Raw genomic sequence first — 288358 nt, 5'->3', positions numbered from 1 at the left:
ATATGCGCCCCCACCCTCAATATAAGAAGAATCTGGACACCTATAAATATTTAGTCCCCCCAGTATAAAACAAATCTGTCCCCATATAAATATATATATAGCCCGCCCCCCAGTATAAGAAGAATCTGTTCCGAATATAAATATATACAGTCCCCCAGTATAAAATGAATCTGGCCCATATTAATAGGTACAGCCCCCCCTCCATCCCCAGTATAAAAGGAAACTGTCCCAATCTAAATATACACAGCCCTGCCCCCCCCCATTATAACAAGAAACTGTCCCAATGTAAATATACACAACCCCTTCCACCCTCCCCCCCCCCCCCGGCTTCTTTCAGAGATTTATTTATTTGGAATTGTCCACATCAGAGAAGCAAAATGCCGGTTCTGCCTGAGGTGAGATTTTCATCTCGCCTCATGGCAGATGTGGCCCTGGTGATATCGTCCCCCCTCGCTATTTATGTTACATCACACCTCGATTGTAATGGTGCACTCATATATTTAAAAAATACAAAATAATAAACTTACCTTATTAACTCCTCTTTGCGCACTCTCCTCTCTGGTGATCTAGCGCAGACGACGTCTGATGACGAGTCTGCCAGGTTAGGTGCTGGGTCATAGAAAGACCCGATGCAGATGAAAGTTACACGCACCTGCGTGGTGAAGACAAGCATCCCACCAATAATCTAACATGGGATGAATGGTGGCCAAAGTAGGGGCCTGGCTAGTCAAGAGTTCTGCTTTTGAATTGTGACAGCCACGGGTCCCCCTTATCAGAACAGTCCGTGCGCTGGATCAGGGGGCCCTCGGCTGTCACAATTCAAAATGTGGAACATCTGCCTGCTGTGCTGCACCAAATTATCAGCGAAACACACTGGTTAGATGCGAGCCTCTGTCTGGCATTGTGGAATTGCAAAGGGTACTGTCATGGGATTGTGGAAATCAAGTTACAAGCAAGGATAACAATAATTTCTCGACTCATTCATGACAGGAACCATGAGAGATGTACCAAAAAAGAAACTTAGGGAAGGCATCACGGCAGAGAAAGGAGGGCAGGCCCTAAACTGACAACCTGATTGCCCAAGCTTTACTAGTGAGGACAACTAGGAGACAATCCCTATTATAAAAAAGTGCTCAAAAAAGATAGAAAACAGACACAGAGGGAAAAGCAGAAAGACTAAAGAATGATCAGGATAGCCTGGTCAAACCAAGATGCCAGTAAAGTACAAATTTGCTGGGCAAAGAGTAGTCAATATTTGTAGAATAGGGCAGAAACACTGTAGACATAATAGCAAAGTGCAGGGCACTAGTAATAACCATCAAGCTCTAATGAAACTGGCAGATATATAAAAGATTTCCTGGACGCCACTTCTGAGTGCTTTGACCGTCCATCACTCAAGCCACAGCTGGGACACAAACTGAACTCTTAACCCTTAAAGGTCGCAGCCATTTAATAACTCAGCCCCATTTTTTGTATTCTGACATGCGTCACTTTATATGGTTATAACTTTTGAACACTAGCAAACAAAAAAACAACAAGAAAAGTCCAGCTCACCACTCAGATGAAACGTCCCCAGGGCACGGACACCAGAAGATCCCCCATAGACTCAGGGCAGTAGAGAAATTGTAGAAATACCAGCGCTTCCGGAGACGATAGCAGTGTTAAAAATCATCCATTTTATTCATTCCTTGTAAAAACATATCACACGGCAGAGTGCACAAAAATAATGGTAACATGGGGTAAAAACCTACGCGTTTCGCTCAGATGAGCTTAGTCATGGTTCACCTACACAAGAGCTTTCGGCTCTATTTGAATGCCGCGCTTCTCCATGGCGTGTGACGTCATGATCACATGACAAAGTCACATGATCGCAGCGGCCACACCCCACCTGGAGAATCATAACGGACTTACATCTAAAAACATAATACAATAATTAAATACCTGAAATGGATCAACACCGGTAGAAAGGGTAAGTTAAATGTATTTCTATACTTGGAAAACTATTAATTATCAATTTAAGCCCATACCTACCGGGGCATTGCATGACGTGCGGAAAGTATCAATGGGAGAGCAAGAGTGCTGTTTGTATTGTGTGATTATTCATAACATATTATAACAATTTTGTTACTAGAGCAATAGATACATATTTACAAGCGCAATGATAGAAGGACACAACAAATTTTAGTCAATGGCAAAACCAGGAGATAGTGTTAACTAGAAACCTGACGACATTTCTTATTATACGGAACATCTAATCATAAAAAGGTTGAAACATAAACTGTGCAGAACCCAGTGGTTTACTGGAACTCAAACACTAATAATAACACAGGATAAAAGATGATATCCGTGGAACTGTTTCTACGGATGCGTGTTAGTTCACCAAAAGGAATGTTGTCCACAACGTGTTTCGGGTGACATGACGAGGACAACAAAATGGTGTTACCCGACACCGACTTACGAAAGGGAGACACAAGGATAAAACCCTCATGTCCTTTTAGAGTGACATCCAGAAAATCTATACTACCACCCCCAAAGTGGTGTGGGAATCTCAAATTCATGTCATTCGAATTTAAAAAAGACACAAAGCTGTCAAACTCCAGTATTGTTCCATTCCATATCCACAGCAGATCATCTATAAAGCGGCCGAACCACTCTATAGATGACCTGTGTGGGTTGTTGTCAGAAAAAATGTATTGTTTCTCCCATTGTATCATATAGATATTTGCAGGGGAGGGGGAAAATTTTGCTCCCATAGGAGCCCCCTCCACTTGCAAATAATATTGTGTATTGAACATAAAAAAAATTGTTTTTTAGGAGAAACTCGGTTGTCATAAGTATGTATTCTTTTAGCTCTGGAGAATAAGTACTAAACTCATCTAGATGTTTTGCCAAATACACAAAAGCTTTTTCGTGGGGAATCGATGTATACAAAGCACATACATCACAGGACGTCCAACAAAAAGTATTGTCCCATTTGATTGTTTCAACTTTCTGAAGTAGGTGGTTGGTATTCCGAAGATAGCTGGGTGTAACCCAGGTGAGTGGCTGCAGATGATGGTCAAGCCGCTCCCCAAGGCTCCCTATTCCTGCGACAATAGGTCGAAAACCCCTTTGTGAACCTTGGGGAGAGAGTGGAAGACCGGCATGACAGGGAATCTGACATACAAAAAATCTTTGAGCTTTACGTTTAGGACCCCTAACGTTATGCCTTCTTCTAAGTGTTTCTCCAAGCTTTTTTGACAACTCTTAGTGGGATCAGAGGAAAGTTTGCGGTACATTATAGGGTCATTTAACAACTCCTCATTTATCTTTTGTAGAGAGATGCATTCATGAGCACAATTGAGCCCCTTTTGTCTGCATTTTTTTATTACCAAATCCTTATTATTTCTAAGGTCTTGTAGAGAGAGTCTTTCCGATCTAGTTAAATTATGTTTTTCTGGTATACTGTTACATTTAGATTTTAGATCTGTTAGGTCTTTCTCCACGAGAAAGACCTAACCGTCACTGTCACTTATCAAAGCGATTCTGAGAATGTTTTTTCCCCATATGTTGTACTTTATTTTTGTGGTAAATGTTGGCTGATAAGTTTTGCGTTTAAATAGAAAAAATAATTAATTTTTAATAAAATTTGCCATTTTCAAAATTCTAAATCATCACATTTTCAGGAAGATCGGATTACCACCTAAATAAGTTGCTGAATAACATTTCCCATATGTCTACTTTACATTTTCATCAATTTTGAAATGTCTAGATAATTTATTTTGATGTCACGTGGCTTACAATTCAAATATCGATTTTTCGTATTTTTGACTATTTTGGGGATAAATACTGTTTTGAATGAAATTTTTAATATTTAGCATTAAAACTGCCCTATATAATCAACCCATTTTCAAATCTGCACCCCTCAAACTATCAGAAACAGTTTTGAGGAAGATTGTTAACCCCTTGATATCTTAATGGAGGTGACATTTAGAATGGTCAAATTTTGTCGGTTATATGTTCATTTAGCCCTAAAATTTACACATTTCCAAAAGACAAAAAGAGAAAATCCATCTTACAATTTTGATATGCAATTTCTCCCGAGTACAGAGACCCTCCACATGTGGCTGTTACTGGTTTTATGTGCGCACAGGAGACGCAGGAGGCAAGGAGGGTCCTGCAGCTGACAGGATTTTAGTTCTCTCATTGACTCCATATTTTAGACTATAACATTTTAGCTTTTTCATTATTGGGGCCATGTGATTGGATTTTTTTTTTTTTGCGGAATGAGATGCTTTTCCAGTGTTACCATTTTGGGGTTGGTATACATTATTGTTGAAAATCTATGCATTTTTTTTAGGTCAGGAGTAGAAAAGCAGAATTTTTTACTTTTTTTTTTCGTTTTCACCGTATAGCCTAATAATTATGTTATCTTTATTCTATGGGTCAATATGATTACGGGCATTCCGTACTTGAATATTTTTTCTTATGTTTTACTAAATTTTCCAAATAAAACCTTAATATGGCGAAAAAAATCTATCATTTTTGCATCACCGTCTTCCAAGTGGCATAACATTTTTACTTTTTTGAGTACGGTGCTGCTTGAAGGCTTGTTTTTGCGGGATATGTTGCACTTTGCAACAGTATCATTCTGGAGTACATATGTTTTTTTGATCACTTTTTACTGCATTTTTTTGTTGGATTAAATAGGTAAAAATCATAATTTTGGGTGTATTTTTAACAATTTTATGGCACTTATTGTATGGGTTCAATAAATATTTACTTTTATTCTATGGGTTGTTACAGATATATACGTGGGGTATGTGTTATGATTTAGACTTTTTTATGCATTATATGTCTCTTTATATGTTTTGGGGCTTATGGGCATTTTTATTGATTTATTAATTGTGGGGGACAATTGTGGGGGAAAGAACCCCCAAAGTTCCCAAAAAAAACCCCATTTAACGTGTTAAACACCCGCGATTGGAGCCCACTCGGTAGATTACCGCTGACAGCCCGCGACTACCAATGCCACTGAGTGCTTATTGCGGTAGCTCGTGCAGTACTAGTATGGTGCCGAGCGCTATGGGGTTAATGAACCACCCAACTTTCTCAAAAGAACTGACTCTGAAAGAGAGCTGAATCAAATCTTCAATGGAACAGCCCAGGGAGTGATTCTTAAGCACAGAAGCTGTAATCTGTTCAAGGGTTCTGACAGAAGGACTCCCAGGTTCAACCATTTAAAAGAAATCAAGGGGTTCTTCAAGTCCAACTTGTAGTGACAAAAGAAAATACTCGGAGAAGACTACATGTTTTCCTTTTAAATGTTTTAAATAGAAGGGCCTAGCCTTTTCTTGGGGCCTGGAGACAGCCGGGGCCCGGAATACCTGAGTGGCTGGCAGTTGCGGCCTAGGCACGCTAGTGTCACGGTGCTTGGTTTGGGGACTGGAGGGCTGTCCTACAGCCTGGCAGGTCTCCAGCAGGGTGGTGTTGGCAAGAAATGGTGAGGGAGAGGCTGCTATAGTGGTTCTCCCTGGGGCAACCCTTTGGTGTCTGGAGTATGAGTGTCTGTGTGGTAGATAGAGTGCCCATGATGATGACAGCCGAAGTAGCAGGGACCAGACGGATGCAGATGTTGAAAACAAATAACTTACAGTTCTGTATTGGAACCAACAGGAACAGTAGCAACGTGCCTTAACAAATGGTAGAGTGCTGGGGCTGCAGTTGGAGAGGGAACCACAGGAGTAGATCACCAGCCTGGATGCAAAGGTCAGGCTGGGAGGTAGCTGTGTCCTAGTAGGATGCTTCAGCTTGTCCTGGGTTGCTTCAGATATCACCCTTGAAGGTAGGATGATACCCCTTTCTCTCACTAACTAGCTCCTCAGAGCTGCTCAGGCAGTGAGCTGAGCTCTGTCTGCACTGGTCTCCCTGTCTAACTAGACTGGACTGCTCTCGACTGGATTAACTCCAGTCTTCTTCTGATCTCTAGAACTTTCCTGACCAGGGATTTTATTACTCCCACTGGTCAGGTGGTGGTTACTCCTCCAATTGCATCCCAGCTTACAGATACAAGATATGAACACATGTGATTCGCTAACACATATTACATCACATTTAATACTTAACTCCTGCCTTCTCAGGCAGATTCTACCGCTGCAGTGTTCCCCTGTGTTATGTAGTGACCTGCTGTGGGGTTGATCAGACCCTACACAGGCTGCAAGCTACAAGGTGAGACGTATTCGCAACAACCCCTCTGCCTTGCATCGGCAGGGGTGTTGCACATATCTCTTCTCAGCCCAAGAAGTAGCTATGGCCCTAATAGAATGGACTGATAAAAGGAAAAGTTTTGACTTTCATAGGCCAGACATATTGCCATCTTACACACACATTTAGACATCTAGACAAGTCATTTCCTTATTGTTTTTAAGATAAATGTAAAGAGATGGAACAACAATGTCCCATGAGGGATAGAGTTGAGAGAATACCTTGGATAAAAACCCTAGATCAGGTTTAAAAATAATACTGTTATGAAAAATGGAAAACATCAGATTTATCATTTACCACGGTAAAGAACAGAGTCAACCTACTGATGTTGTTCGAGATGATAGAGGCGACTAGGACAGACGCACTTCCCATATTTGCGGGCATTTGGAATACTGTACAGGTCTCCCCGATCCTTGAGAGGGCTCTCACTCTCTCACCTATAGCAATTACCTATATCTGATCTTACCATATTCAGGATACCTATCCTCCCCTGTGTCCGTCCCTCCTCCCCCCTACGCTAGTTCTGTTTGTTTGATACAGTAGCTGTCTATGTATTACTCTGAAATCATTTCTATGAGTTTCCCCTGTGAGGGGTATATGTTATGCCATGATATATGCCATATGCCATATATACTGTTATTTATACTGATATGTATAAAGGGGAGAAATTGACATTTCTTGAATTACTGCAATCTTTCTGGTTGTGGAATTTTCTACCAGAATAGAGATGAACAGACTAATGGTCGGGTTAGGGTACAGCAGCATCCAGACATATTGCTGGATTGGCTGCCAAGAAGCCAATCTGGCAAATTGACCCCCTAATAAATAGCCATGGCTATGACTAGTCATGGTGTTCCCCAGTTAAAAAAAAACCTTCTGTAATGTTCCATATGTTTATATAGATCACAGATGTGATGAGGTTTCTACTCATCAAAAGAAAGATCAAAATCACAGCTTTAGAAAACCCCTTATTTGGCTGTATAATGCTACAGGCCTTGTTTACCAACCCTTAGTTTCACCATTCCAAAAGCCATAACTTTTTATATTTCCATCTATAGAGCCATATGAGGGTTTGATAACTGTAGTACGGATCAGGGCAAGAATATGGTTGATGGGGGCCCCTGAAGCTAAATCTGGTGGTGGCCCCACTGAATGTAGCATACATACACATCCACCTGCTCAGTATCTATTAGTCACGTGACCCTGGGAGTGTGATGTCACTGAAAGGGCATGGCCTTCTGCTCACTATCCACTAGGTAGCAAACAAATGACAAAACAACAAATGTTCATCTACAAATAGCTTATGGTATCTGAATAAAATAATTAGTGCAACACAGGCTAGTTTGGGAGCAGTAATCGAAGTTTGTAAACCTGCACATAAGTTAAGTCATTTGCATAATTTTAAAATCCTTTTTTTGTAAACACCAGGCAATAAGAAGCTAAAATAAGAGCAGATGCTACCAGTATACTAGCGTGCTTGGTTTACAATCCTGGTGGTAGATGTCCAAATATTCTGTGTGCTAAAAAGCTGAAGAAAATTTGAAATGGACTGGAATGACAAAAAAATCCAATTGCTCCCTATTCTGTCATAGATTGTTTGTTCCATCCCCCTGATGTAACAATAATACCTCAAGCATTCAGTGTAGAATGGCCGTGTGGTTGTACAAAAAGCAATTAATTTTTTAAATAATACAGTACAGTGCACAGCCTTTTTTTGCCTGTATTTCTTTTTTGGAAATAAACATTATAAAACTACCCTAATACTTAAATAACAATATCTCAAAACCACAATCTTGTTCCCAAGTTAGGAGACACATCATTACCCAAAGTGGGTGCCCATTTAGCTATGCATTTAACCACCACTGTCAGGATTCGGGATGTATGGATCCACTGGACCTCTGTGGGAGGTGGTACTAACCGACACCTGGGACCAGAGTCTAAGTGGCACCTGGCCTTCACCAGAACCCGCCGCAAAGCGGGATGAACTTGCTGTGGCATGGTACCATCAGGTCGTTCCCCTGGCCCACAGTGGCAGTCGAGGTTGAGGTACCTTAACGGAAGACAGTATTGTGGTCAGGTCCATGCACAGGGACAGGGCAGGTGGCAGAGATGCTGGGTCAAGTCCAATCCTGGGTCAGCAACGAGAGGTCCAGGCAGATGGGAATGGGAACACAGGCACACAGGACACAGAAACACAGCAACGCAGGAACATCGCAACACGGAGCAACTCTGGGAACACGGAGGGACTCTGGTAACACAGGAACATGGAGGGACTCACACAGGACTCAGGAGCAGGAACACACTGGAACGAAGGAGTAAACAGGAAAGCAGTATATTGCTGGGGAGCTTTCTCTAAGGCTGTGAGGCACAAAGATCTGGCAAGGGTCACAGGAAGAGGCAGGAATTTATCAGGGGAGGTGGCAGGCCGGCGCCAATTATTGGCGTGCTGGCAGTTTAAATCTTTGCGAGCCCTAGGAGTCAGGCACGCATGCGCCGAACCATGGGAGCTGTAGAGTCAGGAGAGGTGAGTTCCGCTGTGTAGGGGCTCCGGGGGTACACGGAAGGACACTGGTGGGCTCGCAAACCGTGACAACCACCCTTCAAAAAAGTAAGGTTTTGATTGATAACCAGGGAATAATGAACCCATATGTATTTTATTTGAAAAATTAAATTGCAGCTTTAGGAACCAACAGTGGGCCACCATTAGAAGGAAGGTCCTATGGATCATGACTTAAAGGCTAACAATGTGGTATTTTGTTGTATGTTACAGTTATAGTTTACTCAGGTTTCTAGTCTGGTCTCTTAGCTGCAATTACCTTTTCACATTAAGGGCATATCAGTTAATACTTCCATTATTATGGATCTAAGCCTTTTTGTTTTGATTGGATGGTTGAATACTGTGGCAGAAGATTACTATTGTGTATGTTAGCTTTAGTAGGTTGACAGGTATAATATTTTGTGGTATGCTAGAGTTGTGGTTTTCTGAGTTTAAGACAACAATTATTAATTTTCCATCATTTCTTGTGGATCTGTGGAAAAAAAGATAAATACTATTTTACTTCTACTTCAGGGTTTCACCCAAAATGTAGCAGGTGTGATATAAGCCTTAAAGGAGAATTTATACATAGCATTGTTATAGGGTTAAGCTATAAATAGTATAATATCAAATTTTTGATTTAGGGGCCTGGGGGCATATTACAATTCACATGGATTTCCAAATAACAAAGCAAATTACTGGTTTTAAAATGTCCCAACCAATTACTCCATACATTTCAATTACATTGTTTATTACTAATCATTGCTCATATCTTCCACAAATCTGCTGCACACCTATTCTCATATCTATAAGAAAGCCTTGGGTTACTTGTGTGTAAATCTTCCTATTTAAAACCAACCCATGTTCAAGTTAGAATCACTTCTGGCTTTTCAAAGCTGATCACATTCCAATAGTGCCAAATTGTGATTCCCCTTGTTAACCCCTATGTGCACCATGATGATACTGTAGCAACAGTAAGGAGATAGTTATGGGCTGTGCTTTCTCATTGTACAACTGAAACTTACCTCTAGACTGTTAAGTGCCGAGGTCAAACTCGACTACGACACCTAGCAGTGCTGTAGCTGTCAACCCCTTCATTTGATGTTTGGGATGGGCACATGTTCGTGTGCCATCTTTTCGGTAGGATCGCTGCTTCTTGGTGATGTCAAGGTATTGCTGGCATGATAGTGTCTGCCTCCAGTGGGGGTTATTTCAATGGGAACAGATTTACTGTACTGACCATGTGAGGGGACCTGTACAGAGATATGAACTCCATACTCATGTCCTTGAAAACATGTAAAGTTCATTTCTAAAAATAAAAGCTTTATTTACCTGTTCCCATAACCTTAGCACACACTGTTTATTTCTTGTAGGTTGTTTTGACTAAAATTCCCATGAAGCCTTTAAGTGTAAGCTTTGTGTAGTAAACTACTCTTTCCTCATTTTCCTCACTCTCAACTATACCTTCCTCTGGTACTCCTCACCTCCCTCTAGTACCCTGAATTTCCAACAACAAAATAAAAGCCTTCCAACCGAACAAATTAACTTTTTAGGAGATTGCATTTCTTTTATACTTTCATATAATTATTTTTTATATGATGAAGATTTTTTATCTGCAGACATGGGGCACGCCAATGGAGACCAGGTTTACCCTATGCTACACCAATTTGTTCAAAGCCGATGTACCTAAATAGAGGGGTATGTTTTAACCAGCAGCACCCACATAATATAGGGAGAACCAGCGCCAGTGGGGTATATATATATTTTGTTTTAGAATTGCAATTGCAAAAAGTCTTCTGTAACTATTAATCTGGTTTGGTTTAAGCTTTCCTAGATTTTGAAAAGAAATAGCTATCCTACTGCTTTTAAGGCTACAAGTTTTGAGTTATTTAAGCATTAGTGGCCATGTAATTATGGTTACTTTCCACTTTTTTGGTGGTGCAATGTCTATTTTTACTGTGGCGACAGAAAAGACCTTTGTTTCTAATACCTGGTGGTTTTCCTTGTAGCCAGGTATTACAGGTCCCTCCTGTTTTTTTGTATCAATGTGTGGGTTATTTTGTATTTACATTATAGACCACATTTATCAAAACTAATGCAGTCTGTACTATGTGCAGTTTTCCTGTGGTGTGTGCATAGTGCACCAGATTAATTAGAACTGGTTCCCGTTCTTCATTAATCTACCGCCCCCTGCACTGCTCTTCTGCACTGCTCTTCTGCACTTTGTTCATTCTTCAGAATTATGGTGCAGACAGAGTTGTGGCACACTTAAAGGGGTATTCCGGGAATATGAACGTCTGACACAAAATCCCATGATGATATAAATAAATGAATACAACAATACTCAATGTCATTAGTCACAAAATGGAGCTTAAATAATTTGATTTTATGATTTACAAAATGTATGGCCTCTCTAAAGTAGGTGGAGTTATTACTAAGATGGCCGCCACTGGAAACTATAAATTCCATGATCCTTTAGTTCTCAATAACTCCTCCTACCACTTATGCTCGGCTCCCAGTGATGATGTAACAGGTTTTCTTGCTCTGTTACCATAGTAATGATATGTAACTGCCATCACCACAAGACCGGCCATACTGGATGCACTGAAACCAACAGACTACAGCCAAACATAGTGGTGATCACATGTGCTGCCCAGGCAGGTGCAGGACATGTGATGTGGACCACGGACCACGCGGAGGAAAATAATGAACTGATTAAAGGGCCGGTAGCATTTTAAATCTTCATTACAGTCTATGTCACCAGCATTTTTCTGCTAACAGAAGCAAAATTTTAAATAACAACTAATTACACAGTAGCTTATATTTTGAGTACCCATTTGTGTATGAATTATGCTGATTAGTGGAATACCCCTTTAAGTATTATATGTGGTGCCAAACTAAGCAATAACATGCCCTTTTTGGTGCACATCTTTCCGCTCTTGTTGGACACAGTGCAGCCGTGACACAAAACTGGTGCAAAAACTTTATAAACACATGTGCAAGCAGTTTGTACAATCAGTTTGTAAAATCAGACAGAAAACTGTGCAAGTGCTTTAATAACTGTTGCCCTATGTTTCCTGTCATGAGGATTATCTTTGATTTTTAATGAATTCATCTAGCTATTGGTTATTATATTGTTTTATTGTTGAAAAATTCTGCAATTTATCCCTTAGAATACTTTCAAATAACTTTCATACAACACATGTGAAAGTTTTAGCACACTCATAAATAAAACTACATGTTTCCAGAACTTTGCAATTTTGCCAGTGATATATCATAGAGCCATGTTATTTGCAGGAGTATACCCATGAAGACAAGTTTCTTAAATATACTCAAGATAACAAAATTACACATTCTCTAATTTACTGTTAACAAAAATACAGCATTTCACAGATATAATTCCATCCTGTCTCTATCAGTCCTGGTGTACACAATTTCAGTTTTCCCTGGTTTCCGACCCTGGATCTTCTGACTTTAGGGTTGGCAGCCATCTTGCTTTTTCTGTCTGTCGCTATGGTGCTCATTTTTGGGGATTACACAGCTTTGACAGGTATTTAACAGGTGTTTTTGGCACAGCTGCGCTGGCTTCCATGCAATAGAAATTGGGGGGCATGACGTTGGATGATCCGACCGATTCGGACTGAGTGTGGTATTTAACTTTTAACTGTGTTGCAAGCCCTAGCACTTAGATATACCACATGCACGATATGCGCACGAATGCATTTTCAGTGAACTCCAGCAGATGGGTTAATAAATGAGCCTCATTCTCTCTCTCTGCTCCCTGCCTCTGGACCCCACCCTTGAATTCCTCACACTCACTGACTTCCTGCCTGCAAACAGCACTCCCATCATGAGGAGAGCTACAAGCAGATAAGTTCTTTATCTGGGGAGGGGAGGGGAAAGGAGGCACATCAGATCTAACAGTGTGTTGTAGAAGAGCAGAGATGTAGTAAAGCTGAGTGTGTGATTGTGTGTAATATGCATCTCATGGATATCATCATTTCATCTCTGATCTGTCTCATCTCTCTTTCTATGTGTCAGAATGTTCAGAAGCTAAATGAAAGTGTATATAAACTTGTAACCTGATAATCTAACCACATTGTCAGCTCATGGGACTAGATGGATCATGAAGTGTCTGCTTAGAGAGTCCCCGCACCCACATGCTGGAATCTTACACTGACCATCACTGAGTTATAGGAGCTAAAACAGCAATAAAACTGAGTAAAATTGTAAAGAGTTAAAAATAATCTTTATTGTGTAAACATCACTAAGGGGTTATAATTTGATAATTTTCTTTCATGGGCAAACCCCTTTAATTTATTGGTCTACTTGTATTTGTATTGCTACTTTGGCATTTCATCTGCTTATGGCTGGCTATCTGGAAGCTAGGCCATTCCAAAGGCCATTCTAAAGCTGAAACATAATGCTAATATAGAATGTTACTTACCATACTTCCGTAATTTTTATTAAAATGTAATTAAATGAAAAAGTTAAAAACATGTTAGTATTCTTACTATTCCTGTAAGCCAGAAAACTGGCTATTTTTGCAAAAAAAGGTATGTCTTATGCCTCCACAAAGCTTGTCCCATGTACAGAATTTAAAAGGACTAATGGCTAGATCTGCTTTAAATGAATGATCTTATTTTGTACAATGTTTTAGCTTAGATTGCCAGTAAATGCCAAGTTTTAATGGAACATTGAGTGCTGCCTTCATCTATACTTCTTTGTTATGAATTTAATTTTAAAATTTTTTTTGTATTTTAGGACGGGAAGGAGTAACTTCATATATTTAATTATAAATCCCACTAACTAAAAAAGATAACATGTTTATTCTGCAAATGCTGCCTCTCCACAAATGAATGGATACCAGAAATGCAAGATGGAGCTACATAGAGATATCAGGAATGATTAAGTGTATTAGAGAAAGTAAGTATTCATGTTGGTTTTGGCTCAGCAAGTCCATAAAAACTCCTAACATTTTAATAAATTATAGCAATTATATTTCACATTTTGGATCACAATTAGTGAATTCTAAACTCACTTGGCTACAGGCATTGCGCTTTCCTGAATTAAACTGTTGAGCTTTCTCAAAGGCATGCTATATGTCAAACATAGGTTTTTTTTTTATTAAGGAACAAAAAGCTTAGTATTGGTCTAGACTGTAGCCAACACAGTGTGTCATATGAATTCTATTTTTAAAATTGACAATTATATCAAAAATTAAAAGTGATTATCCTCATAAGTAGACCCAGTATCTAGTGTACATAATGGCTCTCATTAGAAACTGCCTTGGCAACCTTGGTCTGTATCCAGAATAGCAGTGTATTATGCTTTATTCTTCCTTCTTCCTCTACTTATCTAAAAAAGAACAAGCTATATTTGTGCCATTAGTTTCAGAGTATGCTGCCCCTCACCCTAAATGCCCGCTAATGTTCCTCTTTTAATAGATATTTCTAATTTCCTCCCATGACACACCCAGTTTACTGCAGTCTTGTATCATTGAAACAATTTATCAAGCTCCATCAATCCCCTACTAAACACACACTTATCTTGCTGGCTGAATTGGGATTGATTGCACCACACACTTATCCTTCTCCAGTATACTCTCATGTACCAATGGTTAACTGTTGTGACTGACAGAGTCAGAGTCTCCTATGAGTGTTTGATTCATATTCAGTCCATTGTGGGTTTTAGGTTTTCTTGACTTGCTCCCTTGTTCATGAGAGGGACACTGTTTTGCTTTATTCTGGTATTTTAATCTAAACTATTGTTCAACCAATCCTTTTTTATCTGCAATTTGGTTATTCATTATTATCTTTGCTGTGACTGGATTGTTGACTATTTTCCCTTGTTTGTTTTTTCTGTTGCACTTTGGAGTAGGAAGGGAACGTCTTCTAGTTGTCTACCTTCTACTTAGGTGGGACTGGGCTATTGGAAGGGACAGCTGATAAATGGGTTTAGCATCTGGGCCCAGTGTCACCTGTCCAATCCCAGGGCCTGCATTACAAAATAAATGTCTGAATTTATGTTTTTTTTTTACAAGTAAACACATAAAAGAAAAATCAATATCCACAATTGATTATCCCGTGTTATTATTTATTTAGCTAAAATCAAAAAGCCATGTGTGCATAACTTAGAATGTTCCCTGAATGACTTGAAGTAATAGATTTCTTTATGACTTTATTCTGTCTCACATTTTTCTTTTTGGCTTTGTTTGTAAAGTTGTAAGTTGTAGAGTTCAATCTATTTTTAGATCTCAATAATTTTATTTGGAAGTTGACCTTAAAACGCCACTCAAGCTAAAAAAAAAGACAGCCTCGGAAGAGATCAATGATATTTTTATCTATATTAACTTAACCGGTTCAGGCCCTTTCCTGTTTTTTCATTTCCATTTTTCACTCCCCACCTTCAAAAATCTATAACTTTTTATTTTTACACGTAAAGAGCTGTGTGACAGCTTGTTTTCTGCGTAACAAATTGCACTTCATAATGGTGGCATTGAATATTCCCTGCCGTGTACTGGGAAGCGGGAAAAAAATTCCAAATGTAGGGAAAATGGTGAAAAAACGCATTTGCTGCGTTTTCTTGTGGTCTTGGATATTACGGCTTTCACTTCACGCCCTAAATGACACATCTACTTTATTCTTTGGGTCAATATGACTACGCAGATACCAAATTTGTATAGCTTTTATAATGTTTTCATACATTTACAAAAATTAAAACCTCCTGTACAAATTTTATTTTTTATTTTGCCGTATTCTTGCGCTAATAACTTTTTCATACTTTGTTGTACGGAGCTCTGGGTGGCATCATTTTTTGGGACTTTTGATGATGTTTTCAAAGATATTATTTTTAGGACCTTACAAACTTTTGAACACTTTTTATAGAATTTTTTTTTTTAAATGGGAAAAAGTGCCATTTTCGACTTTGGGCGCGATTTTCCATTACGGGGTTAAACGGAGTGAAAAACCGTTAGTATATTTTGATAGATCGGGCATTTTCAGACACGGAAATACCTAATGTGATTTTTACAGTTTATTTAGATTTATATCAGTTCTAGGGAATGGGAGGTGATTTAAATTATTAAGTTTTTATTATATTTTTTTGAAACTTTTTTTTAATTTTACTATTTTTCAGACTCACCAGGGTACTTTAACCCTAGGTTGTCCGATCGATCCTACCATATACTGCCATACTGCAGTATGGCAATATATGTGGATTTTACTCCTCATTCATTACGATGTAGCACATGATAGCACATTGTAATGCATGGGTTAAAACGAAGTAGCCTTGGGTAATCGGAACACCCGAGGCTACCATGGCGACGGATCGTCGCTCCCCGATGACGTTGTGGGGAGCGAAGATCCTCAGAAAGATGGCGGCGCCCATGCGCTGCCATCTTTTTGAAGCCGCCGGCAAAGCTCCAATCAGGAAGAAAACACCCGTTTCCAGTGCTGGTGTTACCGGTAAGCCTTTGCTGAAATACGCAGCAAAGACTTACCAGCGGACAAAGGACATAATACTGATTATGTCACTGAAAAATACAGTCGATACTGACAAGGCTGGTCTATCCATGAGCATGTTTTTTAAATCAATGGACATCAACGTCTTTCTGGAATATACAAGCACACATTACAAGAGCTGGCTTAAGTATGTTTCCTATAGCTATTTTAAGAGCATAAGGAGAAACTGCACGGAAGACACCACAATCTGCCAACAAACAAAACTCCTGCAAAAGAATTTTCTAGAGAAAGGATATACCAAAGGGATACTAAAAGATGAATTTACAAAGACTAAGAACTTGTCTCAAAAGGAATGTCTGGCTCCGAAAAAGACAGAGGAGAACAGAGGCCTAAATTTCATTACTACGTTCAATTTGGATTATAAAACAGTTAGATCAGTACTATCTAAGCAGTGGCCCATACTTTCAAAAGAGTATTTAACTAAAATCATTCCATGCTAACCTCAACTAACCTTCAGACGGGCCCCCACAACTGAAGACGTTATTGGCACCCACAAAACTACAAAGCACAAACAATAAACCCAAAGTAATTCAGAATACAAATGTTTACAAATTTGAAGGATGCATTCCATTGAAGTAGCAGCAGACGCTTTACTTGCGACATTTTGCAACACTGCACCCAACAGTTTTCATTAGCCTCTATGGTGAACATTTTGAGATACACTCATTTCTAAATTGCTCTTCGGATTTTGTTGTATATCTACTACAATGTCCATGTGCACAACAATATGTCTGCAGAATGACACAGACACTCCGAGATCAAATGAATACCCATAAAATCAAGACTGTATTCCAACTGCATAGTGTCTCTAGACAGTATAATTCACATCATGACTGCAACCTCAAGAGCTTTTCTCTTGTACCAATAGAACAGACTCAACAGCTTATCAAGAGAGAGAAATAAATATTTAAATTTATATATACACTCTCCGGCCACTTTATTAGGTACACCATGCTAGTAACGGGTTGGACCCCCTTTTGCCTTCAGAACTGCCTCAATTCTTCGCGGCATAGATTTAACAAGGTGCTGGAAGCATTCCTCAGAGATTGTGGTCCATATTGACATGATGGCATCACACAGTTGCAGCAGATTTGTCGGCTGTACATCCAAGATGCGAATCTCCCGTTCCACCACATCCCAAAGATGCTCTATTGGATTGAGATCTGGTGACTGTGGAGGCCATTTGAGTACAGTAAACTCATTGTCATGTTCAAGAGACCAGTCTGAGATGATTCCAGCTTTATGACATGGCGCATTATCCTGCTGAAAGTAGCCATCAGATGTTGGGTACATTGTGGTCATAAAGGGATGGACGTGGTCAGCAACAATACTCTGGTAGGCTGTGGCGTTGCAACGATGCTCAATTGGTACCAAGAGGCCCAAAGAGTGCCAAGAAAATATTCCCCACACCATGACACCACCACCACCAGCCTGAACTGTTGATACAAGGCAAGATGGATCCATGCTTTCATGTTGTTGATGCCAAATTCTGACCCTACCATTCTTTCGCAGCAGAAATCGAGACTCATCAGACCAGGTAACGTTTTTCCAATCTTCTACTGTCCAATTTCGATGAGCTTGTGCAAATTGTAGCCTCAGTTTCCTCTTCTTAGCTGAAAGGAGTGGCACCCGGTGTGGTCTTCTGCTGCTGTAGCCCATCTGCCTCAAAGTTCGACATACTGTGCGTTCAGAGATGCACTTCTGCCTACCTTGGTTGTAACAGGTGGCGATTTGAGTTACTGTTGCCTTTCTATCAGCTCGAACCAGTCTGCCCATTCTCCTCTGACCTCTGGCATCAACAAGGCTTTTCCGCCCACAGAACTGCCGCTCACTGGATGTTTTTTCTTTTTCGGACCATTCTCTGTAAACCCTAGAGATGGTTGTGTGTGAAAATCCCAGTAGATCAGCAGTTTCTGAAATACTCAGACCAGCCCTTCTGGCACCAACAACCATGCCACGTTCAAAGGCACTCAAATCACCTTTCTTCCCCATACTGATGCTTGGTTTGAACTGCAGGAGATTGTCTTGACCATGTCTACATGCCTAAATGCACTGAGTTGCCGCCATGTGAATGGCTGTTTAGAAATTAAGTGTTAACGAGCAGTTGGACAGGTGTACCTAATAAAGTGGCCGGTGAGTGTATATAAATATATCTTTAAACTGAATTGATTGTGCCCCTATGATTTTAATGAATCATTAGAGTCTCATTTCCAGTCCCCTCTTTATTAATGAATCATTAGAACGAGTCTAGAGTCCAGTCCTCTCTTTATTATGTGTATATATTTTCACTGGTCCATATATCATTTCTATTTATCTTAATATAATTATACTATATCCCATAATTTCTGACCCCCTTTCTCCCTTTTAGTTCCCCTCCATAACCCTGGGTTATTATATTTCCCTTTTTAATCTTTCCACAAACAATTCCCTCTCTCCTTATGCACACTTCAACCACTTTCAGTTTAATCCCCTTACATATCCTACAGTTCACTCATTTCCGGTTACCATTATACTCTTATTAAACTTATAAATTCATAGTATAGTACACCATCTCAGGCTCTCTGGCAGATTTAAACAACGCTTGTCAATCAATCCCGGATGATCTACATATGCACTTATACTCTTCCCCTTCCCGTGTACGCGATCAGTGCTATAGAAGTCCGGCCGACAGCGGATAGCAGACCAGCCATCTAGGCAACTCACTGTAAGTACTGTGCTCCACTAATACTTTTTCTGCCTTTTAACTCAAACGACTCTTTGACTATAATCATTCTACAAATCCCCCATAGGGGCAGAGAGACAGGAAACTATTCCCACGTGTGTTTAGTTTGAGGGCAATTCATAAGCGCCTCGGTTGAGTTTCACCTTCATATAGGCCTAATGTTGTGTTTCTCATGGTTCATTAACCTACATCCACTCCCCACACAGATGCTTATAAACCTACACCTGTGAGTTAGAGAAAAATAGCGGTAAGCGGTACTCATGTGAACCACAAGGGTACTTGTGCAAAACCAATTCTTCTTTATTTAGCATTTACAGGTGCATTTATGCATGGATAAAAATAAACATCTGAGATCGACGCGTTTCGACGTTGTCACATCTTAATCATGATCTCCACAACATACATGTGTAAGTGAATACATTAAATAGAAACACTCACCCAATGCCTGACCAGGAGGGTGGAATTCTGTTCATTGCTGATGTGTCTCCCAGGAATGACGTGGTGTCGGCACGGTCATGTGATCAGAGTCACATGACTCGTCACCCATCCTAGACCAGGCTATGGGTGAGAATACAAAATAAAAACTAGATTAAAACAGCATAAAAATTAATAATATACATATGAAGTTGTGATTATGAGCTCTAGTGTTACTTTAGAACCAAATTGATATATTAAGCAAATACTTGATCAAAAAGGAAAGAACAAGCATCATAATGCATGAAGTCGGTATTGAGGGATCTATACCTAGTGTACTTCATTGCTCACCCGGCAAAAACATCACTGAAAAATGAATGAAAAACGCCCTCTTATACAGTTGTATATTGCAATAATGTGTGACTAATGTACACATATTCATGAATTTGTATCAATACAAAAAACAAGAACATGTGATGACACACTAGTTGTCACAGCATAACATGACAACTAGTCATGTTGTGTTTTGCAATACTAAATGTTAAATCGGACACCTAAAGTGTAAAGCCTGTTCCTACATAAAAGTACAAACCACCTTCAGTTCATATTCTACAAACAAACATTATGACATACAAAGTTACATTAACTGCAATACAGAAAATATTGTATATTTGACAGGGTGTTCCATCTGCCATAAACAATATGTGGGACACACAGCAGGAGCCCTAAAAACTAGAATAAGGAGTCCCTTGTCGGATATTGGCGACAATACAGTAAATGTGTTAGCCCTATCTAGACACTTCAGGGAAGTACATGGCAAGAGTTCAGCAGGGTTTGTTTGGAGTGGTATAGAGAAGATTTTTATCAAACAGAGAGGAGAAGATGTTAAACGCAAATTACTTAATCGTGAGGCCTTCTGGATGTTTGTTCTTGCTACTCGGCATCCAGAAGGTCTCAATAAAAGATTGGACTTGATCCTTACATATTGAGGTGTATCCACCATAGTTCTTTTCCTTTTTTAAGTAGATACCATGTTATGCTGTGATATGTCCTACTATATATATTGATAGCTCTCTATGGATATGTACCGATTTAACATTTAGTATTGCAAAACACAACATGACTTATCTGGAAGGGTGACGAGTCATGTGACTTTGATCATGTGACAGTGCCAGTGCTACGTCATTCCTGGGAGACACATCAGCAATGGACGAAATGCAGCCATGCTGGTGTGAGGAACGCCGGGCTCCGAATTCTACTTCCGCCCTCCCAGTCAGGCATTGGGTGAGTGTTTCTATTTATTGTATTCACTTACACATGTTGTGGAGATCATGATTAAGACGTGACAATGTTGAAACGCGTCGATCTCAGACGTTCATTTTTATCTATGTATATATGCACCTGTAAACGTGAAATAAAGAAGAATTGGTTTTCCACAAGTACCCTTGTGGTTCACATGAGTGATGCTTACCACTATTTTTCTCTACGTTTGGGATTGCTATAGTCAAGGATCTGGTAGCGTGCACTGCCACACGGTCTGTCTGCAGGAGTGTACTCATGTGATTGGTCTAAAATCCCACAGGGAGTGACACAGGGTTACTGAACGTATTTTTCATGCTGGCAGGGAGAAGCCCTCCAGTGGATAGTGAGGGCCGCCAAATGTTTAGTTAGAGCCGGACAGGCAAGGATTTTGTTTGATGTTTTGTTTGATGCTGGTGTTATCTGGAATAAATGTACAGTTTCAACTTTGATCCTGCTGTCCAAGAGAGCTTTGTCATTGCCGACCCCCACGTTTGAGCTGAAACCCTAAAATATATATATATATATATATATATATATATATATATATATATATACATATATGTATGCATATTCTGAAAAAGTTTTTCTTATGTCTGTCAGGCTCCAGGGGCAATGGACCCACTGGACCACCATGGACTTTGACATAAGCTGACACCTGGAACTGGAATCTAAGTGGCACCCGGTTTTCAAGAGAGCCTGCAGTAAAGCGGGTTGGACTTGCTACGGCCTGGTACCACCAGATCATTCCTCAGGTGCAACTTTGTCCGCGGTGGCAGCCAAGGCGAGGTACACAGACGTTAGGCAGAATCATAGTCGGGGGACAGGCAGGAGGTCAGGATGAGCAGCAAGGGATCAGAGTTGGGGATGTAGAAATAGGTCAAGGCAGGTGGAACAGGATCAAAGTCAAAAGAAGAACACAACACAACAAGGTCACAACGGGAATACAGAACAATAGAATGAGGCTGTGAGGCACAAAAATCTGGCAGGGAATGCTGGAAGAGGTCAGCTTTTAAGCCTTTTCTAGAATGGCCAGGAGCAATTAGCGGTGCGCTGGCCCTTAAAATGTTCTGAAACCGGCGTGCTCACCAGAGGAGACAGAGTCGCGCACAATCGGCCGCCAAACAGGAAGCAGGAATGCAGAGAGATGAGTGAATGCTGGGGGGGCTGGGGCACATGGAGGACCACGGAGGACCCACAGAGGTCCCCTTTTGCAGACATATGTTTTCATTTATTTATTACTTTTCATATATTTATTTTATGGGCCTGATGAAGGGAGCTGTTTGCCCCTGAAACACATCGTCCACCCATCATTACCTTTGAAATAAATCATACCTGAAATTGAGAAGTGCATGCTCGAATCCTGTTTTATTTACTACTCTTTGATGACAATTTCCCAATTCCTGTACAGCTCCTCTTCTGGACACCATGTCACACTCCCTGACAAGCAACACCCATCGGGTATCGATATAACTATTTGCCTGAATTGCCTTCTATGTGTTTCTAATGCACTGTGTATTTTTCTTATTGCATGTTTTAGTTTGTAAAATATCAGGCTCCAGATCTCCCTTCTGTAAAGATCTGTATTTCAGTTTGTATAGTGTTTGTCCATGGAGCTGACTATGAGCTTATATCTTCTCCCTGTGTGTGTTTAAAGAGCTTTGAGAAGGGATTATCCCCTTCCATTTGCTCTTTGAAAATAAGGCTCATACCAAACTACAGCCAGGGAGAGAGTGCAGAAAGGGTTATCACTTACTTGTTACAGCTGTGTAAACAGAGAAGGAAAGGAGAGAGACAGGTCTTCCATTGCAATGAGAAGTAACATATTTAATAAACAGTGATTTCCAACTTCCAACTCCTTTAAAAACTAAGGAGAATTTATTAATGAAGTATATTACAAAAATGTTCACAACACAACCCCCTACACAATATGAAATCATCAGAAATGATGGATGGGAATTGCTCTGAGTGAGATCACAAATTAATGGTTGGCAGCACGGTGACTCAGTGGGTAACAATACAGCCTTGCACCGCTGGGGTCCTGAGTTCAAGTCCCATCCAGGGCAACTTCTACAAAGAGCCTGTATGTTCTCTCGGTGTTTCCGTGGGTTTCCCCTGGGTCCTCCATGTTCCTCCAAAACATACTGGCAGGTTGATTAGATGAGCCCCATGGGATCAGGTACCAATTTGGCAAGTTCTATGCACTGCTGTGTAATCTATGTGCTCTATAAAAATGAATTCATTATTAATGAATGGTGTAAATGTATGAAGTTCAGAAAGAATGCTCACAACTATACCTTGACTAAAAAAATTCTCCTCTGGTACACATACTCCTCATAAGCCAAATGAAAAAAGACTGTTTGTGGGGTAGTAGGTGGCCGAATATACCAGTTGCACCACATGCACATTTGATGTTATTGGGGCAAATTTATCAATTAATTTATGATAGAATTCTGCCATACTTTCCAGGTAAACACTTAAATGCCTCGCACCACATTTATCAAGAGGTTCAGACAATTGTGCAACTTATACTACCAAAGTGGAGTGGCTCTTAAAAAGAGGACGAAGTCCTTGTACCCAAATTTTGTGCAAATGCACCAGAATTTTACATAGTTTTCTGGTGTGAACTATGCCAACTATAAAGTATAAAGTATAACAACTTTTGCATAGACAGTCTTAAACAATAACACATATATCATCCAGCAACTTGTAGCTTAAATCTTCCATCACAGATCTACCTAACAAGGTAGATCAGATGGTAAATTTCTGTAATAACCATTGATCTTACCTATTAGCACATCTTCATTGGGCTCCTACCAGCACCTGCGCGCCCTTGTCTGCAAAGCTGGAGGTTTGTGCATAAGCAGTAGCTATGAAGGACTTTACATGTGCATATGAGGGTGGCTGTCATGTGTATCTGTGTAAAGGAATTAAGAACACTTCTTGTGGAGACTTTGCTATTTTTTACCTCCTCTGCAAGTGTGTGGAGAAATACAGCCACTAATGCTTCACTGGGCTTTTTCTTTAGGAAATATGCAAATGAATTTTTCAGGAAGGGATAAGAAAAACATTGGGGGTCATTTACTAAGGGCCCGATTCGCGTTTTCCCGACGTGTTACCCGAATATTTCCGATTTGCGCCGCTTGTACATGAATTGCCCCGGGTTTTTGGCGCACGCGATCGGATTGTGGCGCATCGGGGCCGGCATGCGCGCGACAGAAATCGGGGGGGCGTGGCCGAACGAAAACCCGACGTATTCGGAAAAACCGCCGCATTTAAATGCCGAAAATGTGTCGCTTGGGGAGCGCTCACCTTCACCTTCTATGGGATGGTGCATTCCGGGGCGTTAAGATTATTTTCGGCGCTGCAGCGCCACCTGGTGGACGGCGGAGGAACTACCATCTTAAATCCCAGCCGGACCCGAATCCTGTGCAGAGAACGCGCCGCTGGATCGCGAATGGGCCGGGTAAGTAAATGTGCCCCATTGCCTCTAGGCTGCCTTGTAAAGCAAACTTTGCTTTTTTGGAAAGCCTAATGACATAATGCAGGATAATAGCCAAACCAGTATATATTTTCCAAAAGGAACAGAAGGAATAGACTTGAAACAGCATCCAGTTAGTACAGTGTACTGTGTCAGTGCACTTACTTGGATATATCTCTAAATTTGAGCATAATCTTATGCATGGTCAGGGAACATAAATACAAAGACAGGAAACACTGAGATTAAACCTGCTTTTCAGCTTTCCTTGCCTAAGTACCCTACCCACCCTAAGTGATAGGAGACAACTGGTCAAAGTCCCCTTCATGCGCCAAAAGTGCAAACACAGAGACAAAGAAAAGACAAACAGTGAGGGATAGTTATGTATAGCCAAATACATGTCTAAACCAAGTGGAAAAAGCAGTACAAAATCACTAGGTAAACAGATGGCCAGAGAATCAAAGCAAAAGCAAGAATAACAGAGTACCAAATGGATATAGCTAGTTTAGTGCAAGACTATAGCAGGCACATAGATATACACCACCTTATATGAGATGCCAGAGCCCCAGCACAGTAAATGACTGACATTAGACAGAGCAGCAATGAGAGTTGTGAGAGGTACTGTTAATCATAGTAGATCAGTAAATTTGTGGAAAGAGGATGGTGATGGCACAGATGTAACACATGAAACATGATTGTTTGGTCTGACACTAAACTAGCAACGAAACTTTACCAAGCCACTTTGCACATGCATAATTTAAATTCTTCAAGTACTTATCAAAATATTTATAAAATAATATAGCTGTTATGGCCCCATTTACATGGTCGCAAAAAAGCAATGCAAGCAATATTATTTTGCAGATCTGAATTCTCAACATCTCTTCCCAGAGGAAAGTGAAACGGTCCATGAAAAAAACAGAGCACTTATAGGTTAATTCTCTGCAAGAATCAGCCACATATTATTTAATTTAGCCTTAACTACATAAGAATAGAAATAAGTATCTGGTGGTTTATAAAATAAATTGCTTAAAAATTTTGAATACGTTTGAATAAGGTCCTTTCGGTGTTACTATTTAGTGAGTTTGAGGAAATAAGTAAGACTGTCTAGCTGTCCCAGGCATGTGCATTTATTTTGCTGATAGGCCTCCCAGACATGACATCACCACAGTCAATCAAAATCAATCAGCAGAGTAGAGCATGATGACAAGACTGGGATAGCCCCTAGAGCTAAGAAATTCACACATGTAAGTATCTCCCTTGAAAGTCTTCTGTACTGTGTGCTTGGATATTCATGTTTAGTCTGTCAATGGATAAGAGGCATGTCCAAAATTGCCATAGAAATTATAGTCTTGTATTTCTGTATTTACACCCATTATTCCATTAGTGGACAGCAAGTGTACATCCTAGAAACAAACTATATTCACTGTTTGTAATTTTGGAAAAAAAAACTGCAAATAACAATTAATTTAATTTTTTCATTTAGCTAAAAGGGGATTTACAGACACATTTTTTGATTGCCTATCTTCAGAATAAAGACGTATACAGCACAAATTCTGCCATAACCCTGAGAATGCTACACTTTAGGGGATACATCTCCCATCAGATCAGAGATATTTCAATAGCACAAGGGATCTGCAAAATTTTAAGTAAGCAGTATTAAAATTAAAGAGGACTATAGATGAGTGGGTTGTACAGGACCTGTACAGGAACCCCATGGAAGTCAATGGGACCCGCAATTTAACACCCAGAAATCGCTATAAAATGGAACCTAGAGGGCTAGAGGACTTAAAATGGTGGGAATAACAGAAAACTATTTGAAATAATTACATAATATTTTTAAAAACATAGTAATAATTAACAAATAAAATTAGAAAATAATTATGTCACAGTGGTAATTGATGTAATCCGATCCCCATAATCGTGTCTGTGCCGGATCATCTGTTTTTTCAGTGTAAAATATTGGTTGATCTCCCAGATTTCCTGAACATTTTGAAGATAATTATCTGCCTGTACTAAAGTACATCAAAATTCATAGAGCCACTGAATTGTATAGAAAATAGGCTGTACACAAAACCATTGATATCATAATCCTTCACACATTTTGTAGCAGAACTGCTTTTACTATAATGGAATGGGAAGCTGTGTATTTGTGTATACTTTGTGTAGACACGGATGTAATAGTTGTAAGTGGTTATTCATTGCAGGAGATGGAGCATTACATCACTTCTATATCATGAAATTATTGAGTTACTTGCAAAGTCACGTATTGGTCTAGACTGTGGTTCTCTCACTCTCTGGCACTTATTTAAAGGACGGATAATGGCTCCTTCTATTCAACATAAAAATATAATGAAAATCTTAATAAAAAAAGACAAGTAGTCAGTGAGTCACCCACATCACCACGAAATTAGTTCTCCTCCTATATATCTACCTTAAGCTTGTGACTGCTTGTCCACCGTTGTTGTTTGCAGCTTTTCACTTTAAATTGACTTGACTTGTAGACTTAACTGACTCTCGCAAGTGCAGCATCAGGTAATGACCTTTCCCATTGTTTTCCTCAGGGGTACATTACTAGCCATGGGGTGAGTTGAGCCTCTTGTCCCAGGCAAGATGGGAGTAGCATCAGGGATACAGTCACCTTCTACAAAGCAGACCTGACACGTAAAAATAATGGGGCAGATTTACTTACCCGGTCCATTCGAGATCCAGCGGCGCGTTCTCTGTGGAGGATTCGGGTCTTCCGGTGATTCACTAAGGTAGTTCCCCCAATGTCCACCAGGTGTCGCTGCTGCGCTGAATTCCATCGGAGTTCGCTGAAGTTCACCAAGCCAGGCCGGGTGCAGGTAAGTGCGTGTCAAGCGACACTTTTTTTTTAAAAAAAAAGGCGGTTTCTCCGAATCTGACAGGTTTTCCGACGGCCACGTCCCCGATGCGCCACAATCCGATCGTGTGTCTAAAAATCCTGAGGCAATTCAGGGAAAATCACAGCAAAACGGTAAATTTTGGTTATCCCGACGTAAAAACGTGATTTGGGCCCTTAGTAAATGACCCCCAATGTCTCTTCTTATCCAATGCCCAATAAACGTAGACACTGTATGAAGAACCCACTTACTAAAAAATAACCTGATATATTACTACTGCATGGGGAAGAGGGGCAGCCATTCTATAGCTTGCCCACGGGTAGCAGAGAGTTTAGGCTCAACCCTTGTTTTCTTCCCTAAGCTTTCTGCCACTGAATCCTCAAGTTATAAGCTTTTAATTGATGAATTTAGTCTAAATAGTTGTTCTTCCTCAATAAGAAGGAGGTTGCGGCACTGGCACTGCAGTTGGTTTGCGAAATCCATCCAGTACTTTGTCCATTTTTCACAACCCAAGCATGGTAGTGGGCCTCCAGGCTTAATTTGCAGCAAATTTCTTATCCAGGTTTAAACGCTTAAATCTGGTGCATCATAAGTTTAACTGTTAGGTACTTACGATTAATCTATCCTTAATAGCATGTAGACTTAAATAGCACTGTCTACATTTTTTTTTTCTGATGGGTCTACATGCTATATGTTTTATGCCATCTGATTAATAGAGGTGGCATACAGCAATAACCCCTTAATATATATGCTAATTGAGAGTGTTATTCCATTACTGTAATGCATATATGCTTCTGAATGTTCTCATAGGTATTGTGCTTAACAAACTTCAAAGCAAACAGATTTTCCAGTCTGCTACAAATGACAATTGTTCAATAAACAGAAAAGAAATTTAAGCTTTAACAATGCAACTGATTCCCAATGTAATAATTTGATTCAACATCCGTCAATATCATTTGATGAATAGTATGTCTTTATCTGATCTTTCTTACATGGCCAGTATTTCCTTCTGGACCTAATGTCCTTGAATGTAAAAACATATGCAGCTGTTTCACAAATGCAGAGTTCTCTTTCGCCTTCAAGCTATCTTCTCCTTCAGCTCTTTGATTTTTCCCAAAGAGGAACTTTGTGTAAGCACAGCAAGATTGCACCATTTTCACAAAGGAAATAATACAGAAGAGTCTGAAATGACTTGACAAAATCTTCCAGTAGGTATCAGTTCTACACAGTATATTGAAACATTTCAATGAAAAGTGTTTGTTGCTCACAGTTTTTCTCCAAATCAGGGGAAAGATTCATAAAGGAGATCTCTATCCCATTTTTTTTTTGTTAATAGTTACTCTTCTGGTTTATTTGGCTTTGTCCGCATTATGCCTATGCTTCTGTTATTGATGGTTATGTGACAGCTATGACTGATCATTGCAAAACAAACTTTAAGAAATTCTGATAGCTTTTGTTGAGTTATAATGGGTTCATCAGTTTTCCATAAGATTTCTTATGATTCTTTTTATGGCAGAAATAAAACAGAAGATGAGTAATAAAAAAACAAGGCAAGGTTATGACTAGTGGCAGAGTAAAAAAAAGCTTTACATAAAAAAATGCAGCAAATGCACAATACTCCAATTTTTTTTATTATGATGCATGGCAACATGACTTCTCTCCTGGATAATCATGTCGGTGGTCTTCATTTATTTCCATTTTGCATTAGGGAATGTGTTGATGTGAAATGGTGTAATCACAAGTGCGAGTATTTATTACAACTCAATTGCTCTACAGTAAACCACATTTTACCAGAAGCATCTTTATGGCTACATATGTGGAAATTCGAGGCGATTTTTAATATTTCTCAGAAAATTATCTGCCGGCTGCAGATTATTTGTCATCATTACTCAATTAGCAGAGACGTGAACATTGCAGGGCGTTGAATACAATTACTGTGACATCCACTATCTCCTTTCCTACTTGTGTAGTGACATTTGTGCTTGATATGTGGATATTTGTGGCACATCATTTTCGATGGAATGGATCCATGAAGGATCACTTGCGGGCTGGGGGATATGCTCAGCTGTGGTCCTTGGGTGACTGCTTGAGGAGGATGAATAATAGAGGAATGGGCATCTGCCCCTTCATAATCAGTGTCAGCAAGGAAGGCATATGCCTCCTCTGCAGAAAAAGATCTTTGGGATGAATGGGACATTTTTATTTTTATTGGGGGCGTGTATAATGTCAATTCTATTTAAGGGGCCGTATGTGGGGCTTAAGCATGGGTGGGCGATGAAAAAGTAAACCCTAACCACTAGTACTTTTCACTACAGTAAAAAAACAACAAAATATTACAATAAAAATATTACAAAAAAAGCACAGAAAAAAGAGCAGCAAGATACTATCAGTTATCGCAACACACACACAAAATATGGCTTGAACACTTGCTAAAAAAAAATAAACAAAAAACCTTCTCTTCACAAGAAATAAGTGAAGAAAAAGAAGCAAATGCTGCTCTGCAAGATGTTACTGATCAGCACTCAGTTGTCACACGATATACACAATTAACTAAGAACCAAAAAAAACCAAAACCCTCCTGTATAAAAAAAACACAGAAGCTGAGTAGTGATGTAAAAAAACTGTGAACAAAAGAGCATACAGGCTCTTCGTTGCAGCACGCACACAAGGAAGACCAGAAGGGATCAGGAACAGGGATTGGGACAGGGAAATTAGGGATAAATAAAATGGATCAGATCACACAGAAGTTAGATCTTACACCAGCACCAACAATGGAGGATTGAATTGGTGGTGCCCAGAAAGGTTTAGCAGCACAGAGCGTATATACTGTTCTGCACGCCATCACAAACTACCATGAGATGTTCAGAACGCTGTAAAATGCAGATCAGCCAATAAGAGCTCACTGGGAGGTGGAATGATGCAACCAGACATGTCCTCACATTCATATGTTGTCTGTTGCCCGTCCTTAACCCTCCTTGATGACTATGTGACAATTATTGCTATTACAGCAGCAATCAGGGACGTAACTACAGTGGTAGCAGCCACAGCAGCCGCTATGGGGCCCGCAGTGTTAGGGGGCCCCGTCATTTGACTTGACACTAAAGAATGGAGGATGTGTAGCATTATATATGTATAATGCTGATGTATATAACATATATGTATACATGCTGCATATGTGTGTGTGTATCTGTGATGTGTATGTGCTGTACATATATATGGTGTATGGTGTGTGTATATACTAAATGTGATGTGTATATGCTCTATATGTGTGAAAGCATATAAGTGTGTGTATGAGTGAAGAACTGTATGTTTATGTATATAGGTCTATAAATGTGTATAAGCGTCGGACTTTGCGGAGTGCCAGCGCTGGCGCGAAGACTGTGTTCTGGCATGGACGCTATCTTCTCCGCCGCCGGAACTAATAATTACCTCCCAGACCGATTTCTTGATGAGTGCAACCATTGCGTCCATGCCGGCATCTGAGGGAAACTGCCTGGTAAGGCCTGCGCGGTTGCGCCTGAGTGTCCTGTGAGCTGCTGCATGCGTCTGCCTGCACACCTCGTCCGAATGAAGTATAATTTTTTTATTTTTATGGACCAGGACCATGCTGAACTGCTGGGTGGAGGAGTTTGGACTGTGCTAAACATGGGGGCCTGTGACTATATTGGCTAATGATGGGGCCCTGTGACTATACTGGCTAATGTTGGGGGCCCTGTGACTATACTGGATAATGGTGGGGGCCCTGTGACTATACTGGCTAATGGTGGGGGCCCTGTGACTATTCTATCTAAGTGGGGGGGGGGGCTGTGACTATACTAGCCAATTAGGGGGGGCCTGTAACTATACTGGCTAATAAGGGGGGCCCTGTAACTATACTGGCTAATGGTGGGGGTCCTGTGACTATACTGGTTACTGGGGGTGCGCTGTGACTATACTGAGGGTGCCTGTTACTATATAATGGATACTGGGCTAATGGGAGGGCCCCTGTGACTATACTGGTTGCAGAGGGTCCCTGTAATTATACTGGTTGCTCGGTGGCTGTGACTATACTGTATCTTGGGGGCTGAATGTACTGGCTGCTGGGGGGCCCTGTGACTATGTTGGCTACTGGGCTTTTGGGGTCCTTTGCAATAACTTCTGCTGTGGAGCACATTGTCTAACGAATGACTATGACTAATGACTATGTTGACTACAGTATTGCTGTTACAGTATTGGCTACTGTGGGGGCACTGTGCCATATTGTGGGAACACCATTAGTAAATTGAGTACAGTGTGGGAATAGTGATTATTTTGGCTTCTGTAGGGGCACTATTAATGTTTTGGCTACTGATTATGAAATATGGAACCTAAAGTTTTTGTATTGCTAAATCTACAGAGACAAGTCCTGGCGACTGCAATATGCTAACATGGTGGACCAATTCATGGAAGATGATAGTGACTCCACATATCAAACCGTGTCTGTAAGTCCACAGATTTAAAGTAAATGCTGATATTTCCCAAACACTGACAATACTGCAGCATCTCCCTGTGCTGTGACTGTTATTTTCTACCAGGAGGAAAAAATAAGACTGTTACATAAAGAGCTACAGCTGCAGTACATAATACATGGAGCTTCAGTTGCATTACACAGCCATACATGGAGCTACAGCCGCAGTACACAGCCATACATGGAGCTACAGCCGCCGTACACAGCCATACATGGAGTTACAGCAGCAGTACACAGCCATACATGAAGCTACAGCCACAGTACACAGCCATACACTGAGCTACAGCCGCAGTACACAGCTACACATGGAGCTACACTCACAGTAAACGGCCATACATGGAGCTACAGACACAGTACACAGCCATACATGGAGCTACAGCTGCAGTACACAGCCATACACTGAGCTACAGCCGAAGTACACAGCCATACATGGAGCTACATCCACAGTACACAGTCATACATGGAGCTACAGCCACAGTACACAGCCATACATGGAGTTACAGCTGCAGTACACAGCCATACCTGGATCACAGTACAAGGCCATACATGGAGCTACAACCACAGTACACAGCCATACATGGAGCTACAGCCACAGTACACAGCCATACATGGAGCTACAGACACAGTACACAGCCATACATGGAGCTACAGACACAGTACACAGCCGTACATGGAGTTACAGCAACAGTACATAGCCATACCTGGAGCTACAGCAGCGGTAGACAGCCATACATGGAGCTACAGCCACATAACAGACTTACAATGGAGTGCATTTCCAGTGTGTATGTAGCTCAACCCAGTGACAGGAGAAATTGTAGCACCCAGAGGAATAACACAAGCAAATTGAGAATTGTAACTATACTGGCTGCTTGGAGGCTGTGACTATACTGTAGGTGCATTGACTATACTGGCTTGTGTATTAAAAGTGTTATTTCATAGAAAGGGAAAGTATTTACTCTACACAGTATTTATCTCTGTTGCTCCAACTAAGCTTGTTTCTGACAACGTATTTATGTTGTATAGTGTTTAAATGAAGCTTATTTTGGCAATGTAGTTTTTATACACTTTTGTGTGGTATAAGAAAAGGTGCTTTGCCTCAGTTGTGTCAAAGTGTCCTATAATCTGGCATATTTTAGGCATGATCTAAACCCACCAATGTGAGGTACAAAGTACAATTTGACATATATTTAATACACCAGATTTATCGTCCAGCATCAGACACTGTAATAAATCTGGTGCGGTACAAGGCTGTTTGTCTGGTAGTCTGGTATTCCTTCTCTTTACGTGAAGAGTGGACCCCTCCAAAAATTTTCTCTGGTGGGCCCAAGGTACTCCAGTCCGACACTGTATGAGTGTAACATGTACATTTAGGGGGGCCCATTCAGAAGTCTGCTATGGGGCCCTGCCTCTCCTAGTTACTCCCCTGGCAGCAATCCTAATAGCAGAAATCAGGAAGCTGCAAATCCCCTATCGACACAAAGTCTATGCTATGCTGATTTTAAAAATGCCTTTGTCAGCATTATAAATCAATTCAGCAATTCATAATAATTTATTTTACTTTACCTGGCTCCTCACCAGCAGCGAGTAGTGAGCCCCAAGGGAAGGGTGCTGCAGCTTGTGTGTACCCAGGGGCGTAACTAGGAGAACTTGGGCCCCATAGCAGATTTCTTGATGAGGCCCCCCTTCCTCTTAAAAAATATATAGATATTTGTACAGACACATTTATACAATCACACACATTTACTGACCCATATATACACATTTATATTCACACATAAAGTCCTACATACACATACTCATACAAACTGATATATGCACACATTTATGCATTCATATATACATTTTTAGACTAATACATACAGTATATACAAACACATACAGTATTTGAACATCAAATTTGCACACATAATGTATAGTACATACACATTATATATATATATATATATATATAGATCATATTCAAAAACATACAGTATATACTCACCGTATAAAAACATACATGCAGTATAAACACAACATATACGCAAATACTGCGTATATATACATCATGTATACACATATGTACAGTATATACAGCAACTACACACACTGCGTATCCATACAAAAAATACAAACAGTATATACAGCATCTTTACATACATCAAATATACACATACATACATGCACATGCACATCATATACACTCATACAGCATATACATGTATATACATATATGAATATATAAGCATATATATATATATATATATATTTATATATACACACGTATATACACATCTATGCACCTATATGCACATTTATGCATACATATATAATGGATCGACACAGTATATATATATACACACACCCACATATACATTTATATGCATATATATATATATATATATATATTTACACACAGACATATATATACATTTATTTTGTGAGAAAGTGAGAGGCCCTATAGGCAGATAAAAAGCACATGGTAAAAGCCCTGGATTTGACTGCATTAACCCAAGGGTTAATGCAGACATGTTGTAAGTAGGAGTAGTCTGTTTGGTCTATGTTGGCCTAGCTAGCATAGACACCTTTGTAATGTCTGTGATTCCTACTCCATCCAAGCTTCGGTCCTGGGTTTCTGTATAGCCCACAGGTGCTGGTCACCGACTTCGTTAGGTGAGGCACTACCTGGAGAGCTGAAGGCTGGACCGTGTTCACAGAGCAAAGGTAACTGAGTGCCTCCTGATATTCTGCTGGCCACAGAGCATGTGCCAGGCAGCCTTGTACATGTATAGTTAGGTGCTGTTATTGTATTAGGCAGTGCCCAGCCGGGCAGGGTTTAGTTTGTATTTTGTATGTGCCTAAGCCTGAATTTGTGTTGTGACAAAGAAGTGTGAATAAACACTTGATTTTGGACTTTAACCCTGCGTGTGTCCCTGTATCCTGCACTGCTACAAGGCATCTACCAGAGCGTTTCCCCACAATATGTACAGTATGTACCGTATATTCCGGTGTATAAGACGACTTTTGAAGACAGAAAAATCTTCTGTCTTCTCTGGGGTCGTCTTATACGCCGGTAATCCCAACCGCCCGCCGTGTATTCACGGCGGTGGTCGGGTCGCGCTGCATGGAGAGGGCTCACGGGCTGAGCTCTCTCCAAAGCTGGTAAGTCTTTGCTGTATATTGCAGCAAAGGCTTACCGGTGCTAGCACCGATCGCGGGTGTTTTTACAGCGTTGGCTGCCGGCAAAGCTGCCGTCAGCCTCAAAAAGATAGCGGCGCATGGGCGCCGCCATCTTACCTGGGATCGCCGCTCCCCGTGACGTCATTGGGGGCAGTAATCCATCTCCATGGTAGCCTCGGGTCTTCCGAAGACCCGAGGCTATTTCGTTTTAACCCCTTCATTACAATGTGCTGATAGCACATTGTAATGAATGAGGAGGAAAATCCCCATATACTGCCATACTATAGTAGGATAGGATCGATCAGACAGCCTAGGGTTAAAGTACCCTAGGGAGTCTGAAAAATGGTAAAAATAAAAATAAAAAAAAGTTTAAAAAAAAATTATAATAAAAAAACCTAAAATTTCAAATCACCCCCCTTTCCCTAGAACTGACATAAATATAAATAAACAGTAAAAATCATAAACACATCAGGTATCGACGCGTCCGAAAATGCCGTTCTATCAAAATATGATAATGGTTTTTCAATGCGTTTAACCCCGTAACAGAAAATAGCGCCCAAAGTCAAAAATGGCACTTTTTTGCCATTTTGAAAAATATAAAAAAATCTATAAAAAGTGATCGAAAGGTTGTACAGTCCTAAAAATGATATCTTTGAAAATATTATCAAATTTTGCAAAAAATTACACCACCCACAGCTCTGTACACCAAAGTATAAAAAAGTTATTAGCGCCAGAATTTGGCAAAATCAAAAAAATAATTTTTGTACAGGAGGTTTTCATTTTTGTAAATGTATGAAAACATTATAAAACCTATACAAATTTGGTATCCCCTTAATCGTACCGACCCAAAGACTAAAGTAAACATGTAATTTGGGGCGCTCAGTGAAAGACGTAATATCCAAGCCCACAAGAAAATGGCGCAAATGTGTTTTTTCACCATTTTCATTGCATTTGGAATTTTTCTGAGTACATGGCATGGAATATTTAATAAAATAAAAATTTAAGGTACAGTATGGTAACATTTACAGTAAAATGGACGATGGTAATGTTGCTGTATGCCTTATGTTTATGAGCGACAGTTTTCCTGCTACATACCTGCATGTCATAAGAATTTAAATTAAAAAAAGGACCTTGTTAAATTCAAATCTGTTTTTTTTAAAATTTTTACCGGTGTTTTGTATGCGTTGGAAAAGGGGTAGTCTTATACGGCGAATATATCTTAAATAGAGATGAGCGAACATACTCGTCCGAGCTTGATGCTTGTTCGAGCATTAGCGTACTCGAAACTGCTCGTTGCTCGGACGAATACTTTGCCCGCTCGAGAAAATGGCATCTCCCGCCGTTTTGCTTTTTGGCGGCCAGAAACAGAGCCAATCACAAGTCAAGAGACTCTGCACTCCACCCAGCATGACGTGGTACCCTTACACGTCGATAGCAGTGGTTGGCTGGCCAGATCAGGTGACCCTGGAATAGACTAGCCCCTGCCTGCGCTGCTCGGATCATTCTGGATGCCGCTAGGGAGAGAGCTGCTGCTGGTCAGGGAAAGCGTTAGGGTGTTCTATTAGAATAGTGTTAGGCAGGAGTGATTCTACAAGAACCCAACAGCCCTTCTTAGGGCTACAATAACGTTATACTTTTTTTTTTTATTATTTGCTTGTGGCTGGGCTTGCTGGCACTAGTAGTGCAGCTAGTACCATATTGTGAGGAATTTGCAGGGGGACTTGCTACCGTTGTGTTTAGCTCTTAGTGACACGCATATCCACCTCAAACACCAAAGTGGGACAATTTATTAGGGGTTTGAGTAGAATTAGGCAGTCTGCTGATTTTTTTTTTTTTTAGCTGTATTTCATTTTATAGCTCAAACTCATCTTGCAAAGCAGTGTGCTCTCATTGTAGGCTACAAAATAGCCATAGGAGAACCCCAACGGCTTACTTAGGCCTACAATAGCGTTATATTTTCCTTTTTTTTGTTTGCTTGTGGCTGGGCTTGCTGGTACTTGTAGTGCAGCTAGTACCATACTGTGAGGAATTTGCTGGGAGACCTGCGACCGTTGTGTTTAGCTCTTAGTGACACGCATATCCGCCTCAAACACCAAAGTGGGACAATTTATTAGGGGTTTGATTAGAATTAGGCAGAGTCTGCTGATTTAATATTTTTTTTTTATCTTTATTTCATTTTAAACTCAAACTCATCTTGCAAAGCAGTGTGCTTTCATTGTAGGCTACAAAATAGCCATAGGAGAACCCCAACGGCTTACTTAGGCCTACAATAGCGTTATATTTTCTTTTTTTTGGTTTGCTTGTGGCTGGGCTTGCTGGCATTAGTAGTGCAGCTAGTACCATACTGTTAGGAATTTGCTGGGAGACCTGCGACCGTTGTGTTTAGCTCTTAGTGACACGCATATCCACCTCAAACACCGAAGTGGGACAATTTATTAGGGGTTTGAGTAGAATTAGGCAGAGTCTGCTGATTTTTTTTTTTTTTTACCTTTATTTCATTTTATAGCTCAAACTCATCTTGCAAAGCACAAAATCCAGTTGTGTGCTGTCAGTGTAGGTTAGAAACTAGCCATAGCAATAGGATAGCTTTGTTTTGTTAAAAAAAATAAAAAACTAAAAAAAAATAAACACCAAATTTTTTTTTTTTTTCAAGTTTACACTTGAAATTTGGAAAATGTTTAACCCGAGGGCTAGGGGTAGAGGACGAGGGCGTGGACGTGGGCGTCCAACTACTGCAGGGGTCAGAGGCCGTGGTCCTGGGCGGGGTGAGACACCACCTGCTGATGGGGGAGCAGGGGAACGCCACAGAGGTACACTCCCTAGGTTCATCATGTCTCAAGTTACTGGGACTCGTGGTAGAGCACTGTTGAGGCCAGAACAGTGCGAAGAGGTGATGTCGTGGATTGCGGACAATGCTTCTAGCCATTTGTCCACCAGTCAGTCTTCCACGCAGTCCACCCATGTCACCGAAATTGGCACTCCTCCAGCTCCTCCACCTCAGCCTCCTTCCCCCCAGTCTGCCCCCTCCCACCAAAATTTGGCATTTGAACTGGCATACTCTGAGGAACTGTTTTCTGGACCCTTCCCACAGTCACAAACCACTTGTCCTGCTGCTGCTGAGCTATTTTCCGATGCCCAGGTTTTCCACCAGTCGCAGTCTGTGGGTGATGATGACATTATTCACGTAGTGGAAGAAGTGTGTAAAGAGGAGTCGGACGATGAGGAGACATGGTTGTCAGACAGTGGTGAAGTTGTTGTCAGGGCAGGAAGTCCGAGGGGGGAGCAGACTGAGGGATCGGAGGATGATGAGGTGACAGACCCAAGCTGGGTTGATAGGCCGGGTGAACACAGTGCTTCTGAGACGGAGGCGAGTCCTATAGCAGAAGAGGTTGGAAGAGGCAGTGGTGGGGCCAGACGGAGAGGCAGGGCCAGAGCTGGTGCATCAGCGCCAAATGTTGCCCGTAGTCAAGCTCCCGTGGCGAGGGCTAGATTTTCAGAAGTCTGGAGGTTCTTTAAAGAAACACCGGATGACCGACGGACTGTGGTGTGCAACCTTTGCCAAACCAGGATCAGCAGGGGTTCCACCACTACTAGCTTAACTACCACCAGTATGCGCAGGCATCTGAATGCTAAACACCCCACTCAATGGCACCAAGCCCGTTCACCTCCGGCCAGGCACACCACTGCTCCTTCCCCTGTGTCATCTGCTAGTCAGCCCCCTGCCCAGGACCCCGGCCCAAACACCTCCCGTGCGAAAACCCCATCTTCGCCTCCACGATCCTCCACAGCATCCACCAGCGTTCAGCTCTCCATACCCCAGACGCTGGAGCGCAAAAGGAGGTATAGCACAACCCACCCACACGCCCAAGCCCTCAACGTCCACATCTCCAAGTTGCTTAGCCTGGAGATGCTGCCCTATAGGCTGGTAGAGACCGAGGCCTTTCGAAACCTCATGGCGGCGGCCGCCCCTCGGTATTCGGTCCCCAGCCGCCACTACTTTTCCCGATGTGCCGTCCCAGCCCTGCACAAGCACGTGTCAGAGAACATCCTCCGTGCCCTGACCAACGCGGTTTCTGACAAGGTCCACCTGACCACGGACACGTGGACGAGTGCTGCCGGGCAGGGCCACTATGTATCGCTGACGTCACATTGGGTTAACTTGGTGGAGGCTGGGACCGAGTCTGACCCTGGGGCTGGTCATATACTGCCGACGCCGAGGATTGCGGGGCCTACCTCGGTCCAGGTCTCAAAGGCCTACTATGCCTCCTCCTCCTCCCACTCCTCCTCCACCTCCTCCTCTGAATTACCATCCGTGGGCATGGCGCCATCAGTCGGTAGCTCTAGGCACAGCAGCAGTGCCATCGCTAAGCGACAGCAGGCGGTGCTCAAACTGCTGAGCCTAGGCAATAAAAGGCACAACGCCCAAGAGCTATTACAGGGCATCACGGCGCAGACTGATCTGTGGCTGGCACCGCTGAACCTGAAGCCAGGCATGGTTGTGTGTGACAACGGCCGTAACCTGGTGGCAGCTCTGCAACTCGGCAGACTGACACATGTGCCATGCCTGGGCCATGTGTTAAAACTCATAGTTCAGTGTTTCCTCAAGACATACCCCAATCTGTCTGATTTGCTCACGAAGGTGCGCCGCATCTGTGCGCATTTCAGGAAGTCCAGCACAGATGCTGCCACTCTCAGGGCAGCGCAGCGTCGCCTCCAACTGCCCGCTCACCGACTGTTGTGCGACGTGCCCACGAGGTGGAATTCAACACTAACCATGTTATCCAGAGTTTACCAGCAGCGCAGAGCGATTGTAGACTGCCAGATGTCAACTTCCACCAGAACTGGTAGTCAGGTCAGTCAGCTTCCTCAAGTCTACAATGAGGAGTGAACGTGGATGTCTGATATCTGTCAGGTGCTGAGTAACTTTGAGGAGTCAACACAGATGGTCAGTGGTGATGCCGCCATCATCAGCCTCACCATCCCGCTGCTTGGCCTGTTGAAAAACTCTCTGGTCAGCATGAAGTCGGAAGCTTTGCGCTTGTCACAAGAGACGGGGGAAGAAGATTCCCTTGTTGATAGCCAAAGCACCCTTAGGTCTGTTTCTCAGCGCATATCGGAGGAGGTGGAGGTGGAGGAGGATGAGGAAGAAGAGGAGGAGAATGTTGGCGAGACAGAAGAGGGGACCATTGTTCAGTCCTTCACTGTTCAGCGTGTATGGGCAGAAGAAGAGGAGTTGGAGGAGGAGGAAATGGACAGTCAGGCCAGTGAGGGGAGTGAATTCTTGCGCGTTGGGACTCTGGCACATATGGCAGATTTCATGCTAAGCTGCCTATCCCGTGACCCTCGGGAATTTATTCCAGCACCGATTACTGGGTATTCACTCTCCTGGACCCACGGTACAAGCAAAATATTTCCACTCTCATCCCTGGAGAGGAAAGGAGTGTGAGAATGCATGAATACCAGCAGGCCCTGGTGCACAAGCTGAAACAGTATTTCCCTTCTGACAGCGCTAGCGGCAGAGGGCGTACTTCTGCGGGACAAGTAGCGAGGGAAAGTAGGCGACCAGGCAGCTTGTCCAGCACTGGCAGGGGTACGCTTTACAAGGCCTTTGCCAGTTTTATGTCACCCCAGCAAGACACTGTCACCTGTCCCCAGTCTCGGCAGAGTAGGGCTGATCTTTACAGAAAGATGGTGAGTGAGTACGTAGCTGACCATACCATCGTCCTAAATGATCACACAGCTCCCTACAACTACTGGGTTTCAAAGCTGGACATGTGGCACGAACTGGCGCTGTACGCCTTGGAGGTTCTTGCCTGCCCTGCCGCTAGCGTCTTGTCCGAGCGGGTTTTCAGTGCAGCTGGTGGCATCATCACCGATAAGCGTACACGCCTGTCGACTGACAGCGCTGACAGGCTGACGCTTATCAAGATGAATAAAGCCTGGATTTCTCCGCATTTCCATTCTCCTCTTTGTACACTAAAGAAGAGGAAACTGGCTATTTTTTTGCCAGGGCCAACTGGCTCTGGCTATAGTACTCTATGTATTTAATTTTTCTGGAGGGCCAACTACCCTGTCCTCTGTTTTAAACAATTTTTGGGAGTGCCACATACAGGCACTCAATCTATGTAATTTTTCTGGAGGACCAGCTACCTGCTTCTCTGGTTTGAAAACTTTTTTGGACTGCCACATACAGGCACTCAATTTATTTAATCTTTTTGGAGGACCAGCTACCTGCTCCTCTGCTTTGAAAACTTTTTTGGACTGCCACATACAGGCACTATCCAAATTAAATTGTCTCCATAGCAGCCTCCACACGTCGTCTTTTTAGCTGCCTTCACACGTTGTCTCCATTGCTACCTCCACACGTCATCGCCATAGCTGCCTCCAAAAGTAGTCCATATAGCTGCCTCCATACATGGTCCCCTTATCAAACGAGCTGTGTCATGCAGAATTTTGGATAGTTTTCATGGCTTCCATGTTAACTTTGTTGCCACCCTGCTGTGTAATCCACAAAATATACTGGCAAACTTTTATCATTTACCAATATTATTTCAGCGCTTCTTGCGCATCTGTTTACATTCCCCTCACCCGCCAGAACCCAAACTTATAAGAACGCTACTACACTTGATCTTATACAAAAGGTTCTTAGAAGTGCTGTTTGGGGAGTAGCCTAGAGACAGGGGCTTGGATTGGCGAAAGCTCGCCTGGCAGCGGAGCGCCAGCTCCATCCCAAGATCCAACTAACATAGTTTTAACTGCAGCACCTTTAATCTACTACTAGTTCACTGCCTCCATACATGGTCCCCTTATCAAACAAGCTGTGTCAGGCAGAATTTTGGGTTGTTTTCATGGCTTCCACATCAAACTTGTTAACTTTGTCGCCACCCTGCTGTGTAATCCACAAAATATACTGGCAAACTTTTATCATTTACCAATATTATTTCAGCGCTTCTTGCGCATCTGTTTACATTCCCCTCACCCGCCATATCCTAAACTTATAAGAACGCTACTACACTTGATCTTATACAAAAGGTTCTTAAAAGTGCTGTTTGGGGAGTAGCCTAGAGACAGGGGCTTGGATTGGCGAAAGCTCGCCTGGCAGCGGAGCGCCAGCTCCATCCCAAGATCCAACTAACATAGTTTTAACTGCAGCACCTTTAATCTACTACTAGTTCACTGCCTCCATACATGGTCCCCTTATCAAACGAGCTGTGTCAGGCAGAATTTTTGGTTGTTTTCATGGCTTCCTCATCAAACTTGTTAACTTTGTCGCCACCCTGCTGTGTAATCCACAAAATATACTGGCAAACTTTTATCATTTACCGATATTATTTGAGCACTTCTTGCTCACCTCCTTTGGTTCCTCTCTGCCACCCATTGGTTTTAAGCCTGAGTCCATTTGGGGTATGTTGCCAAGACACTCTCTAGCCTGCCGCTGCTGCCGCTGCCTCTGCATAGTCCCCTATAGTGTCAGGGTCAATTATTGGATGTTTTATATGCTATCTAGCCTCATTCGGTCACTCTGCCATTGCCATGCTGTTGCCCATACTTTTGGCATAATGGTGCGATTAAGCAGCCTCAGAGGCATCCATGCATGCTGCCCATGCTGTTTCCTGTCCATTTCCGTGGTGTTTCCATCCTTTTCTGAGGTTCCCAGGTGCTTGGCCAAGCTTCCCTGTGCAGATCCTTGGTCCCCTTGAAAAATGCTTGAGTATCCCATTGACTTCAATGGGGCTCGTTATTCGAGACGAGCACTCGAGCATCGGGAAAAGTTTGTCTCGAATAACGAGTACCCGAGCATTTTAGTGCTCGCTCATCTCTAATCTTAAACTCTATATTTTAAACATGAAAGTAGAGGGGTCGTCTTATACACCAGTTCGTCTTATACGCCGGAATATACTGTATATACACATAGACAGATCCATATAAATTCATATAAAGTGACTTACCCTGGTGGGAAGTTGTGCATGCCGGCAGGTGGCTGTGCTGTCCAGGAGGCATGAGTCTGTGCCAGCAGAGGATGGGGGGGGGGGGAGCGGGGGGGAGGGGGTGCTTTTCATAGCCTGTGACGGCCGGGGGGGGGGGGCTTGTTGGCCAGGGGACAGTTCTGAGAGCTTGGCAGGCTATGGTTTCGGGGTTGTGGGGGGGGGGCGTTCGTAGGTACTTTGTGCTGGTGGCTGTGTCTTCAGGAAGGATGGAGCCGGAGGGCGCATGTGCCGATGGACGGGTAAGGAGAGGAAGGAGATTGAACAGCTGTGCAGTGGGTAGGAGAGTGGATGCATTTAGCACACCAGACAGGGCCCCATTACATTCTGTGTGTACCGGTGTCCGTCTTCTCTCCTCCACGCTCATTCAACTCCCTCACCACTTCCTGTTATGTGCATTTAGCAGGCAGAGGAGGGAGAGGATGGTTTGGAGGAAGGAAGAATGCATGAGGAGACAGGCAGATAGACTGTCAAGAAAAGTCAAGACGAGAAACTTGCCACATTACCACTTTGCTTCTAATTTATCATAATTTTATGACAAGTTTTTTTTTACTTTAAGGGCATGCAGTATTTGTAAAAGTCACAATAATGTAACAATAAAGCAATCCAGCCAGTCCATTGCATATTTATAATAAATTAAACTACAGGACCAGACACTTTTCATAAACTGAACACAATGCAACACATTTATCATTTGCTGCCAGGGGGCACCAGAAGGATTTATCAGGAGGCTAAGGCCCTTGTAACCACAAACAATTTTAAATAGAAAAAAACAAAGCACCCAACTACGCACCTGCATTATAACACCACCCCAGGGCCACCTTCAATAGTATAATCAGGTAAGGGCAATAAAGACCTACACATGTTATGGGTAATGTGTCTAGGATGGGATTTCGGGAACAGCGGTAAAGGGTGATTAAAGTACTTTGTCCCAGATGGGTTTTGAACCTCCTGTTTTTGAGTGTGATATTATTATTAACTGCTTTAATCCAATCGGTGAGAGAGAGGGAATATGCAGCCATCCAAACTGTAACAACTGTCTTCCAAGCATAATCAAAGTTTCAGTGAGAAAAGCACATTCCGTACTGAACTTCTGTTCGATAAAATGGGTGTTGGCGTCCCAGATGAACCTAACAGAAATTTTTGGACCCATTCCCAGAACTACTTAACCAAGAAAATACCAGAAGTCTCGGAGCACTTAGGACAGAAATCTACTAAACCTGCTAGTAGTTAGTAATTCTTGATGGAGTATATATATTTGAAAAATTCTGTCTCCCAAATTAGGGGAGGTCAGCTTAGGCAAAGAAAGTGCAAGATCCTACTCCTCATCAGTCAAGGGACCAAGGTGCCTTCCCCATCACTGAGATGGGTGCTCGGTTGATGTGAGTGGATAATAACTTGCGTCCACAGCAACAGAAGTTGGTGCAACAAAGGGGGTGTCCACTTGGTACTTCCCTCCGCCCATATAGAATATGTTCAGGTGAAGTATATAGACCAGAATGGGGGCCATCAAGAAGTGCCATAATCTGTGGTTTTCAAGGCGGAATATCCAAGGGAAGTGGGAGAACTGGGCCACCCTATAGTATAGTTTAAAGTTGGGGGGTCCAACCTTTCCCTCCTCCCAGGAGCAAAACAGCAAGCTGGTGGATATCTATGCCCTTCCCCCTCCCCAAACAATAAGCACTATACAGCTATGGAGTTTCTGGAAAAATTAGCACAGTATATACATTACTTTCAGGATTTTAGGTAGGAGAACCATTTCGCCTACATTAAGCAATGAGGGAAAGGAAAAGTTTTGACCATGCACCCATGCGCTGATGCACGAGGTCAATAGGGGGATCACATCCTGCAAGTAGTAGTCCAAAACAGAGTTTATATCCTGCACTCCCAGTATGTAAACTCTGAGGTCACTCGAAGAGGAAGCTGGCAGCTAGGTGATCAATAGGGAGAATATGCGATTTAGTCCAGTTAATCCTAAGGCCCGAGTGGGTGTCAAACTCCGTAATTACCTCCAGCACTGCACAGAAGGCCCCGAGTATTCCAAAAGAAGGTAAGGCATCATCCGTGTGTAAGCTTACTGTCTACACCACCCTCCCTTTCGTCAACCCTCTAACGATAGATGAGCCCTGAAGTTTTGTGGCAAGCGGTTCTAGTAGGAGCAAAATAGCAAGCTGGGGCTATCTTGGCACTTCCCCCTCCCCAAACAAATAGGCTATGGATTTTCTGGAAAAATTGGCACTGTATATACACCTGCCTCTGATGCACCAGGGTCAGTAAGGGAACACATTCAGCAATTGGTAGTCCATTGGTAGTCCACAACAGAGCATGTAACACACACTCCCAGGTATGTCTGTGAGGTCACTCGAAGAGGTGGAGCTGGAGCTTCAGCAGTGGCAACTAGGTGATCAATTGGGAAATATGCGACTTATCCCAGTTAATCCTAAGGCTTGAGTGGGTGCCAAACTCTGTAATTACCTTCAGCATTGCACTCAGAGAAGGTCCAAAGTCTTCTAAAAAAAGTAAGGTATAACCGTCTCCACCACCCTACCCATCATCAACCCTCTAACGTTAGGTGAGCCCCTAAGTTTTGCAGCTAGCAGTTCTACAGCAAGAGCATATAGGAGGGGGGAGCCCTGATGTGTTCTCCTAGATAGGGAAAACTGCTTGGAGGGAAATCCATTAACCAAAACAGAGGCCACGTGGGAGTGATACAGCAGGAGGACCCAGGCTATAAACTTCCTAAGGAAGCCAAATCGCTCTATTACCAGACAAAGTTATGGCCACTCCAACGAGTCAAAGGCCTTGGCCGCATCCAGTGAGACCAAGACCTTGACCCAGCATTGTCGTGCCGACTGAAGGTCCAGAAACCGCCTATGCCGGTTACGAGAGGTGGATTTACCTGTCATGAAACCATTTTGATCAGGGCCTAGAATTGATAGAGTAACATAATTAACTCTACATGCCATGACTTTAGCTAGAATTTTTATATCTAGTTGGAGCAAGGAGATAGGTCTGTGAGAATCACAAAGATGGGATCCTTCCCTGGCTTGGGAATAACTATGATACATGCCTCATAAAGTCATGAAGTCTGTCAATTACCTTGCCTGAAGCTCCTCTCTATACAGTGTAGACAACAAAGGAGCCAGGAACTGAGTATGTGGCTGTTAAATACTTTAGAGGGGGCAGTATATAAATAAATTAGAGGAGCAGTATATATATATATATATATATATATATATAAATTATAGGGGGCTGTATATAAATAAATAAGAGGGAGGCCGTATATATATATATATATATATATATATATCTATATATATATATATATATATATATATATATATATATACAAACACACACTGGCAGTTCCCGGTTTAGGTAGGTTTGTTCTTAAGTTGAATTTGTATATAAGTCGGAAGTGTATATTTTATAATTGTAACCACAGACAAAATTTTTTTTGGTCTCTGTGACAATTGGATTTTAGCTAGAGATGAGCGAGCACTAAAATGCTCGGGTGCTCGTTACTCGAGCCGAACATTTCCCGATGCTCGAGTGCTCGTTTCGAGTAACGAGCCCCATTGAAATCAATGGGAGACCCGAGCATTTTTTAGTAAAATTAAAAACTGAACGAGCACTGTTCAGTGCAGATGTTTTCACTAAAAGAACACAGTGAAAGAACACTGCAGAACAGATTGCAGATGTTCGCGAACATCTGCGATCTGTTCCGGAGACACGCGTGCAGAACGATGTTCTCTGCAATAGTATTTGAAGAACAATATGTGTGAAGAACAACTTGCAGATGTTTGGAAAAATCTGCAAGTTGTTCTTCACACATATTGTTCTTCAAATACTATTGCACCGTGCAAGCGTGTCTCCGGAACATCTGCGATCTGCTCCGGAGACACGCATGCAGAACGGTGTTCTCCGCAATAGTATTTGAAGAACAATATGTGTGAAGAACAACTTGCAGATGTTTGACAACATCTGCAAGTTGTTCTCTACACATATTGTTCTTCGAATACTATTGCGGAGAACACCGTTCTGCACGCGTGTCTCCGGAGCAGATCGCAGATGTTCGCGAACATCTGCAATCTATTCTGCACAGTGTTCTTTCACTGTGTTCTTCAATTAAATGATTAAATTAAATGTTTTAATTGTATCTTTTTACTGTTCTTTACTTTTTTTTTTTAAATTAAATGCTCGTTATCGAGCAGGGCAAATACTCGTCCGAGCAACGAGCCGGTCCGAGTATGCTAATACTCGACCGAGCATTAAGCTCGGACGAGTATACTCGCTCATCACTAATTTTAACCCCTTCACGCTTCGTGATGGATATATCCGCCACGGAGCTATGAAGGGTGCATGAAGAGGGTTCACGGGCTGAGCCCTCTTCATACAGAGATGGGCTTTGCTGCATATCGCAGCAAAGACCCATCGCTAACACCCGCGGTCGGTGCTTGCAACCTGTTGTCAACCTGTTGTTTGCCACCGGCAAAGTCGCCGACGGCACTGAAAGCATGGGCACCGCCATGTTACCTCCGATCGTCCGGGGGCGGCAATTGGTTGCCATGACTTTGTTTGACCCAAGGCTGAATGGCTTCTGCCTATTCATTACAATGAGCCAGTGGCTCATTGTAATGTATCGTGTGGAGAAATGCAATATACTGTGATACAGTGGTATTGCAGTATATGGTAGGAACGATCTGACCATCTTGGGTTAATGTACCCTAGAGCAGTGATGGCGAAACTTTTAGCAGCCGAGTGCCCAAAAATACACCCAAAGCCCCCCTTATTTATGGCGAGGTGCCAATCAAAAACTAAAGAAGTAACATACTGCTCACTGTTTTTCAACAATTATATTAGCCTCCTGAGGACAGCAAAACAGTAGAAAGATGGAAAATTTGCATCATTTTAGCTTCTTTCCAATGTCCCTCTGTAGACCTGTAGGGACAAGCAGGAGGTCCTCCAAAGATAATTCAGCCCTGTCTACTCCTTCTCCCTCTTCCTACAGTCCCAAGTAGTGAAGCAAGTATCAAAATATGACTGAAAGCAGCATCTTTTAAGTTGCTTGGAACTGCAGGAAGATTCTTCAAGTCCTGTCTGGTGTGCTGGAGCGATGGCCCGGGTGCCCGCAGAGAGGGCTCTGAGTGCCACCTCTGGCACCCGTGCCATAGGTTCGCCACCACTGCCCTAGAGGGTCTAAGAAATAGTGGGAAAAAAAGTTTAAAAAATGTAAAAAATTTATAAAATATTAAAAGTTCAAATCACCCCCCTTTGAAAAAGTAAAAATAAAAATAAATAAGTGAAAAAAAATAATAATAAAAAAACCTAAAAATTCATATCACCCCCCTTTCCCTAGAACAGATATAAAAATAAATAAACAGTAAAAATCATAAATACAATAGCTATGGCCCTGTCCAAAAATGCCCAATCTATCAAAATATAATAACGGTTTTTCACTGGGTTTAACCACGTAACGGAAAAATGGCACTTTTTTGCCATTTTGAAAAATATAAAAATTCAATAAAAAGTTATCAAAAGGGCGTACAGTCTTTAAAATGATAGCAATGAAAACATCATCAAAAGTCGCAAAAAATGACACCACCCATAGCTCCGTACACCTAAGTATAAAAATGTTATTAGCACCAGAAGATGACAAAATAAAAAATACAGTGAGGAACACTACCGCCATACAGTGAGGAATACATCCATATAGTGAGGAACACTACCCCCATACAGTGAGGAACACTACTGCCATACAGAAAGGAACACTACCCCCATACAGTGAAGATTACAGCCATACAGTAAGGAACACTACCGCCATACAGTGAGGAACACTACCCCCATACAGTGACGAACAGTACCGACATGTTCCATTCTTGTTCCCAAAGTTCTCTGCCCCATGTAACACGTTGTGCTCACGACCATTTTGCTAATATAGGGGGAAAAAATGTTTTAATTAATTCCCACGAATCACCGTAAACTTGGGATTTCTGACAAATCAAAGTTTTCATGAAATTCTAAATGAATTCCGATTTGTTAGATTCGCCCATCTCTAATCATGGCTACGTTCAGCCAGACTAGTATATTACAGGATGCATCACCATGCCAGATTGTCTTTCAGAGAGCCAGAGAGCTAAAAAAAAAAAAAACATCTAGTATCTCTGCCTTCTCTTGGTCTCCAGTCATCAAAGCCCCATTTTCAGAATAAAGGGGTCCAACCTGCTCTGACCCATTTTTTTTGCATTAATATACTTAAAAAATTTCTTAGGATTTGTTTTGCTATCTTTTGCCACCTTTCATTTTGTAATTTGGCTTATTTTATTTCCTTCTTACAGAATTTAGTAAGCATTTTTTAAGTATTATTTGCTTCACGTGACCTTTCAGATTATTATTTTTTTAATACCCTCTTTTTTCATTTATTCCCCTTTTCACTGTAGCTGTAGGTCACAGCAACCTGCTAAGCCACAGAGTTACACAAGCATAAAATGTGGAGGTGGCATCAGCAGCAGGAGCCCACTGAGTGGCACAATGATACAGTGTGGAGGTGGCGTCAGCAGCAGCACCAGGAGCCCACAGAGTGGCACAATGATATAGTGTGGAATTGGTGGACAATTGCAGTCCCTGGCAAAAATGGTAGGAGGCAGATGGAGCAACTGGCAGCAGAAATGTGGCATCAGGGGGGCGGGGGGGGGCACCATCAGAATGGCAGGTAGTTAGAATCCAGACTAATTTCTCAACGTTTGGGGGAGGCGTCATGGCTGATCTAATTTGATGCATAAGGCATTGGGGAGTTGAAATCCAGGCCGATCCAAGCCTGATTCATCTTGACAAATGTCAGCCTCTCCACATTATGGGTGGACAAGCAGGTTATCCTTGGGGTAGTGATGGACCCGCTGCACTGAACACCCACTCTGATGCCACACTACTGGCCAGGTATGACAGCTTCTCTACTGCAAACTCCGCAAGTTGCGGCAAAGCATCAAGTTTGGCTGCCCAGTAGTCCAGGGAAACCTCTACCTGGGGTGGTAAAGTGCTGTCCAAGTAGGCTGGACAATGGCGACCAACTGTCTTTTTAGTATTTCTCTATAGTACACCAGTTGTTCCTCCCTCTCGACATATGGAAAAAAGTCACCCATTTTTGACAATAACGATGGTCCCAAAGGGTGGAGAGCCAAAAGTCATCCCTATGCTGGATGTTGACTATTTGGCTGTCACTAGTTATACAAAGCAGCATGCTGCGGGCCATCTGCGCAAGTGACTCTGAGGGACTCCCAGCCTCCATCTCCACTGTATACTGCCACGATGCTTCTGGGTCATCTGCCTCATCTTCTACCTCCTCTGGATGCTCCTGCTCCTCCTTTCTTGTCACCTGAGTCGAAAAACCACTTATTTCACCAGACTCTGCTTATGCTCCATATCCTCCTCCTCCTCCAGTTCAGCCCCCACCGGACTCATGTGGCCATGAGATGTAGTCTCCACTTCTCCAGTGTCCTGACCAGAAAATTTTTTTGCAGCATGCGTTCTAGGACATGAAGCAGTGGAATGACGTTATTCATTCTGCAGTTCTGGGGACTGACAAATAACATGTCCTCTTCAAAGGGCCTGAGCAAACGGTCGGTCTCACTCATGAGCTGCCAGTGGCTGACATTAAAGTTACACAGGGGAGCACTCCGCTCCACTTGCATCATCAAAAAATCATTAATGGCTTTTCTCTATTCATACAGGCGGTCTAACATATGGGGGCTGGAATTCCAACAGGTGGAAACATCGTATATGAGACTATGTTGGAGGAGGCCATTCGGACACTGAAACTCGAGGAACATGTGCTTGGCTTTGCAAGAATGGCTGAAGTGTATGCACAGTTTCCTGGCCATTTTTAGAATGTCTTGCAGATGGGTGGAAGACTTGAGGAACGTGTTGACAAACAGATTGAACACATGCGCCATGCAGGGCGCATGGGCCATCCCTCTTCGGTGCAGCGCAGACACCATGTTCCTTCCATTGTCTAATCAAAAAAGATGGAACCTTGCACAGCAGAAAGTAACACCAAATGCAGGCAATAGTCAACACACTCAAACCAAATAATCAAAGAGCCAGAAAAAGCAGTGTGTCAATGACATGTAGGTTTCAAAAAAACGTAACAAGTTTATTTATATCGAACACTGAACACAAACACATATTAAAATCAATTAAAATTGTACCAAAGTACACACAATTATCTACCATGTTGTGCACTCTGGTTAGTGCAAAAAACAACAAAACACCTCCTGAATGGGCAATATGTACCCAAGCCACCCCTAAATATTGGAGAGACAGGTATAAAGTGCAAATGCATAAATCAAGCTGCCATCAAAGTAAGTGCTAGGTGGATGTATGCCTACAATGCAATCATGGTATGCATGAAATACAAGTAATGAGGTAAACAGGTAATACAGGTAATGAAGGCAAATCCTAGTAGAAAAAACAAATAACCCGGCAACAAGCCATGAGATAGCAGCATACAAACGGGGTGGTAAAGTGGTCAGGAGGTGGAGGGCTCCCCACGCGTTACGTCTCCAACTGGAGACTTCCTCAGGGGTAAAAGATGCCAGAACCAGAGTGCACAACATGGTAGATAATTGTGTATACTTTGGTACAATTTTAATTGATTTTAATATGTGTTTGTGTTCAGTGTTCGATATAAATAAACTTGTTACGTTTTTTTGAAACCTATATGTCATTGACACACTGCTTCTTCCTTCTATTGTCTGTCGGCATGGTTCCAATTTTCAGATTTTGTGGAGAAAGCCACAGATTGATTTCTTGTTGCATGACGCGAAGCAGTTCCCCCCCCCCGTGTGCGCCCAGGCAAACCAGGTGTAGAACTGCAGGACACCGCTGTGGTATGATGGAGCAGTACTTGTGGAGGCTAAGGTAGTGGTGGAGAAGGAGTAGGTGGACACTGGAGCAAGAGCAGCAGTTTGACAACATGGAGGAGAAAGCGGCGTCTCTTGTTCAAGTTGTTGGTGTGGCTGGGCAGGAAGCACATTTACCCAGTGGGCCGTAATGGACATGTACTGGCCCTGACCGTATTTACAGCTCCACATGTCCGCGCTGCCGTGCATCTTGGAAGAAACCCAAAAGCTCAAGGACTAGCCCAAATTCTGTTGTATATAATATATATGAAATAAAAATTGTGGCTTGGAACTCCCCACCTTGGTCCGGCACAAGCTATGAGTTCTCTGAAGGGTGCAGAGTCCACGATTTGGAAAGGGAGGGACTGCAGTACCAACAACTTGGACAAGAGCACAGTGAGCTTCTGCACCTAAGGATCGCTAAACGACTGCTGGTGCCATGCATAGCGAGGAGCAGGAGCATTTGGAGAAACAGCTCCCTTCCACGTTTCTCCCAGGCCATTGGATGGTGATGCTGCATGTGTTGACACAGATTCTACATATACACACACTCAGCTCCTCTGGTATCTTAAAAAAAGCCTGCCACACCACCGAGGTGGTGATTTTACTGCCAACACTCTGCACTGAGTGACTACTAATGCCGCTGCCTCGCTGACCCCCTGTGCCACTGCTTACTTGGACCTCCTAAGCGGGGTTTGTACCCCGCGGCCGTTTGGCTCCCGTCCTCGCACTGCTGCCACCCTGCTGACTCACGGCCACAGTAGCAACATGCTGCCTGCTCCGCTGCCTGATGCGCAAGCTGACACTCTCTTCGCCTGACGATGATGAATCCCTTGCTACACCCAGCTCCCAAGTGCGATCGGCTACATCCTCGTCAATTTGCGTTTCCCTGTCATTGCTATTCTCCTCAATAGTGTCAGTATGCACATCCTGCCTACTGCACGAAGTAGCAGATATCTGCCCCACCTCTTTACTGCCAAGCAGCTGCTGACTATCCTAAAACACTTCGTCCTCACTCCATAGTGGTGCTATGCCCACCTAGTAGATCTCTGGTTGAGGGAAATGAACAGGACAGAGGCTGGACGAGGATTGGTGAGGGCCGCTGACCTGATCCTGGGCCATGCCAACTAATTTCTGCATCTGACTAACCCACAGACTCTTGGCTGGAGTTGTCAGATATAATATTTGAGGAATTGGGTGACCTAGTTAACCAATCAACAATCTTTGGGTTGTTGATCAACACACTGCCGTGGGATGACAACGGCAGTTCTGGCCTCACAGAGTCTCCCTTGCTGCAATGTCCCCTTACTGTGCTGCGACCTGTGCCTGCTCCACCTGCCACCTTTCTGTCTGACATAGTGGTTAATCAACTACGTGGATTTGACACATATTTCTTGCTCTCAACTTTAGCAACACAAAAAGTATGGGAATTTGCGTTTTACAGATACCCCACAATGGACACCCTGGGAGAGGAGCAGAAATCATTACAGCAGCTGTGAGGATATGACACAGATTTCTTCCTATTGGCTTCAGTAACAAAAAAGAACTGCTATTCGGGGTATACAGATCCTCCTAAATGCACACCACCCTTGGAGAGGGGCAGAAATCACTACAGCAGATGTGTCGATATTAAACAGATTTCTTCCTAATGGCTTCAATAACAAAAACGAACTGCTATTTGGGGCATAGAGATCCCCCTAAATGCACTACCTGGTAGAGGGGCAGAAATCACTGCAGCAGCTGTGCGGATATTAAAAAGAGTTCTTCCCAGTGGCTTTAGTAACAAAAAAAAGAACTGCTATTTTGGGTACACAGATCCCCCTAAACACACACCCATGGAGAGGGGCAGAAATCACTACGACAGTGTCAGGATCAGTGGATCCCCTGGACCACAGCGGGAGACGGAATTAGCCGACACCCGGGACCGGAGTCTAAGTGGAACCTGGTTTTCACCAGAGCCCGCCGCAAAGCGGGTTGGACTTGCTGCATCAGGATACCACCAGGTCGTTACCAGGTGCGAATAGCCCGCGGTGGCAGCCGAGGTCGAGGTACCTTAGCAGAAGACAGTCTCGTAGTTAGGTCCAGGCTCAGGGTCAGGGCAGGCGGCAGAGATGCGAGGTCAAGTCCAAATCCGGGGTCAGCAACAGGAGGTCCAAGCAGGTGGGAACAGGAACACAGGCACACGGAACACAGCAACACGGAGGAACTCGGGTAACACGGCTACACAGGACTCAGGAACGGAGACACAAAGGAACGGAGACACAAAGATCCAGCTGTGAGGCACAAAGATCCAGCAGGGGACACAGGAAGAGGCAGGATTCTTAAAGGTGAGGTGTTCAGCCATTGCACCAATTAGCGGTGCGCTGGGCCTTTAAATTTTTGGCAGGAGCCACGCGCGCGCCCTAGGAGGTGGGGACGCAAGCGCACAGCAGTCCGGGGAAGAGCAGGAGCTAGGAGAGGTGAGTGACGTGACCGGGCTGCAGCGGGGGCACACGGAGGAGCACGGATGCGCCCGCGATCCGAGACATGGATCGCGGGAGCACCCGTGACAAACAGCTGTGTGGATATTAAACAGGTTTCTTCCTAGTGGCTTCAGTAACAAAAAAGAACTGCTATTTGGGGTATACAGATTCCATTAAACGCAAACCCTGGGATTGTAGCAGAAATCGCTACAGCACAGTACATTAGAAGCAGCTGGAAGCTACAGACAGCACATGCAGTATGAAATGCTGACATTGCAAATGGCTGAGAGTTTTTATAGAGCTGTGTGACATCATATAAGCCTGTTGGTCGCTGATTGGCTTACAGGTCTGCAGATGTCATCAAGGGTGTTCCTTTCTCCTGCCCAGAGTTCTCCTCCCCATGTAACACGTTGTGCTCACGGCCATTTAGCTAAAAGAACAGGGAAGAAAAACCTTTGTTCCCACGAATCAGTGTAAACTTTGGATTCGTGACGAATCTAATTGTCCGTGTAATTTGTATCTAATCTCTACTTGTTACCTATTTGAATAGATTTAGAAGTATAATGACCCAGTGTAGATTTGAATGTCTCCCATTTAGCATTAGTTAAATCATGTGAGAGTATCTGATCCCAGTTTATATACTGTAGTGCAGCCTTAAAATTCTGGAAATTTGCCTTCTTAAAATTCAATGTGTTTTATTTTCCAACATGTTTTTGCTTTTTACAGTTTAAGAGGGAAATAATTAGGATCACTGTTCCCAAGCCTTTCCCGGACACTGACATTTTGGACAATTTCTGCATTGTCATAAATAAAAGGTTCAACAAATCATCACCTCTTGTGGGATCTTCTACAAGCTGTACCATAAAATTATCCAGCAGAAAGTTGATAGAATGTCCCCTCTTCACAGATGAGAAGAACCAGGAGCCCAATTTATATTTGGAAAGTCTCCCATGATCACTACTGTCCCCTCCTGTGCAGCCCACTCCATCTGTTTATATAGGTGACCCTCTATTTCCTCAGAGATATTCTAGGAGTCTATAAATTGCACAAATAATTTTCTCAAGTTTCAGCCTCCTCACATCCTTCATTGACCATGGAAGAGTGTAGAACTTTGAATATTAACACCCTAATAATGTGATACATCTAACCATGTCTTCGCTATGCCAACTACATTCAACTGTTCCTCTAATACCAGAGCCTCAAGTTCTGTTATACATGTTATACTCCTGGTATCTGTGAACATAAACTTAAATTTTCTGCAGTTATTTATTTTAATTTGATTTATATTAATTTTACTGGCACATATATTCTCACTCAGTATTGTTTTATTAACTTGTGGATCTCCCTATCCACTGCCTTACTAACCCATTCACTGCCCACTTCACTACCCACCAACATAGGCTGCACCCTCTCTGACCTATCTACCCCTTTATTTTCTTCCATGTCCTTTTCTCCCTATACTTGTTTAAATACTCTGCCAGCCCTGCTAGGATCTTCTCCACCAGCACAGTAGCCATTTAGGAGCAAGTTATCTGCGGAAAACAGCTTGTACTCCAATGGTCGATATAGCTTTGGTAATTTCCAGCTTGCTGATGGGGGCCGACAAAGCCGCCTTGGCCTCAGCGATAAGGGAGGTAAGGAAAAGAAAGGCACACAATGGTCTCCGTGAGAGTCATCACATATGTGGAAGAGTACAGGGAAGGGTAAAGGTCTCCGAATGCATTAGCAACCCTTCCAGGGTCACAAAGCAGGATTACAGAATTGCTTGGGTAACGGACCACACTAACAACAGTAGGGGTCAGTCCACTTTAGCCAAGTGAGCAAGCAGTGTCCTACATGGCCCCCATGTTCAAAGTAGACTATAATTCAGATTTTAACTGTGCAAACAATATCTAGTTTCCAAGATCCTTCTGTTGGGTAGCTTTGCTCCTTTATGACTTAAAAAAACCTTATTGTAAATTGCAGAAAGGGACCATCTGTTTCTTTCAATTTTTTCATTAGTCTAATTGATGGTGCTACGGCAAGTTGCCTCTTCCCATAGAGACTTCTCATGATATCTGTATCGTGTCTTTATGTGTGCTCTGGAGTGAAAGGAATGTCATAAAACCATATTAAGGGATATTAACATAGGGCATTGGATGATCATGGGTCTGCTCTTAGGCAATTAAAAAAACCTAAAGGAGATATTATTGTGTTATAATACTGGATGTCATGTTGTGCTACCAGTCAACATCCTTTTACATTTACAAGGGAACAGCAATAAACTATATGGTCCAAAATATCCTTCAGGCAATGTCTCCAGGAGGGAGATAAATAGATAGTTCTGCACAGAACCAATGTTTATCTGCTCTAATGCCTATTACACCAATAAGCTTGTACAGGATCCTCAACTAACACAGCTATGATTCTGTCAAGGGGTGGAATTTTGTAGGGTCAAAGGAGTGGAATAAAGTAAAATGAAGGAAGCTAATGCCAATAAACATTGTGCAATGCAGTTTAATTTAGATTTATTTAAGCAATGAATATTGTTTTGTTCTAGTATACTGTATAAGGATATGTTGATTTCACCACACAAGTTCTTTATTTTTTTATTTCTTCAAATAATATACTTTCTGGTGATCAATGACATGTACATTTCTGAATGGCATCCCTGGGATGTTAATATTAGTGTGCAAGCATTCTGGTATACATACCAATGTACTTAGTTTGGTATTAATACTGTGGTTAATGAAGCACATCAGGAAGTATCAGTAAGTTCCATTTTTCTTCCATCTTTTGAATTTTTTGCACCATACCATTTGTATTAATTACTAATGTTTTTTTTACTTTTTTTAAGGCTCTCTGCACCATTTGTAACATTTGAGAGTGTTTTGTGGGTGGGATTTTAGTGGCATGTTGCTGGACTGTGATTTTCAATTGTGACAAAAAGTCACAAAGCACACCACAGAAAACCTGGAACTAAAAAGCAAGACATGTCCAAAATGAGCCTATCAGACCTGCTTACATTAGCTTGTGACATGAATACTGCTATTAGGGCACAAGCTGAAATCTCTTTTGTGCTATAACAGTGATCTGCCAAGAGAGCTCCCTTCCCAATTTCACCCTTAGGAGATCTTTAGTCTGTGTTATATGTTGCCGTAGGTCATTATAAAGTCAAGGCTTACAGTATTCTCCTTTTACTCCATTACTTACATTTTTCTTTCATGTTTGGGGTTGCTAGCACTTGCGATTATTTTGCCCTCTCCTCCACCTTCATGCCAGATGGAGGCCTGCAGGGGCATGAGAGGGGGCTCGGCCAGCCGAGTGGAGGGTGTTGCCGGCCGGGAGTGGGTCACGCGGGGTGTTAGTGTCCCCACGCCGCTGCGCACTCGCTGCAGCCTGCGACTTTTCATATGTTTTTTTCAATGCCAGGGGCTGCACATTCTCTTCCAGGAACCAGGTCCTGCCTCCTGTGGGTCCTGCCTCCTTCTGCAGATGCTCAGTGGATTACATTATACAGTGCAATACATGTGTATTGCACTGTGGTAGCGCTATATGAGCTTGAACCAGTGATCAGAATATCCAGCCAACATGTCACTAAAAATAAAAAAAAAATGTTAAAACAATAAATTTTGTTTTTAATAAAATGAAATAATAAAACAAAGTTAAAGTCCCCAAAACACCACAATTCCCTATACACAACTAATAAAGTAGAAAAAACACTAAATTACACATCCGTAACAATCTGTACAATAAATCATAAGCGTAATTGGACCAGCTTGGTGAGCACTGTAAAAAAAAATGAAAAACTTGCCAAAAATTAACATTTTTTTGCGTTACAAAAAATGTTCTAAAAACCAGCTCTTTCAACCAAAATAAATATTAAAGTTATGCCGCTGTAACCATGGCAATACTAAAAGAAATGCAATTTTGATTCTAGTTTTTCTTCAATTGGATAAATATAAATAAAACTATATTAATGAGATATCACCGCACTCGTAGTGATCCGTAAAATAAAGATAATATATAATTTTTATGCTACAGTGAACGCCCCCAAATAAAATGCTGATGATTTTATTTTTATCCAAACATAGAGTTAATAAAATCACATCAATAAGCTAAAGACTCACTAAAATTAAGTTTTCTTTACAGTGCATATCATCTTGCAAAAAAATTAGACCTTATTTGTCCAAACTGACAAAAAAATAAAGATTGTATAGTCTATAAACCCCTTAATAGAACGGTGCAGAAGTGACTTGCCAACACGGTTTAAACACATTAATGGGGGCAAGATTGCGGCTGTTCCTGATGGCCATCCATCCTGTCCAGTAGACCAGAGGGGTTTCGTCGCCACCCCCCCCCCCCAAGTTTATGATTGCTGTTATTGGCTGATCAATGCAGACCAGCCAATAGCAGAAATTAGTAGAGTTAGTAATACAGATCACATCTGTAGACACGATGATTGGGGCAAGGTGGTGGCTGTTCCTGACAGCTATTAATTTTGCCCCACAGTCCAGAGGGGCTCCACCGCTTTACCCAAACCAGACAGCATCCTGTCTTACAATAAATACATGGGTGGGTTTGATCTGTAAGATCAGGTGCTGAGACCGCACAATGCCCTACGGAAAACAGAGATGTGGTACAAAAAAACGCTGGCCATGTACATTGTACAGATGATGCTGTACAACTTTTACGTGCTGTTCCAATGTGCAGGTCATGCCGAATCATTTCTCCATTTTCAAGAGGTGGAAACTAATATTTGGACAAGAAGGACAGGGCCCCAGTACTTCTGGATTAGATGTCCCCAGTGTTTTGCTAGAACACCATTTGCCCGGTGAATTCTGCTACTTCTAAAGGAAGGACTCGGAAAAGAGTCTGTTGCAAAAGAGGAGTTAGGGTACATTCACACGCGGTATGCCCGCCATGCGGGCACACCGCTGTGTGCTGGAGAGGAGGAGGAGGTGACCCCTCCTCCCTCCATAGATAATAGCGGCGCACGGCCGCACACACGCGAAAAATAGAGCATGCTCTATCTTTTTGCAGTGTGCGGCCCGGATCGGTGCCACACATGTGTGGCACCGTATCTGCGCCGTGCCACTATTGCCGTCTACGGGGACGTAAATGCGGCCACAAATTTGTGGCCGCATGTACGTCCCTGCAGACGGCCGTGTGAATAAGCCCTTAGGATGGACACTATATAGTACTAAGAGACCTGCAAGAACTCCAGAGTGCCAACATTTTAGTTGGTCTCCTGGTATGTTCCACCTCCTAATACGCAAAGCATTCACAATTTACGTTCAACCTTTGATGTGAATTCACTTCTGTAAAAGGAATTATTGGAATAACTGTTTGGTCACTATACCCCTTGATTATTTCACTGCAGGATGTAGGGTCATTTGTTGGTTTTATGTTTTTTTTATTTAGATTGTCTATTTCCCCTCCAAGCTTCTGGATTTGTTAGATCATCCTTTGTAATTCTCCAAGTTCTTTATTTAATGTTATCATTATTATTTATTTATTTTGCAAGTGCTTTATTATTGCGGACCCCTGCTGTATTTTCAGGCTAGTGTTTAGGATCACATGTTGGGTCTTTCCCACAATAGGAAACATAACTTTCTCAGCAGAGAGCTGACATTTCACAGTGGCACAAACTGGGCATCACATAATAGCACCACATACAGGGCATTACATAACGGGCATCACATACTGGGTGTCACATAATGGGTACCAAACTTTCCAGAAATAAATGGGCATCCATTGCACATCAAATTTGGACACCGCCTGTATGTTCAAAATGCTCATTTCATCACTTGTATTACCAGCAGCACATATTACACCTTACTAAATTCTCCAAGGGGTGTGCATTAAAAAATAGGGTTTATACCACTAGGGCTCTCCAAATGCATCCTGACACATTTAAAGGATTTCTGTCAAATTTGGCTTCTAAAAAGCCAACTCCCCTCTTTCCTTCTACTGTGTGTGGTACTCTCAAGAGAAATAGTTTTACACATTTGTGGGGGTTATTTCATTGTGACTTACAAAAATTAGGGGGAAAGGTGACTGTCTAATTTGGCTTCTAAAAGGCAAACATCCCTCTTTCCTTCTACTGTACGCCCATACAGCATTTTATATACACATGTGGGGTACATCAACACTTGGAAGAATTAGTTTTACAAATTTTTTGGGGGGAATTAAATTTTTTATCCCTTGTGGCTATAAAAAATCAGGGGTAAAAGTGACCTTTATAGGAAAATTTTCCCCTTTTGCCTAATTATATTAAACACCTTTAAGGGCAAATACACATATTACATCTTGCTAGATTCTCCAAGGGGTGTACTTTCCTAAATGGTGTCACTTGTTTAGGTTTTTCTCTGTTTTGTACCACTAGGGCTTTCCAAATGCATCCTGACACATGTAAGTGACACATCTGACATAGATGTCTGTCAAATTTGGCTTCTAAAAAGCCAACGTCCCTCTTTCCCTTCTGAGCCCTACTGCGTACAACATTTGGGGCAATTCTATACTCGGGAGAAATAGTTTTACACATTTTTGGGGGTTGTTTCATCTATTATCCCCTGTGACTTACAAAAATTTGGGAAAAAATTTCATCTTTTTCTAGGGCTCTCCAAATGCATCCTGACATGTTTAAAGAATTTCTGTCAAATTTGGTTTCTAAAAGGCAAACATCCCTCTTTCCCTTCTGAGCTCTACTGTGTACCCATACACCATTTTATATGCACATGGGGTGCAATTATATGCTTAGGAGAAATAGTTTTGCACATTTCTGGGGGTTGTTTCATCTATTATCTCTTGTGGCTTACACAAATTTGGGGTACAAATGTTCACCTTTTTCCTTTTTAGGGCCTAATTCAATCAAACAGCTGTTGGGGCAAATACGCAGATTACACCTTGTCTATTTCTCCAAGTGGTGTACTTTCCAAAATGGTGTCACTTGTTCGGGTTCTCCTTTGTTTTGGTACCACTAGGGCTCTCTTAATACTTCCTGACACATGAAAGCTTTTTCAGACATACTTGTCCTCCAAAACTAAACAACGCTCTTTCCCTTCCAAGTGCCCCCTGTGCCCGAACAGCAGTGTACAGTGAAAAAATGGGTATTGGCATATTCAGGAGGAATTGCACTAAACATTGTAAAATGTATTTTCTTTTTTAACCCATTATGAAGGTTCAATGAATATATTGTTAGAAAATTACATTTCTGTCACTTTCATTTATTTATTTATTTATTTTTTTAACATTTCACATTGTAACTTTATTGTTGATTCAGAATTGACATCAAGTAATCTTGGGTAAACTGCCATTACTCTACATGAAAAAAAGGAAAATTCTATGAATGCATGAAACAAGGTTTAACAAACTTCCCAAAGGTTGTTTTGAATATTTTGAGGGGTGTATTTTCTAAAATGGTGTCATATGTGTGGATTGTCTGTTATATAGGTCTTACAGTCACTTCTAATTAAATTGGCTCTCCAGAAATAAATTTAGATGATTCGGAAAAATCACACCTAAAGTTATAAGCTACTTAACATCCTAAAAAAGGAAAGGATGTTTGAAAAATGTTGCCAAGTTGAAGCAGACATATATGAAATGTTAGTTATCAAGTTAAGAAGAAAATTTTGAATTTGGAAAACATAGTTTTTCACAACTATCCATTTGATAAAGGACCATGGATATGTTGCCAAACATTTATGTGGCCTACCAAAATGAGGAAGTGCCTGCAACGCACACAAAGACAAAGGAGGCGAGTATGGATATTCCAAGCATGTCCATCCTTTGCAAATTTCACCGTTGAGGATGTGTTTTAACCAGAGATGAGCGAGCATACTCGTTCGAGCATTCGCGTACTCGCAACTGCTCGGTGCTTGGACGAGTATTTCGCCCACTCGAGAAAATGTTTATCTCCCGGCGCTTAGATTTTGGCAGCCAGAAACAGAGCCATTCACAAGCCAGGAGACTCTGCAGTACACCCAGCATCACATGGTACACTTACATGTCGATCGCAGTGGTTGGCTGGCCGTATCAGGTGACCCTGGAATATATTAGCCACTGGCCGCGATGCACAGTATCATAGTATCATAGTATATAAGGCTGGAAAAAAAAAGTCCATCAAGTCCAACCTTTAAGAATTAAATAAATGTTTTATCCCCATAACCCGTGATATTTTTGCTCTCCAGAAAGGCATCCAGGCCTCTCTTGAACATGTACATAGAGTCCGCCATAACAACCTCCTGCGGCAGAGAGTTCCATAGTCTCACTGCTCGTACAGTAAAGAACCTTTGTCTATGTTGATGGTAGAATCGCCTCTCCTCTAGGCGTAGAGGATGCCCCCTTGTCCTGGTCACAGGCCTAGGTATAAAAAGATCTTTGGAGAGATCCTTGTACTGTCCGTTCAGGTATTTGTACATTGTAATGAGGTCTCCCCTCAGTCGTCTTTTTTCTAAACTGAATAATCCCAAATTTTGTAATCTGTCATTGTATTCTAATCCCCCCCATTCCCCTAATAATCCTGGTTGCTCTCCTCTGCACCCGTTCCAGCTCTACTATATCCTTTTTATACACTGGTGCCCAAAACTGTACACAATATTCCATGTGTGGTCTGACCAGCGATTTGTATAAGGGCAAAACTATGTCTTTATCATGAGAATCTATTCCTCTCTTGATACATCCCATAATTTCATTTGCTTTGGCAGCAGCTGCCTGGCTCTGGTCACTAAAATTAAGTTTACCATCCACCAATACCCCCAAGTCCTTTTCAGCTCCAGTTTTACCAGGTAATTAACCGTTTAGAACATAATTATACTTTTTGTTTCCATGGCCCAAGTGCATAACTTTACATTTATCTACATTAAATCTCATCAACCATTTCTCTGCCCACTCCTCAAGCTTCCACAAATCCCTCTGTAATGCTAAACTATCGACCTCAGTATCTATTACTTTACACAGCTTAGTATTATCTGCAAATATTGAAACTTGACTGTGTAAACCCACTACAAGGTCATTAATAAAAATATTAAAAAGATGTGGTCCCAATAATGACCCCTGTGGCACTCCACTAGTAACCTCAACCCAATCTGAGAATGTGCCATTAATGACGACCCTCTGTTTTCTATCACTAAGCCAATTACTTACCCAAATACACAGATTTTCTCCTATTCCCAGCAGTCTCATTTTATATACCAACCTTTTATGTGGCACGGTGTCAAATGCCTTTGAAAAGTCCAGATATACAACATCCACAGCGTCCCCCAGATCCAGTCTTGAACTTACCTCCTCGTAGAAACCAATCAGATTAGTCTGACAGGACCGATCTCTTATAAACCCATGCTGACGCTGGGTTATAAGGTTGTGCACAGTGAGATACTCCAGGATAGCTTCTCTAACAAACCCCTCAAATATTTTCCCCACCACAGCAGTTAGACTCACGGGTCTGTAGTTTCCAGGATCGCTATTTGATATGTTTTTGTATATTGGTACCACATTTGCTATGCGCCAGTCCTGTGGAACATAACCAGTCCTCAGTGAATCTTCAAATATGACATTCCAAAAAAAAATTTACATTATTCCTCATTGTGTCTTCCACCAGGGGATTTTCCTGGGTAAAGACAGTTGAGAAGGCGACATTCAGTAGACTGGCCCTTTCCACCATGACCACAATGTTGTTTCTAAGGGGACCCACACTCTCTGTTTTTAGTTTCTTATCATTTATATACTTGAAAAATAATTTGGGATTATTTTTGCTCTCTCTGGCAATTTTTCTCTCAGTCTCTATTTTTGCAGCCTTTATCTGCTTTTTACAGGATTTATTTTTCTCTCTATAATCCTGTAATGCCTCATCGCTACCTTCACGTTTTAGCACCTTAAACGCCTTATCTTTCTCGCTTATTGCTTTCCTTGCAAGACTAGTTAGCCACATTGGCTGTTTCTTGTTCCTCTTATGCTTTTTCCCATAAGGTATGTGTTTCTCACAGGACTTTTTCAGAATAAATGAGAAAAATTCCCATTTTGGGGGGGGGGGGCTTTTGTCTTTGAGAACATTATCCCAGTCTATGCCTTTAAGGTCTTCCCTTAGTTGCTGAAAATTTGCCCTCCTGAAGTTTAGAGTGTTGGTTGCCCCTTCCCTAACTAGAACTGGTGGCAGGAGGGGGGGACCAAAACTGAGGGCAGGAGGGGGGGGGGGTGAAAACTGAGGGAAGGAGGGGAAACTAGAACTGGGAGTAGGAGGGGGGACTAGAACTGGGAGTAGTAGGGGGGACTAGAACTAGGGGGCAGTATTGTAGTAGTTATATTCTTGTCCATAGGGGGCAGTATTATAGTAGTTATATTCTTGTACATAGAGGGCCGTATCATAGTAGCTATATTCTTGTACATATAGGGCAGTATTATAGTAGTTATATTCTTGTACATGGGGCAGTATTATAGTAGTTATATTCTTGTACATAGGGGGCAGTATTATAGTAATTATATTCTTGTACATAGGGGGCAGTATTATAGTCGTTATATTCCTGTTCATAGGGGCAGCATTATAGTCGTTAAATTCCTGTTCATAGTGGGCAGTATTATGGTAGTTATATTCTTGTACATAGGAGGCAGTATTTTAGTAGTTCTATTCTTGTACATGGGGGGGCAGTATTATAGTAGTTATATTCTTGTACATAGGGGGCAGTATCATAGTAGTTATATTCCTGTACATAGGGGGCAGTATTATAGTAGTTATATTCTTGTACGTAGGGGACACTATTATAGTAGTTATATTCTTGTACATGGGGGCAGTATTATAGTAGTTATATTCTTGTACATGTGGTGCAGTATTATAGTAGTTCCATTCTTGTACATAGGAGGCAGTATTATAGTAGTTCTATTCTTGTACATGGGGGGGGGCAGTATTATATTAGTTATATTCCTGTACATGTGGTGCAGTATTATAGTAGTTATAGTCTTGTACATATAGGGCAGTATTGTAGTAGTTATATTCTTGTACATGGGGCAGTATTATAGTAGTTATATTCTTGTACATAGGGGGCAGTATTATAGTAATTATATCCTTGTACATAGGGGGCAGTATTATAGTCGTTATATTCCTGTTCATAGGGGCAGCATTATAGTCGTTAAATTCCTGTTCATAGTGGGCAGTATTATGGTAGTTATATTCTTGTACATAGGAGGCAGTATTTTAGTAGTTCTATTCTTGTACATGGGGGGGCAGTATTATAGTAGTTATATTCTTGTACATAGGGGGCAGTATCATAGTAGTTATATTCCTGTACATAGGGGGCAGTATTATAGTAGTTATATTCTTGTACGTAGGGGACACTATTATAGTAGTTATATTCTTGTACATGGGGGCAGTATTATAGTAGTTATATTCTTGTACATGTGGTGCAGTATTATAGTAGTTCCATTCTTGTACATAGGAGGCAGTATTATAGTAGTTCTATTCTTGTACATGGGGGGGGCAGTATTATATTAGTTACATTCCTGTACATGTGGTGCAGTATTATAGTAGTTATAGTCTTGTACATAGGGGGCAGTATTATAGTAGTTATATTCTTGTACATGGGGCAGTATTATAGTAGTTATATTCTTGTACATAGGGGGCAGTATTATAGTCGTTATATTCTTGTACATGGTTTGGGGTCACCGGAACATGAGGAACTGTATTGAGGGGTTACAGCATTAAAAAGGTTGAGAACCACTTATATATTGGAAGTGCCCTCATTCACTGTTGTTAAATCCAGTGAACTCTCTGCAACTGAATCCAAAGTGCAAATATTTTCAGGGATGATGCTACTTGTATTGTCACCATTTAAAGGATTCATAATTTTTGGGAGGTTTTGTATTAAATCCAAAATATAGCAGCCCTTAGAATAAAGGGAACAGATTTGGGGGCAGTAGCCACTAAAAACCTGGGAAGGGGAGACTGCAGCCTTATTTCTTGGTTGAAGGATGTTGGGAAAAAAAATGGCAGCATTGGTAATTGCATCACAACTATTCTTCCCTACAGACTCTTTTTTCCGGATCAGCAATTTCTGTGAGTCCAATATAATTTACCATAAATGCCTCATTGCGCACCATTTATTACTGGAAAATATCAATGTTTATGGGCTATCTTTCGGCACAGAGAGGTAGATTAGAATCTTCCTCACTTGAACCATTTTCATCCATTCCAGATGCAGGCATTTCTGGGGAAGCAGCCAAACCAATTCCCTACATTGTACTGAGGAGACCCAATCATGTCAAAACAGTGCTGCCTACAGTTGGGAGTCTGTTCTTTTTGGAATAGATATACAGGTTTGGTTTTAATCCAGCATTATCACATAAGGCCTCTTGTAGGTCATGCTTGATGTCAAGGGAGCTCCTTACAAGGTAGCTAAAAGAGGCATGGTTTTGCTTATCCTATTTTGGAAAACTTTTCATATTTTCCCAGAATACCCCTGGTGGAACATCCATGGCTATAAGACTCCACATGCCTACATGGTGGCCTTAATTGGCAGTCTCAGTAAGGAGGCCTCTTACTACAGGGTTTGGTTCAGCCTCCTGATGTGTGGGGGAAGGGTGCAGCATTCTCTGTTGAACAAGATAAGAAAGGATAGAATGGTTTAGATTGAAACCCCCCCAAAAATTCTTGTGCATTAGGAGTGTTTTTTTTTAATGAAGTCTAATGCTTACAAAATTCCCAAACCCCTGAACTTGATCATTGACAAGGGTTTGGCCAATATTCTGTTTGACTCAGCTTAGCTGCTGAGCTAGATTGGAACCCCCACCAGTCTTCTGTGTTGACCTCTTTTGCTTTTGAGCCTCGTCATGCAGTCATACCATTTCTTTTTAATGCAAGCAACTGAACAGTACTTGACTCCTTGGAAATGATTTTGTTCTAAGATCCCAGATCAGATAGATTTTTTCAAGACATTGGAAGCTGGTCAGCAAACCGGTCAAACAAAAGTTGGTTGTCAGGCTCCAGGAGTAGTGGACCCATTGGACCACTGCGGAGGAAGACGTAAGCCGATACCTTGGACTGGAGTCTAAGTGACACCCGATATTCACCAGAGCCCGCCGCAAAGCAGGTTGGACTTGTTGTGGCATGGTACCACCAGGTCGTTCCACAGGTGTGTGAAAAAAGTATGACAAGAGTGGACAGGGAAAGAGAGTGCTAATAGTGTCACACCTTTAGGAATAGAGTCGGAATAGTAGTGAATATTAAGCTCACCATATGGTGTTGTGCTAAGATAAGCACAACACTATGAAATAACGTTAGTATAGTCACAGATGGTCTGGTGCCGCCTCCTGGGGGATAAACTCCTGTGTGGTGTAGCCGCACTACTCAGGATTTTCTTGACAGTAGTATTGAAATTGTAATCCAGTAAAGTGGCGCACTCAGAGTAGGATTAATAAATAGAATTTAATATAAATCTAAAAACACAATGCGTTTCGGGATTAGAGTAATCCCTTTATCAAGTGACAAAGACTGAGAAAGGTGATGATACGTAGAAACATATAAGGAAGGGGGGTCAGATGTAGACAAGAACAATTCATTTAGTTGATGTTTTCTAATTATATGGTTAGAAAATATGTGAAAAGTACAATATAATGGATGTGTGTACAATAAAATATGGAGTATCCATATCCAGGGCTGGCAGCGGAGAAGCGTAAATGGGAACAGGTCCGGAGTCACAACGGAAAATCAATAAACAGGCACAGGGTAACAAAACAAGCTTTCTCAGAGGCATATAGCACAAGAATGTGGCAGGATATGCAGGGAGAGGCATGCTTAAATGGTTTTCTGGGAAATGGCTAGCGCCAATTAACGGCACACTGGCTCTTTAAATCCTCTGAAGCCGTGTGCCCTAGGAGTCGGTAACACGCGCGGGGCCGAGGGAGTGGAGACAGGAGTGGGAACAGGTAAGTGGACACCATCGGGCACCATGGGGCACACCGAGGATCTCTGGTCGCGGGAGCACTCTTGACAGAACCCCTTCCTTTGGCCTCCCCCTCTTCTTTGGGCTAGAGGAATTTCTGCAGGAGGCCATGGTCCAGAATATTGTCCTTGGGATCCCAGGATCTCTCCTTAGACACAAAACCATTCCAGTCAACCAAGAAGAATCACTTACCTCTCACCATCTTCATGTCTAGGATTTCTTTCACCTCAAAGACAATGGTGGAGTCAGCCTCAGGACCCGGAGGAGGAACTTGATGGGAAAAACGATTCAGGATGACTGGCTTGAATAGAATTCAGGATACGCATGGTGAGAGGAAGGCGCAGCTTGTAGGCCACAGGGTTGATGCGCCTAATCACTTTCGAAAGGACCCAGGAAACCATGACCAAGCTTGTAGCCAGGGGTCTTTAGCCGAATATACCTGGAGGAGAACCAGACTTTGTCACCAGGAGAGAAACTAGGAGCAGATCTGTGTTTCTTATTAGCCTAGAACTTGGTTTCGGGCAGAAGCCTGGAGCAGGGAACAGTTTGTTGGCTCCCAAATGGTCTTCAGATCTTGCACCAATTCTTCAACAGCAGGAAAGTCTGAGGCCATGGGTAGAAGAAGTGGATGTAGTCCGTAATTAATGAAGAATGGAGCAGAGCCGGCAGATGCAGAATCCAGAGAATTGTAAGAAAACTCCGCCCATGACAACAGAGAGGACCAGTCGTCCTGACGGGCAGAAACAAAATGATGGAGATAGCAGCCTAGAGTCTAGTTAACTCTCTCCACCTGACCATTAGACTGTGGGTGATAGGCAGAAGAAAAGTACAATTTTACTTGAAGCTGGTTACACAGGGATCGTCAGAATTTAAAGACGAACTGAACCTACCAATAAGAAACGATGTGCCGGGGAAGTCCATGGAGCCAGAACTTGTGAAGAACTGACTAGCAAGGCATGGAGCAGACGGCAGACATGGCAAAGGAACAAAATGGGACATCTTGGAAAAAACGGTCAGTTACCACCCAGATGATGGTATTGCCTAAGGAAGGTGGAAGGTCCATGATAAAGTCCATAGCCACGTGAGTCCACAGGCAGCTGGGTGTCAGCAACAGGAGAAGAAGACCAGCAGGTTTGAGATTTGAGGGCATATTCCGGACACAGGAAGCGCAGGAATCCACAAATTCAGAATCCTCTTCCGAAGAGCAGGCCGTAGGTCTTGCCAGGAGGTAGCTGTCAAAGGTCCACTGGAGTGGCCAGAACCAGTCGCTCGGGAGGTATAACATGCCGGCTCTTTCCGAATGAAATCCGAGTCACGAGAGAGGGCGTCAGCCTTGATGTTCTTCTCAGCCGGATGGAAATGGATAAGGAAATTAAAACGGGAAAGGAAGAGTGATCTACGGGCTTGTTGCAGATTGAGTCGCTGTGCAGTCTGGAGATAAAGGAGATACCTCCAGAAGGTAACGCCACTCTTTTAAGGCAAGTTTTATCGCCACTAGTTACCAATCGCCTATGGAGTAATTTCACTCAGCAAAGGAGAAAGTCTTAGAAAAGAAACTGCAAGTGAGAGTTCAGCCTTTAGGTCTTTTCTGGGTAAGCACTGCTCTTGCTTCTACTGAGGAGGCATCAACTTCCAGGTAGAAAGGCTTCTCTGTATCTATTCTCTGTGAGTACTGGGGCTGAGGCAAAGACAGTCTTTAATTTAGAGAAGGCCTCTTCAGCAGCCTGAGGCCAGAGTCGGGATTGGTGCCTTTCTTAATGAGTGCCACGATGGGAGATACCAGGGAGGAGAAGTGCGGAATAAACTGCCTGTAGTAATTTGTGAACCCTAGGAACCTCTGTATTGAACGTAGTCCTACAGTATGAGGCCTTTGAAGAACAGCAGACATCTTGGCAGGACCCATCTGGAGGCCTATGTGGGAGATAATATAGCCGAGGAAGGGAAGACTCCGGTGGTGAAATTGCCATTCTCAAGTTTGGCGTAAAAGTGATTGGTCCTTAAACGACTGAGGACTTGCCGTACACGGGACTGGTGGGACTTGAGATCCGGAGAGAACACCAGAATTTCGTCCAGGTAGACCACGACACATGTATATTGCAAGTCTCTAAAGATGCCAATAACAAAATCCGGGAAGCCGGCTGGTCCGTCACCGGGTTCTCAAAGTGTCCATCACTGTCCAAGTATGAAAATATTTGCATATTTCCCATATAGATTGTGATTTACTTTCTTTGTACTTCCATTAATTTCAGTTTTTGGCTTAATATAATGTATTTGAACTCCTTATTGAAAGTCCAGCACCTCTGCTTTTTAAAAAGATGCTAAAGGCTGATCTGGGTGTTGCAACGGGCCCCTGGTTAACATGACATCACAACCTTGAAATCATTCCTGTAGGTGCTAATGGATGACAAAGCGAAGACCACTAAGTGTGTCTAAAGGGTTATATGCACAAATCGAGATTTATACATCAGCTGCAATAGGACCCCTCTTTCAAACTGATAATGGCTGTCACTAAAAGGTTAAATTGGTGCAATTGCGCAATAACGCTTGAAATTATTTAATTTTCTGCCAGAAAACTGCTTTTAAGTGAGACTACCGCCAGGATTAACAATAAAGAATGTTTAGCATGGCTGTGTTGGGGAAGACATAAGATTTTAATACATGCACAGCAATGTGCCCAGTGCACTTCTTAGGGGCACACACGGCACAGTGCTGTGTACACACTGCTCCCAGTTCTTTTAAAGCATTTCAGAGCTGTTTTCAATATTGTGGGGAGCAAAGAACCAAAACATGGTGCAATACAGAAACATTGGCAAATCCTGGGTAGTGAAGAAGAAATGATAAAAGGGGCATCTATTAAAAGCTCACGCCCGTAGTTGGTTTAGTGTGCCAAATCAACCTGACAGGTCCTTTTTAAGTGGCATATAAAATTAGCACTCTTATTTATTTATTGATTGGAGCAGAAGCTGAATAATTGTGAGCAATGATTGCTAAAAGGAAATGCCCAGAAGTGTCCTCTTAGCATTTCTAAATACGGTACCTGTGCTTTACATAGTCGTACATGTCCCCTGGAGTGAGTGAGTCTTCTCACTGCGTACTGCAGACGGATGTAGCTTTATTGTTTTCACTTCTGTAATGTAAGTGTTTACAGCGGACAAATGACTATAATGCTAGTTCAGTGACTGAGTGTGTGCTGTAAATATTCTTCTCAAGTACATAAAGCAGTAACAGAAAAAATCTATTTTTCTCTGACAGTGGCCTTTAAGAGTTGGAAAAAATATGATGTAACCTTGCCAATGGACCTTAGCTGTGCAGCATGAAACTGCCATTGCTTTGGCTGTAATTGCTGCCTAACTCTTCGTACTCCCACAGCTATAGAGAATGAGAGGTCACTGTGGGTGATGAATGCTACATGAGTGCGAACTACGTCCAGCTTCACACAACCTCAACACAGGTCAGACTTTCAAATGGCACATTTACAGAGATCCTTTCATAAGCAACTTGAACATCCAAATTCAGCTAAAAACCTGCACGTGCTCTATATTTTTGGCCATACCTAAGAAATGGATGCTGAAAATGCATTTTACATCGACCTCTAAAAAACACAAATGATCATGTCCACACCTGCAGGAAGTAGCCTTTCTTGAGGATGTCGACAGTATTCTTAGCTCCTACTAACTTGGATGATGCATATCATACCTTGATTTTTAAAGCACTAATGCCCAGCTGAAGGTCAGTGCTGCATAAAGGATCCTGGCTATAGAATAAACAATATAACTTTGAAGAAAGACACCTTTTACATGATTATATATGTTGACAGTACCTGTATTTGCATAAGAAACCTTGCTGTTTGCTGCATTCAGCTTCAAAGATGCACATGTGAATACGGTTATCAATGTGCCACTACACCTGCAATTTCTAATTAGAAAATACCATCTGAGTTATTCTGGTTATAATATTCTGGTTACATATAAAGAGACAAACTACTAAGGGAATTCTGATTTCATTTGGTGATAGGAACCTCTTACAAGGATAGGATCTAAACATACTAGAAATAATTAAAGGTTTTGTGCGGGTTCTCCGTGCTGTCCAAACAGCTTCACATATCTGATATTTAAGCTGCTGTTCAGAATCCATCCAAAGAAAAGCCAAGTTTACATTTAGCATGCCAGACAGCCATGTTCAAATACAGACAATAATGCATTGGAGTCCACAAGGCGCTGGCACTCTTCCATCAGCAGCTCTCTCTAGCTGTTTGTTAAAGGTTGTTTTTAATAGGAATTTGATATTAATGATCTAGCTGGAACTGCACCATGTCCTGGATTGGGAGCAGGTAGGTCTGTACACTGCATAATAGCCCTGCCAGGCTGTTGCAGCTCATCTCCTATTTACAATAATGGGAGCCAGGCTGCTGTAACAAGTTGTGATAACTACATTGTGTATATAAATCTTTCTGTTTATGGCTTTCTGTGTATGGCTGTTTCAGAATTGCTGAGCATCAGGCAACCAGTCAGATATTATAAGAATAGATAAACCTGGATCACCCTCTCTTTTTGTAGTGTTATAGCTTTATACTTCTATCTAAGTCATGTTTAGTGTAATCATTAGACGGTGAAGTAAAGATGAACAACAAATCCTTCAGTGTCCATTATTCATGCTACCAACAAGACAGGTTAAGGAGACAAAGCCTAGCTGCTACACATATGGTTCACAATGGCAAGTTGTGTATCTTTTGATCCAAGAGCCACTGAAATGCTTACTTAGTTCATGTCCCTCTGCATCTGATTTCCACAACTCTGGCACCTAATTGGTAGGGGTCCAAAATCTAGGGGTCCAACCTCTATGATAACGAGAAACTGCTGAGTTTTTAGCATAAATAACCACTCAATATTATGTTGTCTGCAACTCCTTTCAACATTGAATACGGCACTTAGCTTGATATGCCAGTGTTATAGAGTTGAATGGAGCAGTGTCAGACAGGTGCGACCCCTGTTCTATTGGTCAGATCCAAGTAATATCTGAAATAATTTAAAGGACATCTAGCACCAGGATCAAACATTGTAAATAACTGAGCATCAAGCCCCCCTCTGGCAGGATCTGCTCTTCTTTTAGCTTTTCATGCCCTGTTTTTTTTACAAAAAAAAATTAGCCTGAGAGGCTCTGAGCTCCATAGGTGTTTATGGAGCCTGGAGCCCCTCAGGCTCATTTGCATAATTGTAAAGCCTTTTTTTTCTTAAAATCAATATGAAGCTTAAAGGGGTTGTCCATTTTCAGCTTAAATTTGATATGACTTTATAAGGAAGAGTTATACAATTTTCTAATATACTTTCTGTATCAATATCTCACAGTTTTCTAGATCTCTGCGTGCTGTCATTCTATAGAAAGCTTCTATGTTTACTTCTGTGGATACAAATCTGTATATGTTCATGTGTGGACAGGCAGGTGTAGAAGCTGTGAACTTTTGATCACATTTTTTTTTTTAATTTTTACTATTTTTCAGACTCCCTAGGGTACTTTAACCCTAGGTTGTCTGATCGATCCTACCATATACTGCCATACTACAGTATTTTCCTCCACATTCATTACAATGTGCTGATAGCACAGTGCAATGAAAGGGTTAACACAAAGCAGTCTTCCAAAGACCCGAGGCTGTCATGGCTACGGATCGCCGCTCCCCTATGACGTAGGGTGCAGCAACGATCCTTGGCAAGGCACCGATCGCAGGTGTTACTGGTAAGCCTTTGCTACAATATGCCTCAAAGACTTACCGGCTATGGAGAGGGTTCAGCCTGTGAGCACTCTCCATGCACCCTCACCCGGCATGTGACGTAGTATTACATCACATGTCGGTAAGGGGTTAAAAAAGAGCAGATCCTGCCACAGGGGGCACACACCACTATGTTAGTGTGCTTGGTTCACCATCCTTGATCCTGGTTGTAAATTTCCTTTAAAGAACTTAGAACTACTGAAAATGTTTGTAATACTAAAAAAAGCTAAGATGATTATTTTAATAATTCAATACTTTAATCAGCTACGCACACAGTGATAATTTATTTTTCCTTACTATATATTCAGTAACATTTTGTTATTTTACACATATTTTATGCTTTAGGCCTCACGAACAGAACGTACAGGATCCAGGATCCAGGATCATGGCCCCCATAGACATCTATGGCTGCCTATCACAGTGTGGTAAGCAAGGAACCGTGAAAAATATAAGACAACTGATTGACATTACATGCTGTTATTCAATTTATGATCTACTAGTACCCCCAGGTTCTAGTATCTCTACTACCCCCAGGTCCTAGTACCTCTATTACCCCCAGGTCCTTCTCAACAAGGGACTCTCCCAGATTTACTCCCCCCAAGGACATATGTTGCCTGTGGATTATTAGCCCCCAGGTGCATAACCTTATATTTATCCACATTGAACCTCATTTGCAAAGTGGATGACCAAACATGTCCAAGTCACCTTGCAGCCTATGAACATCCTCCATAGACTGTATTACACTACACAGCTTGGTGTCATCGGCAAAAATAGACACAGTGTTAATAATTCCTTCCTCTAGCATTAATAAATGTATTATATATTAAATATTTATTATATTAATAGATAGATAGATTGATAGTCCCTCTGCTTAACTACTGCAGTGACCTTTTAAAAAAAAAGTGTAAAACCAAAATGGATGTTGGATGAAAAAGAGAACAAAAATTTTCCCTATTTCCATGGGAAGCATGGGTTCCAGTAGTTTCACTCCCACTTAATATAGGTGATGAATGTTTTAGGCTGAAATACCCCTTTAATATGTATAACGCTGTGAAATTATAGCACATATTAAAAATAAAATAGTACTAGTAATAATACTTTCACACAGCTGCACAAAATCAAGATCACTATTTAAATAATTCTGCATATAGGACTTTTCCTTTGACAAAATGACAGGAACCTAAGTAGAGGCCACACAGGCTACATGCTGACTTTTGGTGTCTTTTATGTAACACATCCAATATTACCATTGTTTTAATTGTTCTGCTCCTAAACAGAGCAGAGCAAAAGTAATAACCAACTGTGGCATTCACAAGAATAGAAGCTGAGCTGCAGTACCCCAGTATGGCCACTTTACAGTGAACATTCCATGTATAGCTACTGAAGTTGGAGACTGCTGAAACAGCTGACCAGTGAAGGGTTTCTATTTTGATATGAAATCACTACCATTAAAAATTGCTCAGGGAACCAGAAAACCTTTTCAACTCCTTAACAACTGGTCAATGTAAAATTACTTGCTGTAAGGTATGCATGAAGAAGTACAATTTCACACCAATGTATAATACTGTAGAACAGCTCTTCACATGATCTCAAATGGAAAGCTATAATAATTAAGCAGCACTGTAGAAATTGTGCTTATGTATGGAGCAGCTTCATTGGCTTAGCCCTCTCCATTTACAGCAGGTGTATTGTACAGCTCAGAACCCTGCCCCTAGCTGCAGTGATCAGTACTAGTACCCATTGCAGCATTCAACCTCTAAGAAGCTGTGGCGGACCTTAACCTGAACCCAATGCTGGCACATGAGTGACACCAAGGTAATGCGCTGATTGGATGCCATGGACAGTAGGGAGTCTGTAAAAGGCTCACATTGCTGTCACTTGCGCATTTCTATTTGGCCTCTGTAATAAAGAGGTGGTACATTCACAATGTACTGCATTACAGTTGTATTGCAGTATATTGTATAAGCTATCACACTCCCTATGGCTCAAGTACCCTAAGGAGTCTGAAATAATTGTAAAAATAAAAATTTTTAAAAAGATAAAAATTCTAATCATGCTTTATATATAAATAAGTAAAATCTCAAATATGTTAGGTATACCCCAATATACCTGATCTATCAAAATATAAAAATGATTATTCCATGTGGCGAATGGCGGAACGTGAAAAAATTCCCAAATGGCCAAAATAATACTTTTTTGCCGTTCTGTCTCCCATTATAATTCGAATAAAAAGTGATCAAAAGGTTGTAGAGTTATCCAAATGGTATAAATGAAAATGTCCTCCCATCTCGCAAAAAATTACTGCATACACCAATGTATGAAAAAGTTAAGGATGTCAGAATACGGCAATACAATACTTTTTTATTAAACGTTTTTGAGATGTTACAAAACTCTATGACTTTACTGACACAAAGTACAAAGGCGATGTGGTATCTAGTTATTTTTCCAAGTTTCCTTGTAAAGTGCTCTGTACAGAAGCCCTACAGAACTTCTACGTGGAATTTCCATAAAGTAGCGGAGACTAAGATATTTTATCTACTCACTGTGTAAAAAATCAGCACAGATCTGTGTGGAAACTGTTGTAATATTCATATGGCATGAAAAAAATGTGAAAATAATAATTGTGCTAGTTTATTAATAGCGGTAATTAAAATAGTGATACTAGTAATAATAGGGATGATAATAAAGGGAATGATACAAGTAACAATTATAATAGTTCTGAAAATAAATTCATTGATGATAGAAACCATGCTAATGATGACATATGAATAGTAATAATAATAGTAATAGTATTAATAATAGGGTTGATAATAAAGGGAATGATACGAGTAACAATTCCTATAGTAATGGATGACATGTGAATCGTAGTAATAATAGAGCAATAGTAGTAATGATAGGGATGATAATAAAGGGAATGATGCGAGTAACAATTACTATAGTTCTGATGGATGACGTGTGAATAGTAGTAATATTAGTAATAGTAGTAATAATAAGGATGATAATAAAGGGAATGGTATGAGTAACAATTACTATAGTAATGTAAGTGGTGTGAATAGTAGTATCAATAGAGTAATAGTGAGTATAGCAGAGGTGACATGCCAGTCCTCCTGACCTGGTCCCTCCTCTGTGACAGTGTCCTTCTTGCCTGCTGTCAGGCTTGCACACATAAAGTGCCAGTGTGAGCTGCTCTCTAACAAAAGCCTCGTCCTCCGTCCCTCCCCCTGAATTCACTTGCACATCAGTGTGTTCTCCGCTTCCCTCAGAGCTTAACCCCTTGGTGCGCAGTGCTGCAGCCTCGGCAGAGCTCAGGGAGGGCTCAGGCTCTGCCTCTCCCCCCATTATTAGGCAGCCCCGTGGAATCTTCTCCCTGAGTTCCAAGTGATGCTGTGGAGGAGAAGGAGGGACAGCGGTACCGCAGCACTGAGGAGACTCACCCCGGCCGGTAAGGACCATTCCTCCTCCTCTGTCCTTGCCCTCCTGCTTGCTCTTGTCTGTGCAGAAAGTTGCTGGCTGCTTGGCATGTTCTGGAGGGATGCCCTGTGTGTGCCCTCCACTGCTGGCGGAGCTGTCCTGTCTGATCAGGGTGTGGGGGCCGCTAGTAACCTACCTGAGCACCAGGTACCTACCTCACACATAGCGGGGAAAACACTTTCATCATACTATAACTCCTATAGAAGGGGCTATAGGAGGAGCTGACAGATGACTCATGGAGGGGTCTGAGGGGCATCAGCATGAATACCCAGGTAGTTACCTATGGAAGTGTCTGATAAGGAATATATCTATATATAACAACTAATATCTTACCTGGTGCTGCCCAGCATATGTATGGATAATTGCTTGTTATCTCCTGCAATATATATGTAGATATTGATTCAAAATGATTTTTATAAATTTATGTATGTACATATAATATTTATATCACTTAGACAGGGAATGGATACATAATGTCTGTGGTATCAATCAGGGCCTGAAGACTCTCTTGACTTTTATGTAAGTTTGTCAATGTGAACAGTGTCAATGGTGGCAAAGCTGACAAGCAATCTCCAGCTGGAAATCTTCCTGTTCCTATAGGAGAGGTGACATTTATGAGATGTCTGCAATTACTGGCTTTTTAGTTTGCGGCTTCCTTTGCTGTGGAGATTCCTCTCGCTACTTGTATGACCTCCTTGGAAAGAATAATAATGTTTTGCTATTGGAGAATAAGAGGAGCAGTCACATAATGGAGTGGCAGGCTGAAAGAAAGAGCAATTAGACTTGGATTTGGCGAGAAGCATCTCCCAGAATGTACAATACAATAAAGGAGCAGGTATCAGGGCTGCACTGGCGGTACCTGAGAACATGCCTTGTACCGGCCACATGAAAGTCTGAACTAGACAAATAGACTGTGAGTGGCGCAGGGATAATACTAGATAATGACATTAATTTGATTTGTACACCTCACTGCACATACTTCTACGGTGAGGGGGAAGAGGCGTCATATCTGTGCCAGGCGGGTAACTCTCACAATGCCACGCTTTCTTTATGTATTCAAGTGAAAAGTGGGACACAATGACAGCAGAGTCAGAGCTGGGCCCTGCTTTCCTTTAATACTGTGTGTGGACCATGCCTTCCAACAATAACTATCGATTCACGTGCAATGCAATCCATACTTAGTAGGGCAGCAGTCTTACAGCAGCGATGGGACCGGCTGCCTTCTCTTTTCTGCTGTCTTCAATTGTCCTTTAAGAAATGGGCACGCTTCCATGTCTCCAGGGAATGTACTGTCCCTTTGGGTCCTCCAGGAAAACCAATTTGGAACCATCAGCTCAGTCAAATACATACATGCCTAGGAACAAATTGACATATGCAGTATTTTCTCTCATCACATTTTGTCAGCAGGCAGGCGGTAGAAAGACACTGCCTACAGATATTTGGGATTGTTCATACTGTCTATTGTGTCAGTGGTATGGAATATAAAGGTGATTAGTAGGATAAGGTGGAAATAAATAAGAAAAACTAGTCATTAAGAACTAAGTGGAAGTTGATTTCTCACTGCAAGTGACTATAGTTCCTCCCACATGGCTCCTATGGGACTGAACTAATGTTCCAGTCTGATTTCTCTTTGAAGCAAATGCCTATTCCCTTGGGAAATGTGATTCTCCTCTCTCTGCTCCAAGTCTGTTCCCATCAAAGGAGACCCTTTCATTTATTTGACTGCCTTGGATGTGGGTTACTTCTAATTATGCCAGGACATGAGATTTTCAGCAGTATGTGTTTGCTAAGCACTTGCACAGTATTCTGAAGTTTTATTTATCAGATATTAAAAATCAGATATCAGCGTATTGTATTGCGTTGCTGTAGAGGAGGCGCTGCAGCAGCTATGTGTACATTCACACTGTTGCCTGCATACTGTACACACAGACCATTAGAGCATGAGAGGCCACGGATGCGTTCTCCTATTTTTTTTCAGCTTGCTCTCGCTCACTCTCTCTCTTTTTTTTGTCACAGTTCAAAAGGAGCCTTATCAGACATTGGGCTGCTATCCTGGCGGGCAGCCAAATTAGTCAAATAGAGAGCTTTCAGAAATTAAACAGCCAGAGCTTGAAATGCTATTAGTTTGCCATTTACACTTTCCCATTTCCTTGCACTATTCAGGGAAAACATGTGGCCATATTAGAATTCGGCAGAAAGTTCTGCATGCTGAATCAATATTCTTGCTGATTAAATGCAGGATTTGCTTCGCTATTGAACGGCAACTGTAGCATCTGAAATGTGTTCCAGCGCAGATAAAATTCAGACTGAGGGGGGGGGGGGGGTAGCTGCTCCATTTACTTCTTGCTTAGTCATGACACTAGAATGTACCTACAAAAGCCTTAGATATGGTAATAGGTAAATGGTGACACATTTACATTAGTACTCGTATCATACAACAATGCTGATTCCATTAAAGAGCTGACATACAGAATGGTATAGCCTGCCTTGTTATATGTTGTCCAGCGTCTCAGTGTCTCCGATCAGGCCGGCTATATATCTATTACAGATAATGGCTCCTTTTTTATTTGTAGACCTGCCCAAGACGGCACTACATAGTGAAGTGTAATGTATTTATTGCTCCTGTGGCAATAGGGTTATACTTTCTCTTGCCCTGTTACCTGATCTCTTTGCTGGCCAAGTGTAAGTAGCTTTGATCTATTTACCTTTCAGAACTATATAATCTTGCCTTGCAATCCAGTTGATGCTGAAACAGCCTTGTACTGACATTGAGATGAGTTGTGTCTGCTCAACAATAGCAGCTGCTAACAAGTAAAAAAAATCTTCCTTATAAAGGTAATTGTACTCTAAAAGGGTCATGGCATAGCTAATTTTACTTGCTCTTTGGACAGATAAGAGCGGCTGGCTACTGTAACAAGATGGGAGTGTGCACTTACATCTGCCCAAGCATGCTAATTCTGTTATCTGGGTGTAATGTTTGCAGCTGGTTGGCAGGATGGCAGGATGCTCTCTTCTCCAGGAGCTCTCTGTTTAGTGCAGTATATGCTTTGGCTCAGACGAGGGACACATTATTCTCTGTGATATTTAGCAAGAATGATCATATGTTTCAAGGTGACTGTAGAGGTGAAAGTGAAATAGACCCCATCGCTGGTAATGGTTAATGGCTTTACATTCCCTCCTTCCACTGATTAATCATGATGATTGTGGTGGATCAGTTCCTGGGAGCCATGAAAATAAAGGTCTGTAATAGGGAGGGCAATTCAGCTTCATCTCCAGTTGAGATGATGGAAAGTAGTTATTTGAGGTTAGGATGTAGCTCTCTCTTCCCACCATTCTTGTATCTGTGCCCGGGTGGGGGCAATGTTCATTACTTTAAAACCAATTGGATATAATGTGGTCAGCCTTACATTGAAGTGCTTATTTATATTCTGCTGGTAATATAGGTCAATCTAAAGTAGAGCTGTGAGTCTTCTGCTATATAATAAACCAATGCATGCCTTCAGTGTTACAGTAGTGACTGCATATGAGGTGGATGGTCTAGCTCTAGGATCACTGTTCTTACTGTTTGACCAAATCTGATAAAGCACATCCAGGCTCTTGTACATTAATGTTTTTGCTAGCCTCTGTTTTTTGCAGCTTGCACACATGTTGTTTCAAGGGCTCATACCAACAGCCTTGGTGTGTACCGGCCACTGCCCAAGACACAAAGTTCAGAGTAGGTCCTACTCCTGAAATCTTTTCTTCTGTCATAGCCAATGACACGCGGGTCTTAACAAGGGACAACAAGCCTTTATGTGGGTGTGGATTTGTTAGAGATAGTTTTCGAGAGCTCTCACTTATGGTTCACTAGACCTGTTATTCAGTATGGACTATTTCACCTTGGTGTGTCCATGCTGCTGAATCGGCTGACCTGTTTATAGAATGGTCTTTCTTGATGTCTTTGAACTTCTTAATGTCTTAAAAGTGGCCACATCATGACTTGGTTAATAGGGCACAGTCCCAGTGGCCTAACCAATTCATCTTTTTAATCATAAGAATCACCTTAAATCACCAAGAGAATATACATTTTAATGAATTAGGCCCAACTTCACTTGTGTGCATGAAACATCCAGATAAAGGGTATGTTCACGGCTCAATCCAACATTTGTCAAATATACAAGTAGGTCAGCACCTCCACAGTCGCAGTTAAAATAATCCTTCTTTGTTTATTGCATTTTAAAATTAATCTATAAGAAACATATAAAAAAATGAGAGAAAACAACAAGATAGCAATTTCAGGTTTACACACACTCTTAAACTTTGAGGGTCGTAGATTTTAACATGCTATAAATAAAGAAGGATTATTTTTAACTGCAACTTTGGATGTACTGGCCTACTCCCTTTTTTGATGAATATGTTTACTTTGTTTAGACATTAATGACATGTTCACAAGATGAGGCTCTACGTAATCTGCTGAATCCTGGAGGGGGTACATCGAAAATTGGCCAAAACATACAAGACAAAACAAATGCATGGTCACCTACCCATTCATTCTCCACCTGCATAGAGACTTCTGGTCTGGAGGTAGGGGTCAAAGAGGTAGGAGACACTGACATATCAGATTTTCTTTTACCTGTAAGGATGACATAAATCGGTTAGTTCAAAATAAACTTGAAATCATTTGATTCCATTGTATGTGATCCAGAGAAGGTCCTGCTGTGAACCCCCTACACTTCATGGAACAGGTCCCTCTAATTGTTATAGTCTCTTTTTACCCCAGACTACCAGTCCATCCCTTTAAATAACAAAAAACCAGGTATAAGCAGCTAAAGTTACATATAACTATAAGGAGAAAATTAAAATGTGAATGATCCTAACAATATTTCCAACCTTCTTTCATAAGTGAGCTACATGGAGCTTGTGCTAAACTATAAGAAATAGCAGCATGTCAAGAAGCCATGCATCAAACTTTATTACAACACCTCTTCAGACTAATGCTACCTGCCGCTCTTAAACTTTATTTTTCTTTGTCACTTGTATAAAATATACATTTATTGTTAATAGGCAGACAGAGAACACCCACACTAAACCATCAGCACCTTGTGCAGCACCCTGGGGAGATCACAGTCCTCTTATATTCTGTATTACATCCTCGTACTACAAGCTCCAGTACATGGTTACCTAAAGTCTACATACAATATTAAACGCCATCTGATTTTTGACACTCATCAAGTTGTAGGTGTCAGCTCTACCTATTATAAAAGATGTGCTGTGTGTAATAATGGAAAATGGAGAGAGGGCTCGCTACAGTCTGCTACCAGGAAAAAAAGGGAAAAGTCTACTTATATTAGTGTAGGAAAGGGAAATTAGGTGAAAATGATCAGTCTTGTTTTCCCTAAAGGACTATTCCCACGAAAACAAGTTTCTTATATGTACTCAGCATAACAAAATAACACATTCTCTAATTCACTGTTATTAACAATAATGCAGCATTTCACAGATACAAGTCCAACCTGTCTCTATCAGTCCTGCTGTACACAATTTCAGTTGCCCCTAGACACAACCCTGTAGCTTCTGACTTGGGGTCGGGTGATGGCCATCTTGGATTTCTGTCTGAGATCATGCAGATGAGATTTCTCTCTCTCTGCTCTGAGCCTGTAGCCACAACCCCTGCACGGAGCTCAGAGACACTCACTGATCACATCCTGCCAGGACAGAGCTGAGAGCAGAGAGAAGCTGCAAACTACGAGGAGATAAGTGATCTGGGGAAAGGGGGATGTAGCAGTGCTGTGTGTGCAATAGGCATCTCATTATCTCTGATCTGTCTCATTTCTCTGGATACACACATTGTCACCCCACAGAACTAGATGGATCATAATGTATCTGCTTAGTGAGGCCCCGCCTACGGCCTGGGATTTTACACTGAGCAGCATTGAGAGTGATAGGAGCTAAAACAGCAATAAATAACAGCAGTAAAGCAGTAAATTGTAAAGTAAGGGGTTTAAATGATCTTTATTGTGTTAACATCACTAGGGGATTGGGATGTGAGAATTTTCTTTCATGGGAAAACCCCTTTAAGCATCTAGTAAAATTCTATTAATGCATAAAGAGTCACAAAAGTAAATCTCACTTATAAAATGACACACGTGTGTAAAGGGTCTGTTCTCCTTTCTTTTATTGTTACGATGATTCAAAATTTATCAGTATCAGAAACTCATTAACATATATAAAGTAAGTACAAAACGGCCTGCCGAGTACTATAGGTCTAGTAGGCATCAGGCATGGCAGTAGGGCAGATCAGTGCGAACAACGACTCGAGGTATAGGCAGTACCCAGCCACAAAAAAGGCCTAAGTTGTCTGAAACGCATAGGTAGGGAGGTTTTAAAGATTTTTTTGTTTTTGCTGTTGTTGTTCTAGCCTTATGTTTTAATGCTATTATTGTATCACAGTTGCTGGAGATTCCACCTTCCTCATTGGAAATGGTAGTATTAGAGTATGTGTGAACATTTCCTTCCTACATAGCAAATTACAATACTGCACTTGTTAATAAAGCCAGGCTTGTAATAAGCTGATCACTGTGGGTTCTGCTTCTAAAACTCCCAATGATCAACCAAAATATAGTCATGGGGGAAATTACTTATTGATTGGTTTCTTCTGTGCTCAGGAGTCCAGTACTAATAATTGGAAACTATCTCTATGCACAGTAAGAAAGGGAAAGCTGTTAGTTTCCTGGTAAGACTGCCCACTGGCCTCAAAGAAAGAGCAGGAATTTCCATCAACAAGTTATATGTAACTGTGACAGGTATGTTTTAAAGGAAATCTACCATCAAAATCAAGCAAGATAAACCAGGAACACTAACCCATAGAGCCAGGCACTGTGGCTGTGAAAATATTGTTATATTTGTTATTCATGACCTCATTCCCTCTAAAATCAACTTTTGCTATTACGCTAATGAGTCTGAAGGTCTCCTGGGGGTTTGCCTCCATACTGTAGCTTCACAGGCTGCTACACTGTTTCCTCTCCCCTTCTGCTCTATCAGTACTTCCCCTTTCTCTGTCTAATGTAATCTCATTGCAACAGAGGAAGTTTCAGCACAATGAGGGAAAGGGGGAGGTGCTTCTGCACACTGTAACAGTCTGTGAGCTGCCACATGGAGAGACTCTGGTAACTCCCCCAGGAGCCCTTCATATTTATTTGCATTATTTAAAATGTTAATTTTGGAAAGAAGGAGGCCATGCATAACAAATATAAGACCGTCACAGTCACAGAGCCTGGATTTATGAGTAAGTGTCCCTGGTTTATCATGCTTGACTTTGATGATAGATTTCCTATCTTCATTGATTTGTAATATGTGGACATTTTGCATGTTACTGGTTGTGTATCCAGAACATCAAGAAAACCTTTTTCAGTCACAGTCATACAAAACATACCTTACTACACAATCAGGTCCATAGATACAGATACACAGTCACTCATAGACATGAATCCACACCTAATACTAGAACTGATATTCATCATCAATAACCAAAAACGGTTAAGATGTATCAAAATTCATGACACTAAACAGACTACAAAGAAATGTAAAGTATTCTAAAACATGCATAGGTGTATAAAAATTACACAATTGTGTCAGTGGAAATGTATAAAATGTGTTTAGATGAAGGGTAGAACTGCGCAGAACTGAGCTGCTGAAACATGCTGCTAATATTTACATATGACAGGACCACCTAAGGTAATGTTTATACAAAGCTGCTAGCTAGGAATTAATATTATGGACACTATGTTATGTTTAACCAGAGATAAGTATAAAGCTTTTCATACGGATTGTACAGCTTATTCATTCTGTTTTATGCCTGGCGGGTTCTACCCAGGTTCTGATTTTATTCACATATTACAATTTACAAATAAGAAAAACACAGGAGAAGTAGTTTATTACAAAGGCTAGCTCCTTGACATCGCCTACACATCCAATTCTTGGTCAAGTGGTACAATGCAGAGATCTTACTACTGGGTCAAGGCTGACAAACTACTCATCTTGTAAAAACAATACTTTTATTGAATGATTTTGTGCATAACACTAACACAGTTGAATATGTTTAACAAATTACAGTCCATATCCTCTGGTCATAGACTGATACATCATCACTCTAATATTGTAATTCATCTCCGCTTATTAGCGTCCATACATGTTAAGTCCACAGTCTGGCCCTTATTTTACTTCCAGTTACTTTACAGTTTATATCATCACCTATGAAATCACTACAGACAGACCTCTTTATGTATTTTCCCTTTTCATGAAACTCTACTCTACTAAAACATATTCTATTCCACTATTCTACTTAAAAGTTAAAACAGTCAGTGTTAACTTTACTAAGAGTTGCAAATCTGATGGTTACAATATGAACAATTCTTTATTCTTATTGTTGCACTCTCATTTAGGAACAGAAACCTAGCATTTCCAGTAGTTCCTATGTACTTGTATGGATGTATAGATGACATTGGATTTAATGTGGCAATATAGTAACCTCCATCAAAATTCAAGTGTACAGGCAACGTTTACATACAATAAAGGTTCTGTAGGTTCTCAAGTTGAGCAGTAGGAACTGTTATATTTTTTTGTCTAACCCCAGACAAAGTATTTTTGTTTGTCCATGTGACAGTAGGATTTCCATAATTTTGAGCTATCATGGGAAGAAGGATTTTGAATAAAATGCAGACACCTTACATAACTCTTATGTTAACCATTGCAGCCTGGGCATAAAGAACAGCAAATTAACAGCATGCAGAGAGCTTCACCGGGGTCACAGAGGACAGTAAGGACTGCTTGTAACTAGGGGTTGTCTGTAAGTCGGTGTTCTTAAAGAATAACTGTAAAGTATAAAAACATTTGCCTAGCTCTGCACTAAGCCAAAATAAGCAATTATCTCATTTACATTAATTAGTTATCTGCTGCCATTTGTCAGCTAGCAGTTACCTCGTCCCTCTTGCTGTCTTTGTTTGGTTGATTGTCATGGGAATCCGTAGTTAGACAGAGGAGAGGAGGGTGGGTGGATGTTGTTGGGAGGGATTACTAGCACTAGCTACTAGTCCTGGAAGCAGGTAAAAAGCTCCAGGACCTGCAGTAATGCCATAAGCATGTGACTAATCACATGCTTCAGGTCATCCAATTACAAACCAGAACTGTTTGTTTTGAAAGTTTGAATATAGTAGAAATGTCTATGTATGAAAATTTGAATGCACAAATAAATACAGAGTTCAGGCTGTCCATCAGCTCTAATGAATGGCTATCAGATCCTGCACGCTCAGCACAGTGTAAATGCAATGCCACCTCTTTGAGCAGATCTCATTGCATAGGAAAGTGGTCTGCAGATAGGAGGTATCTTCCATAGAGTATAATGGTGAAAAAATAAAAAATAAATCAGTGATTAAATAACGTACACATACTGTAATGCTGCCATGTGTTCATCCTCTTATTCCTATGTAAGTGTTTTATAGTGTAGGTGGAGATGTTTTAATATATCTTTTTCTTTATGATGTAGTAGATTACTGTATGAAGCAGAGCTCCAGTATTCTATGTCTTCCTTGCTTTGCTCTGCACTAGATCTCCATACAAGTAGAAACAACGATTCTGTGTCCTGATTGACTGAGCTGTTTGTGCATGTTCACCTGAATGCTCTGAGTGCTATTGGTATCACTGCCCATAGTTGTCACAACCAGGAAGTTCCACAACTTCAGGAAAAGCTGAGAGGATTTTACAGATAGCCTTGTTTATTTATTGGCTCTATATCTCAGAATACCAGAAGCATGATACAGGTTTTGTTGGAATTGTTCTCAAATGCTCTCTACAGCTGTGCTAAACCTGTTTTTGTCAAGTAACTTTACAGTTATGCTTTAAGTCAGGGACTGTCTATATTCTCCAACTCTTAACTAAGAAAGGATTATTCAACAATGGTCAACATAAACTTTTGCCTTCAATATGTTTCTACAGGCGATCATTCTCAGGACATGCTCCATGACCTAGAAGCACATATAACCAATTCACTTCTTACCTTGCTGCATATACCCTTATTAATTTGTTAGGTTTATTCAAAGTACGATTACCACAATACCAAATTTCTATATTTTTGCTTAGGTTTTACAAATTTTGTACAATAAAACCTAATGTGCAGCAGAAATTAAATTTTTGGCAATATTAACGGAAAACCAAATAATTTATAGCTCAAAAAAGTGCCCCATGAACTTACTAAAAACCATACAATTCTGTAAGGCAAAACTGGCTGATGCTTGGCCCTCCTTCTAAGATGGGTTTACTCTTTTCATGTTTTGTGAACGTATAAATTTTATAGCTAAATTAACTTGTTACCGACCAAATCAGACCATTCTAAATTTCATCTCCATTTTTATACTAAGAAGATCTCAAGGGGTGAACAATCTTCCTAAAAGGTGTTTCTGATAGTCTGTGGGTTGCAGATTTGAAAATGGGTTGATATATAGCGGGTTTATAATAATTATAGGGGATTTCTAATATATATTTAAAATTTCATTGAAACCAATAATGATCCCTAGAAAAGTACATTTTAAAATCTCATTGAAAATATGGAAAACCGATGTTCGATTTGTAAACCATGTGACATCACAATAAATTATCCAAAATTATGAAAATGTAAAGCAGACATATGGGAATGTTATTTATCTGCCTGAGAACTAGATAAACATGTCACAAAAAAAACAATATCAAAATCGCTTTGATAAGTAAAAAGAGATCAACAGTTATAACCATATAAAGCGACACATGTCAGAATACAAAAATGGGGCTAAGCCGTAAGCTACAAATTGGCTACGTCCTGAAGGAGTTAAAGGCAAGACACTCTGGTTATCAATTGCATGTGTTGGTTTGGGCCGAACCCCGCCCCTGGGCATTTGCATTCCGTTTGTAAACGCAATACAAATGCCATGTGTGGCTGTACCCTTAATCAAGGCCTTGGTCAGAACTTGTTAAACCTTTGGGAACCCTGGGAAAGTTTTTAAAAACCCATTCCAAAATTTTTTATGACTTTCTGTGGGAACAGTTGCTACAGAAATATTTCTGAACTTGCAGTGTGATCTATGGATCAGCTGGTTTATGTCACAGATCTTTCACTTTATGTCTCCAGGTCAGGGGTAGACTGGCCATGTAACCCACCAGGGAAAATCCTGATGGGCTGACTGGTCTGGGGATGGTGTGGGGCCGGTCCAAAAATAGTAAACCATGTACTCACCTTTCTGATACTACCCCGCAGCTCTGCTACTTGATGACAGGTCCGTGCACCTTAGTGGTGCATAAACTATGATGTCAGTAAGCGGATGATGTCATAGTCAGTGCGCCACCAATGCACACGGATCTGTTACTGCTGGACGGACTGTATCAAGTAGCGGACCTGGGGGGCAGCTTTAGAAAGGTGAGTACTTGGTTTATTATTTTTATGCGCTGGTCAGGGGACTCGCTGGCTATACACAGGAGGCAGAGTGGCTATATACTGGGGGGACTGGCTGGCTGCATACTGGGGGGAGTGGCTGGATATATACAGGGGGCTGGCTATATACAGGGGGCTGTCTGGCTATATATTGGCGGCTGGCTATATACTGGGGGGGCTGGGTGGCTATATGCAGCAACTGGCTCGCTATATACTTTGGTCGCTGGCTGGTTATATACTGGGAGGCTGGCTGGCTATATACATGGGGGCTGGCTATATACAGCCAGCCATTCCCCTGTATATACCCAGCCTACTCCCCCCCCCCCCCCCCCGAGGTCTGACTATAGTAATTATATTCTTGTACATAGAGGGCAGTATTATAATAGTTCTATTCTTGTACACAGAGGGCAATTTTATAGTAGTTATAAAGAGGGCAGAATTATAGTACTATATTCTTGTACATAAAATGCAGTACAAGATAGGTTCTGTAGGTTTGTTCTGAAGTTGAATTTGTATGTAAGTCGTAACCGTATACTTTATAATTGTAACCCCAGCCAAATTTTTTTGGTCCCTGTGACAATTGGATTTTAAAAATTTTGGATTGTCATCAGAACCAGGATTAACAATAAAGCTTAATTGTAGACACCTTTAATAACTGTTATAGCTGTTTATTATAGTCTAAGACTTAAGTACAGTAAATTACCAATTATGAAAGGTCCGTTTGTAACTAGTATTAAGTTGTGTTCTTTTAAAAAAGAAGCTTTCTTCCCATAGAAGGGAGGCAGTAGGAGTTTGTGTGGAGTTTATTAACTCCACCCACACCACATGGTCATTCCTACTTATTTTGTCCCCGCCCACAGAATGGGGCCACTTTTACAATTTTTTCCAGAGCCACTTTAAATTCCCAGTCCACCCCTGCTTCAGGCAGAGATAAGAGCAGTAATGAGATTGTCTCCCTGGAATTTGGGAATTTTAGACTGTAGGGCTGATCCTAACACAAAACTCTTTACATTATACCTTACATGTAGTCTCCACACTTACACATGAAATAACTTAGATATAAACTGGCCCTAAAAAAGATAAACAAAGGAGCCTCTACATGTTATAGAACAAAAACCTGTGCTACACTGTATAAAAAATAGCTGCACTTGTTCCTTTATTGTATTAGCCTGTTGTCTTAAATGGACTGGCTACAAATAAAGAGACAGTATTATTGTAAATACCGGCATCATTGGCTATGAGTGAAGGTTTTCTGTGCTCCTTTGTTGACTTGCTGGTGTTTTACACCTGAGTTGACAGGTGTTAAGCAAACTTCCAAGCTGGTGAAACTTACACGCCTTAATAGTTGCATGATACCTAAATTTAGGTGGGAAAAATCTGCTTCTGTGTGAGGATACACAGTATGGAGAGAAGGCAGAGAATCACTGCAATGCATCCATACCTTCCAGCAATTCCTCTTACTCTTGAGTTGTTTGTTTTTCCAGCGTTTGACCTCAGCCAATAAATCCTAAATATAACTGTTAATCCTTTCATATTGCCAGGATTCAACAATAAGGTGTCCTGACAACCTTAAGAAGAGACATTTTAGCTGAGATGTGATGTCTCTTTGAGTGTAGACAACACTAACAAGCAGCAGGTGTTTTATGACACCAAGATAATATTGAAATAGCTTATCATTAGAGAACTTCCTACCTGCAATTTTATTCCTAGTGTGTATCAGAACAATATGATCTTCTTTTTCTGGTAAACTGTATTTTAGTCTTCACTCACAATATTGTTGTCAGCTAAATATATCTATCATTATTAACCCCTTCCAATCGATGCCCAATTTATTTTTGCATTTTCATTTGTTGCTCCCCTCCTTTAAACATCCGTAACTTTTTGTATTTTGTCCAAGTATAGAGCTGTATGATGGCTTGTTTTTCTAAAAAACAAATTGTACTTTCTAGTGACGGTATTCAATATTTAATGCCATTTACTGCAAAGCTTGAAAAACATTCCAGAAGCAGTTAAATTGACAAAAAAAACACACTTGCTTCATTTTCTTGTGGCTCTGCGCATTCAAAATGACCCCCCCCCCCCCCATTATTCTTTGAGTTCGATCATGGACAAAAAATTAAAACCTTTTGTTGAAAAAAGTCCCCATTTTGCCATATTCTGACACCAATAGCTTTTTCCTACTATGGTGTATAGATTGGGTTAGGAGAGATTGTGTTTTTACCAGTGAGGCAACTTACAGAATACTCTAAATTGCTGGTATGGGCAATTTAGTTTAATTCTGCATTTATTGTTTATAGAAATATATTAAAAAAATGCTTTCGTTATTTTGCAATATAATTTATTTATTTTATTATTAACTCCCCTGCCTTAATCTTGGCTTTGCTATTCAGTTCAGTGCCAAAATTAAAAGTCAGTTTTGCAAAATTAGCTTTGTGACCATGGAGGCAGGTTGCCATGGAGAATAAGGAGCATCAACACTTCTGACAGCCATTAGCAGAGTTTCTCTTCGTTCAAGTCAAACTCCTCATAGAACCCCTGGTCAGCTGAAACAAAAGATATCCTCTAAAAGTAGAAAGCTGAAAGAACTAATAGCCCCTTGTAGTACTGCGGACATTTTTGGATAATTTGTTGGGGCACTACATAGTCATCCTGGTCGAGCCTATACTTCAATCTGTAGAAACAGGATTAGGATTTATTTTCTGTCCATTAATCATAATAAATAAACAGGCTTTGTTCTACCAAATTAGTGAAATATTGTAAGAATTGATAAACATCTTTCATCTCTAAAGGTGTTTTCCAGAGCAATGATATTGCCAATCTGGTGTAAAGCACTGCAGCCAAAACTCCACTGACACCTATCCACCATCGAAAATACAGATGTGACATTTAAGTAACAGAAATTAGAATTTTTTTCAGCAAACATTATCAACAGCCTATGCTTGATGCAAAAAAAAAAAAAGAAGTCAGCTTTTATTTCCACTGAATGAATGTGCAGCATTGCATAAAGATTGGAGTGATTTCCCCATTGGCAGTTGGGGCAGGCTGTTGGGCTTATTGTAGCTTGATGATATGTTTTATGGGTCTGTAGAAAAATCTTTACAAAGTGCAGGCTTTTTATTTATATCCCGGACTGGAGTCTTTTATGAGATGATTCTCAGTATTTCCTCTCAGTTCTGTGTTGCTGTCTGGTTGAATTCCTTATCTTAAAGTTTTCAGCAGCTGCAGTATTTGCAAAACAGCTTGGAAATTTTGGCTACTACAAACATAAAGTAAAAAAAATAAGAGTGGCAAAGCAAGCTCATAGCCATCTGATGTCTTGTCCCGGCAGATCTACCTTGTGAATTACTTGGCGTCACTGCCAATAACTAAGCGCTAAGCTTCAAGACGATTCGGAAGCAAGTTAAATTGACTTGACATGCTGCTAACAATTAGATATTACAGATGGTATTTTTTTATTTTTTTATTCCCAAATAAATGGAAACATGATAGATTAATCAAGAAATTCAGAATCAACGAGCATTTCATAGTCATAAAATTATCACCCGCTTCTTTATTAAGTAGTTAAAATGACTCCCATCTAACTATTTTTGTAAAATCTTGCATTTTTGTTACTTCAGCTCCAATACTCTATTTAAATGACTTCTACTTACAGGCGGTCCCCTACTTAAGGACACCCGACTTACAGACAACCCATAGTTACAGACGGACCCCTCTGCCCACTGTGACCTCTGGTGAAGCTCTCTGTATGCTTTACTATAGTCCCAGACTGCAATAATCAGCTGTAAGATGCCTGTAATGAAGCTTTATTGATAATTCTTGGTCCAATTACACCAAAAATTTTGAAACTCCAAATGTCACTGGGGCAAAAGAAAAAAAATTGTCTAGAACTTCCATTATAAAATATACAGTTTCGACTTACATACAAATTCAACTTAAGAACAAACCTCCAGACCCTATCTTGTATGTAACCCGGGGACTGCCTGTATTTTCATTTTTCCAGCATATGAATTTTTCGGTTATCGTTTTATTTATTTATGTTTTGTAATAGAAGAACATTGTAGATTTTTACTTAAATCAATCCATGTATTTTTGGAAGTATAAACATTCCAATTTTTGGAATTGTGAGTCATCATGTTTTTTGCCTGACCAGTATGAATTGTTGTCTAGGACATTTCTAAATGCTAACACTGCACCAAGGAGCTCTGTTTATAACAGAAAAAGAACCACAAGCTATATTAAAGGGGTTTTCAAAGCATGTGCTATCATTCCCTACAACAAATGGCACACGGTTGCACTGAGTGCAATATTTTATAATGGACTAGTGCCCATTAATGTTATGTTAACGGATTGCGAGACTGATCCGTTAAAAAAGAAGAGCATGACCTAGCCGACACAGTCCATGTCATGGCCAAGATTCATCACGTTTATGTGCAATTAGTCTTAACCCCTTAACAATTCAGCCTTTTTCCATTTCGTTATTTTATACTCCGTGTCTCCAAAAGCCATAACTTTTTTTTACATTTTTGAATATGCAGAACAATATGAGGGCTTGTTTTCTGCAGGACATTGTATTTCCTTGTGACACTATTTAATATACTGTCCAATGAACACAGAAGCTGGAAAAATACCAAAGTTGCAAAATTTGCTTAAGGGCTCATCCTATTTATTTTTTGAATACTAAGTATATATAGTTTTTTTCATACCTTTCTAACTTATTATGGCTCTGTAAGTGGCCATTTGTGCAGGATCTGCAGTCATTTTTGTGGATACCATTTTTGGAAATTTACAACCTTTTGGTCACTTTTTATTGTAAGTGTTGAAATGAGTGTTTTTTCCCATTATGCATATCGGTCAAATAGTTTATTTGTTTATTTATTTTTAATTTATTTTTATATTAATTAAATGGGAAATATAGGAAAACATATATGGGGAAATATTACTGTACTGTAGTATAATGTGAATATACTGCTTTCCTAAAACACCTTGATGCCCTGGAGGGTGGCAGTCATTGCTGGCAGCTGTTAAGTTACATGTAAAGACAACTGCTTGAAGGTATGTGCTATTCTTTTATTTGATAATCAGATATAACTGCCTTGTATTGCTTCTATTATAGATCGGCATAGAGCTAAGCTTAATGCAGCCAATGCTGTGAAATGGGTTTTAAGTCAATATGCACAGCAGCTCTCATGAAAAGCTCTGAAAACATCCATCACTCTTAATTCACAGATTTGTTGGAAAAACTATATATACATTGTCACCCCAGGCATTAATGACACATCAGGGCACAAGCTTTTAATTGCTGTGTTAGACATCTGCAACAATAGAAAATGAAAGAACTAAGCTTACCTGACTATATAAAAGCATGTGCATGCTCAGAACTCCTAGATAGAAACAAAGCTTATCAGGCAGGAATTAGGATGAGGTTATGATACAGAGGAGGAAGGCTTAAGAGCCACTGATGCATTTTATAATATTGTTTCAAGATTTAATCTAGTTCATAAAGCACTAATAACACTATCTCACATGCACATGTTGGAGCAACAGGATAGAGGGCTTATTATTTGCTGGGCAAGAGCAACCAGGGAAAAACTTTACAAATCAATGCTCCTCAATTGCCATGTGAAGCTACGTATATGTCCATCCAGGACCATTCCGCGGACAGTTACTTTCTTTTCCTAGAAGCATGGAACATGTGGATGGCTGATATCTATTTTAATACAAATTTATTTGGACTTGTCATATAAATATTTTAACCGCAAATAACATTACTTTTGTGAGTACACCATGCATATGACTAAAACCAAGATATTTTATGCTGAGGGAATATCAATCAAGCGCTGGCTTGAACATTAGAACATGTATAGAGCCCGCAATATTTGACTATTTTATGAAGGCTGGACTGATTTTTTTTTATAGAATCTTAGGCTGCTAAGGTGCATACAGCAATTCAAAGCCCCAGGCAAGCTGTAGAATTGTAAATTTTTCAGACACAAATGTCCAGATATGTATAATAATTCTCTAAATTTGTGGTGTGGTCATTAAAAGACATTCACAAAATGGAAAAAAGAAAAACCTGGCTTAACAGAAAGAAGTCTATTTCTGCATGTGGCATTTATCAATTTTGGCACAAGGTCCATGTTTCTGATGCATATTATAGTATGGCAGTATATGGGGATTTTCTACGACATTCATTAGAAAGTGCAAATCGAACATTGTAATTAAATGGTTAAATTCAGACAGGCTCGGGTCCTAGTATGACATCATTTGGAATGACAATCTTCACCAAGATGGTGATGTATGTGGAGCCATCTTTTTTTTTGACGGCGATCGCAATGCAAACAATGTAAACACCCTCAGGGTATGGAGAGAGCTCAGCCCTTGAGCCCTCTACAAACATTGCCAAACAATGCATGACAGACTAATATGTTAAGGGGATAAAGCCATAAAAACAGCCCATAACAAAATGGTGACAATTTGTTTTTGTCACTAATAAATATCGTCACTATGATAATGCAATTTGTTGTGCAGACAAAAAACCCTCTCACAGCTCTGGAGCGGAACATGGAAATGCAAAAAAAAAAAAAACAAGAAAGGGCCAAGTTGTTCCAGGTTTAAGGTGGTTTCCAGGTTATAGCTGTTATGTTCCAGAATCTGCACCACATCTGTCAAATCCATTGCAACATTTAACTTGTGGGAGAGATATAGGTAGGAGTTTTTTTCTACAGTGTATCATGTTCCCTACTGCCTATTTTTTAGTTTCTTTCACATCCATGCGGCCCCAGTACGGCTGATGCCTGGATTCAGTTACAGCAGCTGATGAAGGATAAGGTAGGACGGACATTCAATAGGGATCAGAAAAAATTCTGTTGACTATATGTAAAAACATTTTGCCTAATTTAGCCATAGATCCAGCTTCATATTCTCTATAGGGTCCTGGAAGTGAAATAGTAACCACACCGCAGATTTTGTAATCTGTATTCTCAGCTATTTTGAACCAGAAATCCAAGGCAATATGAATGCAAATCTATGTGTAGCATTTCAAATACACGTCAGAAATCCAGTTTCACTGTGAATTTTTGCTTCTAACTTAAAAAAAGAGTAGAAGCAGAATTTGATTAGATGGTCTTCAAAGACTCCATGGAATGTATCTGTCCATGGAGGATCCTGTTGTGAGGAAACAAACACTTCACCATCATAAAACTGCATTCTACTTGATCTTGGCCTAGTAGCAGAATTAAAGGGAGAGTGACACAACAAGCTGTACTCTTAATTGATCTCTAAATACTAGTAATGTTTATAGAAAAGGTTGGTAGAATATTATGGTGCACATGTTTCTATTTTACACATCCTTGTTTTTTTTTTAATTTTACTTTGCAGTACAAGAAAAAATTTGATGGCCTAGAGGTATCACAGTTAATGGCAGTTCCCTGCATGGCCAATAATGGACTGTTTATTTCCTTCTGAGTGATCCTACAACAAGTGTCTCATTTCCGTGTGTGGTCTCTTCCACCTCACTGTAGTTTCTATATAATACAAAAAAGTCCTACATACAGTATGCCCCAATTCATCAGTCAATAGCTCCACAGGTTCATGTTACTGCTGATATAAAGAAGGGTGGTTGTTATTTTATATTGTGTATCCAAATTTATGAAGACACCAGGCACACCCTTAAGAATACGGCAAGCCAATAGATCATAAAGTATCTTTCTTTGTGTCTCACTTCCCAATTCCTGTGAGAACAGTGTAACAGAAATATGGATGTATTTTCTTTCCCTGGACAAGGGTTCATTCCTAATAGAAATGCCCTACTTGTGGCTTCTTTCTCTCAGCTTATATCACTTTTAAGAAAGTAGGAAAGAGACCAGCTCACAACCCTGTGTAAGGCTGCATTCACACCTCATTTTACCCTCCATTGTAAGGATACGTTGGGTAGATTTGCAATGTGTCCTTACAATGGAGAGCAAAGATGTATCACGGAGCATGCTCAAACAGTGGGATATGTTGCCCTTCTACCCCACCCCTTAAAAGCAAGAGTATGAGTGAACATCACATGTGACAATGAAATCATTAGGGACCTCCCTCCTGTTGAGAGACATAAACGTTCAGTATAGGCAAGGGAAGTAATAGAATTTGTTGCATCCGTCCCCATTGGCTCCATTGTCCTTAGCTGAGCCTATAATGTACGTCGCTCAGCAGAAAGGAAAGTTGTACCTTTCTGCATCTTTTTCATTGTTTTACACAGTATATGATGACAGTATATGTCTATGGACACACTCAACTTATACGCTGCGAGATTTCCTGTTATTACACTAATTGTATCACATAAACGTGATGTGAACCTAGCCTAACACAAGGTGTGTAAAGATCTAGCTGAACATGATATGCCTAACACAAACAGCCTCATTCAAGAGACAGAAGAGACTAGAGACCTAGTGAGAGGTAACAGCAGGGGGCACCAATCACTGCTTGTCACAGGTATATCTGGTGATCCTTTTAACAGAAGAAATATATCACAGCTCTTTTATAGCTGAATTTATTATTTTAGTATGTTTAACATTATGATTAACATTAGATACATCTGATTTGGAATGGTTGCAAAATATGTTAGTAAAAATGTAAAGATTATTGCCACTAAATGTTTCATATACAGTGAATTTATTATTAATGAATACGTGTACATGTCATAAGAAAATAGTTTCATGTTAAAAACAAAAGTAAAGAAGTGGGTCGAATATCCATCTTACTTCAAGTTTGACACATCCAACAAATGTTCATCATGCGATGATTGTGTTACCTAAAATATCACTGTCAGGCAGAGATGCAAGAGTTCTTGTAAGGAAGGGTTGGGTATTTTTAGTTTCATTTATCCACAGGTGTGTAAATTATTCATTCCATTTCACCGTGTCAGTAAGATTACGTTTCCTGATCAGAGAAAGGGGCAAACAAAAACTACGGTGCGCATTCCTTGTAATCATGTGTTCCAAAATGTATTTGTAGTTATTGATGTAACTATTATGATTACGGGATATATAAACACGTTATACACAGCGCTAAAAGAATCTGTAAGCACATCTCACCCACTGCACCTTCCTAATCTCTGGATAAGATACATTCACTGGCTTTTTTGTCAGCTTCTTGTATATGTTCACTGTGATGCGTATCTTCTTTACAAATGCAAATGAAGTTTTAAAGATCTAAAATATGACGCTTGGATAATCCATGTTAATTCTCAGTAGAATCTAATCATACATTTGCCACTAGTCTATTTTGAGGAAAGTATGTGTGATGACAGCTTTCACAATTGTAAAGCACTGCTCAAGAACAAACCACCAGGAATCCCACCCAAACAAATGTTATGTCTTGGCAGGGGCCCATGCCTGAAGATCTCCAGTAGCTCCTTTGAAATCAGTGCAGTGGAACACATCTTTATATTGTAGTCATGCAGCGAAGTGAAGAAGTAGAAGAAAGAATTTGAAGTTTAAACAATATATAGCTTAAAGGTATACAACCAGTCAATAGAAGCCATGCCTCACATGTAGCTCTCCTTAGAAGGCTCCTTCACGTCTGTGGTTAAGATCACTCCCATGGGTGTCTCGTTCCCATCATGTCTCCTTCTGTCATGTGGGGAAAGTTTTCAGACCACCATTTCATTTTCTGTGTTTAAAACAGGATGGAATCCATTAGAAAGCAGATATTAAGTGAAAAGAAACTTTTCTATTGTCTTAAGAAATGGTCTGAATAGTGAGATGTGGACAGAAATGTTCAGTAGCAGGCTTTGATATTATGGGTCAGAATATATATAAAGAAATAAGGCATGATGCTGAACACATCAAAAAGACATTTTTTTAGTGTCTCTTCAAGGCTTCCCAGGCACTGATGAAGTACAGGGTTTCCTTTGATTAGAAATTCAGTATCACTGATGCGCATCAGCATCAAAGTGCTGTCCTTTGCTTAAATATTCCCTAAACTCTTTTCTCTTCTTTTCACCCATTTTTTCTGAAAATGCTGATCTATCTTTCTTCACACCTCATCTTCTGCATTAATAATATACTTTATAATTTAGAAGGTATTCAAAAATTGAACATATTTCAAAGTGCTAGCTCAATTGCCTGAGGCTACACAAATCTTGATTGGGCTACCAAACTTTCCAGCTCAGGATCCCAACTGTCTTAGCGCTTTAGGCAGCATTTTTATTAAACTTAGTATTAAACAATACTGCCTAGAGAATGATTAACAATTTATGTCTTCCTTAAGAAAGGATTAACACTGCTCTATCATTTTGATATTTAAATCTTTATTTAAATTTCATTGTGAAAGCTGGTTAAAAACATATAAAGTGGAATCTAAGAGATTAACTAATAAAATTAAATTGCATTGTCATCAACAAATATTGTAGTTTTCTATTACACATGGGCATTATATCTGCATTTTGCTATTGGTATTGTCCTTTCTTTATATTGAATGTTAATCCTATATTAAAGGACTCCTGTCATCAGGTCTCCTGTTGGAGCAGCTCACAAGGATCCATCCCAGCCTTTATCTAGTCAATTCATACATTAATCATTATAAAATCATCTTTTCTTTATTATGTAAATGAGGCTGGTCACATGGTCAGAGGCAGTGATGTCACCCCTGTTCCCCCTCCTCTCTCCTCCCCCTGCTCATGTCTGTGTGTAATGTATAGTAAAGCATAGTTAGTGTGTGTGCTGCATCTGCTGACATGCTGCATCCTCCTAATACACAGAGACACAGACATCAGCTACACAAGTACCTGACATGCTCTGCTATACACATGTGTGATACACAGACATCAGCTACACAAGTACCTGACATGTTCTGCTATAACATGTCTGCCTGGAGCTGTTGTATCTTTCACATACACACACACATGCAAACACAGGCTGCAGGGAGCGTGGCCACCAGCAAGCACATGGAGCAGCCATTACATGGAGCAGCTGTCAATCACTGGGGTGTGGCTGTACCTCCCACTCATGAATAAGCTGGACAGCTTGAATATGCTAATGTCTCATTGGACATTTCACAGGTCATTTGCATACAGCTTTAGGACCTCATTGCTTAAGTTTACAGGCATGTACAGGAACAATGAAGGGATAGAGGCAGTGCTCTCTAATAGCAGTTTATGAATATATATTTAGTTTAGGGGGGTTATTTTGCATGACAGGTTCTCTTTAACTTTGTCTCAATCTGTGGAGAAATTGCAGGAGCGTGCACAGGATCTCTACTATTAATGTGCTCTGAACAGGAAAAAGATCAAAACTGTAATACACAGTTCTACACTGTAAAACTGCTCTAATGTCAAAGTTCCAAAGTCTATCCAGTTGAAAACAAAATATTATTTTGTATGATACCAAATTTACCTAACCACTTGGACACTCAGCATCTGCAGAACTGAGTCCTTGAGTTCCCCATGGGACAATGGTACATAGCCATCCATTCTTTCTCTTGAAGACTGACAAATAGCTCTGTTTCAACAGTCCCAAAGAAATCAATAATGTGAGTCTAATTTGGGATATCACCACTTTAAAAATGACCTGGTCTTGATGGTATTAACCTCTTCCTGCTCTAAGTCCGATATATCGACCATGAGCGCAGTAACTTAACGCTAAGTGTCCGATATATCGGACACAGAGCTGATGCTGGTTGTAACTAACAGCCGACACCCCAGTGTAACACCCACAGTCGGAGTGGGCTCTGATCGCGGGTGTTTAACCTGTTAAATGCCGCGGTCAGCGCGACCACGGCATTTGAACTGCGTTTGGTGGGTCTTTCCCCCACGATTCCCCCACAGGCCGTCTTCGGTGGGCACCGATCGTTTCCCTACTAGCCCTCAGGTCGGATCAGGACCCCAAGGCTGCCTGTAGGCAGTGCCTATAAGATGACGTCATCTTTAAGGCAAAGTGCTAGCCCATGCATGTGCATAGGCTGACACAGCTAATACACTGCAATACATCAGTATTGCAGATTATTATTATGAACAAGCAATTAGATGATTGCTTATATAAAAATAAATTAATAAATCAATAAAAATGTCCATAAGCCCCATAACATTTAATGTGACATATAATGCACAAAAAGTGTGAATCATTACACAAGCCCCACATATATAGTATCACCACGTCCATACAATAAAAGTAAATAATTATTGAACCCGCACAACAAACGCCGTAAATTGCATAATTAACATAACAAATTTTTAGATAGGTTTTCTCTTTTTTATCTTTTGGAAATGTGTAAATTTTAGGGCTAAATAAGCGTATAACCAACCAAATTTGTCCATTCTAAATTTTGCCTCCATTTAGATTTAATTACTATGAAGATCTCAAGGGGTTAACAATCTTTCTAAAAGCTTTTTCTGATAGTTTGAGAGGTGCTAGTTTTGGGCTTGTTTAATTTATCTTAGCATTTTGCTTTTTGTGCTTTTTTGCAACATTTTCAAAAAAGTAGCGATTTATGTGCACAACACCTAATGGCAGAAATGCAGTGGAGTATTTTTGCAAAAAAACTAATTGCTGTTCTTTTGTAAGCTGTACAACAATGGAATAAATTTAATGGGGCTTATTTACCTAGGGTCCCGCGGATCTCACTTCCGCCGGCTTTTAGAAATTTTCAGGATTTGCGCCACTGGGACAGGTATTTAGAAGGGGATTGTATAGCACGCGATCGGATTTTGGTGTGAATGCGCCGAATTTTATGCAACAGAAATCGGGGGGCAGGCTTTCAGACAATCCGACGGATTCGGACTGAGCGTGGGATTTAATTTTAAAATGATGTCGCAAGACAATGCACTTACATACACCGAGAAGAAGAAGGTGAACTCCGGTGGACCGGATTGGGGAAGCAAGACATGCAGGAAATCGGCCGCATGATCTAAGTGAATCGTGGCAGAGTTCATTATAGTTGGACATTCTGGATTGGGGATCGTGCTAGGGACAGGTAAGTAAATGTGACCCAATATCTTGATTTTAGTGTTTAATTAAAACACAAAACAGGATATTTCACATAAAAACTTTACGGAGAGTGAGTTTTAGGTGCCTAAAAACAGATCCACCAATATGCCATAAAAGCTGGAAAATTAACGGAAAAAAAAAAACATTAGGAAAAACATTAAAAAAAATGAAATCATCCCCTTTATTTTAAATTGAATAACACTTTAAGGGATATTGTGTTGAGAACAAACTTATTGATGAGAGTAGTATGTCTCCACAAATCTTTATGTGGTCTGTAAATTTGTATGTATATGTATCTGTAAATCTGATGTCCAGTGTATACCCAAAGTAAATAAGTAGGAGGCCAAGCATGTGTGCTATCTCTCTACAGTATTGTAGAAACTGTCTAAAGCAGTGGATTGTGGAAAGCACTTTGTGAAAACCCTATTAAGGATTTGCCTGTCTCTGGATAAGCTAAAAAGTGGGCTTTGAGCATTGTGGATGTGAAGTTGTATAAGAGGCTATTAGAGTCTTAATTATGAGTTGGGCAAACTCAAAAGGGCCACGCATTATTATTCCAATGATATCTTTTTTACTCATTTTAGAGAATGGGGTAATTACACTTGAGGCAACTTTGTTTGAGTGGACATAACAGTGAACCAATCAAAGAATTTGGAACAAAGGGGCATAAATTGGGAATAAAGGGGCAGATTTATCAAAAGTGCTGTAAGGTAACACAGTGCAGAGTTAGACTAGACAGTCGTACATTGCACAATATTCATATAAGTGTGTGGTGCTGGGTGATAGTCGTATTCCTGTTAGTTGGCTTATTTTACACCAGAAAACTGGGATAAAAGTCGGGTAAGTATTATCTTCTGAGCACAAACTTTTGGATGTGGAGTCAAGCACCCTTTTTCTGAAGACTGTCTAAAGCCTTTGACAGTTTTTATTATATATTACGTCAGAATTCTGTCGTAAACAGATTACTAAATCTGCCCCACGATGTTGGATACATTTTATTATTTCTCTATTTCCACATATTTTATCTTTTTTCATCATTATAACTATACAGAGCACTTTTCTATTGTTATGGGCGAAAGAGTTTGTATTCTGAGCATGTTGTAGTTTTCAATAGTCCTATTTTGGGTACAAATGTCTTTTTGATGTTTTTATTCCTCTTTATATATATAAAAAAGTGAAAAAAGAGCTGACCATAAAATGGCAATTCTGGCATTACATTTGTGTTTTAAATGCTGTTCACCATGCTGAGTGAATTGCATTATGTTTCAGTAGTTCTGATTTTTTAACTACACAAATTATGATTATTTTTCTCTTTAGTTTTTATATGGTGATTTTACATTTGACCTTTTTTTTTCATTATTTGCTAAATGTTTGCAATTCTTTTTTTTTTTCATTCACACAAGGAGACCTAAACATTCAATTATTTTATGACTGTTGTTGCACTGGCTCAAATAGGTATTTGAACATGACAGTCTGGGCGCCACAGCAACCCTTTGGCACCTTCCTCAACTTGGGGTTTGAGGGTTTGAGAGAGGGAGCCATTTTTATCCCCAACCCCTTCAGTGACCCCTAGTGATGTCCATAAGTCTGTTCCTTTATAGTAGAAATAGTGCTAGAAGAGTTGCTGTGCTACCATATCAGAGCACTGTAGTACTGTTTTAGTACTAGGAAGGGGTTAATCATACAAAATGGTTTTAGGCAAAGCAGTTCTCTAAATTTCCTTTTGTGAAACAAAACTGTTTTCCGGTAACATGTTTAGTAATGTCCTTATTATCTTTTAATTATGAGGTATTTTTACGTTACTTTATAAATGCCTCACTATCTACCATTTTCTGTGCACCCAGGAAGATAGTACAGAGAGAAAAATGATTAACGTTACTAAGAAACTATTGTAGGTAAAAAGGAATAGATAAGGAGGTCTCACACTTATAATAACGCAACAATAAAATAGCCCTCTATTTAATGTTAACCAATATCTCTCCATTGGGAACTAGGGCTAATTATCTAAAGAATTGTAATATTAGGAGATGAGACAGTTAAATTAAATGCTGTTTTAAGCCACTTTTTAATTATGTTTCTACGGCAGGAGAGCGACTTGGCAGCTTCCGCATTTTTCTCTGTGGCAAGTGGGAACATCCAATCCCATAAAACATATCTATTTTCTTCCATGGCAAGAGACAGCTTAATGCATATTCACTGAACCATTATCAGTGTCATTTTATTTAAGAAATACAAGAGCTACTTATTATTGAAGCTGTGATTTACTTAAATTTTGTACAGCAATAATGATGTGACATTAGAAGCCACTGATGTATACGGTAATGTTATGTGTCATGTGAGCGTGGCATTTGAGGTAACTCCTTCCGTTGTTAATTAGCTCATGTGGTGTAAGATGTCTATCACATGGAAAATGACTGTAATTCATAATTACTGAATCACAAGGTTGTAGGCTACACACATCTATGATGGGCAAAATGGAGAAGGGAAAACCAATCCCAATCAGGATAGTTTGTATAATTAGGAAGAAAGTAACACATCTTTTGGGAATACAGCCACCCACCTCCCCTGATAGATGCTGACAAAAGTATTTACTGCTTTGATGCAGTCATTAAGTGGTATAAAGGGGTTTCCAAAGTATTGTAAAAGAGAGATTTAATGCAGCAGTTTAAGTTGTTTTTACTGAATATTGTATGTATGTCTTTGTAAATATTCCCATCCCTTTACCTCCAAAAAAAAAAACTCCACAGTAAAAGTGTCTGAGTCATCCTACACCAGGGTACTGATACTGAAATCAGCTGTTTCCTTTACTAAGGCCTGCGCCAAGTTAGCCTCTTGTGGTTGGCTAAAGAGCATCTGACCAGCTCTCTCATGTCACCTTTAAGCCATTAGCTTCTGTAAGACTTGAAAGAATCTCTTCTTTCAAATGAATCTTGAAATTTGTTTCTAGGTGCTATGGATCCAGAGATATTCAGGTTTAAAGTGAGAATATCAGGTGCCATTTTTATATATAAAAATCACTCCCAACGGCAGTTTAACAGTTAATATCTCCGTTTTCCTACATTTTAGAAACACAAATTTACACAAACGCATATAAAAGAGGAGACTCTCTTCTTTCATAGGAAAAAGGAAGTAAGGTTCTATGTGTCACAGAGCCAGAGATACAGCCCCCTGAATTTAAACCCCCCAAATCCAGATTCTTAGCCATCAGGCTGCAGGGAGCATTTGCTGCACACAGGAGCTGCTGCACCTCACAGATAATGGAAATATTCACTTTATATGTTACTACATTTTGAGAAAGGATAATATCAACTAATATTCATGGTTTTAACCCTTCTCTATGCAGAACTATCTAAGAACACACTTTTTCTGTTTTTTTTCTGTTGTTTTTGCGCCTTTTCATTCAGGCGCACCGTTTTTGTGCCATTTTTTCGGCTAAACGCCAAATTAGCTGCGCAGCAAAAATACCCAGCTTTCCCTCATTTATCCTAGCAATCCAGATGTTTTGCTGTGCCTAATGATATTCATCATTTGCAACTTTTAATTTAGGCGCAAAAACTGGTGCTAAAATACTCCAGCCCGTGGCGTTAACTGAGAAGAAAGCACTGAGCCCCTTTGCAGAACAGCTCATTTCTAGCAGCAAAGATCAGCCAGACACTGCAGACACCAGTACATATAATACAGACATGAGATACTCTGCAGACAATAGAACATATAATACAGACATGAGATGCTCTGCAGGCACTAGAACATATAATACAGACATGAGATACTCTGCAGACAGGAGCTGCAGACTCTATTTACAGTTCATCACCTTATATTTACAAAACATTCTGCAGAATCCTGAGCTCAAAGCAAGAGAGAAGAGAACGTTGCAGAATGTTGCACATAGTACTGACAAGTGTCCCCCATGTAATTCTGCACAGTATCACCAGTGTTTCAGAGGGGACTGAGCAGAATTACAGGGGTGCAGCAGGAGATCAGCACTGGGGGATCCCCTCCAGGAGAAGCCCCTGCTGAGGAGGTCACTGGGTGCTGGGTGTCACACACCTGGGTGCTGCTGTTAGGCATACCTCCCAACATTTGTGAAAAGGAAAGAGGGACGAAATGGCGGCACGCGATCCCCCTAAGCCACACCCCCAATCACTCCCTGGCCACGCCCCAAATTTTAGCCATATTAAAATAATAAAAATCATCTCAATAAAAAAAAAAAAAAAAGTATCCTCATTGGGATTTGAACCCAGAACCTGCAGTGTCCATGTACAATAATAACACAGCGCCTCAACCAACTGAGCTATAGCCTCTGTGATAAACAAGGTGGAGAATTTTGGTAACTAAGAACTATGTCTTTTGTTACACTGTGACACAGATTTACTGCCTTGGTATATAGGGAGGGATCTTCTCAGATTATTGTAATTATTGAGACTATTATTATTATTATGGAGATTATTATTATTATTGAGATGATGATTATTATTTTTACCATTATTAATAATCATCTCCATAATAATAAAAATAATAAAATATATAATAATAATAATAGTCTCAATAATTACAATAATAATCTCTGAGAAGATCCCTCTCTATATATCAGTGCATTAGTCTGTATCACAATGTAACACTGGCTGATAACATGTCTTAGTTACCAGAAATCCTCAGCTCTGTATCACTGGGCTTATAGCTCAGTTAGTTAAGCTCCTGTCTGCAGTGCAGAGGATCCCAGGTTCGAATCTCAGCCTGGCCAAAACTTTATTTAATTTAATTATATAAATAGCTTGTGTCTGGGGAAGCCCTGGAGACCATATATGGACAGATGCTGATCTGACCTGATGACGTGGTCCCTGCTCTCTCTGCTAAGCTGACACTTCTCTGAAAAGGATTCCCTCCCGATGTCTGCTCTGGGGAACCCTAGGAGATGCAGTGACCATATATGGATAGAGATCTGAAGCTGATGACGTGGTCCCTGCTCTCTCCGCTAAGCCCGACACTTCTCTGAAAAGGATTCCCTCCCGATGTCTGTAGAAGCCATTCTGTACTGTGAGTTCAGACTTTCAAAGTATTTACTATGCGGACACAGTGCCGGGACACAGCGGGACCTGGGGGGAGAATCCGTGACAATCTCATAGCTGCCCGTGACGCGGGGCAGAGGTACGAAAAATGGGAAAGTCCCGTCAAAATCGGAACGGTTGGGAGCTATGCTGTTAGGGTCATTCTCATTCTGGGATGTGGGAGAAGCAGAGAGGAGCTTGTAGCAGGATCACATGTAAGTGCCTGAATCTAACATTGCGCCAAAATTGCGCCTAAACTATGTTAAAGTAAAGTGATATAAGAGGCAGGAAATTAACTTATAACAGATGGTTGTAGCTTGTGATAATTCTGTAAAACAGTGCGCCAGAATTTAGGTGCAACTACTACACTTAGGCGCACAAAAGTGATAAATATGGCCCTTTCTCTTTTATTCCCTTTTATTTTGTGATACTGTTTTAGGAAACTAGATTTTCTTTATATAAGTATTCTGGATTTGTACATATTTTAGAGGAAATTTTGAATGTTAATTGCCAAATGCATCGCCTGGTTGTCTGCTTTCAAAATGATATAGGTTTATGGCACTTTTACTTTTTATTCTGTTTTATTGATATATTTTGCAGGTTGTGACTGTCTAAAAATGTCTAGCTGAAAAGCAGATATCTAGTGTTTACAGTTTTAGTGATATTATGTGGATTTATTTATGTGAACATATCAATAGGGCACATTTGTGAACTCTACAAATGTCCATCTATTACATTTAGGAGATGTGAAGGTAAACATTTTCTGTTTGGATCAAATTTTTTGCCATCAAAGTCAAATTTTAAGTATTTTTAATAAAATGTTTCAATTTGAATCAAAATTGCATGAAGGCACCTATGTCTATAAAATTTTTGATGCAATTTTGAAAATGGGGCAAGTGTCTGCTTTCAAAAAATATCGGTCCCTCTCCCCAATGGGCCTCACAGTCTAATCAACCTACCAGTAATTTTTTGGAGTGTGGGAGGAAACCGGAGGACCCAGAGGAAACCCACGCAGACACACGCATACAAAATCTTTGCAGATGTTGACCAGCGCTGCAAGGCTGTAGTGCTAATCACGGAGCCACCATGCTGCCCATAAATCTTTTATCTATCTCCTATAAAATTCTCCCATATTACAGTTTGTTTTACCATACTAAAGGAGCCTCTTGCTGACTGTGACTGGTCATAAAATAGTTTTATTTTGGGGCCCCACTTTTAGTTTTGCCCAGGGCCCCACTTTGCCTAGAACCGGCCCTGGATGTATTATAGGGTTAACTGTTTTGCTGTTTTGTTTATATTTTCCAGACATGCAGGCTGCTTCTGATTGGCTAGTTTTCTGGAAAGTTCCAGGGACAGTGGTGATAAAAGGAGGCCTCTGCACTGGCTCTCTTTTGTGCTTTTGTCTTTTGACTACATTCTGCGATTTCTAGTGGAAGCTGCTGTTGCATAAGGGAGAAACCATCCTCCTCACAATACCAGCCAGTCTGATCAGTTTGCATGTCCCACCGCTTGGAAGGTTGCACTTATCCACAGTTGCTGTTTGGAGGAACTGTGCATTATTAGAATGAAAGAACTGTGAGTTTTATCAAATCTCTGTTATCCAGTATGTGTCCCTGGCTTAAATCCACATACCATCATGGACCTGCCCTTTAACATCCATGGCTAGGTGGCCATCAACCAGCCACTCATGTCCTAGGAGTAACATCCCCCCTCACCACATATGGTCAGGTCCAATGTGGTATGTTAAACTTATAATGGAAGACAATCCAAACAGATAGATTTGTAATGTAAAGCATCAAGAAAGGATAGCAGAAGATTGAACCACTGATGAGACCAGAAATACAAGACAGATTTCCATTATAAATGCAGAAAAGCTGTAGTGCATTTACCAAAACAGCACATGTAAACACAATGGTGCACATTTATCATATGGTGTCGCTAAGTGTGCCAGCATATAATTGTGCCCCCATCACCCGACACCCCCGGATCTATCAGTGGCTCCAGTCTCCTGGTAAATTCTGGTGGACAGCTGCGTTGTGCTTTGCTGGGGGGGGGGGGGGTACCTTTATGCCAGGTCTGACAAGGCGTAGAATTGCACCCTTACTTGTCTTTAACTGGCACAACCTGTAGGCAGACTCAGGCATGAGACAGGAATGTGCCACACCTCCCCAATCTGCCACCAACTACACCCCTTTCATGAGGTGACTGATGGGGGAAATAGGTGCAATTTCTGGTCTTAAGCATGGAACTGTACCTATTTCATGTCTTACACACGAGATACCAAGCATAGAAACCCTAGTAAATATTTATCACACCCAAATTTAGAGATGATCAAACAGACTGTTATAAGGGTAATGACTATCCCTTGACGTCCAATATCATTTGACGTCCAAATCTGGAGAATGACAAGAAAATAAATACCACATGAATTGTTCTTTTTCATTTTCTGTGTTTATATTTATGGTTTGAATTGTGTTTTATCAGCGTATATATGGAAGCCTAATTTAAGTTCTTTGGTATAGATTTTATTCAAGCTCATTAGCCAGGGCGATCATGTACATAGCGATCATGTAGACCACATTCTGCATTATAGCTTCATAAAGCCAGAAATCCATTGTCTCTTGGAGCTAATACAACTTTAGTAACTGTCCTCAAATTGTATGTGTAAAAATGCATATTCTGTATGCTCTGTCACATGCTAAGCAAGCATTAGTTCATTGAAACACACATTTTCGGAAGGATATTGATTTGTGCCAAACACTTTTAGACACTGGAGTTTATTTTTTTCCTCCCAGTATCCTTAGGGATCTATTTAAATTACCCTAAAAAGTTAAGCCAGCTGTAAAATTGATGGTGCAATGCTTTCTTGGCACTCGAGTTTAGCGTAAATCTACTTTTCAGATGGTTTGATGCCAAATACAATTTTTAATGTATAACAGACTGCACTATATGAAAACAACTAGCTACTTTTATTAAGTGCTAGATAGAGATCTCAATTACTGAAATATTGCTTCTACTTTACTTTTTAGTGATTGCTATCATGGGAAGTTCAAGATTGAAGTGGCTTTGTTAGATGTGATGATGCAGTATTCAGTGGGTGCTTCTTTTAAAGATATAGTAAATTATTTGTGATGTCATTCCGTATTGATCACTTGGTGTCTTACCAATAGTACTGCTACTGTCATGGAGAATGAGTGGACAAAGGTGTTTGTGGCCACCTGCATTGGAAGAAATAGGAAGTATAAATGGGTTCTTATATGCACGGAAACACTACAGTGTAGTTGTATTGAGTAGCTGCTGTCTCTCCTTCCTAGGGACGGTCTTGGCAGGTGCACTCACTGGGGGAGATTTATCGAGATGTCTGTGCCAGAATTCTAGAGTTATTTGCAGCAAAAAACGGTCTGAAATGCCTTACTCTATATTTATTGAGGGGTTTAGACCATTTAAGGTACATTTTTGATGTGTAAGGAAAAGGGGAAACAAAAAGTCCATGCACCAAAGAAAATTTTTTATTTAGCACATTAAACTAGTATGACTCAAAAGTATTAAATAACTTCAGATATATCATTCAGCATCAGACATAGTGATAAATCAGGTGCAGCAGACTGGTCTAGTCATACTGTACACTGGTTTAATGTTTGGCACTTTTGTTGGACAGGTTGCATTCACATAAACATTAAGATAAGTTTCATATTAAGGCAGTGTAATTTTATTCAGCGTGATATGACTTAATAAGGAAACATGTTTGATTCTTGTTGTTTCAGGATATTAGGTCAGTGCTGTTTTGTTGTTACAGTTGTTTCACTACTGTTATCATTTCTGTACTATTTTTTAATCATACAAAAGCTCCATTAAGGTTTGAAGATAATAGCAGGAGTAAACCCTTTACTAATACAGCAATGACCTGAACTCATTAGGAAATACCACGGTTACCAAATATTACAACGAACAGAGGGGAAGATTTATTATTACACTTCTTTTACATAACAATGCAAAAAAAAACCCAAATGTTTGCACAGTCACTTTTTTGTACATTTTTCAGCAACTTTGCCACATTTACATCACAACTTGCACTTTCATCTCATGGCCGTAAGGAAGTGAAAGGGGTGAGCGCACTTCACGCCTCCTTCCTCCATAGGCAGATGAGCGGCTTGGTGGCAAATACTGGGGCTCATTTACTAAGGGTCCAAATCACACATTTTCTTCGGATTTTCCAAATATTTCCGATTTGCGGCGAATTGCCCCAGGATTTTGGCGCACGCGATCGGATTGTGGCTCATCGGCGCCGGCTTTCACGCAACAGAAATGGGGGGGATGGCCGTTGGAAAACCCAACGGATTCGGAAAAACTGCGTAATTTTAAAAAAATTTGTGTCGCACGAACAGCACTTACATACACCGGGAAGAAGAAGGTGAACTCCGGCGGACCTCGGCACAGCAGCGACACCTGTTGGATATCAGGCGCATGGACCTTAGTGAATCCTGGCAGGCCCAAATCAGCACCGGAGAACGCGCCGCTGGATCGCGACTGGACCGAGTAAGTAAATGTGCCCCACTGTGTGCTCACCACTGTCAAATCATGCAACCAGATCAAGGCCTCCATAACGGCCATGTGAATGCACTCTAAGACAAATTAAACTAAGAAACAAGACAAAAAATGAAACTAGACTGACAAGAAGACTAGAAAGAGAAAAGATTAATCTCCCGCAGAATATCAATTATGGATTCTGAACAAGCCTCTATCGGCTAATAGGAATTCCATAGCTGAATACACTGTGGTTTTTAAGGGCTCCTTCCTCACCCCTTGTCAAGTTTAATTGTCAAATTTAACTGTAACTGGCAGGTGGCTATGAATTCATCTCTACTCATGCTCTCATCCAGGTTGGTCAAGAGGGCAGGAAAAAGTGGGTTCAACTTCCCTAATGAATACAGTGGACTTATCATTGTAAGTGACCAGTCTTGTTACATTCCTTCTATTTTTATGTTACTTACATCTGTGAACATGTTTGCTCTGCTATTAACCCAAACAGAACAAAAAGTCCTGCATCAAAATTTTTATTGGAGCCTTCGATGCAGAAGTGATCCAGGCCTTAATGACAATAGAAAACAAATTCTACCCTAGTTGTTATCTAAGAATAAAATTGCTCTTTAAAAGTATAATATCTCTTTGAAATCACAAGGAAGTGACTGAAAGGATTTTCAGTGACTGATTTTCATTACAGCTGGAATGAATTAATATATACCACAAATAAAAGATTTCCTCCATTAATTAGTGGTCCACTTTCCCTGATTCATTAGCATTGTTTAAACAATTGCCAGAAAAGTATTTGTAATTTCAGGTCGAGACAGAACTGGACATGTTGGGTCAGTACTGTGTGGTTGCCCCAGAAGAAATATTTTGCTGCCTTACACTGGATGGTTTGGCGATTCCTCTGTACTTACACATTAGTATGTGTTCTGATAGCTTTTCTTTTCTTTGGCGTTTGGAATATATTTTAGTGTTTGAATCTTTATAATGTTTGCAATGTTATTTTTGGCTTCATTGATCATAGCTTCCCTGCAATGTTGTTCTGCGTAGTTAGAGGTATTAGAGAGAAACCCATAATTTTAGAAAATGTCAGTGCACAAATTTACATATGTGCCACATGTTGCTTCTCTCTGACAATGAAGTATTCCCTGCAAGAGTGAGAAACCAAGTGACTAGCATTTGCCAAAACCAGCATCATGGTAAAAACAAAATACAATAATATCAAAAGCTACAACTCTGCCAGCAAGAAGGCTGAGAACAGAGGCATGGCGGGAGTTTCTTTTCTGTAATTGTAAACATTACATAAATAAAAAATATGTACACGCCTTCTCATATTCAGACTGTAAAATGGAATAATGTCCACCTGCTACCTTATAACATATTTTTTTATGTATTCACACCATATACATTGTGTATCCAGATTCTAGTACAGGTTAGCATCCATTAAAAACCAAAAATAAAAGGGCCTAGAAATCCACATCCTATATTCATAAAGAAACATACATAGGCACAGATTCATAGGACGGAGGAGATAAAGGTATATGGTTGCTTTGTCTCCTGTGTAACTCGTAGCTAACCATTAGGTTTTGTGTACCTGGATAGAGTATTATCACGTATTGAATAGGCAGATGAAAGCCTAAGAGAACACAAGACCCTCAGCAACGTGAATGCAGCTGAGGCATAAAATAGCAAGCAGTGCACCTTAAAGTATAACCAGGAGAAGCATTTTAGAATCTCTATAGAGATCCATAAATTTGCTGATCTTCACATCCACGTTATGCTACATTCTGAAAGCTTTCGAATGTCTTTTAATCACATCTGTTTCTTTGGAACAAATCCTTTCAGCGTTTGAGGGATTTACGACAGGTTGCTAGACGCTTCCTGAAATCAATTAATGAGTAAAACTGTCAACAGTGGAAAGCTTGGACAGGAAAGCCTCATGATGAGTTAAATAAGAGAGGCTTCTCATATATGGATGAATAATCGCACAAGTAAATCCTTTGAAAAAACACAAAGTAGCGCATTGCCTTTTTTGGATTATTATGCTTTAAGCTACATGTTTACCTTCCCTTTTAGATTATTCTAGCAGGAACAGTCTTTTTCTTTGATGGTAAGAAAATGTCTCTGAGCAAGGCAAAACGAAAAGCCTTTTTTAAATAATAAACTTACTTTACCATCTTAGCCAGCAAAAGGGAGAAGTGTTCTGCCCAATGGGAAACCGAAAAAGTCCAAGGCAGTTATAAGTAGGGTGCGTGTCATTGTATATTTGTCCAGATCTATTTGAGCTCCAGGCAGAGGACTGTGATGAAAACCTGTTGTTCTTAGCCATTCCCTTAACCAGTTTGTTTTCTATTGTATTTTTATGGTAATGATCTTTATGTAGTGCTCTAAAAAGGAAATAATTTGTTTAAGGGAAACTGTAGGCCCTGATACTGTTTCCCTGTTTTTGGAATTGTGTTTACTTTCATAGACAAAGTAGCATTGTCTGCCACACTGTATGATATAACATATCTGTACCTAAATCATTTACACTGTACTGGGTCAACTTGTGTATTGGAACCAAAAGCAAAGCTCACGGTTCTGCTGGTCATTACAGACTTCCATAGAGGGGTTGTCTTTCACCCAGAAGAAATGCAATACCATTGCTATGTCTGGTATTGCAGCTAAGTGCTAATGAAGTGTATAAAGAGGTGTAGCACTGTTTGTGGGGAAAAAGCTATACTAACTTACAAGGTAGTTTTCCATATACCACATTACATATACTATAGTTCCTTGTTTAGAAACTGCACAAGCCAAAAATGCAAATCACCAACACGTGTTTTGCCACCTGTTACTTTCTTCTTGGTCTGTATACATCTCTTTATCTGTGTGGTAGTTGTCTTTGGCTAAGTGCTATATATCTAGGATGTTGTTGGATTTAGTGCCCAGATTACATTCACAGCAACATATAATGAAGTTTACATTATGGAGGAGAATTTTTAATTACCCAGAACGACTTTATGCTTGTATTCCATCCAGGAGGGCAAGGTTATTTAATGGATTTGCATTACTAAAAAAATGTCAATAAACATACATTATACAGTACACAATTCAAGTGACCGAGCAGTGATCAGCATAACACAAACTCCTAACACAGATGTGAACTGGGCCTAAGCCAACCAGCTGATGGTTAGACAAGAAGGTTTTGAGTCAATAAAGCTATCACTTTCAATTTCTCTCTATCTATCTGTCATTCTATGTACTATTTCTTTAGAGTGTTTAACATAAATTTAGATGTCTGTCTAATTCTATCATCTTTCCATTTCTCTACCTGATGTCTATTGATATTTGTTTTATATTGCATTAATCTACACACCTCTTTATGGCACTAAATAACCTCTACTTAAAAATAAAAATTGGATGAACAAGGAGGCATGTAATATAAAGAGAAAGTACCGTTAGTATTAAATTCAGCCCCCCGGATAGTACTAGTTTGATAGTATGCATTTTTTCCATGTGTAATGACCAGGCATAGTTTTTTCCATCAATGCCTTCTACAAGATATAATACCTTTTTCTGCGCTTTTCCAGTGCTATATTGTAGTTTTAATAGAAAATCTTGGGTTACACATATCCTACTGGTGGACTTTCATTAACCCTTTCTGTGCAGTATATTTAAAAAAAGAACACAGGGGTCCAACATTTCCACCTCGTGTGGGAAATTTAAAAGCTGTGCCACTATCATAAATCTGCTGTATAAAAGACATGTAAAGAGTTTCTAAGTCACTTTTAAAATTTGGAGTAAGATCTTGCCTGATGACAAATCTGCTCCACTGAGTTCTATGAACAGTTTTCTAGGCCCGATCTGTGTATCTGCAGTGTAAAAAAGGTTATTGCTTCAAAGAAAACCCCCTTAGAATTAGTCAGACACTTTCCAGTTAACCCCAAGGCAGCTAAAGTGGGGGCTTGTAAAGGTATTCCCTCCAGTCCCCTTTTGCCACCTTCACCTGAATAGAAAGCGTTGGTAGTCAGGTGGTGAGTGTTGCCAGGTTTATTGGAATACACCCTTTTTTTTACAAAAAATCATAAATAATTAATTACAAATATTGGTGGTCATTTATCTTCATACTGGCATATCTGGCATTTCGATTTGTTGTTTTCGATTTGTTGCACATTTCCGTGCAGTCCATTTAAGCCTAGTTCCCTGCTACAACAGTGGAGTGGGAGTGTTTTTGCAGAAATCTTTGTTCAGGCACAGTCTAGTTGTTCAGGCACAGTCTAGGGTGTAAATCTATTACGAGAGTAATACACGTCACTCAGTATTAGTGGTGCGGGTGCACAAGTAGGTTACAACACCTTGTAGAACAACATTAGAAGAAACTCGGCACTCCTCTCTTGTTGAGTTTGCATGAGAGGAGTGCCGAGTTTCCTCTAATAGGGTGTAAATCTAAGCCAAGTCAAAGCTGGCAAAGAAGTGCCCCACCAGCACAGTGCATTGCAGCTGTCCGCTGGGATTTATCTGTTGTGGGCACCATCATATGCTGGCACACTTAGCAGCAGTGTATGATAAATATGCCCCACTGTGTTTTATCTGTAAAATAAATCCGGAATACCACCAATGTGCCAAAAATGTATAAAAAAAATGTGATAAATCATCCCCATTTTTATGTCAGGTGAAATATTAACTTTAAATTACCCACTACCATTACAAGACTGTTTTTACAGGGCTGTTAGTATGTGCCCTATATAAACATTTCTATTTTTTATGCTTTGTTTGTTGCCTTAAACTATTATAAATGTGTTTCTTTTTATGACCTGTCCAAACAGCCGTAATAAAAACCACAGCAGGTTAAGCAAGGTTCTGTGTGAAGAATTGGGGATTGAGGTGCATTAAGGGGATTTTATCAATATGTTGCAGGGTAGGCCAGTTCTGAGCTAACATATACCGGAGAGCAAAATTTGAGAACAACACACAATTTCCTCAATGCCCTAGTCATTGTGTAGTCCTAGCGAGTCCTATATATCCTAACACAAGTAAAATAGCAGTATTTTAAAGGGAACTTGTCACCAGTCACCCTTTTTAGCTGACCCCATGACCCACAGACAACTAATATCCAACACTCTTTTTATAACAATTCTGTCCTTTGTTGATAAAGTTATTAACTTATATCAGAGTTAACCTGGCTCCCTGCTAGACGTGTCTCCGGTGTTCTTCACTAGTCCCATGTCCCTTCTCTGTAAAATGTTCCTTCAGTTTGAAAAAAGTTGTCTTCCTACTCATGGCTTTCCCGCCTCTGCTTCTTCTTGCAGAAAGCTGGGGAGACAGCCGGCTGTGCTTGTGCTTCATCGGCCAACAGTGAGCCAGGTACACAACCTCCGTAGCAAGAAAGTTGGTTGTTCCAAGTCTCTAGAATATTGCAACATTTCAATAATGCAGCTGGAACAATTGCTTGCCAGTTCAGCACTGAGCAGGGCAAGGATCTGTCTCATCATACAGGGTCACAACATTTAAGAGCATTTAACCTGAAAGCTCACCCTGCAGTGCCCAAACCTTTCATTAGCAGAAAGAGGCTAGACTTACCTTTGCGGAGGAGCATGTTGTGTGGACAGAAGAGAACTGATCCACAGTTCATTTTAGTAATGAAAGCAAGCTTAATATATTTGGATCCGGTGGGAATCATTCTGTTTGATGAGAAACTGGTAAAAAAACGGAATCAAAAGGGCAGAGCCGGCATCAGCACCCGGCTGACCTGGGCAAGTGCCGGGGCCCCAGAGCTCCACAGGGGCCCACCACGACGATCCATGAGAAACAACAGCTCTATTACGTGCCCCCGGGCCGTTCCACTACCTACTACTGATTGCTTAGGAGGTGAGCGGGGAGGTAGAGGGATGGGCCCGGGGGCAAAGTATGATCCCATTCACTCCCGGCCTGTCACTTGACGGCTCCTGAAGGATCTTGACCGGTCTGCCCTGCCCACTTCACATGTGACATGGCGCATCTTGCACCTCTATTCCGACCCGGGCAGCTGCCTCTCGTCCGGCTTGGCCTGCGCGCTTCTCCTCCGATCAGTCCAGAATCCTTCCGTCCGGCCCAGTCTGCGCGCCTCTCCTCCATGGCATGGCGCATCCCGCGCCTCTTGTCTTCGCGCTTCTCCTCCATCATGGCCAGCACACCTCTCTTCAGGCCAGTCTCCTCTCGTCCAGCCCAGCCTGCGAGCTTCTCCTCTGTCCTGGCCTCCCCGCCGGGCCCGTCATGTCTGCGCTTAACCGATCCGCGTGACTCACAGGCCTGTCCGCCTTCACCTAAGCGGTCTCCTACTGGGGTGAGTATAATTGCTACAAATGTAAATGCATCTATGTGTTTGTATGCTGTATATGTGTTTATGTGTATATATGCTGTATATGTGTTTATGTCTATTTTTGCTTTATATGTGTTTGTGTGTATATCTGCTGTATATCTGTGCATATGTGTTGTATATACTAGATGTGTGTGTATATATGTTGTATATCTGTGCGTATGTGTTGTATATACTAGATGTGTGTGTATATATGTTGTATATCTGTGTGTTTGTGTTGTATATACTGAATGCGTGTGTATATCTGCTGTATATCTGTGCGTATGTGTTGTGTATACTGGATACGTGTGTATATATGCTGTATATCTGTGCGTATGTGCTCTATATACTGGATGCATGTGTTTATATGCTGTATATCTGTGTGTATGTGTTGTATATACTGGATGCGTGTGTATATATGCTGGATGTGTGTGTATATATGTGCGTATGTGCTGTGTGTGTAAATATTGGATGTGTGTGTGTTTATGCTGTATATACTGGATATGTGTGTATGTATGTTGTATATTTGTGTATATACTATATGTATGTAAAAATGCTTGTGATTTTGTAAAAACATGCATCCATCCCCTTCAATGGTCTGCTATGGAGCCCAGCCTCTGCTGGTTACGCCCCTGAAAGTGTAATTACATCAGCAACGGCATCCTTGTTGCCTATGTAATTGAAATATATGATTTTGCGTTCAGGTGGTAAGGCCATGCCACCACATGAGTTCACTGTTAAGGGGCCCACTGAGGCTCTATCGCCCAGGGGCCCACTGAAACCTGGAGCCGGCCCTGCAAAAGGGACTTATTGCATTGTTGTATGATTGCCCCGCCACCACTGCTCCGACCTCCTGATGTATCTGGTGCTGGCTGCGTAGCTTTTTTTAATGCAGGACAATACCCCTGTGACAAATCAAAACAGGTAAAGCCGTTCCTTGAAACAGAAAACATTGGGGAACATGTATCATAGTTTTGTCTCTCTGTGGTGAGTTTTTGAGACATTTGGCAGCTCTTTTTTGCGACTTATGTATGATCCTGTCTTTTTACTTGTAATACATGTTCAGTATTTCCTATCCTGGCAGGCGCAAATTGTGGCTTCTTTTTGAGACTTTTTGTGGCAAATGTTTCAAATCCACATTGACACAAGCCACGTGAGGGGGTTTTATATAAGAGTGGACACTACTGTTTATTTGGTATTTGGTAAAGGGAAATGATGATATATGAGGCAGCGGTCACCCCTTGTAGTTGCAGTTGCACCCCTTGCAATTGTACCCCTTACAAAAAATCCATCAAATGTTGATCAATGGAGTTCACATTATTAAAAAACAAATTTCCTAATGTCTACTAGTCTTGTCTGGTGCCAGATTTATCACTGTGATGATATATTCTGAACTGTTTTGACCTACTTTAGACCTTCTTTTAGTAGGTCTAGTGCATCACAATGTGGCACATCTTCTTTTTTTGTTGCACGGGTTACGGGTATATTCATCACAGTTTTGTATGTGAGATGGAAACTGTCCTGTGGTATACATGGACACTATATGGGGCAAACCTATCCACTTTGCACTTCAGTCAACTGATTTCAGATTTAACACGTTTTCAAAAGCCTGTATAATAAATTAACAAAACACAAAAAATTCACTTCAATAAAACTGAAGTTATATGCCTGCCTATTGATGAATCTGTCCTAATGGATCCATGTTATTTTGGACAGAATGTGAACTGTGCAGTTTGTGGGAATTAATGGGAATGTGTCAGTAGGTCTGGGACCATAAACTACCAGGATGTCTTCATACATCTGTGGTTTAGGGTCCAGGACCTTTTTACCTTTCTTGCGTCGGTTCCAGAGATTCTGTAGGTGAAATCTGCATTAAGGCATGTTGGCAGTCCCAAACATACCCAAATGTATGAATGCACAGCTCTTTGTTCTGCCTGCCTGTAAGACAGCCATTATAGGGTTTTCCTACCAAAGGTGGGATTCTCTTCTATCAGGTATTTATGACATATCCTATGGGTTTGTGATGAAAATTCTCAGACTGGAAAACCTGTTCAGTGAAGAAACTTGGTAGACATATCCAGTCCTTTTCATTACTGTGTACATTTTTAATTGTCATAGACTTTTACCATACTCTAAATGTACATTTAGGTAGAATCTAAGGAAGAACACACGATTCATTCTTGATATAAATAGTACTGATGCATTGATGTGAAAAAGCACAAATAGGTTAATGTATTTTCATATATTTTTAAAAAAGAAAATAACCTACAAAACCTTATATATCACATACACACAAAAAGAAATCAGTGACAATAGCAAAACTTGCATTATCTTCTGTGTGAAGGCAAATGCATTGTACCCTACAGAGAAGTAACCTTAATCCTTAGACCTCTGTGGTGACAAAAGGCTTATCAAGCAAGGAATGAATCATACTGACACATACCTCCATCTAATATTGATGGAATAATCTTGACTGGTGTCAGCAGATCTACAAAACATACACTCACAGGTGATTCCGGGAGTAGAAGTAGTGCCCCTTCTTTATTCTATATACTATTCTATATACTCCTTCTGAGTTTTCCTTTCAAGGTTATGTTGACAATACATTTATATATAACTGTTTATATATCTTTTATATATACTATGTATTTTATTTTAAATGTTTTTTACTGGATACATATATATTTTTTTAAATAGACATTATGGCCACAAAAATATATATTTTTTAAATTATACTCACCCCACTGATCTATCGATCTTTTATCTATCCATCATTACATGAGAAGCACAAGTTCTCTAAACGTATCCTCTGTAATAAAGAACAGAGATTTCAACCACAAGTTTAAATAAATATTTAATATTGTACTACAAAATTACATATTCGTCTGCTCATCATCTACTGATGCACAACATATTAAAGGGAACCTGTCACCAGGAGACCCATTTTTAGCACTCCCCCAGTCCCCACAGAGCATAGTACATACACTGCCAAAGTGTTTTTGTATTAAAAATAGGTTTTACAGAAAAAATATATGTTATATTGTATCTTTCATTAGCATGTACTGTGTGACTAGGCAGTTGCCAAATGGGAGGGTCTGGAAAGGAGCAGTTCCCCCCCCCACCCTTGGGGAACAGCTACTACATGTGACCTTTTCAAAAATATGAAAACACCCATCACTTGACTTAGCGACGCCCCCTGCTCCTCTACAGCCAATCCCTAGTGTGGGGAGTTATTCGTACTAAACGAGCTAGTATGGTGGATTGTCAACACCACACAGACAGAAAAATGGACTGATTCTCCTCACCCCAGTACAAGATGGTTGGTTGTAATTATTATGGTTGTAGTGCATTTACATTAATCAATTATCTATTTGTAATATTGTCACTTTTATCAATAAATTAAGTTATCTTGTTATCGTGTTCTTCCTATTTGAGACAGATATGGAAGTCATGATGTTAATGTGAACAATGACAGATGTAAAGAATCTTCTTTCAGATAACCCTAATAAATTCTATTGACTATACTGTAATTGGGACTGTCTGGATACCTTTATGTCTAAAAGCAAGAGTAGTATCCATGTAACTATAGTGACTATGCAGACACTGTCCATAGACTGCATATGGACAGTGAAATGAGCTGTAACTGTAAACTACATGCAAATTTTTACATATAAAGATTGCAATGCAAATAGAAACTCAAGAAAGAGTTAATTTTGTTATTTGAACTGGCTAAATACTTGTTGGCTAGGATCGATGACAATACAATGAAAACATAACAATGCATTTCTTCCTGTGTTTTTGGAGATAAATATGAACAATAGCTCTTCAAGTTCAGAACAAAGGGACTAACAGCATAATGACATGTATCAAATGCAATTACTTTCATTAGAAAGTGTTTAGTCTGTGTTTAACCAGGGAAAAGAGACATTGTTGTGTAGAAAGAAGAAGTGGTGATTTTCTACCAGTGGAAAGACGTGTCTTTTGTTATGTTTTTCTTCTAGTCCTATATAATAACAAAGAGGCATCTAATCTTTGAGTTCTCTCTTTATCCAAAGCAAATATTCATAAATGGAATACACAGAAATAAGCTTATGTCTGTTGCTGTACACATATTAAGCTACAATGTTGTGTTTTGTAAGGCTTGTTTGCTTAATTTTGGCCTAATAGGTAAAAAGAAATATTGCTTTCTTGTCTAGAGAATACATTCATCCCCATCACTTTCATTTACTGATTTATGGCTGCCATGTTTATATACAAGTCTTTTACAGGACATATTATCACATACATTAATGTTAATTATAAATTATACTCTTTCTTTTAAATCCTATATATAACAGGCCTTATGACTAGAGGTCAAGGATCTATAATACTATGATCCTATACATTATTGCAGCTTATATTAATTTTACATCTTTCATTTAGTCTCTCAGAACAGAGAGGGGGACTATGGAGCTGCTTAATGCAAAGATCTTACAGAACAACAATGTGAAGTCCATCTACAATCCTGGAATATAAGTGATAAACAAAAAGCTCTCAAGGACTGCTATCTAAAACTATCTGCAGTTTTCTATGGTCTTTAGTTTTCAGTTATATCCATTTAATTAGAGATCATACAAAATAAGAAATTACTCAATAGTGATTACAGACAGTAAGTTTCAGTAGTACATGTATTTCCCTTGATTGTAACTAGTACGTGTTGGCATAAATATAATCCCTTCAGAAGTCATGGTTTTTATTTACAGTACTAAGTAGGCTTGTGCTACAAGAGCCCCCCTGGCACAGGGACACATTGTGGAGTGACAAAAATAGCCTACAAGATATCCTTTGGCAGAAGACTGCTTAGTACAAAAGGGCCAGATCCTATGGGTCTGTTTCATTAAAGTATCATAACTCATTACCTGCCTTGCAATGCCATCTGTCATGGGATCACATTCAGCCAATGCACATTAATGAATCCCCCATGTCCCCTGTCATATCACTTAAATTGAAAAATCCTGGAGGAAGAAATCTCTCATTTCCTGCAATCCAATCTTTCTTCTTTATTAGTACAGTATTTCTTAAATAAATTCTTAATAACAGAATATGTGATTCTAATTAAAATGACTATTCAATAATGATAGAACACATTTTTTCCCATTTTGTCTTTAAACATTGCATGTTATCAATTTTATCGTTTTATACTTTTTATATAGTTTGACCACTAGAGCCAACATTGTAATTCCTGACATTGCTGCTTTCAACAGTTGTCCAAAGGCATATCATTTCTGTGGCACAAATTGGGTGAATTGTCTAATAAAGCAGATTAAGTCTCTATTTCCTTTGATCCTTTTTATACCATATTAAATAAACGCTGAGAAATATATCAATATACTTTCTTGTACCCCAGGAGCTCAGCCATGACCCCTTTCTCCTCCTTACTGGTCTGTGTTTGACTGGAGCTGAAGGCTTCTTGTGCATACTGTAAGACAAAAAGATTTGTTTTTTTATCACATGGCTATTTTTGTGCAAACTTTGGGGGTCATTTATGTTTAATTTTCTTCATGTTTTTTCTGTCTTTTTTGAGAATTCTTTTGGTGCATGGCAAATTTTGGGACTTTTTGGGGATATTTTACAATACAAATAAAGATTATTATTATTAATCTTATTATTTTGCATAATGTAATGAGGATGCTGTTCAGACCAACAGCTTCCTGCAGAAAGTAACCTTTATGGGTGCATGTGCCCAGGATTGGTTTGTGTGGTAAGTGTCAGTAAATGGGACAGAAAATCCCTATCATTTATCATACACTGGCGCTCGTGTTCGCAGCTCGTTCGCTGCGTTCGCATGTTCGCAGCTCGTTCGCTGCGTTCGCATGTTCGCAGCGGGATACATCAAGAGGCTTCCGCCTTCTGTCATCAATTTATGTTATCTATCTTCTATAATCTATTTAGTTTCTATCTTTTATCTTTCTGCTGACTAGTCCATGTATCTGTCTAGCTAATTGTCTGCCTGGCCAGATTTATCATTAGGCAGGCATCTGGAGTGTCTTTGGAGCTTTCTTGGTGTATTTTACACATCAGATTTATTAGGATTGATGAGGCAGCTTGATAGATGAGGGTTGATTTTGGCACATAGCTGGAATGGATTTGCGCCTTTTTTTAATTCACACTTTATGAATATAACTACCATATCTGTTGTCACAAGAAAAAAATGTCATATAGTTGTGATGAGACAGAAACCCTTAATGGTTCATAAGAAAAAATTGATGCAGATCAGCAGATGCAACAATTTTAAGACATTGTAAACTGATCTAAATGCCCCCTTCCCCCATTGTGTTTGTATATGTGAAATTGTGCTGTATGTATAATTGTTGCCATTTGCTGAATTTAATGCTAATTTAATTTTACAGGCTTTACATTATCTTTACCACCTTTGGGAATACAGAACGCAAGTATTATTTGATTTGGAAAACACTTGTGTCTCCTGAGTAAAGTGTGAGTGCATTAGATAAAGATTTAAATTGCATTATGCATCATTGCATCCAGCAGGCTAAAAGTACAAAATGACAATACATTTTACCATCCAAAATCTATGAGCAGCCAGAATAGACCGCCATGGGGGAAATTTATCAAAGTTGTGCCTCAGACTTGTTCCAGACAGCGCAGCTAAAAATAATATTGCACCTGCATTTTTACTTTTCAAACAATGGAAGCATTTTCTTTTAATGTTGTCTTTGAGTAAATGTATGATAAATCTTTAAGCTTTAAATGTTTTATTAGTTCCCCAAAGGCAGACTAAAATTACAAGAAGTGAGTACAGCGTTTTTTAAAGGAAGAAAATTTATCTAAATGTTTATTATTCACTTTATTCCTAGCCTCTGCATAAATAAAGAGGAAATGAATTATCATGAGGACAGCGGCATGAATGTGTACTGTTTACATAGAAAGGAAATTAGTTCAGAGGTTTAACATTGTACAAATACAATAAAGAGCTGTGACCATCAGCAATCAATATCTGTGATGCTGATGTGTAGAATACAGAAAATATGCATATTTATGACCCCAGTATTTATAGATTAACAGTAAAATACACTCTAAACTATGAACAACCCTGAAAAGTAAACAATAATACTCATTATGGTACCTTCTTTTAATGCCTTTATAAAGCCCTTTTCAGTTTTTGCATTTTCATTTTTTATTTCCCAAAATAGCCAAATGCCTTAATTTTTTTAGATTTCAGCTTACAAAGCTGTTTAAGGAATTGGAATTGCATTTTGTGAGACAAATTGTACATTCTATAGATTAGGGATGAGCGGACACTTTCCATTTAGGATCTGCTGAGTTTGGATGAATTCTGAAACCCAAACCTGCAATATTCGGCACGGACTCAAACATTGTGGGTCTGGGTTCACTCATCCCTACAAGTTATGTATCTTCAAACATGTACAGCAGGATTAATGCTTGATATAAAGCTATCCTCCTATCATCATACACATGTTTTTCCCTGGAAGAAATTCCTGCTATTCATTTGAAAGTGAGTAGAGTAGTTTGCCTTTAAAGGGAACCTGTCATCAGCAATAGGCCTAATAAACCACTACCAGTATATTTTCAAACAGTGTAACGCCTTCTAGTTTCTGTTTCTTTCTTGGTCCAGTGTGATGGCATCATCTAGAAAATAAACTTTGAAGTGAGATTTAATAATTAATAATAATACCTGGTGTAAGCTACCATTATCTGAGGTAGGACGATGTAATCTTATTAAAATGGTTCTGATGCCAAAACTCCTCTACGTCATCCATAATTCGCTGGTGTGGATTCCTAGAAAGTATTTTTATAGGATTGATTCCATATTTAAGGGACTGATTTGGAAAAAATGCCACCCCAGAATTAGACTGGAATCCCTTCAGAGAAGCAAGGAGGTAGGGGGTCTAGCAGTGCCAAATCCATGGGTATATTTTATTGCATCATAGCTACAGCATTTTCAAGGTTGGAGCACAAGGGAAGTACTTGGCATAGGGGGAAAGATGATTGCAGACAACTCACCATGGGACATACCCATACATGTTCTCGAGGCAGGAAAAGAGGAAAGAATGAGACCATTATACCCCACTTTGGCTCTACAATACAAAGTGTGGGATAGAAGAATATGCTAGGATTAGTAGGCCCAAGTGGCCATACACCCATTTGGCACAACACTATGTTCGGGGAATTCTTGAAGATGGAGGAAACACAGTTCTGGTCTAATAAGGGCATAATGACAATGAAAGAGATTCTAAATGATGGGGAGCTAAGAAGCTTTGATGCTCTTAGAGAGACATATCAAATACCACACACTACCTTTTTTAGATATCTACAGTTACGGCACGCATACGATTCCCAAAAACAGAGTCTAAACATGGAAATACAGAGGCTAGGAGTATTAGAGACATGATTGCTTCCCGGTTCTTCTAAGGGGCTAATTTCCCTTTTATATGGAGCATTGCAGGACGAATTTCTTAAGGGTGTTGCATTCCCGAGTAGGTGTAAATGGGAGGGAGACATTGGACCAATCTCCGATGATCAATGGGATTCTATCCTTTCCCTAACACCAGTGCTCTCCCTTAGTGAAAGCAAGCAGTTCTCACATTTGCTGTTATTACACAGAGCTTATAAAACACCAGTCTTGCTAGCAAAGATTGGGGCCAGATCAGATTCTAACTGTCCGAAGTGTAACATTCCGGATGCACACCTGGGAATGTTCCAAGTTGGGAGAATATTGGCAGCAGGTGTTGGACCTTATTTTTAAGGTATACTCAATACGTCTGGCAACATCCCCATGAGTATGCTTGCTGGGGCTATTGGAAGACGATATGACTATTACGACTGACGTTATAGGTATATCTCGCATTCTTTATCAGGCCCGGAAGCTAATAACAGCCAGGTCTATACAGCCAATCCCTCCCACTATCAAAGAGCAGAAAGAACGCCTTAATGATGTAATAAGTTTAGAAAAAGGAGTATATATGTATGGGGTCCCTGGATTGCTACACCAGGTCTACCCTCTACGTTTCTAATATCTCCATCTGTTATCTTGGGATAATCATATAGCATTGTATAAAATACGACAGAAGAGATCAGAATACTTCTGTGTGTGAGTGCTGTATGTCTATGGGAAGAATAGAAGAATAAAAAGGAATTCCATGGTATATGTCTGTAAATATCCAATTCTTAAGAAAGACTTCTGAAAAAGTCTTCTGTAATGTTGTACCAAGAAATGGGAGGGATATAGGGGAGGGAGGGTATATAAAGAGAATGTGTTGTCAAGTTTTATTCTCATTGTTGTAAACGGAAAATGTGTTGGCGTTACTAATAAAAATGATATGATTTAAAAAAAAATAAGAATTCCTTTATTTATATAGTGCTCACAGATTATGCAGCGCTACACAGAGCTTGCCAAATTAGTCCTTAGCCCCCTGGGGCTCACAATCTAATCAACCTACCAGTATGTTTTTTGGAGTGTGGGACGAAACTGCAGGAAACCCACGCAAACAAGGAGAGAACAAACTATTTGCAGATATTGACCTGGATGTGACTTGAACCCAGGACGCCAGTGCTAAATTGGCTTTGTAAAGTCATGGTGGTGGAGAGATGAAAAATGAAGCTCTGATACCTCCTCCTCTTTCAATGACATCATGCATTGGACTTCAAGAGATCTGGTTAGTGATGTTTCTCGATGCAGAACCAATTACATTTACAATCAATTACAGTGAAGAGGGCATTCTGAGGAAGAGAGAGCTTAACTTCAGTGTTAAAATGTCTGCCTCCTTGACTTTATACAGCCAATTTACATCTCACTCCAAAGTACATTTTCTGGATGATGCCATCATACTGGGTCATGAAAGAAACATGATCTTGGAGGTGTTCACCTTTTTGGCAACATACTAGTACTGGTTTATTAGGTCAATTTCTTATGACAGGTTTACTTTAAACCCTTTATCACCACAAGGTGGCCAAGGACAAATGAAATAAGACTTGTATACCATGAGCCATACCTTTGGATCCCTGGCACCTTTTTCTCTGAAAAAAGAGAATCCCCCCTTTTTAATACAATCATGTTTCTAGGTGCCAAGGATCCAGAAGTTCTAGTTTAAATTAACAGTTTTAAGTGCAATTTTTTATGTATATATATATCACTCCTGTCACTTTAACAGTTAATATCTCAGGCTCCCTGGCACCTAGAAACAAAATCCTAGATCCCAATAAAAGATAAGATTCTTCAAATTTTAAAAAGGGGTAAAATGAAATAATATTCATGTTATTACCCAGAACAATCTAGGTAATTACTCTCTTTCCCATAACAATCTGAGAGCACATTTTCTCTGTGATTGTCATATATTGAGTGAATGGAGAGGATGAACATTTTATACTACATGCCTAAGGGTTACATAATAACACAGCCACCCAGAACTTGTCCAAAATGTTGCATGTAACACATAAAATATAAAAACACATTCCTGTATAAAGTTCTCATTTTATACCATTCCTCTATTATCTAGACCTTCGTCTAGGCATTCTTACTGAAATTCTTGTGTTCCACTAATGTGCTGCTATTACAATGGTGCACATATTAAACCAATCTAGTTGTGGCCTTTATTGTATCATTAGCTTGTTTTATTGATATATTGGAGGGAATTCATGATGCGCCAGCATATGATACAGGTCACCTGTCCTGGTGAATACATCCAGAAGCATAGGTCTGACCTGGTGTAGTTTTGTATATTCGTTCGAAGGTTTTTAGAAAGTGGCATAGAAGCATGATGAATTCCCCGCACACACACACATTGTTTTTTATTTGGCTACCATTGAGTAAGGGAGGGTACAATAATATTCTTCAGTGCAAATTTCTGCGTAGATGGATAGAGGCCCTACCATTGTGTAAGGAAGTGTACAATAATATTCCTCAGTGCAAATTTCTGCATGGATTGATGGTTGATATGCATGTGGGGTATGTAAGAACATCTCACATCTTACTGTTTTTAGGAAAGTACATTTTGTTTAAACTGTATAAGTAGTATTGTAGTATTTGTACATATTTAGTGGAAAATCAGTATTTTTATGTTATTTTGCATTTTAGCACCGTTATCTGCAGAGTTACATAAACATGATGGTGTACGTTAATTAAACAATTATTTAGTATACATCGTAGGCTGTGCTTTCTGCAAAAAATGATTTTGACAGGATAGGAGCTTTTTATCTGTATATTATATATTTGTAGACACACTTGTAGGTTGCAACTAAATATGGCAGGGCTTTGGTAGCAGTATTTTTGGTGTAAGTTCTTTTTGAGGTTGTGTACTCTACTGTATTTGCTTACTTTTCCCTATTTCTTTGTCTTTTATTTATGTGTAAACCTTCACTTTGATGTAAGGTATGTAAAAATATATGTTTTCATGCATATATGTAGTATATAGGAGCCTTTATTGTGTTTAATCACTATGGGGCACATTTACTTACACGGTCTGTGCCACAATCCACTAAGATCGTGCTCCCGATATCCTGCATGTGTCACTTCCCCGCTTAGGTCCGACAGAGTTCACTTTCTTCTTCCTGGTGAATGTAAGAGCATTGTCTTGCGACACAATTTGAACGCAAGCTGATTAAATACCTGTCAAAGTTGCGCAAATCCCAAAAACCGTGAACATCCTGACGAAAGTGCGATCCACAACCCTCAGTAGATAAGCCCCTATATCTAGCAGGTTGTGACTTTCTTATAATTTCTAGCTGATTTTTGGTTATTTAAGTTTTAGTGATTTAATGATGATTTATTTGTGACTATATGAGCATGATGTATGAACTGTACACATCTTTTACATTTAAGTGGTGTGAAGTAAATTATTTTCTGTTTTGGGACCATCCAGATAAATTTGTATGCATTTTACACTCTAAATCAAAATCGCATGATGCTGCCGGTGTCTATAAGCCCCTTAATGCAATTTTTAAAATAGAACAAGTGTCTGATTTCTGAAAATATATGGTTTCATGGAATTTATTAATAATTCTTTATGCTGTAATTTCATTTTAATTTGTACATGTCAAATTTGTAAAAATTTCTCTGACCAATAACGCAACAAAATTACTGGAAAGGCTAATTAGCAAATATGGTCATCTTTTTCTCCAAGTTTTTTGTTCTTTCAGCAATGTCTAAAACCTCTTTGGGAATAGATTTCAAGGTTTTCTGAGTATCCTGATGATTAGGTCACATTGGCCTGTGCCGACTTTTTACTGGAGAGAAGTTAGCACTAGACAGTAACCTTGTTCCTTCCATGATGGGTGACGAAGCAGAGAATTGCAAGAGTGGAGAAAGGGTGCAATTGGTACAATCACACAGAGAAAGGTTAGCCTGGATCATGTCTGTTGCAGCTGCTGCAGTTTTGGTGAAGCTGGAACAATTGGTGTGTCAATCTGTGTCACCATTTTGAGAGGAGCCTGCTGCAGGATAGAAGGAGTTAAATAGACACCATAATGATTGACATCCTTATCAAACAGCAATCCTAATAGTCGCTGCAGTTCAACTGCATGTTCTTATGTTATGAAGACAGCATCCTGGTAAAGATAAATTGTTCTGAAAAGACCCTCAAAACTAATAAGATATAATAATAATTTAAAAGAAAGATTATTGAAGTAAAATGAAAAAGAAATGAACTGCTTGTTACAATGTAACTGTGTATAAGAAAAAGAGTGAATATAGGGAAACCAGTTCAAACCACCAGTGGAAATAATTACGTATGTAAATTCCATTATCTCAACAATAATGGAGTTGACGGAACAGATAAAAGAATGGGTGTTATTTTATAATCTTAGTGAAACAAAACACTGTCATGCAAGTCTATTACTCGAGGTGTCAATAATTTAATTAGACTCTGAAATATAGACTTTAATTGTACGAATTTCCAAATGTATCTCTGTAGCAAGCTATTGAAACTGGAAACATATTTGGTTCTGGGAAGCGAAAATGTCTTTCATTTTTTCATCTACATTATATGGTTGCTACAAATCATGTTACGAGCTGAAAGCAATTGTGTATCCATTTCTGAAGCAAATTGTGGGCCCTGCAGACATTTTACTTGGCTTAGTGAATAAGAAATTCATATTCTTTATCTTTCATTGTTTTCACTCACTGGAGACAGTTTCAAGGTTATCTCTGAGTTTGAAATCTGAAAGGTTTAAATATAGTCCAACAAGTCAGACCAAGAGAAGCTCTATGACACTTTGACGGTGTTTGAAGACTCTATAATATAAGCACAATACCCAGTTTTTAGTCCTTAAAAGGAACATTGATATTCCAGTATCTCGAATGATTTTGTTTTCACAGATTTGCAAATGTAAATGGAAAAAATCTGATTTGGTTTCACCTATATGTAGGTAAAATAAACCTATTTAAGGGAAATACATAGGTAAATAATAATGTCAGAAGAACTCGACGATTTGGCTATAATATCCTGAGACTATCCTGTTGCAGCCAATGAGTGGCCCAGAGAGGATCTATGGATAACTGGCTGGTGCCCAACTAGCATCAGCATTCAAATACCAGTGCATCATTTGCTTCTTATGGCATTCTTATTTTCAGTCAGCTAAAATGTAGATTTTCTATTCACAGGGTTTCCATTCACTGACAACATGCATTGGTACTGAATATAGAATTGCTGGGAAATGCATTCGGCATATTGACCAATCATGTTCAACAAACACACAGTAAGGGAAACCTGAATACCTTCTTTCGAAATGAAGCACTGCAGTATCTCTAAGCAAAGCTAATAAAGCGTGCTTTTGTTAGAAATTAGAGTTCCCTTTAAAAGAGGTATGTGTGATTGACAATTAATGTAAGGACAGATCTCTTTGAAGAGAAAATGTTTGAGATATTAAAAGCTCACATCATAACTTCACATAAAAATAAATCTCAGATTGGTTTACTAAAAGGTCCTGTAAATGCCAGAGATGAAAGTTGCAATTAGATCCACAGTGAGCACTGTTTAACAGAGCTCCTCATTGCCAATGCAGTAACACACAGAAGATGTGCAGAAATACCAGCACAAAAAGCTTTGCCTTTTCCATCTAAATTTAATCCAACAAAACTTTGAGAAAAGACAAGTCATTTGTCTTGTAGAATGCATTAGGTAAGCGCATCAGCACATTAGAAATGTGTTCTTAAACAACTTTTGCTTAAGGCTGCCAGCGCGAACAAATAGACTGTATATGCATTTATATGTGACATAGTCTGGCAATATGAAACTCATAAAATGCAATGCAGTTTACATCTGCCAAACATCAACAGCAGTGCCAGGAAGAGGGGTAGGCAGAAGTAAGCAATCCCCTAGGGCACCACCTCTGCTCTAGTCTGGAGGGATGCAAATCAGACTCGAGTGTCTGTGCCAACCATGGGTGGATTAAGACTGGTGTGGGCCCTGGGCTGTATGAAAATCATAACTTCTTCAAGTTTGAAATTCACTAACTATATGGTATTTCAATCAGGTTTCTTGGGGAATGGAGGATGCATTACTTCTGCCTGCTTTCAATTTGCTGTTTCAGGACCTTTGCAGATCCTGAAATGGCTCTTGTGTACACATGTATTATGAGCAGAAACAGCAAGTATTTCATGGGTGAAGGTCCTTCTGAGTACAAAATTTTGTGGGTGGTTTAGGTGTCCATGCGCCCCCTAGAAGGATTGGGGCCTCAGGCTACCGCTCACACCGCCCATATTATAATCCCTTACTGGTCCCAACTACCTGCCAAGCCGCTGTATTGCTGGCAGACATTGTATTCTATAGTGCTTCTGTCCAGATTCATTGTGGGCTTAGCAAACCAGAAAAGCACAACTGGGCGGGTCTCCTGCAATAGGTGGAAACTTAGACAGACAGTGTAGTGCTGGGGTGTGGGGAGGGGTATTTTTTTTTGTTAGCTTCATGAATGAGATCTGTGGTGAGGTTAGGACTGGATCCTGTTACACAGACAGAAGCTGAGAAGCAGGTGTAGTTCCACCTACCTGTCTGGAATTAATCTTCCTGGTTCCTGCAGCAGTCAGGCCATATTGGTAGCTGATGGGCTGCACACCCAGCATGTAGCTGGAGAGAAAATATTGAGGTAACTATCCTCTACTCACCTCTCAAGCTGCTCTGCAAAATTAACACTGTGCATGCACTTATTGCGCATTGCACCTGTACAGAATAGTGACTATAGGTACATATTTTTGTGTACGGTATAGTGACTTCAGGGATATATATATTTATTTTTTGTGGTTTGTCTACTGCTGCTGTGCATTTTTATAAAATGTGAATTGCTTAATTGTGAATGAAACAGTGGTGGTTTATGCTTAGATTCTTTTATTACGATTATTAATTAGGGGTAGCACCATTTCATTTTTCACCTCAGGATAAAATTGTCCCTGGATCCTCAATGTTTTCCACAATTGGGTTTATAGCTTGAGGTTGCAGAGAACATGTGCATTTTGCTGTCTGCCTAGGGTACTAGAATGCCTTGTACTGGTCCTACAGATGAGGTTTGTATTATGAGGTTCTGCAGTAGCATAGGTATGTCTTATAATATTCTACAGAATTATATGTATTATGATGTTCTGCATCAGCTAAGGTCTAGTGATGTGCTATGACAACAGAGGAGTTAATTTAAAAGTTCTGCCACAGCTGAGGTATATTTTATGGTGTTCCGCAGGAGCAAAGGTGTTTATAATGAGGTTCTGCAGCAAATGAGATATACAGATGTACTGCCGTTTGTCCTATAATGTCTTCTTTTTTCACTGCATATCACATACTGATCAGGGCACAGTATAACACTCACAATAGAACAATAGAAAATTTTAAATTTTGCCTCAACCCTCAGTCTATATAACCCAATGCTGACTAGAGTATCACAAAAAATGGGGGTAAGGAGATACGTATCATCACCTACAAGTAGCTTCCGAAGGGGTGCAGTAGTCTTCAATCATACATATATCCTTGGAAATTAGGGATCGCCACCCCCTACATGTGTTCATAACGTCTTTTGGCTTGCAATTGTGTAAGTCATAGGATTCATACATGGGAGGGCTCTATCAACTGCATCCTCTATGTGCTGGCTTCAAAATCATCTAGTAAATTTGTTGACAAGTACAGCAGAATCTTCCACATCTGTACATGCTCCAGATGTAGAGGATGCATCAGATGGTCACATGAGTAAACAATGTAAATGGCTCCTTTCTCATTGCCCTGGATTTGATGGCCAGTGACACAGAGGGTTTACATAAACATACATTTGTGGTCTGTGGAGAGAGCCTTAAACTGGGATGCACCAATAAGAACAGAGGCTTAAGGACCCAACATGCCGTGAATACATGACCAGACTCTGCTGTGGAAGGATCAACTTTACCCTCGGCGACTTTCAGCTACTTATGGACTTGGGGTCAGGGTACAGACAGTGTTGGAGCCAGAATTTTGTGGTGCTTGTGGCAGGTGGCGGAGTTGGGGGTCTTTCTATCCCCTATCCAACTTATCTCTATCTGTCCTTAAAATCAGCTAAAGAAATGTTCAGAGAATATCGCTAGCACATCTTACTCAACAGCTGATGTCTTATATAAGGAACATGAAAGAAGAGTGAGAGAGGAACCACCTAAAGAGATTACTGTGTGTTCCAAAACAAATTAGGTTTTTAACAGAAAATCTATTCTGCTGCTGAAAAATACCTTGGGCCATAGAGTGTTTCTTAGCAGAGGGAAGTGCCTCACGGAGTAGAAAATACAATAATATACCTACACATCTTTAAAGCATATAGAAATTCATCTGGGAGACAGGAATAACACAGCCACCAAAATCTGTCTTTTTTATAGGGTTTTGATGATTAATGTATGCAAAATATAAAAGCCAGGTTTTCACATGGAATAGCCTATTGCAGCACTATGTATATTTTTCTGCTACATGTGCTGTTATCGTTCTCTTTACTCTGCAATGTTATATTTTTATATTATAGATCAAAGTATAGCTAGAGAGATATCAGGGAATTGTTGACCTGTGCAGTACTGTAGTTTTCTGCTACTAAACCCTTAGCACTTTGTATCTGCTCTATCGTGTAAAATATGTCATGGTTTCCTAAAGCTAAAATGTGAACTTGATAAAGGGTATTAGGTCTGTGTAAATATTTTACATCATGCTTCTTTCTTTTCTTCCAGTTGACTTGTTTAATGATTTTTTAAATATAGGTCCAGGCTGAAAAACTTCCTAAACCCCAGTGATGCGCTAAAAGGATTTCTATTCTTATCACCCATCATTCCTAATGCAGCAAGGGACCCTTTGTTTCAGTGAAAGTAGATTCTCGTTTAATTTCTACCCACTGATTATTTACATAACCACGTGTCATATTTAATCTCTCATACGTGAAATGCCATCTGACAAGCTTGCAGGCTCAATCTTAGACTGTCTTTCACAAAGGATGGAGCTCCCTCAAGTGGACACATATTAATTGCAGGCCTTCATTGGTAGTTTTAATGAGTCTTATGGAATGTAAATGGCAAGAAAATCCTTTCTATATCTGTTTCCCCACACCGTTTGCCATAGACATGACAGATGACATTTTCTGACTATTCAGGTTTTGACTTAAAACAAAATATAACAGAAAAAAGAGTTGTAAGGCAGAATTAAGTCTGACTATAAGCAATCCGAGCTAATGATCTAGTACCAATTAATAGGCAGTTACAACAGTGTTGTTTTCGAAACAAACCATGCCAAGTCTTCCATTTATAGGAATAAAAGTTATCCAGCAAAGTCTGAGAAGTGTTAATGTTCTAATTCCAGCCACACCTCCCACTGATTTGAATAGAGAGCTTGATGAATTTGTACATGAAGACATGGAGATTTCATGATAAATTAGAGCATTTTTATCTAAACTCAATACCCAGGTTTTAACGTGCACAGGTTTGCTGGCTATAGTAATGGTCAAGGAAAGGGAATCAGTAAGCACATGATGGAGCCTGAAATTTGCTTATGCCAGAGTCCCACATGAAACGGCTTTCAATTTCTGAACTCTTAGGATTGGCCTCTCTTCTTAACCTTGTTATATCTCCAATTATGTTAATGCACTTTGTCTGATTCAGGTTGTTAATGCACACTTTAATTTTCAGGTGAACGTTAGTGTTTGCTAAGAATTATCCTATATGCTATTAGCTCGGTGTCAGTTTTATTAAAGGAAATATGTTGGCAATAAAACCAGTTGTATCACGGTAGCATACTGCCATTTTCATACGGTCGTGTGAATGCAGCCTAAGCTAGAGTCACTCCATTTTATTAAAGTTAATGACATGAAATAAAAATTGATTCATTATCAATCATGTCTTAAAAATATGTTTGATTAGAAAATTAGTTGTTTCCTTTAGCATGCAATATTTTTCTGGAACTGTTTTGTGGCTCCTAGTATGCTACCAGTATAGTTCATTGCAAATTATTTTTAATAATAAAATATATAAAATTGTAGATTTCATTGCAATTCACAAATGAATATAAGTTTTGTATAGTCCCCTAAAGCACTAGTTTTCTTCTGGTGAATTTATTAGAATACAAGCAGTTCTTAAGTTGAATTTGTATGTAAGTTGAAACTGTATATTTTATAATTGTAGTTCAATTTTTTTTTGCCCCAGTGACAATTTCTAGTTTTTTGTTATCATGGGATCAGGGATTATCAATAAACCTTCATTACAGACACATACAGCTGATTATTGCAATCTAGGACTAAAGTAAAGCATCACAAGAGAGCTTCACCAGAGTTCATAGGGGGCAGAGGGGTCCGTCTTTAACTAGGGGTCGTCTGTAAGTTGGGTGTCCTTAAGTAGGAGACCGTCTGTATATTACAGACTTGCTTGAATACAAGCTACTTTTTAAAATTGAAATAATTCTTTTTAGCTTTTGCTGGAAGTTTTGTGTTACTTTTTATTTTACATGGTGCTTTTGCAATCATAGCTCTACATCTCATTACTGATATTTTCATGTTTTTATGATTATTATCCCACCCACCATACGGGCTTTGATGCAGTGCTCTAGTATTTGTTGAGTATATCATATCTACAACTTTTGTGAACTGCAATCATTTTGCTGTACTGTACTTTTTATATTGCTACGATGTATTTCCAGGTTCAAAACATATGTAATGGGGCACATGTACTTACTCGGCCGACGGAGTTCACCTGAAGTGCATTGCCCAACCGAAACTGTGCTGCCTGATATCCTGCATGTGTCACTTCCCCGCTCAAGTCCGCTGGAGTTCAGCTTCTTCTTCCCGGTGCATGCAAGTGCATTGTCTTGCGACACAATTTGAATGTTAAATCCTGCGCTCAGTCTGAATCAGTCAGATCGCCCGATGGAACGCCCCCCCCCCATTTCTGTCACATGGAAGCTGGCACTGCTGCACCAAAATCTGATCCGCGTGCGACAGAATCCCCTGCTAAATACCTGTCCCAGTGGTGCAAAGTTGTTGGAAAGTCCTGACGGAAATGCAATCCGTGGACCCTTAGTAAATAAGCTCCAATATGTTCAATGTCTTTCATAGCAGGTTGGGGTCAGTTTGTGGCCATAAACAGAGCCGATTCTAGCATATTTGCTGCCTGAGGCGAATATTAAAATGCTCCCCACTCCTGTTCCATTGCCCGCTCCCTGTTCAGTAAATGCTGAAAACTTTACTAACAATTAACATCCCCACAGACAGGATCAATGACACTGTGTGACTGATTACAGGTTCTGAGAGTCATTGGTGGCATCTAGTACCTTATAGATGACAATCTCTTCCATCAGGAGGACTTTAATCCGGGTTATACAATCCATGACGTATCACTGCTGAACTCATGGCCAGATATCTTCAGCTCCGTGCAGCACATCTCCACCCGGCGTCCGTAAAAATACCAGTCACTTACAGTATAAAGTCTCCTGGATAGCAACACTGTGCTCCTAAATAATATATACCTCTCACAACACAACTGACATCACTCTCCACACATATAAAACATCCCTACATAATATATATATATATATATATATATATATATATATATATATATATATATATATTCTACTGGAATAATAGCATGCACAGCACTCCAATCAATATACAACACCCCAATTTATTAATACAGACCCATTAACATTTGGTTTACATGATGTAAAGTAATCTATTGTATCCTATAACTAATATATCCCACCCTGTTATTATGTTACATGTGATTTTATATAGAGCACTACCCTGATTAATGTATATAGCACCCCTTAATGAATATATACTGTATATACACGGTATATACAGTATAAACAGTATCTGGCCCCATATAAATATATACAGACAGCCCAGGCAAATAAGAATCTGGCCCCACTGGCCCCATATAAATTTATACAGCCCCCCCCCCCCCAGAATAAACAGAATTTGGACCATCATATAAATATATACAGCCCCCCCTCCAGAATAAACAGAATCTGGCCCCCATATAAATATATACAGCCCCCCCCCCAGTGTAATAAGAATTTGACCCCCATATAAATATATATACGGCCCCCCCAGGAAAAATGGGATCTGGCCCCTTATAAATATACACAGCCCCCTTACAGCAGTAATCGCCCCCTAATATATATATATATATATATATATATATATATATATATATATATATATATATATATATGGCCACATTTAATTAATAATTCGAAAAATAAAAATAATAAAACTTATACTTACCTTCGGGCAGGGTGCTCCCATGGCGCGTGGAACTTGTCTTCACTCAGTGACCCAGACGGTGTGATGTCATCATCCACCGCCTGTGTCCCTGCATTGTACGGAGCGACGCCGGCAGCTGGAAAGGCACTGCGCCGCTCCGCATGTAAATTGCACCTGTTTCTTAAAGAGACAGGTGCGATTTATCTAGTGGGCGATTCGGGCGCTCTTAAACATGCTGCTCTTAAAGGGGCCCGCATTCTGACGCCTGAGACAAGAATTTCATCTCGCCTCATGGCAAATGCAGTATACCATTTGACCATGTTACATTGTATGTTGAGTAGTGGAGGTATCTAGTGCTTAATACTCGAGTATTAAGAAAATGTACATCTAATTTTAATATAATGGGCATATATTTATAATTTCCCTTATCAAAATTAGTTCTGATTTGTCATTGTGCATATTGTATATTGTTTATGCATTGCTTTTATAAAACTGCAGATATTAGCCTTCCATCTTGAACTCCATTCCCAACAGCAAGGGGTTATTCTTAAATGTAAGGGAACTTCAGATTGTCCCTTTTTGTCTGTGGACAGAACTTTTTATCCATATCTACCCATAAACATGTTTCAGTTTCTTATTAAAAATAATACAGAAGATGAGAACATAAGAAATAATGATTTTTATTGTGGTACTATTACTATCACTTCTTCCAGAGTCAAGTGATTTCCCAGTGCATTTTAATTGTAGTCTTAGAGTAAGATACTTACAGCATTTGGTCTGCATATTTAAGTTGAGGTGAATCAGGAACATGAGGTGAGTTGATGAATGAAGAGTGTGTTGTCTTGTGTGGTAATGATCAGAGGAGTCATTCTGAAGAACTCACCCAAATCAAGTCAAACCAGACATTAGTGCAAGTCTAAAACAACCATTAGTATTCATTGAGGCCTTATTTAGTCTGATACTTTTATGTTGTTTTGGGTCAAAGAACAACATGTTGATGTAGTTATCTTCAATCATTTAATTAAATGTGTGTTTTCAATTGCTCATTATTTTCTGCAGATCTAACTTCTATGCATGCAAGCTGGCTCACACTCTGTTCCCTTTTAGATTTACAGAACAAAGTGAGCAAATAGTAATAATACGACACTGCCGTCTCTGTTAGTTAAGTTTATGGAAACTTCAGACAGAATGCTAATCTAGTGCTAGGCTTTGGTTTCATGGCGATTAGTACCAAGCAGAAATGTTGTAGATTGTGCAGGCAACATAATAATCAGCACAACAACATAACTGTTTATTTAGGATGTGTCCTTTGCATACATCCCTCAGGTTTGTGGCTTTAACGGAAAATGTTTTAGTATTTATATTTCAGCAATTTTAATAAATGTTTTGCTGTTGTTCAACTACTTTATCTTCAAAATGTTCATACTTGGCTTATAACACCTTACCAACACGTGCCATAAAAGTATGGTATAGCGTTGGTATGTTGTATGTGGAAGGGGCCTGAATAAAATATTAACAATAAATAACAAAATAAAAACAATTATAAAAACTCAAATACTCCCCTTTCCTTAGAACACACATAAAAATAAACATAAGCATACTACGTATCCCCCGAAACTGAAAATGCCCAATTCATTAAATTCTAAAAAGTATTATCCTATACGATGAATGCTAAATATCCAAATCACTACATTTTCAGCATTTTGCCACCTATAAAAATTGAAATAAAAAGCTATTTTAATTATAATGTGGTGATACAAAGGAATATTTTTATTGTATTATTGCAAGATTTAAAGGTTTGTTTTAAAGATATTAAAACATAAGAATATTATATGAATTTTGTACCATTTGGACCACACAGTAAATACTATAAAAAAAAGTGCTGAAGAAAATAGTGAAACTGTTGCATTTGAATTTTGTATCTGGGGTTTAAGGTCCCTATAGGAGGTAAAATTGAAAGGATTGCAGCGGGAAGGAAATTCTTCATATAACTGCTTGCAAATAGGACACTTTTCATATTACCCAACCAAGAAAATAGATAAATGTTACCTAAATTACTTTACAAAAAAATCTAATACTAACATTTTGTAAATGAAAAAGCAAATTTATGTATACTTTTTCAGGACCCAAGGGGCTTTTTATTCTTAGGATAGGCTTGTGATAGCTATTGGGAGGTCAGCCTACCAAAAATATTCTGTGGAAACAGCTCAGTTCCCATTTATTTCAATATGAGCTGAGCTGCAGTTCCCAAACAAAGCCACTATACAATGTATTAAGCCTTCAACTTCTGGCTCCCTCCACTTTGTAGCTGTAGTGCTGGAGGTTACTTGGAAACACAGAGTACATCGAATAAATGTGACCTGCCATAATAAAATATGATCAGTATAAGAAGCCCCTTTCAGGCAAAATATGCTCAGCATTGTCTCAAATTCTCTGTCCATTTTGTATAATCATTAAAGGGGTATTCCCACGAAGACAAGTTTCTTATATGTACTCAGGATAAAGAAAAATAACACATTCTCTAATTCACTGTTATTAACAAAAAGGCAGCATTTCACAGATATAATTCCAACTTGTCTCTATCAGTCCAGGTGTACACAATTTCAGTTTCTCCTAGACACGACCCTGTAACTTCTCTTAGGGTCGGCAGCCATCTTGGATGAGATTGTGGAGCTGAGTTTCTGTCTGTCTCTGCTGTGTGGCTGTAGCCACGCCCCCTGCACGGAGCTCACAGACACTCACTGATCACTTCCTGTCAGCACACGGTGAGCAGAGAGAGAGGCTGCAAACTACAAACAACAAGAAGATAAGTGATATGGGAAAGGGGAATGCAGGCACATAGCTGTGAGATGTAGCAGAGCTCAGAGTGTATCAGTGTAATGGTCTATCAGCCTTTGTGTAAACATCTCATGCATCTCCGATCTGTCTCATCTCTTTATGTGTTAGTACAATGTCAAAAGCAAGATGATAGTATATACACCTTGTACCCTGATAATACAGTAATGGCTCTGCTTAGAGAGTCCCCATCCCCACCCACAGCAATACAGCAAAGTAAAATTGTAAAGTAAGGGGTTAAAATAATCTTTATTGTGATATCAACACTAGGGGATTGGAATGTGAGAATTTCCTTTCGTGGGAAAACCCCTTTGAATGTAGTTTAGTTTAGTTACTAGACACATGTCACGTATACGCAAACTATTCCATCAATATTTCTAATTCTAATTTCTAGTTCTAATATGTAATAGGTTTCTTTCTTTATAGAAAACCTTCATAGACTCATATCAACACTGAAGTGTTTCACAGTGAAGAGATTCCCTTGTGCTCCACATAGAAAGGGTAGAATACAAGATGAGCATGTTGCTGGTTGATGTGAAGTTATCCTCTGGGTGCCTTGTGTAGGATCACAGAATGAATATGTATGTTCCTTCCTACCCAGTGTTATAGTCCCTCATCCCTATGAAAACTAATGAAAGCAATCTCAGGCCAGGTTTGTGGCTGATGAACATTAAGCAATTCAGGTTTGTTTGTTCCTAATTAAAACGCTTGTTTGAAAATATCAGAATATCCCAGCACTCCAATTATTACTAATGTGCATATGCCGACGTGTCAGGGCCAAGATGCTCCTTCTCATAATGTTTCCGTTAAGATCTGTGAGTGCCTATCACCATGGAGAACTGAAGACACATTTTTAGAAGTAACCTTTTTCTGTTCTAAAATGTCAATAATTTTAGAGAAATTACATCAAAGATTTAAATGCCAGGGACATTTTACAAATAGCATTGCTGCATTGTCACAGTGTAAAGCGGGACATAGTAGTTAAAAAAATCCTCTTCCAGTCGATTGATTGATGGTAGGTTATGTGCCAGTTATATTACCTAAAGGGTCAATGTGTTGATTTTGTTTACTGTCTTTCTACATTGGTGGGAATTATCAAGGCTTTTCCTTCATTTGCTAGTCTTGATGTCAGAAAAAATACACTCATTCATTAGGAGCTTTATACCTTTTAAATTTAATATTGGCTCTTTTACAGAAGTTTTAAAGTAGAGAAGGGATTAGCGGGTAAAGTAGAAATACTAAAATGTAACTTTTATTGAATATATTGAAATATACAGACCCCAACCTAAAAACACCCTACTTACAGAAAATCCCTAGTTACAAACAGACCTCTCTGCCCAATGTGACCTCTGGTAATGATCTTTGAATGCTGGTAATTTACTTTACTTTAGTTAAAGGCTCGAATGATCAACTGTACGGTGTCTGCAATGAGCTTTTTGTTAATACATGTTCCCATCTCAACCCAAATTTTCTAAAGTCAAATTGTCACAGATCCCGAAAATAATTTGGCTAGAGTTACATACAAATTCAACTTAACTGCCTGTATACACAAATATGTGAATTGAACTTATAAGGCAGAATATAATAAGGGTTGGGTTTTCAATCATGTGAAAAGGTGCATTTGTGTGTACTGTCCCTTTAAATATTTTCAATGGAAATGGGGAGGTTGAATGATTTAATCGTTTGAGAATGTTCTTCTTATTATTTATTAATTTTTTAAAATTATTTCTATATTGTTGGCTCTTAGTTTTACTTAGTATTACACTGTGCTGATCATCTTTACGAACTGTAGTGACGCAGCCAATGGCAATATCTTAGATAGCTTTCTTATTTTTGTTAGCTGCAGAGAGCAACATAAAGGCAGATTGTACCATGGTGGGCGGAACTTGTATCGGAACAGGGGAAGTGAATAAATTAAAAGCCAAGGCGCTCTGATGAGCTTTGGTGATGAAGTTCGAGTGCCCAGAATAATTAGCATACTTTTTATAAACCTTTATTGTGGCAATCGCGGCATATAGAGTTATAATAAAAGAAGTCCTGAGAAACATTGTTCCTCAGGAACTTCTTAGTAGGACATGTCTACCAGCAGTAAAACGGATGGTAGATGTCCATTAAATGGATGAACACATTGCAGGGTATGTATTTTATTACAACAACTTGTTGATCATCGTTGTCACATCTAATACTACTACTGTTGAAAATGTATATTACTATAAGCAAGCTATTTTCTGAGGTTCTCGGCTGCAAAGCTTTGAGAATATATTTCCATGAGCTCATCCACGATCTGTTCAGTACCAAAGTGTTTTATCTTTTATATGCTGAAATGGTTTTGTCTATGTCTTTAGGTTAAGCTAAAGATGTTGTCAAGTGCAGGATTACAGTAAAGTGCTTCTAAATTAACAGTTTGTGTTATAAGCTAACATCAAGGTAACATTCCCATAGAATATGCATAGCTCTGTGAAAAATGAATTCTTCTCCTCAGCATAAATATGCTACTTTTGATGTGCCTGCATATGGAATATCTACAAGTCAATCTTTCTTTACCTGAACTATTTTTTTATGTTAACAGCACACTAAACATTATTTTTTAATGTGAAGAGGAGATACGTCTCAGCCAAATATATGAGATCAATGGAAAATGTATTCAGAATAATGTATATTTCTGCATATGGGAAAGTAAAAGCTCTATGTTTCAAATGCTAGGGATTGATAACTGTAATATTTTTGCTAGGAAGGTGCATTAAGTTTGGTTCTCATTAACAAGCTATTTGATGCTTCAAAGGGGGTTTCTAAAAATGTTGTACTTATTGGCAGTAGGGAGGGGTCAATAAAAAAATTTGTACTCACCTCTCCCATCTCTGTCTTCCATGGCTGTCACTTTCTCTGTCTGTTTGTACTAACAGACATCAAGGCCTGGTCATTGCTGCAGTCGCAAAGATCTCAGTTGTGATCTCAGCAATGTCAGCAAATACATGAGAGACACTGCTACAGCTCTAATGCTATTCCGTTGGAGGAATAAAGCAGTACCAAGATACAGGTAGTACATAGTGTACAGAGTTGTCTGCCTACATCTCCAACCCCTTTGATAAGCCATTAATATCTTGTCCTGGACATCTTTTGAAATGTGCTTCTACCACAGGAGTTTACATGTCAATGGGTTGGCAATACTACCTATTAAATGGTACATCCAGTAATCATTTTAATTTAACCATTTCTTTGCTATCCTTTGCTATTTTCCTCTTAGTAACCCATTGAAGAAGCAATCTGTGTTTTTTTACCTCCTCACTTAGTGCTGATTATCCTCCTGTAAAAAGGAGGATATGGTTACCAACTGCTGGAGAGGATGGGCTTCTGCTGACGAAGGGTAGACCATGTGACAGCTTAGCTATAGCATAGTTATAGCCTTGTGCTTATGCAGCTGGAGGCAGAGGGTCCATTCCAATTCATGATACTGCACATTATTTTTATGTTTTCTGGTGCTAAAAGTCAAAATACTTAAAATCAAATAAATCAGACCTAACATTGAATTCCGTAGGATATATTATTTCCAATTGATAGATCCAAAAAGATTGATGTTGTAGCCGCTCCCCCATTTTGGTTTATGTACATATTCTATTCCATAAAACCGAAACAAAGTAAAATCACTTACATGACATGGTTTATATTCTTGGCGCAATCACTTAAATCTTCTGATACAAAGAAGTTGAGATTTCTAATAGTACTTTCAAAGGATGGAATTTATCACCAATGTCATAGGGCATGAATGTGGTTTTTCCGACTATCTGTCAGGCTTCTACGTCGTAATTTATTTGGCACACAACTGTTATCATTATTATTATTTTTGGCACACAGCATTAATATATGAGGTTGAAGTTCTGGAATGTCAGAATTAGGTCATTAAGTCATATTAACTTCCCCTCAATATATTTATGATATTAGTAGTATATCTGTAGTTTGCACCACAGCAAGATGATGCCTATACCAGAAAATGTCCTTAAAAAAGGATTGTTGTGTGAATAAACCATTATTTGCAAATATTAACGTTTATCAAAGTGAATTAGTAGAGATTTGGAAATATCCAGAGTATATCCACATAACTCTTGGTGTACGATCTATACCTGTTCAGATAAGGGAAGGGGGCAAAAGCTGTTATCTCAAGGTCATGTGGAATGCAGGTATAAAGTACACCTACGTCACATGTCATCTATACATAGAATTCTAACCATATAAAATCTTCAAAGAACTTCAATTTATCCTGTATGTTTAGATTATGAGAAGCTCATGGGTTTTTCGTTTTACATTTTTGTTGGTATCAAGGCATTTTGCTCAATTCTAGTAAAAAAAAATCGGGAGAAGTTAAATCCCTCCAACATTTCTGCTGCTGAGAAACTAGTTTTAGAACAGAAAGAAATGCCATCATTCTCTAAAGTGATTGATATCATGTAGGAATTTTCTAATGTCCATTTTGAAAAGGGGGATCACCCATAAAAATTTGTTTAGAATCATTCTGGAATTGGAGATACACTTTAAGTGAAGCTTTTACATAAATTCAATGTTTGCAAGAAATTATATGCCATCCATGAAGTGATATTTTGGATCTAGCTTACAAAAACTGGTGCTTAAATGATCTGGTTTTGTTGACAAGAGCAGCTGTTCTTAGAACACTGCCTCCATAATAAATGTACATGATTCCTTTTCTCTGTTTAAAGCTATTAAAGATGCATGAATAATCTTGTAAACTAATCAAATACAGTTCAGCAATTAAACTGCATATTCATCTATATTTCAGTTTCAGAAATGATTAAATGCGTTTTTAGTCGGGTTACTTTGTAATTTTGACACAAATGTCCTACTATAGCTTCTCAGTAGTGTTGGAAAACGAATAGCAACATACCAGTGTTTGTGCAGTGAAATTTTTCAGACCTACTTGTTGCGAATGAAAGCAAATTATGTACAACATAGTTTACCAGCATAACAGTATTTTTCTGCTTCAACCCTGACTGTACTATAACCATAGATTTCTCCTGCAAAAAGTCCTTGGATGAAAATATTGTAAAAACTTCCTTTTAGTATTCCTTCCTTTCTGTATTTTTATTGTAAGGTCTAGCAATCGCTTTACTAGTATGGAGAATTATTTGCCCCTCATCAAGACCAAATTTGCTGGGACAGATTTCCAGTTCCATCATGTTTCATGCATACCAATTACCTCCTTTTAGGGACAACATCCCATTAGACCACTGCTGTACAAAATCATAGACTGCAAATACATGAAAAAAAAGGAACAAAGCAACAACACCTATAAAATCATGTTGGATAAAGTATAGTACAATGTTAAGAACTTATCATAAGGAGGAGGAAACTTGCTTTACTAGAGAAAGAGTATGGATAATAGTAATGTAATCTATGTTTAAAACCTGAAAAAGTACTCAGTGCTTATATTCTGCTAAAAGACGCTAAAATTCACAAAATTTAAGATCAAGCTGTTAATTAATATCAGACTTTAGATCAAAGCAAAGATGGTAAAAAGATGGTAGAAAAATGGTAACTTGAGTTTGGATCTTATTTCTGTATGGCTGACAAGTAGCAAAGAAGAGAACAAAAAGACCAAGTAAGTGACATAAATACAACATGGATAACAAATAGTACAGAATGATTGAAGAACAAATACGGGGTCTGGAGAAATAATATACCATAGCCATGGTCCCCTTTGAGACACAACCCATGTTTTGTCATGCTTGTTAAAGGAAATTCAGATTTTTAAGTAAAAAACATTTCATTATTTCTTAAAGCAGTTTGAAAATAGATCAGGTAGGCAGAAGGCGTTTCACATTTATCACAGTGGCGTTCACAGTGTTGGATGGATTTGATGCATCTTGCTGACAAAAAAATTTCAGTTTCTCCATAATTTCAGTTGCTCCATAATTTTGCCACTTTTGGAGCCAACTCTCTATGCTTGACGCAACAACCTTTTCTAAATACACTAGTGCTATGGGAGATAAAAGTGACTTATGTTTCCTTTTAATGTATGTGTAGAAGATTAGGTCAAAAGAACCTGAGCCATTGGTGGACTGGTCATTAAACCCACCAGGGGAAATCCCAGGGGGCCGACTACTCTGGGGCTGAAGTGAGGCCAGCCTGGGACTGATGGGCTGGCTATATACTGGGGGACTGGTTGTCTGTATACTGAGGGGGGCACACTGGCTGCATACTGAGTGGGACTAGCTGGCTGTATACTGGGGGGCAGGCTGGCTGTATACTGGAGAGACTGGCTGGCTGTATACTGGGGGACTGGCTGGCTGTATACTGGGGGGGCAAGCTGGCTATATACTGGGGGGCAGGCTGCCTGTATACTTGGGGGAACTGGCTGTATACTGGGAGGACTAGCTGGCTGTATACTGGGGGACTGTCTTGCTGTATACTGAGGGTGCTGGCTGGCTATATATCAGGGATGCTGGCTGGCTATATACTTGGGGGACTGGCTATATACAGGGGGACCTGGCCGTATCCTAGTGGGGCTGGCTGGCTAACTATTGGGGGGATTGGGTGGCTATATAAAGGGGCTGGCTATATAGAGGGACTGGCTGGTTATGTACAGGGGGCAGGCTATCTGTATACTGGGGCCAGCTGGCTATATACTTTGGGGACTGGCTGGCTATATACTGGGAGTTCTGGCTGGTTGTATATTGGGGGGACTGGCTGCCTATATACAGGGGCTGGCTGTATAGAGGGGGCTGGCTATATAAAGGGGTTGACTTGCTATATACGGTGTACTGGTTGGCTATATACTGGGGTGCTGGCTGTATACTTGGGGGGCAGGCGGGCTATATGCAGGGGACCATCTGGCTATATACAGAGGTTGATTTTCTATAAACAGGGGAATGGCTGGCAGTGTTATATGGCATAGCAGTAGTAATAGTAGTTATTCTTCGACATAAAATGCATTATTATAGTAGTTATATTCTTGTACATAGGGAGCAGTATTATAGTAGTTATATTCTTGTACATAAAATGCAGTATTATAGTAGTTATATTCCTGTACATAGAGGCAGTATTATAGTAGTTATTTTCTTGTACATAAAATGCAGTATTATGGTAGTTATATTCTTGTACATGAAATGCAGTATTATTATATATTTTACTTAGGGGTAGTATTGTAATACATTCTTGTTTATCGGAGAAGGTATTGTAGTTTTTGATATATACATAAGGCAGTATTAAATTGTGTTCTTTCAAAAAAGAATCTTTATTCCTGTACAAGGGGGCAGTAGGAGTCTTTATTTGTGCTGTACATGTTGATTAACACTATCAACAATTTGTGTGGAGTTTGGTAACACCACCCACATCACATGGCCACGCCTACTTGCTTGACTCCACTCACAGAATGGGGCCACTTTTACGTTTTTTTTCCAGGTTATTTTAAATTTCCAGTCCGTCCTTGACCTGAGTTTATTCTGGCAGACATAGATATCTTTTTAGCATCCATCATGGCCTATGGGGGATGCATGCTACTGTATTGAAAGCCCTGGACTCCCCTGAGCGTATACCCAGGGACATCCCCAGAAGAAGGACAGTGACATGGCTGGGGAAACACCCTGAACATTGGCTGTTACAAATCACTGGCTACTCATGATGTTCACTCCTCCTCCCACTTCCAGGTGTGGAATAGGAGGATGCATCTCATTACATGAGCATATAGTGGGATACATCCTATTCTATCATTGTAAGGATATGCCAGGAAGCATGTTCAATACTTTTTTCCTGTGTCACATCACATTATTACACATAACTTAATTAATGTAAATCTATGGTTTGATGCCTTTGCGAGTGTGGATTGTATGGGTTGTTACTAACATCTGGTGAGAATAAATGCAGAAAATGCTTTCCGGTTCCTTACTTATTTATAGTCACACTTGGTCACACCCTTTTTATACTTTAATTAGGGTGAAGTTTCCTCTAGTTAACACTCAGCGTATGAAAAAATCTACATCTGTAAACTATTTGCATTCTATTACTACATATTTCTTTACATTCCTTGAAATTCCCTATTTAGGAAGACATGTAGCACTGTACTGGCCTGATAAATCAACTTATTTTTAATGAGTTAGTATTGGGTGGCAGGTGCAGAGATGTCGCCTAATGCCAGGTCACCTGTTAAGTAATGATCCAGCACAGATTTTTCTTGTAATATGATATATCATTCCATTAAACCAATATTGGTAAAGAAAAACTGTCTTGCAGAAATCTGAACTAGATCATTATCTTCCTAACCAACATGGGATTAGCTGACATCTCTGCATGCACAAAGTTAGATTTAATTAGATTTTTCCTTAGAACAAGTTGTTTTTTTTCTCTCTGTTTGATAATTTATTGGTCTTTTCTCAGATGAAAATGCTGTTTTTGTCAGTGCTAGTTTCTATTTGATATAACTCAGTGGTGGTCTTTACATTGTGTGAAATAAAGTAACATGTTATAGATGGCAGCCCTTTTAATCCTAATGCAATGGGTGCAGTTAAAAAGAGAGCAACCACCGGAGTCCCTCTACAACTGCACATTAACTGTCATTCACTTTAATGGAGTAATTTCTGAAGGCAGTTACAGTACATTAATGAATCTCCCACTGAAGAAAGTTTTGCAGAAGAAAAACCTAAAATTAGAGCTTATATAGCATGAGGATTACTGACTACAAATCAGACAAAAACCTTGACTGGCAAAAATGATTATCTTGATTGGTTTATAAGTGTTAGTTATCACATGTGAATAATGTGTATAGTCATGGTTAGTCATAATCCTAAAAGCCAACCAATTATTGATTATAACACTGGCTTTTATTACTTGACAAATTGTTTTGTATCCTTCTGTGTATTACTTATATGTGTTGTAAAATGGGATGAATAAAATGGAAAGGACATGTCTAGGACATAAATAGGATGAGTATTGAAGTTTATTCTTCAAGGCATCTCTCCAAATTGATTGTTTCTCTTGAAGTTTTGAAAGCATTCCTATTGGAATAAAGATTTCATGAAAGTTCCTTATTTATTGATATCTACCCTTTTGTTGATTCAGGGGAAAGCAAATAGCTAACCAATTTAGTTACATAGTTGTCATTACATTTAGATTTGTTAACAAAGTATTATAAATGTTTGAGCAGTAAAAGTAGCAGATAAAAAGGATCAGAGTGGTGGCGCCAGAGACATGTCCACAGCTTAGAAGTGTCAATGAATCTTGAGCTGCATACTAGGCACCAATGTTTTTTACATTTAAATGTCACTGACAGCAGCCAGCACTAAGACCAAATGCATGGCACTTGTGAATTTCTCCAAATGGTAAAATTCATCAAGAACCCTTTTACTGGCTCTCTCATGTGCCCAAAGAGATTAGTGTGCACATTGCCAAAGTGTTTTTTTTATAATAAACTGAATTTTTTTCCTATAAAATAAGAAAAGTTAGATGAAAGTTTACCTTTCTCGCTGCAGAGCAGTGTCCCATGGGAGTGGCCAGTGAGAAGCAGTTTCCCCCTACCCTTTGAAATTGATGCATGACGGCACAGTTTTCTAATTATTTGCATTATGTGCATGACGGAGCGGTTTATTGAGGGTGGGGGGAGTACCATTCCTAACTGGCCATTCCCATGGGACACAGGACACTTTCATCTTTTCTTTTTATTGGAAAAGACAGTTTTATTAAAAAAACACTGTGCACACTATTCTCTATGGGGGCATGAGGGAGTCAGTAAAAGTGCTCTTAAAGACAGGTTCCTTTTGAGAACTTTTACTATTTGGAGCTCCATTAGATAATTCACAAGTGCCATATTCTCTCTAGAGTCCATGGATTGGTCTTAGTGCTGGTTACTGTCAGTGACATTTAAATGTAAAAAATATACCAAGTATGGAGCTTTAACAAGATTCATTGACACTGCTTAACCATCTGCTACAAGAAACTATGGCTCATACTGTTTAATGTATTGAGAAACTGTAAAAGAGAACATTTGTGAGGTTGAATCAGAAAAATGAAACTCTATCACTGTTTTTAGCTTTTGTTTTTACTGCATTCACTGTAAGCTATATGCTAACTTTATAATGAAAATTATATAGTTATATAGTATGCTATGTTTCCTATCCTGGTTATCTGTTCTCACATTTTTCTTCTTGTTCTCCTTTTATTGTTTATTGACATTCCCTGTACTAACTATCCAAACAAACGGAAACATACTTCTTAAATGCAATTTATTGAACATGTATGTATCATTACTCCTGGAAAATCAATACAAATTTAATGTTCAAAAAATATAATATGCTATGTTTTATAGAAATAAAAAAAATCTTTCTGACACCATACAATAAGACCAGTTTCTGTGAACAACGGTGTCACGATTTTTGTTTTGCGGAGAGAACTATCATTTTTATTAGTTTATTGGTTTACTGCATTACATATGACTTTCCTATTACTTTTTATTTCATTTTATGTTGGGTGTGAGGACTTGGTGAGAAAGCGTCACTTCTGCCATTATTATTTCATTTGTTTTAGCTACTTTCTTATTTTATACTTTCACCATAATATTTTTATTCTTTTGATAACTTTTTTTTATATCTACAATATCTGCCTTTACATTAATCATTTTTTCACTTGCTTATTTCCTATATGCATAATCCCACAGGACATAGCTCTCGAATGTCATTAATTTGTTTTCCCCAGAAATAATAGTGTTAAGAAAAGGTGTCAAATATGAACCCTCCAGCTACTTGACTACTTACTTGTCATCATCAAAGAGGCAAGACTACACATCTATGATCTATACTTTATTCAGTTGAAAGTAGTTGTTGAAACATAATTTAAGTAAAGGATATGACCAGAGCTCTTTTCATCCTCTTTTGCTTGCCACTCTGCTTTACCATGAACATTGATCCTCCATGACCCTATTTTCCATTCCTGGGAGGTGATTCATCACCAATAAATAGCCTTTTGCTCAGCACAGACAGTGGTAGCAAATCACCTTTGACAACCTTCTACAAAAAAGACCACCCAGCTAATATTCCTGGGCAGGTTTGGAATTAACATTACATTTCTCCGCAATCTGAAGATTGCAATTAGCTTCATTAAAATTACTTTAAAGCTAGGAATAGTAGCGGACGGGAAACAGTGGGGTTTTTAATAAGGCTATACAGAGACAGCAGAGCAATATTTTTAAATTGATTTCCTGTGTTGTAAAAGAAATGAAATGTTGATTAGTGTGATCAAGGCTCTAACAGTACAGGATTAGACTTCTGGAGCAAGTAATCCTCCTTGTTATTCATTTGAAAGCTCCAACTGCCTAGAATAAATAACATTCCTAATCATTTTACTGATGGAGTCATATTCATACAATTGTCAGAGAGGTTGATTTTTCACGTTCTATTATTTCTAATGTTCTGTTTTCTATATACATTTTTTTGGACAATTCAATCTTCAATTCTATTTAAAAATCAAATTGTTTGATTTCCTCTGTATTCTGTACATAGTCTGTTGTTCATGTTACACCTAGTACTTGGAATGCCATTATTAGTGTCCTCAGAATACTTAAAGGGGTTATCCGGGTTTAAATTTCTTTTTATGGCCGGGCTGGGGAGGGCTAGTTAAACATAATAAACATGAACTTACCCCCTTCGGCGCCGCCGATGTCCCGCACCGCGGTCACTTCAATCCGTGCCCCTGTAAACAAACAGGGGCACGGAAGCAGCGCACAGGGAGCTTCCGGTCCGCGATGTGGACGGCTCCTCCCATGCGTCCCTATCTCTCAGCGTTGTAAGCGCTGGGAGATGGTGCGCATGGGAGCTTCCGGCCGGCCGGAAGCTCCCTGTGCGCCTGTGTAATGAAACCGGCGCACGGAGAAGACGGGCCGCGGCGCGGGACATCGGCAGCACCGGAGGAGGTAAGTAGATGTTTATTATGTTTAAATAGCCCTCCCCAGCCCGGACATAAAAAAATTTTTAAACCCGGATAACCCCTTTAATCTACTGTTCTTATATTTTAAGGGGGATTCTGCTTTATGTCAGATATGGTTGCATAATGACGCAGCTCCATCAAGTCCAACCTATGTTGATAGAGAGTAAGACAAGGCTGATACCAATTCCTTTCCAACCCCAAAAAGGCAGTTAGATGTGACAGATGTGATATTTTTGGGGCATCCAAGCCACTGTTGAACAAGTACAAAGTATCCGCCATAAAACCATCCTCTGGCAGAGAGTTCCAGTCTCTTGTATAGTAAATAATCCCTTTCTACATTGTAGAGGATGACCCTGGCCACAGGCCTAGCTGCAGATGCATAACATAACTGGCTTCACATGTTAACCAGCTGTGAAAACATAGTCTGTAATGAAAATTAAAAAAAGGGGCCCATAGAGCATAATGGGAAAAAGAAAAATAGTTACTGAAAAAAATCAGTCTTTTAGGGAAGTGGTCTCTTCAAAGGGGTGGTCTTTTGGAGAGGTTTCCCTATATCTATAACAAATATTTTATATGAACCAACATTAGAAACTGGAACTGGGAAAGTGACAATACTTTCAAGGTGAGAGACTACAGAATGGAACATAGAGGTCCTGCAGCTAAAATTTTTGGAGTTGTGAGCTCTTTGTAAACAATGCGGCTTTGTGCTGGTTTGTTTTATGGGATACTTCTTAAAAGATTACAATGAACTACTCAAATGATGCACTTGTAGATAAGTCTATTCCCCTGTTTTCAGCATCCACATTTGTATTCTTTTTTTCTGTAGTAGTTTAAATATAAACCCACTGTTACAAGGGTGCTGTGTCATCCATCTTTACATTTGTATTTTCCTTATGAATGTAAAAGTCCATTTCTAGTAAAGAAACATTTAAAAAACCAGCATGACACAATTCAATCTAAACATTCAGAGCCTTTCAAGTATACCACAAAGAAATGAGGCGTTTCATCCAGAAACATATTTTCACAAGAGGACTTGTATAATCATACCATATTTGATATGAAAAGGAAATAGAAGTTGTGCATAATTTTATTTGTTTATTGAAGCACATAACTTAGCAGTCCACTTACTATGTTGGCTTTACCATTTTTATAATTAAGAAGAATTTACAGAGTGTTTGGATTATGATGAGACATAGGGGCACATTTACTAAGGGTCGTGCACCACTTTTCTGGCTGACTTTGCACGTTCTTTTAGGTGCAAAGTACTTGTACATAATGGGGCACATTTACTAAGGGTCCGCAGCCGCGAATCCGTCGGGTTTTTCCCGAATATTTCCTCTTTGCGCTGTATTTCACTAGATTGTGGCGCAAGCGATAGATTTTTGGCGCAATCGCGCCGACTTTCGCGCGACAGAAATCGGGGGGCGTGGCCACCGGACAACCCGAAGGATTCGGAAAAACTGCAGAATTTAAAAAGCCATTTGTGTCGCAAGATCAAGCACTCACATACACCAGAAAAAAGCAGGTGAACTCCAGCGGACCTCGGCACAGCAGCGACACCTGGTGAATATCGGCGCACGGACCTTAGTGAATCCCAGCAGAACCCGAAACAGCGTCGGAGAACCCACCGCTGGATCGCGACTGGACCGGGTAAGTAAATGTGCCCCAATATTTAAGAAGTGCCTGTGGCCCATTTGTGTCTCACGCGACACTTTTGTGTCGAGGCTGCACTTTTCTTCATGCAACACAAATTTCTGCACTGAAATGGGCGTTCCAGTGCACAGCCAGACCGTGAGACACATTTATCATGCAAAGCCTGACAGAAGTGTTGCACGCCCTATATTAAAGGTGTACTAGTAGCTGCACTCTGTTGGAGCAGTGCCGGGGGTGCCAGATTAATGAAGAATGTGAGCCCCAATTTGTGAATCTGGCACCCTCTGCACACTACACACAAACACACAGGCAAACAATAGTTTGCACTATTTTTAGTAACAATGAAGATGATAATGCCGTGTCCAAATGATGAAGGGTCCCAAGGATACTTCATATATAACATAGAAGTGTAAGCTGTATATATACATTTTCTTAGTTTCTTTTGAATACACTGTTATAGAACACTTAAGCACAACTTAATCTAATTATGGGCAGTATTCACAAAGAACAGTTTCTACCAGTACAGTATTGTGCATGTGTCTACTCCCCTTGTCTGCTTTTTAATAACCAGCCAACACATTTGGAAAGAGACTGTTATAATAATTTCATGGGGCAAATTTACTGATTACAGGCAGTCCCAGGGTTACATACAACATATGTTCCATAGGTTTGATCTTAACTTGAATTGTATGTAAATTGAAACTGTATATTTTATAATTGTAGATCCAGAAAAAAAAAATTTGCCCCAGTGACAATTGGATTTTTTTTTACATTTTTTGCTCTAAAGGGACCACGAACTATCAATAAAGCATCATTACTGACACCTTACAGCTGATCATTGCAGTCTGGGACTATAGTAAAGCATTCAGAGAGCTTCACCAGAGGTCACAGTGGGCAAAGGGGTCCGTCTTTAACTAGGGGTCGTCTGTAAGTCGTCTGAATTTTTGTACACAAGATGCTAGTCATATTGATAAAGACACTTCACTGAACAGGGGTATGGATTAGTTTAGCTTAGACTCTGCTTAGCAGAAAGATGTGCTCAAAAATAGGCCAGATTGTTCCAAAATTGTTCCAACATTTTGTAGATGTGCCAAATATATTATTCAGAATAAAACACTGAAATGAATTGGTACATATAGACCAGTTATAAGCTGTCTAAATTTAAAACAGTATAACCAAATACTTGCAACTGTCCTAATCCAACAAAAGTGCTTTGTTCTATAGGTTAGTTTGAAAGAAGAATGTAAGTTTAACACTTGGTCAACATGAAAAGTCCCACTGTAGCTTTTTTGTACACTCTGCGGAAAAGTGCATATGCACACTTGCGACTTTCGTGATATACATCTGTACAGCTATTGTACAGCAACAGCTACCTATTGTGTCAGCCCTATTTGGATGAGGTAGGTGAACTCAAAATCAGGTCTATTCTAGGAAAGTTACAGAAAGTATTTTAAATAACCAATTTGAATGAACTGTTAAATACATTTCCATGATCATCCAGGGTGATACAGCTTGAACTTTATCCCACTGACATCTTTACAGGGTTTTGACCATGAAAGAACATTCTCAAATCATAACCCCCAGTGATGTTTACAAACTAAAGATAATATTAACCTCGTTACTTACAATTTTATTCCAGAGTGTGGACGGGGACTCTCTAAGCAGACACATTATGATCCCAGTGTGCTGATAATGTGCTTAGATTATCATAGAACAAGTTTGCCTACACTTTAATTTAGCTTGTGAACATTCTACTGGTATCTGACACATAGAAAAGAGAGATGGGACAGATCAGAGATGAGAGATGGTGAGATTCATGAGATAAAACACTCTGCTAACTCAGCTATAAGACACACGCAGTCAGCCCAGCTACATGCCTCCTTCCCCTGCTATAAGGATCTTAACTGTAGCTTGTAAAGTAAGTCTGTGCCCGCTGCTTAATGGCACGAAGTGTCTGTGTGTGTCTACATGTGAGCTTGTCTTGTAATGGGGGGGGAGGGGCAGACAGCAGACTGCAGGAGAAGCAATTCATGAAAAAAATCTGTCTGGCCTGACCATGAAAATCAGAAGATTTACAGTTGTATACACCAGGACTGATAGAGACAGGTTGAAATTAAATCTGTGATATGCTGTATTTTTGTTAATAACAGTGAATTAGAAAATGTGTTATTTTGTTATCCTGAGAATATTTAAGAATCTTGTCATTATGGGAATACCCCTTTAACTAAAATGTGCTTTTTCAAGATTCCTATATACAGCGATATACTCTGTAATTTCAGACATGCTGGTAGATTAATGTGTGCTCTGTGCAATGTGCAGTGTTGGCTTTCCTCCATAGATAATTGGAATTCAGGCCAAAAAGTTTCATTTTGGTCTCATGTGACCATAACACCTTCTTCTATATGCCTGCTGTGTCCCCCACATAGCTTTGTGCAATCACTAATAGGGGTCCAGTGGACAGATTCTCACAGCTGAACCTTAGATCTTTGCAGCTACTCAAGAGTGACCCTGGTTCTTGTGGCTACTTCTCTAACCAGTGATTTTCTTGCCTGGGTTGTCAGTTTAGGTAAATAGGAAATAGAGAACTGTAGGGATGCTAATACCAAATCAGGGCAACGGGAGGATCAACACCAAAGGAATCTGATTCCGCTCCCAATAATTAAGAAATGACTACGTGAAAACATGAAAAAAATGTATGGGTAGTAAAAAAACTATAGAATTATATAAAGTATATGACATACTAAAACACTTTTTAAATGGAATTTGATTCCTTTGGGGCTGATCATCCTATTGCCCTTATCTGGTATTAGCGCCCCTATAGTGCACCAAACCCCCTTTTTTTTGTTCTCTATGGTCCTGCCCACCAGTCCAGATAGGAGACTGTTTTCTTGGACCCAGGGAGCTGCATATATGCCTATTTTTTGTAAGGTTGATCCATCTGGCCATCTTTTCACTAATACTCTTTATGGGGTGATATGCATGTACCAAGTGGTCATCAGGTGAGCCTCCACTTGTCTTACAAGAATCCATCTTCCCTCTCCAGATGTTACTACCCAAGGCATCTGCCTTGTTCTTTGTTAATTTTTTTGTTTTACGTTTACGTAAATGGCCATGTCTTCATAGCTTAGTATTTTGTCATACTCTGTCCATTTCTAGAGGGTGGATTGAACTGTTCAGAGCTTGGGATATTTTTTTTAACCTAACCCTGCAATTCTTTGTTTTCTTTTTTCCAAACCCACACCATGAATAGATAATTGAAAAACAAACCAGTCAATTGTTGACAGCCTTACCTATTTGACAGCCTCTGCTTTGAAATGTATTGTTCTAGACATCTAACAGAGTTAAACTGATTTGACTTTTCACAGCAGAGCTCTTCTCTTTAGTAATCAATTCTAAGGGAGATTATTTAGTAGTGTCTGAGAGCAGAACTATTCTAGATGCCCATGGCAACCAATCAGAGCTCAACTTTAATCTTCTCACAGTTTAAAAAAGTTAAAGATGAGATCTGATTGGCTGCCATAAGCTGCACTCAGACACTTTTATAAATCCCCCCCTTAGTGTAAGGAAGGTAGAATGTAAGCCATTGCAAGAAATGATGGACAGCTTTATGTAGGAAAACTATTGTAGGGCTCCAATCAGGAAGACAGCAGCATTGTAAGATGTCCCCATTTAATGAAGTGGCTGAATTGTCAATGGTGTTATGAAGTGGCAAGAATCCCAGGAGAAAAGCCAGAAGAACCTAAGTTTGAATTCAGAAACAGAATTTAAAAGAACTCAATGTGAAATGTTAAATCCTCCGTAATAATTCAGCTGGCCCAAAAAAAAAAAAAAAAAAAAAACAAGAACGTATTACAGAATTTATACTTTTCCATGACCTGCTTTAGATGGATGTGAATACTGCATGGGTTACTTACGAACACTTATTCATTTTCATTGCCGAGATATTAATATTGATTTCCATGCCTTTGCTATTGTATATTTAGCAGTGTGTTAACAGGACCTGCAAGTGAATGGGACAAGTAAATTAAGAAGATTTATTAACCTATAAAATGCTGGAATTTATAATTGTGCCAGCATTCCTGGGCTGCCATAGGTATATATATATATATATATATATATATATATATATATATATATATATATATATATATATAATATACCTTATTTTCCGGGCCATTAGGCGCACCGGAATATAAGGCGCATTAGTCCGATGCGCCTTATATATGTAATAATTCCATATATAAGGCGCATCGGACTATAAGGCGCAGGGTCGGGGGCGTGGCGGAGGTCCGGGGGCGGAGCGGAGACCCGATGGGATGCGACGCCGAGAAGAGACGCGGCGACGCGGGGAAGGTGAGTGGGGAAGGTGAGGGGGAGGTGGAGGAGGGCAGCGGACCATACTTACATAGGTTCCCGCTACCGGAGACAGCAGATCTCCAGCGGGAACTGCAGACCATGCTGCAGAAGTTGTTCGTGCCGCGTGGTCTGCAGTTCCCCTATGTAAGTATGGTCCGCTGCCCTCATATAGGGCGCACCGGACTATAAGGCGCACTTTGGATTTCCAAGGAAATCCAAGGCTTTTAAGTGCGCCTTATAGTCCGGAAAATACGGTATAATTATTGGCCAATAACTTTATAGTTGGAAAGAAAATGAACAGTGCATGGCTTTCTGCAGCCGAGAGACCATTTCATTTCTCATCTCCCTACATAATTAGGATTGTGCTGTATCTCTTGTAGCTTAAATAAGTTTACCAGACAATGTGTGGCGAGATGGTAAAACCAGCGAACCACTGCTGTTGTCTCCTCCTTTTACGCTTACACAGTGACTATATGTCAAGTGCTAGGCAACTAGTAATAAATGTCACTAGAATCATAACGCTTCCTGCGGTAACAATGTCTTTGTGTCAATTTATTTGGAAAGGTGTTGTTACTGTCTTATTTATCTAGCAGTCAATTAGACCTGTAAAAGAAGAAGAAATCAAGCCTTTTGCGAGCGGTAATATTTTGGGTCTTTTCTAAGTGGACATTAAACGGCAGTAACGATAATATAAGTAACTAATTATAAAGCTTGCTGGAGTTGGCAGAATGCAGGAGCTGATTAGGCACATCTAATGAAATAAAAAGCAGATGTTTTCTTGGGAACTGCTTAACTACATGTTTCTGTGCTGGAAATACAAGCCTATTGCAGTTGCTTGTGTCATAGTCATTAATTGGTAGCTTCTAATAGGACTTTCTGCTGTTCCTGTGGATACAGTAACCCCTGTGTACTGTCTCATTTTCCAATCGCTTGGGCAGACACTTGACACTCTTTACCTTTGCCAGCAGTAAATTGCAAGGTTGTTTAAATGCGCAGAGAATACATCTTATCAGTGCTGGTAAATGGCTGCACCCTTTAACAATGTAAGTGTTATATTTAGCTACAATAAAGTTTTGACTATATCTCTATATATAATCATTCTCTATGACACTGTATGGGAAAGTATGTGGTTTGATATTCTAGTGCATGCAGATCATACTGTCTACTTTTTCCTGTAATTGTACCTGGGAGAATAGAGTAGCATCTATTAATGTCATGGTGGTTATAATAGGGCAGAGAGAAAGGCAAAGAGCGAGGATGCAGTAAAAACGGAGGGGAATGGAAAGACTCTTGTGGTGCCAGACAATTGCACATTTCAGGCCTTGCAATTTCTGACAGATTTAGAATGACCCACCAGCTGGGTGACAGGTTTAAGAAGACAACATAATTATTAGTGTGACGAATGCTGAGACCCTGTTTCACTGGGCTTCAAGTAACTGTCTTACATTTTTTTTTTCTAATAATGATAACCTCAATGCAGCATCAGTTTTGTTTAGTTTTACTTGTCAGCTTGCAATTGGTAACTTGTGACACTATAACTACAAGCAATGGCTTCAGTAAATGAGAAGACCAATATTCCACGCTCCGCCATGTTTTTAAGTGTCACTTCCGGGCACATAAAGAGATGCTCATTGACAACTGAAACTATTTACATCGAAGGAAAAGCTCCCTTAAAGCCATGGGATTTTTAAAAACTGTGTAAGGAGGGATGATCATTATATGATTATGATTATATGATTAGAAGGGGTATGATGCTCCATTTGAAGAGTCTGCAGGATATGGATAAGTCCTACAGTCTCTTCACTCGTCACTATGTTATGGATAAGGGTTTTCCCTGGATTTGCACCTAAGCCACACTCACCAGAATGGGACTGAGGTGAAGCCAGGCCATATGTTATAGACGTAGATGATCTCTCATGCTTAGAAATAGAAGGAGGAATTCAAGCATCTTATTGAAGAGAGAGCTCAGTGTCAGACTCAGCTATCCTAGAAAGAGTTGACAATTTTTTATACAAGCTCTTAAGAAAGCTGAAGGACAGAAGATGGCCGCTGGTCACATGCCTATATCACATGTCAAGCACCTTCTTCAGCAGGTCATGCGATCATCACTATATTTGACTGTAGTTAGTTGGTTGCAGTGCATCCAGTATGGCCAGTGTTGTGTCGAGCCCCATCTCAGTGGGGCAATGTGCAGTGATGCCAGTTACACACAATGTTACTATTGAAACAGAGCAGGACAGTCTGTTAGATCATGGGAGTTGTAGTTGTAGAGATAATTTTGCCTTGGAGATAACACTGCCTACTTTAGAAAGCCCATACATCTTTTTGAATTATAAAAGCAAACTATTTAAGCTCCGTTTTGTCATGAATGACATTATGGGAAAAGGATCTTTATTTCTGCTTGTTTGTCTCGCTTTTGCTGTTTTTGTGACTATTCACTGCGAATTTTGCTGTCGTTTTTAAAGTACAGCTTTGTCTGCACCTTGCGCAGTGTGTCCTATGTATTTTTATTTTCCAAATGTTCCGTGCAACTTTTCATTTAGTTTTCAATTTTTTTGCTTATTTTTGCGACTTTTAGGAGCAAATCTGCACCTGTTGTAGGACAGGTGCAAAGGAAGGATTTTTTTAATGGAGCCTGTTTTAACATGTAAATTGGAATTCTTTCACGTGTCTTAAATGTTTAACATTTTGCACATTGACCTGTTTTTTTTAATTCATATTTTTTCATTAACATCTTTTTTTTTATTTATTGGTTACTTATAATGGTGAAGTCGCATGTGGCATTTTAATTACATTAATTACATTAATGTTAACATTTGCAGTTACAAAACGCAATGTAAACGCAATCTTAACCCCTTAACCCTCTGCGCCGTAGCTCTACGGCACAGAGGTACAGGGAATGTATGAAAAAGGCTCACGGGCTGATTCCTCTTCATACAATGATGGGGGTTGTTGCATATTGCAGCAAACCCCCACCGCTAATAACCGAGGTTGGTGCTTGCACCGATCGTGGCTATTAATCTGTCCGTTGCCGCCGGCAAAGTCGACGGCAGCATTTTAAAGACGGCGGCATTTTAAAGACGTCATCAAGGGGCGGCCACCAGTTGCCATTTGACCTGAGGCTACATGGCTTCTGCAGATTCGTTACAATGAGCCAGTGGCTCATTGTAATGAATGACCTGCTAAAATGCCATATATTGCTATACAGAAGTATTGCAGTATATGGTAGGAACGATCTGACCATCTAGGGTTAATGTACCCTATATGGGCTAAGAGATAGTGAAAAAAAAAAAAGAAAAAAAAAAGTTTAAAAAATAATAAAATATTAAAAATTCAAATCACCCCCTTTCCCTAGAACTGATATAAAACATAATAAACAATAAAAATCACAAACACAATAGGTATCGCCACATCCCAAAATGCCCGATCTATCAAAATATAAAAATTGTTACGGCCGATGGTGACCTCCGAGACTGGAAATGACGGCCAAATGTCCGAAATGCGCCTTTTACACCTTTTTACATCAGATAAAAAATGGAATTAAAAGTGATCAAAATGTCGCACAGACCTCAAAATGATAGCAATGAAAACGACGGCTCATTTTGCAAAAAATTACACCTCAAACAGCTCCGTGCGCCAAAGTATGAAAAAGTTATTAGTTATTGGAAATGTCTTAAACCTGTATAAATTTGGTATCACCGCTATCATACCAAACCAAAGAATAAAGCTGAGGTGATATTTGGAACGCACAGTCAAAGTCATAAAAACTGAGCCCACAAGAATTTTTTTTTTCAATTTTACCACATTTAGAATTTTTCTCCAGCTTCGCAGTACATGGCATGTTAAAATAAATAACATCACATCAAGTAAAATTTGTTGCGCACAAAATAAGCCCTCACACAGCTCTGTACACGGAAAAATGAAAAAGTTATGGATTTTTGAAGGTGGAGAGCGAGAAATTAGCGAATAAACCCTGCGTCCTTAAGGGGTTAATGCACACGCTAACACTAGATTAACGCACGTGTTGCATGCACGTTTTGTAAATGCAAATGTTAACAGTAATTTAATTAGGCTAATCACCTCTTCTGAGCTGCTGTAATGTCTATCAATGCAATCAAAATGTGCCATGTGACTGCAGCCTCATATGTCATCATCTCCCTGGGGTGTGACTTCAGTGCAGGGCACAGCCTGAAATCCAAAATTTAAAGTAGTGTCCACTCCTGCATATAACCCCTCACATGGCTTGTGTCCATGTAGATTTGAGACATTTGCAACAAAAAGTCTCAAAAAGAAGACAAAATTGGCGCCTGACAGGATAAAAAAGATTTAACATGTATTACAAGAGAACATACAGGATCATACATAAGGCACAAAAAAAGAGCTGCCAAATGGCTCAATTATACAACAAAGGAAAAAAATGATACATGTCCTCCAATGAGTTTGGTTGTATTCATTTATTATTGGTTTTTGTATCAGACGTTCATATTTCCGGAATACCCCTTTAATCATGATCATGAGTCTGATAATCGTGTGATAATCTTCTTACAATATATCAGAAGCAAATTACTTTTTTACCTTGGTCATTTTAATAGAAGTTGTCCACAAAGTATATTAATATCAAGGTACTACTGACTTATTTCTTTTTAATGTCATATTGGGTGTTGTAAATACTAGTACAGAGCAACAGATGTGACTAGACTTGGATAGTATTTCTAAAACAACTGTAGTAGCCGAAGATCTGTTATAAATATGTAACAGAAATCACCAAATAGACAACAGGGTGTGCAAAGTTGATGTGTCCCTACTTACGTTTACACTGTCCAATCAATGCCTCCAGGATTTTGTTTAGCCCTTTGAAAGGTTGATTGATAACTGAGGGAACGGTACAACTGTTCTAAAAAGAGGATACTTAAACTTTGTAGCAACTTCCTCTCTAAAAATCAGTTCCAAAAGACAGTTGTAAATCTTCTACAGAGGTTTTACCATTTACCACTCTTCTCAGTGTAACTTAATGTATGTATTTTAATATAATGTTACACCCAACTTCTTAAACAAATTCATGTTTTCACAGTAGGCTAAACTGTAGTGTCTTGCATTACAATGAATGCTAGCACAGGTCTTCTTTAGTAAATGTGGTGCCGTTCTGCTGTAATTCGGTAGTATTCCCACAGTTTTCTTACTGTGCAATGCACTCTACACTCCGGCATACTTTTTAACCTTTTGTATCTCTACACAGAATGCAATTTCCTTACCATTTTGGCACACAGCACGGTATAGTTGAGGTTGTTAGACATTTTTATCTTGCTCTCTCATAAACAGAAGCATGTAGACATGTTGTAAATCAGTGTAAAATGGACATATTTCTTAAGCGAATTGATGTTTTCCATGAATTTTTAAAATACATTGCCTCATTTTATCAGTGCAGTCATCATGCAGGGAACACAAGCGGCAAGGCACATTTCAGCTGGTTTTATTGTTTGTTTAACTGTACAGCTGTAGGTCCAGTAATGTCAAATTATAATTTCTGTTGGATTTTCCTGCAGATATCCGCTGAGAGTCAGAGACCTAGAAATGGGACAGCAAGAAGATTGATGCTGAATACAATAGAAGAAATAACCTGGTTTGGGAATTAAAAAAAAAAACTCCATCGTTTATGCTCTCTGCTCACAGCTCTGTTACTGTAAAATGAGGACTTTGGGATGCTTGTTATTGCTTGTTTTTTGGGGTAGTCAACCCCAGAAAAGCTGCACAACTCCTATTCCAGAAAGGACTAATCCTAGTGAAGAACCAACAGCAGTGGACCCAGAACCCAACCAAGGAAATGACAGTGAAAGGAGTCGCTCAAAAAGAAGCTGGATGTGGAATCAGTTTTTTCTCCTTGAGGAATATACAGGAACAGATTACCAATATGTTGGGAAGGTAATGTTTCTACCTTGAAGTGTTATATCAAGATGTTTGTTAGCATGCCATACAGTGGAGAGAGTTATCTTTTCCACTAGTTTACTAGCATCTTCTGTGGGGGACCAGAAGAGCTTCCACACCAGAGAAACAACTTCTGTCCCGCCAATTATAAGAATGTTTGCAGCTAATCATTCCCTTTCCTGACACTTTGGCAGGATTCATGCTGCATGTGTCGCACAGTGCTTTGTGGGATTGAACCATAGAAGGTGGTATTACTGATGAAAAGTGAACCGTTCCTATAATATGATAATAATTCTCCAAAGCAGATCCTGAAAAGGCTGAATTGTCCTCTCTATGCTTTCCAGTTTAAATATAGGTTATTTCAGGTGACCTTGAATAACTCATATCCATTAGAAAACACATTAAACTTGAATGTTGCTTGAATAGTATTTAAAGGGGTATTCCGGGAATATGAACGTCTGACACAAAAACCCTTGATGATATAAATAAATGAATACAACAATACTCAATGTCATTAGTCACAAAACGGAGCTAAAATAATATGATTTTATGATTTACAAAATTTATGGCCTCTCTAAAGTAGGTGGAGTTATCACTAAGATGGCCGCCACTGGAAACTACAAGTTCCATGATCCTTTAGTTCTCAGTAACTCCTCCTACCACTTATGCTCTGCTAACAGTGATGATGTAACAGGTTTTCTTGCTCTGTTACCATAGTAATGATGTGTAACTGCCATCACCACAACACTGACCATACTGGATGCACTGCAACCAACCGACTACAGCCAAACGTAGTGGTGATCACATGACCTGCCCAGGCAGGTACAGGACATGTGATGTGGACATGTGACCAGCGGCCATCTTCTTTTCTGCGACGGACCGCGTGGAGGAAATTAACGGACTGATTAAAGGGCCAGTAGCATTTTAATTCTTCATTACAGTCTATGTCACCAGCATTTTCTGCTAAGGGGAGCAAAATTTTAAATAACAACTAATTACACATTAGCTTATATTTTGAGTGCCCACTTGTATATGAATTATGCTGATTCCTGGAATACCCCTTTAATGCTGTAGATGCAAAGATTCTAAGTAAAATTACCAGCAAAATAACTCTGGTATATTGGTATGTAAAAGTGGTTTATTAAAAGGTCAACCCTCAGAGTTTGACAGAGGTGTTTGAACAAATATTAGATAAATAAACAATAAATATATTTCTTTGTGCATACATTTTATATAGAAGAAATGTATTCTGGCAGATGGGCTCAGAGTCATATAAGAGCATATGCATCATGAAATCACAATAGTGGGGACCATTAGTTTCTCAGAGTGCCCCATATAGATGACGCGATACTTTGCCTCACAAAAATGAACTCCATTCACTTATATGGGATTAAAAGGACAGCTATCTCTAACAGCCCTATAGAAAGGTGTACTCACCATTCAAACACTGCACGTTGAGGATTACTATACATGGAAGGAAAAATGACTTCAACAACACAATCTGCTTAAGTGGGTGTATGAATGCTACATTATCTGCATGCGAGACTGCGCAAGCTGTAGAAGTCAACATTGACTTCAGAGTTGTATACATGATTTTATTCCTTGTGAGGTGGTGTCACTTGTAAGCATGTGGTGTACTTTCCAATTCTGCCGTACATCTGTGTATTACACTAGGTGTCATGAAGAATTCAGGTCTGTTTATTTTTCTCACCATCTGTACATTTGCCTGCAAAGGATGGGTCTACCAATATGTTTTAATTATAGAATTAAGATTGATTCGTTTTGCATATCTTACATATTTTTCTACATTAATAATATAGGATAAACATGTCAGTTCCTATGGTATGATCATACTTTTTGCATTTTGGTGCACGTTTTATTTTGCCAAAACCAGGATTTCTTCCAGAGACAAGAGGAAGTATAACCGTAATTTATATTCATTGTACTTTTGTGCTATAACATCCAACTAGCACAAAAACCTAAGTGTGAACCTGGCTGTAATGACAGCTATGTTCACACTTGTGTTTAGGCATGCCTTGCAGCTGCTATCTCATGTGCAGAAGTAAAAGGTTGCATACTATTGTACTAATTGCGATTTTCAGCAGTATCTCAGCTCATGTTATAGTATGCTGACCTTTTTCTTCACCTACATAGGACAAAAATGCAACATTCACTAAAAAGGTGTACTCAAATATGTTTTTGCTCTACATTTCCCAAGAGCAGCCACTTAAAACACATAAAGATTGTACACCTCAGATAAAAATTTACATACATAAGGGAATTTGTCATCAGTCAGCATAGAGTAAGAAAAGTAGAGCTTTGTGCCAATCTACTTTCCAATAAAAGGGTCAAGTGAGTGTCCCCAGTTGGTTGTGTTTCTCGGCACAATCTGGTATTGTGAGCAATGATTAGACTGTGTCAGTGTTGTCATTATAGGTAACTTGTGTAAAAGAAACACTTATATAACAAATGGATCATCAAGAGAAATACATTTATTTATTTCTCCCATAACAATGCTGCTATAACCTTTATAAGAACTAATATACTCTGAGATTTTCCAATTAATGCTGCCTGCTTCAGACTGTGTACAGACACATAGTTTTGACTAGGGTATTGGAAACACCCAGTTGTCAGTTTATCCATAATCTTTTGGGAGACTTAACAGAGGAATAGTATAACACAGAGTTATAGAAAAAGATGTTCCCTAATTTAAAGGAGTATTCTCTTACATTTACAGCATATCCACAGAATTAGTCATAAACGTCTCATGAGTGGGGATCCCTTCACTGTTGCACATCAGATCAGTGACACCTAAGGAGATGCCAGATAGTGTGAAGGTTCAATTAGACTGACAAAAACAGGCAGTTACCCACTCTTAACAATAATAACAAATAATAAATCTTCAAATACTCTCATCATATTCTGCAGCATATTACAGATTATATTCAGAGGTAAAAAATGGGAATGAGGACCCTTCTCACTAGAGCTTGCGATCTATGAGGAAGGAGGGGGGATATAGGAGGTAACAGTGTCTGTACAATGGTCCAACCATTATATATAAAGGATAAGAATAAATAAATAAATAATGCTGAATGAACCAGTCAACAGTCCCTATCAATAATTTAAAAATTAAGGGTGCTTCTACACTACTGGTTGCTTTGCTCTGCATAGTAAGCTGTTAAATCCTATCAAGTAGTGATGGATAACATAGACAGATGAACTTCTCAGGTTAGTGAAATGATGCCTGTCTGAAGAGATGGTTTTTTAGGGCACATTGTAAACTTTGGTAGAAGGGTATTTATCTAAATATGTGGAGGTGTGAATAGGAGATTTGAATTAAAGAAGGAGATAATCTTAGATCACTGGAAGATCAAAGAGCATTGGCCTAGCAATATAATGAAAAAGGGGAAGAGAAATAGGAAGGTGCATAAATAGTTGTTCTGAGAGTTTAATAGGAGGAAACCGATAAGTAAGGAGTTACAGCAATCAAGACGAGAATGAATCAGAGGATATATGGCCTACCTAATAGAGGGAACAGAGCAAAGGGCCAAGGAGGAACCCTAACTGTAAGTGGAAGAGGAGATGAGGGAGATTCACTAAAAAGTCTATTAAGAGATAGGGAAAACAAAGAGAGCAGTGTCCTTCAGGCCAATGGAGTGAAAGATACTGAAGAGGAGTTGTTTTACTGTGTCAAACAATGGAGAGAGATCCAGTAGAATGGGAGAGATTAATCACCTTTGAATTTTACATTGAGGAGACCATTAGAGGCTTTGAAAAGAGGAGTTTAAGTCGAGTGCATAGTATGGAAACTGTAAGGGTTGAAGGAAGGAGTTAGCAGAAACATAATGGGAGACAACAATACAAGCTACTGTGCGGATGTTTTTGCTGATGTACAGTATATAGTGCATGCATATTAAGTAAAGTAGCACTAGGGTGAGGTTCAGGAGGGAAGGAAATCCATGGAGCTATTGGACTGGGAAATTTCCAATGGGAGTATTTACTCCTGGAGCCCTGCTGAAGGAAAAAAGTACCATGGTTGCCTGTGTCTGTGTTGAAAAGTTTGCATGGAAAAGGGTGCCATCTCATCCACGGCGCTTTTGATGATATCATTATAATGGTTAATAGCCAGGTTAGGAAAGGTTTAGGGGAGATGGAGAACAATGATGACCGCAAGTTTTCTGTGAATTAGTGTGTAGTAACCCCTTAGTGACCACCCATATGTGTTTTAGGCTAGGCCGATGGGTTTCTCTCGTCTGCAGGGAAGAGCAGTGAGCCACCTATCAGCCTATGCAAGTGCATAGCCTGACACTTCTAATGCACTGCAATACATGGTTATTGCAGTGCATTAGTAGGAACAACTGATCATATGATCACTTGTTCATGTCACATTACAGTATTAATAAAAAATAAATAAATAAATAATAAAATTGATTACATTTCCCCTAAGGCCCCAAGTACAGATAAAACAATATATAATAAAAAAAGTGTAAAAAGTAAAAAATCATAACACAGTAGGTATCACCGCATCCCAAAATACCCAGTCAATAAAAATATAAGTAAGGTTATTCCTGGCAGTTAACCCCATAACGGAAAGATGCACCCAAAAGTCCAAATCAACACTTTTTTTTCCATTTTGCATTTTACACCTAAATCTTTTCATAAAAGGTGATTCAGAGGTTGCACAGTCCCCAAAATGGTAGCATTGAAAGCATCATCACGTTCAGCAAAAAATTGACACCTTACACAGCTCTGTACTCTGAAGTATGAAAAAGTTATTAGCGTCAGAATTTGGTGAACTAAAGAATATTTTTTTTTGTTCAATAGGTTTGTAGTTTTCAAAACATAATAAAACCTATATAAATTTGGTTTCCCTGTGATCATACCGAAAAGAAGAATAAGTTAGATGTGTCATTTGGAGTGCACAGTGAAAGAGGAAAAAATGAAGCCTGCAAGAATATTACACAAATGCATTTTCTTGTCAACTTCACAGCATTTGGAATTTTTTCCCACAACTATTACAAACCATGGAATACACAGTACCATCACTAGGAAGTACAATTTATTTTGCAGAAAATTATCCCTTATTCAGCTCTGTAAACAAACAAAAAAATGGATTAGTTCTCTACGAAAGCGAATCCATTTCCTTCTGTTCTACAAAAGCTCAATAGCTATCCTTCTCTTCTGTGCCCTGCAATGCGCCCACATAACAGATTACATCCAATGTATTTGTAAATGAATTTTCATATTAATAATGAAATTAGAAAATTACTAATAAAACCTACATTTTGTTTTAATTCCTGTAGAATACTTAAATGCTTAAATACACTTGCTATGTGCACTTTTGAAAAGTTTGAGGGTTTACGTTATTAGAATGGGGTGATTTGTGGGGGTTTCTATTAATCCAACTTCAAACACCCCTATAGAAATAAAATGGTCCCCCAAATAATTAATTCTAACATTTTCTTGAAAATTTAAAAAACTGAACTTTAATTTAATCTTTTTAATCTTTGTAGCATCGTAATAAACAAGAAGACACTTATAAAATGACGCCAACACAAATCTGAGATTTGGGAAATGTTAATTAGTAATTAATTTGGGTAGTAACACTATTACGTTTAAAAAACTGAACATTTTGATTTTTGAAAATAGCTAATTTTTTTCTAGATTTTTGGCAAATGCACCTTTTTTCATAAATAAATTCATAATATGTCAAGCAAAATTTCCCACCAACTTGAAGTACATGTCACGAAAAAACTATCTCAAAACCAATTAGGTAAGTTAAAGTGCGCTAAAGATATTACGTGACATATGGAATTTTTTTGCAAAATAGTGCTTGGTCATAAAGCCCCATTTGAGCTTGGGTTAATGACACATAGATTTTGTTATGTATGAATGGTGGGTGGATTCTGAGAAGATGAGGAATTATTGACAGTAAAAGAGAAGGTTATGGTCTGAAAGGGGGAAAGAAGAATAATTAAAATTTGATATGTAGGAGATTCAGAAGACCAAGTCGAAGATTTTTCCCTCATGAGTAGGAGAATCAGAGATGGTTATGGTCTGTAAGTGGGAAAGAAGAATTATTAAAATTTGATATGAAAGAAAAAAAAAAAAAAATTTTGTATTATATTAAAAAATATAATGTAACAAAATTAAGTCCTTATTGACGTGTTTCGGGTGAAAACCCTTTCTCAAAATTTAGGACAGAAATGAAGCTTGATGCACAAGTTGACTGAATATATACAAATCTAAAAAACAAGATAACAAATTTTACCAATTGAAACACAGCTAATTACACAACCAATCACATAAACCTGATACATTAACCCATCAAGTATAGAGGCATTCCTGGTCATAAACATTAAAGCAGTGACAACACACCACATACAGGCGGTCCCTTACTTAAGGACTTACAGACGACCCATAGTTACAGACGAACCCCTCTGCCCACTCTCACCTCTGGTGAAGCTCTCTTTAATATAGTCCCAGGCTGCAATGATCAGCTATAAAGTGTCTGTAATGAAGCTTTATTGAGAATCTTTGGTCCAATTACAGCAAATATTTTGAAACTCACTGGGACAAAAAAATTGTCTAGAACTTCAATTATAAAATATACAGTTTCGACTTACATACAAATTCAACTTAAGAACAAACCTCCTTGTATGTAACCCGGGGACTGCCTGTACTCTATACAATAAATGTCATAAAATATCATAAAATAAAAGAACTCACATAGTCCAAGGGATGAAAGGGTGATTGGAAAAGCTTGTAAACACTATAGTTGATTAGCCCACGCATGTGGTACAGAACACGTCTGGGCATGCGTGGTAACTATTATGGAGTTGTACTGACATGGGTGCGCGTAGTGGACCAAATTTGTCGCTTGCGCATGCGTAATGGATTGGAATAGTACTTGCAGCACGATGTTTAAAGATGGCCATCCGAGCATGCACGGAAACACAAATCTCCCCTGTCGAGTGGTTTAATATTCAGGAGAAGAAGGAGAAAGGAATAAATAAAATGAGCTGTTGATAAGGAGATGGGGAGGGGGGACAAATGGTATAAGAATAATGGTGATAATGATAATAAGAATGATGATTGCAAGTAGGATGAACTACACAAGGAAAATATAAAATATTTTCATATAGCTATAAGGGAAACATATATGATGTTGAGAAGAGATAATTAATGAGTCCATGATATACTGATAATATGGGGTGAAAGGTATATACAATGAAAATATGGTTACAGAGGTCTGGATATATATACACACACAAACACACACATATGATCTATATAAACGCCACAAAGACACAAACAAATATAAATAATAAATAGATAATGGACATAAATATATACAACATATTGTAGGGGTTCAGCTCAAACATGGGGGGGTCGGCAATGACAAAGCTCTCATGGACAGCAGGATTCAAGTTGAAACTGCATTTATTCCAGAAAACACCAGTATCCAAATAAACATCAAACAAAATCCTTGCCTGTCCGGCTCTAGCTATACACTTGGCGGCCCTCACTAGCCACTGGAGGGCTTCTCCCTGCCAGCATGGGAAATATTTTCAGTAACCCTGTGTCACTCACATGTGGCTCTCACACAGTCCAGCTTCTGTGTCTCCAGGTAGAGAGCCCCTTCTGACTGCTCCACACCCTTCTTTAAGGGATTGTACACCTGGAGCATTGTTAGACCCATTGCAATGTGGAAACTTTGGTCTGGAGCAGTGATCACACTTTTGTGTCCATTCCAGCAATTAGAGTCCTGTACCAGGTCTTACAAGAGACCAACACATGGAAAACAGCTTCCAGTGTGACCTAATGCATATTCTGGTCGCCGTAATACACATAAAACTTCTTTTCTCTCCAATTCAATAGTGACCTCGTCACAAAATATAAATAAATACATAAAATAATATAAAAAGATATGAAATTAATGGAGAGCTTAATATAAAACGTGTTAAAATGGGTCTCATTAAAAAACATTCTCTAGACTCTTGTTCAGACCTGCAGGTACAAGTGACTGGATTTTTTCTCTCTATTTTACCTTCTCAAATCTATGTGGGGAGGGGGGATTTTAATGTATTCTATCAGCATGATAGAAAAATCCCTCATGATGAGTTGCAGAATCAGAGAAAGTTATGGTCTGAAAGTAGGAAAGAAGAACTATTTATATTTGATATGAAAGAGAGTTGGAGAAGACCATGGGGCACATTTACTTGTCCCTGCACAATCCACGAGGTTCGTTGTCCGCCGGAATGCCCATCTGTCGCGATTCATGAAGATCGTGAGCCCGATTTCCTGCATGTGTCGCTTCCCCGATCGTGTCTGCCAGAGTTCACCATCTTCCTCTCAGTGTATGTAAGTGCATTGGTTGCAACACAAATTGATTTGTTAAATCCCGCGCGCTGTCCGAATCCGTTGGATCATCCGTCGGCCCATCCCCATTTGTGTCACGTGAAAGCCGGCGCGATTGTGACACAATCCGATCGCGTGCAACGCAATCCCCAGCGCGATCCCTGTAAACGTTGGAAAACCCGACGTAAATGCGGCCGCGGTACCTTAGTGAATAAACCCATGTCTAAGATATTTTTCTCATGATGAGTAGGAGAATAAGAGAAGGTTTTGATCCGATAGTGTGAAAGAAGAATAATTCTGCTTATGGCTTGTTTTGAGGGGCTACTTGGTGTTGTTTCTAATATCAATAATCCATCACAAATTTCACTTGATAAATATCAGTTTCAATATTTGATAACCCCCTTTGGTAACTCATTTTGCCACTACAGAGTGTAAAAGTGAAGCAAGTCTACCCCTTCCTCCTGCTGTTTGCTATATTGGTACAGTATCTACCAAAGCCTCGTTTTGATTAACTGTGTTACCATCAACCATTGTCCTCTCTTTTTTACATCTTGCATTCTAAAATGTTTGCATTCTAATTAAATTACTATATTATGAATAATTATAATATCTCTTTATCCTGACAGTTACTAATATTACACTACACAGAAAAAGCATAGTTATGAGTGTGAAATACATTAAAGTGACTAATATTTGCTGTTCCGGCTACGTTTTGTGCTTATTTCTGCCTTTACCTTTAAGTGTTTGTTAAAGACTTGTAATTTCTAATCCTATAATGAGTGATAGAGCTGACTGTTACATTGGGAATTCATTGCGTCTGCCCAGGTTCATGTGCACCATATGTTGCAATTTCCCTTGTGACAGAGGAGCCGCTAGCTTCTCTCTAGGTGAGAAATGCATGTGCATCACTTTTAGCAAACAAAAAGAACCATAAAGGAAATTTATCAAACCTATTAAATTTTATTTCCCAGCCAATGAATAATATATTTACAGTTGTTTTGAGTCTCCATTTTAAATATTAAGTGGAGGCTTTTTAGGTTCTCTGCTGAGTCTGAATATGGAATGAAAACCTTAACACACAGTGGATTTACTTCATATATTCTGTGGATGGCTCTTTCCATTGCTTTCTCATTACTTCTAAATATACAACCAAGCAAATTTGAAATTATAATCAAGTTTACCCCTATAGTGATTACCAAGATGTTATGTGTAACATGTGTTGGGTGCTGTTTTAGGCTGTCTGTGGATAGGTGCCCTGTCAAGTCTACTGAGAGCATAAAATAATATATAAGACACCAGGGGTGTAACTAGGAGAGGCAGGGCCCCATAGCACACTTCTGAAAGGGCCTCCTTCCTTGTTCCTTGTACTTATTACATACAGGGTGCAGTCACACATTGCGTTTAACGCATGCATTTAAAAACGTATTGCAACAGCCAAAGAGAGATTTGCCTAATGAAACAGCTGTTAACACTTGTGTTTACAAATCACATGTGTTAATGCGTTGTTAATGCATGTGTTAACATTTGCGTTTTGTAAACGCAAGTGGTAACAGCTGTTTAATTAGGAAAATCTCACTTCAGCTGTTGCAATGTGTTATTAAACACATGCGTTAAACGCGACGCATGACTGCAACCTGAATGTCACAGTGGTAATAGTGTTTACGCTGGAACCCATGAAAAAAATGTAAAGGGGACCATAGTAATGTTGTCTGAACCCAGACTAGAAATACTACCAATGGTTTATGGCAGAGATGGGCGAATTTGTTAAAATTCGTTTCGAACCGATTTGCTGAATTTTTCGGAAAAATTCGATTTTACCCAAATCGAATCAAAACGAATCACGTTAAAAAACAGGCATTTCCTGGCTGCAGAGAGCCTGTAGGGTGTTGTAGAACGTTGTGCCATGCTTAAATATGCATATGGAACATGGTTTGGTCTTCAAACAATGCTGTGTTTGAGTATGACAGGCTCTTAGAATCGCTTCACTCTTCACTTCCATGTGCACTTACATAGGACAATTTCCCCAAATAAGCGAAGCGGGAACGCAGCCTGACAAGGTAACGTCTGTGCCAGTTTGAAAGGACTGAGCTGAGGGCCAAGATCCCACTATAACATCAAAGAGTGCACTCTTTTTACACTGAGTGGCACAATGATATAGTGTGTTGGTGGCATCTAAAGCAGCAGCAGCAGGAGCCCGCAGAGTGGCACAATGATATAGTGCATTGGTGGCATCAGTAGCAGCAGGAGCCCGCAGAGTGGCACAATGATATAGTGTGAATGTGGCATCAGAAGCAGCAAGAGCGGCAGAGTGGCACAAAAGCAGCAGCAGCAGGAGCCTGCAGAGTGGCACAATGATAAAGTGTGAAGGTGGCATCAGTAGAAGCAGGAGCCTGGAGAGAGGCACAATGATATAGTGTGAAGGTGGCATCAGTAGCAGCAGGAGCCCACAGAGTGGCACAATGATATAGTGGGAAGGTGGCATCAGAAGCAGCAGCAGGAGCCCGCAGAGTGGCACAGTGATATAGTGTGAAGGTGGCATCAGAAGCAGCAGCAGGAGCCCGCAGAGTGGCACAATGATATAGTGTGAAGGTGGCATCAGAAGCAGCAGCAGGAGCCCGCAGAGAGGCACAATGATATAGTGTGAAGGGGGCATCAGAAGCAGCAGCAGCAGGAGCCACATAGTGGTACAATGATATAGTGTGAAGGCGGCATCAGAAGCAGCAGCAGCAGGAGCCCGCAGAGTGGCACAATGATATAGTGTGAAGGTGGCATCAGTAGCAGCAGGAGCCCGCAGAGTGGCACAATGATATAGTGTGAAGGTGGCATCAGAAGCAGCAAGAGCGGCAGAGTCGCACAATGATATAGTGTGTTGGTGGCATCAAAAGCAGCAGGAGCCCGCAGAGTGGCACAATGATATAGTGTGAAGGTGGCATCAGTAGCAGCAGCAGCAGGAGGAGCCCACAGAGAGGCACAATGATATAGTGTGAAGGTGGCATCAGTAGCAGCAGGAGCCCGCAGAGTGGCACAATGATATAGTGTGAAGGTGGGATCAGAAGCAGCAGGAGCCCGCAGAGTGGCACAATGATATAGTGTGAAGGCAGCATCAGAAGCAGCAGCAGCAGGAGCCTGCAGAGTGGCACAGTGATATAGTGTGAAGGTGGCATCAGAAGCAGCAGGAGCCTGCAGAGTGGCACAATGATATAGTGCGTTGGTGGCATCCGTAGCAGCAGCAGGAGCCTGCACAATGACATAGTGTGAAGGTGGCATCAAAAGCAGCAGGAGCCCGCAGAGTGGCACAATGATATAGTGTGAAGGTGGCATCAGTAGCAACAGCAGTAGGAGGAGCCCACAGAGTGGCACAATGATATAGTGTGAAGGTGGCATCAGTAGCAGCAGCAGCAGCAGGAGCCTGCAGGGTGGCACAATGACATAGTGTGAAGGTGGCATCAGAAGCAGCAAGAGCGGCAGAGTGGCACAATGATATAGTGTGTTGGTGGCATCAAAAGCAGCAGGAGCCCACAGAGTGGCACAATGATATAGTGTGAAGGTGGCATCAGTAGCAACAGCAGCAGGAGGAGCCCACAGAGTGGCACAATGATATAGTGTGAAGGTGGCATCAGTAGCAGCAGGAGCCCGCAGAGTGGCACAATGATATAGTGTGAAGGTGGCATCAGAAGCAGCAGCAGCAGGAGCCCGCAGAGTGGCACAATGATATAGTGTGAAGGCGGCATCAGAAGCAGCAACAGCAGGAGCCCGCAGAGTGGCACAATGATATAGTGTGAAGGTGGCATCAGTAGCAGCAGGAGCCCACAGAGTGGCACAATGATATAGTGTGAAGGTGACATCAGAAGCAGCAGGAGCCCGCAGAGTGGCACAATGATATAGTGTGAAGGTGGCATCAGTAGCAGCAGCAGCAGGAGGAACCCACAGAGTGGCACAATGATATAGTGTGAAGGTGGCATCAGTAGCAGCAGGAGCCCGCAGAGTGGCAGAATGATATAGTGTGAAGGTGGCATCAGTAGCAGCAGCAGCAATGGGAGCCCACAGAGTGGCACAATGATATAGTGTGTTGGTGGCATCAGAAGCAGCAGGAGCCCACAGAGTGGCACAATTCATCCCGCAGTCCTGGCGACTGACAAATAACGTGGCCTCTTCAAAAGGCCTGAGCAAACGGCAGGTGTCACGCATGAGCTACCAGTGGCTGACATCAAAGTTACACAGGGGAGTACTACGGTCCGCTTGCATCATCAAAAATTCATTAATGGCTTTTCTCTGTTCATACAGGCGGTCTAACATATGGAGGATGGAATTCCAATGGGTGGAAACATCGCATATCAGACTATGTTGGGGTAGGCCGTTCTGGCGCTGCAACTCGAGGAGGGTGTGCTTGGCTTTGTAAGAATGGCTGAAGTGCATTCACAGTGTCCTGGCCATTTTTAGAATGTCTTGCAGATGGGTGTAAGACTTCAGGAACTTGTTGACTACCAGATTGAACATGTGCGCCATGCAGGACGCATGGACGATCCCTCCTCGGTGCAGCGCGGACACCATGTTCCTCCCATTGTCTGTCACCATGGTTCCGATTTTTAGTTGTCGCGGAGATAGCCACGCATTTATTTCTTCTTGCATGACGCGGAGCAGTTCCTCCCCTGTGTGACTTCGTTCGCCCAGGCAAACCAGGTGTAGAACTGCGTGACACTGCTATGCCCTGCACATGTGGTATGATGGAGCAGCACTTGTGGAGGCTGAGGTGGTGGTGGAGAAGGAGGAGGCGGACACTGGCGCAGGAGCAGCAGTTTGACAACGTGGAGGAGAAAGCGCCGTCTCTTGTGGAAGTTGTTGGTGTGGCTGGGCGGGAAGCACATTCACCCAGTGAGCTGTACAGGACATATGCTGGCCCTGACCATAATTACAGCTCCACACGTCCGTGCTGCCCGGCACCTTGGAAGAAACTGATAAGCTCAAGGACTGGCCCACCTTCTGTTGTACATATTGGTGAAGGGCTGGCACAGCCTTTTTGGAAAAAAAATTGCCGCTTGGAACTCTCCACCTCGGTTCGGCACAAGCCATTAGTTCTCTGAAGGGTGCAGAGTCCACGACTTGGAAAGGGAGAAACTGCAGTACCAACAACTTCGATAAGAGCGCGGTCAGCTTCTGCATTTTAGGATGGCTGGACGCATAGAGTTGTCTTTTTGTAATTGCCTCGCTCAACGACTGCTGGCGCCATGCGTAGCAAGGAGCAGGAGCATCTGGACCGGGAGATGATGTCAAAGACAAACAGCTCCCTTTGGCAGAGGTGCTGGAGCCTTGACTTGCTGAAACAGCATGTGTGCCACTAGGTGCTACTGCTGCACCTGCAGGATGGACCGCATCTGACACCCGTTTCTCCCAGGCCATTGGATGGTTATGCTGCATGTGTTGGCGCAGGGCCATGGTGCCAAGGTTAGCTCCCTGGCCACGCTTCACTTTCTGCCCGCAGATTCGACATATACCCACGCTCGGCTCCTCTGGTGTCTTTACAAAAAACTGCCACACCGCTGAAGTGGTAATTTTACCGCCAACACTCTGCACTGAACGACTACTACTGCCGCTGCCTCGCTGAGCCCCTGTGTCACTTCTTATTTGGGCCTGCGAATCGGGATTTGTACCCTGCGGACGTTTGGCTCCCATCCTCGCACTGCTGCCACCCTGCTAACTCACAGCCACAGTAGTGACTTGCTGCCTGCTCCGAAAGCTGACACTCTCTTTGTCAATTTGCGTTTCCCGGTCACTGCTACTCTCCTCACCGATGTCAGTATGCACAGCCTGCCTACTGCAGGTAGCAGCGGAAGTCTGCCCCACCTCTTCACTGCAAAGCAGCTGCTGACTGTCCTCAAACACTTCGTCCTTGCTGAATAGTGGCGCGGAGCCCAGACCACCTAGTAGCTCTCTGGCTGCGGGAAAGGAACAGGACAGAGCCTGGTTGAGGACAGGTGAGGGCCGCTGACCTGCTCCTGGGCCATGCCAACTAATTGTTGTATCAGAGGAACCTACGGACTCCTGGCTGGGGTTGTCAGATGTTATATTTGAGGAATTGGATGACCTAGTCAACCATTCAACAACCTTTGGGTTGTTGATCAACACACTGCCACTAGATGACAACGGCAGTTATGGCCTCACAGAGTCACCCCTGCTGGGACATCCCCTTACTGTGCTGCCACCTCTGCCTGCTCCACCTGCCACCTTTCTGTCTGACATAGTGGTTTATAAACTACATGGATTTGACAATCTGGCTGTAAACTAGAACTACATGGATTTTACAATCTGGCTGTAAACTAGAGCCCCCAAAAGGTATTGCAATGTGCGTTATACAGAGACCCTACAACTGACAGTGTCATTTCAGTGAAAATCACTGTATAAACTACGTGGATTTCACACATAAATCTGGCTGTAAACTAGAGCCCCCAAAAAGTATTGCAATGTGCGTTATACAGATACCCCACAACTGACAGCGTCATTTCAGCGAAAATCACTGTATAAAATATGTGGATTTCACACTTAAATCTGGCTGTAAACTAGAGGCCCCAAACGGTATTGCAATGTGCGTTATACAGATACCCCACAACTGACAGTGTAATTTCAGCGAAAATCACTGTATGAACTATGTGGATTTCACACGTAAATCTGGCTGTAAACTAGAGCCCCCAAATGGTATTGCCATGTGCGTTATACAGATACCCCACAACTGACAGTGTAATTTTAGCGAAAATCACTGTATAAACTATGTGGATTTCACACGTAAATCTGGCTGTAAACTAGAGCCCCCAAAAGGTATTGCAATGTGCGTTATACAGATACCCCACAACTGACAGTGTAATTTTAGCGAAAATCACTGTATAAACTATGTGGATTTCACACGTAAATCTGGCTGTAAACTAGAGCCCCCAAAAGGTATGGCAATGTGCGTTATACAGATACCCCACAACTGACAGTGTAATTTTAGCGAAAATCACTGTATTGCCATGTGCGTTATACAGATACCCCACAACTGACAGTGTAATTTTAGCGAAAATCTCTGTATAAACTATGTGGATTTCACACGTAAATCTGGCTGTAAACTAGAGCCCCCAAAAGGAATGGCAATGTGCGTTATACAGATACCCCACAACTGACAGTGTAATTTTAGCGAAAATCACTGTATAAACTATGTGGATTTCACACGTAAATCTGGCTGTAAACTAGAGCCCCCAAAAGGTATGGCAATGTGCGTTATACAGATACCCCACAACTGACAGTGTAATTTTAGCGAAAATCACTGTATAAACTACATGGATTTCACACGTAAATCTGGCTGTAAACTAGAGCCCCCAAAAGGTATGGCAATGTCCGTTATACAGATAACCCACAACTGACAGCTCACTACTGCAGATGCATGAATGTCAAACAGATTTCTTCCTATTCGATTTTGTCATCAAATAGAACTGCTATTTGGGGTATACAGATCCCCCTTAAAGAACAAACAGGGATTGGTCCACCAATCGCTACTGCAGATGCATGAAAGTCAAGCAGATTTCTTCCTACTCAATTTTGTCACTAAATAGAACTGCTATTTGGGGTTTACAGATCCCCATAGAGAACAGCGAGGGATTGCAGCAAGAATCACACAGTACTATAGCAGCAGCTGGACGCTACAACATGAAGTGTGAAGTGCTGATATAGAAAATGGCTGGATTTTATAGGGCTGTGTGACATCACATTAGCCTGCCGGTCGCTGATTGGCTTACAGGTCTGCAGATGTCATCGGGGGTGTTCCTTTCTCCTTCCCAGAGTTATATGCCCCATGTAACACGTTGTTCTCGCGCCTTTGTTCTTGTTCTTTAGCAGAAACATGAGAGGAAAAAAAACAACTTAGTTCCCGAAAATCAGCATAAACTTCGGCTTCGTGGCGAATAGAATTTTTCCTGAAATTCTAACCGAAGTTAGAATCATTAGAATCGATTCACCCATCTCTAGTTTATGGTCATTGGTAGACTTAACTTGATACTGAGAGCAAGAACAAATTAACTAAAAGTAACATAACAGCATATATGTTATTTTTCTGAAATGTAGAGAAGTAAATTAGCATATTTTAGCATTGAACATTAAAGGAAATCTGCCACTTAAATTAAACAGAGGTTAAAATCTTCTAAAGCAGACATCCGTATATTAAAGATATTAGCATGCTGGTTCTTTTTATTTTATTTTTATGTAAATTACCATGAAGAGCTCTGGTGGGCTTTACCAGCTGACAGTAGCACTTCAACCACTGCTTCCTCCTCTGCCCCCACCCTTCCAGACTACAGTGAATTGCAGAGCTCGTTACCAGCTGATCACCAGCTATCAAGGATACTCATGCATATGCGCTATTCCCCTCCAATAAATTATTTATGCTACTCAGTAAGTTGGCAGCTGGCAGGGCATTGGAGGCATCAGGTGTGGTTGAAATCTGAAAAATATGTCTTTTTTAAAAAGAACTTGTAGGCTTATATCCCTAATAAAGGGAAGTCTTCTATAAAGATTTTAAACTCAACTGAGCATTGGTGGTGGTTCCTAGAGATTAATTTAAGTGGTAGATTTGAGGCAGGTACCATGCACATACATGATTATATGCACCACACCTGTCCTTTCAGATTATGGTAAAGTCTTTGTATTCAATGATGTCAATATTGCATTGACATCATAAGCATGTAAACATGAAGGACGTGAATGTGATCTTAAGTATCCACCAGGGTGACTGTAGCAATAGACTGTCATTTTAAGCCCTCTTAATATGACATGTAAGTATTGCTGAGGGGGTCAGGATTTCTGGTCCATAACATGGTGCGTTATATAAATCTTTATATTATTATACTTTTTTCTTGTCCTTGTTTTCAGCTGACACATTTTAGGTCAGTGTCTGTAAGACAATATTCAAATAATGCTCCAGGGTATCACCTGGCAGTAAGAACTGTGCTACTGGAAATGAAATGTTAAAGAAATCTGTCACTGGCTGTTTAATCTCTATGCATATAGGTCACTTTGAATGATGTATGGTTGGGTCACTGAATAATACAATTCCAGGCCAAAAAAGTAGGCCATCAGACAGTCATGAGAAAGACACGTTTAGAATTCCGGTGGTCACACACCCACACACATTGATAAGTATATATATATTGTTTGCATTTTAACTGGTCAGGTTAAGCTGTGAAGAAGAAAAATGTAAAAGATGCGTGTATTTAATGGCTGTGAGACCTGAGTATCAGATGACACGGCATAAATTTAACATTAACTTAAGACCTTACACGATGCAAGGCAATCAGTTTTTAGCACATACAGGATTGAAGTTGATTGAGTGCGAATCACAGGAGAATAAGTTGCCTTATCGCTAGCGGACCGAATAGTGTGTGTGAGCTGAAAAGGTGACAAATAGTTTTGCACAATTTACCAAACAGACTCTGCTTCTTGGATGCTAATGTAGATTGACTCTAGTATGGTTCAGTGGGCCTTTTGTATGCTGCAGCTAGGAAAGGAGACTAAGTAAATGTTGACATAATTATCTTATTGAAGCCTGTTGCCTGCCAGTGTAGTCGGCACATTTGTCTGCCTAATAACAGTTACAGATATGATCACTGCTGTTTCCAGCTTTCACTGTCAGTCTTGGCTAAAAGAATTCTAGAAGACCTCTTACAATTAAATAACCTATGCATGCAATAAATCTCACGACCCTTGGCCCTGTAAGTGAGAGCTAAATGTCACATATATAATACAACTGGCATCTGGCACCTGGAAAAAGTAGGACAGGCAAATGTGACTAGTTGTATTAACAGAAGAGGCCACCACAAGGCCCCTCTTACAGGAACTCCCTTTGGCATGCCTAGCCTGCCAGTGTATTTCATGGCTGGCCACACATTGGAATACCATTTATTTAATATAGTCTCTCCTACATACAGTAGAGGTAGCAGCATGTATAGTAAAGTCACGGTATTATCTGTTCCCTTAAAACTCCTAATTGTATAAAAGTTCAGGCTTACACACAGTACAATACACATTTACACATTGCTAACATTACTGCACTGGAAGCACCTTGTTGCAAGGCCCCTATGAATGGAGCAGCAGCAACTGTCACTGTGTGAATAGAAGGATATACAAGAAGGACAAGGTTTATTTGAGACACTGTGGTCCACAGTAATGGGGTAGCATGATTGGAATTGTAAGGGGGCATTGTGACAGGCTTTGGGATGGGGCACATGTGGTAATGTATTTGTACCATATTGCCTGACAATATTGCTATGAGTAGTGAACTGAAAAAACTTTTTTTACCCCTTTTGTGCTGTGGGCATATGTTGTGATCAGAAGTGATTTTTAGTTAAAATAGGGCTAATATGTTTTAAATCAAATCAAAATCCATCATGATAATCCAGGGGCACTTACTCATAGATCCAAAAACTGTGACTACGGTTATCTTCTTATATTTGTTAACCATAGCCACCTTCCTTCTAAAATCATCTTTTATAATTATGCTAATAAGCCTGAGGGGCTCCTGCGGGTGTTACCCGAGCCCGTCTGTGATCTGGCTTTACAGGCTGCTATAATGTTTTACCCCTCTTCCTACTCCCTCAGCACTTGTGCAATGAGCAGTTAGCACCCCTGGTTTATCACAATTGATTTTGTTGGTAAATTTCGTTTTAGAAAAACAATAAATTTCACTGTCTAGGCCAGTAACTTTTTCAGGTTCAGATTGACTATTTTTCGACAAAACAGGGTCTACCATTAATGTTTTGTTTCTTAAAGGAAACTTACCATTTAGAATGGCAGGGGTAAGCTGTAAGTACCGAGCACCAGCTCAGGGTGAGCTGGTGCCGGTACTTACTTTCGTTAGTGTTATAAACCGCGGTATCGCGGTTTTAACACTTTTTAAATTTTAGAGCAGGAGAGGCTTCGGCGCTGCGCGCGACCGTGCGCGCGCAACATCTCTGCTATTTCCTATGTAGGCGCGTGGAAAGTTGGTGCGCACGCAGCGCCGAAGCCTGTTCTGGTCTACAGTTTAAAAAGTGTTAAAACCGCGATACCGCGGTTTATAACACTAACGAAAGTAAGTACCGGCACCAGCTCACCCTGAGCTGGTGCTCGGTACTTACAGCTTACCCCTGCCATTCTAAGTGGTAGGTTTCCTTTAAGACTAAATACAGGCAGTCCCCTACTTAAGAACACCTGACTTACATACGACCCCTAGTTACAAACAGACCTCTGGATATTGGTAATTTATTATACTTTAGCCTTGGGCTACAATAAACAGCTATAACAGTTATCAGAGGTGTCTTTAATTAAGATTTATTGTTAATCCTGGTTCTTATGACAATCCAACATTTTTGAAATCCAATTGTCACAGAGACCAAAAAAAATTGTGAATGTGGTTACAATTATAAAGTATACAGTTCCGACTTACATACAAATTCAACTTAAGAACAAACCTACAGAACCTATCCTGTATGTAACCCGGGGACTGCCTGTAGATGTAATTATTCTAATATTTACAAATAACTAGGTTTCCCTGTGACCTTTATCAGTCTTTTCGCTCTTCTTTTTACTTTTTCCAACTTCATGGGATCCTTTTTATGAGCAGTTGCTACGGTCTAAATGCGTATGTAAGATGAGTTTGCAGCAAAAGTTTGTAAAGTGATAGAATGTTCTTTCTTGTCTATTTCTCATTTAATATATAAAAGTGTCCTGCTGGCCTTGGAAACAGAACATTGGCATTGCAAGATGTTATTTAGCCTGTGATCTTCACGTACACCCAGATCATTCTCCACTACTGATTAATTAATGAGCAGTGTCAGTAAAGATGCCCTGAAAGAGATTTTTAGAATAATTTGCTACTTTTAAGTGTATCAGGTAGACACATTGTGGCACTGTCCCAAATTTTTTATTTTAATAATATGTTCTGAAAAATCTGAAATCTGTTTGGTTTCTTCACTGTGTTCATCAAAGAACTAGTAACAGTGGCAAAGCAAATAGTGCACAAAGCTCAAAGCAATTCTTCAAAATTATCTTAATCATCTTATGTGCTTTATCTTTGTACCACTTCACAGGGCTGCCATTAAGGGGGAATAGTGAGACTGCTGTCCTTGTCTAGAAAGTTTAAGAATCATAAATGGATCTGGTGTCTCCCCCTCCCTCCTAGGCAGCCAAAAACATCACTCACGGCCCCATGATGTGTTCCTGCGTGTATATACCCTACTTTGCTCCTAACCTCTGCTCTCTGTTCTGCTTCTTACTCCTTCAAGTGTGTGCTAGAAAGTCAAGATGCAGTCTGGCCAGTAAAATAAGGGAGGAAACATGTTATTTTAGATTAGACCTGATAAGTTAAATGCTGGTATAAGTGTGTGTATTTGCATGAGTGTTTGTGAGTATACTTATTTGTGCATGTGGTTTATATGTGTGTTTTGTGTTTTTGTTCATGTGGATTATATCTGTGTATAAAAGCTGTGTTGGTGTATATATATGTTTTTTTGTGTAACGGAAAACTAAATTGTGTGGGGAGTCTTGAGAATTCCTAGCAGAAGCACTTCTACTACCTGCATATACTCTACTTAGTTGGCATCCAGTCTTATCAAGGTTGCCATTTTCATCAGAAAACTTGAAAGCTTTATAATTTTTGTGAATACAGCTATTAGGGCTAAACAAGTCTTTTTTCCTACATTGGCACATAACTTGATTAACCACCCTTAGCATCTAGTTGGTTACAGTCCACTCTTGAAGAGACTGATTATTATTGCCTCTATGGGGAAATCCTCTGCTCTGGTTTCAGCAAATGCCATTAATGTTCTATATATAAATATTTGTAGCTGGTTGTTTTGTGTTAATGACTGTTTCTGTAAACAATTATATGAAAGAAGCAATATTCTGTAGGCATCTTCAATGTGTTTGTGTGAAACACGAGATGCTTACCACAAGATGGATATGGGAGCAAGGCTTAGCTTCTGCTGATGACAGTGAAATTATTTATGTAAGTTCTAGTCCTTGTTGTCTTCAGGGAGGATATGATGGATGAGAAAATACACTGGTTAATGACAGATGAGATGTAAAATATATAAATGTATTTTGGGAACAAAAACAAGGTTACTTACTCTTTTAACTAAATTATACGAGACAATTCATTGATGGAGAGAAACCTGAACAAGACTGCTGACAAGAGACTCAGCAGGGTTCAAAGTCAATTCCAAATAGACATTGTAAAATTGATATTGATAGATGAAAACAGTGTGATGTTTATTCTTATTTTTCACAAAATAACATCTTTACTTCTGGAACGTCTTCTGGAAGTTAAGCATTCTGTAGCTTAGACATCTGACAATGAAAGAAAGAAAAAAGGTTACACAATAAATGAACAAATCAATAATATATGATTCAAATAGCCTTTACTGAAAAGACTACCCCCTCCAGATTGTTCTATAATATATCTATAGCTGACTATACAGCACATTTAAAGGAAATCTACCAGTATCAAAAAACAAACTACACATACTCACCTATACTCCTCTTCATCGTTCTCCAGGCGGTGTTCTTCCTTAATCTTGATATGTTGGGATCACCTGGAAGAAAGATGTGCGGGCTGCTAATTATTCACACCTCCTGTGCGATGTCTCTTTCTCCCATGTTGGGAGAGGGAGGTATCTATCACACAGGAGGTGTGTCCCTGCGCTCTGGCCTGCTATTTATAGGTCCATTTTCCAGGCGATCCCAGGCGAGATTGGCATGAAGAGGAGAGTAGGTGAGAATGTGTAGTTTGTTTTTTTATTAAACACTAAACATTTAGGGATAAATTGTACATAGATCTCAGCTTTGTACAGGATCATCCCATGTGTGCTCTGTTGTTATCATAGACCCATTGGGGCATATTTATCAGGACCTCTGCTCCACATGTTACTGCCGCCGGTGACTTTTCATATGTGAAAAGTTTCCGACTGCGTTTTTTCTCTACGCCGGGCCCTGCTCAGCGAGCATGCACCGATACATCAAGAGGCTTCCGTCTCTTGATGTATCACGTTGCATCTGGGCTATCATACGTTGGCGCATGAGCACCAGCATATAATAAATATGCCCCATTCACTTTAATTGGTAAGTCTGTCTTTAAGCCTGATCTGCAAAAAATAGTGCATTCACTTGCTTTTGCAGACCACAGTCTGCAAATAGACAGATAATATGGCCATGTGTATGGAGCCTTATTAGTGTAGGAAATATAGCAGTAAAAGAACCTAAAATAATAAAACAGCAGGACATAAAACAACAGTAGTAGAAAGCACTGTAATGTGAATCAATATGACTTCCTAGTCTGTGGAGCTTACTGAGATCTTCCACAGATGTTTGGATAGCTTGTGTAGAATTTTTCAAAATGCTTCAAATATGATAAATACAATATAATGTAACAATGATAAAAAAAAATTACAGCAACAGCAAAGTTCAGAAGTTCAAAGAAGAACACAACAGAGAGTAGAAGTGAACTCATAACCTCACTGTGTGGCCAATAATATTACTAGTAACAATACAAATGCATTCCAAGGTTCAAACACATATCACGGTTAGCTGATCTTTTCTAATGTACACGCTCTGTGCATGTGGGTGGTCTCTTCATTTTCACATCAGATATTTGCTGGTGGACACTTCTGGGGTATATCTAGGGCCATCTCCACAAGTGAAACACAGTCTCTTATTTCTAATTGTCTAAATTTTGTATATTATACTTGGACTTTCCTTCTCCGACCATTGATTAAAGCATAACTTAACTTGACAAAATGTTATAAATCAATAGACCAGACGATAACAGTAACCCTTGTAATGTGTGCCTGTGTCCAGACTTTCTACTTTATCTAAACAATTTGTGTAAATCAGTTTTCTCTCACAGTACACCACTGATAGCTCAGAGATAAAGGAACCTTATAATGTTCCTAAGTACGTTACTCTTTACAGCCAGCCTTGGGATAGCGACAGAGAATCATCAAGGTAAAATATTCTCTAGGTGAGGAAAGTGATAATCAGTATCCCTTCTTATCCGTCTTATGCAGAGGAACTACAGAAGGCTTTAAGGTACACTGCACACAAAAAGAAGAAGCAGAAAAAGGAATTTTCTTAATTAGAAGCTAATTTCCTTTATAGTTTATTATTACTTATTTTTACCTGCTCAATTTTGAAATAAAAAATAGCTTCAAAGTTTAGTTCCTCTTTAAATTTTGTTCACACTGCATCTGTAATGTGTGTTTATCATATGTGCTGTAAAAGCTCCCTCCCATCAAATATATTAAATCCAATGACAAAATATCATTTTGTTGAATGTCACTGTTAAAGGATTTTGTTGTAAGGAGGCTGCTAATGTCATGTAGAAGAACCTGCTGGAGGTATCCACAGGATAGGTCGTATATTACTGATTACTGGGACTGTGGCAGGTTCTTTCTTGACATCCTCTAACATGGGCACTCTCTGTGTACCAGTCTAGTCTTAGCCATAACTTTTTTCAGTCTGAAGCAAGCATGTTTTTTATTGTATTTCCCTCCCATTTTATAGATAGATTTATAGATGAGAGACTCCCTTTCACTCGTGCTGAAGTGTATGTCTTGCTTTCTAAGTTAAGTACAAACATATTCACCTTGAGAGTTATTATCTGTTTAGCTCTTAGCCGAATGCATGTTTATATATTTAAATAATCCATCTTTTATGATAATCTGTGTGCAAATGTCTCTGGTGGCTGGTGGATTTGGTTTGCTTACCTACATATAAATATGAGCAAATTGACTAAATTGTTTACATTGGCAGAGTTCCTCAAACCATTAGTTTTAATTTGCTTGTCCTTATCACACCTTCAAGATAACATTAGTTTCCTAACCTATATGTGTCATTTTTTATGTACTATTAATTGTGTGGGGTTAAACGGAGACACTTGCCAGCTTGTATTTTCTGATTTTCTTATGATTATTCTTACTTTTACCAATTGCATATTGATGACCACTCTTTCCTGGAATGAAGAATTCATAGTTACAGGAAACAGTCTGCCCATTGTCAGCTCATGTAAGCCAGGTAATAGGATTGCACACGAATGGGTGAAGCCAACATTGCTCCCACTCTTCCCTCGCCAACCACATATTGATTTATTTCATCAATGACTCATTTAGGAACAATACCTAGACATTTTTTCACATCTCCTTCAGTAACTTAGAGACATAATGTGGAACACTAAGCCATTTAACCACATGGTAATAATCAGCAATTTTCTTCAAGTGTATTTGATTTGGAATGACATCTTCACTAGATGTCTCATCTTTTACATCTTAAAAATCTATAGATACAGAATGTATCAAATACATGTCCAGCAAACAGTGCAACCAGCGTTTGCGCAAGCTCTCAGGCTTGGCTAAGGGGTGTTAAACTCACCCTGTGATGTCCTCAAACTCACCCTGATAGACCCTACAAGTGAATAGGGAGAACTTACTTCATTTGGCAGCTGCTGGATGGTGGAGCAGACAGATAAGAGGAAGCCAGAGACAGACCAGCGTACAAACACAAAGAAAACAGTGGGACAAACAAGAGATACGGAGTTGAACAGAACTGCATCAAAATCAAGATAGCAACAAAGGCACATAATAAAATAACTAGAGAGAGGTCAAATAAAAACATAGCAGAGGTCAGATATACAGAATAGCAAAGTAATAACACATAGTAATAGGGAACACACAGTAATAGGGAAAAGGTATGAGGAGACTAGTAGAATCAGCAAGGTGTAATGTAACTGGGCAGGTATATAGAGGAGTAACTGGACGCCATGCCCAGCAGCTGACTGGATCGGCCATCCATCACTCTAGTAACATTAGCTAGACAGGGCTGAGACAAATCACAGAGGTAAATCAACGCCACCTAAGCCACACTCTGCAGACAGATGGTAAAAGATCAGTGACAAATGTAACCTTATTGTAACCCATGTGTTTGCTTGTGGCATCAGAGTTTAGTGGGGACCCACACAAAGGTGTGATAGTGATGCAACTGATTCCCTTAGAGAAATTGTTAAAAAGTGCTAGTTTGTGGGGTTGTGTTTTCTGGGGTCCTCCTAGTATAACTTTGCTTTGGGCCCCAGAAATACAATACTCATGAGACATACATATATTAATCTAATATTTGCATAGAAAGCAAGAACAAGAAAGCAATATGTGTAATTTGATACATCTGCTTTATTATACCATAAGCCTAATACAATTTTTATAGTATGTGAGTATTATCTAAAGGAACAAAATGTACATGAAAAACAAAGGCTTACTACAAATTCATTCATATTCTTTTTTTCCAATAAATAATACGTGCAGCGTTAATTTTTGGACCATACGGTTAATCATTGTTTCTGTGTGCAAATATTTTGTCTATGTAGCTATCTAATAGCACACTGAAATCTGTATGATACATTAGTGAATTCAAGGAACTGCTGTTAAGCATGCAGTGACTTCATGCTGCAATCTAATTATCACATAGTAATATGAATCCACTTTTATATCTCCTTTACTTTTGCCAGGATAGTACCAATAAATAATCTTTCCTTTAATGAGTGATGGCACCCATTGAACACTGTGGGATATCCCCACTTTTGTGAACCAGGAAGATGAGGCTTTATTAGAATTCTCTGAAGGTGATTGAAACTTTTAATATTTATGGAATATGTCTTTTCCTATATTGGTGATCTGACATGCATTATATGACATACTGGAAATGTTCTTGCTTTATGAACTTGTCAGTTAACATTAAATCAAAATGTATTTGTGTATATATATATATATATATATATATATATATATATATATATATATGGGGAGCGGGTGAGTATTGATATTTTTTTCTAGTTTTTTCAGGTGGTCAGGTGGTTGGTTTACTTTAAGTCACTCACTTCACTTTTCAGTTACTGCCTTTCATTTGTGCCCTTGTGTACCATTTTTGTGCCTTTTTGTACCTTTTTCCCCACATGAAATTAACTTATTAATGCCAGGGTTTTACTGCCATAGTTTTTTGCAATTTATTGGTGCAAATTAGCTGATTTGCATCAAAAAGCTGCAAATTAACTCCTTGTCGCCAAAGCCACTTTTCACCTTCCTGACACGGCCCATTTTTATCTGACATGAGTCGCACTGTAAGTGGTAATAACTTTGGAATGCTATGTTACATATCCAAGTGATTTTGTACTTCATGTTAGTTAAAAATGTTGATGATATGTTTTGCATTTTGTAATGAAAAACAGATATTTGGTGAAAATTTGGAAAAATTCTCGATTTTCGGAATTCAAAGTGTTCTACTTTTTTGTCGCATAGTCATAACAACAAAAAAACTTCATAACTAACAGTTGTCTTCTTTATGATGACTTGGCTTTTTATGCATCCTCTCATTTTTGTAGGATGTTATGGGGCTTTGAACTTTAGGTGCGATTTTTCACATTTTCATAAAAAATGCAAGATTGTGTTTTTGAGGGACTTGCTCAGATTTTATGTCAATTTAAGAGGCCTAAATAATAGAAAAACCCCATAAATTACCCCATTTTAGGAAAAAAACCTCTTAACGTATGTAAAACATTTTTCATGAAGTTTGTTAACCCTTTGATTGTTTCACAAGGGTTAAAACAACATTGTGTGGGAGGACCCAGAGGAAACTCACGCAAACACGGAGAGAACATACAAACTCTTTGCAGATGTTGACCTGGATTTGTTTTCCAAAAAATGTAAACATTCTCTGTGGATAAAATAGCAAAACGCTCCACAGTGCGCTAATACCCCATATGTGGTGGTGAACTGCTGTGTGGGCACACGCCAGGGCACAGAAAGGAAAGTGCGCTATTCAGAACAGATTTGCATTGTCACTTTTAAATGGCTATACAATCTTTATTTATTTGGGCAATTTGGACATATAAGGGCTTATTTTCTGTGAGATTAGATGCACTTTACAAATACTTAATTTTAGGGGGTCATTAGCTTATTGATGAGACTTTATTAACTCTTCGATGTTTGGAGTAAAAGAAAATCGTAAATTCTGGTTTCCTTTATTTTTGTATTTTTTTTCGGGCTGTTCAACACATCATAAAAATAGTATGTTTTCTTTATTATATATAACACTACGATTATGGTGATACCTCATTTATTTAGTTTTTTTATTTAATGTATTTAATATATAATTTTAAAATTTTACTAAAGAAAAACTAATATAGAGAAAATCTCATTTATTTTTGTATCACCATCTTTTCAGAGACATAACTTTAATATTTTTTTGGTTGACAGAGTTAGTTTAGGGCTTACTTTTTGCGTGTTGAGTTGTCGTTTTCATCGGTACCATTTTGACACACATAACTTTTTTGATCACTTTTTGGAACATTTTTGTGAAGGGATTTTATGAAAAATGTACATTTTGGGCAAGTTTTTTCAGGGTTTTTTTTTAGGGCGTTCAGGTCCGATAATGTTTCTGATTTATTGTACAGATTGCTATGAACGTGACAATAGCAAATACATGGGTTTTTTTTTTTGTGGTTTTGTGTTATTTGTACTTTGTTAAATGTGTTTAGGGAATGTTGGTGTTTAGGGATCTTTTACTTCATGTAATTAATTATTTTTATTAGTAAACTTTATTAAGTGTTTTAAACACTTAAGCACGTCTGGCTCCAGAGGACATCACTCAGCCCTGTGGTATTCAATGGACCCTGGGGCTGTCATCAGAGGAACGGACCCTCCCGTGAAGCGGCGTGGGGGAGCGGCGTGTTTTGATTTAAAAAAATGCAAAAACTAGTCACCACTCAGCTGGCCAACTTTGATACCTTTTTTATTCATGTAATATAACATGTAAAACAAGTATAGTATACGAAGATCCATGATTTATGAGAGAAGATGTGAGTTTTAAAATTTTTAAAAAGTATGAATGTTAATTTAAAAACAACATTACAGGTGGTCCCCTACTTAAGGACACCTGACTTTCAGGTGACCCCTAGTTAAAGACAGACCCATCTGCCCACTGTGACCTGTGCTGAAGGCTTTACTTTAGTCCAATGATCAGCTGTAAGCTGTCTGTAATGAAGTTTTGATAATCTTTGGTCCCATTACAGCAAAAAAATTGTGAAAAATGTTTGTCTGGGACTACAATGATAAAATATACAGTTCCTACTTGCATACAAATTCAACTTAATAACAAACCTATGGAACCTATCTTGTAGATAACCTGGGGACTGCCTGTATAACCCATTATATCATTGTTTGTGGATAGAGCTATAACTTTTCATTTCATTTTGAAATATGTGGCTATGCAATGATGGGCAAAGAGTGATCGGAGTATCAAAGTCTTGACTGACTACAATAAAAATGGGGTCAGTGTAAAACCTTGTAACATTGAATAATTTAATAACATTGAATAATTGTTTAACATAAAAATTTTAGAAAATAGTTCATTTTTCCAATCATCCCTGCTATTGGTCCATTTTAGTTTTCCACATGTCGTTTTGCATTTTTATTTGGTTCAGTTAATTGTTATTCTTGTTATAGAAATAATTTGATTCCAGTAAATTAAATATTTTTTTTAATTTAACACTTTTCTACTGAGCTAGTGCAACTGTATTCTAATACTTCATTGTAAAGTATTGTATTTTTTATCCAGTAGAAACTGCAAGATGCGTTCTCTCTCCTGTTAAGTAATTCACCTGCATTGCCCTGGAAGGGAAAATGCCAATGATTCAACTGAAATGAAATCCCATATATATTACTAATGTGTCAGCAACATTAACTACAAATATGTCCTTCTAGAGGTAAAGGAAGCTGAATGATGTAGCAAAACGTGTTTCAAGGAGACCAGGACGCCATTAGCAGGTTATTTAAATGCGGATCACATCACACCATCAAAGGGGTGAGGAGTGTCAAATGTGTTACTTGAACTAAGCAATGAAGTAAAAGTATGTCCTTATTCTGCAGGAGCTGCAACTACAAATTAGCACAGTTGATACATTGTCAGAACCATGTTTTCACATCAGCTGCCCTATGACTTGCATGTAGCTGTACCCTATGTTTTGCTGCACAGTAGTGTTATTTGTTGAGAAAGACTAAGAAATGTGAGGGAAAAGGAATTGCTTATAGTTCCACATATGGTTAAAAAGGACATACAGTATGACCTTGACTATGACCTTCAGACCTCATGACCCCATGCTAGCTGATTGTCTACAGTGAAAGCTACAGTGATTAATTCTATTGATATGGGTCCTTGCTCCCCAGTGTTCATAGCCCTAAACAAAGGCATATAAAGTGGTTCATTTTTTATGTTTTTTTATTTTCAAAAACTACAACATAATAACTAATAAAAATGTATCCCAGATTTATCACTTATCTCTGATGCGCCACTCTCATGTCACAAAATCTGCTCTTCTGTCCTGATCATGGCTACTGATGGAGGAAAAGATGAATAGACGAGCCTGGTCACTTTACAAACAGGACAACAATCCCAAAACCAGTTACAGCTCCAAGACAGGATAGAGCAGTGATGGCGAAGCTTTTAGAGACCGAGTGCCCAAACTACAACAAAGACCCACTTATTTATCGCAAAGTGCCAACACAGAAATTTAATTTGTGATTTATACTTCCTTCTCTGTCACAGCTTTCATTCATATCAGCACCTGAGGACACCAGTAAAGCAGAAAATAGAAGAAATTTGGATGATTAATGTAGCTTCCCTTCAGGGTCCATTAACAGGAAGAATTGTCAGGGCCAGAACAGGAGCTACAAAGATAATCCAGATATGTCCTCACCTTCCCACTCCTCCAGTAGTCCCAGATAGAGCTGTCACTTTAAAATACCTCTGTGCACAGCAAGTCCTGGGATGTCTGGGACTGCAGGAAGATACCTGGAGTCCTCTCTGGTGATGGCCTGAGTGCCCACAGAAAGGGCTCCGAGTGCCACCTCTGGCACCAGTGTCATAGGTTAGCCACCACTGGGATAGAGGCATGTGAGGCTCACCGGAGAGGCGTGCATGCAGGAACTAAAAGAAGAAATCCTCCAACATAATGCACCATATGTTTCTTAGTAAATAACCAATTCTCTATTCGGAGCAGGTAAAATCCTCAATGCAAATAAGTGGTCACAGACTGCCCTGTTTTAAGCCATGATAGAGTGGAGGTAGCATTCAGACGGCTTTAGTGACAAGGGGGAAGCAGGTCAAATTGTAACAATGTGTGGCTGAAATTGCTGATATTGCTGCAACCTATTAATCAAAACTGTAAATTGTTTATTAATTAAACTCATGTTACTTTATGGAATAAATTGCTATTAATCTGACCATGATTTCACTTGGATTTTACCTTTTTTAGCAGTTGCCTCGACAGGCTACACCTCATTTGTTTGGAACAGGGAGTCTCTTAGTCTCATATAATGATGCCTGCCATAGAGATCATACAGAGAAGACAGGCCATTCTACTCCACCCATTTGCCCAGAAACAGCAATATTACCATACAGGTTGTATTAAAGGAAGTCTGCAAAGCTCTGTGGGTGGAGTATATAACACTTGCTACTAGCCTCAACAATCTCTGTTTGCCTGTTTTGTTGCTTCACTTTCACTAGGCCCCTTTACCCAATGTCTCTCTCCATAAACCCTTATGGACACCATCTTATTCCTGTCCCAGACGCAGAAATAATTCAAAGAAGAACAACATTTTTTTCCATAAAAAACATTTATTTCAAATCCCAAATGAAAAATTCATAGTAAAATTCCAGTTAAATTGTGGTGAAGACACTTGTGCAGATCAATGAGCTAACCTCCGATTAACTGTGTGGTTCCTGTATAAGAATATACAATATCTGATCAAGGGGTTCATGAATATTGCCCTGCTAGCATCTAGAAGAGACCTGACACCCTCTGACATGTACATAATAGTTCTCTCCCAGTGTACACTGACTGATGGAAGGCTCTAACACGATGCAGTCAAAGCCTTAGCTGGAGTTCTATTCAGCAATATAAAGGTTTGTTTTGGCTTGGCTTTTTGTACATGGAAAATTGCGGTGAATCCTTCCTACTCACCTCTTTATAGATCTATCTGTCATTCAGGGATGATGGGTAATAGAAATAGATTGAAACAATAAGTTAATGCATTTTATTGAGTTCGCGGTGCAGACTAGTGAAGTTTTCCAGAATAGTTTAGGAGGATTTCTACAATCACGCTTAGAATGTATTATCTTGTTGATTACAGAAGAAATTGAACACCTTCGCTGCTCTCTATTTTTGGCCTTCTACTAATTGTACAAGACTTGATTACTAATGAGGATGTTAAAATATCAACATTTATAAGGAAATCATGTTAGTATGCTAATCAGAGTTTTTGGCAAACCCTGCAAAAATTCAATCTGTTTCCATAGAAACCTGACAAAAATCATTGTTTTAAGAGTGGTGTGCTCTCATTTTTTTCCTCTGTCATTCACCACACATTTTTCCAATTTTACTTGAGCCATCCTTTTTTCATTTTCCCATTCAACATTGTTTGTACTTTGAGCAATGTGTGGGATCTGCTTCAAAGAAGAGAAGTAGCTGGGGATATAAAAAAATCTCCTTTACCTTGTGTGAAAAATAATGTGTCCAACATAACCTAGGCGGGAATATGCACATTAATAAAGTTTAATGCATCGAATGACACTCTGAAAGAGGGGCTTTTGTAAATAAAGGCAACATTTCTTCCCTCTGTACGATTCCTGGAAATAATTCAGCTTCATCTGTTTGCCACTCTTGAGATTATCCTGGGTTAGTAGAAACTTATAAACATAAATTGTTCTCATGATGGCTCCCTGCGGCATAGCCCGTAGTGATTTATAGAATTCGGTATGATGATAGAAAGCGGATGATGCATCTAGTACAAAGCATGTCATACAGAGGTCTATCAGCTTCAAGCACTTAAAATATCAAGGGGTCATCTGTCAGCAAGCAAAGGATGCAAGTTTACCTACTGACTTATCCCCTGGGGAGGAGTAAAAAGGCTGCTACCTGCTGAGAAGGCATGATGTTTTATTTAACATCCTATCACGGATATCTTTATTTTTTCGACCAGATTGGATTGCATTCTATCCTTGCTCCTGAGTGCTCCCCCAGCGAAGATATCCTTCTAACTGCTGCTGAAGTCATCATAATTTAAATTAGATGACAGATATCAAAAGCGGTTTTCGTCCTCTCTACCACTAAGAACTGCGCACACTGTGCTTTATTACTCATCTGTGCGCCCTTGCAAGACAGTTCAAGGCCCAAACTGATTTTAAAGGCGATATTTCTCCCCAATTGTCAGTCCTCACTTTCATTCTGTTTAATGAAGCAATTCAGGATAATCTCTTTTCACTTGAGTTTTGATAGATTGTCATATATGTAAATATCAATGGATCTTTTATAGCCATCTGCTTAAAAAAGAAAGTACATATTTACAAATGTACAAGATGTAGCAAAATTCTATTCACAACAGATTTGATGCCAGCCTTTGCTTCATCTATGGCAAAGTATGAGCTTATATACTACAAACAAAGCCAAAGACCCCTATACATATACCTGCACACCTTTTATTTTATGCTCATACTGGCTAGTTATTAAACATGAGTATTATTATGGAATTCTGCACACATATGTTTTTCCGTTGTGTGACCTTAAAATGTATAGAAATAAATATACTGTACATTGAGATTGATCCGCTTCATTTCAATGACAAGAGATCTACTATGCCACTTTTATACCCGCAAATTTAAAGTAAGAATCAGTCAGTCACAACACAAAGAAAGTAGTCTTCCTTCACCCACTGGCTTCACTGTAATAAGCCAGAATCAATGATAACACAGGAACTTTTTTCCATAATGGAGCTATAAAAACAGATTATAAATATTTAAAATAGCTTTTTTTCCAATCAATTTTGAACCTTTGAACCTTTCTTTTATAAAAAAAAAATATCTAGTGTGAACATAGTTGAATCCAGCAAACCTCTACTAGCTTACCCTGCATATTTGATAAGACAAGTGATTGCTGAGCAGTGCACAGCTCACTATACAGTACATGTCAGTCAAATAGATTGATAGCAATATCAGGGCACCAGGAGAAAAGCTATAAGGCATGGCAATAATTAAAAATATGGATTCTGAATAATAGATACATGTTTAAAAGGTCACATTCAATTATATTAACTGCTGAGTAAACATAAAATGGCAATGAGTGAGCAAAATTCTGCACTTCAGTTCGTGTAGCATTTGCATACTGTCTTATTTTTTTGTATTTATATAGAGTGTATGTTCTTGTTGAATAAATGATCAGTTTTCTTTGTGTTATTCAGAAATTGACTATGCAAGAGCTTGTTCTACCATCCACAATAAGTGTTATACTAAAATCATTTGTAATAATTTAACAATAAACACTTAATATCTCTGATCACATTTACCTTATATACTCGAGTATAAGCCTAGTTTTTCAGCACAAAATTTGTGCTCAAAACCCCTAACTCGGCTTATACTCGAGTCAACTAAAAACATAAAGACAAAACTCACCTTTTTGACGTCACCCATAGGTCCTCTTCTGTCTGAGACAGAAGAGGACCTATGGGGGACGTCGGAAAGATGAGTACAGTGTTATTTTTTTTCCTACTACAGGGGCTGGGCAGGCTGTATGCTACAGGGGTTGGGCAGGCTGTATGCTACAGGGGCTGGCAGACTATATACTGGGAGGCTGTAACCAATGCATTTCCCACCCTCGGCTTATACTCGAGTCAATAGGTTTTCCCAGTTTTTTGTGTTGAAATTAGGGGTCTCGGCTTATACTCGGGTCGGCTTATACTCGAGTATATACGGTAAGTCTCCTGTGCACACTATTTCTTTACCATATTTAAATATTTGTTAAATATACCAAGGGTTTGTCCACTCCTTATATCAGAGAGTAACCAGAGATGTATGAAACTTACAAGCTGACGATCTGTGTGGCATCACATGACCATGGACCAGTGTTTATCTACTGGAAGTAAAGAATGAAGTTTCCCGGTTTATGACAGCAAGCAGAGATCTAGAAAAACCATTAAGAATTGATAGAGAAAGTATATTGTAAATTTGAATACCTTTTCATTACACAAACAATTTAAATTATTTGCTGGAAAGTGCTTTAAGTGAAACAAGCATTTCTATTGAGTTTTTTTTATGTGAAAACACTAGAAAAAAACAGTATATTTAGAGCATGCTATATTTAAAAATATAAAAATAATCAAACACTTTGGAACTGATTTTTTTATGTGGTCAGTTTGAGCACTGATTTTAACCATCAGTTGCTGGTTGCTATGACTTTATAAAACAAGAAAAACCTTTTTACCGAAGTACCTGCTTAGCATCTGTTGTGTGCATTCACTGTACATCTGTGCTGCCTTCTTATATTTCTCATTATCTTTCATTCATGATTTTTATGTAAATAGCTCAGTAACCATTATAAAAAGTTATAAAAGACAATAACATGTAAATAATTGAATATTAATGCTGCAAATTCAAGATTTACTTTGTCTTTATGGTATTCCCACTGATTTCTACCAGCATTGTACAAGCTAAGACATTTTATTGTCAAAAAACATTCATGTTAAAATGTAAGAAGTCACAAATAAAGCAGGAAAATAAAATGCCATTTGTCACATGACATTGTATAACAACCTAGTAAATATGTCTCATAAATGTTTTAATCCATTTGTATGTAATCTGGTTACCTAAAGGATGGGTGGACCATAATATCCAGACTGTGGTTGTTATGGGAAACTCTCCACTAGTTGTCTGAAAGGTGTATTTAGCAGCTATTGCTATCATTTTCATCTTAGAACATGATGTATATTATAAATGGTATGTTAAGAGTATCCATGGAGCTTGATTTAGTTTCATTAAACATACTAGAACAAATCTTCGCTAGTTATCCGATAATTGACATTAACAAGAAAGCCTTTGGAAATAGTTGGAGGACAAAGACGTACTTGCACTTTGCCAAATCAGTGATCCATTAAGTCCATTGCTGCACAGCCTAGAAAGTTCATTGTGAGCAAAAGTAAGATTGTTTTTTGAAGATTATAATAGAAAAGGACATTTTGCAAAGCAAAATCTTAGTCTGGATTTGTGCTGCTCAGATGTATTTTAGTGGTTTCCCTTATTTATACATGTGGTATTTGAGGAATTATTTTGTCCTCTGTTAGCAAAAATTTGCAACTAGTCACAAATGAAGAAGAAAATGCCAAGCCAAAAATACATATGCCCCAGTGTGTGCAAGTTAACTTGCAGTGCATGAACCTTGTCCATAGACTGCATTATGCTACACAGCTTTGTGTCATCTTCAAAAATACCTACGCACACCTATTCAAGTTTAAACTGGACAAAGAGACTGTGATGGGTCAATCACTTCAAAGTACCACCAAATGCCAAATTGGCAGCTTAACCCTTTAGATAACTAAGACATTATCTTTATCTTACTTATATATGTGTGTGCTAGGACGATATCAAATATGTTATGTCGTACAGATACTGGACTTCATCGGGGACAACAGTCGTTGTTTCTGTCTAAATTGTGTTTATCTCTACTCTCTCCCTTTGTTAGGTTATAGGTTACAAGGGTCACTACCCCTTTGCTGTGGATAGGACCTAACTTGCTTGGTGAGAAAACTCATTTCAAGAACCAGCCTTGTGCAAGAGTCTTGGACATATTTAATTTAGTGATCTCAGATTGGATCATGTGTAGATTCATGTAGTATATAACAGGATGTATTACCCACACTAGCACCACCAACACCAGATGTTCTCACTTCTGTTGTATAAACAGAGCTAAAAAAAATAACATTTAGTATACCTGCTTGCTCTTTATAGCCAGTTACAAATGTCCCATTTTCAGTATATATGGGTCCCTGATCTATTTTTTCCCATTTATATTCTTTTTTGGGGGTTTGCTTTGTAATCCTTGGCTATCTTCCTTTCATTTTTTATTTTGGCAGATTTAAATAATGTTTTATTTGTCTTCTTATTCTCTCACTGCTCATTGGTCAATGATTTCTTAGCCTCCAGCAGATTTTAGTATATGCTTCTCCAATGGTTATGTGTTATCTTGCTTTGACATGTAACATCTCATTTGACATGTCAGTCAGTTACTGTGATCAGCCATCATTCATATGTTTAGCATCATTAATCACTATATCCTACTGCATCAGCATTAACTAAATATGACAGAATCAGGGAACCATCAAGTGTATGTTATTTAAAAGCTGTCCATCATAGCTTTCATTAATATGATGATCTACAAACCTCTCATACAATGGATACCACCAGTGGTCATTAGACTTATTGTTGGATCTATCAGGGTTCATTGGTGTCCATTGTTTTAGCAAAAATAGCTGTTTGTGCAGTGCTGTTCTTTCTATTAAAGCTGCAACGCAAATGCAAACAAGCTACAAAATATTCCTGTAATCAAACCTTTTGCTACTATAGTTTTGGAGCCATCACAGTTAATTAACATAAATGTATACCTCCAGTGACTTCTCATTACTGTTGTAATGATTATGTTCAGGTTTTAGCAGAAACTCAATGAGGGTGAAGTGAGAAACAGTAGTCATCAAAGTTAGAAAAGATGTTTTGATACTTGTGATCAATGATGATTTGACGCTTCCATCCGCCATTCATTATGCAACATATAATTAAGAGTCCCTAACAACAACACATCTTTTATATCTCTGATGAAATAAGATATACATGGGTCTCCTGCTGTGCACCCAGCCACACACTTAGACAAGGAAAACATTAGACATCACTGGTTATTTCTAAAACAATTTTAATCAAACTATGGGTTAGGCTACATAGTAAAGTCTGGAAACTCATCTGTGAAATGCTTATCTCATCTAATATAAGAGACAAATATTTGGCACAATGGACGCGCAGCATAAAATCATATGCCAGACCCTGCCTGTGATCTTTCATTTTTGGTATGGAAGTGGCGTACAGGGGATAATAATCACAATTATTATTGGTTTGCTAGTAATTGGCGTACAAGTCCTAATTAATATCCTTTGTTTTAGACTGTTTCACTGGAAGGATAACTGGGATCCTGTGAGCTTTATGTGGTTCCTGCTTGTTTGTAAAACTAAATGAGTATAAGTCTTTAAGATACCAGAATAAGGGTATTGGCATGTAATTCCTGGCAGTACATTTATCATGTGCGGAATCTGCTGCTGAATCTAAAAACAGGGTCATTGCTAGGGTCCTAAAAGATCTGGGGCACAGGCACCAATGCATATGTGTTGAATTTTCAGTAGTGACTATTCCTGTGTATAACCCCCCTCAAATAAGCTTCCGCCAAAACCAAATGAAAAATATAGTTGAAATCCCTACCTATTCCATCTAGTGCCCTCAGGTGACAAGCACTCGGACCGTATCTTCTTCATTTGGCTCGGCATCATGTCTTCTCTTTAGCCTAATGTGAATTCTGTGGACTTGATCCCCTAACGGTATTATTGCTGCAACCCCTAACACTCCCTCAGATACATCTGACTAACCAGAAAATCCACAATTAAAATTGCCACAATGTACATTACTGGTTTACACAACGTACATTGTACCCATTGTGGCCCCCACAATTACTGCCGGGCCGGGCCAGATACTTTACATTACAACCCCCTCATTGTGCCACCCACCTAATAATGTTTCCTAAATTTTGACTAACATGTAACAATGCACTTAATACCTGTCTGCCTCTGCTAATGTCCCTTCAATGGGACCCTACACTGAAGTATGCCCCCATCAAATCATGTGCAGTGAAACGGCATACCCACACTAAATAATGCCCTCCCTCTCACTGAAAAATTCTCCCACACTTAATAAGTTTCAACAATAAGGAATTTCCCCCACACACCCCCACTATATAATATCCCCTATAGCCCCTAGTATATATTGCCCCCACAGCCACTCGTATACAATGTCCCCCACAGCCCCCAATATACAATATTCTGCACAGCCTCCAGTACATAATGTCCCCCAGAATATAATGCCACTGAATATTTTTCACACATTAAATAAGTCTTACCAGTAAGTGATGTTCCCACACACCCCAGTAAACAATATCACCCACAGACCCCAGTAAGTAATGTCCTTCAGAGCCCACAATAAGTAATGTCCATCACAGCCCTCAGTATGTAATGTTCCCACAGCCCCCAATAAGTAATGTCCCCACAGCCTCCCCCCAGCAATTGATTCCTTCATACTTTACTCCCCTCAATGTGCCAACTTCCTACACTGTGAATTAAAAAGAAAATTCCTGCATTCCTTAATGGTTCTCCCCTTCTTGACGAGACACAGTAATATCATTATACTAGCACTATAGTCAGCTGCGGGAAGCAAAGATGCGGTTTAATGACATCACCCTCTCTCCTGTTATCTGTAGTGAAGGATGGAACAGATAGAGGTGAGAGTGGGGAGAGCTGCCCGGAAAGCGTGACAAGTGTCCCACTGATCTGGGGCACAGGCCCCAGGTCTTTTAGCTCTTAGCAACACTCCTGTATACAACACAGAAATTTAGCATTGCTTTATTCTGTATTTCCCTGGTTGATTGGATCAGGTGTTTTTATATATATATGAATGGTTTATGGCTTATAGTTTTATATGTTAATGTAACATTTCCATGTTTAAGTTGTTAAGCTCTTGTATTTCTGTTTGGATAACCAACTAGTTGGGTGTAGAAGGTTACTATCCATGTAATCCAGGCTTCTCATTCAAGTTGTGGGAAGAATGAGTGAACTGTTCCATCAGTCATATTTCACAATACAGTGCAAGCGAAGAAAGGATAAAATGTGCAAGAAAGATTATTTGTCATTCACTACCTGCGTACCAGAGAGAGGCTTAGTTGAGACATTGTGCAGCTAATGGAGATAGACATTAAAGATCAGTCAATACAAGTGGCTGCGGGATGAATGATTCAGATGAAACTGTAATTTTTTATTTCCTAGAATAAATCAATTTAAAGGCCAAATATATTATTTCGCTAAGAAAAACTTTCTGAATATAGTGATTTCAGTTTTTCTAAGCCACATAATGATTAAATTACATGTGTTTGGGAAAAAAGATTCTTGGAAATAGTGATAGAAAAAGTATCTCCCCCACCAATGCAGGTGCTATTTGCAAATGCTGAATAAATTCTAAGATATTGAAAGTGTAACTAATTCCTAGTCTTAGATGTTAAAAGAAAACCCAATTATGCTAAGAAATGTTTTGCTTTCTAATGATATAACCAAGATTACGTACTCACATTCAAAAGCATTTTAACTGTACTCTCCTCCAATCTTTCTACCAACTACTACTAAGCTACACCAAAGTAAGCTAGTTTTGCTAACATCTTAATGTAGCTCTCTGCATCAGTTTCTGGGTGTGCATAAAGCCTTGCCATTAATGACTGCCCTTATACTTGCTTTGCTTGCTCTGTGATTTAATTTTCCTGAATGCTATCAATGAATGTACATAATTCCCAACTTTTGCAATGGATAAAAAGCGGCAAGCGAAAAAGAGGCCTTGAGAAATCTTTACTGGTAGGTTGTTTAGACTGTGAGCCCAATGGGGAAAGGGACCGATTTGGCAAGCTCTGTGCAGTGCTATGTAACCTTTAGGCGCTAGATAAATAAAGAATTATTATTATGCACTGTTTGTTGCCTCCCCCAACACACACACACTTATAGCCCTCTTCTTAGTCTTCCTTGAAAAGGCCCTTTAGTGCCCCCACCCAACTTATAATACCCCCTCAGACAATGGCTTCTTATTTCAGGACGGATGGGAGGTTCTTATTGAATGTAGAAAAAGTACAAAGCACAATCTGTTTACTAGGGATACTTTTCTAGTTGCTGTGCTAAACTAGGACAGGGTCTTGTGAGGAATCAAATGCAACATGTGTATTAACAGGTGAAAGACAAAACATAGCTCTCCTATGGGCAGTATTGTCTGGGCTGAAACAAATAAGCAGAATGAAAAACTACTCACCTTATACAGTTGTGCAAGGAAGCACAACTTTCACCAGTTTATGTTAAAACATCGGTGGCCCAGTCACTTTGTTACAATCTGTTCTTGTTTTGAACGATCCTCAGTGAGAACATTTTTTGATGGCAACTACCAAAATGGAGAGTAACCTTAGTAATGGTTCCAGTGCCTCAGGGACCTGTACAAAAATTCTTAGGCCATAAAAAACAACTTTTTTCTATTTTAAAAAAATTATAAAATATTGTCAGGATTCGGGATCAGTGGATCCTCTGGACTGCTGCGGGAGGTGGTATTAGCTGACACCTGGGACCAGAATCTAAGTGGCACCAGATCTTCACCAGAGCCCGTTGCAAAGCAGGATGGTCTTGCTGCAGCGGGGTGCCACCAGGTCGTTCCACAGGTGCGACTAGCCCGCGAAGCAGCCTAGGTCGAGGTACCTTTGCAGGAGAGTCTCGTGGTCAGGTTCAGGCACATGGTCAAGTCAGCAACGGGAGGTCCAGGCAGATGGGAGTGGGAACACAGGAATGCACAAACACGCTGGTAGACTTTCACAAAAGCTTTGTATCACAAAGATCCGACAGGGTGTACAGGAAGAGGCAGGCTTATATGAGTTTTCAGAAAATGGCCAGTGCCAATTAACGGCACGCTGGCCCTTTAAATCCAGAGAAGCCGCCACGCGCCCTCGGAGTCGGGAACGTGCTTGTGGGGCAGAGGGGCACGGGTGAGCCTGCGATCCATGACATGGATCACGGGACCACCCGTAACAAATATAAAATGTATAGCTGATTGTTTAGCTATACATTTTTTATTTTAATAATTTTTTTTAAATTAAAAAGTCATTTCTTATTAGCTAAGTTGCCTGAATTTTCTTATGGTACCCTGAGACACTGTAACCATTTTTAAGGTTAAGCTCCATTTTAGAAATTTCCATCAAAAAATTTGCCTGTGTATTAATAGATAGAGGTGAAAGACATATAGAGATATAGAAAATGCTGAAACTTTTTAACTTTGTAGAAAAGTTTTGGACTTATTAAGATTCTTTCTTACACAATACCATTTATTTGTTAAGTAATAACCTGAGTGCTGGTGGGTTGGCTCAGTGACCTTAATTTTAAGGGGAAATATGAGTCATGTCTGAAAAATGATTCTAAGCAATGTTGAAAGGTTGCATTGCTAATAATCCAATATAATTGATACTCACAACCTTCACTAGTATCTGCTAGTATTTATACATCAGTCAACAGTTGTCAGCTAGGATATTGATGATTTGTGCCTTCAGAAAGTGGGTGGCATTTTGCATAATTACATGCGTGTGCGGCAAATGCTTATATATTGCCAGCATGTTGTCATATTTCTTGATGCACATGCCGTGGGCTTATTACAGATACAGCAGATAACATTTTCAGATTATTTAAAGTGTTAAACAGCAGACGTTGTAGACAGACTGGGCGTTGTTCGTAATGTTCTAAAGTCTGCTTATTTCACCCAAAAACAGAGCTATAATCCAACAAGATGTTTCAGAGTTAAATGCACAATGAGTCACCCTTAACTACATTTATACTACAGAAGGAGAAAGACAATAATACAGGGACACCCCCATTCACATCTCTGCAAAGTTATATAAAGATACTTCAAAAATATACAATATATTTTGAATAGCATTGGCCTCTCAATGTGTCCGCCTGGTATGCCAGGTCTGTCCTAGGGTAGTTTTGCGAAGAATGCAGGTTTTTAATAAGTTCACTGGTACCTAGTGTGGAGGCGGCAAAATAATTGCTATTTCTTGCATACAAGTGCAATGTCCTCTGTTTCTCTATCGCTTTTAAAAACCTTTGATCAGATGCAGAAATCCATGTCATTTGTATCATGGATGCACCAGGATACACTAGGATCAAGTGACAAGAAATTTTTGGTCAAGAAGCAATAACTAAATAGGTTTATACTTTCTGACTTACTAGTGGGGACTAAGAATATAATAAAAGGGGGAAAATTACAGGAAAGTCTCTTTAAAGGGGCTATTATGTTGCTGCGGTCACACTTGTATTACATTGGGGCAGATTTATCAAGCTGTCTGAAAGTCAGAATATTTCTATTTGCCCATGGCAACCAATCATAGCTCAGCTTTCATTTTACTTGAAGGAGGGAGCCACAGCACCAAAGATGAAGTTCAAGAAGATTTATTTACATGTGCAACCCAACATGTTCGCGCTGAACATGTTGGGTTGCACATGTAAATAAATCTTCTTGAACTTCATCTTTGGTGCTGTGGCTCCCTCCTTCAAGTATATTGACTCCTGGTTTCCGGCATCAGAAACTTCGGCCGCGGGCACCACCTTAAACTGCTTCTCACTGGAGACGGATTGCTGTCCTACCCTTCCATTTGTTCAGCTTTCATTTTACCAGTGCTCATGAATAAGGGGAGCTGTGATTGGTTGCCATGGGCAACTAGAAATATTCGGACTTTCAGAAAGCTTGATAAATCTGCCCCATTGTCTTATCCTGTTTTATATCGGGGTAATTGACCAGTAACTTATTTAAAAAGTTTTGAAGTTGGTATTATAATAATTTATACTTTCAAAAATGATATTAAAATTAGACATTTTTTCAATAACAGTCTTTGCTGCCTTAGACCCCATGCACATGACCGTATTGAGGGCTGTGATCTGGCTGCACAAATTGCGGCCAGATCATGGCCCCCATAGAGGTCTATGACACCCAGTCACAGTGAGGTGAGCACACAGTGTAACAGAACGCGTCCTTTCTTTGGTTCCATCTGTGGCACAACCACATTCCTTCTTACTGTGCAATTACCCCCAAGGCTTGTATGCAAGAAAACTGGCATACAAGTCTAGATAAATGTTCCCTATATACATTAGTGGTTCCTGCAGGTACTTTATGTTTCTTGATAAGTCCAAGAAGTGGACCATCAGAGAGTAGATGCTGCAGGAATCTGTGCTTATGTGTTTGGCCTTTAAACATAACAATGTTGGGGTTTTTACATAGACAATACTGCATATATATAGAACGATTTAATAACTGATTCAGTCCCTTCAATTTAAACTACCGTATGTGTTTTTTACCCTTTGTTTTTTAAGTAAAATTCTATTCCTAAATCATGGAGTCTCAACACATAATGTACCTTTACATTTTACTATAATACTGGCCATCTTATAACTGGCCATTAAAATAGATTATGTTCTCCAAAGGCCTCACTTCTTGACAGCACCTTCCTATCCTATTCTTTGGCTAGAATTTCATTTTTATTGTAAGTTAACACTTATGTGTCCTTCATAATCCCAGTAAAAATGTACAGTATGTGGAAGCGTGAACTACATCTGTGCTGCATTGTGTTGGTCATGAAACATAAGCATTCCATTAATCAGTATTGAATGTTTCAAGGTTTATTTATTATTGTGACGCTCTTTGTTGTAGAAATATTTGACAAGCTTTCATACGAAACGTTTTCAGAGCTGCCACAGAGAATACTGCCAGGTGCATAGAATGGAACTGATGGCAAGTTAAAGACCCAGGACTGTAAAATCTGATATCCATTAATAATGACATGGCAGTTTAAGGAGGATTTTTACTGAAGTCAATTATATCCATCATTGTTGTTATATAATATTTAATAGTTTTTAATGACTATTGAGATGCTTAACCCTTTCAATCCCATATTGCCTTCAGGTTTTGCACCCGGTTTTTGACTCCCCGCATAACATAAGCTATATGCTTTTTATTTTCACATTTACAGAACCATGTGGGGCCATAGGATTCTTTACTGCAGAAGAAATTGTACTTTCTAGTGACATTATTTAATGTCCTTTGCAGTGTACTAGGAATTTGGATAAAATGTAACTTGCAGAGGAATTGTCAAAAAACTCCACTCATTTATTAGCAGGCTTTGTTGTTATGGATTTTACTATGCAGTCCAGAAGACACATATAGAGTAATTTAGATATGTTAATGCTTTTTTGCAAAAATCATTTTCATTGTCTGACACCTGTTACTTGATACCCGATAAGAAAAGCGAACTCAAAAATAATTGATTAAAATCTTATAACTTTTATTTCTTAATACATAAAACCAAAGACAAACATTAACTTCATCAGATTAAAAGAAAATGATCCCAAGTTGATGGAGTAGACTTTCAGCAATTCATTCCTATGTTATATTTTCGATGTGCCCTTACACATTTATACAGGACAATAAGGTGCAACGAGTGCTAGGTAATAAAGTGCATTCTTTACATTTACAATCTATAGTATAGGGATTATTACCTTTTTGCGGCTGTTAGTCTGCCCCGCGCCCCGTTACTTGTTCATACTTTTGTGAAGGGAACTGTGAAGGCTGTTATTTTTATTAATGTTTTATTGATATCATTTTGGGAACTATGCAATTTGGACATTTGGTGTTTTTTTCTGTTTTCAATGTTCAACATACGGGAAATTCTTACACGTTTTAAAGGCAGGATTTTTTTGTAAAATTCTGGACATGAGAAGCTAAAAGAAAAAGAAAATAAATTTGTATAATATTTATATAAAACACTGGGCAGTGGAAACCATGGTAATGTGCTTGAGCCCTTTGAAAACAATGGCCCAGATTTATTATGCAGCATGCCCCAGAATTCTGGTGTAGACTGTAAATAAATACATGTGCAAACTGGTTGCACATGTATCTATGAAGTGTTTACGCTAGTATTGTGTTGCAGCTGCACTATGCAAGCCATAACATAATACTGTAAAGAGAAAGGGGTGTTCTGGTGTGTAATTCGCACTGGCTGCCATATTTATGTTGGCAAGTCCGACAGAAATGTGACGCACGTTCCTTGAACTGAGTGCACCCAAAAAAAATTAATACGTGCAAGCTGCACGTATTAATTGTAAATGTGTCCAATGTGTCCGTGTGAAATTGTTTGAATTCGTTGATAGCACACGGATAGTGTAAACACACAACATTAGAAGTTAGGGGCTGATATCTGCTGAACATCCCCCAGTGGAAATCGCCTGTGATGGTAGATGCACATTTTCTAGCATAAAACTACTACACTAATAATAACAGCCAGCTATAAACCTATGAAGGACAAGAAATGGAGAGATAAAGAGAAGAGAAACAATCTGATGTAATAAAGAAATGACATACACGTCACCTAGGAGCTCTTAGAAGCAAAGTCAAGTGCTCTTTACTCCTATTACCGTTTAGCATCTTCCTGGCATCAGTAAACATTAACGTTTAAGGCATGAGACAATTGTCTAAATGCTTATTTCAGACGTAATTACTTCAAGATAAGTATTTTTAATGTGTAATGTGGCCTCTTTCAAGAAAGCAATGCACCTGTACTATATGCTGAGCATTTTGTTCCTTCTGATGCAGATCAATATCAGTCCACATTATAAGCAAAATCAATCTTAGGTTGAAATGTATACAAATCAATACATCTCTAGATTTTATTCCTTGCAGTGGATATCTGGGCAGCGTGAAAAACATTAATATTTATAAACTATGCTCTATCCACTATTAATGTGCCATATGAGAATAACAGCTCTACTTCATTCTGTGTAATACTACCCTCATGCAGAAATATCAGCCTACACAACCTAATGTCATGCCAGTCTGTGGGCCCTTGTACAAGTAAAATTACTTTCCAGCTACAATGGCAGATCTTTATCTGCTGGATATAAGACACAGCTCACATTATGCTATACAGAAAAGATAATGAATCTTCTGATGATGGTAGGAAAGACCGCTTGAGATACAGCCATGGGCAGGAAAAGGACCTGCTCTATAAATTGTGACCCTGGCAGTCAGCTCACACACTGGGCCATGGAAACCATTGTGTGTGTGAGCCCATAGAAAAGCATTTTATGTGATTCAATTGGTAGCACATGGACAAACATGGAGTGTGAGGAAAAGAAAATTAGAAAGTAGTCAATTTTTGGTGGAAAATAGGCCTTTTCCACATTTTGTTACTCATGCTAGAAACTTGACTTGAATCCAATAGTACAGTACATGTCTGCCTGTCTTGTGATTCATTTTTCTATTTTGGAACTGTAGTTGGCCAAGATATTTTTTTTATTATTGGAAAATTTGATTCATGAGTATTAGTGCATGTACATTTTGTTGTACAATAGCTGATTAGGTTCTATGATTGTAAAGTTTAATCTGTAACAACCATGAAAAAATCCTTACGCTATTATCACTAATGGAACAAATCTCTATCAGTCACATCCAATCGCTTTAGTAACACAGATTCACTGGGGAACAGCGGAGAATATAAAACTCTCTGCTGCATAGTTTCTCTCTGTACACTTTTTTGTGAACTAGGTTATAGAACATTTTATGTATAGTTAGTAGCAAGTTTTATTAGTGTAGGGTCTTAGGATATCATTGACTTTAATAGAATTAAAATATAGAATAACAAATATTTGTAAAAAAAACAACCTAGGTGGTAAACATTTCTGATAAAAGCTGCTCTAGGGTGATCTACAAAACCATAGAAAACTACATTTACTGTTACACTTATTGTACAGTGTGACAGTATCATAGTATGGACCTGTTGTGTTAATGTGAACATACACACTAGGGGGCAGATTTATCAAGCTGCCTAAGAGTAAGAATGTGCTTAGTTTTCCATGGCAACCAATTGCAGCTCCCCTTTCAAATTTTCATGAGCACTGGTAAAATGATTGCTGAGCTGGGCAACTAAGCACATTCTTACTCTTAGGCAGCTTAATAAATGGTCTCAAACCCACCAACTTTGACACAATTAGATGACAGCATCTAATGCTTAAGGGAAATCTCCAATCCCAAATAGAGTGGGGTATTTTCCTTATCAAGCAATATAAGTCACCATCAGAGATATCTAGCAGATTGGTTACTCCCTTCTATCCATTGAATTCCACATTCAGTCTCATGTGCTTGGGTACAAGTGGTGGGAGTCTGGATAAAGCAATGACGCATGTATTATAACTAGGTTACAGTAATAATTTGGTATGAATGCTATGCTGTTAAAAATATTAAAAATGAGCTGCTATTAGTAATCCCAGATCTACTAATGAAGATTGCACTCGGCTCATTCTACACTTGTGTTTTTTCACCTAAATGGAAAGCATCAGCAATAAGTGTTTAATTAAAACAATTATTAATATGCACTAAGTCATCGGAATAAAATATGATATAGACATTTTGCCTTTTGTTATTGGGGAATCAGCAGAAGATTGGAAAGTGCTGATGTGAGACAGAGAAACAGAGACATATATTAGCTTAAATCCCTTCCCTACCGTCCATATATTGATTGTCTCTTTCTTTGAGACTTTATGAAATGATTGTTTCTGCTATTGTTGCAAAAATAGAAGAAGAAAAAGGAGCAGCTTACAACTTCTATTTACACAGAGAATTGATTATGCACGCTTACAGAGAGATTGAATGTGGTGGAATTAGGGGATATACTGTACATAGATTTTGTGACAGGGACTATGACCTTCAGTAGTTTATTATTGAGAAAACAAATAGCATCTTCTACAGCAGTCAATGTAAAGGAGAAAATCAAAGGAAGCTATTTAGAGTGTTGTTTAACTCTTGGAGAATTGGAAGTCGCCCTAAAGTCATTGGCAGGTCAATGACCTTGACCTGCACACCAAGGTCTCTTCTTCAATGGGACAGTTAATATTATATAGTGATGATGGACATCATCATTGTAATATAAAAACCTACTTACCCTAAAAAGTAAGTTTGGCAGTAGATTTTTTCTGCAAGGGGAAACCATTCATTAGATATTGACAAATGTGTGTTTTGTCTTATGAAAGCCGCATATACAAAACACGAAAAAATGGCAGCACTCCGAGATTCAAAATGTGGCAAAAAACGTACTCGTTTATTCACACATGTGTCAAGGTTACATTTTGGCTCCTTACACCTGGAGCCTTTCTCAAGCTGCCTAAGGCTCCAGGTGTAAGGAGCCGAAACGTAGCCTTGGCACATATGTGAATAAACAAGTACGTTTTTTGCCACATTTTGAATCTCGGAGTGCTGCCATTTTTTCGTGTTTTTGTATGTGGATGGACCAAGGTCAAGGTCCTGGGATGTGCACCTGAGTTGTTCTCAGCCATATCTTGAGTGCTGCCACACTCCGTGAGATATACATACATATATATATATATATATATATATATGCACAAAGGTCATGAGGTATAATATTCAATGGGGGAAATTTATCAAGCCACTTTGGGCAGACTATTGTGGTAAAAAAAAATTAAACAAATTAGACCAATTTTTCCCCCTTTTTGACATGTCCAAAATGGGCATGGTCTTTTGAAAAGGGGGTGTTACCTGGTAAAAAATTGTAAATGCACCACAGAAAATAGCCAGTGCGTCACATTGTGGAGCACAGTTTAGATAATTTTAAAATAGGTATAAAATAGAGCCTGACACTCTTGTATTCACACACATGTATGGGGGACGTATATACGGCCGACGTATATGCGGCCAATATACGTTCCCCATACACTTCTATGGGCTCGCGGCGCCCTACAGGAGCGGTATGGTGCAGCACACGTGCGGCCCCGTACCACTCCGTAGCCAGGGAAAAAGATAGGACATGTCCTATCTTTTCCCGTATTACGGCGCCGTGGCCACACATCGCTATGGAGAGGGGCGGGGTGAGCTGTGCTCACCTCCTCCTCCTCTCCCCGTGCTGCCGTGTGCCCGCCGTGCTACGGTGCGGCGGGCACACGGCAGTGTGCATGTAGCCTTAAACTGCACCAGATTATTGTTGAGATCTGCGCTACTGGAGCCTGTAAGACATTGTTAAATTCCCTCCAGTGTCTAATAATATTCTGATAATTTATTTGGGGAGAAATTTCAAATGAAAGTGAAAAAAGTTTTATAAAACAGTAGGGCCAGGACCATGGAAGTTGAGGTAGGAGCCTGGCTGAATTGGACAGTTTTAGGCCTTTTGCGATTTGTGGCTATGGCTGAAAAACACAGGGAAAAATGAGAGGACCACATTTTGTTTGGGGTACAATTTATGTTAACCCCTGACACTAAAGTTCCTTGTTTTTGCCTCCAGAAATGCAGTGACTGAACAAAGTTATATGTTATTTATACTGCAGTGTGAATACTGTAAATGTAAAAGTTAAATATAAAAGGTAATCAATAAGTTCTATGTACCCCAAATGGTTGAGAAACACAACCGAAAAAAAGAAAGAAAATACAAGCTCTAATTTAGCTATGAAAAAGTTATATTTTAAAAGTTATGACTTTCAGAATGTAAGTGCTTAGACATTCAATCCCAAAGTAGGCTAATGGTTAAAATGGGTTTGTGTACTATGAAACAGCTGTTAATATTAAAGACAACATTACATTATCTAAGTAAATATTTCAGAATTGCTACCCTGAATGCTAATATTATGTGACTTGTTTTCTAGCTTCACTCAGACCAAGATACTAAAGATCAACCATTGAAATATATTCTCTCTGGAGAGGGTGCTGGGGATATTTTTGTGATCAATGAAAATACTGGCGACATTCAGGCAACAAAACGTCTGGACAGGGAAGAAAAGTCATCCTATGAATTACATGCCCAAGCTGTGAACAGGGATACAGGAGTACCTGTTGAACCTGTATCTTCGTTTATCATCAAGATTCATGACATTAATGACAATGAGCCAAAATTTACCAAGGATTTTTATACTGCCAGTGTGCCAGAAATGTCAGAAGTGGGTAAGTGTGGCCATTTTACTCTCCAATGTATGTTTTCAGGAATTGTGTTGTTTTACATATTGATGCTTTGTCTTTATGGGTATTTAGACATAAATATAACAAATGCATCAATTTACCTATCAATAAATGAAAAAAATTACACGAGTCTAATGTTATTACCACTTTCTACTTTGTTATCTAGTAATATGATCTGAAAATTATAGAGCAATTATTGAGAATGAGAAGGAAGTACAGTGAATGTAACAGTTAAAAGATTCAAAAATTAGTAATTTTTGTTCATACAACTAAATATCCAAACCTCACAGAATACTATATTTTTCCTTCATTTTTTATTTTTTGGTAGAGCTCATGCATGAATCTTTTCTGAATCATCGAAAGGTTACAGTGAAAGTCTGTGAGACCAGCATCATGCCTTTGTATGTCTATGTTTTCATACTGACATATTTTTTTTGTCAATTCCATACATAAAACATGGAACTACTTAGCATGCTCTATTAAACTTTGTATTTACAGTGTGCCATTGCCTTCTGGGTGCTAAGTTTTCATAACTACTCCAGGGTACATAATCCATTGAAAATGCCTCTACTACTCTACTACTGTCGATTATAAATACATTGGTAAGAACTTGGCAGTTGTCCGTTATGCACAACAATGTGATTTGCCTATTAAAGGGCCTATTGGAGACAGGGTTCTTTAGCCCCCTCTCACGGTATTTCGAATTTAGACTACCTGCCTTCCTAAAATCATATATTTTTTTTTACATTTTCTGTGGTACATAAATATAAACCAAACTCAGTGCATAAATACAGCACTTAAGCTAAGCTCTGTATATAAATGCAGCATCACAACTAAAATCCCTATGTAAACACAGCACCAGGCCCAAGCCAAGTACATAAATACAGCACCCAAGTAAAGCTCAGTATATAAATACAGCACCAGTATCAACCTCAGTATAAATAAATACAGCATAGGACTCATACTACGTACATAAATACATCATCAGAACAAATATCCATTCAAATAACTTATTACATAAATACATTGCGTGAAACAAGCTTAGTTAGAACAACACAGGTGACATAACATACTACCAGCCCTAGGCAGGAAACATGAGGTTGGTGTTTCCACCAACCTGGTAAAATAAAGGACAAAACTGGAAATAGAAAATCGAAAGATGCCTGAAAACAGCCCACTGTGGTAAACAAGGACTGTGTGATGGTCAGATAAAAGGCGTACACAGAGGAGCTGCAGAATATTATTAGCATGCAGTCTATAATGGATAATGCAGTCCTTATCAGACATATTCACAGAAGAAAAATACAGAATAAGGATCAATTTCAGTAAAAAATTGCATTGTCCATAAAGTAACAATTCAAAATTACCTGTTTTTTAAGTAGGTTATTCAACAATTAGTAATGGACTACATGGAAACTTTTTGATTGATTTGAATTATTGAGTGATGGTGGTGGAAGCTCTATGTTTTAAATGTTTTTCAAAAAGTCTCAATGTAGCTCCCTCGCATAGAAGATGTAACACAAATACATCACAGAACAAAGGAGTTGCTTTAGAATTGTGAACTCGAGGGTATTGCAAGCTTTTACTTAAATCTTGCGACTTACAGATGGCGTCTTTGATTTGAGTAGTTATATTTAATTTTTTTTTTGTAGCCAATCCACCATGTCAGTTCCTGCAGCCATAAATCATTTCTACAGATTTCCCACAACATTTTAGGATCCTTGCTATATCACCATCTTCTCCATCTTCACAGAATAAACTTCATACTATTGCTCCCCTAGAGATATTTAAAATGCCTCCACAGTAGCAAATATAGTAACGGTGGCCCCACAGTGGCCAGTAAAGTCACAGTGCCTGCACAGTAGACTCTATATTCAAAATACACCACTCTAATGGTGGTCCCATTGTAGCCAATATAGTGACAATTTCGCTACAGTAGCCAATATATTAACAGGGCTCCCACAGTATCCAATATAGAAACAAAGACCCCGAATTACAGTTCAATACCTTTTTATTATTCCCACCTCCAAATTCCCTTTTGTGCCATGTGATAATGTGATGTGATGATTTCAGAAAATACTACCTTTGAGGTGAAAGAAATCACAAGCTTGAACCAATGATAACACAGATAACACAGGAGGTATGTTTTAGGCCTTCTCAGCTGTAGTCCGAGATCACATGCCTCCCTTTGTGGAGCTGTTCTGGAAAATAGTTAGCTCTAAGGAAAAGATGTAAATAAAAGAATGTAAATCTCTTGTTAGCACAAGCGTCTGTATCATTTTTGGGCCCATGACTACACAGGCACTGAAAATACTTTATCAACAGCATTTTCTGTAGCATTTTCTGAAACTTTGACATTATTTGCAACAATTCTCAGTTTGGCAACCAAAGAGGAAAAAACACAATAAAAACCACAAGAAGTGGGAAAAACAGAAGTTAAAACACAACTGTCATAAGTCAGGATAATGAAGCATGTAATCAAAGATTAAAAAGAAACGGCAAATTGTACAAAGAAATTTTTTTTTAATGGGCTGATAAAAGTGTTCAAAGACAAAGCTTTCACAACTGTGTATATCCTCTTATGATGACAGTTGTTAAAATGTAGCAACAAAGATGAACAATAGGAAAGCCTGGTTCCACATATCAGATCTGTTGATCTTCCAGACTGCAGCAAGGAAAGAAGAGTAGATAATTAGTTCTCATTAGGGCTGCCTTTGTAGGCAGAGATAATAACCCAAGAGCACATAAGTGTCTGTTCCTCGTTTTCTTATGACTCCCCGGTCACACAGGCATACTTTACTCTTTGAACCATTTAATGTAAATTCCATTTTTTTCCACAGGCTTATAACTTTGGGTAAAAATGCTGCCAATGTTACAGCATGTAAGGAAATTCTATGATCACTTCTTGTAGCAGTAGTCATTGCACAAAGATTTTTATTTTATTTTTATACTCTACAATGCACAGATGTGTCAGAAGTTATGATTTACTGCAGGAAAATGACCCAGAGAAGACAGATGCACATTGAATTTATCTAGACAGCTTTAAAGCACTGTATTAGACTGAAAATTGCCTTGTCTGAATGAGATCCCTCCGATTTGCCTGGATCTTTTTATCAATCTTAAATACTGTGGCATTCCCATTACAAAATGAGTTCATCTATGGATGAATGAGAATTAGGAGAATGTAAAATATGATGTTCTGACAATAAGATTGACTTTGACAGAAAAATATTTTTTCTGCTAGAAGGGTTAGACAGCATAAGCCAGCTTTTAACATAATGGTCCTGTAAATACCATAGATAAAATGGTGTGGATGCATTGTGCACTATTGCATCCTTTCATATATGCGTCCTGTTGTGTGCACTGGTGCGAAATTAATATATTTAATAAAATTATGCTCTTTCCATCACATGAATAAAACTCATTTCATAATTATCTGTGCATTAGCCTACTTTTCACCATATGTCACTGCATTCATCCATTATCTGATTGACATATTTAACCTTGTATACCAGAAGCCTCAGAAACGACATATATCTGAGAAGGGGACATTTTCCTTTTTGATAAAAGGATTCTTATTTTTTTTTCATAAATTGAAGAGCAGGACGATATGCTGAAGCCTAATGAGCAGTTGTGAAAAGATGTCTATCTTTGGCAATTTGATGTCAATGGAAGTGGAGTATGAGGCTTCCTGAGTATTGCCAGTTAATGAAACATACTGGAAAATATAATAAGAATGTTTTACTAATGCTAGGAGCTACGATTCAATGAAATGCATTCATATAGAGGTGATAAGTCTGAGAGCTTTCTCAATGTGAAGTCTACCTTCTTTGAAAGTAACAGTAAGAATAAAAGTAAATTACAGGGATTTATTTCTGGAGAGAACATTTTGTAGTTTCACCTTGCACTGAAATGTGATTTGGAAAACTTTGTGTTAAGCTGTATAGGTCTTACCATGACATTACTAATGCCTTTGTGTTTAAAATGCATGGTTTTATCTACAGCATGCATGTTGGACTAGGTGTGTAATGATTCATTTATATTGAGTTGTTTTCTTTCTGGATTTCTTCTGTGTGTCAGGGTTTTTTCTTATTACTAATTTTGGTGGCTTAGTGATGTCCAAAAATGTTTTGATTAAGAATATGACCAAAAAAGGGTCAATTCCATGACATCTTATAATATATGTGTAATCTAATGAAGGTGTTTTCTTAACATATAAAAGGAACCTTAATGCCAGTTAATTCTAAATATAAGTTTTATGTTATGATACATGCAACCGCCAGTCTTGGTAATGGCTGTAATGACAGTGGTAAACTTCTTATATTTATTATCCATGGTCTTCTTCCTTCTAAACATCAACTTTCAAATTATGATAATGAGTCAGAAGGGCTCCTGGGGGGTTACCTGAGCCCCTCTGTGCTGAATATTCACAGGCTGTTAATGTGTAAGGAGCCCTTCCCCTTCTTACTGATTGTAGACACCATCACTGATCAGCTGTATTAAAGTTGCAATACTCATGTTATTGCTGTTGGCTATTGTTTATCGCTTTTTCTACAGGCATGCCATATATGTTTTGACAATGGTGCATGTTATTGCAGCCAGTTTTGCAAACAATCTTAATTGTAGTAGACAATATTTACATAGTACTCACCACTGTACCAAGGACTTACTTTCCCGTTGAGGCTGGTGCCCTTGTACACCAAGTTTCCTATTTATTTTTTCCATCTTTTTTGTTCTGACATTTACTCTGTTATCACCTTGTCTTTACTATGCTATTTCTCCCAAACTTTATTACTAAAGCCACTTTGTTTTTGTTGCAGGAACATTTGTTGTTCAAGTCACAGCCAATGATGCAGACGATCCAACCTATGGAAACAGCGCGAGAGTCGTCTACAGTATTCTGCAGGGACAGCCATACTTCTCAGTCGAGTCTGAGACAGGTTAGAGGACCTTAGCTGTGTCTTTGTTTCTGTAATTGAAGATGACATGTTAAGTCAAGCTAGGACATACTAGACAAAACTTGAAAGAGATTACATTTTCCACCCTGCACAAACTGACAAACTCAATCGAGCAAGACATCTGTAAGCATGACACCAACGTTATTAGAACCTAAGAATCAAAGCTGAAATATAATTAGGGTTGTACACAAAATAGCTTCTCTCAGATGAAGAAATAGGACAGAAATTTCTTTGGAATAAATAACGCAAACTGCACTAACTCATCATACTCAGCTACGTCTTGTGATATCAACCCACTTAGAACTTCCTGTGATACTGGTTACTTTGAAACTATGGTCAACTTTTACTTCATCCTTTTAAATTCAATATTCATGCAACATAATAATTTCTTTCTAAATATTAAAGACATATATTAAAACATCATGCACAAATCTACTATAAGTTCCTAATCTTTCTTACCGCTCGAAATCACTAATTCACCTGGTTAAGGTTACGATCTTAGAACATATATTTCATATAAATGTTAAATAAGTGCTTTTAGAGTAAAAAAAAAATAACTCTAATTATCTCCACATATAATCAAAATGTGATTTAGTGCTGTACCTAGAGCCATCACTGAAATAGCCATGTATTAGTTCAGGTGTCTGTAGGAATAGGGAATGCATTTGAAGATGAACCAAATGAGGTCAGTTAAGTAAGGATGATTTATAATTTGCCATTATTCTGAGTCCTTTAAATAAAATATTAATCACATTACAATTCATTTAATGCTTAAATGGGTCTTTCCACCAACACAATATTGGCACTACTTAAGCATGTACACTAGTGCTCCATTCATATGGAACTTAGGGCAATTTCAGGCTCCCACTTTCTTAGATCCCTGGCTGTCCAAGCAGTCATATTCCTAATAATCAGAAACCTATCCCATATAGTATGTCATTAAAATATCATAATACATTAATATTCCTTTGAAATGTGCAGAATTTCAGTGTTTCATGCAGAGATATGCCCCTTGAGTGACCAAGATCATTAAAAAAAATGGAATTAGCAAAAAAAAAATATAAAAGCATGAAAATGGAAAACATCTTTTTGGTACCTCAAAATACATTCTGTAACCCAGTGAAGTACACAGCATCCTATAGATATCTATCGTGATTCATAACAAAGAGAGACTATATAAAGCTCCAAGAAAATATGAATACACAGCAAACACAATACAAAATAAGTAAAAGGAAATTCATGCCTTTAAAAGAGGGGTAAAAAAATTGTCATAACTACAGATAAATATTGTACCTTCTCCCTGGGTAATGTCTGCCTCAGCAGCTTGTTGACTTGATGATTTACTGATTGTAGAGTGTCCAAAACATGCATGCTCATTCATTTGCAAAGTAAATGGGACCATTTTTCTTCTGTAATGGAACATTATTCTAAAATTCTTTGGCCCTTTAATAAATTTCAGAAGTGACTGCACCATTTTTATTTTTTTTAAATCGCAAAATGATTTAAAATTTCAGCAAATATGTGGTGTGGGTGACTATGCAAGTTTTTATGCAATTTCTTTTTAAAGAAAGGTCACATATCTAGCAAAGTCCAAAGTTGCAAATAGTTGCAATTAACGTCCACTTTGGTTATTTTCTGACACCAAAAATCCAGAAAATATTTTAATACTGTAAATGTCCCCCTCGATTTGAAACAAATGTGCTGCAATCTAATACTAGGGCCTGGCGGAGCAGATTAAGAATGGAGATAGACGCATGCATAGTTTGCAACACGCAGGAGGAGAGACAAGTCACAGAGTATCTTGTCCTTCAGGTCCAGCTCAGTTTTACTTACATTTCAACTGACTTACAGCTAGCATACAGTATCCAAGTGTGGTGAAGGTAACACTCACAATATTATTTGAAGACTAATTATATTAGAGTTTGGTACATTTGTACCCTTAAAGGACAACATTAAATGGTCACGCCTACTTGTTTTGACCCCACCCCCAGAATGGGGCCACTTTACAGTTTTTCCAGGGCAGTGATATCATAAGCATGTGACTGATCACATGCTTCAGGTGATCCAATTACATATCAGGAATGGTATGTAGCAGTGCTGTTTGTGTTTGAATATAGTAGAAATGTGTTTGTATAAAAGTGTGAGTGCACCAATTAAGATAGATTTCAGGCTCTCCATCAGATCTAATCAATGGATTAGATCTTGCACACACAGCACAGTATATATACAGTGCAACCTCTTTGAGCAGATCTCTTTGCGCAGGAAAGTTGTGGTTTGTAAATAGGCAGCTTCAGGGTGCATTCACATGTGGCAGTAAGAAATGTATTTTCAAACTGATCAGAACAGCCAGGGAGAGAATATTTGCCTAATTACATAGCTGTTAACACATTTGGTAATATAATGTTAACACTTTCCATTGTTAACATTATTTTAACATGTGTTAAAATTGTGCTTACAAAATGTATGCTTAACGTTTGTTAACACTTTGGGGGCTTTAGGAGGTTTTTGGAGGCTTTAGAAAGAGCAGCTTCAGTGGAATGCATAGTATGGAAACTGGATTAAGGAGTCGAGGATGTATTTAGCAGAGAGATAATGGGTTAAATGAGAATAGACCAGGCTTTACAGGAGTTTGGAGATGAAAGGGCTATTAGTGACTGGTCAATAGTCAACTGCTTAAGACTGGTTCGTGGAGGGTTTTTTTTTGTTATGACTTTATCACAGTGATTTGAAGAAAGAAGAAGAAAGAAGAAATGAGAAGTTACTGTTGGTGAGATGGGCTGATAAAAATGTGACGATATGGGGTTGCTGATGCAAGTGGTGGAGCTGGAAGAGTAAGGGAGCCTTACTACATGACTGGATCAAAGGAATAAGGTGTGAATAAGGTGTAAACATACAGGGAAGCAGGTCAATGGAGCTAGTGGATTGGGAAATTACATCCTGTAGTCAATTTCATCTTTAGAGTATGTGTCCAGGTCTGCAACTGCATGGCCTGTGACAGGTGGCGGGACCTTGGGAGTAAATAATATGTGAAGATCATGGAAGAGTCTTTTAGGATTATTAGACTGTGAAGAGATTAGATTGGTTAAATAGACCTGTTTGGCTAAATGAAGGACATAGTTATAGGTTCTTTGCATAAATTTGCTATGAAGAATGTCTGCTGATGTGCACAATTTTCTCCACACACTTTCGGCAAACCCAGAGCACTGCTGAAGTAAGCAGGTTTGCCAAGATTGCTGGCTTCTAAGGGTTTGGATTGAGGGTGGAGGGAGGTCTTAATAGAGAAAAACTTATGATCTGAAAGTGGAAATTAGGTATTAGATTAGATACTGAAGAGATCAAGCCATGAATATTTCTCTTCAGGTTAACAGGAGAATCAGACAGTTGTGAAAGATCTAAAGAGGTAGCATGTGATTGAAGCTGAAATGCCGAATGTGAGATGGGAGTGTTAATAAGGATGTTAAAGTCTTTCATGAAGAGGGTTGGAAGAAACCATGAAGCACAGTCAAGGAGGTAGGAACTGTACAAGGAACTGGTAAGATGTACCAGGATGTCAGTATTCTGCGGCCGCACAAAGTGAGAATGGGTTGTGGACCTTAAAAGAATGGAATAAGAGTGGGTACTGAGGGAATGATGAAATTGTACTGCAGAGAGAGGAGTATGCCTACCCCTCGTCCCTGTCAATTATCAGGTCTAAAGAAGTGAGAGACATGTAAGCCACCATGGGGCAGAGCGGCAGGGGAAACCTTGATATCATGTAGGGTCCATGTTTCAATGATGGCCAGCAGGTCAAAAGAAATAAAGAGTTCATGAACATTTAATCCAGTTTAATTAACACTCAGCGGGCATTCCAGGGGCACAATAAAAGGTGCTATGAGGGAAGAGAGGGAGAAGAAAATACATTGAATATGAGTGAGGTTTGGAAAGTTAGGAGGTCTGGAGGTTTGGAGGTCTGTTAGTGCTGAAACGCTTGGAATTAAAGGAGTTGCCCATGTGCCTTTACTGCCTTAATAATATTCCCTGAATGTTCACCAATTGATTCATCATCCCCGATGCTTCCTTTAGTGCTGTGTGCAGACTCTCTGTTCTGTCTGTGGAATCTTTGTTTACATGCCTCTGCACTGATAAACAGGAGGGACCTGCTGCAGAAGAGTATGACTCATCCTGCTCCCCCCTCTCCTCATCCCAGTAAGATGGACTGAGAGAAAAAAAAAACACACTGGAAGCTGCCATTAGGGTGGGCTGAAGGAGTGAGAAACAGGAAGTTGTTTATATATGCATAGAGAAGCATGGGCAGAACAGGGAGAGGCTGAAGTTCTCACAGGAGACAGACACAGGTACATATACATGCAGAGACATGTCTAATGGAAGAGATTTATTGAAAAGTAACCAACCTCTTTAACAGAAGGTCAGGTGTACATGAAAGGTGTACAATGGTGAAGGAAGAACTAATGTGGATAGTGGACACTGAGCAGATAAATGGATGATGAGTGTGTAGGAAAACAGCAGTTAACATTAGAATGATGACATAAAATGTTTAGAGAAATAACAGATTGCAGTGATTTGTTTGTTTTTCTTTCCCAGCTTAACGTTTTTGTCCTTTCTAATAGCCATTTTTAATTGTGATAACACTTCTTCAGATGGCATTTAATCAGGATGACAAAGCAGCCTAAGGGTTAAGGGGGTACTTTAATCTGGACATTCATATTTAACTGAATTAATCTGCCTTATATATGCATTCTTCAATTGGATATTATTAAAAAATGTGTGAAGATAGTTTCCAAATGTAGTCATATGACACATCTCTTCCGGAGAATTGTACGAAGTAATATTTGCATATGAAATGTCTATGAGTTAATGCATGTTCTAAGGCCATCCTGTGGTTATGTACGTTGAATTTAGGTTGTCGCTAGGTCTCTATAGCATAAGTCTGGCCATCATTGCCAGGGTGAAGGACTGGTCATATCCAAGGACTAATATCTCATTTCTAAGAGACAACATGGCAACATTTATGGGAAATTCTTCACACTGGTATTTTTTTAAAGACATGCAATTGAAGAAATGTATATAAGATGAAGTTAATTAAATGTGAATACAGCTGGTCGCCAAATTAAGAACACCAGGCTTACAGATGACCCCTAGTTACAAATGCCCCTTTGGATGTTGGTAATTTACTCTACTTTAGTCCCAGGCTACAACGATCAGCTGTTATCAAAGGTGTCTGCAATTAAGCTTTATTGTTAATCATGGTTCTTATGACAACCTAAAAGTCTTAAAATCCAATTGTCATAGAGACCAAAAAAATCTTACAATTATAAAATATGAAGCAACCTAAGAGTAAACCTAGAGAACCTGTCTTGTACATGACCTGTGGACTGCCGGTACACAGTTTAATATACCCCTTTAAGGAAGGGAAAATAGATGTAGAAGGGACAAAGGCTAATTCAGATCATAAAACAATTCATTCAAACATATAACACATGAGTGAATAGTGCTTTTGCAAAGAAAAACAAAGTTGCATGTCAGAGAGAACATTAAATCAGTGAAGATAAAAAAGAGCATAAAGGTTGATCAAAATTATAATGGCTAGTATGACTTTCAGGGATCACACAGATGAATACAACAAAGACTAACAAGAGAGTTTATAGATACTCTTTAACCCCTTCCCCACATTTGACGTAATAGTACTGCATGGCGGGAGGTGCGTTCCCACAAAATTCAGCACTATTACGTCAAACTTCTGGCCCGGTTCCTGAACGGAGCCGGGGCCAGAATCTGCGGGTGTCGGCTATATATTATAGCCGACACCTGCCTCTAACACCCGCGATCGGAGATTTCCAATGTGTGCCAAAATGGTACCACTAAAAAGAACAACTCAACATGTGAAAAATAAGCCCTAAACTAGCTATTTCAACCAAAAACTATTAAAGTTACGTCTCCAAAAAGATGGCGATGCAAAAACAAATGAGATTTCCTCTATATTAGTTTTTATCCAGTAAAATTGTAAAAATAAATGAAAAACTATATAAATGAGGTATCATCGTAATCGTAGTGATCTGTAGAATAAAGATAATAAAGTATTTTTAGTGTACGGTGTACGACCCCCAAAAAATATGAAAAGAAAGTAAACCAAAATTGACAATTTTCTTTTCACCCATACATTCAAGAGTTAATAAAATCTCATCAATAAGCTAATGACCCACTAAAATTAAGTATTTGTAAAGTGCATCTCATGTTGCAAAAAATAAGCCCTTACATGTCCAAATTGCCAAACAAATAAAGATTTTATAGCCAATAAAAAGTGACAATGTATAATCTGCTCTGAATGGCGCAGCTTCCCTTCAATGCCCTGGCGTGTGCCCATACAGCAGGTTACCACCACATATGGGGTATTGTTATACACGGGAGAGATTGGGTATCAAATTTTGTATTTTATCCACTGAAAATTTGTACATTTTTTGAAAAACACATTCATTTAGCCAAAAAAATTTTACTTTCAAAATTCCATCCGATTTAGTTTTAACCCCTGTAAAACAATTAAAGGGTTAACAAACTTCATAAAAGTTGTTTTATGTATGTTGAGGGGTGTAGTTTCTATAATGGGGTAATTTATGGGGTTTTACTTTTATTTAGGTCTCTCAAAGTGACTTGAAACCTGAGCAGGTCCCTTAATAGCAGGATTTCGCGTTTTTTATGAAAATGTGAAAAATCGAAAATAATTCAAAGGCCCATAACATCTTACAAAAATAAGAGTATGCATAAAAAACCATGTCCACATAAAGTAGACTTTCGTTGAAAGTTAGTTATTAAGTATTTTTGCGGTTATGACTATGTGTGGAAAAAGTAGAACATTTTGAATTTCGAAAATCAAGAATTTTTCCAATTTTTCACCAAATATCTGATTTTCTCATAAATAAATGCAAAACATACCACCAAAATTTTTCAACTAACATGAAGTACAATGTGTCATGAGAAAACAGTTTTAAAATCACTTGGATATGTTAAAGCGTTCCGAAGTTATAACCATTTATAGTGACACAGGGCAGATTTGAAAAAATGGACCGTGTCAGGAAGGTGAAAAGTGGCTTCGGCGTTAAAGGGTTAATCCTTTCTCTGTCCTGTTAGTGTCTCTGTTCTATATTTAGTGTAATTTCATTAAAGGGGTTGGCCACTTTACCTAATGTTTTTTAGTAATGTGTTTGTAAGTGTGGGTGTGGACATTAGGTAATAATTGATATGCTTTGTGTAATGAAAAGTTATATGATTTTCCATTATACTTTCTATATTCTTCATGGGTTTTATACATCCCAGTTTGCTTTCACTCTATATAAAGCTCCTATGTTTATTGATAGTGGACACTAATCTGTCCACGGTCATGTGATGTCACACAGGTGCAGGAGCCGTTAGTATCACATGGCTCTGTGATACTAACAGCTCATGCACCTGCTTGTCCATCACATTACCATGGACAGTTCCATTTCTATCCATTGAAAGTAAACATAGAAGCTTCTATAGCAGGATAGCAAGCAGAGATCTAGAAAACCGTGAGGACTTGATACAGTATATTAGAAAATTGTATAACTTTCCCTTATACAAAACATATCAATTATTTGCTGAAAGTAGACAACCCCTTTAAGGATACTTTTGATCAATTTTGCATTATAGTTGACCAATTATTATAAAATATGATAAAACATTATAAGGAGAATATGAACAGAGTTATGTAACTGTTTTATACATTGTAGTGTTCTATGTTTTTAACCCCTTCCCGATGCCTGACTTTTTTTCATGGAAATGTGAAAAATTGCACCTAAAGTTCTAAGCCTCATAACAGCAAAAATGAGAGGACGTATAAAAAAAAAAACCAAGACAACATAAAGCAAACATTTGGTAAATGTTAGTTATAAATTTAATTTGGTGTTATGACTATGACTAATGACTAATTGTTATGACTAATTTTTGCCAAATATCCGAGTTTTTCATAAATAAATGTAAAACATATCACCCAAATTTTTCAACTATCATGAAGTGTAATGTGTCACAAGAAAACAATCCGAAATTCACCTGGATAAGTTAAAGCATTCCAAAACCACTTATAGTGACAAATTTTAGATTAAAAATAAAAGGGCAGTGTGAGGAAGGTGCAAAATGGTCAAGTCTTTAAGGGATTAATGACATTTTTGACACCACATCCAGGTGTGAAAAAAGGGTACCCTCTCTCCTTTATATGTTATCTGTTTGTATAACTCACTTGTGCTTTTGGGTTTAAAAACTGCATGAAAATCTTGTAAACCCAGCCTAATACACAGCCATACACACAGAATATTGAATTTGTCTGTCACATTGGTTGAGAGATGGTTAAAACTATGGCCCTATTAGTAGCCCCACTGTATAGTGATCTCCTGAATACATAAACTACAACACTCATGTTCTTATAGAAATTGTTCTATGTATATATTGCTTGTGTTCTGGACATAGTGCTGCTGTTCTGTACGGACTTTACAACTACACCCTAATAAAAAGAGAGCTTTATTTTTCTCCTTGTTAAAAAAGAATAACGTCTGCTACTCGGAGAAGCATATAAAACCAATGGGAAAAACCTAGTTGCTAATAAAATCCTTTCCCAACTTTTATTACAACCCAGACACTTCCAAGTAACCTGTAAATACACATCTTGTAGCAAGTCCATTGACTTCAGTAAATGTTTATAGATCTCAAGACACCCAATATGTAGGTCACTCATATTGTCACTTACCGATCCAAGAATGTACTTCAATAAAATACAATTCTTGTTTTTACTGCAGGTGTCATCAAGACTGCCTTGTCCAAAATGGACCGAGAGAACAGGGAGAAGTATCAAGTGGTAATACAGGCCAAAGACATGGGGGGGCAGCTGGGAGGACTTTCCGGCACGACGACAGTAAATATCACACTATCAGATGTCAATGACAACCCTCCACGCTTTCCTCAGAGTAAGATCCATTTGCTGTTTATTTTCTTCTGAGCTGTTCCAGATTATGGAAAAATAAGAACTAAGGCAGAGAAACGGTTTCCTCACATTTTAAACCCACAGGGATGAAAATAGCATTAAATGTTGTTCTGCAGAGCATTTTGATTTATTTTGCTGGCAGATTTTTCAGCCTCCCGGCTTTACCGGGATATTTTGAATTCTGTATATCCTATATATCGATGTGAAGGATAATGTCTTTGTCTGGAATTGAACAGAGTGTGCTCTTACCCTGAACTAGAGCTCCTAACATTTATTCCTTTGAGAAACTATTTGTGATTCCTTTAACCATGAAATGTAATCATGTTTGAAATGAATGTATCTTTACACATTTTCTTTGCCGTGCATTTCAAATCTCTGAAGTTTTAGCTTATTTTATTCTCGGAGTTCATCACAGTGTAGCATCTGTCTTTAAACTCGCAGGGAGCAATACCATAAAATAAAAGTCAAAGAAAGAAAACTGCTGTAATTGCATTATGGAACAAAAATGGAGTCAATATTTCAAATGTCCTCTGTCTAGCCCTGGGCTGTCCATTACAGCTGTAGTGTTTGCTAAAACACACAAGAATAGAACATTTTTCAATGTAACCCAATCAGACATTTGGGATTATTGGCCAGGAATGATTTGCTATCCAGAAATAGGCCACACTATTGCAGCTTGCCATTTTTGTAGCGTGTAAAATTGTTAAAGAATCTTTTTACAAACTGAAATATCTACAAAGGATTAATTTCAAATTGAATCCTTTTGTATGAAGCTTCTTCAATCTCCACATGTGTTTTTCTGGCTGGGAAGAGCTGAATATGCATTCTGGGCATCTCATGTACAGCAGAAATGAAGTTGTATTTCAACATTAATTTACAGAAAAGAACAAATAGTATATACACGAGTGCTCACCACCTGTACTTTAGTGACTGGAATTGTAAATGTAAAGGTCAAAGAATTAGGACCAATGAGGTTCAGCATGTGATGGATGATACTTCTGGCCAATCTAGGAGTGTCTACAGAGCAGTTGTTGGCTGCTCTGCAGGAAAGAAGCTGGAGAAAGCTCCTTTAAATGTGAACATCACAAATAGAGCTAAAAGTTTACCTATAAGTGTAAAACATTATATAATAGATAAAAACAAGCCTGTTTAATGAAACATAGTGCTTGAAATAGAAATGACTTATTCTAAGAAGAAATGTTATGAATACAAGCTAGGTTCCTTTACCAAACATGCTCTAATTGAATTGCATTTGCTTCATACCATTGCCTGCCTTAAAGGGAACCTGTCACCAGGAATGTCATTCTCAGCTATAGACAAGTTCCAATAGCCTGTGCTATGCTGATTTTAAAAAATGCTTTTGTCAGCATTCTGGATCTTTTCAGTAGCTTAATTGCAGACACTTTTTACAACTGTTATAGCTGTTTATTGTAGCCTCAGGCTAAAGTACAGTAAATTACCAATTACCAGAGGTCCGTTTGTAACCAAGGGTCGTCTTTAAGCCGGGTGTTCTTAAGTGGGGGACCTCCTGTAATGTGAATTAAACTTATATAAACTACCAAAATGATCCAGAATGCTGACAAAGACATTTTTAAAATCAGCATTACATAGGCTATTGGGCCTGTTACCAGGTTGCCTTTAATCACCTTTTATCTAACACTGTTATCTTTCATAGTGTTACTTTATATTGTCTGTTGTAAGTACATCACCTTTATTGTACCTATGGATGGAACAAAAGCAATTCCAATACTCATGCAACTTTTCATGCATATCCGATGGATTATGCAGAGACCGCGGTGTCTAAGGGGTATCTTAGGTGAATCAGACCCCCCCCTAGCACTTACTGGGGGGGTCCGTGGCTCTGATGGCAGCCCCGGGGTCTTCCAGTACCCCACGGCTGCGCAATCTACTTCCCGGAGCTGGGTCCTGCTTCCTAGGCTTTAACACACTGAGCATGCGCAGACTTCAAGTTTTTTACATACGTTAAGCGGTTTAGTTTCTATAGTGGGGTAAGTTATGGGGTTTTACTTTTATTTAGGCCTCTCAAAAGTATTTGAAATTTGAGCAGGTCCCTTTAAAAGCACAATTTTGTGTTTCTTATGAAAATGTGAAAAATCGCTGCCTAAAAATCGCACCATAACCTCCTACAAAAATGAGAGCATAAAAAAATGTCAGCATAAAGTAGACATTCGGTAAATGTTAGTTATTATGTTTTTTTTGCTGTTATTACTATGTGTGGAAAAAGTAGAACATTTTGAACTTCAAAAATCATGATTTATTTTTCAACTTTTCACCAAATATCTGTCACAAGAAAACAATTTCAAAATCACTTGGATATGTTAAAGCGTTCCAAAGTTATAACCATTTATAGTGACAAAGGGCAGATTTGAATGGGCTGTGTCAGGAAGGTGAAAAGTGGTTTTGGTGTGAAGGGGTTAAATGTAGAGTTTGGGTCATTAACTTCCTTTACCTTGGTAAATGGGTGGGTTCTTTATGAAGTGAGGAGGTAGTTATGCTCAGTTCATCAGATGTTAGGACAGTGTGTAAATGAGGCCCAGTGTTGGGCACTGAAGAGCAATTAACCCCAAGACCCTGACATTCACACCCTTGGCTGAAACTTAATGGGGCATTTACGGGCTGTGCGCCAGTTTTCTGTCAGACTTTGAAGATTCTTTTTAGTGTAAACTGCTTGAACAGGTATTTAAGAAGTGCTTGCGCCACATTAGAGGGCTTAACGGTGCTCAGTCGGATTGTGCGCCAGATTTAACATGGTGGTGCAGTTTGCACTGTTGTTAGTAAATGTGCCCCAATGTTCTGGTCATGCCAGGTAAATTACTGTGCATGCTGCCTACACAAAAAGGAAATACCTCCCAACTAGTAGGTGTTAGAAATTTGTTAAAAAAAGACCACTGTTAATACAAAAGAAAATAAAGCTGGTGTAAACTATATATATATTTAAAGTATTTAAATGAGCTACATATGGTTTTAAAAATCAGTAAAGCCTTGGGTTACATTTATAAGTGAACTTTGATGCAAGAAAAATATGTACCTTGTGGTAACTATTCATGTGTCAATGTCAGACAGGTTTAAAGGCTTATTCTGCAGAAGAATGCCATTCATCTGGCAGTGCCAGACATAAGAGAGTCTATTCTACTTCATGTCAGTGACTGTGAAATGCAAATCTGACCACTTCAGTTCCTTGATATATGCCTGGCACATACATATCATGGTGGTCTTAGAAACTGACAGGTGATAAATTATGCACGTATTATAAAATATTGGAAAGTTTGTACAGTGCTTCCTCTTTAGACAACCAACGTCAATATCCAGACCTGCCAGTCTCTTGATGCTTCATTATGTGCAACTTATCTTGTTTTCTTATTTGTTGCTCAAAGTCTGCTCAACTACATAGGGAGATGTTACTTTCATCACAAAAATAATTTCTGATTCCTGCCTAATTCCCCTGTCTGCTTCCAGTAAATAGCTCATTGCCCCTCTACTTCTGTTATACTTCTGTTGCTTTATTCTGTTTGTGGTATTTTTGTTTTGGGTCTCTTCAAATAATATTTTCTGAGGCTTTGTGAAGGGACCATTAAAACTATTCTGAGAGCTTCTGTTTTTCATTCTCCAGGTATATATCAATTCAGGGCCCCAGAGTCTTCCCCTGTGGGTTCTACAATTGGCAGAATCAAAGCTAATGATGCAGATGAAGGTGTAAATGCGGAAACGGAATACAAAATCATTGATGGAGATGAACATAACATGTTTCAAATCATCACAGACAAGGAAACACAGGAAGGAGTTGTTATTGTCAGAAAGGTAACTCACAAGGAATTTATGAACTGCAAAGAAAAGGTTTTCTTCTTAATAGTGAGAAAGTAAACAACAATTTTAGGTTTTGGATCCATTGATTGAAGTCAGAAAGAAAGATTTTGTTTTTGAAGGCTTTGTTTATTTTATATTGAATTATCCCCAAAAATTACAGAACTATAAATAATTTAAGATTGGGGTAATTTGCATCTTCATGACCAGATAAAATTTGTCAGTTTTTTTTGCACATCTTTTTAATGGCTCAAACTTTTGAATTTTTTGCGGCCAGCTTGTTTGCAGTATTTCTTAGTATAATTATAGTGTTTGGCACTTTATGATGCAAAGTGTGATATATGACATGTCTCTTTTAGGGCAACTGGGTGTTGGATAGATAGACATTAGTGACTAGAGGGACAACACAATTTTTGGGGTATATATTTTAAGGCTGCATTCTAGGCTGTAGCCGCGATGGAGAGGAGGAGTGGTGACCCCTCCCCTCTCCATAGCGATGCATGGCGCATGGTAAAATAACATGTGGAAAGATAGGACATGTGATCCCCATGCGCCCATTGCTGTAAATATGCTTTACCAGAGGTGCTAGGGACATGGCCCGCTTGCTGTAAATCTACAGTGAGTAGTAAATTAAATACTGTTTCATAGGTTTCTATTAAAGTGCTATTAAAAGCTTGATGAAAAGAAAATGCAGAGTACTAGTCAAATAATGGCCAGAGGTATTGAAACTGAAAAGTTTACTGAATGGTTATTTATATTTTCTATATAATCGTGTTGGTTATATAAAGTGTTACCTCATTTAGTGAAAGAGGTTTAACAAATACTCGGGTTTCTCACTTACATGACAAGTTCTTCTCCTAGAGTTGAATCTGAATAAATATTGCTGTAGATGCAATCAACCGTTTATCACCTTGTAATATATAGGCACCTGAAGCCTAACCTTATAAGAACTATGATAACTTAATGTAAACGCATGTTGCAAGCCATTTATATGGGTTGTTTGTAGCCACTTAAGAATATAGTGAAAATACAGAAAGCACTGGACAAAAGACAAACATTGTTTTTAACTTTAATATAAACTTAAATGTTTCTAGCTCAAAACTGCAGTATCGAATCTCCTTCGATAAAATCAAATATAAGAACCTACTGAGATGTTGTCAACTAGACATATATAGAGGCAATGTTCTGACGGGAAGGCAATAAACAACAGTAAGCAACAGACCACTGAGGTGTCAGCCGCTCCCAGGACCACCTATAGAGAGGCCGTGAAGATGTGTGAGAAGCCAGGCAAAGTCTGATTGCCAATTAGAGATACTGTGGCATAGTATAGAGAGCCCTGTTGTTGGATAACAGACACATAGACAATGTTCATTGATGGAGATGGAGTAATGAATTGCTGTTTGATTTCACATTTGTCCAACCTACATGGGCCACAGATTATTGGACCAATGATCTAAGCAGTACAAGGTAAAGAAATTGCAAAATAAATAATTCCACTTGTTATGTCTGAAATCCAAACCTGCAATTCCATGTGTGCTTCATGCAGAGATGGTCATAGACAAGCTTGTGTATGTGTACAGCAAAGGATTAATCTTTTATATCTTAGTAAGATGTCCATTACATGAAAAGCTTTTATCTTTCCCAGCAACAAGACGCGCACAGGTCTAATATATATATATGCAAATCGCACATTGTAATGAATGGGTTAAAAAGAGACAGCCTTGATTCTTCAAAAGACCTGCCATCTTTTTGAAGCCACCGGCAGCTTCAATTCAATTCTATTTTACCGGTGGACATGTTTTTAATAAACATAATGGGGCACATTTACTAAGAACAGGGCAAACTGCATGAAATAAGTTTATTATTTTTATATCCTTGTGTATAAGCCAAATGGGGATTTTTCAGCACATAAATTGCTTACACTCGAGTATATACTGTAATTCAGAAGTCAACATGGCCAGTATGGTTAAACTTTTTGCTGTCACTGCTGCAAAATATAGCAAAAATTATACAAAAAGTATAACAATGTTAGATTTTGATTTGTAAATCCTCCTCAACGGCTTGTCACCAGGGAACAAAATAGATTTCCTAAATAGTGTCCCGTTGACACATTTGGACAATCTTTTTTGTCCTACAGATCATGCTGGCACTGACATACACGACAGTAAAGAGGAAAGGTTTGGAACTCCCTCCTTAAATTTGTATCAATGCTTTTATATCCTTTGCACAGTACATAAGCAAGGTCTGCCATCTGAAATCCTCATGTATTAGCCAAAGGGAAGAGGAACTAGAGCATCTCAATCTGGGGGCCCTGCATGTTTGGGAATTATATGGACAGTCCAATGATTTTAATGTGTATTTTTAATGCTTCTCCAGTAGTGACACTGCAGGGGATAGGAAGACTTGTTGACAGGTTGCTCCACAGATTTATTGCTGGGGTGCTTCTGTGGTTAGCCTCAGAAATGATAATATTTCCACAATGTGATCTGCTAAATAATGAATCTGTTAGTGTAGTAATTAAGAACAACACCATTAATGTGAAACAAGAGAAGGTCACAAAACCATTTCTAAGTAACAAAATCTCTATTATATTTACCTTATTCTGATTTTATAGAAAACCTGAAATTGATTGTAAAAATAGTGTGGGAAGTCTAAACATGATTTTACTGTCAGATGTTTTCTATACAAGAAGTCTGAGTGCCTAAATTTAGACCCAAAGGCTGTGATAAATCACACAACACAAAAGAATCAAGTGAGAAATTAGTAAAACTGAGTCAATAACATGCAGTATCCTTGAAATAGATGAAGTAACAAAAGAAAAAAAATCTGTTGTTTATTCCCAGGGATATCCCTGCAGCACTGGATGCAAGGAGAGCAAAAACTGATGTTGGTTTCTGCCCCAAGGCCATTCAAAGTAACAACATTTTAACATTAAAAATCCATTGAATTAAAAAGGATGTGGCTTATCCTTTAGATTCAGCCCTTCTTTATCTATATACAGTATTTTTCGGACTATATGGCGGACCGGAGTATAAGGTGCACCATCAATAAATGCCTTCTTAAACGTCTAGGTTCATATATAGGGCGCACCAGAGTATAAGGCGCACCTGATTATAAGGATGAATGACCAGCAGGTGGCAGACCTGTGTATAGTTCAAGGCAGCTAGTGTCTGTAAGTACGGTTCATATATAAGGCGCTATGGACTATAAGGCGCACCTTTGATTTCTGAGAAAATCAAAGGGTATTTTGTGCGCCTTTTGGTCTGAAAAATACGGTATATTAAGGTTTTCTTCTATGAGGTTCGTTTGAAATCAATTACATTTTATGCTAACTATTTAATAATGCTTTTGGGTTATGAAATATAATGCAAATGTTCCCTTTTTGACATTTTCATTTGGTTTAGGGAGATGACTAGTTTTGAGAGCTCTAAATACAGTAGATGCATAGTTTTGGTCCTCTCTTTTTTCCTTTTAGCCATTTGGTATAGTAGTTATTCCGTCCTGCTATGATGATAATATGTTCTTCTTTCATGACATATCTGCTTTATTGTAGTTATATGCATGACTTATATAGGCTAGATAAGTAGGCCATACACATCTACCCTGATATTGGGATCACTTACTCTAGTTAACCTTTTTCTTCTCTGGCAGTCTTGAAACAATGTTTTCTAATTTATCTTTGGAGTATCTGGGAAGTTCATGATCTGAGCAGCGTTATTTCTCATAATATATGGGAGCTTATGCATAATACTAGTAGATATGTTAGATTTACTCAAATGGACTTTTCAATCCATTATAGTATATTCTTCTTTTATAATTGTATTAATGATCTTATCGTAGAAGTACAGGTAGAGTTCAGTCTACATGTGTGAAAAAGCCAGTTTGTTTGCTGTGGGCTTCTGCTATTGCCCAATACATCTCATACATAGCATTTAATTGAACCAGGCTTTGATCTGTGAAGGAGGAGCTACATTTGCAATTGGTGATCAGGTTATCCCAGAAAATATTTCCAATTTTCCAGACAAATTATTTTGGATCCCATATCTTGAGCAAATTCCTGATTATTTCATGGCAGTCATGATACACAACATGCTGAAACCAGAACCTGAAATCATTTTGTAATTCAGTTCAGTCTGTTGGATCATACACAATGTTGGCTCACAATGGAAATGTGATCAGTGCCTAAAATTCACAAAGCACAACATTTTTAGAACTTTTGATTTAGTATAAAGAATTGCAACCAGCCATAAAGCGGTTGTTGTCATTTAGGTAAATACATGTTATTGTTTGTATATTGAAAATTCATTTGTATCAACTCTAGATCTAACTGCTAACTGTCTACCTATAGATAGCTTATATGTTTAGTTCCTGTAGATAGAAATCTCTCCAAGGTCATGTGAGGTCACACAGGTGCACAGCTCGTTATTATCACAGAGAGTAATCAAAGCTGTGTGTTATAAAGAGCCGTGCACCTGTGTGACATCATATGACCATGGACTAGTTTCTATCCACAGGAAGTACAGATAAAGGTTTGGATGTAAAATCATTACAATTTTACTTAAAATTGAAGAGTTGCTTGCTGAGTGAAAAAGGAAAAATTGAAATATTGTAAGACATATATGTGGTAAACAGGTCACCTAATACAGAACCACACTGTATTCCATGTCACAAATGCTGAAACGAAGCTCATCTACACTTTAAAAACTAATGGGAGTAGATATTCTAAAATGGCAAATGTGAACTTTCATATAACAGCTGATCAAATCTTTTTTAAGCATTTTTTAATCATTGTCTCACCTTAAAGGGGTATTCTCGTCTGGACATTCACATTCAGTTTGATTAATCTTCCCTATATAAACATTTCTTCAATTTGATGTTATTAAAAAAAAATGTTCCTGTGTGAAGATAATTTCACATAAATGTAGTCATGTTGTCCCTTAGAAACCAGATAGCTTCCTCGGTTACGACCACGTCACACTCTGGCAGCAGTGGTCAGACATGCGCTATTGAGTCCTGTCTGACCTCCTGGATTAAGCGATCATTACCACAGGACGGCTGCGGGACATGTAGTCACTCCCGGACATTTCATATACAAAAACATTTTGTTTATTTGTGCAATCCCTCCAGCAGAGGTGGCCGTATCCGAGGAAGCTATCTCGTTTCTAAGGGACCATATGGCTACATTTATGAGAAATTTTCTTCACACAGGAGCATTTTTTTAATAACATCTAATTGAAGAAATGTTTATATATTGCAGATTTTTCAAACTGAATGTGAGTGCCCAGACGAGAATACCCCTTTAACTGTAGCTGGTACATCCTGTTATATGGAAGCACAAATCAGCCTGCTCTAGTTTTTCCTCTTTCATTTTCCTGGTAGGCATAAGAAGAGTACAATTTATTGTATATGCAATCTCTTTCTCTAGTTGTATTTAGATTAAATGTCCCATGAGTTTCTATAATTTGCAATTCATAGGTCTAGAATTTTATGGCTGCACATGGGTTCAGAGACACACGCAAGTCATTCCATAAACTCCAATTGCTAGATGGCTGTAAACCCTTTTGTGTTTCTAAGTGATGCTCATAATATATATTCTGGGAAATGGCCCAAGCTGAGATGCAAAAAAACATTAAAGCCTTGTGCTGCTTCAGTTGTTATGTCTTTGATACATTTCAATTACTACGCCGGCCTTCTTGTATATATGATACTTTGTGTAGTTGTTATTTGCTTTTCAAGGGGTAAATGCAAAACATGTATAGGAAAGACTAAGCCTTTGTCAAGGAGAAAAAATTGAACATGTTGAATTGAAATATGGCCAAACTTTTGACTCCAACTACGACTCCAACTTAATTTTCCTCATTTCGACTCTGATTCTGAAACCAGCTCCACCCATTTGGACACTGACTCCTCTGACTCCAAAATCCTGTTTTCTTGGTCACTCTAGAAGTACTAAGATAAATGCAGGCATTCCTTCCTAGTGCCTTGTTCCTTTGATCTGTAGTTGAGGAGCAACTTTAAGCCTAGAAGAGGATGGTCTTGAGTTGCAGTCCTACCACTGCTGATGGTAGTGATCATTGGTGCAGAAGGCCGAGTGCACCTGAGAAGTCCTCTCCTCTCATGCCACACCACTCTGTGTCCTGACTCCTGCATTGTGTGCATTGTATGTATTGTATGCATTGTATGCATTGTAAGTACACTGAGCACAACAGCCCCAGAAGCAGAAAAGGATTTATGCGTGGTAAATACTCACATAGCTGTACTGTACTGCTTCTTTCCTGCTCCTGGTGTACCTCTACTATGGGTCCTGATGTCTGCACATACAACCAGCGGGGGACACAGAGCTGAGCAGTACAGGAGAGAAGATGCTGAAGTTGGGGTTTCCAGTATTTGTCTGCTCTCAAGGTCTCCAGTATTTTTATCTGCTATGGGGTTTCCAGTACCAGTTTGCTCCAGTATTTCCCAGTATTATTAGTTTTATGCTCTTGAGGTCTCCAGTATTAGTAGTTTTACTCTCTAAGGGTCTCCTTTATTATTGTCTGCTATGGGGTCACTAGTATTAGTATTTGTCTGCTCTCGGATCTCCAGTATTATTAGTCTGCTATGGGGAGTCCATTATTATTATCTGCAATGGGGGTCTCCTGTATTTATCTGATCTGGGGGAATTCATTTTTTTAGTCTATTATGGGGTCTCCAGTATTTATCTGCTCTTGGGTCTCCAGTATTATTATCTCCTCGGCGATCTCCAGTATTTGTCTGCCCTAGGGGTTTCCATTATTAGTAATTCTATGCTCTGGGGGTCTCCAGTATTTTTAGTCTGCTATGGTGTCTCTATTATTATTATTTGCTATGGGGTATCCAGTATTATCTGTCTGCTCTGGGTTTTCCAGTATTATTATTGTCTACTCTGGGGGTCTCTCCATTATCATCATTGTCTGCCCTAGGGTCTCTAGTGGTATTAAACCAACATGAGGAGAGAAAGAACTGGACCGCACATCCACACATGATACAATGATCTACTGCCGCTAGGCTACATTATATAACGAACTTGAGGTTCTTAGTTACTTTTTGATCAAATTGTATAAGCCCACCAACGACTTCAAGGTGACCTCTTTTTGGTGGGTCCCTACGCTATTGTGTGCGGCATCACATGGCATCCACCACCGCTGCAGCACAGCGCCGGCAGGGACCAAGACCTTGTTGCCCTCAGCACCCGTACTGGCAGGCATAGCCCCTATGGCTCCAGGCCCGGGTCCCCACCAGCACCGCACCACAGAAGCGGCGGACGCCATGCAATACTGCACCATGTGAACAGGAAAAAGGCTCACCATGGGTGAACAGGTGTTGAATACTCACTGTTCCATGTAGTCTCAGGCACTAGCTGAGAAGAAGTAGGTGGCCCCTATATGCAGTCTCCTGCTAATTTAAAAGCACCTGGGTCGAATGGGGCGAAGTGCTGGTACCAGGCAAAAATTAAATAAATGAAGGGATAGATTATACTAAACCAAAATTAGGAGAGAAAAAGAACTGGACCGCACATCCACACATCACACAATGATCTACTGCCGCTAGGCTACATTATATAACGAACTCGAGGTTCTTAGTTACATTTTGATCAAATTGTATAAGCCCACCAACCACTTCAAGGTGACCTCTTTTTGGTGGGTCCCTACGCTATTGTGTGCGGCATCACATGGCGTCCACCACCGCCGCAGCACATCGCCGGCAGGGACCAAGACCTGGTTGCCCCCCAGCACCCGTACTGGTGGGCTTATACAATTTGATCAAAATGTAACTAAGAACCTCGAGTTCGTTATATAATGTAGACTAGCAGCAGTAGATCATTGTGTGATGTGTGGATGTGCTGTCCAGTTCTTTTTCTCTCCTCATGTTGTTTCTCTGATGCTCTGAATGCAGTTTGTGGGGTGATATTTATTACTATCCTGTGGCATTTATAATTGCTGTGGTTGCATTTTAGACATTTAAAAGAAACAATTTTTATAATTTATTATATGTTTGTGGAGTTGAAGTCGGTCATTTAATAATGACTCTTATTCTCAAAATTGCCACTGACTCCAACTCTACAGCCCTGAACATTGGCAATTGTTTGTGCTCTGGTGAGATAACTCACTGTAAAATATTTAAAGAATTAGGATATTTCATCAATATCAGAAAAATGAGGAACCAACACCTTCAACTCCCAAGATCATCTGGGAACGAGAAAACAGGAACCAATACTGCACAGCAAACAGTTGGAAGCAAATATTTTCCTTCCATTGTACCATGTTGGACTACTGATGCTTAGTTTGATTTTATTTTTTTTTCATCCTTTAACAAGCAAAAATCCACTGGATGATCCATATTGACATCTGCAGGAGATTTTAGAGAGAATATATTATGTTATATTAAAATGGTCCTGAAATTAGTTTCATTCTATTTTATACATTACCTTTTGGATTTATTAATTTATAGAAGTCCTATTTTGGTTTTTATTATTGTTAATATGATTGTTTAGAAATAATTTCATTGTTTGCCTGCAATTTAATAAATGTAGTGTTGGAGCACCATAAAATATTCTTAGAGTGTCACACCATGCAATTTTATTAGATGAAACCAAGTTTGCTCTCCCGCTGGTATATATAAACAGAGAACAGGTGTTTTATACTAATACCCTTCAAACTACCTCATTTCCATTAAACAAACAAAAAAACAACATGAATTCTAGTGTAAAGACATAATACATTAAATTCCGGATAACTATTTCCCGTATGTGATCATCTTGGCCCTCCATCGGACCCCTAATGCCAGGGAGAACTCCCCTGGGGAATAGAGAGCTCTGGCAGATAAGAAACATGGTTAAATCATGTTAAGTACATTGCATGGTGCACGTCAGGAATTAATGTTTTGGATTGTGCAGCTTTTTATTGCTGTGTGGGTGCTGCTGGAGCTGGAAGATAAATACGCCATCATTTCCAGTCATTTTTTTTATTTTAAGATCTCCTGCCCTTGCATAGAAAATGTACTCAGCAAATATACTACTGTAGGATCAGAGGAGGAATTTTATCATAGATAATTCTCCCCCATATTAAATTAAGACAACCTATAACTTCATTGTGGCTTGATTACTTTCTATGAGAAATCACTGTCCCCTAAATTTAAGTCCTCCTTCGCAGCCAATTAAGCAGGTGCTCAAGATATAACTAACACTTAATTAAACAATTAATCTAATTCTTTTTGTCATCCAGATGATTTGCTTATGGGTTTGGCTACACAGCAAATTTGCTGCTCACACTTTGGTTTTCTGTTTCCTGTACTTTGAAAGCAAAGAGAAAATATAGAATGCTAAACCATTTTGGATCATTTGTATCTCTTTATCTGTATTTATAGTATGTCTATATATCTGTATTCATATAGGCAACCTGAGCATGTCTTACCCAGCTCAGTAATGGCTATCAATTGTAATGATTGCCTTACAGATACAATTTTCATGAAATTAGACATATTAAATTAATGTTCGGGTTAATCTTCCAGGACTGATCAATGACATAATGCATATGGGCAGCCAGAAAGTTCTCAGATGGTAGGCATTGGAGCAGAGAAGGAATTAGATATCAGAATTGATGTCCCTTTTTCATTAACTAGTCTTTCTAAAGATTTAATCTTTATGGCAAACTTAATGCAAACCTGTTACCAGGAATGCAATTTTTAGCTGTTGACAGGTTTCAATAGCCTATGCCATGCTGATTTTAAAAATACCTTTGTCAGCATTTTAGAATTATTTCAGTAGTCTATAATAGATTATTTTACATTACCTGGCTCCCTGCCAGCAGCCTGTGGTGAGTCCTGGGGGAGCATCCAGTGAAATGCATGTGATCGACAACAAGCACCCAGTGTTTCGTATCGTGTACATGCAAAGCAGCGGGTGCTGCTTACTGATCACATGTGTTTCACTGGATTGGGCTGAGCCCCGCCCCTGGAGGTTTGTATTATGTTTGTAAATCAAAAAAAATGCCACATGTGAAGGCACCCAAAATGCTCAATCATTAGAACACTGCTTCCCATGGCAACCCTGCATTCCATTCACTTTTATGTGGTTACCTTAGATTTTCATTGAAGTGCAGACAAGCACATTGCTTGGAACCTAATAGCGACCTTCTATTTTGTGGAAAGGTATTTGTATTTTTTTATTGCTACATAGTAACTATAATGATAGTTTTACAAGAAGTGGTGTTCTGAATAGCAACTACAGTCTCACAAGTGAAGAACCTCTCTTACAAGGCTTGGATAGACCATATTGTATAGTAGAAGTCACAGTGGATCTTCCACTGCTATTGTTTTAATTGTAATGGAAAGTTTCAGTGTAATGTGAACAGTTCCTATGATTCCCTAAGGTCCAGTAGTATCCTTTTTTGTGCAGGAGTCTTTTAATTTTTTTTAAAAATATAAACAATTACTTTTCTTCATGGAGGAATGCAATATCAGTATACAATACAACAGGTTTCCATACTATCTTATAATATCTTCTATATTTTTTCATAATCACTGAGGAAGCATCATCATGTCCAGGTTTTCTGAAGCACTTTTTGAAGCTAATAGCAAATGTGGATCGTAATGGGTAACAGCATATCATTGAGAAGAACTACTCCTCCTCTTTTTTCACTCCACTCCTTGGACTTCAAAAAATGCATCAGAAAACCTATTAATAATAGTTCTTTTATAATTTATATAGCGCCTACAGATTCCGCAGGGTTACAAAGAGCAACCCTGAATGTGTGGACGCACCCTAAAAGCTTGGATAAAGTGGAACGTTATCAGCCTTTGAGGAAAGTGACATTCAAAGATTATAAAAGATACATAATTTGTGACCCCATTTTAGGTGAGGATCCGACTTTTGAGTAATTATTATTGGATACCTAGAACTCCAGTACGGTGAATTCCAGTCTATCTAATAAGTGTAACGGCAGGACAAGAATGCCTCTATCAGTCAGATAGCTGAGCACAGTGTATGCTTCTCCTCCTGCTTCACCCATCAAGAATCGTGGTAACAGATTGCCAATACCACAGTTTTATGATACTGAAAATACTGAGGTTGTGTCACAAACACTTTTAAAAAAGTGGTGTAAAATTAAATAATATATTATATTACATGTAACATAGGTGTCCAAAAACATATAAAACAATGCCAGTGACTTTATCAGAATACATATATAAAATGGTTGTAAAATTGAATATAATGGAAAATAAATTAAGGTGAAATTTGGTTATTTATATTTTGCATATTAAATTTCATTGTTTTTTTTTTTCCAGATGATGGACTTTGAGAAAACAAGGATGTTCATTTTAAAGGTCGAGGCTGCCAATATATATGATGACCCGAGATTTCACAACTTAGGACCCTTCAATGATGTGGCTACCGTGAAAATTATAGTGGAGGATGTGGATGAGCCTCCAGTATTTAGCAAGTCCGCCTATGTTCTCGAAGTTAAGGAAGATGCAAAAATTAACACTATTATAGGAACAGTTACAGCCCAGGATCCCGATGCTGCTAGAAGCACTGTGAAGTAAGAATAAGAGAAATGCACATCTATTTTCAAGTAATGATCAAAGCTGCAAAATGTTATATTATTAAAAGCCTTGTAGATGATGAGACCAGAATTATCAAAGGATGTTACGGTTTAACACTTTAGCTCTATGTGTCATTCATGCAAATGGGATTTTAAGAAGTAATATAATTGTACATTCCTTCTTTAGGCTCTGAACCACGAGAACAGAACAGTCCAACATGTGACTGCAAGATCACATTTCAGTTTGCATAGTGACAGAAAGATAGAAAAACTGGTTACAAATGAAGTGAAATGCACACTGGTAATTGTAATCCCATTGAAGGCTTCATAAACTAATCATTATCTTAGTTCTACTTGCCTGTAGTGGTGTCTCTATAAATTGGCAGATTTATAAACCATATAGTGAAATTATCTCTAACAATATTCTCTGTGAATATTAATTCACTGCTCAATTCACTGCACATTCCTATACATCATCTCTCATATTATTTCAGACAAATTCTCTTTAATCCTTTCAAATCTAGGGATGTTTTCTAAAGGACCTCATACATCTTTCATGCCGGTCCTGCAAGATGACATCAGTGAGGATGTAGAGAATGTAGAGTTCTTATGGGTGGAGATAAGGGGAGAATAAAAGAAGAAAATGTTAGTAGAGTTTGTTTTAAGACTCCATGTATAATGGAGGCAGCAGAGTAACTGCTGGTAGGTGAAATAGATGGAGCCTTCAATTACCCCATTACAGACTAGAGGACAGAAAGCTGCAGGTCCTACAAATGCAGAAGGTCTTTGGCATCATCCAAAAAAAGAACTGGCACAAGACCCAACAAGAGTATGCTGAATCTTATAATGACCAATAGACGTGAAGGGTATCAAAATTACAAGTTGAGGGTCACCTAGGTAACAGTGACCACAATACCATTCACTTTTAAATAATCTTCAATATGACTTTCAGAAAAGGGGCAACAATAACTCTAAAATTCAGAAGGGCACATTTTCAGCAGCTAAGGGAGTACCTTGAGGACATAAACTGGGACAATGTTCTCAAAAATAAAAGCATAAATAAATGGGATGTTTTTAAAAGTATTCTAAAAAGGTCCTTTGAAAGAAATATACCATATGGGAATAAGAACAATAGAATCAGGAAAAAACTATGTAGTTAACTAATACTATAAGACAATCAATAAGACGAGCAACAAGAATGATAAGGCATTTAGGTTACTAAAACAAGAAAGTGTTACATAATTATATAGAGAAAAACAAATGTTCTAAAAAACATACAAAAGCATCAAAATTAGATACAGAAAGAAATATTGCCAAGGAAAGCAAAAATAGTTCCAAATTATTTTGCAAATATATAAATAGAATAAACTTAAAAGTGAAAGTGTAAGTCCTCTGAGGAGTATCATGGGTGTCATGGTGGAATCTATTGTCAATCTATTGAATGTCGCCTTCTCAACTGTATTTGCCTGTTAACCACCATGGTCGCATTTGACTGCGGCACTTAAATGGCATCAGTACATGCACTCCTCCGTATTGGAGATTGTTGCCACCATGACCTCATTGGGGGGCGGCGACCGGTTATTGTAACAGCTAGGAGCTTCTCCAAGGGTCCTGATAGCTGCCATAGAACAATCACTAATAAATCTTAATACTATACAATTGTATTGCAGTATATTGTGCCTTACGTAAATAGGGAACATAAACATGTTGGGTATCCCACATCTCAAAATGCTCAGTCTATTCAAATATAAAAATGGTTATTAAAAAAAATGTTTGGTGTAAGTACTACTGAGTGTGGACTACTGAGCTGTGGTCAGTGGTAATATCAAGAGAAAAGGTAGTGGTGATGTTCAGCAACCAGGCAGAAATGCAGCAAACACCCACCTTGAATAGAGAGGGCTCAGCTTGTGGCTTCTTTCCATACACCCCCAGCCGACATGTGACGTAGAATGATGTTACTTGTTGTTAAGGGGTTAAAAGGCAGAAATACAAAAAGGGGTGAGCTTTTGAAGCCAATTTCATAAATGAATGGTGTATAAAATACATTTTATATTAAAAAGTCCTGTTTTTTCCTCATTTCATTCTGCACTTATGATGGTATCTAAACAAACTTGTGTTCCACAGCATCACAGAGATCAAAAAGATTGAGGGTTTTTTAATAGTTTAACTCCTTATTGACCTGGATAGTATCTCACCATGTAGATTAACATTTATTGTGTGATTTGTCTTTACAGGCGGTCCCCTACTTAAGGACACCCGACTTACAGACAACCCATAGTTACAGACAGACCCCTCTGACCTCTGGTGAAGCTTTCTGAATGCTTTACTATAGTCCCAGACTGCAATAATCAGCTGTAGAGTTTCTGTAATGAAGATTTATTGATAATCCTTGTTCCATTACAGCAAAAAATGTTTAAACTCCAATTTTCACTAGGGCCAAATTTTTTTTTGTCTGGATCTACAATTATAAAGTATACAGTTTCGACTTGCATACAAATTCAACTTAAGAACAAACCTCCAGACCCTATCTTGTACTTAACCCGGGGACTGCCTGTATTTTCTTTCTTTTTTTCTGTATTTTTTGAGACTGGTTTTGGTGCATTGCAATTCTTGCTCCTTTTTTGGGGATATTTTGAAATGTGCACAGAAGTCCACCGGACATTTGTTTATCATCAGTAAGACACATTTATTTCTATTCCAGATGTTCTAAATGTCACAATTCACATATATGTTTTCAAATTGTGTAACATTTGCAACATTTTTTGGCCAAAAATTGCAGACGAAAACTAAAGGAAAAAGAGATCTAAAACATAAACCCATTTAACACAAGGAAAAAGTAAGATTGTTAAATTATTTAAGTAGCAGATGGAAAAAAAGACAGGCAAAAACAAGCCAAAACAAATATAGATAAGATAAATGACCTCCATAGACTTAAAGATTATAGCAACCAATATTATACAGGTTTGTAGGTGTGTTAAGTTTTTCAAATTTTTACCTGTCTGCTTTGTTTACAGACTGCATAGCAACTTTTAGTTAAATGATCACTTCATGGGATGGGGGGGGGGGAGGTCAGGAGCAGGACAAAGCAGTTTTCATACAATACAAGTAATACAAGTTTACTATGGTTTGGAAGCTTTAATGACTTTACAGTAAATGTGCACATTAAAACCAAAACCAAGTAACTACTATATCTACATGTGCACTAACTGCATGTTGTAGAACAATGTACAATGCCACACTTATCCCATTTTGGAAAGAGCTTGTGCTGCTGGCAGCAGTTATCCACTTGTTCTAAGAAGAGAAATGTCACATTTGCATTCTTCCTGCACGGTCAATTGGAAGCATAAAAAGAGAGCCACAGTAGAACTCTATTCCAACAGGTTAACCTGCCTTTCCCATCCTTCATTGTAGTCAGACGTTTTAAGAGATGTGTGACCTATCACAAGATTGATGTTACTCCTCTCATACATAATATTGCTGTGGTAGCTCAGGATAGTATTTGTTGGGTGTAATGCCTTTGTTTACTCCTTCTTGACCTTGCTTGGGTTGTAGCTCGGCAGTGTTTATCAGGGAAAGGACTCAACTTGTAGAGTGCAAACCTTTAGAAAATAAATTCAGAATATGTTTCCTACTGAAAATAAAAGCTTTATTATTTTCCTTTAGTAATTAGAAAAATTAATTTATCCAGTTTTTTTTAGTCAGTCATTATTCAATACTGTTATCGCTAGTTGGATTTTACATGGGTACTATACCCAGCTTAATTATACAACAAGCATTCTGGAAATGGTAACACATTTCAACTGGAATGAAATGGTTTTTCTTCTCAGCTCATTATATTTTTATATATATTATATACATATATTATTTGAAAAAGCTAAACACCCATGTGACTTGAAGCTTGTTTAATGCATAAAAGATAACCGATGTTTTTTGGGATGTCAGGTGCAGTCAAATAGCGGTGGAAACCAATTTCCATGTATTTCTTTTAATCAGGGTACATCAGAAGCTTGCCTTGTATCAAAATCAACATGTAACACATCAAACCACAATGCAAAAATCAGGGAACAGCTTCCAATGTTGAATTTACTATTCAATATAGTTGAATAGACTACAGCAGTGATGGGCAACCTTTTGAACTTGGTGTGTCAAAATTCGCCAAAAAACCATCCATTACTTGGGTGGTGTGTCACCTTTAGAAAAAAAATCCTTATTTTGTGATATTGAGAGTTTAAATAACAAATATGTATAGTTCTTTAACTTACCTGCTTAGTGACTTCTTTGTTAATTGGTCAGTTGGTTTCTTTTGTTGGTCTTGCTGTTATTTAACTTGTGCGGGGTGCCATGAACTAAGATAAGTGAGGGGGAGGGGGAATTCTTCCAGTGATGGCGAACCTGTGGCAGTCCAGCAACAGCTAGTTTTAAGGACATTTTTGTCCTGAGAAGTGCCCCCCAAAGCAGTGTACATCAGAGCCCAGCAGAGCTCAACTCAATAAATTAACTTACCTAACTGGCACAGGCTCCAATGACACCACGGACCTTACGTTACTCCTCTTCAGGCCGCTTCAGCTCCTGTGTAGATGTTCCCGCGGAGGCACAGCATAGGTTTCGTCTTTGCAAGCTGGGACTGCTCCACTCTGGAGTCATTGCGCGGCCTCCGCAGAGCAGGACTGGAGGACAGGAGCAGCAGCTGCGATCTCTCCGACTGAGATGCAGCCGCTCGCTGCAGACCACATCACCGACCGACGGCCTGACCGGCCCTAGGAAACTGCACTACAGCAATTTTTCTCCAGCAGCCGTGTGTCACTGAAAATGGCTACGTGTGTCAGTGCTGACACGCGTGTCATAGGTTGGCCATCACTGGACTACAGAATAATAATTCAGTAGGGATTGGTAAATTAAAATCTAGAAATTCACAAAAAAGTAATTATTAAACACTGGATATTGCCCTTTCCCTAACATTAGATCATAGGATCCCCAAACAAATACATGCAGAATATGCACATGTTCCAAATATTTATTAATTTTTTTAAGAACTTTTTGATCAGATGCCAGTGAATGTTGATTTTCATATTTGTATATGGTATTTTTTATGTCAACCACTGCACTAAAGACTGATTTATTATTGCCATCCAAAATATCAGAGACACTGATAGAGAAACATCAATAACCCATAACACAACCTTAATAATAGATTAAAGGAAATCTAACATTTGCGTCTTCATGTAGATTCAGGCACATATCTTCTTTAGTCTTGACATACTGTGACTCCTCCAAAAAAAAGGACTTTAAAAAGATGTTAATTACCTTTGGGTCCAGGTAATGTCAACTAATAATTATGCACGCCTCAAGCATGACATCACCAGGTTACATCAGGGGGGAGGAGGTAACTATTGCGCTAGAAGCGTGCATAATTATTAGTCAGGAGCGCCTGTGTAAAGTACTAGAGCACCCAAGGCTAAGTAACATCTTTTTAAAGTCGTTTTTTTACAGGAGTCCTGGTGTGTCAAGACTAATGAAGATATGTGTTGGGATCTACATGAAGATACCCATTGGTAAGTATATTTAGTTTAAATGACCACCCCCCAAGTGAAAATATCCAGGGATACAAAGAATTAAGACAGTCATCAGTCATATTTAACCCTGCTACATTACCTGTTATTTCCCTCCTACATTTGACTGTTATTCACCTTCGATGGCACTGTATCACTTCATTATCTCCCATCTAGGATGTAATGAATCCTGTTTCTGTTGAGCTGTTCCCCGCAAGTTCTGTCTATATAGAATGGAAGATAGAATGGCAATGATTTTTGAGGGGTCGTGCAATAAAAAATAAAACACTTAATACATATTTGCACAAATGAGTAATTTCAGGCCTTTCATTTCATTGCTTTGTTATACTGAATAAATAGATGAGAGCTGCCACTCTATGCTTCCTGTCATTGCAGAACACTGATTCCGTTTTCTTAACGTATTCTTGCTGAAGTGTTCATGTGACAAGCAGCCATTCTAAAAGAGCCCTCAAACCTGAAAAATAATTAGACCCTAAAAGATAAGTTGCATTGAAAAGATTCTTAAAGCCACTCATATATAAATGTATTTATCTCAGGAGAGACATTAAGATGTTCTTCATTGCGACACTGCTACCTCTCCCATGTTTCCCCTTATTCATAGTCTAGTCTAGTGGAACGCTATCATTACTCCCATATGGTCCTTATATCTTTGTTCTTTGTTACTACAGTTTCTTATTGATAGGAAACCTCACACATTCGAAAGATTATTAAACAATATTCTTAGCAATTCTCCTGGATGACACTGTATGATGGCATAATGCAGTACCGGTATATAAAAGGCAATGTACAGATGTGGAATATCTCAGGCTTAGGATTGTCCAACTATTCTGATTCACTGGATCTCTATATACTTCTTACATTTTGTAACAGTTGATCTGTTTTTGGCTTTGGTTTGATAAAAATTGGAGTATTCAAATCCATTGTACCAGCTGTGAAGGAAATTCCTTAATATGTAAGGTCAACAATTAAATCTCTTCCCGCTTATGTTATCCTACATTTATCATATAACAAGAATAGGATTAGGCCCTTGTCTGCATTGGGTGTGAGAATCATATGTCTCTCAGTAACTAGGTGTGTTTGTGTCATTGGCTTTTCAGCCATTTACCTTACTGACTGACAGATATCTGTATCTATAGTTGGTTATGTAGAACAGTGTTGTTTAAGCTATCATTACACATTAGATGTGTAACAAATCAACACACCAATGTTAAGCAGATTAAAAAGGCTTTTTGGTTAAGAGTGAATACCACTGCCCTTAATGTGGTAGTGGTCATGTCCCATTTGGCATACAAGCACTGCTCAGCCGAACTTTGCATACATGAAAACAGGGAATTCAGACAAGGTAACAGGTAAAAGCTCTGTAAAGTTTGTGGTTAGTTTTAAGATTTTGCTGTTTAAATAATAACATTGCATCTTTCATGGCCATTGGCTAAACTGAGAAAACATCATTATTGACTATAGAATATAAGTAATGCCTCATGGAAAAATGCTAAAAATAAAATTGGGTCATAATAAGGAATGGTTAATGGTCAGTGAAGTTAGGTATAGCTGCTGCTTAGAGATCTGTCACCATTGATGCAAGGATGATTAGAGTTTTTTCTTTGCCCCTTTGTGTAGTTATTACAGTGTTGTATGCTCAATTAAGAGGCCTTGAAAAATGTTTGTCATCCAAATGATGTACATGTTATTTTAATGATGTTTCAATTGTTTTATGACAAAAGTCATACTTTGATTTCCTAAAAGAACTCACATCCTTGACAATATAAAGAAAATGTAACATGGTTAAAATGTAATCATTACTTACTCATGTTTGGACTATAAACTGTAGTGACATATTCTTTCGCTTCAACAAATCAATTCTGATTTTGGAGCAAAAAATGGCACATGTTATAAAATAACAATAAATCCCCAATGGTCCAACATGGAAGCTCCAACAGTTCCTCCTCAGTCTTGGTGTACAAGCAACCAGCATTGACTTACCATACTACTGGTATTACCACTCAGCGGAGGCAGTAAGTGCACATGACCACTGCGGTGACTGATTGGCTGATTAAGAGCAGAAGAACCTCATAGAAACAGTGCTTCTTCCATGGAAATTGAATGTGGGCAGTAAATATGGCACAGAAACAACATGAGCCCAACCAAGTCAAGGGTTACAATGTTTCCTTTAAACTTGGCTTGATGATGCTGTATGGGAACATCTCAGGACAGTGTGTGCTGCATGCAGAACCCTCTCACTACAGCTTATGCCAGAAAGAGATTATTCGAGTGCTTGTTGTTGAGGAAGCTGAGATTTTATTTAAAATGTTTTGACATTTATAGTGTTAGATATTTCCTTGCTCTTAACAATGTAGTGACACTGCAGGCTTTTTAAGTAATTGTATCTTTTTTTTTCTTTGCTGCTATTTTGAAATAACAGCAGTTGTTAAATGTCATTTCTAATCCAATTTCTTGTATAATTGTTGTTACCACTTGGAGATGGCAGTCTGGGCATTGGTCTGTTTAAAACAGTTGATAATGGTTGCTTTGTGCTTGCAGGTATTCTGTGGATCGTCATACAGACATGGATAGGATATTCAACATTGATTCTGGAAATGGATCCATTTTTACCTCCAAACCTCTAGATCGAGAGTCACTGTCGTGGCACAATATTACTGTAATCGCAACAGAAATCAGTAAGTCAGTCTTACATGTCAACATTGTCCCTGTAGTGATGAAACAAGGTCTTTTTAAGCTTATGATATTTTGGAGAGTATGAATAAGAGCCTTGAATGCTAATTCAAGTTTTCTCATCTGTCGATCTATCTATTTGAACAAATATGACTACTGTTAGCAGGGACTGTTTGCCTTCAAAGACAGTCAGTAGTGTAAGCTTGGTTTCCTTAAAGACCATAAATAAATGGAAAACACTCAGTTAATGAAATGTAATTGTGCTGACAGATGATGTTTGGCTATAATAATTGAATCAGTTCTAAAACAATGACCATTTACTAATTGCTTGGTATATTCCCTATCAGAGTGACATAAATGTATTTCTGTCTGCACTGGAAGATACCCAGAGCAAGATTAAAATTAATAAAATTATTAACCACTATGAAGTCAATCTGAAAGGCAGACACAGTTAAACATAAGGATCTAGGACTGGTAGATTGCATTATGTAATAAATAAGGGAGATGTTGTAATTGAAGTACAAAAAATGGAATATCATTAAGTGATTACACTTATAATTGTATAACACCAAAATCATGAAAATGTTTTATTGTATCATGAATTGGAGGACAATATGAATTAAATGGGCTGGACACTTATACTAAACTTTAATGGGCTAAATATAACACCCTAATAGGGTCACCCATATCATATTTACCCTGATAGTTTACCAGGAACTGTGGGTCCCATGACCCAGGGCAGCAGGACTCAGGAGTCCCAGTCTCTCATTCCCTCAATCATAACCCCTCCTATATCAATGGTTGGAGTGGTGCCAAAGACACCTAAACAGGGTAAGTAAAATATGGATTCACCTATTAAGGTGTAATACTTATACTGTTAAAGTTTAGTGTAAGTGCCCAACCCATTTAATTTACTTAATCTTCCCAATTTGGAAGGGATTTCAGAATAACACTCACTAGCGGCCAGCCGGAAGGGTTAACTTAAAGGGGTTTTACCATGAAAGTAAGTTCTAAAATTTTAATCCCCCTGGTGATGTTTACACAATAACAATCCTTTTTTATCCCCTTAAAGGGGTATTCCCATTTGGGCACATTACATTTGATTAAATTCATTTGCCATATGTAAACATTTCTTCAATTGGATGTTAACTAAAAAAATGTTCCTGTGTGAAGATAATTTCTCATAAATGTTGCCATGTTGTCCCGTAGAAATAAGATAGCTTCCTTGGATACGACCACGTCACACTCTGGCAGTGGTGGCCAGACTTGCGCTATAAAGTCCTGCCGGACCACCAGGATTCAGCAATCATTACCACAGGATGGCTGTGGGACATGTAGTAACTCCCGGACATTTTATATACAATAACCTTTTGTTTCTTTGTGCACTCAATCTATCAGAGGTGGCCGTATCCGATAGAAGCCATCTCGTTTCTATGGGACAACATGGCTACATTTATGAGAAATTATCTTCACACAGTAACATATTTTTTAATAACATCCAATTGAAGAAATGTTTATATATGGCAGATTAACTAAACTGAATGCGAGTGCCCAGATGAGAATACCCCTTTAAGTCAGTTCTGCTGTTTTTGGTCCTATAACTCCATAGATAAGTGTAAGAATTCATAGTGTTCAGTTTGCTTATTTATGTATTAATTTTGGAATAAGGTATATCGCACTAACATTTAGGAAGGTTATTATAAAAAAATGTATCAAAATAAAGACACATAGACGTTGTATACATGTTTACCCTAAGGTTATATAGGATTTCCTAAGCGGTAAATAGAAATGAACATTTTGTGTAAATGACTGTTGATCTGAGCTATTAAAAGCCATCAAAAGCTAGATGTGTCAGTAAATTACAGAAATGTAATTAAGGAATGTCATGTAAAAGGGTTGTGCAAATGCAAGGGCACTACTAGGATCAAATTGAAGGTAGCCAGGCTGCAGTGTTAGGCAAAGCCCATAGATAAGGGTCAATCCTCAAAATCTTGTACAAGTCACTAGACATCGGTTAATATTGCTTTTAATATATGCGGCTAGAGTTACTACTAAACGTCATATGAAATATAAGAGAATGTGTCTTATGTTTAATAGGCCTGTTTTTGCCAGATTTTCGGGTATATGTACTTTTTTCATTTGTCTTTTCTATAAGAAGTGTCATGCTACATTTACTAAGTGGCTACAATTTTCTGCTTGAGAAGTTGCCTGGAAAATTGGCGATACACAGCTTGTGTTCTTCTAATTAGGCTTTTGATTGTCAGATCCATAGACTCAGAGACTCAGAGGAAAAAGAGGAAGTTTCCAAAAATTAAGCATTTAACAGCTGCCTTTTGATCTCTGCAAAATTTAAACCTTCAACAGCTGCTGTACCCAGTTCTCTTATCTTTTATTACAGGTAATCCAAAAGAAAGTAGTCGTGTTCCTGTGTTTATTAAAGTTTTGGATGTGAATGACAATGCCCCCGAATTTGCCATGTTGTACGAGATCTTTGTTTGTGAAAACGCAAAGGCAGAACAGGTGTGTATATATAATAGCTCTACTTTCAGCTCATTCAGCTCCTAGTAAAGATGGAGCAATGTTCCTGGATTGATGACATGTTGGACATGGGAATGGTCATGAGCCTTATTGTATCCATAAACTAGTGAGGCTTCAATCTCACTGAGAAAATAGTGACACACAAATGATTTCCACTACAGCCATGGAATACAGTAGATACTATTTTGTATGGGATGTAGGTTGCACTATACAGTTGGTTCTAAGAGTTTGACCCTGTGCACCTGTAAAATCATACTTTTCATCAAAGTATATTCTTAGATTAAATTGTATATAAAAAAACAACATTTTTATGCTGCACATTTCTAGTGCAATATAAAGTGTATGTGTATGTGTATGTCGGCACATCACAGTACTATTTGGCACATCACAATACTCCTACTCTAATCCTGCATATAAAGGCACATATAACAGTACTACTACTATAATGCTGCATATATAAACAAACCACAGCTATACAGCTCCTATCTTGCATATACAGAATGGGCACATCACAGTACTACTCTTAGTTAGAGAATACAGTCATTATCTAGTACTGTGTCTCTTATCCTGAATTAATGGGTGCTGCACCGTTTTCCTACTCATACCCTCCATATAGAAGATGTATTAATACTCTTTTCCTGTTTATATGGCACTGTATAGTACACCTACTCCTATCATGTATATCTATTCCTTTGGAGGAACTGACCAGTTTAATCTTCATTTGTCAAACTGGGAGATTACTGCTGCAGCTAGTTGTCTTTCTGCCTAAAAGGAGCATGACATTTCTGATGTAATAGTCAAATTAAGACCAATTAGATCCAGAGAAGAAGCACATAAATATTTGTGCATTTATTTTGTCTAGTATTCCTTTAACTATTACATTGTGCTGAAGTACAGCATGCACCACCATGGAGATTCATCTGAAAATAACATTATACAAATAATTTAATGATGCATAGAATATCTGGTTTCCTTTAACATATTTTGCACTGTGGCTAAGTTGACTTAACTCTTAAAGCATTAACATAGTGTTGCTTTTAAGGAATTTTAATTCATTTTTGTTATTATCGAAGGTAAAATATCAGGGTGCAGGAAGTCATATTAAAGTTTGCTCTGCTAGTAATGAGTTGTAAAATGATCCCACATGGCGCTGGAAGTCCGTGGGCTTCAACTGTTTTATACTGAAGGACTGATGGTTGTCCTCACACTGCTGTGCTCATAGCTCTCTGAACTCCAGCTGCTTTACAGCACCTCTTTATTGCTATGAGCTGTAGCAGTCTGATGGTTCAGGGTAAGTCCCAAGTATCCAATTTCAGCTACAATCCTGAAATGTAAATTAATTTTCTTTTCAAGGCCTTCTGCTACCAATAGAGATGGGCGAATCGCTTTGAAGTGGAATTCGATATGAATTTTACCGAAAATTTGATTTGTAACAAATCTGAAGTTAACACTGATTCGTGGGAACACAGTTTCCCCCCCCCCTGCTTTTTTAGCTAAATGGGCGCAAGCACAACGTCTTACATGGGGCAGAGAACTCTGGGAAGGAGAAAGGAACACCCTTGATGACATCTGCAGACCTGTGAGCCAATCAGCAAGCATCGGCAGGCTTATGTGATGTCACACAGGCTCACAGTCCTATAAAAACTGTCAGCCATTTGTAATCTCGGCATTTCACACTGCATGTGCTGTCTGTAGCGTCCAGCTGCTTCTACTGTACTGTGCTGTAGCGATTTCTGCTCCAATCCAAGGGTGTGCGTTTAGGGAGATATGTATACCCCAAATAGCAGTTGTTTTTTTTTTACTAAAGCCACTACGAAGAAATCTGTGTTATATCCGCACAGCTGCTGTATTGATTTCTGCTACTCTCCCAGGGTTTCTGTTGTGGGGTACTTTTTGTGTTGCTAAAGTTGAGAGCAAGAAATATGTGTCACATCCACATAGTTTATAGAGTGATTTTTGCTCCAATTACAGGGTGTCAGTTGTGAGGTATCTGTATAATGCAAATTCCCATACTTTTTGTGTTGCTAAAGTTGAGAGCAAGAATTACATGTCAAATCCACATAGTTTATAGAGTGATTTTCGCTCCAATTACAGGATGTCCTTTGTGGGGTATCTGGATAACGCAAATTCCCATACTTTTGTGTTGCTAAAGTTGAGAGTAAGAAATATGTGTCAAATCGACATAGTTTATAGAGTGATTTTTGCTACAATTACAGGGTGTCCTTTGTGGGGTATCTGGATAACGCAAATTCCCATACTTTTGTGTTGCTAAAGTTGAGAGCAAGAAATATGTGTCAAATCCACGTAGTTTATAGAGTGATTTTCACTCCAATTACAGGGTGTCCATTGTGGGGTATCTGTATAAAGCACATGCTGCAAAATCATTCTGGTCAGGGCACTGGAGAAGTGACAACTACATCTCAGGGCCACAGAGTCCGGTGAGGGCTGAACGGGAGGAGGAGGAGGACATTGGAGCACAAGCAGAGCCTGGTGAAATCAGTGGTTTTTCCACTCAAGTGACAAGAGAGGAGGAGCAGGAGCAACCATAGGATTTAGAATACAAGGCAGGTGACCCAGAAGCACCGTGGCAGTATACAGTGAAGATGGAGGCCGGAGTCCCTCAGAGTCACCTGCACAGCATGCTGCTTTGCCTAACTAATGACAGCCAAATAGACAACATCCGGCATTGGGATGACTTTTGGCTTTCCACCCTCTTGGACCCTCGCTACTGGTCAAAAATAGGTGACATTTTTCCAGCAGCCGAGAGGGAGGAACAACTGGCGTACTATAAAGAAATACTAAAAAGACAGTTGGTCGCTGCCTTTGTGCGCCATTGTCCATCCTCTGTCAAGTCTGATTGAGGGATTCCTGGCAGTGATGGCTCACGTAATACTGCCGTGGCTGCTATGGGGAGATGAGGGGGGGGGGGGGGTAGGAGCTGTAGGAGCTCCATCAGCAGCTTTAGTCTGGAGTCCTTAATGAGCAATTTTCTTCACCCACCTAGTGAGGGGGGTCGCTGCCACCAGTAGCAGCAGCAGCAGGACATAGAGCAGACCCTGCACCAGCAGGTAGTGGCCTACTTGGACAGCACTTTACCACCCCAGGTAGAGGATCCCCTGGACTACTGGGCAGCCAAACTTGATGTGTGGCCGCAACTTGTGGAGTTTGCAGGAGAGAAGCTGTCCTGCCTGCCCAGTAGTGTGGCATCAGAGCGGGTGTTCAGTGTGGCGGGGGCCATCTTTTCCCCAAGGAGAACTCACTTGTCCACCCATAATGTGGAGATATTGACCTTTGTCACGATGAATAAGGCTTGGATCGGCCCGGATTTCAACTCACCAATGCCTAATGAATCAGATTAGATCAGCCATGATGCTTCCCCAAATGTTGAGAATTGAGTCTGGATTCTACTAACTACCTGCCTCAGCCACTATTCTGAAGCTGCCACCCACCTAATACCAAACATCGGTTGTCAGTAGTTCCATCTGCCTCCTAACATCTTTACCAGGGACTGGAATCTGTCTTACCAGGTTGGCGCCATCTCCACACTGTATCATTTTGCCACCCAGTGGACTCCTGCTGCTTCTGACGCCATCTCCACACTGTATCATTGTGCCACCCGGTGGCTTACCAGGTTGCCGCCAACTCCACATTGTATCATTGTGCCACTCTGTGGGCTTCTGCTGCTGCTGACACCACCTCCACACTCTATCATTGTGCCACTCTGTGGGCTCCTGCTGCTTCTGACGCCATCTTCACACTGTATCATTGTGCCACTCTGTGTGCTCCTGCTGCTGACACCACCTCCACACTGTATCATTGTGCCACTGTGTGGGCTCCTGCTGCTGACACCACCTCCACATTATCATTGTGCCACTCTGTGGGCTCCTGCTGTTGACACCGCCTCCACACTCTATCATTGTGCCACTCTGTGGGCTCCTGCTGCTGTTGACGTCACCTCCACACTGTAACATTTTGCCACTCTGTGGCTTACAAGGTTGCTGCCACCTCCACACTGTATCATTGTGCCACTCTGTGGCTTACCAGGTTGCTGCCACCTCCACACTGTATCATTGTGCCACTCTGTGGGCTTCTGCTGTTGCTGACGCCACCTCCACACTGTAACATTTTACCACTGTGGCTTATCAGGTTGCCGCCACCTCCACTCTGTATCATTGTGCCTCTCTGTGGGCTCCTACTGCTGCTGACGCCACCTCCACACTGTATCATTGTGTCACTCTGGCTTACCAGGTTTCTGCCATTTCCACACTGTATCATTGTTCCACTCTGTGGACTCCTGCTGCTTCTGACGCCATCTCCACACTGTATCATTGTGCCACCCTGTGGCTTACCAGGTTGCCACCAACTCCACACTGTATTATTGTGCCACTCTGTGGGCTTCTGCTGCTGCTGACACCACCTTCACACTCTATCATTGTGCCACTCTGTGGGCTCCTGCTGCTTCTGACGCCATCTTCACACTGTATCATTGTGCCACTCTGTGGCTTACCAGGTTGCCACCAACTCCACACTGTATCATTGTGCCACTCTGTGGGCTTCTGCTGCTGCTGATGCCACCTCCACACTGTATCATTGTGCCACTTTGTAGGCTCCTGCTGCTGCTGATGCCACCTCCACACTGTATCATTGTGCCACTCTGTGGGCTCCTGCTGCTGACACCACCTCCATACTATCATTGTGCCACTGTGTGGGCTCCTGCTGTTGACACCGCCTCCACACTGTAACATTTTGCCACTCTGGCTTAACAGGTTTCTGCCACCTCCACACTGTATCATTGTGCCACTCTGTGGCTTACCAGGTTGCTGCCACCTCCACACTGTATCATTGTGCCACTCTGTGGGCTCCTGCTGTTGCTGACGCCACCTCCACACTGTAACATTTTACCACTCTGGCTTACCAGGTTTCTGCCACCTCCACGCTGTATCATTGTGCCACTCTGTGGCTTACCAGGTTGCCGTCACCTCCACACTGTATTATTGTGCCACTCTGCGGCCTACGTATGCTGCTGCCAACTGACTGCTGTCTCCCTGGAATACCCTGTGATTTGCATAATTCTGTTTTCACCCTCCACCGCTCTATGACGTTGCCACTATGTTTAGTTTTCCCCTTCATTTCATCTGTCAGAAGGCATGAAAAGCTTGAGGATTGATAGCCAAAAGCAGGAGTGAATATAGAACACAGAGGACAAATATCCCATTTACCGGTCATCTCTGTTTTGGATTCACTCCTGTTTGTTTTTGGCTTTAGCAATATTGATGATGGATTAGTGACCAAATGAATGCGGACACTGATGGATGAAATGAGGGGCAAAATTATCAGTGACGCCAATGCATAATTACTGCCGACACCCTCTGCCCTCTTTTGGGGGGGTTTCTACATGTATCAGTGTTTAACAGAACAGGTTCTGTCGTAATCTATGTAACCATCTGCGTTCCCGCTTTGCTTATTTGGTGAAGGCCTCTGTAAGTGCACATGGAATTGAAGAGTGAAGCGATTCTAAGAGTGGCGGCTGCCATGTGCGTGTCTTACTAAAACACAGCATTGTTTGAAGACCAAACCATGCTCCCTATGCATATTTAAGCATGGCACATTGTTCTACAACACCCTTCAGACTCTCTGCTAAAGTGATTCGTCACGATTAGATTCAGGTTGAATCAAATTATTTCAAAAAATTCTGCGAATCAGGTCAACAAATTCGCCCCTTGTCTAGCTACCAAAATCACACACATGGATATGCTTACACATCTCTTAATGTCTGCTACCTAGTACTGACTGCAGCTTTTGTGGTCAATACTGCTGGTACACTTTCCCCCTAGTACTCTCTCATAAGGAGGTGTATGTAATATAATGAATATGGTGTTATTTCCCTCTATGCTACAAAAAAGTTTTCTTTATATTGTTATAATAACAACACATATATCATAGAAATATTCATCATGTAAATTATATCACTATATTTTCATGTTTCCTCCATAAAAAAAACATTAGTTCCACATGATGTCCAGGAAAGACCAAACACATGTATAGCATACTGAAGGACAGGGTCATGCTTAATTATGTAATGCCCTAGGCACTCTCACTACTTATGCCCCATTTTTTGTGCCTTTAAACAAATGGCTCACACTTTATTAAGCATGAAAAAACCCTTCAAACGCTCTGATATACATGCTTCCATTGCAAGGAGTGTTTATGTTTAGGGAATAGAATTAAGCTGCTTCTGATATACTCTGATAGTGGATAATTTTCTTTGGTTTGCAATTCTGAAATTGGCTATCCTGTGAGCGTTTGGTGATCCTCCTCTCCATATTACACATTAACAAACAAGACCTGAAGCAATTAAGCTAAACTGTTTATGAACAAGCTTATTGAATTAGGCACAGAACCAAGCTAACTGTATAGATATTGTAATAAAACTAAGCATACTGTACAGATATCATAAAAGAATTAAACTTACATATAAATATGGTAACATAACCACTTACTGGATAGATATGGTAAGATGACCAAGCCTACTGTACAGATATGGCAACAGGACCAAGTGTACTGTATAGATACAAAAACAGTAAAAAGCTTTCAGTATAAATATATTAACAGAACCAAGCTCACTTTATATGGTAACAGGACCAAGCTAATTGTAAAGATATGGTAATATAATAATAATATAATATTGTCAATCAGATAATCACTATAATGTAATATATACAGCCAAAGAGTTATATCTGTTTTTATGGACCTATTAGTAGATAGAAAGACATACCGTATATACAATCATTGACGAAAGAAAAAAAAGACACCCAGATACAAATTGCAGTAAAACTCAATGAAACAAAGACATTGAGAGTTATTTATCGTTAGGTGGCTCTTTGGGACAGTTTTATGTCTATTTTTGGATCTCCGCTGCCCATCAGATTAATTAAAGTGGCTTTTACCCTTTAATAAATGTTCTTGTGGTCTATTTCTGTTTAGGATTTTTTTTTTCAAAAATTCCCAAACAGTCTCAAAATGCATGCAAAATAGACTAGCAGGACAAAGTAACTATGAGACTTTTGCAAAAGTCTCAAGTCATGAATCAGGCTTGCGGTCGCAATAGAAGTAGTTCTGTGTTTACACCAGATTAATGAAGAGGTGGAAATAGCCCTGTGAGACTTTTTAGCAGTAACATAGATCTCAAAAAACCTCAATTACACCAAAACAGCCCAGGAAAACCAATGATACATAACTCTAATTTTGCTCAGTTTACAGACTATGGCCAGATTTATAAAAGTTTTCTGTCTAGCACATTATTTTCAGTGGAAACTGCTTACACATGTATTTATAAAATGTCCCATTTGTGTTGTGGCCGCACTATACCTGACGTGACACAAATTTCTGCACAGAAAGGGGCGTTCTAGAGCACAGTCGGTCCATGCAACCCATTTATCATGCAGTGTCCAACAGAATTGTGTTGCATGCTCTATGTTAAAGGTGCACAAAAATTTTTGTGAACTCTGTTGGAGCAGAGCAGGGAGCACCAGATTCATGCAGAACGTGTACCACAAATTATAAATCTGGCACACCCTGCACAATTCACAGGCAGACTGCACATAGGGCCTATGAGTGGGGAACATCATTAGACTGAGAGAAGTAGGATCATTATTTTGATACATTTTGATAAATTGCCTAGCATCTATCATTGCCTAGTCATACCTCCCAACTAGTCGGGATCAGCTCCCTGCATCACTGCAGTACACTCAATGGCCACTTTTTTAGGTACACCTGTCCAACTGCTCGTTAACACTTAATTTCTAATCAGCCAATCACATGGCGGCAACTCAGTGCACTTAGGCATGTAGACATGGTCAAGACAATCTCCTGCAGTTCAAACCGATAATCAGTATGGGGATGAAAGGTGATTTGAGTGCCTTTGAACGTGGCATGGTTGTTGGTGCCAGAAGGGCTGGTCTGATTATTTCAGAAACTGCTGATCTACTGGCATTTTCACGCACAACCATCTCTAGGGTTTACAGAGAATGGTCCGAAAAAAAAGAAAAAACATCTAGTGAGCGTCACTTCTGTGGGCGGAAATGCCTTGTTGATGCCAGAGGTCAGAGGAGAATGGGCAGACTGGTTCGAGCTGATAGAAAGGCAACAGTGACTCAATTACAACCCATTACAACCAAGGTAGGCAGAAGAGCATCTCTGAATGCACAGTACGTCGAACTTTGAGGCAGATGGCTACAGCAGCAGAAGACAACACCGGGTGCCACTCCTTTCAGCTAAGAACAGGAAACTGAGGCTACAATTTGCACTAACTCATTGAAATTGGACAGTAGAAGATTGGAAAAACGTTGCCTGGTCTGATGAGTCTCTATTTCTGCTGCGACATTCGGATGGTAGGGTCAGAATTTGGCGTCAACAACATGAAAGCATGGATCCATCCTGCCTTGTATCAACGGTTCAGGCTGGTGGTGGTGGTGTCATGGTGTGGGGAATATTTTCTTGGCACTCTTTGGGCCCCTTGGTACCAATTGAGCATCGTTGCAATGCCACAGCCTACCTGAGTATTGTTGCTGACCAAGTCCATCCCTTAATGACCACAATGTACCCAACATCTGATGGCTACTTTCAGCAGGATAATGCGCCATGTCATAAAGCTGAAATCATCTCAGACTGGTTTCTTGAACATGACAATGAGTTCACTGTACTCAAATGGCCTCCACAGTCACCAGATCTCAATCCAATAGAGCATTTTTGGGATGTGGTGGAACGGGAGATTCGCATCACGGATGTGCAGCCGACAAATCTGCGGCAACTGTGTGATGCCATCTTGTCAATATGGACCAAAATCTCTGAGGAATGCTTCCAGCACCTAGTTGAATCTATGCCACGAAGAATTGAGGCAGTTCTGAAGGCAAAAGGGGGTCCAACCCGTTACTAGCATGGTGTACCTAATAAAGTGGCCGGTGAGTGTAGTCAACTCTATCTGTATTCGATGGCAATCACTGACAGGGGCCTGCAATGTGTTATGGCTGCTTTGGGGATAATGCCACAAGTGGCAAAATGCTTGGCCACAAGAAATTTGTTATTCTAAAAGGTCATTCTACAAGCTATCAATTAAAGCAGTGTACTTAGTTTATGAAATGTGGCTAAGCGTAATTTTATTTATAGGGTTTTATAATGATATGTAAAACTGTAGTAATCAAAGAAGTTTTACACCCCATATTTTGCAGCACACTATGTTATTATATAGCAATATATATTCTTCTTCATGCATATGTATTGCCCTATAGTGCAGTCATCAGTCCATTTTAATTGTTTCAAAGCTCTTCAGATACCGTAAATATGCTTATTAATAATATAATTCGGTTTATAGAGGTTCCACCCCAGCCCGCCACCCCTGACCACCTGTGCCTCTCCTGACTGCTCTTAGGCTCACCGTTGACACCTTTGCTTGGGTACCCTTACTCTCCATCCTCTCGTTACCCCTTTGTCAACATGCTTACCCTGTAGCAATATTATTCCACCTTTTCAAAGGGTCCTGAGGTTGGTAATATTCTCTCGGCATTTACACACCTACCCGGTGATACTGTGTTCCTTGGGCATTTAGCAATATAGCCTTCATTTTATTATTGAACAGTCAGGCAGGCCTTGCATCACTCATTTTGTGTTGGTCAGGAGGTTGTTTACAGTTCACCAAACTGGGTGACTGTATGTATTCTTGTACATAGTGATTTTTAATTGATTTTAAATGTCTGTTCTTTGATTGTCTGTCTTGTCAAATAATTTTTTGGAATAAACTTGGATTTATACTTTTGCATCATACATGAGCCTTTTGAATGCATTCTTTTTCTTGTTGTGTTTTCGGTTAATTAATTGTGCATTGGCTCTATTAATACTTGGTTGTGCTACACCCCCCCCTGCTGTTATTACAGAATTTAGAATAGTAGCAGAACACTGTGTTATTGCACTGTCCCCCTTCTTGATATCATATTCACCTCTGCCATTTAATTTCCTTACAGATAATACACACTGTCAGTGCAATTGATAAGGATTATTCTTATGGTGGACTTCAGTTTTCTTATGCACTAGCTAATCCAGCAGCACACAGTACAAACTTTACAGTGAGAGACAACAGAGGTAACTTACTAGATGTGACCTGTGTATATTTGTTTGCATGTAAAGATCCTGATATTCTAATATGTTTACTTTGGATTTCAGATAACACAGCTAGTGTCTATACACGGAGAAACGGATATAGCCGCCATGAAATGAATACATACCTGCTGCCAGTGGTTATTTCAGATTATGGGTTTCCAGTACAGAGTAGCACTGGTACACTGACAATCCGTGTTTGTGCCTGTGACCACAAGGGTAACATGCAGTCCTGTAATGCAGAAGCATTAAGCCATCCGACTGGTTTGAGCACTGGAGCTTTGATTGCCATTCTTCTCTGCATAATAATATTGCTAGGTAAGTAATGTAAAAACCCATAAAAATTAAATTATAATGGAATGTTTCTCATTTGCAAACTTCATTTATGTGGCGGAACAGAAGTTTGCCCAGCACATTTATGTCTTACATGGGCTGTCCAATGGATTCATTGGAAATCAGTTTATCAAACCTCAAAATGGGATTCCCATAAAATATACAATGGGGGAGATTTATCACACTGGCATATGATTGTGGCCACCCCCCCCCCCCCCTTTGTCGCCCTGGATACTTCAAGAGGTTTAGGCCAGGTTTTTAAAAAGAATGCAGGCACGGGGCAGGAAAGTTGGAGTTGGTGTATCTGTTATTTTAGTTGCAAATTCTTGCACTTCAAGTATAATAATATATATATAATCATATATTCATATTTTAGAACATTATTATAAGTCTCCAAACCATGAATTCTATTGTGAATTTACAACATTTGCCTTTGCAACATCCCTGCCAATACAGTGGCAAGGGGGTAGTTGCGAACTGTGCCCTCTCCAGGTTAGGAGCTGACAGAGGGAGTCGCAAACCCTCCAGTAAGGTTCCAGACCTGGACATCAGGTGTTACACTGCATGTATAGCAAGGGTTAAATGTATGTGAACTATTATCCAATTGTATTCCTTTATGTACACTGGAGTGTGATTGGAGAGTGAGCCGTCACCGAACCAGGAGTTAACAAAAACCCGATGGCTCTCACCACATAAGCAGCTCTAAGGCCCCAGCTCCTGACACAGGAGAATCTCTTGGAACCCAGCTCTCCTAGAGAGCACATCATCTGTCACAGCATACAGAGAGACAGGGTGTAGCATACCTTCAGTGCTACACATAGATCAACATCAAGGACAAAACTGCAGCTCCCAGTACTGGACACAGCTACATCCTGGCCTGCATCTACTACCAGTCTGGTGAATCTACTCCTGAGGATCACTCTCCATGACCATCCAGTAATCCGGAATCATCCTGTAACAATCCGGAATCAATATGTAACAAGATTGTTTGGCCCGTTGCCTGCAGTTGTTCTAATAAAGAACAGTTATTTTGCACAACCTCCATCCGTACCCTGGATACGGCTGTATCACCACCACGGGCTCCCCATCCATTACCCAGGGACATATATTACAGACACTTAGGGGTTTCCCCAGGGAGAACCAATACCTCAGTCTCTCCCTCCATATTTTCTTGCAAACACCACCTGCTGGAGACCTGCCAGGCTGTAGGACAGCCCTCCGGTCCCCATACCAAGCACCGTGACATCAGCGTGCCTAGGCCGCAACCGCCAGCCACTCCAGTATTCTGGCCCCCGGCTGCCTACAGGCCCCAAGAAAAGGCTAGGCCCTGGTGGGGGATGTTGCACCTTCTTAATTATTACACAATTTCCTTATATAAGCTCCTCTTGTCCATTTAGCTATTTGTAGCGCATTGCATCTATCAGCTCCTTCCTCCTCCTCCTTCATGCCTTCAGCTGACAGGCTAGAGTTGGACAGATTTCAAACATTGATATATTTTTTACTGTTGCACCTAGAAACACAGTTCTGGGGTTATTAAAATACTTTCTGCACTAGTATTGTGTTTCCAGGTAGCACAGACGGAGATATCCATAATTTAAATTATAGTGAAGAGTGGAAGCTGTATATGAAAAAATTACAGACTGTAACTTCAACAGTATAGTTCTCTCGTTCTGTGACACCTACAAAGACAATTAATTTAAAATGACACAAGAACTGTTTTTCTAGGTACCACTGTTCAGATGATATATCCATTTTAAGTGGGCTTATTTTCAGGTTAGGGTTTATATTTAAAGGAAACCTGATAGCTCTTCTCTCTTGGTAAATCTGACATTAATACCTTCTAGAGCAGCTCACAAAGATTCCTTCCCAGCCATTACCTTGTTAAGTGTTGAAAATGGACCAGGAGGAGACTATTACCTGTTACCCCTACCATCTCCTTCCTGCTCATTTCTCTGTGTAGTGTAGTGTAAAGTATTGCATTGCATTAATAGTTATTTTTCTTCATCTGCTGCTTATGAGTGCCTTTATGTCACTTGCCACTAGAAACGGCAGTCATACGTCTCCTGAAAAATATATTGCCATTTCTAAATAGTGTGTTCTTCTGTAAAAACATGTGTATGGAGTAGAATTGTAGTGACATTGTGGTAGACTCTCCCCCTACCTGTCAAGGACACATCTCTAGACTACACAGCCCTTATCATTTCTAATGTAAGGCAATCAGTATTCCTCCTAAAGTGTAAGTTCATGTGGCTGATAATAACACGTATTGTGAGAGCAGAGCGGCACTTATTGTTTTGTGAAATGTTTATTGACTATGGCAATGTGGAAAGCTCTCAACATCGATTACTGGAGTGTGCATCCTACAGTGGAGTATTCCTGTGTCTTTTTTGTATATCCATCTGTCAGTCATAATGTTTTTTTCTATACTTATTCTTCCAACAAATAGGAAGGTTATTTACCAATATCATGGGGCTACTTAATAATAAAACATTTCCATGTTACAAGTGCTGTCAATGACAAATCTTTACCCACATTAGCTTTTCCTGTATTATTATAAATGAATTATGGCCATTCTATGAGAACAGTAATCTTTTTGTCACAGGAGGATTTTCTTATATTTATGATTCATACAGTATACACTCACCAGCCACTTTATTAGGTACAGCTGTCCAACTGCTTGTTAACACTTAATTTCTAATCAGCCAATCACATGGCGGAAACTCAGTGCATTTAGGCATGTAGACATGGTCAAGACAATCTCCTGCAGTTCAAACCGAGCATCAGTATGGGGAAGAAAGGTGATTTGAGTGCCTTTGAACGTGGCATGGTTGTTGGTGCCAGAAGGGCTGGTCTGAGTATTTCAGAAACTGCTGATCTACTGGGATTTTCACGCACAACCATCTCTAGGGTTTACAGAGAATGGTCCGAAAAAGAAAAAACATCCAGTGAGCGGCAGTTCTGTGGGTGGAAATGCCTTGTTGATGCCAGAGGTCAGAGGAGAATGGGCAGACTGGTTCGAGCTGATTGAAAGGCAACAGTGACTCAAATCGCCACCCGTTACAACCAAGGTAGGCAGAAGAGCATCTCTGAGTGAGAACAGGAAACTGAGGCTACAATTTGCACAAGCTCCAGCACCTTGTTGGAATGCTTCCAGCACCTTGTTGAATCTATGCCATGAAGAATTGAGGCAGTTCTGAAGGCAAAAGGGGGTCCAACCCATTACTAGCATGGTGTACCTAATAAAGTGGCCGGTGAGTGTATAGTGTTAGTAAAAAAATATATTCCTATCTTGTCTACAAGCTGAAACAGAATCAATCTTAACTACAAGTTGTAAAAACAACTAAGATGCAATGCCACACACATCCTATGGACAAAAATCACACAGTGGGGCAGATTTATCAAGTGTCTGAAAGTCAGAATATTTCTAGTTGCCCGTGACAACCAATCACAGCTCCCCTTTAAAATATTCATGAGCACTGGTAAAATGAAAGCTGAACTGTGACTGGTTGCCATGGGCAACTGGAAATATTCGGACTTTCAGACACTTGATAAATCTGCCCCAGTGTTTGAAAAAAAAAAATATTTTTTTCATCACTCCTAAAAATTACTAGCTGAAGTTTTGCTCCACAACTGACTGTCTATTCTTAGGACAACCAAATTATATTTAAAGCGGCCACCTAATTAAGAATGCCTGACTTACAGACGACCTCTAGTTACAAACGGACCTCTGGATGTTGGTAATTCACTGTATTTTAGCCCTAGGATATAATAGTCAGCTGTAGGAGTTATAAAAGGTGTCTGCAATGAAGATTTCTTGTTAATTCTGGTTCTTATGGCAACCCAACATTTTTAAAATCCAATTGTCAAAGAGACCAAAAAAAATTCTGGCTGGAGTTACAATTATAAAATATACAGTTCCGATTTACATACAAATTTAACTTAAGAACTGCCTGTATATAGGTGAGGATGCAGCCCCTGGCACCCATGTAAATTTACTGTGGTGCTTAGCTGAGGCCTGCAGGCTCTTCATTACTGAGGGAATTACTAGGACTGTAGTAAACCGCTGGTTAATAATGAAGAAATGGCCCCTTTAATTTGTGTCTATACTAAATAGACAAGACTGACAAGAAAATAATGTGGATTGAATTTTAGTATTTCTTGTTCTGTTGGTATCCCTACAGAAGTTTGCATAATTAAATACATGCAGACTGTTTATTGATTTTCTATTATATTTCTTATTTATGCAGCCTGGTACCCTTGAATACAATAAACACATATTTTGTTTTTAATTAATGACATAATAGAAGGCATTTCATTTTCCTCTATAAATTATTTTCAGTTTTACCTATACTTAGTGCACTGGAACAGATCAATGTGGCTTCATGTGGTAATTTTCTCATTCCCTTTGCTGTTATTAATGGTCTGTACCTACTATTTTTGACAAACAAGCTCAGGGCATGTGACTGGTAGATAAGTCACTGAGTTATAGATGGGCCATTGATCTCTCAGTCACTTGATCCTGATCTTGACATGGAAGAACTATAAATAATGTGTGCCGGCTGTCAAATGGAGAAAGAGAAATCAAAGAGCTGATCACATGAATGACTGGAGAGGGCAATAAATGGCAGAGAAAGGCAAGACATAGATATGTACTGGCCCAATCAGAAAAAAAGTTGGATTGAAAGCCATGAAAAGTCCCATAATAGGAAGTGCTAGCTTGAAACTGTCATACAAATAGATTCTTCTGTACCAGTTCTCTGAACAAACCAGGACACATCTCTGCGTTTATATCCTTGGACTAATTACTGCATTACCTGTTCTTTACTGTACATCATGCTCACATATTCTATAGGGATGTACACGATATTCATTTGTATTAGTGTTTATTTCATGAAGGTATTTATCTTTGTAATATGTAGTGCTATGTTCAAGGAGGGCAATTAACCCAAATGTGCTTTGAAATATGGCAAAAGCAAGAGTATACACTGGAAACCTGTGCAAACAGGTGAAAAGCTCTACACAGATGTTTACCTGACAAGAAATAATAGGGCATGATAGATGTACTTCCTCTTGTGGAGTTATTGTTAAATCTATATCCTCCACTTTAAGCTTATAAGACGCTACCATTGTTTTTACAAATAGCCTTAGTCAGCTCTGTAGAATCAGGAAGCCATTGTAAAGATGCTGCACAAGAAAGCCTGCATAGAGTTTAATAAAAACAAGAAGAGTAAGAACATGGATTACTAGAACCATGACCTGTTTTCTCAAATGTGTATGTGCTAAGACCCGGTTGAGGAGTTTAGAGAGAAGTGTGTCTTGCCAACTTTCAAACATGATGGTGGAAGTGTCATGATTTGGGGCTGCCTTGTGTTCATTAATGGAACCATGAATGTCAACATGTACTGTGACATACTAAAGCAAAGCATGATCTCCTCCCTCTGATCAGTATTCCAACATTATAATAACCCCAAACACACTTTCAAGATGGCCACTGTCTTGCTTAAGAAACTGAGGTGCTGGACTGGCCAAGCATGTCTCCAGAGCTAAACCTGTTTGAAATTCTGTGGGGCATCCACCAACCATATGATGTCCATCATGGAGGTGTGGAAGATGTTTCATGTGACGACCTATGAAATTGGTGAACTCCGTGCTGTAGAGATCTATGGAGGTGCTGGTAGATAATGGAGGTGACACAAAAAATTTACACTTTAAGCATAATTTGTCTATTTTCAATTAGGAGTGCACCCTCTTCTGTTGCCAGTGGTTTAGACATTAATGTATGTATGTTTAATTACATTCAGGTCACAGTGTAAAACTGAGCTGTATCTACTTCTTTACATTGTATCAAAGTGTAATATCTTTATTGTAGACACTATGGGGCAGATTTATCAAGCAGTCTGAAAGTCAGAATATTTCCAATTACCCATGGCAACCAATCACAGCTCCCCTTTAAAATATTCATGAGCACTGGTGAAATGAAAGCTGAGCTGTGATTGGTTGCCATGGGCAACTGGAAATATTCTGACTTTCAGACTGATTGATAAATCTGCCCCTATGTGTCCAAGGTGATCACACCAGCCCGTTTCTGGAACCTTTAGCAAAAAGACTGCAGAAAAGATTCCCCTACTGATAAATTCTACCTATTTGCTAAGTTTCACAATGTTAGGCTATATTCACACACACATATGGGGGACGTATACAGGGCCGACGTATATACGGTGTATATACATCCCCATAGCCAGCAATAGGCGCATGGCACCATACGGGAGCAGTATGCTCCTTAGCCCGGAGAAAGATAGGATATGGCATATTTTACTATGGAAAGGGGAGGAAATGAGCGGCGCTCATCGCCTCCTCCTCTCCCAGGCGCTGACATGTGCCCGCCGTGCTACGGTACAGCGGTCACACGTCTGTGTGAATGTAGCCATAGTGTTATTTTTGTTCTCTGAATTCTGTAAGATCTATTAATAATTGATGTCTCTAAAACTTGCATTAACCCTGTAGGCTGGCAAACACTTTGGGCAAGTGTATCTTATATTTAAAAACAAAAATGTACACCTGCACCAACCTATATGTACATAACACACTGCAGCAAGACAGTACTAGACCATTCAATTTTCACACCGGTACTAGCACATGTATGTTGATACCACAAACTCAAAACCAAACTAGTATGGTTGTTTGAGAAGAGAATGTAAGTAATTCACGGCAACCAATAGATGTGTGTAGGTACCTGTAGGTGAACGATCATGTCCAGCTTACTGTTCGTGGATACAGCTGTAAGTCCAGGCGTTCAGTGGGTGATGGCTCCTTACGTAGGTTTCAATATCCCAGGAGTGATGTTACAAGTCATTCTCCGCAAGAAATCTTACTTGTATCCAACATAGGCAGGTTAGTAGTGATGTTCCTGTACAAGGTAGCATGGATATGCATCATACCATTTATAAACGTACCCTGCCTATATTAGTGAGAGCTGCTGTATGCTAAAATATGTGAGTTGTTTGGTGATTATGAGAGCGTGTACTAAGTTTAAAATTAATCTTTAATATTAATATCAATAAAATATGAAAACATTGTATATAAAGGATCGTTTAAAAAGATTATTAGTAATTAAAATACACATACATACATACATGTGCTTCCACATAATAATCAAAAGGGACTAAGATGGGAATTTAGAAAGAGACTAATGGTGAGTACTTCTGAGTGGACAGAGTACATCTATGTAAAAGCAAATAATTCTATTTCATTATTTAACCCCATAAGGGCTATAGTATTCAGAGAGAAGATCCATTTGCTTTCTGCTCTGGACATTTGGGATATATAATTTCCCCCTCTCCAGTTGCGATGTACCTTCTCTATACCAAAGAATTTGGAACCTTCAAAGAGTTCCTGATGGTTGGTTTTGTATTTTGGTCTTGTATTTTTTTGTAGACTAGATCTTACAGAATTTTCTTCATTTACTATTTTATTTTTCAGTAATTCTGATCTTTCCATCAAGGCTATAGTCTTTTTAGTATTTGTTAGTACGGTATCATCATACCCCTTATCTTTCAATTTTTGTTGTAATATTGAAGCTATTTTGTCAAAAATTTCACAATCTGTGCAGTTCCTCCGATGTCGTAGATATTGACTTTTGGGGATTACATCAAGCCATGTAGGAAGGTGACAGCTGTTTTTAGAATGAAACTATTGCTGTCGGTTGGCTTGCTGTACGTCTTAGTTTCAATGGTACAGTTTTCAATATATATTGTTAAGTCCAAGAAGTTAATAGAATTTTGACTAAATGTCGGTGTGAACTCTAAGAAGTAATCGTTATTATTGATATCATTCAGAAATTCCTGGAGGGACTCTGCTCCCCCCGACCACACAAACAGCACATCGTCTATGAACCTCCGCCAGAGGACCAGATTCGCAGCGAGCTTGCCAGTGGGAAAGATGTAGGAGTCTTCCCATCCTCCCACATATAAATTGGCATAGCTCGGTGCGAATCTGGTCCCCATGGCGGTGCCCCACGTCTGTAGATAGAACGAGTCTTCATATTTGAAGTAATTATGGTTTAATATAAACGTTATACAATCACCTATGTATTCAATTTGTTTCTCCACCATTATTCCAGATTTCCTCAGGAAATATTCCGCCATATTGCGTCCCCTAGTGTGTTCAATCACTGTGTACAGTGATGTTACGTCTAGAGTACCTATTATGTAGTGTGGTTCCCATTTGATGGTACTTAAAATCTGTAAAATATGTTTTGTGTCCCTTAAGATATGCCGGTAGTCTCTGCACATGTGGCTGCAAAATATGGTCAATATACTCTGATAGATTTGACGTAAGGCAGTTTATTCCCGATATGATGGGTCTACCTGGGGGTGATGTTTCGGGCTTATGTATTTTTGGAAGGTGGTACATCAGTGGGATACTTGGGGTCAGGTTTTTAACATAATATGATTCTTTTTTATTCCAAATATTTAGCGATACTCCTTTTTTCACCAATAATCCCAATTCTTTTTTGTACTGGTCAGTGGGGTCTGATTTTAGTATCCTATATGTACGCTTGTCACTTAATAAGTGTAGGGATTCCTGGTGGTAATCGGAGGTGTTTTGTATAACAATACTACCTCCTTTGTCTGCCGGACGAACGACTTTGTTATTTCTTTGTAGGGAAAAGATAGCCTGTTGTTCCTTTCGATTGAAATTACTAGTATATCTAGTTTTGTCTCTCCTTGAATCTTTTACTTTTTGGATGTCACTTATCAGTAGGTGTTGAAAGACTCTGAAGGCTTCTGAGTACTCATTTAGTGGATTAAAATTTGATTTCGGTTTTAAGGTTGTATGGGTTATATCTGATAGATCCGCTATTTTTATATTTGTGGATTTCTTCATGAAATGTTTTTTTACAGCTAAATTGCGCATGAATTTTTTTATGCCTTTGAAGGCATCAAATTTATTAAATCGTGTAGTTGGGGCAAATTTTAATCCCTTTTGCAATAAATTGGTTTCCCCTTCAGTCAATGTATATTTACTCAAATTGAATATTTTTTGGCCTGAGTCATGAGTGTTCTCACCCTTTTGTGTATTGGCTAATTTATTAATCATTTTCTTTTTGGTGAGTTTCCCTGCCCTCTTTCCACGTTTTCATTCCATGTTTTTCTTTTTTGTATTCCAAAAAAATTTTGGTTGATTGTGATCTTTTTCGTTCTATTTGTGGGGTTAGTTGTGTTTCTTTGACTTGCATCCCTACTGTTCTTTTCAGTCCTAAATTTTTGTTTATTTTTACTTCTAGTTTCCATGTTTGTATTCTCATTGTCAAAAGAGAGGGGTAAATTATATATCCCAAATGTCCAGAGCAGAAAGCAAATGGATCTTCTCTCTGAATACTATAGCCCCTAAGGGGTTAAATAATGAAATAGAATTATTTGCTTTTACATAGATGTACTCTGTCCACTCAGAAGTACTCACCATTAGTCTCTTTCTAAATTCCCATCTTAGTCCCTTTTGATTATTATGTGGAAGCACATGTATGTATGTATGTGTATTTTAATTGCTAATAATCTTTTTAAAACGATCCTTTATATACAATGTTTTCATATTTTACTGATATTAACATTAAAGATTAATTTTAAACTTAGTACACGCTCTCATAATCAACAAACACTCACATATTTTAGCATACAGCAGCTCTCACTAATATAGGCAGGGTACGTTTATAAATGGTATGATGCATATCCAGAAGTGCGATTCCCTGACGAAGGAGACACTGACAGTCTCCGAAACGCGTTGGAAAGTTTGTCCTTCTGGATTCCCCGTAGCGTGGTGACGTCACACATCAGACCGTACCAGAACTGTGAACGGAGCAGAAGCCACCGGCAGGGGCTCTGCTACCTTGTACAGGAACATCACTACGAACCTGCCTATGTTGGATACATGTAAGATTTCTTGCGGAGAACGACTTGTAACATCACTCCTGGGATATTGAAGCCTACGTAAGGAGCCATCACCCACTGAACGCCTGGACTTACAGCTGTATCCACGAATAGTAAGCTGGACATGATCGTTCACCTACAGGTACCAACACACATCTATTGGTTGCCATGAATTACTTACATTCTCTTCTCAAACAACCATACTAGTTTGGTTTTGAGTTTGTGGTATCAACATACATGTGCTAGTACCGGTGTGAAAATTGAATGGTCTAGTACTGTCTTGCTGCAGTGTGTTCATATAGGTTGGCGCACTACATTTTTGTTTTTATGTTTGTTCATAGAGTTACCTTATAAAGTAACCTATTTTATAGTTGGGGTGCAGGTCACCGACTATTTATACCAGTGACACCACGCAGATTATTAGCATCCCCCATTCCCACTTTGGCGCCGAACCTATTCTTGTTTTTGTATCTTATATTTACTTAACATCATGTTTGTACCCTAAGAGGCTGATTGGTTGGAGACCAAGCAGGTGTCTCACTTTTTGACACCTGTATGGATATGTTCACATAAATAGCAAAAATCACATATCTATGTTCTAGTATTGCACAGTAAAACCCGCCACTGAATTCCATTGAGGAGCACTAAATAATCATAACCCAGAATAACTGAGCAAGTGTGTTAATCAGCTACAGATGAGCCTTGTGTCAACCTCCGAAACTAAACAAAAGTGGCAGCGCTGTACATAATTACATGATTATTACGGAGAAGCAAGACCTTTCCCTTGTGTTTACCGCCTTCACTAAAGGACAATAAAAATGCCTTCCCTGTATTAATACATCTCTTATATTTTGAAAAATGACTATGTTAGTAGGGAATAATGTACTATTAATTAAATAGTCTAAATTCAGAAGCACCATAAAATTATCTCCCAAGAAGCCATTTATTTGCACTAGCAGGAAGGAAGAGCAATTCATTTCCTTGGTTTAAGACTTAATTGCTATAACAGCTTCATGATTATTTTGGCTTTAACAATTGTATTCGACAGGTAATGCGATTTTCCTATTCTAACAGAAGGTTTACTTGCACTTTTAAGCATAATATAAAATTGTTTAATATAATCGGCTTCAAAGGGCCTCTTGGCGTGTTGATAAAATGATTGCAGGTTTGGAACCCAAACTTTCTTTCATGTCGTTCTTTGCCCTTTCTTTTTGAATTAGTATGTTGGCACTTTACTTGCCAGCTGCGTTTGAAGCGCCCATTATTTGTAACAGTTTTTCCTTTTTTTTTGCATTTTGAACATAAACTCAGAAGTGGGACACATTAATATGAAATACAAAGGCAAAGGCACAATTGTTCACAGTGACATGTTTCTCTATGCTTCAGCTGGTGATTTTACAGCTTGCATATATTGATTTTATTAGGCAGTATTTCTATCACATCTCTTTTTGTCTGTTCGGTTTCAGAGGATACCATGGCATATGCAGTAGTGGAGTTTATAAAATAGATGATACAAATAGAGCATATTAGAATTCTGACATGTCTCTTCATTTGCTGGTAGATGCAACACACTTCCCTTGGGTTCTTAGACCCTTATTATTGTAATTGAAGCAGCAATCGCTCTCTGGGTATACTAACTGTTAATTATGTTAGTATGTGCCTGTTATAGCTGCATAAAAAAAAGCATTAGGGACAGTGTTGGGCAAACAGATATGAGGGCAATGGCACTCTGCCAGCGCTGCTAATATATTTTAATTTCAAAAACTAATTTCTCGGGTGAATTAAAGCAAAGATGAATGGCACAAAACAAAAAAAATTATACTGCACAGCCAAAAAACAGGGGATTTAAAGGAAGATGTCACATGCATCTTTGTCATAGGAAGGAGAGATTAGCTATTCTTCCTTTATAATAAAAAACATAGGGACTTGGCACAAACTGCTCGCCAGTTATATATAACAGCCGAACAATAAATCTTTGTCCATGTGACATCCTTACTAATTCCTGCTCCAATAAAAAAGAGCAGAGAGAGATGCAAATTAGAGTATGTGGTGCTTTCAAAGTGATTCGATTAAATAATTAGCATTGTTTAGCCACTCAATAGAGGGGGGGAAAGGCTACTTGAATACCAATTATTTTGTGAATGACTGTCGAGATAACATCAAGCACAGACTATCAATGATCACTCTGGGAATGCTTACTAGGATGGACGAGTGCAGTGCTCTGTCCCAAATCACATTATCTACTATAATTGTCCGTCTTTACTCACTTCTTCCATTAATAACATTATTTCTAAATCAGAATGGCAACATTTAGCACAAGGGAATCCGATTAATAAACCCAAATACAATAGGAACACATCTTTTCACTTAGATATTTCCATAGTGAATAATGTTGTTGTAATAAATGTCTACATTATAATCGTTACACGTTTAATGGTTTCAATTTTGGTCCCTCAATATATTTGCAATGGTAACCTTCAGAATTACTTTTGTGGGTATGCATAATTCTGCAATTCCATTCCATATTCCATAAACATGGAGAACATAAATTGTGCAGTTTTAAATTGAGTTCATCTGTCCAACCCTTTATGACCTACATATAAAAAGATTGATTTTCTATAACATATGCCTAATCATCTTGGTAATAAAAGCCACACATAGTCCTAAGTAGTACTATAGCATACTGTCACATACTTAATGATACCACAAAGCCACAGAATTACCATGAAGAGGACAACTTCAACTTGACTTGCTCTCTTTCAGCATATAAAGCAATGGCCAACTTAATTAGTTTCCATAGTACCAAGTATTATGCTTTTGTGGTCATATGAAAGATAAGAATCTCATCTCTCAGTTTGCATCAATCTTATGATGAGTAGTAGATCCAGAGATACAGTTAAAAAATGGTGGGAAGTGGATTTTTATCTGCTGCATGCAGTTTCAGCTATGTTTTTAACTGTCTGTATGTCTGGTTCTGTAGCACACAATCCTAATGGAGTCTGGACGATGAGATACCTGATCTTTAAAATGACACCCAAAGTGAAGATAGTAGTGTATGAAATGCCTCTCTCCCTTTAACCTCTAAAAGTCTCTCATCTCAGCAAATAAATTACCCTTCCCACATCACTTTCACATCCCCTTGAAGGAATTTTCTTTTTGGTAAAGGAGTGAGATCATACATAAAAGAGGCAATGCTAGAAAGGATATGTCACACCCATGACTACTAGGTTATTAGTGTAAAAGCTGGTGACAGGTTCCCTTTAATGCATTTTACGTCTATCAAAACAAATGGTCTTAAAATCTTCCTGTGCCAGAGAATGGTTCTGTTTACAGCTAGAGGATTAATATCATGAAGAGTGGGAAATAAACTGGGTTATCTTCACAATGACAGCATACGGCAGTTCATACACATAAAATAGCTGCCAGATTAACCAATAAACCAGTGTCATATCTCCTAACTCCTTAATTCTCTTGAGGCTAAGCCTGCTTATAGTCAGAAGAACCACATAACATGGACAGTGGGGCACATTTACTTACCTGTCCGCTGGTGTTCACAGAAAGTGCATTGTCTGACGAAAATCCACTGTGCTGCGATTCACTAAGATCATGTGCCCGATATCCTGCATGTGTCATTTCCCCACTCAGGTCCGACAAAGTTCACCATATTTAAAGTGGTGAATGTAAGTGCATGAGCTTGTTACACAATTTGAAAGTTAAATTGCGTGCTTAATCCAAATCAGTCAGATCCTCCGACTGCCCACCCCCAATTTGTGTCGCATCCCCATTTGTGACACAATCCCAGAGCAGACACCTGTTAACTAACCGTCCAAGCTTTGCAATCCCCGAAAAAGTCATACATCAGAATTAACATCTGATTTCCAGCAAGAAAGTGGTACATTTTATAATCCCAATATTTATGAACAAAAAACAACATTTTTTATTTAAAGATTCCAAACTCTGAATTTCATGCTGAATTTATTAGTATAAATTAGTATATTATTAGAATCATTGTATCTCTCATGTACAGCAATAGCACATTTCTTATATGACCCCTTCTTGACCAGGTAGTTGGTTATATCTCATTTGCCAGGTAGATGCCCGTGATTTTATCTCATGAATTCTTCACCCATGTCACAACTTCTGCCCAGATCTACTAATACTAATGTATGGCACTTATGTGGCATCATGCTGCTCCATACACTGGAGAAAGATAGGACACGGCTAAGATAGGCTACGGCCTGGTGGGCATATGTTCGTGTAAATGCAGCATAAGTTTGAAAGAAATTGCACTAGGTCTTATTTTTGGAGGTATCTTATTTTTGGGGAAAGAGGATAACAATCAGTTCAGACCACAGTTTCAACTAATTTGGATTAAATATCTGTGGCCACCTAGAAATTGGCTTTATTGGTAGAAACTGTAATAATCTATTTTTATGATATTTTTGGATTCTTACTAATGCTACAATGTTATTTAACAGCTACTATAGGGAACAAAGTATACAATCTTAACTGCAAATATCTTTTCACATTTCCTCTATGTTAACCCCTATAACCTCTTCCTCTATAAGTTTTGTCAGGCTAGAATGTTAAAACACTAACCCTACCCCATCCTTTCTCACAGTAACCTCCACCTACAAATGAAACACACCAAGGGCAGATGCATATGTCTCCATGGAATATAAGTTGGTGTCTTATTTATTCTATTTCTACATACAATGTTTTTCAACCATAGTCACGGCTCTTGACACAATCTCTATCAGGTATATCATATGGACTAGACTGTGGCAAACACCTAGCATTGAATGCTTGTTTTAAGAGTACTACACCATTGATTTTAAGTTAAATTTTTAGTTTTAAGATCATCTTTAAAATATATCCAAGTACAAAAAAAGCATACATTAGGAACTTGTGGTTTCTTTTTTGGCATGGTACCTTTAAATGTATCACTGTTTGATATTTACAACTCCGATTTCCCCTTCTTTATGTATTGTAATACAGTTCCGGATTAGAATCAGTAAATTACCTCCATTCCAAAAGACTTTTGTAGAAGCTAAATATACTGAATTTGTCTATAGATGTGAACCACACAGGATCAATTTCTACTACCCTTTGTTTTATATTCTTTATACCTCTTTCTTAAGTTTACAGTAAGGGATCATTTGGGTACAGCTGTGTAATTATACTATAGTCTATTATAAGTCTTTGGTACAGTTCCTTCAATCAATGTACCTATTTAGGTTTGATGGGACAATTATGCTGCAGCAATGAAGACCATTAGTCATTCTTCTTTCCGTTCAGATAAAAGCTGCTGAAAATACAACTCTGTTGGTAATATCTTGGCTAGCTTTCTTCTCTTTAAATCTCCATTTGAAATCTTTGAGATGAAATAGGAAGAATAAAGAATCATATATTAATTGGAAAGAGACGTAGAAGAACAGTATGTAGTTATACCAGTTGTTAGTGATATAATGGTAACATGCTAAGTGTAGTACACAACAAAATAAAGCAATAATTTACATTCTCAGCTAGTTATGTTCTATAAGACACACATCTACAGATATTACAGTAATTGGGCCTTATATATAAAGTGTAGCAATATTGTACCAGTATCACAGAACTGATATATTCAATGTACAGTAAGCAGCAGGCATTCAGAAAATAACCTGAAACAATTTACAGAAATTACTATATGGCACTTTCAGGAGAAAATACAACATTATATTATTATTATTATTATTATTATTATTTAACAGATACAGAATTGTATTAGTATAAGTCAAATCATTTAAAAAATGTATTACATGGTATTACATAGTAAAACATTTAGATAAACAACTTTTTAGTTCACTAGTTCTACTGTGGCTGATAACCAATTAGCCATAAAATAGCAATTCTTTGGGGTTGAATAGCATTTATGTGTGTTAAGGAAGGACTGAACATTTGCTTGCTCCATCTACTAGTGTCTTTCGTTAAATGGTTTTCTATAATTGTAATGGAGAAAGTCTGCTGACATGACCTCCAACATCTACACACCAACAACACTGCTTAAAATGGATTCTATAGCAAGGTCATCACAATGATTGTTAGAAAATATGGAGCATAGCCTTGTCCAGGGAAACATTCGTTGTAACAGCAGGAGACATACAACCAATTCTAAGTAGATTTTCAATGTGTTTTAGATAGGAGGCCAAAAAGGGGCCCCCAGGGTTCAAGCTAAAATTGGTGATGAATTAAAATAGTGTTTAGATATTTGGAATGGGCAGATGCATGTGGTGCCATAAGAAAATTGACTGCTTAAAGGGAACCTGTCACCAGGAGACCCATTTTTAGCACTCCCCCAGTCCCCACAGAGCATAGTACATACACTGTCAAAATGTTTTTGTATAAAAAATAGGTTTAACAGAAAAAAAGATATGTTATATTGTACTATTCATTAGCATCTGCTGTGTGACTAGGCAGTTGCCAATAGGGTGGGGCTGGAAAGGAGCAGTCCCCCCCCCCCACCTTTGGGAAATTGCTTCTCCATGTGACCTTTTCAAATATATGAAAACACACATCACTGGGCTTAGCGACGCCCCCTTCTCCTCTCCGGGGGGGGGGGGGGGGCTGCTCCTTTCCAGCACTTCCCTATCGGCAGCTGCCTAGTCACACAGCAGATGCTAATGAAAGGTACAATATAACATATCTTTTTTTCTGTAAAACCTATTTTTTATACAAAAACACTTTGGCAGTGTATGTACTATGCTCTATGGGGGAGTGCTAAAAATGGGTCTCCTGGTGACAGGTTCCCTTTAAAGCAAACCTGTGACCAGGAATGTAATTTTTAGCTGGTGACAGATTCCAATAGTCTATGTTATGCTTATTTTAAAAAATTCCTTTGTCATCTATCCAAATCATTTCAGTAGTTCCCTAAGGCCTCTAACGCCAGCAAGATCTTGTCATATTTTAAAAGTGGTATGGACTCTCGGGATTGGAAGAGTGCATATTACCACTGTACAGGGCATTGGTTCGGCCTCACCTGGAATATGCTGTCCAGTTCTGGGCACCGGTCCTTAAAAAGGATGCCCTGGAGCTGGAGAGGGTTCAACAAAGTGCCACAAAAATGATAAGGGTTATGGAGGGTCTCAGTTGGAGGAAAGATTAAAACAACTAGATTTATTTAGTCTCTAAATCAGACGACTTATAATTTAGTCTCAAAATGAGGCGACTATGATTAATTTATATGAATATATGAATTGTCCATACAAAAAATATGGGGGAGAGTTGTTCCAGGTGAAATCAAATCAAGAGGGCACTGTCTCCATCTGGAGAAAACAAGGTTTAAAAACCAGGGCTTTTTCACTGAGAACTGTCAATCTGTGGAATAGCCTGTCTCAGGCGCTATCACTGTAGGGATAACAAAGAGCTTCAAGAAGTCTAGATGACTTTTTACATCTAAAAAACATTGACGGTTATGTGATAATATAGAATTGTTTACCTTCCTCATCCAATCCGTTCCCTTCCTTTGTTGAACTTGATGGACATGTGTTTTTTTTCAACCATATAAACTATGTAGCTATGTCCGTATATTAAATACATAATTGTGAAATTGGTGCCATTCTTTTACATCATGGAGTCTGTATAGAAGTGAAAGCTTATGGCGATTTCCATTTGTATTTGCCATGTGGTGTTCTTCAGTCATTTCAACATTATTTTCATTTATGAATAGTTATATAGCAGAATTGTAAAAATGTCTACATGTCTGTGCTGCAAAGCTGAATATCTATTCTAAATGCCATTTACTTTTGTTTCAGTGACAGTGGTGCTGTTTGCTGCTCTAAGACGTCAGAGAAAGAAAGAGCCACTGATTGTTTCTAAAGAAGATATAAGAGATAACATAGTGAGCTACAATGATGAAGGTGGTGGAGAAGAAGACACTCAGGCTTTTGATATTGGTACCTTGAGGAATCCAGAAGCCATAGAGGACAACAAACTACGAAGGGATATTGTCCCAGAAACTCTGTTTTTTCCACGTCGAACTCCAGCTGCCCGAGATAACACTGATGTCCGAGATTTCATTAACCAAAGGTTGAAGGAAAACGATCTTGACCCTACAGCACCTCCCTATGACTCCTTAGCTACATATGCATATGAAGGAAATGGCTCCGTAGCAGAGTCTCTCAGCTCTTTGGAATCTGTCACTACAGATGGAGATCAGGACTATGACTACCTTAGTGACTGGGGGCCACGTTTTAAAAAACTGGCAGATATGTACAGTGGCGCAGACAGTGACAAAGACTCTTAATATATTGCCTTTTTTTGGATTTCCAGTTTTTGGAAAATTAAACAGCATTTAAAAATGAGGAGTAGCTATGTCCATGGCTCTCTATTTGGGCCATCTGCTCATCCAATTGTTTAATATCTGAAAATTGTGCAGACTTTATGTTGGAAACTTTTATAGTACAATTTATGAGCTTCCAAGAGGCTTTTTTTTCATTTGTTGTTTTGCTTTTTTTATATTACCACATTTTAGTCAGCCCTTTTTATCTAATCAGTCTTATAAACAATATGGGAGGGAGGGGAGCAATATTTGTACACAGTCTACTCGTATTAATATACCTACTGTTTCCATTGCCATAGACAGTCACGTTCTTTTGTGCACCAATAGCCCTTATACCCACTGAATGTTATATTGTTATGATGTGGGAGTTTAAAGAATAAATATTACTGGTTAGGCTATATGGCTTTCGATCTACTGCCTTTTCTTAGTACAAAAAGGATATGTGCAAATATATTCTAAAACGCAAAGGAATTTCAAGTGGATCTGACATTTAAAACTTTTTTACCTCGTTACGGTGGGAAGTATATTAGCACTCATCAATTTTGCAAGCATCACTTTTGACATTTTAGTGTCTCCTGGTTTGGAAAAGAAGACACTTGTGGACTTTTTCACATTCTGATATTTCCATAACTGAACCACTGAAGAAAAAAAAAAGATTTTCCCCCTTACTGTCTGTGAGAAGACAATACCAGCTGTCAAGTGTAAAACTTTGTGAAGTACAAAAATAGGTTGACATTGTCTCTGTTCTGAGCGTCACGGAAAGTGTTTAGTAGAATTCTATACAAGTGTAACAAGGTTCCCATAACTTCAGGAGGTTTCACATTAAAATACAAAGAAAGGCAAGAACATTATCTACCTTCTTATTGTTTTAGGTGCGATAACAGTAGAGGTTATGTAAGAAGTTTAACACTATACATGCTGTAATTTGTATACACCAAAAAATATGAGAAATTATTGCTGTATGATTTGATGTGCTCAACAGTGACACCTCTTGGACAGACATGTTATTGCAAATGTTTCAAGGACTGTGATATAAGCAATTTATACTACCATAAAGGAGACCATGGTATCTACTGATCAGTGTTAATTTCGACTATTTGGTATCATTTCAGTGTAATATTTTTGTTTAATTTAAATAATTATAAAGCTGTTGTTTTTATAGAACTTGTGCGTTTTTCTTGAAATTCAAAACAGCATTGTTCAAAGGGTTAAAAAACTTCAGATGTCTGGTGAAGTTATGTATGGTTCATTCTAAGCTTTCCTAACAGACAAACTGTACAGGAAGTATTTTTGTTTATAGCATGTAGTAGCGATCCATCATCAGCGCTTGCTGGAAGAGCAGCAGAAAGAAATGATGCTTTTAATATATGGATGGCAAACTGAAAATCTTTGGTATACACAGATACTGTATAAGATCATGAAATCAGACCAATAAAATGCTTTACGCTCCAAGCCACGCAAAGCATCTGAAGAATTGAGGATATGGATGATAAAATATTCTAGGGTTTTCCAGACAATATTGAAAAACATACACAAAAATCTGCAATCCTCCCACCTTGCAAGGAGAAAAAAATAAAATTAATTATCATTTCAACCATAAGTTTTTCCATTTAGTCAAACTATTACTTAAAGGAGTTTGGGCACTTTTCAATAAATCTCTTCTAATAGACATATACAGTATGTACCTGTGTATTTGCCTCCTTTGAAAGCTGCAGCCTTTCCCTGTTCTCAGCATCCTGCCCTCTGCATACAGACAAAGCTGCTGTCTCTGCTCCAGGACGTCCATGTGACCTCACCCTCTCCTCACAGTGCATCCACAATGATAGAGGCAGAAGAGGCAACAGCATCAGTCATACAGTCATACATGTTGCATAGCCCAGAGAAGCTTTATTTATCTCTTAATCATAGGATATGGGATAAATATATGATCACATGTAGTCTCAGCTGTTGGACCCCCTGAAATCAGTATAATGGGGGGTTGTAAGTTCCCTTTATCTGCTTAATAGCACACGGACTTCTGGGTTGCGGCAACACTGTTTACTGCTCCAGCAGTTTCATAGAAGTCATTGGAGCACAGGATAGAGCTCCGTCCTGAGCTTCATTGACTTTTATGGGACTCCTGGTCAGATAACAGGATGGACCATAACAGATATGGAAAACTTGTGATTCCCTGTTCTGTTGATTGTGGGGGGATCCAATATCTAAGATTCACTGCAATCATATATTTATTTCCTATCCTGTGTAGGGGATATGATCAATGATGCCAATCCTTTAATGTTATTATTTTGCTGGCACTTCTTCTCTACCTATGATACAAATTACCAGGTGATCCTCCTATAGGCTTTAGCTCTAACACCTATTGGGTCCAAGAACAATAAAAAAATAGTTTGAAGGCCAATATTATCAATTCCCTTGGAGTTTATATTGTATGATTTTATATGGTGGGCCCAAAGAATCCTAGTCCAAGATTGTGCTACAAGGAACCATGGGGGTCATTTATTATAGCTTTTGAACTCGAAAACTGGTAGTCGAATAGTCACAATATTGGTGTTTTCCGACACTTTCCGACACATTCGACTTGTTCTAGTGGTAAAAAATTGTGGTGCCGCTTGTGAATCCAACAGTTTTCTGGTGCTTCTATTTTTGATTAGTTTTGTAGTGCAATTTGTGGCGCAAAAAGAGAGCAGTTGAAAGCAAGTCTAGGGACTTCTAAACATCTCAGTCTGTGCGCCAATTCAATAATCCCTTGTGCCACAAACTTACATCCCACTGAAGAATATAGCATGGTTCTAGCACCTCCCTGCGCCAAAATAAATAATAAATGCCCCTCCATGCATCATGAGTCTCTAGAGGGACAATCGTTTGCTGGAAATACTGTGGTTACAAATAATACATGGTTCAATGTCATTACTAGGGTAATTACTATAATGGCTCCCAAGGGGCTTCAATCAGGCCACTCCTACCTACAGCATAGCTAGGTTCTATCTGCTTTAATGTTAGTGCATCGCTCATTCATTACAGCATTCTCCGCATTAAAGAAAAGCTAAGTGAAAAAAGCAGTTTACAGTCTCATTGCCTTGAAAATTAAAGAAAAAAAAACTGTTTTATGAACCTATAATCTCAACCTTTCCTAAACCCGCTCTTACAGTTTCATAGCACTTAATTTTTTGCTGCTGTAAATTCACTTTATTGCAGTTTTAATTAAATTGCTCAGAATATGCACTGAACATAGGATTTATATATACCAAGTGGTGGCAGCCTTCCAAGCCCCTCCAGTACATCTAATTCCATACTATAAGGTCATCTTCATATTCATGAATCAGGTTTGTATCTCTCCTACGCAGACATATCTGTGCTTGTGACACAGATTGTATAATGATACAGGTTTACGCAGCTTTCTATGAAAAATCTCTCTCTGCAGCAGGTTCTTGTAATTACATTAATATTCCTACAGACACTACTACCTGGAACAGCTTTATGTGCCACTTCATAATTTTGGGACTATTCTTTATTTTAAAGATCCTCAAAGGTAATTTATACTGTTTAAGTGAGAAGCCCAGAATATCAATGAAAAATAGAGCAATATCCTTTAGCGTTTTGTAAGTCTCCTGTAGCACATTGTGCATGATGTATACTGTGCTCAAAGTGACAAACAATTGCGCTGTTGTCAGTATATGACTTCTAGAAATTGCAATAATAAATAATGAGCCAATATTGAATAAATAACGCATAAAGCCACAGGAAGCTGGAGTCTTTGCATAGATGGAACAACAGCATTTAGTATAATCGAATATTGAGAATATACTCTTTTATTAACTGGTACAGTGTCTGTACATGTGCAGCAGAATAAAACACAGTTGATGCAGACACAATTTTTTTTTAAAACAAAACAGGTTGGCATGAAGGGGCAAAAGCTTGAAGTGGCCCAGCTTAGACTAATGCCATTGTCCTTACTGTGACTATTGTGACTTTATACAGATAAAAGCAAACAGGATCAGCACAAGGTTTGTTTTTTCATTTTTGTTTCTTCTCTGCTCTATGTATGCAAACAGACAATGGGGGGGAATTTATTCAAAAATCATTCAAAACACCAGTCTTAAAATTCCAATCTGGCTTCTTAGTAAATCCACATAGGATATCTGCCGGTTGGAACCTGTTTAGACCAGGTCTGACCTGGCGGAGCTTTTATCCATAGTCTATGCAAGTTATCTGCTGCAGACTATAGTATATAGTATAGGGACTTTGTAAATGCCTTGTCCACCACCCCCCCCCCCCCAACTATATTTTTATTAAATGAGGATTCTATTGAGTTATTATACAATTATGTTATTATATTTCAGCGTATCTGGGCATTCATTTTTCAACACACTTTTCCTAAGTCAATAGCACAAATGAACATAAGAAACTGTGTAATATATTTCAACCCCTTCCTGTTGATGCCATAGGTTAAGTATTTCCATTTTTTGCTCCCCTCCCTTAAAAATCCATAACGTTTTTATGTCTCCATGTGTTGAGACTTGTTTTCTATTTAACAAATTGTTAAATGTTGATGGTTTTT

The 288358-nt window shown here is 39.2% G+C and overlaps 1 protein-coding gene across 2 annotated transcripts; it reads left to right on the top strand.

Moving 5' to 3' along the window:
- The first annotated feature begins 76920 nt into the window (after nt 1-76920).
- Nucleotides 76921-284964, top strand: LOC140133094 (cadherin-6-like). 2 transcript variants are annotated; one of them, XM_072152741.1, is made up of 12 exons: nt 76921-77181; nt 164492-164867; nt 214658-214952; nt 219788-219907; nt 228727-228894; nt 232543-232730; nt 244038-244291; nt 252403-252539; nt 254933-255054; nt 265089-265206; nt 265288-265539; nt 283274-284964. In XM_072152741.1, exons 2-12 carry the CDS (start codon nt 164634-164636, stop codon nt 283762-283764), a joined length of 2379 nt encoding a protein of 792 aa, XP_072008842.1. In that variant the 5' UTR covers nt 76921-77181; nt 164492-164633; the 3' UTR covers nt 283765-284964. The 2 variants fall into 2 exon arrangements, with proteins under 2 accessions (XP_072008842.1, XP_072008843.1); XM_072152742.1 differs by lacking the exons at nt 76921-77181; nt 164492-164867; nt 214658-214952; ... (1 more) ...; nt 228727-228894; nt 232543-232730 and adding an exon at nt 242817-242900.
- Nucleotides 284965-288358: the final 3394 nt, after the last annotated feature.

The sequence above is a fragment of the Engystomops pustulosus genome, chromosome 5 (genome assembly GCF_040894005.1).
Source record: "Engystomops pustulosus chromosome 5, aEngPut4.maternal, whole genome shotgun sequence".
Taxonomy (NCBI): Eukaryota; Metazoa; Chordata; class Amphibia; order Anura; family Leptodactylidae; genus Engystomops; species Engystomops pustulosus.
The sequence above is the reverse complement of the archived record's forward strand: the minus strand, read 5'-3'. Positions and strand labels throughout refer to the sequence as shown.

What these genes read in the sequence shown, in the direction of transcription:
- LOC140133094 (XM_072152741.1), top strand. Translation starts at nt 164,634, where the DNA reads ATGAGGACTTTGGGATGCTTGTTATTGCTTGTTTTTTGGGGTAGTCAA. An exon ending in GAGTTGTTATTGTCAGAAAG is followed by an intron (nt 232,731 to 244,037) that starts GTAACTCACAAG and finishes TTTTTTTTCCAG; the next exon opens with ATGATGGACTTTGAGAAAAC. An exon ending in TGTAATCGCAACAGAAATCA is followed by an intron (nt 252,540 to 254,932) that starts GTAAGTCAGTCT and finishes CTTTTATTACAG; the next exon opens with GTAATCCAAAAGAAAGTAGT.